The sequence below is a fragment of the Panthera pardus genome, unplaced genomic scaffold (assembly GCF_024362965.1).
Source record: "Panthera pardus isolate Hobbes unplaced genomic scaffold, ASM2436296v1 HiC_scaffold_2, whole genome shotgun sequence".
In the NCBI taxonomy this organism is placed as follows: Eukaryota; Metazoa; Chordata; class Mammalia; order Carnivora; family Felidae; genus Panthera; species Panthera pardus.
The window spans coordinates 123,411,959-123,646,989 of record NW_026526765.1 but is presented as its reverse complement, the minus strand read 5'-3'; the positions used below and the strand labels follow the sequence as shown (position 1 = coordinate 123,646,989).

The 235,031-nt window shown below is 42.8% G+C and overlaps 1 protein-coding gene across 2 annotated transcripts; it reads right to left on the bottom strand.

Annotated features, from left to right (window-relative positions):
- Positions 1-7,003: 7,003 nt before the first annotated feature.
- On the bottom strand, positions 7,004-225,819 carry SIL1 (SIL1 nucleotide exchange factor). Of its 2 annotated transcripts, XM_019424330.2 has the most exons (10): positions 225,698-225,819; positions 173,322-173,436; positions 166,597-166,732; positions 105,200-105,320; positions 98,936-99,035; positions 86,951-87,142; positions 81,082-81,203; positions 11,746-11,842; positions 11,139-11,303; positions 7,004-7,523 (listed from the first exon to the last, which is right to left on the bottom strand). In XM_019424330.2, exons 2-10 carry the CDS (start codon positions 173,394-173,396, stop codon positions 7,167-7,169), a joined length of 1,365 nt encoding a protein of 454 aa, XP_019279875.1. In that variant the 5' UTR covers positions 173,397-173,436; positions 225,698-225,819; the 3' UTR covers positions 7,004-7,166. The 2 variants fall into 2 exon arrangements, with proteins under 2 accessions (XP_019279875.1, XP_019279873.1); XM_019424328.2 differs by lacking the exon at positions 173,322-173,436 and having other exon boundaries at positions 225,698-225,811.
- Positions 225,820-235,031: the final 9,212 nt, after the last annotated feature.

The window sequence follows — 235,031 nt, the reverse complement described above, 5'->3', positions numbered from 1 at the left end:
AGCCGGTGTGAGTCCTCCAACATTTTCCTCTTTTTCAAAACTGTTAGCTATTCCCATTCCTTTGCATTTCCATGTAAATGTTCAAATCCTACTCTCGAGATCTAAAAAATTCCTGCTGGGATTGAATTGAATCTATAGATTAATTCGGGGGGTAGAGGAAAGTCTTCCAACCCATGAATCCATTTATAGTTGGGGCTTGAACAACACAGGTTTGAACCGCACACATCCACTTATAGGTGGATTTTTTTCAATAAATATGAAGAGCACTGTAAATGCGTTTTCCTTAGGTTTTTCCTTAATAACATTTTCTTTTCTCTAGTTTATTGTAATATATAATACAGATAACATACAAAATATGTGTAAATTGGCTATGTTACTGGTAAGGCTTCTGGTCAATAGTAGGCTGTTAGTAGTTAAGTTTATGAGAAGTCAAACTTTATACACGGATTTTCAATTGCACCGGGGGTCAGAACACCAACCTCCACACTGTTCAAGGGTCAGCTGTATTTAGATCTTATTTCTTTCATTAGTGTTTTAGTTTTCAGCATAAAAATCCTGCACATATATTGCCAGATTTATGCCTATTTGTTTCGGTGCTACTGTATTTTTTAAAAAATTTTTGAGAGAGAGGGAGTGAATGCATGTGAGTGGGAGACACATTTTTTTCTTAATTTTTTTTTTTTTAGAGCACAAGCAGGGAAGAGGGAATAGGGCAGAGGAAGAGAGAGAATCTTAAGCAGGCTCCACACTCAGCACAGGGCTATACGCAAGGCTCAATCCCACAACCCAAGGATCACGGCATGAACCAAAATCAAGAGTCAGATGCTCAACCGACTGAGTAACCCAGGCGCCCCTTGGTGCTACTGTAAATGGTACTGTTTTTAAAATCTTGCTTTCAGGGGCGCCTGGGTGGTGGTTCAGTCAGATGAGCATCTGACTTCGGCTCAGGTCATGATCTTGTGGTTTAGAGTTCAAGCCTCATGTCGGGCTCTGTGCTGACAGCTCGGATTCTGTTTCGAGCTGTGTCTGCTTCGGATTCTGTGTCTCCCTCTCTCTCTTCCCCTCCCCTGCTCAATGCTCTGTCTCGCTCTGTCTCAAAAATAAATACAAACATTAAAAAAAAATTTTAAATCTTGTTCTCAATTGTTCCTTGCTAGTATACAGAAATATAATTGATTTTTGTACATTACCTTATATCTTGTATTCTTGCTAAACTCACCGTCAGTTCTATGAGATTTTTGTACATCGCATGGGATTTTCTACATCACGTGTCTTCGTAAATAGAGACAGTTTTATTTCTTCTTTTTCATTCTGTATGTCTTTTCATTTTCTTGCCTTAATACAGTGCCCAGGACTTCTGGTACAATATTAAAAAGGAGAGAAAAAGAGAGCAGAGGGCACTGGCATTCTTGCCTTATTTGTAACGTGAGGGAGAAACAAATCAGTCTTTGACCATGATGTCTGCTATTTGTGATAGGTTTTTATGTGACTTCCCTTCATCAGGTTAACAAAGTTCTCCTTCCATCCCTAATTTGCTGAGAGTTTTTATTATGAATAGATATTTAATTTTGTCCAATGTTTTATCTGCATCTACTGAGATGAATGTGAGGCTTTTTCTTCTTTAGTCTGTTAACATGGGGGGTTGTGTTGAACTAGCCTTGTATTCCCAAGATAAACCCCTGCAATATGTTCGACTTGTTAATATCCTGTTGAGGAGTTCTGCACTGAGGATTTTGGTAGGCACCTTAGGAAAATCTCAAGTCCTTAATGCTGCCTCCAAGATCTCCCCTCTCCAATGCCCCTTGACCTCATTACTTACAAAGAAAACTGGTCTCCTGAGGTGTTTCTTATCCTATCCTTGTCCAGTATTGGAATCAGAGTGATGCTGGCCTCGTGAAATGAGTTTGGGAGTGGATTCTCCTATATTCAGGAACAGACTGTAGAATTGTTATTATTTGATAGAATTTGTAGATGAAACTATCTGAGTCTGGAGATTTCTTTGTGGGAAGGTTTTAAACGACGAATTCAATTTAATAGATATAAGACTAAATGATTATCTGTTTTTTCTTGATTGAGTTTTGGTAATTTGTGTTTGTGGGAGAAAGAATAATGGCTCCCCAAAGATCTTCTCATCCTACTCCTTGTAATCTATAAATATATTACATGGCAAAAGGGAATTAGGGTTGCTAATCAACTGATTTTAAACAGGGAGATGATCCTGCATTATCCAGGTGGGCCTAGTATAATCACACAGGCCTTAAAGTACAAAAGGAAGGCAGGAGATTGTGTGTGTCACAGGAGAGGCTGACTGGCATTGCTAGTTTTGAAGCTGGAGGATGGGGCCACAAGCCAAGGATGAAGGTAGCCTCCAGTAGCTGGAAAAGGCAAGGAAATGGATCCTACTCAGTGCCTACTGGAAGGAATGCAGGCCTGCTGATGACTTTGGGTTTTGCCCCGCAAGAACGGTGTCTGATTTCTGACCTACAGAACCATGGTAGAGCAAATTTGGGTTGTTTTTGGGTATGAAGTTCATGGTAATCTGTTAGACAAGCACAAGAAAAGTAATGCAATGAAAGATAGTATTTTCAAGGAACTAGTCCACCATTTCTTTGAAGTTGTCAAATTCATGGACCTAGTGTTGACTATAGTGTTCACTCATTATCCTTTTAATACTTGTAGGGTCTATAGTGATATCCTCTCTTTAATTCCTGAGATGGATAATTTGTGTCTTCTTTTTTCAAAGAACTGCCTTTCATTTCCTTAATTTTCTCTAGCTTTCTATCTTCATTTTTATTGGTTTCTGCCCTTATCTATATTACTGCCTTTTCTTCTGCTTTCTTTGGGTTTAAATGTAGCTCTTCTGCTCTTCTTTTGCTGGTTTTCAAAAACTACCTTTGCTTTTTTTTTTTTAATATGTCATTTAATTTTGTTTATATAACTTGATTTCTGACAGTGGATGTGTTGAACAAGCAGCTCTCAACGTTTCTGACGCCCACACGGCATGCACTGCTGTTGGCTCTGTCCTCTTGGGCCAGCTCTCGCCCAGGCTGCAGACTGCATGCAGGTCAGCATCCCTGGCTTGCATGTCCAGCCGACTGCTCAGCATGGACCAGCCCAAACAACATCCACCATCAGGTCCCGGTGGCTCCCACAGACAGCGCCCCCCCGCGCCCCCTGAGTGAGGCTTCACCCCTGACCTCTTTCCTCTCAGCCACAGGCAGGCAGGCTGCATGTCCTGTAAGCTCTATCTTTAAAACACATCTAGGTCTGAGCGCTTGGCACCGCCTTCTCTCTCATTACCCCGGATGATACCACATGGACTCCCATGTGGCTCTGCACCAGACCCGCACTGGGCCACGTGCTGTCTATTCTCACACGCAACAAGAGGGATCCGATTAAAGTGTCAGTGCCGTCAGGTCCCTCCTGGGCCCACAGCTTTCTAGTGGCCCCATCGCGAAGAAAAACCTCAAGTCCTGGCCACAGCTAGTAGTACCTGCCCTCCCGAGTTGACTCTTCTCACCACACTGACTCTGGCTCTCCCTCTAACACCCTGCCTTATTCCTGCTTCTACTATGTCTCCCATCTGCAAAGCACTGCCCTGGATGCCCCATGGCTCACTGCTTTGCTTCCTTCTGTTCACGCGGCATGTCCTCAGAGAGGCCTTCCCTGACAGACCCTGATACTCTATCCCCTTGTACTTTATTTTTCTTAGCACTCACTGCCCGGCATCATATTATACACTTGTCATGGTCTGCCCCTCCCTGCACTGTTCCGCTGGCCACCTCGCACCCTGTCCTATAGATGGGGTAGTACTAAGTCAGAATGAAAGAGCAAACAAATGAGGCTGCAGCAGCTAGGAGAATGCCTACAACCCACTCCTTGCTTCCCCCTCGATCTTAAGACTGATGAGGCACTGGATAAGATGTGTATGTGGCTCTACTTGGCCCCTCCCCACCATCATTTCTTCCAGCTCTACTGAACATGTGGGTTCCTCAAATGGAGATCTCTCTCTCTCTCACCATAAATCTTCCTCTAGCTCCTTGGGCCTGAAACCTTTCCCCACCTCAGCTGGCTTGTTCTCCAAGTGTCCTTCAAGTCTCAGCTTGGCTATCACTGGCTCTGGGGGGCCTCCCCTGACCCACTGAACTACAGTCAGGGGCCCCCTCAGCTCGAAATGACCCAGGCCTTCCCTGTCAGAGTACATGTCACACTGCGACTGCCTCCCTCACCAGAATGTGAGCTCCTTGACAGCAGGGCTTGTGGCTTACCAACATCAGAACCCTGGGGCCTAACAAGGGCTAAGGGCTTAATCAACAGTGTTAATGAAAGAATTAACGAACAACTGAATTAATAAAAACCAAGTTTTGCTGAAGGAAAGGGGAAGGGGGGGCCAAGGACCAGCACTCCACTCCCCATCCCTGTCATCCTCCAACATAGATGCACTGATTCAGCCACGTCGAGGAGCAGGTAAGCAATAATAACCCAGGGCCTATGGGGTGTCAGCCAGTCAGAGCTCTCCATCCTGTCCTTGCCATAAGGCCCTAGTGCATGACAGGAGCAGGAGAAGAGGAGAGTAGCCTCCAGGCCCTGGCAGGAAGAGGTCACATCACCTCGAGTTCTGGTAGCTACAGTCCCATTACCACTTCCTAACTCAGCCCAGGTCATACTGGTTGGCCACAGTTCCCAGGATGGCACCCAAAGGGAGGGCAGAGAAAGGCTCCTTCTGGGCCTGTAGACAATAGTCAATGACAAGCTGGGTGCTGTAACCAGAACCCACAGCCAAGCAGCCAGGGCCCAAGTCCTGGGTCACAGTGCTGCCTCTGTCCCAGAGGGTCTGCTTCAGGACCCAGGACATCAGAGACCAGTAAGAGAACAGTGCAGACCAAACTTCACCCTCCCAAGGTCTAGTCTGTGCATATGTGGAGTGGAGAACAGAGTTGTAGCAATCCACTCACCCGGCCTGTGGGCTCAGCAATGTGGCTCTGGTATGGCTGCCCTCACCAGAGCCCCCAGACGCTCCTTCAGTCCCAGTGACTCTCGCAATGCCAAAGAGCTCACGGCGCAAAGTCTCCTTTCAGCTTTATAGTTACGTCATTTTGTGCGGCATACATGAGGATGAAGAGATACTGGGGTCCTCAATTAAGCTCCTACTATTGTTATTCCTCCCATGGGGACCCCTTCCCATATCCCAGATCAGACTCTGGAAGTTACAAAGGACTCAAGGGCTCTGGGGACCCCCAGCCCCAGCTGCTACTAGCCCAGGTCAGCCCAAGGGCTCCCTCCACAGCTAGCATGCTCTTGCCAGCCTTTGCTCAAAGGTGTACCTGCTCCCACAACCTCAGTGCTCACCTCTGCCAGGATGAGACCCATACCAGACTTTTCCCCAACACTGAGTCCTCCTCATTCGCAGCATAGGCTGGGGCATCCCCATCCTCCCTACTCCCTGTCTCAAATCCACCCACAAAGTCTGCTGATACTATCTTTAAAGGGATCCTTGACCTTGGTCTTAGCCAGGCCCAGCACCTCCTTTCTGAACCCTGCCCTGCTCCATCACAGAACAGCTGCTCTGCCATCCAGCCTGGTCCTCCCTCCCATGACTGCCGGTCAAATTCAACACTGTCACCTTCTGAGCCACATAATCAAGCCTTTCACGGTGAAACCAAATTCTATTTCTGCCACAAGCTGTGTGACCTCAGGCAGACCATTTAGCCTCTCTGAGCCATGATCTCATCTGTAAAATGTATTTTGAAGGTGATTTAGAGGTTTTAATGGCAGTGAGGCAGAAAGCACCCAACACATGATAGACTTTGTGTCTGATCCCCACTATGCCCAAGCCCTGAGGCTTCCTACCCTGGCACAACAGGCTCCTCCTTCCCTCCTGCCCCCCTGGGAGGGTTGTTTGCAGGCAAGAGCTCTCTCCCAAGCTTCCTGTGTGTTGTAGTATGAGGTGGGCAGGAGAGGGTGTAAGGCTGAGCAAAGGGACCACAGGGAAGGAAACTGCCCACTACCCCATGTTTCTCAGGACCTCAGTTTCCCCTCAGCTCAGTGAAGCTGTGATTTCTATATGCAAGGCCAGGATGGGGAGATTTCTACATGGAGGCCAGGAGGGGCTGCCTGAGCAGCAGGAGAGAGCCTGTGATGCATTGGGAAAGGCTGAAAAACAAAAGCACCAGAATCCAAATCAGGAAAGCCCAGGGCCGGGGTTGCCGTGGCAACCTGCAGCAGGCTCCCAGCCTGGCACTCAGCCTCTGTGGGGTGGGGGCCGGGACTTGCCAGGCTCGGCTGCCCCCGCCTTCGAGGCCTCCTCCACAGAGTACCTCGGCTGACACGGGGGAGGGGCTGGGGCACAGAGCCACACCTCTGCCCTGTCAGGTGAGCCACAGTTCTAGCTTTAGCGAGATCACTCCTCTCCAAGAGTAAGGCCTACACACCCAAGGGCTTCCTGAGAGCCACAAGCCACCCCCAATCCTTCCACCACCCAGGCCCAGCACCAATTGCTCCACCCTAGCCCACAAGCTGCCTGGGCTGACACAGCACTCAGGCTTCCACCACTGCCAGTGGCCTCAAGGTTAATACTTGAGAATATAGTACAGGGTCCGTGAGATGATCCCCCAGACCTTCCCTCAGAGCCAGGTGGGGGAAAGAACGAGCTTGGATGCCAGATCCTGATGCAGTGCTTTATGCATGTTTTCTCTCACTTAATGGCACTCCCCTATGACAGTTGAGAAAACAGGGTCAGGGGAAGGTAAATGACTTCCCAAGGTCGCAGAGCTACTGGTTGTTAAAGAGCTGGTGCCAGCCAGGGTTTTCCAACTCCTGAGCCCGGACCATTCCTATGGGGCCTATTACTAGATGCTGTGGGCTTACCATCCGGCATGTCATCAGGGGCCCCTCAGTGGCCTGTCACCCAACAACCTGCCTAATGCCCTAGGGGGCTCCCAGACACAGCCCCCCAACCACAGGACTGTGCCCCACCTACAGAGACACAAAACAAGACAATGGCTCTCATGCCTCCATTTAATGGCCAAGTCAGCACTGCCCAGATGATACCCAGGCCCCAGTAAGGAAGTCCTCCCTTCTGCCTGGTATCCCCTGAAGAGCCCACCCAAGCTGGTACCCAACAGTCTCACCAGTGCCCCGGTCCAGTCCTGGTGTTAGGGGCAATCTCATCTCAGCTCCTTCAGCAAGCTGTTGATAGATCCCAGCAGTTCCCGAAAGTATCCCTCATCCTCTCCATCTTGGAGCTCCAGGGTGGCCAGAGCCTGGTACTCAGCCTGAAGGCTGACCAGTGTCCTGCTGAGCTGGGGGTCCTGATGGTAGTGGTCCCGGCAAGTGGCCAGGAGGGCTCCCAGGGTCTGCAGCACCTTTTCGCGGGCATCATGCTCAGGGAGGGCCAGGAGGTGAGCAGTGATCTCACACCAGCCCTGCTCCCGCAGGCCTGGTAGGAGGTGCACCTGGCGATACTGCTGCAGCTTCTCTGGGGACGTCTCCTGGGTCAGCTCGGCTTCCTCCTCTGCAAACATCTGCCATCCGTGTGGCCACACACCAGGGATGGGGTTGGGGAGAGAACACACAAACATCAGTCAGCTCTGCCCTTCAGACAGGAAGGCATGTGGCTGACCATGAGTCCACCCCTCTGCCTCCATCCTTTTGTGCCTCCAAAGTCCAACATGGGAGAAGGTCGGCTGGACTCATGACTTCACACAAGCTCCCCCACCCATTTATCCCTACGTCCACCTGTCTGTATCCATCCATGCATTCATCAAAAACAGCTGGGCAATGTGCCAGAGAAACCAAGACTGAGACAACGTCCTAGCCCTCAAGGAGCTCAGTGTCTAGCAGGAGAGTAAAAATTTCCTAAATAGCAAGATGAATTTAGTTCAGCAGTGTAGTGTGGAGGCAGATAGGCTAGGTTCAAATTCCTGCTCCAATACGGACAGCCAAACGGCCTTAGGCTGCCACCGCATCCTCTCTTACGTGGCGATGACATGACCCCCCTCAGGACTGTTGGGGGGACTCACTGGGGTAGTGAACACACACGCAGCCAGCATCCGGCACACAGCACACCCAAAACATGACCTTTGCTATCAAGTAGAATCACATCATCTACACCTGAAGCAGCATTAGCTGTAAAGTGGTGTGTATAGCACCGTCCTCACCACCACTAGATCCACTCCCTCAGAGGAGTCAGGACACAGGGCAGAGAAGATGGCATTTCCCTGAGGTGGGAGGCCAAGGAGGAGCTCTCCAAGTGGGTAAGATGAAGGGTCCACATACAGGAGGGTCGCAACAACAGGACTGGGCCCACCTCCTATCTGAAGAAGGGCAGGTTGTTCTTGTCCATGGGGCATGAGGGTCAGGCTGAAGCCCAGAACACACAGAACCCTGGCTGTCCCTCCAAGGAACATGGCCTTTATGCCAAGGGTCTGGGGAGTTGAGATAAATTTGGGCAGAAAGTCACATGCTTGGCCAATGGCTGTAAAGTACAGAAACCCATCCCCACTAGCAGGAAGTGGTGGAAGCCAACCCTGCCAGGCTGCCAGAGGCAGGAAACACCTGAAACAGCTGAGTTTCCAGCTTATTTCAAATGTCAGGGGAAGGCTATGCAGAGGCAGAGGGTGCACAGTGGGGAGATGTCCCTTCCTGGCTGTACTAAGTGTCCCTGCAAGAAGAAAGAAGAAATGTCGGCCCTAACTCCAGGTGAGAATGAGGCATACAGAGGACAGGGAAGGCAAGAGGAAAGCCCCGGAGAGACCAGGGGCCACGGTGCACCACCTAAAGGCCTTGGGGTCCATGGGGCCTGGTGGAGGGAAGCAGGCAGGGGCAGGGATCATCATCTTGTAACAGAAAAGGATGAGAGGAACCTGGTAGTCCTTTCTTAACCCACCTTCAAGTGCCACAGCTCCGCCTCTAGAACATCGCAGTCCTTCCAGCCCTTTGTCTCTGCCCCTGTGCCCTGCCCCTCACTGCACTTCGTCAGTCCAGTGCCTCCCACTCCCAACCTGCCTCCCCCAGCCCTCTGATGGCAGACTGCTGCCCAGCCCCAAACCCTCCACCACTGGGCACTTCTGATGATAAAGACTAAACCCCTTCCCAAGGACTTCAAGGCCCTGCAGGGTCCACCCTGACCTGCACTTGGCCTCATCCCCATATCCACCCTCACTCATGCACCTGTCACACAAAATGTCCCCCAGAGCCTTTAAGGTACAGCTTGGAGGTGCATTCCTACCCAACCCCAACTCCATAATAACTCATTCCTCAGATCTCAGTGCCTCCCCTGACTCCCCAGAAGAGGTCAGAGCCCCTGACTTGTAAGCCTCTGCAGACCACATGCTCCAGGTAATACTCGGATAAAAGCCTGCCCAAAAGCACCAAGAGAGAAGGGACCAGGGACCTGGGAGAGCACTGGGCAGGGCAGACAACCAGTCACCACCTGTGGTGGAAAGAACCGGTGAGTGGGTCATCCCTGTATCCCCTCAGCTCCATGGAGGCATGGAATGGATGTGGATTCACGACCACTGGCCAGCATCTCACTCTGCACAAGCAGCAATCTGAGAGGTGGTCCACTCTCCATGGGAAATCGGCATTTCAGCTGCTACTTTGCCACAACACCACCCTCAAGGTGTGGGGCACCTCAAATTGCAACCTGACATGCCTCCATCTCAGGCAGCTCCGATCAAGTCCCAGTCTGATTAGTTCTCCATTCTTTCCAAAGAACCACAAGAATTACCTCAAGCATAGTGTGGCTGACGTGTGCCTTAAGGTCTCTGGCTGGCTGCGACTCCTCCACCACCCTCCTCATCCCACCCCATAGAAGGTGTCTCTGTACTGTCTGCAGAGACACCAGTCCCTCCCCAGCATTCACAGCACCCCAAAGCCTCAAGGCAAGCTCCGGGGGCCAGGTGACTCAGGCAGCTCTCTGGGGATACACCAATGTCACAGGAGTCACCACCCAGGACTGGGACAGCAAAGAGATACCCAGTACACCAGAGCAAAGAGGTGAGTTTCTCCTGGGAAAGGCCAAGCCAACATGCAGGTCTTTCTCCAGGCTTGCTTGCCCCTTCCCAAGAAGTCAACTGTGCCCGGGCCTTATTAATTGGATGTAAGCACCACATAACTGCCTGCTGTTATGGGTTTCTGCAGCTTGAAGAGGGAGAGAGAGATAGCGGGTGGGGCAGGCAAAAAGAATGAGAGACAAGGTAGGCCAAGAGAAATAGCACCAGAGAGTGAGCACACAACTGCAACTAACTGACCGAGAAGCAGCGACAGACAACTCTGACCCTCAGTCTGAGGCAGGGGCAGGGAGGCAGGCTGGGCCTCTCAGTCTCCAACACTCAGCACTGGTTCCAGTGGCTGCCCAGCCCTGCTTCCCAAATCCGCAGTCGGCTGTTCTAGGGAGAGTGTGGTCCGAGAGAGGCAGCTGAGAAAGCCCGGCTAATGCTCTCTGTAGCCGCTGAATAAAGAATACAGACCTGGCTGGTTTTATGCAGCTTTAATTAAGATACTTTTCAGGCTCATAAACACCAAAGTGGGTTGGACACCAAGTATCCTCCCAGGTGGCAACAACAGGGGTCCCCGGGCCCCTCGAGGGCAGCCATTCTGAGCCCTCGCCCAAAGCCAAAGCTCCCAGAGGAGCCACCTCCAGGTTTCTAAAATCAAGATTCAGCATCATTCCAGCCTCTGGCTAATTAGTGTTCCGGCTGCTGCAAGGGCTCCCAGACACAGCTGCTCCAGCCCACCTGCTCCTCATCACTCCCACCCTAGGTTTTAGCCAAATGAATGACCTTTCATTCCATGAAGGGCTGACCTGGCCATTTCTGGCCTTCCATCATGCTGAGCCTGCCGCCTGCATACTCTAGCCTGGCCACTGTCAGTGCCCCCGCCCCTGCTCCTCCTCACCAGCCCTCAGCTTTCAGTTAACAGTCACTTCCCACAGGATACCCTCCCGGAGGTCTCAGAAATTCTGGGTGAAGGGCCCTCACAGCATCCCCATCTGCCCAGCATAGTCTGGCACATTTTCTCAGGATCATTGTCATGAGGATGGAAGGCTAGATAGAAAAGATGTGGGAGGGGGTGGGGGTCAAATGGCCAGAAGCAAAGTAAAGTGAGGGGGAGGCACAACATATCCAGGCACTCACCTTTTCAGTGACCAGGTCATAAAGCAGAGTGACCACACGCACAGCCAGCACCTCTGTGCCCTTCGCCTGCACTAGGGTCCTCAGGACCTGCAGCCCCCCCAGTTTCAGGAACTGCTGCTGGGCATAGGGGAAGTGTCGCAGGAGGGAGCACAGCGCAAACAGGACCTGCAGAGGGTGAGGAGCAATGTGGAGCTGGCCCTGCCTCAAGGCTCAGCAGAGGCAACCAGAGGTACACCCACTACCCCACCCCTGGCCCACCCACCACCCACCCCTGTGGGTGGTTCTAGCTACACTCTAGAACACAGGTCTGTGAGAGCCAGAAGAAAGGCCAGGACAGGAAGCCCTTAACATCACCCAGTGGGCAAAGGCCGAGGACAGGGAGCCAGAAGGTGGCACCTGTAACTAATCATGGGAGCTGAACCTAGGCCTCCAGATGGCTCAGCAGGCTGCCATGCTGCTTTGGGTGAGTGGGACCCCTTCCCCTATGCCACCCCATGGATGACCACTCAGATCCCAAGGGTAATGTAAAGTCTGAAAAGGGACCCATGCCTTTCAGGCTCCACAGGTGTGCTAGGGGCTGGGCAGAAGGAACGGAGCAGAAACACACCTTCTTCTTTGCAGTGAGAGGCTGCTCCGTAGCCAGGATGACCAGCAGCTTCTGGAGGGCTCCCCCTTCAATGGCCTCTACTTGGACCTTTGGGTTGCTGGGGGGAAAGCACAGGACAGCATGACATTGTACCTACTCACCAACTTGGGGGAATGCCATTGTACTCCCCAGGAATCTGGGTGGTTAGGGAGATGCTAACATAAGAGCCATACCCTAGGGAAAAAAAGGTGCACAAGGGAGTGTTCCCACTTGGGACAAGCTAGAACTTAGCTGAGGGAACAGGCCAATTGCTAAACATCCACCCGGGTATGAAGGACTATGACCAAAATGACAGGGCCAACGGCTTCCATGCCATTGCCCTACCGTCTAGCAGCCAACGGGCTGGGATGACCTGGGAAGAGAAATCACTTCTACCATTTTAGGATCTCCTGATGCTAAAGGTGCTTCTCAGTGTCCCTCGCATGGAAAGCCTTCCCCCACACTCCCCAAGCCTGCATAGGTTCTTCTTCCTTCCATGATCCCAGGCAAACATACACTGGGGAGCAATTATTAAAAACTCTGTCCTCCTCTGAGCATGAACCCCTCCAGTCCCGGGGCTGGAGCCCATTCCTCTTTCCTGTCCTGGATGGAACACACAGACCACATGTAGTCAACGCTTGTGGGAAGAAAACAGGGAGAATGAATGAGATCCAAGGAGACTCTAACCCTAAGTAGATCCTAAAACAGGGCCCACCCAGATGCTTCCCCACTGTGAGAGTAGCTACTGTGATTGTCCCTGTACTCTTAGCACTCAGCACAGAGCCTATGTCATGGGACCCAGGAAAACAGGGCAAGAATGACACATGTGCACAACCAGAACTATATCAACCAACACACAGCAACACTAAAACACTCAAAACCTAGAGCTGCCTCTGGAGATCCTCTCCCTGTTCTGGGCTGGAGAAAGAGTGATAGATAGGTTCAAACATTCAGGCACAACTCTCCTAGATGAAAGGATAGGAGCCTGGCTGTTGAGACCTCCATAGGGCAGGGTGCCAGGCAGGGGATATGTCTGGGAACCTCTTGCTTTCTATGATCAAATTAGTGATCAATTAGGGAATAAGTGCCAAGCACAGGGACCTGTGTAGTTAGGCCCTTGAGGGACCTGTGTAGTCAAGGCTCCCTCATCAACCACTTAGGAGGCCTCAGAGAAGAAAGGTGGTGGCAGGCTCCCAAAAAGCCCAAAACCAGGAGGAGGGGGAGGGGCCAGGCCAGAGGTCACAGACTGGCTCTCACGCTCACCCAGACAGCCCACAAAGGGCACCGAGTCTTTTCTTAGCTCTGGCTCCTTCACTTTATGACCACCAGCTCCCTGGAGACCCCAAAAGCATCTGCTCCTCCTAACCCCCAACCTCGGCAAGGGGCCTTCATGGCATCTTGCAGAGTAAGGCAGGGTCTGAAACCCAGGCGGAAATGGGAGGCACCTAACAAGAGGGTTCACACTGCTGCTTGCAGGAGAGGGCCTGCCACACAGCAGGTGCTCTCTCAAAGATGGCCCAATGGCATGGTGATGGGGCCCAAGTGAGGCCTCAATGGACCACCCTCCATTCCTACCAGGCACTAGCTTCAAGTTTCAAAGAGGACTTAGCAAGCTGAGCCATTTTTCCTGCTGTAAATGGGAGGTGCCTGAGTGCTTCTGCATCCTCTCATCTAGAAAGGACGTGCAGAGTGGGTGCTACCCTGTCCCACTGCAACTCCACTGGTGGGTTTGAGAAGCAGCCTGGAGATGGGTCGGGGTCTCTGGGGAAAGGAAGCTGACAGCTCCTCTCCAGACAGGCAGGTGGGCACCAGTGCACAGGGAGCCTGGGAGCTGAGTCTTTCCCCTGCCCTCTGCTCCCCCAACTTGAGAAAAGCAGCTGCTTCATCAAAGTGTGAGCTAATTAGGACTGTCTTTGCCATCATGTGCCTGAGGAACACTCACCCGCAACAGGCAGGGTCTTTTTTCTAGGAAAAGATGACCCTGCTGAGAAATTCACACAAACACCAAATACTGCTCCCTAAGAAAGGGGGGCTGTGAGACCCAGCATCACATCAGCCTCAGAGGATGCATCAGAGAGAGCATACAGAGCAGCAGGGACAAGGACCTCCAAAGAAAGCATATAGGGCTTGGTCGTGGTTTACAGATCTGCTGAGAACAAGACCCAGGGATGAGATAATCTCCCGGCCAACTCCAGAAGACAAGGGTGGGGGACCTTAGGAGACCCACTTGAGCATGCTAAGTACAGGGACCTACCTGGGCACCAGCCAGAGTAATAGTCCTGTCACGAACATGAGGCGGTACTGGGGGAGAGGGGAACTGTGCTCACCCAGGTCTGAATGGTTAGGAGGGGAGAGAAGTACCAGGGCAAAAAGCAGAGGGCTCAAACCATGTAGGCAGATCCCTGGGATCCTCCAAATAGAACATGAGCTGACTAGGAGTAAAGAAAAGATGCCAAAAGCCATTAAGAGATAGGGCTTCCCTGGTACTCCATATCTACAGGAGCCCTGATATAAGATGCAGAGGGCCAGACCACACTCTGTCACAGGAAAGATGCAGAGGCCAGCCACTGCTAGGTGGCTGCACAGAGAAGCCCCACATGCAGGGCAGATTTGGGGGGGAAGCTCAGCCTGATATCGGCCACCAAACAAGCCAGGATTCACATAGGAGAGAGACCACACCACCAGACCTTATTTACAAGTTTCAGAGTGAATGAATGACCAAAAAGCTCTGGGGGATCAGAAAAAGAACAGGAAGGTCTGGGCTGGGAGAGCCAGGAGGGCTGCACTGGAGAAGAGGCATTGCAGGAAGCTGAAGTTCAGGTGAAGCATAGCTATGGACAGGAGGAAGGGCAGGTGCTCAGGGAACAGCAGGGGTGTGTGTGGAGAGGTGACACCATTCAGTACAAAGCTTCCCTGGAAAGTCATGGAAAATGGGGCTGAGAGGTGCAGCTGACAAGCAGCACCAGTGCAGGTCAGGAGGTCACGATGCTTGTAGTGACAAGGAGGCCTGCTGGCTGGGACCGAGGAGGGGCGATGCAGGACCCAGAACCTGTCCATAAAGCAGAGCCCACTCCTGCTTCTTCCTCGAGAAATGCCGCACCCAAAGTAAGAGTTATAACAAGCTCCTTCAAGGCACACAGACACCAGAAAGGGCCCAAGAGCAGCGTCTGCCTCAGGACAGTGGCCCTGGGGACAAGAGATCAGATGGGAGAACACTCTGAGCCACGCAGTTTACCACTCCCAGGTCAGGTTGGCTCTGGGTATGTAGTGTGTACCTCTAAAGTGACCAGCATCCCTTCTTTCCCACCCCTCAGTACAGTCACTCTTCGCTCTCCCTTCCTCTGAGACACTCCTCAGAGTGCCTCTCTCACTCCTTATGGTCCCGATGGGGCAGGTCTCAACCCCCTAGAACCCACAGAAAGGCTTGAGGATCGAGTACAGGTCCATGGTCCATCACAGCCTGCCATCACCATGGCTTCTGTGGGCCACCCAGGACTGGATAACCAGAGCACTCAGTCTACGCTAGAGTCAGGACAAAAAGAAGTTTCCTTCTCCATAAGATAGGTTGCTATAAACCAGGAGCATGTATGGTTATGCCGATAGCAGCCGGGTCCCACCCTATCCCCATGGAGAGAAGCCCATTAGGGGAGTAGAGAATAGAGCTCACACAGAAGTAAACCAGAAGGAAAAAGAGACTGATGTCTCTTTGCTTTGTCACTTGCTGAAATCATTCTCATAAGGCAATAAACCTACGTTTTCACCTACAGCAGAATCCTGAAGAACCTGGGTGAGTAGAGCAGGACCATGGGCTAATAATGGCCTCCAAAGGGCTGCGCCTTTTCTCCTGACGAACTTAAATGAAGGAGCCCACATTAACTCTGGGCCCTCCCCCAAACTTCAGTGGTGCTGTAGACACTTCAGGGGGTCCATATAATACCCTCAGATAACAGCTTTTTAGTAATGCCCAGTAGAGGGGCTAAGGAACACAGAAGAGAGAGGTGGAGAATATAAAGTTTGTGTTTCTTTTGTTTCTTTTTTTTTTTTTTTTAACGTTTATTTTATTTATTTTTGAGACAGAGAGAGACAGAGCATGAACGGGGGAGGATCAGAGAGAGAGGGAGACACAGAATCTGAAACAGGCTCCAGGCTCTGAGCTGTTGGCACAGAGCCTGACGCGGGGCTCGAACTCATGGACCGCGAAATCATGACCTGAGCCGAAGTCGGATGCTTAACTGACTGAGCCACCCAGGCGCCCCTAAAGTTTGTGTTTCTAAAGACACTCAGTCCATCCAGGCAGGGACAGGAGAGCTGGGCGTTTCTTGAGCAATCCACTCTGGAAGAGCAGAGACCAGCATGCTCTCAGAACCTCTCTCTCCCTGGTGGCTCAGCCTTGGGCTCTAAATGTTCATTGTTGTGTGTTTTGGGGCATGAAGTTTCCCCCAAAATAGCTGGGTGAGGTTAGGGGATGTGCAAGGGCTGGCCTGGAGAGCCCTTGGCGGGAATCCTGTGCACAATGGCTCATGACCTTGGGCAAGTCCTTTCATTTCAGTTTCCTCACCTACGAGGCAGAGCTAAAACCACCTGTGTTAAAGGTATGCTAATGAAAGCCAAGATGCTAGCCAATGCAGAATGACTGTAAGAGTAAATTACAGTGGGTTTGCTACAAAGAGCCAAGACCATTTCCTCAAGAACACAGATGCCCGAGGCACACATATGCTGGCCTCATCTCCTTCCTAGCATATAGACTCAGGACTAGAGCTGTGGCTCATGCAGGGGGTGGGGACAAGGTGGTTCTTGCTGGCTGGAAGGTGGGTGTCCTGACAGTTGGAGATTTGAGTGAGTTAAAAGGGCAGGGGCCTGGCATGCCTCTCAGCGACATCAGTGACGCTGGTGTGCTCAAAGTCAACAGAAGGATATTAAGGACGTAGCTCGTCTCTGATGAGATAAATGAGACTAAACCTTGTTCAGGGCTAAGCTGGCTGGACTGAATAAATACCATTAGCACTCGGATTACTGGGATGTTCACAATCAGCAGGCAAGTCAGCTGTCTGTGTGTAGAGGGATGGCAGCAGCTGCTACTTTGTAAATCTTGGGTAGGGCTGGGGGGAGATCACAGAAATGGAAATGATTGCCTTTGCAGAAACCAAGCAGTTTGGTTCAGGTGACTGATACAGGCAATCTGCCAAGGGTCAGAGATCATATTTTAGTTAACTAAAGGTGAGCAAGTGTTGGGGGTGGGAGCAGTCAGGGGGAAGGTGGTAGAGCTGATCTCAGAGTGTATCGCCAAGCCCGGCCACAGGGCCCAGGAGAGTCCTGCGCAACTCAGGTCCAGGAGTTGCCCTTCTCCCTCTTTGGCACTCAGGACTCGCTACATAATTTTCAGGGCTGGTACAGAATGGAAATGTGAGGCCCTTGTTTAAAACTTATTAGAAACTTGGGGCGCCTGGGTGGCTTAGTTGGTTAAGCGTCTGACTTGATTTCGGCTCACGTCATGATCTCACAGTTCATGAGTTCAAGCATGAGTTCGAGACCCACATCGTACTCTGCACTGACAGTGTGACACTGGGGTTGGGATTCATTCTCTCTCTCTGCCCCTCCCCCACATGCTTACTTGCTCTCTCTCAAAAATAAACAAACATTAAAAAATTTTTTAAAAATTATTGCAAACTGAAGATGGTAAGGACAGAACATTAAACCAAGCACAGGCCCTTTTCACTGCAGGGTCCTATGCAGCGATACGGATCACACAGCCATGAAGCAAGTGCTGCTGACATCAGGGGTGTGTGCGCTGAAACAGAAAATACATAGAGATCCTGCTTGGGGTGAAGTGAAAAAACAAGGGCTGAAAAGGGAGCCTGGATCGTTGGAAAAGGAGAAAAACTGGAAAAGGCAGAGTTCCGGAAAGGGAAATGAGGGTTAGGTTGACAGGTTAGATGGGGCTGAGTAAATACTAAGGTGAAATCCCCAAAGCAGAGCTATGTCTTCTACAGTGCCAGTGACCACCGGTCACTCAGGACACACCGGGCTATGTGCTCTCTCATGAGTCCTCATGAATTTCTAAGCAGGGTAAATTTTTTTTTTCATTCTCTTCTCTTCTTTTTAATGTTTATTTATTTTTGAGAGAGAGAGGGGCAGAATGCCAGTCGGGGAGGGGCAGAGAGAGAAGAGACCCAGAATCTGGAAGGAGACTCCAGGCTCTGAGCTGTCAGCACAGAGCCCGAAGCGGGGCTCAAACCCATGAACTGGGAGATCATGACCTGAGCCGAAGTCAGTCACCCAACCGACTGAGCCACCCAGGTGCCCCCTTTTCATTCTCTTAATAACAGAATAAAAAAATACCATTGTTCTGAAATACTCCCTGAAAAGATCCTATGCAGTGTGGAAAGGAAGCAGATCTCAGGGGAGTATGTGGTCAGGCTTAATCATTTGTGATCCTGCCTGATGAAGTGGTATACATGCTCACCTTCTTGCCCAGAGAGAAAGATTTCTTCTCTGCTGGCCTCACCTTGTCTGTGCCCTAACGTGAGGCCTTGATCATCTGTGAAACACAAGGATTTGCAGGATGTATAATCTTGAAATAGGCAGTTCACTAGGGATCTATACTAGCCTGCCATCTAGGGATCAATGGAGTTAAACAATTAGTCAATCAAGATAGGGACAATTACCAACTTGAATAAAAATAGAATAGGTTCACCAAAAAAATAAATGCCACATGAGAGTGAACCCCTCAAGAGAATCAAAACATCCAGCCAGTAACATGAGATTAATACCACAACGGGGATGATGGAAACTACCCTGGGCCCCTGGACCTTGGGGAAAGGTAGGATTATCACTGGACATATTCATAAACAGTCAACAACCAGAAGGGAGTCATGTAAGCAAATGAAGGACACACACAATTCACCACAATGATGGTGCTCACAAGAGCATCTCTAAGAGGCCCTTTTTGCATGTACATGCACACACACACACACACACACACACACACACACACAGTGATCAACTGCCCACCTCTGGAAAGAGAAACAGGGTCTGAGAGAGTAGACCCAAAGAATTTTAACAGACATCTGCTAGCTCTCATACATAACTCTGCATCACAATCACCAGAAACACTGTTTTGGTGGCTTGTTATTTTATTTATTTATTTTTTTTTAACTCTTCAATCATTTCAGACTGGGCCTTTAAAAATCACAGAAAATTACAGAGAAAACTAACCTACAGGAAAGTTGCAAAATAGCAAAAGAACTCCCAGTGAGATTCAACAGTGGTTAACATTTTATCACATCCGCTTTTTAATTTTCTTTATGTATTTATACATATTACTTTCCCTTCTGAAACATTTGAGAGTCAGCTGCAAATATGATGACTCTTTACCCTTAAATATATCAAGTGCACCTAAGAACCATAGTACAATTATCAAAATCAGGAAATTATTGTCAATATATGATCTATAGATACTCAGATTTTACCCACTGTCCCCAGAATATCCTGATTAGAAGAGTAATTTTGGTTCAGGGTCCAATTGACGACTTGGCATGATGAGTTTTAGCAGCATGTCTTAAGTCTCCTCTACTCTTGACATGCTCTCCTTAGCATGTCTTTGTCTTTCATGATACTAATAGTTTTGAACAGCACAGGTTGGTTTGTAGACTATTCCTTAGTCAGAATGTATCTGATGTTTTCCCATGGTTAGACTGAGGTTATGTGGGGCACCTGGGTGGCTCTTTCGGTTAGGTGTCCAACTCTTGGTTTTGGCTCAGATCATTATCTCACGGTTCATGAGATCGAGCCCCACATTTGGACTCAGTGCTGATGGTGCAGAACCTGCTTAGGATTCTCTCTCTCCGCCTCTCCCCTGTCTGTGGGTATGCAAATGTTCTCTCAAAAAAAAAAAAAAACCTTAAAAAAAAAAGGGAATGCAAGCTGGTGCAGCCACTCTGGAAAAGTACAGAAGTTCCTCAAAAAACTAAAAATAGAACTACCCTACGACCCAGCAATTGCACTACTAGGCATTTATCCACGGGATACAGGTGTGCTGTTTTGAAGGGACACATGCACCCCCATGTTTATAGCAGCACTATCCACAATAGCCAAAGTATGGAAAGAACCCAAATGTCCATTGATGGATGAATGGATAAAGAAGATGTCATATATATATATATATATATATATATATATATATATATATATATACACACACACACACACACACACACACACACACACACACAATGGAGTATTACTCGGCCATCAAAAGGAATGAAATCTTGCAACTACGTGGATGGAGCTGAAGGGTATTATGCTAAGTGAAATTAGAGAAAGACAACAATCATATGACTTCACTCATATGAGGACTTTAAGAGACAAAACAGATGAACATAAGGAAAGGGAAGCAAAAATAATATAAAAACAAAGAGGGGGACAAAAACATAAGAGACTCTTAAATATGGAGAACAAACTGAGGGTTACAGGAGGGGTTGTGGGAGGGGAGATGGGCTAAATGGGCAAGGGGCACTAAGGAATCTACTCCTGAAATCACTGTTGCACTATATGCTAACTAATTTGGATGTAAATTTTTTTTAATTTTTTTTTTAACATTTATTCATTTTTGAGAGAGACAGAGACAGAGTACAAGCAGGGGAGGAGCAGAGAGAGGAAGACACAGAATCTAAAGCAGGCTCCAGGCTGTCAGCACAGAGCCCGATGTGGGGCTCGAACTCACCAACAGTGAGATCACAACCTGAGCTGAAGTCGGATGCTCAACCGACTGAGCCACCCAGGTGCCCCAATTTGGATGTAAATTTAAAAAAATAAAGAAAATTTAGAAAAAAGAAAAATAAAAAATAAAAACTTAAGTGTGATTAATTTATTAAAAAAAAAGACTGAGTTTATGCATAAAAGCAATGTTATGTCTTTCTCAGTGCATCTTATCAGGGGTGTGTGATATCAGGCAGGCCCACATGATGGGCAGTGTTCACAATGATTACTGATCACGGTGGTATCTGCCAGATTTCTCCATTATAAAGATGCTATTTGTCTCTTTGAAATTAATAAATATTCTGTGGGGAGACACATTTTGAGACATAAAGATAGCCTGTTCCTCATCAAACTTTCACCCACTAGTTCTGGCATTCATTGATAATCCTTCCTTAAAATTATTATTACTATGATGTTTCTCAAATGATGATATTCAAACTCTATCACTGCTTCTACCCATATGTGTTGTCACCCTATGTGAAAGAAGAGGCTTTCCTACTTTCTCACTTATTCATTCATTTCTCTCAGTATGGCTTCATGAATTCGTAATTCATCTATGGGTTATAATCCATTTCTATAATTATTTATTTAGATGCTCAAATTACCTGTGATTTTTTTTTTAATATATGAAATTTATTGTCAAATTGGTTTCCATACAACACCCAGTGCTCATCCCAAAAGGTGCCCTCCTCAATACCCATCCCCCACCCTCCCCTCCCTCCCACCCCCCATCAACCCTCAATTTGTTCTCAGTTTTTAACAGTCTCTTATGCTTTGGTTCTCTCCCACTCTAACCTCTTTTTTTTTTTTCTTCCCCTCCCCCATGGGTTTCTGTTAAGTTTCTCAGGATCCACATAAGAGTGAAACCATATTCAAATTACCTGTGATTTAATCACCAGAGCCTTTTCATACTGTGAAAGGTTCTGTGTCTTTTTGACTTATTTCCATCATTCTCTAAGCACTTCCTTACTTTCTGGCCCAAGGTGTTCTTGCCCAAGATATTTTACTTTTACTCTACCAACTGTGGAATGTGCCACTTCACCAAGGAGCACTGGGGCACTTTGTGAAAATTTCTAACAGATTCTAACCCTTACACTACACATACTGAATCACAACTTCAGAAAATAGGGCTCAAAAACCTAATTTTTCACAAATGTTCCACCCGATCCTTACCAGTAAGTCTGGCATTGAGGTGAGGACCAGCATTTGGGATAACTAGACCCAATCACCAAGCTTTTACCTGGTGTAGCACCTGTTGTAAGTGGCTGCCTGGTATTTGAAGACTACAAGCAGTGGGAGGGTCCCCATCAAACAAGGCAAGTCTGGTCCCAAGTTTGCCCTCTCAACATAAAAAGGGTCACCTGACTCTGTCCTGAAAGGTCACCCCTTCTGAAGCTTCAGAACAGCCAACTTCCCAGAGAAAGCTCCCCTCACAACCTGGCAAACCCACTACAGGGCTCCCACGTGGCCACCCCCTCCAGAGTCCAGGGGGCTCAGCCGCCTCTGCCCCAGGATCATTCTGCAACTAATGCCTCAGGCCACATGTAATTTTTTGGCAGTAGTGTCACAGACCTGACTCACAGTGAGCCTGCTTTGATCCAGTCCCTGATGTCCACATGAGGAGCCGAGGGTTCCCCAACATGGCCCTAAACCTTAGTAGAGAAGGCAAAAAGCAAGTTACATCATATATTTGTCTCTGGGTGGTAGGATTTTTTTAAAAAACAAATACGGGTTTTTATAAAACTAAAAATTCAATAACAAGATTTAAAATGTCTCTTTGCTACCCAAGCCGTTCATCCTAGCATGTCACTATACTTTGGGATCCTCATTCTGTCATTAGCCCTGTGTTCGTTAGCCCTTCCTAATCTGTGTCATCTGCCCCCACTGTCCTCATATAAGAATCTCAATGCAGGTTGGATAGGACAGAATTTGACAAGAGATCTTTGGCACATCAATACAATGAAGACTCTGTTGCTGACAACCATTTGTAAGCAAACATCTTATTAGGCGTGATTGTTCAAGTAGCTTCAAATCCACATATCTTATCATCATTTCTCTACCTATTAGATTATCATAAGATTCTGCTAAATGCTTTCCTGAAATGCAGAGTCCCTGTGTCTACAGCAATGGTCTAAACTCCCAGGATAGCAAATCTTTCTGAAAAAGAAAGTTTGAACTGGGAGGGAGCATGACAGACTCTTCTGGGTGCTGGCAAAGTTCTGTTGCTTTACCTGGTGGTGGTAACATGTGCGTGTTCACTCTTAATAGGTCACCAAGTGGTTTACATAAGGCTCACATGCTTTTGTGCAGAAGGAAAGAAGGGAGAGAGGCAAAGAAGGAGCAAGGTGCAGGTGGCAGTGGGGATGAAGCATTCAACTAGTCTGTTTTTACAGAACCCACTCTTGCTCCAAGAGATCACCTCTTCTCTTTAGAAATGCCCATAAATCCCATCTCAAAAACTTGCTGTTATCTTGAAAGCCCAGTCACCCATCCTGTCTCTGTCCCTCTCTCAACCCCTACAATGCCACAGAGATTCATACACACACACAGGTCTCATAATGATCTCCCTAAGTTTTCATTTGATTTTTCAGACCCTAACTCATTTAGAGAAGCCAGCAACTCTTTCCCTCCTTCTTCACACTCTTGGGCTCAAGTTCCTCTTAACCACTTTTGACTCTTTCTGGCAGGAAGACCATTCTCCTTAAAAGAGAAGTCAGAGGTGGAACAGAACTACAAGGGAGGCTGGGAATGCCCTGTATGTCATCTGCTGCATTGAGTTATCTGCCGAAGCAGGGGGCTGACACCATCACTCTCACTGTCAACACTAATGGCTTGGGCAGGTCCCTCTGTTCTTGGCATCCCAGGTCTCCTGGGATACCCCCCTGGTATTCCTGACAGTGTGGTCAGAGCTTTACACCCTTCACTGTTTGTTCACACTTTTTCATCCCTTATACAAAAGCTCTACTCTAACTGCTCCTTCGTGTACCATGTTGGCGGCTTCTCTGTTGTTCCCTGCAATAATCACCTGGGACTATACTGAGCACATTTCATTTCTCAGACTGACTCATCCTCCCTTTCGAAACTCGTGCCTTAACATCCTAACTACTTTTCCCTGGGCCTTCTACAAACTGCTTTCCTCCAAACCCAGAGAGTTGTGCATTTCCCTAGGCTTCTCCAAACATGGTCACTTTCTGCTAAGGACTCCAACACTTTCACTTCACTGGACATATCCTTTTTGTTGCTCAGAATTTCAATGAGAGGCACTCAGTAGGTTAAGCGTCTGACTCTTGATCTTGGCTCAGATCATCATCTCACAGTTTGTGACATCGAGCCCCGTGTCAGGCTTCACGCTGATAGCTCCATGCTTGGGATTCTGTCTCCCTCCTTCTCTCTCTTCCCCTTTCCCACTGACACTCTCTCAAAATAAATAAATTAAATATATATATATATATATATAATTTCAGTGAGGTCCTTTTCCATATGGTTCCCTTTATCTTCTGAGAGATGAGATGGTCAGAAAAGGGAGTTAAGAATTAAAGCACATCAAGTACTTATCAGAATCTTGGTTTCCACTCAAGGAGATTTCCAGCTACTCAGATGCATGAAGATCCACAGTGTCACATCAGCTTGCTTCAGCACCAGTTTTATAATCTCAATTCAGAAAGCCTCTTGTACACTGAGGGTAATAGCTGATATCTTATCCCATGATTAGTGTGCATGTTCTTTGGTTAGCTAAGGGCCAATGATATACTTTCATTTCACCAAAAGCCCAAACTCAGTGAGCCAACTACTGAATAAAAGCAGCTTTGGCATCAGAGAGAACTGGTTCAAGTCCTACTTCCAGTGTTTTCAAGTTGTGTGACTCGAACACATTACTTAAAACCTCTTCAGACTTTAGTTTCTGTATCTGTAAATAGGGATTAGTATTATTTATCCCTTGGGGATTGCTGTGGAGATGAAATATGGTAATATATAAGGAGATGAGCACAATTCCTGGCAAATACCAAGCATTCAATTAATAGTTGTTTTTTAATAATGTATTATACTCTTGAATGAAAATTACTATTTGTACTTTTCTGCTAAGAAGGAGTGCCTGGGTTTTCACGCTTGTCAAAAGTAGGAGGGGTTACCTGTGGTTGGAAACAAAGTCCCACCACCTCCCACTGAGTGGCCCCAGACTGTCATTCTCAGCTTCTCTGGCTAGAGGGACAAAGCCAGAGCAGAAAGAATTCATGGGGGAGAAAGGTAATTAACAAGCTAGAGGAAGAGATTGGGAGGAAGGATCAAAGAAGCTAATTAGAGCTGGCTAAAGGGAGGCCACAGGGTGGGGAACATGCAAGAGAGAGAGCTAAAGAGAAATTATCTGTGGCCTATAATTATTCAACAAATGCCTCCCAGTAATTGTCTAGGCAGTCTGAGGGAGGCAAGGTAGGAGTAACAAGGTTAAGCAGAAGAAAATTTAGGCTAAAGCATATGGGAGATTTTTTTACTCAGTGAGATTTATCAAGTTTATTAGAGAACACAGAGAGTATGTCACTTGAGGTCATCTATACCAGCTGGTGGTATAACTATCTCTATTCCCCGAGGTGCTGGGGGGACCAGAGCAAGCAAGATCCACAGGGTAAGAGAGCTACAGGGAAATTGCCTAGCCAATCCTCGTGCAGGCAATACACCTTCTCAATAGGCCCTCTGAGGCTCAGGAAGGAACTTCCTTACTCAGGTCTTGCTCTCCAGGGCTCAGGGGTACGTGCTGGGTAATCACTCACCTTTCCCTCCAACCTCCTCCTCTCCTTAATCAGAGCCAATGGAATCAAGCGGGGCCTATTTTGCCTTTGCCACAAACTGCAAAAATGTTTGTGAATGAGCCATTCTTTTTTTTTTTTTTTTTTTTTTTTTGCAGTTTTATTGAGGAATAATTGACATACAGAGCCATCTCTTAATAGCAAAAGAAAAGGCAACAATCGTGGGATGGTCTATAGCTGAAAATGACAACACTGAAATGCTTCGTTTACAGGATTTGGAAGTCATATATACTACAAATCTCTCTGCTGTGCAACATACATAACAAGTCCCCAAAATATCCTTTGTTTGCTGAGGTTCTGCTCAGATATTTAAGGTTTCTGACAGTTTAAATATGGTGAACAATATGGTAAACCATTCGAATATTTTGCATCATTGGTATTTTGAAAGATTTTTATGGACAATTAATTATAGTTCTGAGAGGCAAGTTTTCCATGGGGGTGGATCAAGAGGGCTTCTTGGACCAGATCCGTTTCCTGTGGCTCATTCCCAGGCTCCGGCGAGCATGGGTTTCCTGCCCCTAGCCACTTCTGTCACAATGTCACAGAAGAGAAAACTGGGTGGAGTGGGTGGGTCTGCTGACTCCCACGGGCGTCAGGCTCAGGACTTCAGGTCAAGAAGGACACAGAGCAGGGGCACCTGGGTGGCTCAGTTGGTTAAGTGTCCAACTCTTGATTTCAGCTCAGGTCATGATTTCACAGTTCGTGGTTTTGAGCCCTACCTGAGGTTCTGAGCTGGCAGTGTGAAGCCTGCTCAGGTTTCTCTCCCTCTCTGCCCCACTCACTTCTTGTGCTCTCTTTTTTCAAAAAAGAACAAACAGAAAAAGGATGGCATAGAGCTTCCCCTGATGTAGGAACAAAACTGGGAGGCCTGACCTTGCTAGAGGCCTTTAGTCCTGAGTCACCAGGCACTGGAATGGGGGTCTAAAAGGAAAGCAAACATTTCCCACTTTGTGAAGAAATTTAAGAACTGGAGAAATACTCCAGTTACTCTCAGCTTCTGGAGACAGAATGATGGATGGTTTCCTTTGCGAGCATGCTATTTGTCTGAGTGAGGCTCTTTGTCAACAGTTGGTCGACAAATCCTGATTGGGCCCAGAGTGCACAGGGTCCTCAGCTATGCATCTTGGGGGCAGAGCAAAGAATGAAAATAGTTCTTGCCCCTATTAAACAAAATTAACAGCTAACAGAGACATGCAGAGAGGCACTTTATTAGACAAGTCACTGCGCAAAAGAGGCCAATACCAGGTGTAATGTGAAAAATGGAGGGTTTGACCAGGAAGGTGCCCTGGAAGAATGAAATTAGTAAGATCAAAAGTCATTAAGACAGGAGAAAAAAGGCTAAAAGTCTGTATGTATTACCCAAATGCATTCAGGTAAAAGTCTTTACTCTCCCTCAAAGAAAATGTTAAGAATCACCTTCCACAGACCCTTTAAACTATTCTTCTAATAAATCGTTAAAAGGCCTTCTGCTGGAACCATTCTAATGCCAACAAAAAGTTACAGTCATAAAATAGTTAATGTCAAAACGTAAATGGTTTGTTTAAGATACAGCAATTGTTGCTGAATCAAATACACAATCTCCATGGCTTGAATAGCAAGGGAAACAAAAGGCTTGACGATTTAGTGCTCGTTAAAGCCTGTCTGGCTGAATTTTAGATTGCAGCTTAAAAGAAAAAACATTAAACCAGTTCAAGTGTGAACCGACATATGCACAGCAGTTTTCAGCTGCCTGCAAACGGGGCAAGGACACAGGCTGGAATGTGACTGGCACACACTAAGGCTGAGGGTGGGCGTGGTCCCATATCTAAAGTAGTGGGGGGGTGGTTTGCTGGGGTAGAGCCTGAGGTGAGAACCCCCAGCACTGGGACCAGGAGCGGAGCCACAGGCTCCCACCAGGCTTGAATTCAGCATGGTGGAAAGGGCCAGCCCCAGCTGGCTCTTTCCTGCAGGAAGCCTAAGGTGCTGAGGGTAGTTAAATTCTAGACAAGGGCTGGCTTCTGCCTACGACAGGTAGAAAAGCAAAAGCTTTTTGGCACTCCTTCCCTTTTGCTGGCCTTCCTTCTCAGACACTTCCATGAAGCCACAGTAGGAATTCCACTCTGCTAAATCTGCAACCAACCTGGTGACCTTCACAGGCCTCAAGTCTGGTCTTAGAGTTCTTTGTGGTAAGTGTGGGGTGCTGTGCAGAACCTCTGTCTAAATCCTCTTGCTCTCTGGGCTATAAATTTTATAAAGGGCTTCAAATTTTACCACATGGGATTTATTTCTTTGAGTCTTAAAGATGTCTTTCAGGGTCCTCTATTAAAATGCTACTGCCCCTTGGTTGGGAGAACCAGTCATGTGTAAGCAGAGTGACCACATAATTTACTGTGCAAACTAGGACACTTTCTGGAGTGAAAGGAGGCACTATTAATTACTGCAATGGAACAAGAGGCATGAATGCAACATATGGCCACCCTCTGTCTAAGGCTTTGTGTTAAGTTCTATGGAAGACACAGAGGTACATAAAGAACGTGCACAGGCCTGGACTCTGGATACTGAGCTGAGGGGCCAAGGATCCTGGGAACGGGCCAAGGCTAGGCACCCATGGGAGGGGGACAATGGCACCCCAGAGGGAAACATCAGGATAGGATCCAAGGAGACACAGTGGTAAAGACCATGGGTACTGGAGACCAACAGACCTAATTAACCTGTCTTTGCCCAAGCCTCTTCATCTGTAAAGTGAGGATTATTTCATAAGATTGTTGGGAGGATTAAATGAAATATAAAATGGAACAGTTCCTGGCCCATTACGTTCAATAGGTTCAATAACATTAACATTATTAGGACCAGCCTTCTACTTAAAACCTCTGCTACTTCTATCAGTGCCCCAATCAGACGGTGGAGGAGAGGCAGGAAGAGAGGAAAACACTCCTAAGGCAGATTTAGCTTCTCCTTCCGCCAAACTAAGCCGGGAATGGCCATGGCAGGGCTGACGCTGTGGGGCCTCCACTCCATCAGCTCCCAAGGGGGACCTGAGGTGATGTGGGCTGCTCTCCTGGTCTTCAGCTTCTCACACTGACCCAGCCCATCAGCTACAGCCTCATCTTCCATTCCTGGAGGCAAATTCCATCCAGTGGCTTGCAACGCACCAGTTCCACCAGGGCAGACAACAGAGATAAGTGCTTTTCGAAAGTGATGGAACCCTGTCCTAATGGCCAGGGATAGTCTGTCTGGTGTGTGGTGGGACATTCTCCTCAGCCTCCTGTGGTAACAAATGCACAACTAAGGGCAGCCCCTCACAGTCCAAAGGAGAATGGATTCTAGAGAGCCATCATTTAATAGTCCTCCAGTATTTTGCAAATGTTGAGTCACATAATCCTCATGACAACTCTAGGAGGCAGATAACATTTTTACCCCCATTTTACTGATCAATAAACTAAGTCACAGAAAGTTAAGTACTTTTTCCCAAGGTCACATAGTGATGTAGTAAGTGGCAGCATCCTGAAAGCTCAAAAACAGGACCTAAGAGACCTGGATTCAACTGAGGAAACAACACAAACTACTAGTCAAGAAGGAGGTCTTCACTCATCTGAGCTTAAATTAAGAAGCTCTGCTACTTAACCAAAGAATCTGCTGTATCAAATGACTTAGGGCAGTGAAATCACTGCAAAAGTGTTTAAATATCATGATGCCACTGCCAACAGCTGTCATCATCTAATTTTGGAGAGCTGGGCCCAGTATGGAGAAAAGGGAACTTGGTCTCCGGATATTCTCCCCTCTCTAGGGCCTCTGACACTGTGGCTCAAGGTAAAGGAGGAATTACACCAAAACAGTGGTTTTCAAACTGTGGTGTCTGGACCAGCAGTACCAGCATCAGCTGGGAACTAACATGCAATAAAAATTCTCAGGCCCCAACCAGACTTACCGAATCAGAAGCTTTAGGGGAGGGGCCTGGCAATCTCTATTTTAACAGATCTTGGTTAAATCCTGTTGCTTCTCATGCATGCTTAAGTTTGAGAACTGCCAGGCTAGTCTCTGGACAGATGACAGGGCTGGGCTCTCTGTAGCCTGGGCCAGGAAAGGTCTGCTTCAGGGGTCTGAGGCAGAGCATGGCTTTTACAAGAAGACCCAAGCCCTGAGGGCCACTGCCAAGATGAAAAGCTCCCAGTAAAACCCAGACCTACATGGCCACACTGATCAAAATACAATAAAGAAGAAAGTGAGAAATCTGACAAAAGGAAAACGCAGCTTCGGTGGGGGTCAAAATACAACAATCTTCTGTGGGAGATGAGAAGCATAAAAGGGATGTTAGATGTTCAAAGAACCAAATGTCGAAACGACAAAAAAATACAAGAATAAAGACAAAGTGTGGACATCAATGCCACACGGGCCTCTGTCTAATGATGGCAGTAGCAGGAAACAGCAGTCCTCCCAAGACTAAAGCCTGCTCTTCCCCACCCCCAACATGACAGCCTATATAAATAGAGTCTTGAGGGAAAAAAAATATATACCAGCAATTAGTCACTGAATTCTGTTTGTTGGAATGAAGAAACGCTTGCAAAAAGTCACCAGAGGCTCTGGCGAGCAAAGCTTGGCTAGGGAGGCCATGCAGACCGAGGGCAGAAGCGAGATCATTAAGGGAGAAGGCCTGTGGGGTGTTCCTGGCAGTCTTTGATGCCTGCCAAGTCTTAACCTGGAAGGGAAAATGGAGGGCCTGGCCACAGGGCTGTAATGAGCTCCAACCTGGGCCCACATCCAGGCTGGAAGGCCTTTAATGTGGGCTTGAGCCAGAAGCAGGGTTGAAGTGGAGGTGGTGGGAGGGAAGAGGGGTCCTCAAACCCAGCATAGCAGACCCTGCCCCAGGTAGATGAGAATGTAGAATACGGAGCCTCTGACCAAATGCCTTCACTCAAGAAAGCCTATGGGTCCTCCTCTCCTGATCCCCAGGGGTACATGCTTTGGAAAGAGCAACAGTAGAAGCCTCAGTGCTTCCATTCAAGAATCTGTTGGAAACAACCCTATGACAGGACCAAAAGTGGGCCTCCCCTTCCCATATAAATTCCTCTACTTAAATGTGCTTGTGCTCTCTACAGCTTCTGCCTGGAGCGCCCTTTTCATTTCTGTTCCCATCTTTGTCAGGCTAGTTCCTATGTCTCCAAGTCTCACTCCAAACATTTCCTCTGAGAAACCACCTGACCTGCATCAGGTCTCTCCTATGCATTCCAGAGGCCCTGTTTCTCCTTCATCACACTCAACACATTTGGACAGTCTGTTTCCCTTGCTCAACTGTCAACTCTCTCAAGGACACAGACTGTGCCTTGATATCTGTTCACCAGTGACCTCATTTTCCATGGTCTAGCCCTAAGACCATACTTAGCTAAGCAGGAACTGCCTGACAGGACAAGGCTTGCTCAGTGCTGCTGCCCTGTTTGGACTGCCCCGTCCTGTACCTGGGTGTGTGGATGGGTAGTGCATATGATTTCCCTCCCTTTCTGAGCATCTTACCTACTCCAAGGGCTCAAATAGGGCACATTCCAACCAAATTCTAAATTTGCCTTCTCTTTCCCACCCCCTCTAGTATGATTCCCTCAACAACTTCCTCATACAACTCCACTGTCACACATCCCCCACCTGCTTGAGAAAAAGAATACAGCAGAAGTGTTCCATGACCCCTGTGGTACCTCTCCCAGGAGTATCTGCATTTGCCCACAAAGAGATGTATTGAAAAAACTAGAAAGTAATTCCCAATGGCATTAATACAATTTTAGGCAGCAGGAGGAGGAGGAAAAAAGAAAAAAAAAAAAGATTTGGGAGCCAGGATCCTCTACACGCTTCTTGAAATCAACCTGCCATACGTAACGCCCACCTCTGCTATGTTTAAGATCAGTCCTAACTCAATCCTAATGTTAGGCACTCCTTGACAGCCATGGTGGGATGGTAAGAGACATATCCACAGGTGGCCACTGTCATCTCTTTTCAGCCTGGCCTCTCCTGGCTGTTCCCCTTGACAACAGCCCTCTGGCTAAAGACCAAAAACCCTAGGCTAGAATTTCCATCTTCTTTTCTGGACCTTTAATATCAACCCAACTTTCCAGACCTATGTCAGGTCAGCATGGTAGCAAAGATGGCTCCTTGGCTACTCTCCTCCTCCTCTGCAGTGCTCCAGGCAACACCAACCTTTGCTCCATCTAAAAGCCACTTGCAGTCAGCTCTGCCCTGGGGGCTCTGATTGATATGCTGGGAATCCACTGATGAGGTGGCACAGAGCCACATAGAACAGCACAAACAGTGGAAGAGGGCAAGGTCAAGTTGACAAATATCATACAATGAGAAAGAATTGCATGAAATGCAGTGGCATAATGTAGCATAACAGATGGATAATTAGATTTATTCTAAGAGCTGTAAAAGTAAGTAATTAAATAAAAATATGGAACAATGAATCTGCCACAGAGAGACACCTAACAGCCTCACAAGGGCCCCACAGCTGGCACAAGCAGCCTGGGAAAGAAGCAGTGGGCAAGGAACCTCTAGCACTGCCCTGATGTTGCAGGCACAATAAATTCAGCACCAACTCAAGCTGGGCACAAGGGAACAGCTGACTTTGGAGGGACATCATCAGACCCGAGGCTGTGAACAGTGTTGTGCCCTGTGAGTGTGATCCCCTGTCTACATCTAGAAGATGGCCACCTGAGGTATACTGATAAACTCCCCACCATTGGCATGTTTGGCAAGGCCCCTGCAAAGCAAGACTGACAGATTGTATTTATCTCTGCAGAAGCACAGGAAGGAAATGAAAAATGCATGCATCGATGACAAGATTTACAGACACCAAAGAGGCAAACCGGGAGATCCAGGCTCAGGACTCCACTCTTTTCCCAAAGGTTGAGGAGATGGTGGCAGAGGATGAGGGTACACTTACCCACATAAGAAATGGTAAGTGAGCACCCAGTATTTGTGAAGCACAGTGTTGGGCACAGGGTTCCACCAAGGAAGCAGCTTCCCTAGCCATGACATTAGCTGTCTGGAAGCAAATAGTCTGATCAGCTGGAAGCTGTTTTGTATTAGATAAGATTCCGTTTAAAATGGAATTCAGACTTATCTAAGAGAAAAACATAGTTTGCTGGGTTACACCATGAAGAAGGATGACAAAAGTAAAAGCCAAACTGGGAGCAGAGGCTCAAGTAATGTGCAAGGGTCCTCTCTCAGGCTGCATTTATTAGGCTTTGCTTCCCTCTCTAGAAGAGACTGCTTTCCCAGGCACCAATAGACTCATGGCCATTGACAGCCCCTAAACACATCAATCCCAGCATTAACAGTTCTCCTCCTTGGGGTGCCTGGGTGGCTCAGTTGGTTAAGCATCTGACTCTTGATTTTGGCTCAGATCATGGTCTCATGGTTCCCAAGATCAAGCCCTGAGTCAGGCTCTGTGCTAACAGCATGAAATCTGCTTGGGATTCATTCTCAATCTCTCTCCTTTTTTCTCTCTCTCTCTCAGAATAAATACATAAACATTAAAAAAAAAAAAAAAAGAGTTCTTCCCTCAAAAGGTTCAGAATTTCACAGCAGGACTTCTATTGGGTCTGCTTGTGTCACATGCCCACCCCTGGACCAATCACTGTACACATGGAAGACTCACTACAAGTGGCTAGTTGGTCTATGTCATATAGCCATAACCAAGAATGCAAGAGGTGGCAAAGAAAGACGAACACCCTTACTTGACCACATGGTTCTGCTGAAGAGATTCCCAAAAGAAAGGAAGTATTTTCCAAATGATGGATGATAGAAGAATGTGTTGAGAAACAAAAACAGCATGAAGCAAGAGCTTTCACAGCTCACCACAGTGTTTTATTTCACCTCAAGCCGTGACACTCGGTAATAATGAGTTGTATAGGGCTAGACTAAGGGTCAGGCCAGGTATGTAACAGTCAGACCAGGGCTCTGCTTGCAGAGAACCAGTCTGACCCTACAAAATTTGAAGGCTCTAAAGGCCCTGCTGCTTGTCCCTTAATAGCAATGCATCCTTTGACACTGTCTCCAAGGCCTAACCAAGTACAGAGCCATGTATGTGGACACGAAACAGGCCCATATTTAGGAAACCCACAAGGTACTAAAGCATAAAGCCCCAGGTAGCCAACTCCTTGGAAGTTGTTTGCACCCACTAACTTGAATCTCCTTCCCATGGCATCAACTATGGAAAACAAACTCTCCCCAACCTAGAAATCTCAGCTCAGCAATATGTTAAGGACACAAGGATGGGGGTGAAGCTCAGCCAAGAGCTACTTCCATTTACAACAATGGTTCCACCGGGTGGCTCTCTATTCTAAGATTCCCCCTACCTCCTACAGAGGGAAAGCAGGTGTTTTAGGTTTCTATTTAGAAATAGAAAACCTACCACATCCCTACTGCCTCCAAAGCCACCACTTACTTGGTCAGCCCTTAACACAAAGGGTTTATTGTGGGGCTCTCCCTCTAATCTGGCTTTCCTCATCTGCAGGGCTCACTCCTCCACATTCCCCTCACTCCCTCCTTAGGCTGCAGACAACACCCTCAGCTGTCTCTCTGGCTACTTATTAAAGCAGCTTTCCTTCTCAAGGACATTGGGAACTCAGACCTCCGTCACGCCACACAGAGCCGAAACACGTTCAGGAGGTCTCTTTGTTCCAAGACCATGGGGAACCCTCAGGAGCCAGACCCAGGAGAGGCATTTCTAGGCTTCCATCTTCAAGTTCTGTACATTCTTATGAATCTGCCACCTTCACTATTGACCTGGGGCCTGCTCTTATCATTGATGCTGGTCAACATGTGGCTACCAAGTTCTTTCTGCCACTGAGGCCTTGTCTAGGAATGGAGGGAAATGAAGCTCAGCTCCCATGTGGAGTAGCTAAATGCTCTAGCTATGCCTGGTACTCCAGAGCTACTTTTGAAGGTCTGGTTCAGTGCAGCCATGCTGGGCCCAGATGTAAGAACCTCCAGGCAGGCTGAAAAGCAGCTTGCCCATGGATGGGTCCTCTGGCCCAGAGCTCTTTGAGTTGGCTCTGTTCCTGCTTCACACACATCGCAATTTATTGCTGCTGTTGAGAGCCCTAGGGACAAGAAAGTTCCCACCTCTCACTTTGCCTCTGCCCTTCCTGAGCACACACCGGAACCAAACATCAGCCAAAACCCAGAGTTAACCTCAGTAACTATAAACCCCAAACTGAGCTCAAACAACTTTTCTTAAGCCACAAACTAAATCAAAGTATTTTTTTAAACCCAGAGAAACAGTTCAAAAGGCAACTAACCTTTTTCCCCCGTTCAAAACTTTTGAGCCTGGACAAATCACAAACATCAAAATATTATGTGAATCAAGAGTTTAATTCTCCCCAGAGGCAAAGAGGAAGACTATGCTGATAACTTCAGGGTAACCCTGAGTCCAGGAGATCCAGGGCAAATGGTTCCTGGGTCCTCAGGGAAGGAGAAGAGAAAGGGATAATAAAACCAGGAGGGAAAATGACAACCTTGGGGCATCACTGACTAGGGGTAAACAAGTCTTGTTTACTCCCACAAGGAGAACAAGACCCTAAGAGAGCCTGGGCCATGAATATTCATGAATAATGCCTCAATGGCTACCTGGTTCAAGAGACCTGTAGAAACTGCTGGGTCCACCCCAAAACTCAAGCCAATTAAAGGTTATATGACATGAGGGTACAAAGGGCTAATGCCACAAAACCCAACAGTATCTTCTCTTCTATATCTTTTATTGCAGCATTTAATTAGAAAATAATATAAACTCATGTTAAAAAAAATCCACATGGTATAGAAGATGCAAGATACAAAGGAAAAGTGCCTCTTTCTCATAACCTCATTCTTGTGATCTCATACCCTCAGAGGTAAAAGCTTTTTTCTGTGTATTTAAAAATACATATGGGGGCGCCTGGGTGACTCAGTCGGTTAAGCATCCGACTTCAGCTCAGGTCACGATCTCGCGGTCCGCGAGTTCGAGCCCCGCGTCGGGCTCTGGGCTGATGGCTCAGAGCCTGGAGCCTGCTTCCGATTCTGTGTCTCCCTCTCTCTCTGCCCCTCCCCCGTTCATGCTCTGTCTCTCTCTGTCTCAAAAATAAATAAACATTAAAAAAAAAATTTATAAAAAAAAAATACATATGTACTACAAATTTCTACATAAATCTTCACTCACTTACTCTTTATATGAACAGATCATTACTATGCATGTTATTTTCAACCTAGAGACTCTGCTTCACAGAAAGGAGAGGTTTCTTGAGTCTCCTTGTACAGTACTCTGAAGCCAAACAGAGCAGCAAAAAGGAGGGAGAAGGGTGGCCAATCATCTTTTAGAAGATTCTAGGAAGATCTAACATTTCAGAGTCAACTTTAAATCCAAAAGTTCCTTAGGGAAGCACAACCCTGCCTCCAACAGGGCCCCTCCCTGTGGCCCAGGAGAGAAAGAAGGCAGCCTTTGTAAACCGTTCCTCTCTGGCCCTCCTGCCCTGAAGTTGGCAGCCTCGCCTACCCTACCATGTCATTCTAGGGCTGTTGTCTTTCACCCTCATGCTTGTCACCACCTCTGTCCTTACCCATTGGGCTCTGCTCTACAGTTTCCATGCTCTTCTGAAACATCACCACTGGCAGGGCTAAGCAACTGAGAACAACAGGAGATGACCTCACAGCCTCCATATGCTAATGCCAGCTCCCAATTACTTGTACTGTTGAATAATTGAAAGAGGAGAATAATCCACTCAGCTGATTTGGGAAGCTAGCCAGGCACACAGATTATCTCAGAGTGAATTATTCACAGTAGGGATAATTGGGAGTTGCCCAAACTTCTATTTGTGGTTCGGGCATCACATGGAAGAACATTCAAGATGGAAAGTATGAATGCAAGAAGGAAGGAGACCTTGTTCTCGGGCCCAGATTCCCTTTGTGTTGCTTGGTAAGTCACAGCCCCTCTCTCCACCCCACTTAGGGTCAGTGGGTATAGTGATGAAGATGATGATGACGATGATGATGATGATGAAATTGAAGATTAATAATATTTTTATTCACAGCTCATTCTATTTCTTTACCCTGTGCTGTGTTCTCTGCTAGGAGTTTATTTACAGTATACATACATTATCTCACTTAATCCTCACAATGAGTCTGTGAAGCACTGTCTTCTCCATTTCCCAGTTGAGGAAACTGAGGCTTAGATAGGTTAAGTAACTTGCTAAGGATACAGTCTGTCAAGCTGTCTATCTAGAGTTGAGCCTCTTACCCAAGAAGCTCTTTTGCCAACTAACCCTTACCTCTGCCACCTTGTAAGGGAGATTCTTCCTTACAGAACACATCAAACTATAGAGAATGAAAATAGCTCATTTTTAGTATAATACCATTCACCCTCATCTTGAAATGACTCGATTTCAAGGTAGCAAAATTGCCCCCCTCATCTTAAAGCAAGAAGCCGACAAGAAGAGACTGGTCATCTTGTCAGTCCACTTCAAGGGATGCCCAAGCCGCTGGCAGACTTACAAAAGAAAACAGTCTTCTATCACTCTATCTATCATAGTGGTCAAAGAGTGAAAAAAGAAACCAGTGTCCTCCTTCTGACATACCACCACTTCAGCCAAGAGGCAGTTCAGAATTAGGAGGCCAGAGCATGGGAGAGGGATATGGGCTCTGCAAATCACAATGAGCACTGTCCATCTCACAAGACCAGGCTACAAAGTGACTGGGCCAGCCCCTGGATGCCTGAGGTTCCCTCCCACATTGTCTACAAGGTGTGGTAGCTGGTCTCCAAAATGGCCACCAATGCCTTGCCTTCTGGTATTATGCCTTTATATAGTTCCCTCCCACAGTGAATCACAGCTGATCTGTGTGACCAGAAGAATACAGAGGAGATGATGGTGTTGACTTCTGAGGCTAGGTCATAAAAGGCACTGACCTTTCTGCCTTGCTCTCTTACATTGCTCGCTCTGAAGGGAGCCATGGGGATAGCTGAACAGCCTAGTGGAGAGGCTCACATAGGAACTGAGGGCTCTCACCAACAGCCAGCATCAACTTGTCAGGCACGTGAGTTGGAAGCAGATCCCACAACCCCATTCCCAGCCAACATCTTGTCTGTATTTCCAAATTTCTGACTCACAGAAACTGTGAGAAATAATAAATGATTACTGTTGTTTTAAGCCACTAGGTTTGGAAGTAATTTGTTATGGAGCACTAAAAAGCTAATAAATGATAAGAAGGAAAGGAGAGAGACGTTTCACAGTGTTTTATTTCCTGCAAATGATGTTATAGGGCAAGAAACAGGTGGCGTGCGAGGGCCACAGACCACCAAAAGCTCTGATTAAGCCCTTAAGGTCCAGAACACTATACAAGAGAGAACAAAGACCTTCATGGCCCAGACACCCCAGCTCTCCAATCAAGAAAAAAGCTTACAGAAAATGCATGCCCATGCCTCTGCTTCTAATCAAGATAACAGTAACAAAAGGAATAAAGCTACCATTAACGAGCGCTTACTGGGTGCCTGGCATGTGTTCTTCTTACCTCATCACCCTTACTCTTCACAATAACTCTCAGAGGATGCACATAATAGGCACTCGAGAAATATGTGTTGCACGACTGAATAAACTACTATGAGACAGTTTTTCTCTGTAACTGATCTACATCCTTTTGAAAGAATTTCAACTTTCTACATTACATATTACTACTTTAGTGTTTGGAAAGCTTACACTGAGCATGTATTACTTTTAGAGTCAGAAGAAATAATATATATAAAATTAAAACACTGTATTTGTAGAGTAAACAAAGCTCTAATGACTTTGTGCCATCCACCACCTTCCCCAGAGAAGTGCACCTCCGTCTTGAGCAGACATTAGCATCATCTCATTATCTATGAGATAACGTTTGGGGGAACAAAGAGAAGATAATGAAAGCAGTTAACACACTGAGCACTTGCTAGGCATTCTTCTTAATGTTTCCCATGTATGAACACATTTAATCCTCCAAAATAACCAACATGAGGTAGGTGTAATTATTATCCCCAATTTACAGGTGAAGAAACTGAAGAGATCAAATAATTCGTCCAAGTTTAAATAGCTAATGCACAGCAGAGTCTACATTCAAATCCTGACCACATAACTCCTGTCTTATGTTCTAATGCGTCATATTGCCAGCCTCTCAAGAGCTATCTAGAGCCAAAAAACGTTCATTCCAACCCTGGCACTGATTTGTGGAACTTCAACACATCACCCTACACTGCTAACCTCCAGACTGCCCTTAAACTCAGGGGGAGGAAGTGGATATGCTGGTAGCTAGTGGAGGCACAAGGACTGCCCTACTCAACTTGGGCCCAAGGTAGGAGGGCCAGAGCCAACCCCAGCACAGGAAAACCAAGCAGACCCCATGGTCCTGAGCAAAGAAAGTAAAAACCTTACGATGAAAGTAGCCACATCCATGGAGAGATGTGGAAGCTTTCTGACTCCATTTTCTAATCTGGAGAGCAACAATCTTCCCAAGTAGAAAGGGCTATTATGGCCATGAGATTTACTTTCCAGAATCCTGACAAGAAAGGATGATTTGAAGGGAACACCAAGAAGAACTTCCTACCATGAGAGGTAGGAGACAAGACAGGAGGCTCTACATTATGAAAATATGGAGAGTTTCTTCCCACCAGGCAACCAGAGGGATCGTTTAAAAAAATGTAAATCCGATCTTGTTATTCCCTTCATTAAAAGTCACCAGTGGCTTTCTATTAGCCTTGGAAAAAAATCCAAATATATCTTACCTTGGTCCCGAGGTATACTGTGAAATTCCTGAATCTTACTTCTTCTTAGTCTCTCTCTGGTTCATTCCTGTCTAGCAACACTGGCCTTTTCTGGCTGCTTCACTGACTCGCCAAGCTTGTCCCTGCCTCAGGGCCCCTGCACTGGCTATTCCCCCTACCTAGAAAAACTTAGCTTAATGTGTGCATGGCTGACTTCATCTTAACATCTGAGTTGAGGTCAGAATGAAGTATATTACAAAAGCCCTCCCTAGCTAACCCATGTAAAAAAATCCCAACATAATCCATGATCCAAGATATAATTCGTATACCATACAATTCACCCACTTACAGCATGCAATCCAGTAACTTTTAGTATTTCAAAGTTGTGCAGTGATCATTACCTACCCTCCCCCGACCAAACCCATACCTATTAGTAGTCTAACCCCCTCCCTCCTAGGATTAGGCAACCACTAATCTACTTTCTGGCTTTTTATTTATTATTTTATTTTATTTTTTTTTAATTTTTTTTAATGTTTATTTATTTTTGAGACAGAGAGAGACAGAACATGAACAGGGGAGGAGCAGAGAGAGAGAGGGAGACACAGAATCTGAAACAGGCTCCAGGCTCTGAGCTGTCAGCACAGAGCCCGACGCGGGGCTTGAACTCATGGACCATGAGATCATGACCTGAGCCGAAGTTGGACGCTTAACCGACCAAGCCACCCAGGTGCCCCCTTTCTGGCTTTTTAAATTTGCCTAGTCTGGACATTTCATATAAATGGAATCACAAAATACGTGCTTCTTTGTGACTGGCTTCTCTCACTTAGCATGTTTTAAAGTTCCATCCATGTAGGGCTCCTGGGTGGCTCAGTCAGTTAAGCCTCTGACTCGGTATTGGCTCAGGTCATGATCTCACAGCTCATGGGTTCAAGGCCCCATCAGGCTTCATGCTGACAGTATGGAGCCTGCTTGGGATTCTCTCTGTCCTTCTATCTCTGCCCCCCCCCCTCGCTGGCTTTCTCTGTCTCTCTCTCAAAATAAATAAATAAAAACTTAAAAAAAAAAAGTTCCATGGATCCACGAATGTATGGCCAACTAATCTTTGACAAAGCAGGAAAGAATATCCAATGGAATAAAGACAGTCTCTTCAGCAAGTGGTGCTGGGAAAACTGGACAGCAACATGCAAAAGAATGAACCTGGACCACTTTCTTACACCATACACAAAAATAAACTCAAAATGGATCAAAGACCTAAATGTAAGACAGAAAGCCATCAAAATCCTCAAGGAGAAAGCAGGCAAAAACCTCTGTGACCTTGCCCGCAGCAAGTTCTTATTCGACACGTCTCTGGAGGCAAGGGAAACAAAAGTACCAATGAACTATAGGGACCTCATCAAAATAAAAAGCTTCTGCACAGCAAAGGAAACAATCACCAAAACTAAAAGGCAACTGACAGAATGGAAGAAGAGATTTGCAAACGACATATCAGATAAAGGGTTAGTATCCAAAATCTATAAAGAACTTCTCAAACTCAACACCCAAAAAACAAATAATCCAGTGAAGAAATGGGCAAAAGACATGAATAGACACTTCTCCAAAGAAGACATCCAGACGGCCAACCGACACATGAAAAAATGCTCAACATCACTCATCATCATGGAAATACAGATCAAAACCACAATGAGATAGCACCTCACACCTGTCAGAATGGCTAACATTAAAAACTCAGGTAACAATGGATGCTGGCAAGGATGCGGAGAAAGAGGATCTCTTTTGCACTGCTGGTGGGAATGCAAACTGGCACAGTCACTCTGGAAAACAGTATGGAGGTTCCTCAAAAAATTAAAAATAGAACTACCTTACAGCCCAGCAATTGCACTACTAGGGTATTTATCCAAGGGATGCAGGAATGCTGTTTCGAAGGGGCACAGGCACCCCAATGTTTATAGCAGCACTATCAACAACAGCCAAAATATGGAAAGAGCCCAAATGTCCACTGATGGATGAATGGATAAAGAAGATGTGGTATATATATACAATGGAGTATTACTCAGCAATCAAAAATAATGACATCTTGCCATTTGCAACTATATGGATGGAACTAGAGGGTATTATGCTAAGCGAAATTAGTCAGAGAAAGACAAATATCATATGACTTCACTCATATGAGGACTTTAAGATACAAAACAGGTGAACATAAGGGAAGGGAAGCAAAAATAATATAAAAACAGGGAGGGGGACAAAAACATAAGAGACTCTTAAATATGGAGAACAAACAGAGGGTTACTGGAGGGGTTGTGGGACGGGGGATGGACTAAATGGGTAAGGGGCATTAAGGAATCTACTCCTGAAATCATTGTTGCACTATATGCTAACTAAGTTGGATGTAAATTAAAAAAACAAAAACGAAAAAGTTCCATCCATGTGTAACATGTATTAGGACTTCATTTCACTTTGTTGAATTAATATTCCATTGTATGGATAAACCACATTGTATTTAGCAATTTATAAGTTGATGGGCATTTGGGTTTCCATTTATTGGCTATTATGAATAATGCTTCTATGCCCACACATGCCTAAGTGTTTATATGGAAATATGCTTTCATTTGTCTTGGGTATATACCTAGGATGGAACTGCTGGGTCATATGGTAACTCCATGTTTAACTATTTGAGGACTGGAGACTCTTTTCCAAAACAGTTGGATCATTTCACATTCCCACTAGTAATGTATGAGGGTTCCAATTTATCCATTCTTGTCAACACTTGTTATTATCTGTATTTTTGCTAATAGCCACTCTACTGAGTAGAAAGTTTTTATCTCACTGTGGTTTTGATTTGCATTTTCCTGGTGGCTAATGATGTTGGATATCTTTTTATGTGCTTATTGGCCATTGTGTATCTTCTATGAACAGCTGTCTATGCAGATCCTCTGCATATTTTTTACTTGAATTATTTGTCTTTATTACTGAATTTTAAGAGTTCTCACATATTCTAGATTCAAGTCCCTTTTCACACATATGATTTGTAAAATTTTCTCTAATTCTCTGGTTTGTTTTTCCACTTTTGTGATGGTATCCTTTCACGCAGAAAAGTTTTTAATTTTGATGATGTATTAACAGACTTTTATTTTTTTTTTAATTTTTTAAATGTTTATTTTTGAAAAAGAGAGAGATAGAGAGTGGGGCGGGGGGGGGGGGGGCAGAGAGAGACAAAGACACAGAATCCGAAGCAGGCTCTGTACTGACAGCTCAGAGCCTGATGTGGAGCTTGAATCCATCGACTGTAAGATCATGACCTGAGCTGAAATTGGATGCTTAACTGACTGAGCCACTCAGGTGCCCCTTAAGTGACTTTTAAATGTTTATTTATTTACTTTGAGAGAGAGAAAGTCAGAACACACAAGCAGGTGAGGGGCAGAGAGACATGGAGAGAGAGCGTCCCAAGTTGTCAGTGCAGAGCCCGATGTAGGGCTCGATTTCACAAACTGTGAAGATATGACATCTGGAATCATTTCTGGTGTAGAAAAGATATTAAGAAGGAGAGAATGTAGTCTTCTATAGGCGCATGGGGAAAGAGCATCTAGGGGTGCTAAATGGAACACACCTGAGAAATGTACATTATCAACAATAAACCCCCTCATTTAAATGCTCAGGCAGTCACCCTGTCTTTTCAGCCATTCTGGACAGCCAAAAGACTGAACACTGGCTCAGGAATGGGAATATACCAGGTGGAGAGGCCCAGCCACAGGGGGAAGCTCTCTCCAGAATCCTCAAGTCAGCACAACATCCCTGAGGTAGGAGCCAGGATCTTCTGGGGTTCAGAACTGCTATGGCTTGGTTATCAGTGTGGCTGACAAACAGAGGTTTAACTGGGAAAACAAGAGGTGAAAGCTGGCTCCCTTCTCCTCTCACATAGTTTTTGCCAACAACACCAAATGGCATTGCTGAATATCTAAGCCAGGTACCTAGTCAAAGCACCTCAGGGATCCTAGACTTGACTGCCAAGGGGAGGCATTTCACCAGCCAACCTAAAAGGGTGGAGGTGTGGTAGGCGAGCTGAAGGGGTGTCTTAGTTCTTTAAAAAAAAGGCTACAGTCTGAGAAGCCAGGGCAGAAGGAGAGGTAACTTCACACACAAGCAGGAATGTGAAGTGGAGGTGTGGGGACTCAACAGTTGCACCATCAAAGAAAGGGGTTCAAGACAAAGGCCCAGCTTTCCATTCCCTGCCTTGCACTATGTCACCTTTTACAGTAAGAAAAGACAGAAGGGCAGAATGAGTTTTGAGAGACACATGCACATGTACACACACACATATATGGAGTTGCCTCTGGGAGGGTAAATAAATATTCATGAACAATTCAGTGTGCGAAAAGCAAGGACAGAGGATGACAAATAGTACCAATTAGAAAGAAAGAGTGGTACCTATTTTTAAAGTGGCTGAATAAATGATCAAGGATTGCCTGCTAAAAATACTGTGCTTGACCCTCTCCCCAATGGCAGGGTCCCTCTCCAGTGCTTGGTGACAACAGGCAAACTCTCCTCCCAGTGTGGTGGATTCAATGCTGCCATGGCAGCCTCACGTTTGTATCAGAAGTTCACCCAAGGGGCCCATCTCTAGTAAAAAGGAGATGATTTCTTCTGAGAAGCATTGTGGGCCCAGGACCACAAGCTGAGATTGGCACTCATGCTCTCAATGATTCCAGAAGGAGCCCTTGGTGAAGAGGGGGCAAGTGAATGGGCAAGTACCATTCAACTACAGAGGCATCAGAATCCAATTTATCAAAAAAGTAAGAAAGAAACACCAAAACCTTCCCCTGGGAACAATCAGAGTCTACCTCATGATGCGAGTGTTTGATGAAGGGCATTTTATGGGAATGGTGAGCCATCAAAATCAAGTTTCTTGTCTATGGCCATACCTCACACAGACCCTGATTTTGCTCCTGGGGTTGGATCTGACCTATGACATACCATAGAAATAAAAGCAGAGTTCAGAAAAGTCAGAAATAAAAGCAAAGAATAAGGCTGATGATCACTCACAGGCAGAGAAAATAATAGGGACCCAGATATCTAGCTATCTCTCCCTCTCTCATTCACTCTCTCTCCAACCCCCTTCAAACTCTATCTCTGTACTTCCCTCCTTCCTCTTTCCCTCCTACCCTAGCTCTCTCTCTCCACTCTCCCCCTCTCCTTCTCTCTGTTTCTCTCAGTCTCTTACTCAGCATCTACTATCATGTGCATGAAACACTGGTTAAGAGCTTGGGTTTTGTGTCACTCGGTTCATGTCTTTGCTCTAATACAGTCCAGCTATGTTACCCTCAGGAAGTATGTGACTTCTCTAGGCCATAGTGTCTTCATGAGTAAAATGGAAGTAATTGTACTTATTCATAACAGTCCTTACTTAGATTCAATGTGAAAATGTATATAAACAGCTTAGCTCAGGGTCTGGAAATATTGTAGGTACCCTGGTTATTTCTAAACATTCTTCATGCCTTAGTCTAGACTCTAAATATTTTGAGGCAGTAAATATGCCAGATGCATCTTTCCACCCTCTTAGAATGTAAGGGAGTTGAAATTGAGTAAACATTTGTCAAATGAGCTGGACCCTGAGCCTGTCTGCCATAATCAACAAGCATGGCAGCCAAATGCCTTTGCCCAGCTCACAGTTCTGGCTGTGCTCATTATCTTGAGGTGAATCCTCACAACCATCAGTGAGGTGTGGAAAGCAGACAGTATCGCCCCTCCCTTCATTAGGAAAAGGTGAAATTAAAATGGAAAACAAACAGGCGTGGGCAGTATTTACAGCTCCTCAGAGTGATGCCCTATCGATTTTCAAGTGTCACTGTTTATAACAACAACAACTGGCAGAGACATAGCATCTTTCTTCCAAGACAATCAGAGCACTTTATAGGGATAATCTCATCTCTCTCCATGGCCCCAGGAGGTACAGGAGAACAGTCCCTACTTCTAGGTAAGAGCACAAAGAGGCCAAGGGCTTTGGTCAAAGTCATTGTGCCAATCAGTGGGACCCTGGTGCTCCTGGCCTTTGGGTCCCTCTGCACCCCTAGATGGCATCTCTACTTCCTGTAATGTTTCCCCAGCATGGTTCTTTGGGGATGTCTAACAAAATGACCTTTTAAGAACACACTAATGAGGGAGGTGCCTGGGTGGCTCTGTAAATTGAGCATCCGACTTTGGCTCAGGTCATGATCTCATCATTTGTGAATTGGAGCCCTGTGTCAGGCTCTGGGCTGACCACTCAGAGCTTGGAGTCTGCTTTGGATTCTGTGTCTCCCTCCCTCTCAGCCTCTCTCCTGTTCACACTGCACTCTGTCTCTCTCCCTCTCAAAAATAAATAAACATTAACATTCTTTAAAAAAAAAAAAAAACAGAGCACACTAATGGGGGGAAATGGCAATTGGGCACACTACTCCAAAAAGCATTCCTCTTGGTGGGAAGATCTTAGCCATGACTGCTACCTCGCTTAGTCCTCCCCTTCCAGCTTGTCATCAAGAATCACATTTGCCTAGCAGTCCACAGGCTGGGGTGCTATACAGAGAGGGGGACAGGATGAGGACAGGCCCCTTCACACTGCATGAGACATACAGGAGGTATGTGTCCGAGCACATCTGCCCTACCACCACCCATTCTACTTGAATGGCTCTCCGATGTTCCAGCTTTTCCCATTAGGACTTTTCCCTCCACCCAGTCATAACAGAGAATGCAGGCCCTAAGACAAGGGAGGCACAGCAGAAACTGCAAATGTAAACTACACTGATGTCCATGAAGAAAAAGACAGCCTCTGTGAGACACAGGCCTAGTTGGCATCCCTCCCCCTGGAAGTTGATCCTAACCACTCCCAGACAAGAGCTTCCTCTGCTGTGAGCTGCTCACTCAGCCATCTCTCTGATATGTACGTACCCCACCCATAGCGCTGGGCATTTGACAGATAGATGGGACAAGATAGGCACAAGTACTATGTGTCATCCTTTACGCTAAAATGAGCTTCGTGTCACATTGGGTTTCACTGGGGAATCAGTAAAGGTGGCTAAAATATTCCCCTGCCCCAGAGGACAGGTTCCAACCAAAGTCTAGAGAAACAAAGGCTAAGAAAGACACTGGTAAGTTCTTCTTCCACCTTATATAACCAGCAGGGTTAAGCGTCTAGCCTGTCCTCTTGTCACTGAATACAGCAACTGCATTTCCAAGACTCCAGGACAAGTATCACTCTAGGCAAATGGGAGGTAAAATCCAGAGTCAATCACAAAAAGAAGAACACACTCCTCAGACCACAGATACCAAGGATTGCAGGCAAGACAAGCAATCCCAGCAAGACTAACACTGTATCATCCACCCCCCTTTCTCATACATGCTTGGGGCCTTTCAGGCCCAGGCCATCAGGCATGGCCTCTAAGTAGGACTGCCACTCCCCACCCCATTGCCACACCAAAGTGAGGAAGGAGAATCTGCTGAGCAGTGCTTGCTCTAGGGTCTAGGGTAAGGTGGGGCGAAATGTCCAGCTGAGGCTGAGCTGGAAAGAGATGAGATTCCTCTGACAAGAACAAAGGCTGTAACGGACACAAGCAGATTAGATACTTTTCAGGCGCGATTCCACACAAAGGGGACTCCAACAAAATAGGCAAATTAAAGTCCTTTGTGCCTAACACAATGGCAGCAGTGGAAGCTACAGCCAGACCAGCTAGCAGGACCAAGGTAACAGCAGGACATGGCAGTGGGAAAACAAGGAGAAGAGAAGCAGGGCTCAGTTCTTAGCTCTTCGGGGGCCTCAGGGTGTGGCATGGGCCTTGGTTTTTACCTTCCCTGATGTGGGACCAAGAAACCACCCCCTCCTGCCCTTGGGGATAGTGCCTTTTAGGTATGTTCAATTTGGACAATGCCAGGCTTGAGAAATGCCATCAAGGAAGATTTTTTTTCACCCCCTTCTGAGGTATTTTGCTGTACTTGTTTCCATCTAGGGATGAGTGAGATCCCTTATGATTCCCCCCTGACCTGCCTGGTTAGCAATTCAACAGGAAAACACCTCCCACGGCAAAATGAAAGTAGACTTCAAGCCACTTTCCTTCTGGCTGACTCCCATGTAAATGAGCTGCCTGCAGCCTGACTCACAAGAGCTCAAAATGGAAAAATGCAAAGAAAAAAAAAAAAAAAGGCACAGTTTGAAGGTAAGGGTGAGGCTTGCCTATCAGATGAAGCTTCTAGGGGGCTAACCCAGCATGCTGCCAGGGACTTGATATGGGCACCAGCGCCTGAAAGACAACCCAGGAAAAAAAGAGACAGTGGTACACTTCCCCAGACAAAAGGAACCTCAGATATCTAGTCCTCTTATTTATCTAAGTAAAATGAGTCCTTAAATGTCAGTAAGCTGGCTGTAGACCTGAGAGTGTGATGCCTGTGTCCAGACTCCTGAGTTCAGGACTAGAACAGGGTCACCCTCAGGATCATGAAGCCACACACGGCTCTCTGCGCACAGTCAGCCTTAGTGGTAGCAGAGGACTGGGAGGGAACTTGGGCTTGTTCCCTCAGCTCCTGGTCCAGGAAGTATAGCCTGTCCATGAGAGCAAACCCAAGCTTTCTAGCTCCACAGATGATGTCTTACACTAACAGGCCCCCTGGCAAGGCACCAGGGCACCATTATTCTAAGGGACGTGGTGGTTAATGTGGCTGCAGTCCCCCCACAGCACCAGGCCTTCTCCCTTCCTGCTCCCTGAATTGCAGGGTCCCCACAGCCAGCAGCTTCCCTGGTTGACTATTTGATCCAAACATTACAAAAGAACACATCTTTCTATTCACGGTGGAGGAGAGGCAGTCATTTCAACCTATACATTACACATCCCTGCCTGAAAGAAAAAGCAAAATTAAATTAAAATCCTCTCTGGAAGATGTCTACCCCAAAAGCCAGAAAAACACTGGACAGTTGTGCCTAGTTCCCAACCCCAAGCAGCTCTCTGCGGCCCCCTCCTCCCTCTTCCCCTTCTGACTGGACAGCTCCAGATGTGTCTCAGAGTTTCAATGATTCACTCTAATGATAACGCACCCTCAGAATAAATCAGGGACTCTGATTGATTTAGGAGGCAACTTGCACAAATACCTGTAATCTAGTTCTAATCTTGTTTGTTTCCATTCCAATTATCCTGCATCAATGGTTTAAAAATGGGAACCGTCTGGTGCATACATCCAATCCATTTTAATAGAGGATAAATCTGGGTTATTGTGACCCTTTCCTCTCTCAGGCTCAGGACAACACCAGCCGTCTCAAGGCACTGATTGGGCCGAATCAGCTCTAACTCTATTCAACTCTTCAAGGATTCAATTAATCATAAAGCCAATTCCATTCTGGGCTCCATCTGTCTTGCCTCCTTCGGGGACTAATAATCACTCACTGTGTGTTTTTACACACTAGTTGAACTGAAATTAAGACTGATTTCATCATGAAGCACTCAAGAAGAAAATGCATTTCTTGGAGAAAAATTTCAGAGCTATTTCAATGTTCGGTTTGGGTAAAGGTATTATTAAATAAACAAAAGAACATTTTTTTTAACCTCAATATTCTTAATATTGTAAAATAATTCCTGCCACCCAACTCCCAGAAAAGGGCAGCTCCTTGGGAGAACTAGAAACTTTCAATGTTGGATCATACAACAGAGACACTCAATTTGTCCTTGGGTATCTACAAAGCATGAGTACCCAAAACAGTGAGGGGAAAACGTAATCAATTTGATATTTAACACATTATTTTTAAAAATCTAACTGGTCATCCATCCTGGGGTAGTGGGTCTAATTTAAAATTTGGAATTATTTTTATTTTGAATTTCCTAGTCACAGGGAGAAGAGGAGAGGCCATGAGCAGGATAGGCACTATGTTCTTTTCAATGTTTAGGAGCTCTTGATATCTTAAAAAAAAATTTGTTTTTAATGTTTTATTTATTTTTGAGAGAAAGAGAGAGAGACAGCGTGAGCAGGGGAAGGGCAGAGAGAGGGGGAGACACAGAATCCGAAGCAAGCTCTAGGCTGAGGTGTCAGCACAGAGCCCGATATGGGGCTCAAACTCATGAACCGTGAGATGATGACCTGAGCTGAAGTCTGATGTTTAACTGACTGAACCACCCAGGCGCCCCAGGAGCTCTTGATATCTTAAGCTAGCTATGAGAATTCTAAGCCCTTAGAGGGCTTCTAAAGGGCAAGAACTATAGCTTTTGTTTTCTGTAAATAGCCTGGCTCTCCTGGAAGCATGCAAGTGGCTTCCCTGGCAAATACTCAAGATGGAGACCTTCTACCCACCCCCCAACTCATCCCCCTCCCACACCAATCCCGCTGGGAATCGGCTCTTTATCAAGCACATGATCATGAAAGGGCCACAGCCCAACCAGTCCGCCACATGGGTTTGGAACCATGCCCAATTTGTCAGCAGGTTTCAGTGGAGGAAAATGCACATAGCGAAGATTTTTATTTTTATTTTTCATAATTGCTAAGATAAAGCATCAGAGTATCTCCAGAGTCCCAAGTGTCTAGTGGTCATGGTATACCTAGCACAGCCCCCTACACCTAACTGTTACAAAACAGTCCCAACACAGTGGAGGAAATCCACAATGTAGCAAAGGAGATCCAGCATGTGGCTGCTTTATTTCCTTAACAGGTTTTAAACTAAAATTTTGAATTGCACAAACTCTCAATCAGAACTAATGACACAGTCATTCCAAACTTATCATCAAAAATGCTTTCTGACTCATACTACTCTAAAAAGTCATCAGTAATCAGTTCTTAGACACAACAATCAAATACATCCTTTGTTTAAACAATGAATTTTGCAGAGTAGTAAGTCTAGTTAATTGGAGTACTGTCATTTTCAAGCATGGGTCAATGCACACATTTCCCCAAAAGCTTCCACCTGAGTCACTCTCCATTTATTAAAAACAAATCCCACCTCCTAAGAAGGATTTTATGTATGGATAAAGAATCATGTCCAAGATATACTGTTATATGGAAAAAGCAAAATGTAAAATGATGTATATACAGCAATCTACCTTTAATATCAAAACAGGGGGAAAGAAACACTATATAGGTCTATCTGCTTGAAAATGCATAAATAACTCTAGAAGAAACTGGCAACACTGGGTACCTTAAGGAAAGGAAGCTGGATGGCAAAGACAGGATAGAACAAAGCATTTTCACCATGCCCTTTTGTACCCTTTGACTTTTGAACCATATGAATGTGTTACTAAATCAGAATTGAGGACATAAAATTTAAATTTAAGTAAGATACCTCAAAGACACTCATCTGGACATTTACCAAAACACTACAGAGACATCTGATTACATTCCTTGCAGAAAACAAGTCTTACATATCTCTCAGCCATGCAGTGTCAGTGAACCTTCAGGTATAGACCTCCAGAACACAGGGCCAAGATCAGCAGCACAGCCAGACATACGTGGAGACCCAAGTGGTCACTATGAATATCTGAAGATAGGCTGTAGCAATAAAGGAGGGAGGGCAGGCAGGCTGAACAACTGCCCAGGATGCACGATCCAGCTTGAGAAGCCCCCAACTATTTTTCACCTTTGCAAAAGGGGAAACCGCAGCTTGTTCAAGGCTAAGTTTTCTCTGAGTTACAGGGCTAGAGAGAGTGGGAACATTATCTGAATCTTGCAGGAACACATTGTCCCAGATCCCAGGAGTTCTCTGACTGGGCAGGAAATGCTACCTGAAGGTCTTATCTGAGCCTGGAAACTCAGAGCTTCTGACTCATCTTCTCATTCTGGCTGCCACATAGCCCCATGGTCTTGCACAAATCATTTCAACAGAGGTACTGAGGCGGTTCTGAGGGTCCTCCATTCAGCCACTGATCAACATCCACGGCTCTTTGGCAAGAGCATCGGTGCATCAGGGATTTCATGTTAAATGCCACAGGTATGCATCAGGGATTGCTTATTCCTGTTCTCTTTTCCTAGCTGAGTAGTGTCCAGCAGGTTTACTCCTGGGCCCACTTTCTGATCAGCCTTTGCTTCTTTTTGAATCTTAGCATCAACTTTACCCAAAAAGAATTGCACTAAGACCATGAGGACTGTGAAAAGACACTTGCTCAGGGTGAAGGTACCAGAGCAATGGCTATGAGCAAAGTCCCTCAGGATGCTCCCAGAACTCCCAGTCTAATGCAAACAGAAAACCTACTGGGACAGCCTTTACCCTCATCTACACACCATGAGAATCTAAATGACCTAACTGCAAAAAGTAAATTGGGGAAAGCTCTTGGGAAGAGGTGAGGTGGCTTACATTTTATTTTTCACACATTTTTCTAGCTTGCTTTTAAAAAAGACCCTTCAGTCCTTTTTCTCCTTCCCATTTTGTGGGTGCTCTACAAATGGAAGGCTCCCAAACAGCCTAAACTACCCTGTGCTTGCCACTTAAAGAGAGCAGGAAGCCTCTGAGACATTCTGTGTTCTGGCCTATTGGCCAGATGCTCCGGATGAGGCTGGGGCATGAGGGCCCAGCTATAATCCTTTCCCAGCAAGCCAGGCTAAAGTGGCAGTGGGACCAAAGCAACTGATTAAATGCAGTATAAAAGCTGAAAGAAAATGAGAGAGAAATAAATTAGCTTTAAACCTCAAGGTTGTGCACGCAAATGAAATGCAGTGGGGGCTGGGAAGACAGACTGGGAAGTCAATCTTAGAGATTTCCCTGAAACAAAGGGATTATGGATTGTCCAATACAAGGAAATCCTTCTGTTCCACAGCCACATGACAGCTTTTTACTCAGTGCCGTTCATTAAACACTTCACACAGATTCTGAGATAATGGGATGCAGCCAACATCCTGAAAAAGCCCTGAGACTCCCCCACCGGTCTTCTACCCACGCAGCACTGGCTGCAAAGCGTGACTGTCATCAGTGGGGGACAGGGTTGCTATCTCTGCCATCTTTCAATTATTGCCTTCCCCTACCCTTTTGGATTCTCCTCTTTCAGTAATAGACTACTATTACCAGCAGAAGAAAGGCTGGGAGAGAAAACTTCCAAGTGATCAGTAATTCAATAAACAAAACACTCAGAAGTACTTGATGGGAGGGAGAGAAGAGATAAAGGATGACAGGAGAAGGTCCACCATTGATGACCTTGTGACTGAAATCTCATAGAGAAACCCCTGAGAAGGGGCTTGATTGTTCTCAAAAAAGAACCAGAGTGGTAGAGTTTAAAACATGCTTGCCCATTCTGAGCAGGCCTATTTCTGGAAAGGTTGGTCAGAGCTGTTGTCACGGTTTGTTACCAACAGGCAGAAGCCCATGGGCACAAAATCCCTAATAGGAATCAATCCGGTTAGTGTCCATTGGGAATCTCCTAATGTAGAAGTGGACAATGGAAGAAAAGGAAGGTACACAAGAGACTTTCATCAAGTCACATCCTGACCACCACTCAGACTGTCTATAGGACCTAGCCTGAACATGGTGGACTTTCCATAAATCCCTCCTGTTTCCTCCCTATCTCATTTCCTGCAACCTTAAAATAGTCGAGAGCTTGCATGACTGATGAATAAAAAGACTAAGGTTCCCATTGAAGACCCTTAGAGGGATGGCATGTTTTGTCAGAGTCTGTTAACTCTTCAAAAAAATGTATAGCCCTCCAATAAATTATCTGAGTGCCCTTGGGCAAGTACCTTCTTCTATAAAGCCAGAATACTATTATTCACAGAAAGATTTGTTGCAAGGATTAAATGAGAGGATATATGTAAAGGTCCTTCCCCTGGAAGGCTCCTCTTCCACAACCACTTTTCTCATACCCACACTTCACCTGCTCCTGGTCAGTCTAGCCCCTTCTGGTATAATGGACTCTTTTAGTCCTGCCTTCTATAGAACAGAAACTGAGCCATTGGCATTTTCTCAGATTATCTTTCCAAATCTCAAACAAAAACAACACCTAAGTGTATGCTTAACTATTCCAGAGCCAAGAGAAACTAGTGTTTTTTGTTTTGTTTTGCTAGTGGTCCCTCATGATCTGTTCTCCCATTCTTACATACAGCAAACTTTTTGTTATAAGACTACATTTTGGCCAGTGGAATACAAGCATAAGCACCACCTAGCAGCTTTTAGAATCCTTCTAAACAAACTTTTAGGTGTGATTTGCCTCCTCTTCTATGTTCCTTCCTTCATTCTGCTCTCTAGAATGCACACCTGGCCATCTTGGATGACAAGGAAAAGGGTTAATGCTTAGGGATAGCGTCACAATGTGACTGAAAGAAACTCAAGAACCCTGTGTGTATCTGGAGCAAGGCTGCCACATCAGCCCTAGGCTGCTGACCTGAAGATGATGTTTAGACAAAAGACAAATAACTGTCTTTCTTATCTAAGCCATTTTCTGTCACGTACAGCCAATTTAGAAGGTCTAGACCAAAACCAGACAAATCCTTGTATTAACTCCGTCCCCTTAAGTCAGAGGGGTTCTAACCAATACAGCAACAGTGACAGGACATATGTGATTATGTGTATGTGATCAACTATGAAACACTGAAATGCCTGTTTTGCAGAGAACTGTCTCCTTTGCTGGCCTTGGAGAAGCAACCTGCCATATTGTAAGCTGTTTAAGCTATTTATGGAGATGTGCATGTGGCAAGGAACTGAGAGAAGGTTCCAGCCAGCAAGAAGTGAAGCCCCTAATCCGGTAACAACCTGGACAAAAGTGAGTTCTGTCCATTACCACATGAGTTTATACATGAGTCTTCCATAAACTCCAGCTAAGCGATGCAAAGTACCCACTAAGTCGTGGCTGGACTTCTGATACACAGAAAATTATTATTTTTTTTTTTTCAAAATTTTTATTTTTATTTTTTTATTTTTTTATTTTTTTATTTTTTAAAATATTTTTTTTAATTTTTTTTTTTAATATATGAAATTTACTGTCAAATTGGTTTCCATACAACACCCAGTGCTCATCCCAAAAGGTGCCCTCCTCAATACCCATCACCCACCCTGCCCTCCCTCCCACCCTGCCCTCCCTCCCACCCCCCATCAACCCTCAGTTTGTTCTCAGTTTTTAACAGTCTCTTATGCTTTGGCTCTCTCCCACTCTAACCTCTTTTTTTTTTTTTTTTTTTTTTCCTTCCCCTCCCCCATGGGTTTCTGTTATGTTTCTCAGGATCCACATAAGAGTGAAACCATATGGTGATACACAGAAAATTATATAATAACTGTGCATGCTTTTGAGCAGCTAAGTTCATGGTAATTTGTTATGTAGCAATATATAATTAATACAATGACCAAAAAAAAACTCATTACAGATATGTAAAGATGATTCACCACTAAGTAATATATAAATGCAATTAACAAAAAGAGAAGTCACAGAAGTTTATCATATAGTATCTTGTTAGATGACAAAATGCACACAATTCACCATAAATTGCTCTTAGATACACCTTGGTGAAAATGGTATTTATGTATATGTACTGAACATTAATGCAACATATTTAACATAAACATATCTAAGATAAATATATTTGCAAATATATAAAACATATACACACATATATACACACACCAAATGCCAGCATCATGCATAATCATAAAATACCAAAAAGATTCCTGTCAAAAACAGACATAGAAGGGCTCCTGGGTGGCTCAGTCAGTTAAGCATCTGACTCTTGACTTAGGCTCAAGTCATGATCTCATGGTCATGACATTAAGGCCCACTTTGGGCTCCGCACTGAGCATGAAGTCTGCTTAAGATATTCTCTCTCTCCCCTTTTGCCCCTCTCCCCTGCTCATGCATTACTCTAAAAAAAAAAAAAAAAAGACACAGAATAAACTGGAAGGCTGTTGAAAACAGTAAGACAGATTAAATAAGGTACTTCATAATAAATTTTTAATTTTTTTTAATGTTTATTTTTGAGAGAGAGATAAAGAGCACATGCAAGTGTGCCTGAGCGGGGAAGGGGCAGAGAGAGAGGGAGCCACAGAATCTGAAGCAGGCTCCAGGCTCTGAGCTGTCAGCACAGAGCCCAATGCAGGGCTCAAATCCATGAATCATGAGCTCATCACCTGAGCCGAAGTTGGACACTTAACTGACTGAGCCACCCAGGGGCCGCACTTCATAATATTTTTTTTTAAATCAATAGCTACTTCTCATTTCCAATAATGATGAATTAAACTATTCAGGCCAACCCACTTTTTGAAAACAAAAATGAATATAAAAAATATTTTCCCTAAAAGCATCAAAAAGCAACAAAGTGATTAAAAACTGAAGGATCAAAGAAGAAGGAACCCAGAAAAACAACCACGGTATTAAAGCCACTCAGGCCTAGAGCATTCAATTATTCAGGTGAACTTGGGTTTTGATTTTGGCAGTCTTGTGTGAAAGGTGGACAAAGTTAAGCCTAGTACTATCCAAAATGGAAACCTGCCCCACATTTATTCTGAAAGTACGGTCTTTTGTTGGAGTCCTAGCTTAGAGGTGAATCAGACAGATTGCACAGGCATGGGGTGCTTGGGTGGCTCAGTCGGTTAAGCATCCGACTCTTAGTTCCGGCTGAGATGATCTAATAGTTTGTGATTTTGAGCCCATCACTGGGCTCTGCACTGATGGTGCTGAGCCTGCTTGGGATTCTGTCTCCCTCTCTCTCTCTTTCTCTCTCTGCCCCTCCCCTGTTCGCTCTCTCTCTCAAAAATAAACTAGAAAGAAAGAAAGAAAGAAAGAAAGAAAGAAAGAAAGAAAGAAAGAAAGAAAGAAAGAAAGAAAGAAAGATTGCACGGCAATCAAAAGAACAAGGGAAAACTCTCCCCCAAAGATGGAAGCTACAACCTGGCCTTCATATGGTTTTACAATCTGGATTCACATCCTTTGAGCAGACTGGAAAGCCTCAAGTTCTAAACCTGACTTGAGATGGTTCCAGACTGTTAATTATCTCCAGACCTCTGGCAGATGAAAACCCAAAGCTCTCTGAAAACCTATAATCTTTTGTGGCCCCCAAATTAAAAAACCCATGAGTAGTACAGTAAAAAATAATCAAACACATAAGAAAACAAGGCACAGTTGAGGCAAACTAGCAGAAACAGCTCTGGAGTTATAACTACATTTAGAGGGGCACCTGGGTGGCTCAGTTGATTAAGCATCAGACTTCAGCTCAGATCACGATCTCATGGTTTGTGAGTTCGAGCCCCACATCAAATGTGTTTGAGGCCTGCTTCAGATGAGCTCAAGCCTTACTTTGGGTAAGCCCTGCTTCTCTCTCTCCCTTTCTGCCCCTTGTGAGATTCGCTCTCTCTCTCCCTCTCTCCCTCTCTCAAAACACACACACACACCTACATTTACAATGATTCAAATAAGTAAAATACATCCTCTAAAATATCTGCAGTGCACAGTCAACCAAAAAAAATGGGGGGGGGGGTACATCAGACTTGGAAAAAGATGCAAATAAAACTTCTAAAAATAACTGTAAATCCATAATTGAGTGTTTCATGGACTCAAGAGGAGACACAGCACAAAGGAAAAGGAGTAAATAGGAAGATAAATTACACAAAATTATCTAGATCAGCAAACGTGACATATAGGTAGGAATTATGGAAAATAGGTAAAGAAACATGAAAAACTGAATGAGAAGGTCTAACATATGTTTAATTGGAATCTCAAAAATATAGCAAAGAAAAAAAAGGCAGACAACACCTGAGGGGATAATGAATGAAAATGTTACAGAACAGATGAAAGACACAAATTCAGATTGAATAAATCCAAAAACCTCCAAGCAGGAAACACACACACACACCTCAACACAGCATCATCAAAAAAGTAGAGAAAATCAGAGATAAAATCTTAAGAGTAGATATGGGGGGAAAAAATTCAAAGAAGTAACCAAGAGCTATCTTCTCCACATCAACAACAGAAGGCAGAATGAAATTTGCTACAAGAAACCAAATGTCATCATAGAATTCTATATCCAGATGAGGGGGAAGAGGAAAAGGGGAGAAAAAAAGAAAAGCAAGGAGGCTATCTCATGGTCTAAGTACAGAATATACATTCTATTTAGGCACATGTGGAATATTGATAAAAACTGATCATATACTAACCAAAGAGAAAGACTCAACTATTTCCAAATGACTGAAATAATAAAAGTGTTTCTCTGACTACAAGCTACATGTCAATAACAAAAACCTAACTAGAAGCTTTCCATCAAATTTAGAATTAAGAAAACAAATATAAATCATGGACCAAAAAAAATTGTGATTGAAATTTAGAAATTTTTTTGAAAGGATACTTAAAATACTACATATCAAAACTTTTGAATCCCATTGAAGGAAGCAGTAATTAAAAGTCAAGTCCTAAAATGAAAAACAAAAGTGACCCTTGAATAACCTAGGTTTGACTGTGTGGGTCCACTTATAAATTGAGTTTTATTTTATCTTATATGTTAAAGAACATTTTGTATTATGGAAACTTTCAAACAAACATTAAGTAGAGATAATATAACAAGTTTCCACGTACCCATTATAAAAATTTTGCCACTCTTATTTCACCTATCTCTCACTCCTTTGTTTTTCTGGAGTATTTTTAAAATTATTTTTAAGTTTTTATTTTAATTCCAGTTAACACACAGTGTAATAACAGTTTCAAGTATACAATATAGTGATTCAATACCTCCATACAACACCCTGTGCTCATCACAAGGGCACTCCTTAATCATGATCACCTATTACATTCATCCCCTCTGGGAACCATCTGTTTGTTCTCTATAGTTAAGAGTTCTTGGTTTGTCTCTTTTTTCTCCCTTGGCTCATTTGTTTTGTTTCTTAAATTCCACATATGAGTGAAATCACATGGTATCTGTCTTTCCTTGACTGACTTATTTCACCTAGCATTATACTCTGTAGCTCCATCCACATCACTGCAAATGTCAAGATTTCATTCCTTTTCTAGGGCCAAGCAATAGTCCAGTGTGTGTGTGTGTGTGTGTGTGTACATACACACCACACCCTCTTGATCCTTTCATCAATCAATGGACACTGGGGGTGCTTCCATAATTTGGCTATTGTAAATAATGCTGCTATAAACATAGGGGTGCATGAATCCCTTTGAATTAGTGTTTGTCTAATCTTTGGGTAAATACCTAGTCATGTGATTGCTGAACTACAGATTACCTTTTTGAGAAACCTCCATACTGTTTTCCACAGTGGCTGTACCAGTTGACATTCCCACCAAAAGTGCAGAAGGGTTCCCTTTACTCCAGGTCCTCACCAACACCTGTTGTTTCTCGTGTTGTTGCTTTTAGCCATTCTGATGGCTGTGAGGTGGTATCTCACTATAGTTTTGATTTACATTTCCATGATGGTAAGGAATAATGAACATCTTTTCGTGTGTCTGTTGGCCATCTGGATGTCTTCTTTGGAAAAATGTCTATTCTTATCTTCTGCCCAGTTTTTAACTGGATTATTTCTTTTTGGGGTATTGAGTTTTCTAAGTTCTTTATATTTTCAATACTAACCCTTTATTGGATATGCCACTTGCAAATATTTTCTCAATTCCATAGGTTGTCATTTAGTTTTGTTGATTGTTTCCTTTACTCTGCAGAAGCTTTTTATTTTTATGCGGTCCCAGTAGTTTTGCTTTTGTTTCCCTTGCCCCAGAAGGCTTATCTAGAAAAAAATTGTTACAGCTGATATCAAAAAGGTTACTGCCTGTGTTTTCTTCCAGGATTTTAATGGTTTCAGGTCTCACAGGTTTTAGGTCTTTCATCCATTTTGAATTTATTTTTGTATATGGTGTAATTAAGTGGTCTGGTTTGTTTCTTTTGCAAATTGCTGTCCAATTTTCCCAATACCATTTGAAGAGACTGTCCTTTTCCCATTGGATATCCTTTCCTGTTTTCTCAAAGATTATTTGACCATGTAGTTGTGTTTATTTTGGGGTTTTCTATTCTGTTCCATTGATCTTTGTGTCTATTTTTGTGCCAGCACAATACTTTTTTGATCACTACAGCTTTGTTGTATAACTTCAAGTCTGGAATTGTGATGCTTTCAGTTTTGCTCTTCTTTTTCAAGACTGCTTTGGCTATTTGAGGTCTTTTGTGGTTCCATACAAATTTTAGGATTGTTTGTTCTAGTTCTGTGAAAAATGCTGTTGGCATTTTGGTAGGGATTACACTCAATGCGTAGATCGCTTTGGATGGTATAAATGTTTTAACAATTTGTTCTTCTGATCCATGAGTTTAGAATTTCTTTCCATTTCTTTGGGTCATCTTCAAAATTTCTTTCATCAGTATTTTATAGTTTCCAGAGTATAGGTCTTTCACCTCTTTGTTTAGGTTTATTCCTAGGTATGTTACTATTTTTGGTGCAGTTGTAAATAAGATTGTTTTCTTTCTTCCTTCTTTCTTTTCTTTCTCTTCTTTCCTTTCTTTCTTTCTCTTTCTTTTCTTTCTTTCTTTCCAGATTTTTTTTTTGAGTGGTCTCTCCACCCAACATGTGGCTCAAACTTAGAACCGTGAGATCAAGAGTTGCATGCTCTACTGACTGAGCTGGCCAGGCACCCCTTCAATGAGATCGTTTTCTTAATTTCTTTTTCTGCTGCTTCATTTTTGGTGTATAGAAATGCAACAGATTTCTGTGCATTGATTTTGCATCCTGTGACTTTACTAAATTCATTTATCAGTTCTAACATTTTTTTCATGCAATCAATGGATTTTTTAATTTTTTTTTCAACGTTTTTTATTTATTTTTGGACAGAGAGAGACAGAGCATGAACGGGGGAGGGGCAGAGAGAGAGGGAGACACAGAATCGGAAACAGGCTCCAGGCTCCGAGCCATCAGCCCAGAGCCTGACGCGGGGCTCGAACTCACGGACCGCGAGATCGTGACCTGGCTGAAGTCGGACGCTTAACCGACTGCGCCACCCAGGCGCCCCGCAATCAATGGATTTTTTTATGGTACAGTTCTGTAAATGTATTTTCCTTTCCTTATGATTTTTTAATAATACTTTTTCTTTAGCTTATTGTAAGAATACAGTGTGTTACATACAAAATATGTATGTTAGTCAACTGTTTATCAGTAAGGCTCGCAGTCAACAGTAGGCTATCAGTAGTTAAGTTTTTGGAGACACCATATTTAAACGTAAATTTTTGAGTGTGTGGGGGGTCAGAACCCTGAAACCCTATATTGTTCAAGGGTCAAGTGTATAGCCCTTAAATTCCAACTTTATGGATGTAATAAATGCATTAAACACTACTGAGGAAAAAAAAAATCAGTTAATCTGGAAATGAAGTGCGGGACATTTCCTGGGACAATTGCTGATAATTAAATACAACTGAAAAACATTAAAACAATCTGGGGAAAACTGCCTACAGAAGAAAATACTATTAGTCTCATAACAGATATTTTCATAAGTAATAACAGATACCGGAAGTATAACTAGATATACTATCATTCCACAGCAAAGGCACAATGATGACAGTATCAGGGAAAACTAAGAAAGGTTACCACCCACAGGGGCACCTGGGTGGCTCAGTCGGTTAACCATCCGACTTCAGCTCAGGTCATGATCTTATGGTTTGTGAGTTCGAGCCCTGGGTCGGCCTCTGTGCTGACAGCTCAGAGCCCGGAGCCTGTTTCAGATTCTGTGTCTCATTCATTCTCTCTGCCCATCCCTGACTTGTGCTGTCTCTGTCTCTCAAAAATAAATAAATGTAAAAAAAAAAAAAAAATTAGAAACAAAAAGTTTACCACCCACACACAACTGATGAAAGAGTTGAACCCCAGGAGGAAAAATTAGGCAAAAAAACAAAACAAAACAAAAAAACACAGTAAACCTACAGGTACATAAGAACAAGCATGAACTGTAAAATATTAGCACTGATTATGATAATAATGACTAATTTAGAAAGCTGGTTAAAAACAAGCTGGAAGGGTGCCTGGGTGGCTCAGTCAGTTAAGCATCCAACTCTTCATTTTGGCACAGGTCATGATCTCACGGTTTATGGGTTTGAGCCCCGCGTTGGGCCCTGCGCTGGCAGCACGGAGCCTGTTTGGGATTCTGTCTCCCTCTCCCTTTTCCCCGCCTCTGCTTGCTCACTCTCTCTCTCAAAATAAATAAATAACCATTAAAAAAAAAAGCTGGGAACACAAATTAGACAACAATATCATAGAGAATGAAGACTGAAAAAAACTGCATTCTTAGAGCTCTCATATTATCTGAGAGGTGGTGGAAAACTTTCCACTTTAGCAGCCCAATCAAGCATGTTAAAACACATCAAGGTAATTACTGAAATAGATGGCAGAAATTAATCCAAATGTGTTAAGAAATCACACTAAAAGGGAGTGGGTTAAATGCACCCAATAAAAAACAAAGATATTTAACTGGATTAATAAAACAAAATCTAGCTAGATGCTGTGTAAAGAAATATTCAAAACAGAATGAGAGAATAATCAAAAGGAATAGAAAAATATAACAAAAAAACACTATCAGAAAGAAAGCTGATAAATCTATTAATATCAGACAAATTACACTTTAAAGGTAAAAATGACTTCTTAGGGGTAAAGATGATCATAACTTGATGATATAAAGGTACAATTAACCAGGAGGTTATAAGAATCCTCAATCTATATAAATTTAACAATGTTAACGCAAAATAAAGCAAAAATTGAGCAATTACATGAACAAACAGAAATACATAATCATACAAAGCATTTTATTACAAATTTCTCAAGAAAGAAAGTTGGCCTTACAACTTGGCCTTATAAACACCTTGTAAAAAGTGAATTGACATATATACACAAATATATAAAATAATACATGTATATACATACAAATATATATGCAAATATATATACAAATTTATATATATGTGTGTGTGTGTATATATACATATATACACATATACGCACGCACACACACACACACACACACACACACACATCTCCATCCATGTATCCAGCAAATAAATAACACTCCTTCTTCAGGGCATTTACAAAAACTAACCACCTGACGAGCAAAAAAGGGATTCTCAACAAATACTAAAGAATCTTTATCATACATACTCTTTGCCTACAATGCAAAATGCACACATATATTTTTTCTTTTAATGTTTATTTTTTTATTTTTGACAGAGAGAGACAGTCAGAACCAGGGAGGGGCAGAGGGGTGGGGGAGACACAGAATCTGAAACAGGCTCCAGGCTCTGAGCTGTCAGCACACAGCCTGATGTGGGGCTCAAACTCACAAACCATGAGATCATGACCTGAACCGAAGTCAGACACTCAATTGACTGAGCCACTCAGGTGCCCCAAAATGCATACATCTATACATACATAAAGGAAAAGAGATGCTGTATTTGGCAAACTCAAACCACATTACTAAATAAATCATGAATCCAATAAAAAATCAATTATGAAATAAACTATAGAATATTTAGCTAAATTGTTATCCAAAAAACTAAACCCTTACATCTATTTTCAAATACAAAAATAACTTGAAAACTTAGAAAAATAACAAAAGAATGAACTCAAAGAGAACATATAAATAATAGTTAATGACAGGAATAAATTAAATCTAAAACCAAACAGGGGCACTGACAGTGCACAGCCTCCTTGGGATTCTTGCTCTCTGCCCCTCCCTCACTCACGCTATGTACAAATAAATAAAACTTTATAAAAATTTTTAAAAAAGAGTAACAAAAAAGGATTTGTTTTACCTTAAACAGAGGCATATAAAGCTATTGTAATTGAAATAACATGAGATTGGTTCAAGGATTAAAAAAAGAGACCAATGGAAAAGAATACAGACTCAGACAAGTAAGGGAACTCTATAATCCACTGGGGAGATGATAGACTACTCATTACATGGTGCCAGAACTAAATGACCAGAAGGTAAAAACTAAAATTAAATCTATGTATCACAGGATGGAAAATATAAATTTTAGAATAAAAACTATCACAGGGGCACCTGGGTGGCTCAGTCGGTTGAGCGCGCAACTCTTGATTTTGGCTCAGGTCATGATCTCAAGATTCGTGGGATCAAGCCCTGCAACGGGCTCTGCACTGGCAGCACAGAGCCTGCTTGGGATATTCTCTCTCTCTCTCTCTCTCCCCCCACCCCTCTCTTTCTCTCTCTCTCTGTCTCTTTCTTTCTTTCTTTCTTTCTTTCTTTCTTTCTTTCTTTCTTTCTGTATGTATGTATGTATTTTGAGAGACATTAAAACAAACAAACAAACAAAACTAAGTGTCACAACTTTATACTCTGGAGATTCTAATATAAGAGGATTATCTTTACAGCCTCAAAGTAAGGAAGAGTTTCTTAAAACATCAACAGAACCAAATGTAAACAAAAAGTGCTAATTTTGACTTTACAAAAATACTTTAAGACATCTATACCAAAAAGCAACATAAGCAATGTTAAATGACAAGCCACATACTAGAAAATATTTGCTATGCATATAACAAAAGATTTGTATCCGGACTAATCTTAAATATAACGAAAATATTTTTATTTAGGTATCAGGATTATATAAAAACGTTTTTCAATACCCACTAAGCAATAAACAAAAGACTCAATGGAAAAATGGGCAACAGAAGAAGTTTTTTTTTAATGTGGCAGTCCTGAGAAGACAAAAGCATACAAAAACAATGTGTTCAACCAAAAGAAAGAAAGGGAGAAGGAAGGAAGAAGGACATTTCTGAGCAATATATACAGTATGATTCCAATTATGGGATGAAAAAGTATTCAATCTCTATAGTAGTCAGGGAAAAGTGAATTAAGACAAACAAAACACATGGGGTGCCTGGGTGGCACAGTCGGTTAAGCATCTGATTCTTGATATCAGCTAGGGTCTTGATCCCAGGGTTGTGAGATCAAGCCCTGTATTGGGCTCATGCTGGCAGCGTGGAGCCTGCTTGGGATTCTCTCTCCCACTCTCTGCCCCTCCCCCACTCATGCCTGCGTGCACCTGAGTGCTCTCTCAAAATAAATAAATAAACATTAAAAAAAAAGAGGAACAAAATAGCATTTCACACCCACTAGATTGCCCCAAAGTGAAGACAGGTATATAATAAAGCATAAAAAATAGATATGGCACATATAAAATTTAGAACACTAGTTAGCTCTGGGGAAAAAAGGGAAATACTATTAAAAAGGGTTATGAATTGGCACAAAAACAGACACTCAGATCAATGGAACAGAATAGAGAACCCAGAAATGGACCCACAAATGTATGGCCAACTAATATTTGACAAAACAGGAAAGAATATTCAATGGGATAAAGACAGTCTCTTCAGAAAAGGGTGCTGGGAAAATTGGACAGCGACATGCAGAAAAATGAACCTTACACCATACACAAAAATAAACTCAAAATGGATGAAAGACCTAAATGTAAGACAGGAAGCCATCAAAATCCTAGACGAGAAAGCAGGCAAAAACCTCTTTGACCTCAGTTGAAGCAACTTCTTACTCAACACATCTCCAAAGGCAAGGGAAACAAAAACAAAAATGAACTATTGGGACCTCATCAAAATAAAAAGTTTCTGCGCAGCAAAGGAAACAATCAGCAAAACTAAAAGGCAACTGACAGAATGGGAGAAGATATCTGCAAAAGACATATCAGGTAAGGGACTAGTATCCAAAATCTATATAAAGAACTTATCAAACTCAATACCCAAAAAAACAATCCAGTGAAGAAATGGCAGAAGCCATGAATAGACACTTTTTCAGAAAAGACATCCAGATGGCTAATAGACACTTGAAAAAGATGCTCAACATCACTCATCATCAGGGAAATATAAATTAAAACCACAATGAGATACTACCTCACACCAGTCAGAAGGGCTAAAATTAATAACTCAAGCAACAACAGATGTTGGTGAGGATATGGAGAAAGAGCATCTCTTTTGCACTGCTAGTGAGAATGCAAACTGGTGCAGCCACTCTGGAAAACAGTATGGAGGTTCCTCAAAAAATTAAAAATAGAACTACCCTACGACCCAGCAATTGCACTACTCGGTATTATCCAAGGGTTAACACGGATGCTGTTTCGAAGGGACACATGCACCCCAATGTTTATAGCAGCACTATCAACAATAGCCAAAGTATGGAAAGAGCCCAAATGTCCATTGATGGATGAATGGATAAAGAAGATGTGGTATATATATACAATGGAGTATTAGTTGGCAAATCAAAATAAATGACAAAGAATGAAATCTTGCCATTTACAACAACATGGATGAAACTAGATGGTATTATACTAAGCGAAGTAAGTCACAGAAAGACAAGTATCATTATGACTTCACTCATAAGTGGAATTTAAGATACAAAACAGATGAACATAAGGGAAGGGAAGCAAAAATAATATAAAAACAGAGAGGGGGACAAAACATAAGAGACAAATACAGAGAACAAACTGAAGGTCATTGGAGGGGCTACAGGTGGAGGGAAGGGCTAAATGGGTAAGGGACATTAAGGAAGACACTTGTTGGGATGAGCATTGGCTGTTATACATAAGGGATGAATCACTGGATCTACACCTGAAATCATTATTGCACAATATGCTAACTAGGACATAAATTAAAAATAATAAACTTAAAAAATAAAAATAAATAAAGCAAAAAAAAATTATGAAAGGTTTTCTACTGTTTCCAATATTTCATTCTTTAAAAAAAATCTGAGGCTGGGGCTCCTGGGTGGCTCAGTCGGTTAAGCGTCTGACATCAGCTCAGGTCATGATCTCGTGGTCCATGAGTTCGAGCCCCACGTCGGGCTCTGTGCTGACAGCTCAGAGCCTGGAGCCTGTTTCAGATTCTGTGTCTCCCTCTCTCTCTGACCCTCCCCTGTTCATGCTCTGTCTCTCTCTGTCTCAAAAGTAAATAAACGTTTAAAAAAAAATTTTTTTTTTAATCTGAGGCTAATAAAGTAACCTTAAGTTTATTAAATCTAAATAGTGAGTCTAAGATTTCCTAAACTCCTCTTTATGTCTGAAATATATATTTTTTTAATTTGAGAGAGAGGGCGAGAGAGTGCATGCAAAAGTGGGGAAGTGGGGAAGAGGAGCAGAGGGAGAGGCAGATAGAGAATCTGAAGCACATTCTACCCTCAGTGTGGAGCCCAATTCCACAACACTGGGATCATGACTTGAGCCGAAATCAAGTCAGACGCTCAACCTACCGAGCCACCAAGGTGCCCTCGAAATATTTCATATTTTTAAAAAACATCAAGAGAAAAACATTTATGTATCCCTGGCTAGAAAAGGCTTTAGTATGTCATAAAAAACAGAAACCATGAAATAAGAGATTAACAATTTTGTCTAAGTAGACATTTTTAAGTTCAATATAGAAAATACCATAGGCGCACCTGGGTGGCTCAGTTGGTTAAGTGTCCAACTTTGGCTCGGGTCAAGATCTCACATTTTGTGGGTTCGAGCCCCATGTGGGGCTCTGTACTGAGAGCTCAGAGCCTGGAGCCTGAAAGGGATTCTGTGTCTCCCTCTCTCTCTGCTCCTCCCTCTCTCGTGCTCTGCCTCTCTCTGTCTCAAAAATAGATAAAACATTAAAAAAATTTTTTTTAAGAAAATACCATAAATAAGGCTGAAAGAGAAATGACAAACTTGGAAAAAATATTTTTAACACAAAAGGTTAGTATCTAAAATGTAAAGACCTCTATTCTTTCAACAATGAGGTGCCACATTAATTGTTCTACAAACTAATTCAATTAATTTATAGCTCCTTTGAAGAAATAGTTTCTGAGGTCCCTGCAGGATTTAGCTCTGACCCCAGGAAGACTAATCCCAACTGTTTCATTCCCTCTTGAAAACTAGCCAGACTATAGTCTAGGCTATAGATTTGTTAATTCCATCAACCTCCTCCGAGTTGCTTTCCACCACTACTTCCAATGTTCATGAGAGTGTCCTTGGGTTTGAACGTCTATACACTCTTGCAAATGAAGTCATAGCCACTGGGAACAGATTAGTACCTATCTGTTTTTATGCCCTTGTTTTTCTCCAGGCAAAATCTCTGAGCCAGGGCTCCAGAGCTGGGAGTGGTGACAATGACAAGCTTCTGAATGACACCCTCACTCTAGGAGTTGATTGCTTAGTGGGTTGGGGGACAGCAGCCTGAGGTTCTCTCAGCTTGCTTCTCCCAGCATGGTACTACCACCTCCTGAGCCAGGGTGAGGGTGACTAGGGTCTTAGTGTTCTCAGTGCTCCACAACCAGGTTGGAGCTTCCATTCCACAAGCAGGAGATGGGCAGGAAAATGTACTCTTTCACAACAGCCTCAGCAATAGGAAGCTCAGGACAGGATGTGAAATGCTCAACTTCTACTCCTTCCAAGAAGAAAGGCCAACTGGGAACTAGGGGTAGAGGGAAGCCTGTGTTCTAAACTGCAGCAGTGTGAAGTAGACAAGTGGGGAGGAAGAGCGCTGTCTTGGTTCAAGTAACAAAAACTCTCGTCTCTCGTCTTTCTTACTGAATTTACATACATATGCTTGAATAGATATTTTCTTTTTTGCTGTCTTCCCTTAGGACCATTTGCAGAGACTTAAAAAAAATTTTTTTTAAATACTTTTCACCAGTTACACTGGGCAGTGGGTCAGCAAACCTCCTGATACTTTCATGGTAGAAATCAATCTCTCCTATATAATTTCTATGTTTTAAATAAGTATATTCTCTACAAAACCAGTAACACTCAAAACAAAAACAAAAACAAAAACAGAAGAAGAGAGAGAAACTGAAGCCTGTAGGAGGTAGGAATGAAATGGTTTTTAAATCCCATTGTGGCTACCTCTCTGACTCTGTAGTTCCACTCTTCTCTTTACACAAAGATTTGAATTATCCTCTAAGAACCTCTTTCTAAGAACAGTCACTTACTTAATGAGAAACCTGGCAAACCTGAAGTACCCTCAACTTTGGGAAGCATGGTATAATCTTCCTTAAATCCAGATGTTAATAAAATGCACACGGAACCAAGGAAGAAATGTCATAGGCAATGGAATCATGGTGGCAACTACTGTGTAGAGCTGATGAAAATGACATTAGAGCCTAGTTTTCAAGCCAAGCAAGTAGGCTAAGAATCCTATAGTCAAATCCATGTCCCCTCCTTTTTGCCAAGAGCTACTCCTGGTACTTGATAGCAAATCTGTCAAAAATCTGCTTTCACAGCCCCATCTTTGCATAGTTTCATGACATCGCTAGAAAACATTCTTTCATTTCTTTTTTAATTTTTTTAAGTTTATTTGTTTATTTTGAGAAAGAGAGAGACAGAGAGAGCAGGGGAGGGGCAGAGAGGGGGAAAGAGAGAACCTCAAGCAGGCTCTGCGCGGTCAGCAAAGAGCCCAATGTGGGGCCCAAACTCAAAATCTGAGATCATGACCTGAGCTGAAAACCAAGAGTCAGATGCTTAACCAACTGAGCCATCCAGGTGCCCCTAGAACATTTTTTTCTTAATCATCCTGCTTGAGATTCAGTGGGCTTTTTGAATTACAATTCATGTCTTTGATCAATTTTGGAAAAGTATCAACCAAACCTCTTTAAATAAAGCCTCTCTCCCATTCTCTTTATCCTTCGAGAACTCATGTTATACTTTTCGTTCTATTCTCTTTATCTCTTAACCTCTTTTTTCCCTTTTCATTTTTCCATTTCTGTCTCTCCATGCTGTACTTTGGGTAATTGTCAATTCTGTATTCCAGTTCACTTAATTATTCCTCAGCTGTGTCTATCGAGTTATTTGCCTTATCAATACTTAATTTTTAACTGCAATTATTATATGTTCCAATTCTAGAAGGCCTATTTGGATCTCTTCCAAATTTTGCTGGACATTGTCATTTTTGACAGTACATTATTCTTTACTCATACTTTTGATAAAATCTTTTATTTCTTTGAATATAGTAAGAGAATTATTTTATACTTTGTACCCTCAGAATTTTACTACCTATAGTTTCACAGGTCTGATTATGTTGCTTCTGTTGTCTTTTACAGATAATGCCTTATTTTTTGGACTGTTTTGTGATATTTTTATTGTAAGCTCCTAATCATTGGAATATTTTCTTTGTGGAGATGCTTTCAGGCCTATATTTAAGATGTATTCTTCCAGGGGCACCTGGGGCTCAGTTGGTTAGCATCTAACTTCTGCTCAGGTCATGATCTCACAGTTCGTGAATCTGAGCCCTGCATCGGGCTTTGTGTTGACAGCTCAGAGCCTGGAGCCTGCTTCGGATTCTGTGTCTCCCTCTTCTCTCTGTTCCTCCCCTGCTTGCTCGCTCGCTCTCTCTCTCTCTCTCTCTCCCTCCCTCCCGCCTGCAAAAATAAATAAAGATTTTTTAAAAATTAGAAAAAAAAGACATATTCCTCCAGGGGTGCCTGGTTGGCTCAGTTGGTTCAGTGTCCAACACTGGCTCAGGTCACGATCTCACAGTTTTTGAGTTTGAACCCTGCGTCAGGCTTGCTGCTATCAGCACAGAGACCACTTCAGATCTTCTATTCCCCTCTCTCTCTGTCCCTCCCCTGCTGGCACTCTCACACTCAAAAATAAATTTTAAAACATTTTAAAGAGTTAAAAAAAAAAAAAAGATGTGTTCCTCCAAAGAGGATTTATATACATGTTTCTATTAGTAACCTGCAAATTTTGCCTATTGGGAACATTTTTTTTTAACTTATTCTTATGTAAACTTTCATACAGACTGAAGTAGACAGAGAATGGTATGATAATCTTGCCCAGACCCATAACTCAGCTTTTAAAATTATGAAGTCATGGACAGTCCTGTTTCATCTATACCCCCACCCATGCAATTACACATTTCCTCCATACAAGCATAAAGCAAAACTCACACATCCTATCATTCTACTCATAAATTTTTTGGTATGTTTCTCTAAAATGACTTCAAAAAACACACAATACCATTTCACATTAAAAACTTTTAACAATAATTCCTCAGGATTATTAAATACTAAGGAATTGTTTAAATGACTCCAATTATCTCAATTTTTTAAGAGATTGCTGATTTGGTCAGGATCTAAATACAGTATAATTGTTTGATATTTATCTTAATTATCTTTTAATTTAAAGGCTTCATTCCATTTTTTCTTATAATTTGTTTGTTGAAAAATTCAGTAATTCTACAGTTTCAAACAGTCTAGGTTTCTCTGATTATGTGTCCATTACATCACTTAATATAGCCCCTGTCCCCAGTATTTCCTTTAAATTAGAAGTTGGATCTTGATCAGATTCAGATTTGATTTTCTATCCAGATGACTTCATGGGTGGTGGTGTGTACTTCTATAAGAAGGCATGTCCAAGTCAAGTTCCCTAGAAAATAGATTCTAGGACTTGTAGGCAAGTGGTTTACTACCAAGTGCCCTTGGGAACATTATCTTTGAGGGACGAGGGAATCAAGATTAGGCAATGAGAGAAGGTGGACTGTGATGCAGTTCCAAAAGAGGTCTCACTTGGGGCGCCTGGGTGGCTCGTCGGTTAAGCGTCCGACTTCAGCTCAGGTCATGATCTCACGGTCCGTGAGTTCGAGCCCCGCGTCAGGCTCTGTGCTGACAGCTCAGAGCCTGGAGCCTGTTTCAGATTCTGTGTCTCCCTCTCTCTCTGCTCCTCCCCTGTTCATGCTCTGTCTCTCTCTGTCTCAAAAATAAATAAACGTTAAAAAAAAAAAAAAAATTAAAAAAAAAAAAAAAAAAAGAAAGAGAAACAAAAGAGGTCTCACTTGATCCCACAGGGAGCTCTAGAGATAGAATAGTTTTTCAGAGTTGTCCCCTTTGAGGCAAGGGTAGAAGTCCTTTAAACCTCTGGCAGCAAGTGGGCAGCCCCAGAAAGAGGCCATAACCTTGGGTAAAGCAGGTTCATTCTGGGTTAATTCTTGGAGGAACAGAATCATGAGCCTTGAGTAGCTAATACTCCCAGACTTGTGGAAATAAATGCCTTGGTTGGTCTTGAAGGGATATCTGGAAGTACATCACACCGTCCACTGCAAGGCATATAATGTTCGATTCCATTTCTTTGTGGGATGTTAGCAGCCACTGGTGATCATTGCCAAGATCCAATGATTCATTAAACATTATAAAATGGTGATATTCTAACTCCAGTCTTCCTTTTTTAGCTAGAATTTCTCTGTCAAGATGAACTTCCCTTCATCAACTATTTGAGTACACTGAAGTTTCTCATCATATGGAAAGGTAGGATAAATGCTTTATTTTTTCTATTTATTTGGTACTTTTCATTAGAAATTGGTTTCCCACCCAGTAGCCTCTAAAGATGATTAATGAAATAGGCTAATTTTTTTAAACATGATGACGAACTTGGGGATAGATATATATATAGATAGATAGATATAGATATAGATATAGATGTATAGATATAGATATAGATACAGATATAGATGTAGATATAGATATATAGATATTTGATTTATATATATATAGATTTGATTTGCTTTAATTCATTGCAGTTATGATAGCCAATGGAAACTATTTCATGTTGACTAATGAGTCCTTGACACAAGACCCTACTAAGTGTTTCAGAGGTTCCTTATTTTCTATTATGACAAGATATTCACCATCATTTTGTACATGTCTTAGTCCAAACTTGACATCTGCAATTTCTCCAAGAAATCACAGTTCCTTTTAGTGGAAAATCTAATTTTAGACAGAAATGGTATTTAGAAAAGACAATCTAGAGTGAGAATTGATCATTGTTATTGGGTTTAACTTTTTACCTAATGGAAAGAGCAAAAAAACAAAAAAAAACAAAACAAAAAAAACCAACACTTTTTAAGGAAAAAAATTCATCATGAGTTCATACTAGTACTTCCAACTCAAAGTCAGGACTAAGGGGGATTTTACACAATCTCCAATTTTACATTAGTATTTCCCTTCTGTCATGCTGAAAATCCTGGTTCTCAGAGAAACCAGCATAATTATTCATCTGTTTCATCCCACAATTCAGTCTCAGAATAACAACACCAACACTTCCATCAACACTAAGATATCTGAAGTTTTGCAGGCTTTTTTTGCCTTTAGGATATATCCAAATAGAGATGTACAAATTATTGGGTTTCAAAATCATACAAAATAGTTCTCCCTGTGTGATTATGCCACCAATTCTATAGATAGATTCAACTGTTTCATTTAGCTCTTAATTTTTATACTTTGAGTTTTTTAACTATATAAAATATCTGCATAACTGGAAAGTCCCACTCCCTATAACATAACCATCTATCCTTCATTTTTAAAAATAGAAGCATATGCACACGATTAATAACAGTTATTCATACTTTACCTGCTTTTTCTAACAACGTATCCTAAAATGTGTCACAATAGAAATAGTCTATATTACATAAAAATATTCTTTGAGCTTTTCTATGACCATGTAGTACTCCATGCAGTAAGTTATATAATTCATTTGGTCAGTTTCCTAATGATGGACATTCCTGCATTCTGCTATTACAAAAAGCAAATGCATAATGTTATAATGAGTGCTACCATGAATAATGGTGAACACACATATCATTTCATATTTTTACCAATGTACTTTAGGGATAGAATTCTGGGAGTAGAACTATCATTATTTCAAGGGGAGAAAATAATAAGCAATTTTGCTAGGTACTGCCAAATTTCTTTCAATAAGGACTGTACCATTTTATAGTTCCAACAACAACGTATGAGAACCTATTTCATGACAACTTCACAAAACAAGTATGCTATCAATGTTTGGATTTCTGCCAATCTTTAGGTGAGAAACAGTATCTTGGTATAGTTTTAATTGGTTTTTCTCTTCTTATGAGTGAGCATTTTTTCACATGGTTAAGCCATTTACATTTTTTTTTAATTCTGCGAACTGTGTGTGTCTAGCCCATTTTTCGGTAGGGTTATTATTAGTTGTGTTTATTCTCTATTTTTAGGTGTTCTTTATAAATATTAGGAGTATTAATGCTATATCTGTAATATAACTTGCAAACATTTTTTCCAGTTATTTATTGAGACCATTTTAGCCTAAATTCACAGCTTGACAATTTTCAGGCCACAAAAGGAATATGATTTCCACCCCAAATGCACTCTAGGGCTGGCTTGGGTGAGGAATTTTCTGGGGAATTTTTCTCCCTTCTATTCAAAACCAAATTGTCTTAATATCTCCTTTTGAGTAGATTTTCATTTTTCTATTTCTTCTTTTCATGGGCTGTAGGCTTTGTCTCCTGTCCCCCAGTTTACAAAGCCATGAAACCAAAAGCTCTTGGCCACTACAGAATGGCAATGTCCCGAGGACTGTTCTAAGTTTCAGTTTTCCTTATTCACTTAGGATTTGTGTTTTCCATTATATTTGTCTTTAGGACTTCTCTCACTTCCTTGCAGGGCTACCACATAAAGAATATGATGTTATTAATTTCCCCTTCCGTTATACAAAGCAGTGGCCCTATAGTTTGTTGGGTGATTTGAGCATTTAAGGAAATGTTTATATGCTTATTAATCCAGCAACTTCGGGTATTCTGAACCAAGAACGCTTCTCGGGAAATGTGAACCACCACTTGCTAGATACAGAAGTCTCCAGGTTCCCCATTTCATTTTGTTTACATCTTACATTATTGTTTACATCTTAATTACAAATATAATATAGATTCATTGGAAGAAAAATCACACAAAACAGAAAATAAAAAGCTTCCCTGCTGTTAGTGGCTTCATTCCTCCTACCAATTCTTGGTGATTTCAGCTTTTAAGTTAGACCATTTAGTTTGTACCATGAAACACTCTAAAACACTCTCTCTAAAGTTCTGTGGGTACCACAGAATTGGGAACCAGTTTCCACTATCAAGAAGCTTTCAATTCTATTAGGGAAACAGGAAAGAACTGGCATACACAGAGAATTATAGGTATTTAAGAGTTGGTTTAGGAGTCCAGACAAATGCTAATAAAGTTGAAAGGAAAAAACTTTGTGGACTGGAGTTAGGCAAGGAAGAAATTAAGAAGGAGGTAGTCAATAATGAAAAAAATTGAAGGCAGCTAGAGGATGTGGAGGAGGCAGGGGCACATCACAGAGATAGATTCAAAAGAAATGCTCAAGGGACAAGTTAATTAAGCCAAGTGGTACCTCCCTACCAGAATGAAGTCTTGGTTTCTGCAGTAGTCAGGGTGGCTAGTCAGGCTTAGAGCTCATTCTCCATTTGTCATTAATTGCCATTTGAAAAAATTTATCAGACTTTGAATGCAGCCTTAAAAGCTACAGCTATCCAACTGCCTAGGGCCAATCTTGGCTAATATGCTAATCAATTTATCAGATATAAAATTGTTTGGGCACCTCCCCTGTCACTAGAGGAGTGTGAAAAATTAGTTCTTGGAGTCAAGAGATCAGAACTACTCCTTAGAGTCACATTTGGACTTTTATCAAACGCTGACATCTCCAACGTCTGACCTCATCCCAGTCTCTAATCTTCTATTTTCTGGGCCATCAGCTGGGACTGGGAGTTGGGGGGGTGACACATACTTATTTCCACAACTCAACTTTAGATTTTAAAGGGTCAAAGAATGGTATCTGAATCATCCACTGTTACACCATTAATAGTAACAACAGCACTCACCACACCACCCCCATGTGGAAAAACATTTCATTTCCTGGGTACAAGCTTTTTCTTTTGTTTCTTCATTTATTCTTTCGGTAATTATTTCCTAGCTCTCAGTACGAGGTTCTGTGCTATATACTAGGGAGACAACCAGATTGGGATAGAAAGCAAATCCTATCCTTCTCATACAGTCTAAGGTTATCAACAATAAACAGGTAATCAAACAAAGATATAACCGCAAATTGAGATGAATGCTGTGAAGAAGCAAAAGGAATTTAAGAGAAATTTAAGATACGACCGAGAGAGCTTGGAGATTTTATTAATACGAATATGTTCAGTTGCAAGTAACATAATAAATACTACCACTGATTTTTTAAAAACAAAGACATTTATCTCTCCCGAAAGAAGTATGGAAGTAGACGGTTCCTAAATCAGTATAGTGGCTACACTCTATCATAAAGGACTCAGTCTCCTTCTATCTTTTCCCCTCTTTTATTTCCGTGCCTCAGCATGTTGACTTTTTGTCCTTGGGCTTCTCACCTCACTAATCTAAACTGCTATACTTCTAAGACAACTGCAATCAAGGAATAAAGAGGTGGCCAGAGTCTCCTTGCTTTCTTTTTAACTAATCTCTACACCCAACATGGGGCTCGAACTCAAGACCCTAAGAGCAAGAGTCGCATGCTCTACTGACAGCCAGCCAGGTGCCCCTGGACTTTTTATAAGAGAGCAAAATCCTTCTGAGAAGCTTTCTAAGCAAACATCTCTTTATGTCTCTTTGGTCAGAGCTGGGTCACATGCACATCTCTAAATCAATCTACATCCACAGAGATTGGGATTAGTGTGCTTGGTTTAGATTATTCATTTCCTAGCAGTAGGAGAGTGAACACTCCCTCTCTGAACATGTTGCTGTCCTCACAATTATCCAAGTTCCTTAAAATAGATCTTAAAAAAAGGGAAATCATTTTTTAGTAGACACAATAGTGAAAATAAAAATCCAAAAGATTCATTCACCAAGTAAGTAACTAAATAGAGACAAAGACGACTCAAACATCCCTCAAAAGTTTCAAGCTTGGGTAACTACGACAATCACATTGCCAAGAATAGATAAAAAGAGAATGTGGGAGGAAAAACTTAGTTTGTGAGAGAGACAGAAAGTAATTCCACTTTTTTCTCCTTGAGTTTGAGGTGCAATTAGACTGGTAGAAATGGAGGATGAGACTTGAGGGAAGAGCTAGACTTCAACATTCATACTGGAATCATCCACAATGAGGCAGGATTTGAAACCATGGGGATAGACAGAACCATTGGTACAGAAAAGGGAGAGAGCAAAGGGAAAATGTCAGAAAAAAATCTTGGTGAATAGCTATAATTAGGAAATAGTAACGTGATGATGTTGCCATAAAAGGAAAAGGAGAGGAAATAATTAATTTCAGAAATACAAGAATCAAAGGACCACAATCACATGGCAGCCAAGAAGTTTCTTTTTTTTTTTTTTTTTTTTTTTTTTTCAATATTTTATTTTTAGGAGCGCCTGGGTGGCTCAGTCAGTTGAGCGTCCAACTTCGGCTCAATTTATGATTTCATAGTCTGTGAGTTTAAGCCCCACGTCAGGCTCTGTGCTGACAGCTCAGAGCCTGCAGCCTGCTTCGGATTCTGTGTCTCCCTCTCTCTCTGACCCTCCCCCGTCATGGTCTGTCTCTCTCTGTCTCAAAAATAAATAAACGTTAAAAAAAAAAAGATGTTATTTTTAAATAATGTCTACCCAACATAGGGCTCGAACCCACACCCCCAAGATCAAGAGTTGCATGCTCCACTGACTGAGCCAGCCAAGTGCCCCAAGAAGTAGTTTCCAAAGGAAAGGAGTGATTCACATTGTTGACTGCTACAGAGATGTTAATGATTCCAAAATACTCTTGAAAATTTTCAGGAATGGTAGGAATATAATGCTCATGTGCACTTAATTGGATCCCATTCTTTTAATGAGTTTGGAAGGGAAGGAACATATAGGTTGTCATGCTGGAGGCAACAGTAAAGTGGTAGTGGTAAGGATCCACTGGATAAGTAATTGAGAACATTGTGAGCTAAGAGGAAGGAGCCTGGAGACAGGGGAGAGGGTGAGGAACACTGATGGAAGGGGAAAATAGATGTACAGAGGCTGGTACGTTAAGGCTAAAAGCCAGGTTCAGCAGTAGAGATGAGAATGTGAATAATGGAAGTAGTCAGAGAACATAAGATATTGAAAAAAATGGGAAATGAATTTCAAGGTATGTAGTGAATAACAGAAGTAAGGATAAAGGTCAAGAGAGGGGAGAATGCTAATCCCCAGCAAACTCATAAAAGCCATCAAGAAAGAGAAGAGAAGATGTAGATGGGCACTGAAATTCACTAAGGATGGCAGGATAAACATCTGGAAGCTGGAGGCCAACAGGAAGAGATGGGACTCGGTGATAAGACACTGGCCAAATGGCAAAAAAACGAATTGGTAAAACTTTAGTGGGAAGAGTATAACTGAGGAAACCAGAAAGACAAGAAAGCATGGCGTAAGGAGTACAGGGTCAGGAGCGGGGGAGACATTCATTTTATAAGGAGATGTAACTAACATAAAATCTGCTAAGGAGGTTCCTAGGCAGATGACCAGAAGAGACAGGATAGAACAGAGTCCTATTCCAGGGATCCATCATAACAGAATTTAATTGCAGTATGACTGAGGGCACATGTACATCCCTTTTTGTACCAGGCACTGGTCCATGACCCCTACGAACTGTGGAGAGTTCAAACAGAAGTACTGCCTTCAGTGAGAACCTACAACCCCATATAATTGCATAATAACGCATACATATTCAGATGAGAATGTGAATTACTAAAGATGGATACAGAACATGAAAACAATGGAAAAAGGGGCACGAGAACAGCAGAAGCCAGCGTTCCCTGGGGCAAGCACACCAATTTCTTGATAATTTAACTCCTGACAGATAAAAGGTAAAAGCTACACATAGGGAGGTAAGAGGAAACAAAAGAAGGTAGCCCGCACTTTGGCAGAGAAGCCAAAGTATTTCTTACTTTGAGAAATAAAACTGAAACCAGATTACAGGAGGCTGCATGGCCTCTCAAATTCACTAGGCCTTTCAGAGACTTCTCACACACAGAAGCACAAATTACTTGTCCAGAATGCCAGAGATTCCTGGTAAGTCAGACTGTACACAAACAGACCCAAGTGCCCTTATGAGATGATATCAGGTCAGAGAAAGGCCAGTGAAAATAACTGACTTGAAGAATAAAAAAGGAGGCAGAACAGAGAGAGAAGGAAAGAGAGGGAGATGGGGGGAGGCGGGGGGAAGGGGCAGTGAGATGGGGAAGGAAGAAAGAAACCATGAAAAAATGAAGCTGCCAAAGGCATCAGACCCCAATCTCCCTATCTCTGCCTATCTTCTTATGCAAGAGAGTGACCAGTCTTATACAAAGGCAACAAACAGCAAAAAATGAGTGTCTGTGACCCATACGTAAGTGTGAATAATATTTAAGTAAGGGAACAGGGGCCATGTAACATCCACTGGCCATGTCAATTACATTTACGTCAACTCTTTCTTCTTGATCTTGTAATAATTGCCTCATGTTTAACACAAGGCAAGATATCTCTTTATCCACAGAAATGTGTGTGGAGGCTTTATTAAGCAATTAACCCAAGTAGGCAAATAAACACCCTCATGAAGCATCAAGATTAGCACCAAGATATATATGTGGTAGGACATAAGCAGAGAAGAAAATTAGGAAGATAAAGGTTTATACTGTGAAAACAAAAGAAATAAAAATTGTCTTACAGTGAAAACTCAATAGTAAAAAGGACACATAGTGAACATGATGATGTTATACCCCTTATCACTGACAGGAGCTTTATAATCGTTTTCACAGGACATGTTGTATATTGTGTTATTTCATATTCACTCAACCTTCTGCGATGCAGAGAACAGCTATCATTGTTTTTAGTTAACAAATGAAAAAGTGAGGCTTTGGGGTCCCTGGGTGGCTCAGTCGGTTGGGTGGCTGACTTTGGCTTGGGTCATGATCTCACGATCCATGGGTTCAAGCCCCGTGTTGGGCTCTGTGCTGACAGCTCAGAGCCTGAAGCCTGCTTCAGATTCCATGTCTCCCTCTCTCTCTCTGCCCCTCCCCCACTTGCACTCTGTCTCTCAAAAATGAGTAAAAATATTAAAAATTAAAAAAAAAGAAAAAAAGAAAAGGTGAGGCTTAGAAAGGTGAAATCACTTGACCGTGGGCAATCAATCAGTAAAGAACAGACACTGGACTTGAACCTAGATCTTCTGACTCTTGGTGCTGTGGTCTGACTGGTCATCCCAAATACTCGAACTTCTGGACTGAGCAGCATTCTTGCCCATAAGCAGAAAACAAGGAGGAAAGATGCCTAAATAACACCGAGACTATGTTTTCAACATGCTCACTATCCCTTGAATGCCCTCTTGACAAAGAGCAAGCTCAACCAATCACACACTGTGTGTGTGTGCACATGCATATACACGCGTGGTATGTGTGTGCATACCTGTATGCCGGGGGCAGGTAGGGAGCTGCAAAACCAACACTTAGGACATCAACAGTAAGTCATGAATATCAGGTTAGAGCACTGAAGCCTGCCTCTCTGTATGGAAACAGTTACCTTGCATCAAGTTCCTCTTTGCATAAAACAGTGACATTTTCATGATGTTTAGGAGCCTGCTTTTGGCTTCCAAAAGCTCTGGCGCCATACCATGCTGTCACTGTAACTGCCCTCCAGTGAGCCATCAAAAGCTTGGCTAGAATATTTTAAATACAGCAGTTTGCTTGCCACCAAAACACTAAGTTGCGATATTTTATATTTATCTCTATTTAAATTTTAGTGATGCTGCATAAATGTTAACGTGGTCTTATGCTAATACAATCACAGAGAAGTCTTAATAATACCATGTACTGGCACACCCCCAGAGTGAGTTATGGCCTGCTAACCAGACCTAATGCATGCTTCTCAAGTCATTTAGTTAGTTTCTTTTAAATAAGATGTGACATCAAGAATGTTACACAGTTTCCCCCAAGAAATGAGTTTCCAGAAGCAATGGCAAGGGACATTTGCTCATATTGAAAGTAGAAAGAAGGTACTTGGGATTACAGGAAAGAATTCCATAAAGAGTCTGGGGAGAGAGCTTACTAATGTTTGATTTAGTTATTTCATGGCTTTTGAGAAACAAAAAGTGAGCCTCAGTAAGTTCTCAAGCTTTTAAAGCCCTGAAGATAAGACCCTGGACTTCTCTCTAGGGCTGAAATCACAATGTTACCAATGACAAACTCACGGTTTCTCTACCATTCCAGTGGATGCACATGCAAACATTTCCTTGGGCTTCCGAAGAGCCTGTCTAGGCCTGGTAGACGAGACTGAGGGAGGTGGAGGGCCCTGGAAGCCACAGCCTTGACTGTCAACAATACAACCACAGGATAACTAGGGCTTGAAGATCAAGGCACGTTAGCCATAAGGGACACAAAGACGTGCAGGGTGCTCAGCCTTCCCTCATGCAACAATTCTTCTAGCCTTCCCAGCTTTGCCCCTCAATTTACTAAAAAAAGATGCTGAAGCCTTTCACAATGAGAAGGCATCAGAGATTCTGATTAAACGACAATAAACATGGATGGAAGGCAAAGGAAATCTTTTCAAAACAAAGCCTGCAATCGTAGAAATGTTCAAAATAGCCTTTCTGCTGCAACATCTTAATCCCAGCACTCAAGCAGAACAACCCCTAATAGCCACCACCCATGCCCGTGCAGCAAGATCCAGAATACTGGTTATTTTAGAGGCACAGGAACAGATAGGAACAGATTTTCAAAAATGAAAGGAACTACAGCTACCAAGGACCAACTGCAGCTTGAAGACGTCTTGACCTTTTTAGTATAGTGATGTAGTACCCAAAAACCTTTTTGCATCCACCCTTTAGAGATGCTGCCTCCCCACTCCTCTTGCCTTATCACTTTTCTAGCATAAGCCAGAATAAGTGAAATTAAAACAAATCCCAACCCAGAGAGTACAAGAACCTGATTGCATGTTGACTGGTACCAGACAATCAGAAGACATAATCCCCCCCAAAAGGCCCCCCTTGGTCAGGTTCATCATTTATTCATCACCAGACATGGCTTCGCTGCAAAAGGATCAACTCTTAGAGTTCATTCCTTCCCACCCAACTAGCTATGGTTGCTCTAACTTTTTATTGCTTTGAATACAAAAGAATGTGACCTATAGTACATTATTAAATGTCCTTAAGAGAAGGCGGAACAGAAAGTTGTACATGGTAAAAATATCTACTCGGAGTAAGGGCAGAATCAAATTCTTACTCTCGTTTCATTAGGATTACACTAAAATGTGGATAGGCACGTGCAAGAAAGAGTTAAAGTGTAACCTTCTTCCAGGCCAATCAGGCCAAAAATAAAGCTATACTTCACCTGAAGGACCCCGACAATTCTGCCAATGGGATGTCCATCCATGTCATGCCGCTCACCTGGAAAAGGCAGCCCCCAGCACAAATGCAGCATACTCCTTCACCAGGGGTTCTGTGCTGTTCAGCCCATTGATCACCACTTGAAGGCCACCGAAGGAAAGCAGGTCCTGTGCATTATCCATCTGTAACAAAGGCATGGCTTAGTATAGTCCAGCCATCAAGGATTACTGCCTTTCTTTTGGTGACTATTCTAAAAACCTAAAAAATCAAGTAAAAACCAATGGAGACCTTTCTAACAGGAAAAAGATATGTAAAAACAACCTAAATTCATTAATTTGAGATTTCTGAATTCATCTAACATGATTTTCGAGCACCTGTGTGGAAATGGCAGAAATGGCACCTAGTTATTGTTTATGCCAAACATGTCCTGGAAAATTCTAAAACCATAATGAATCACAAAGCTTACTCCAAATGTACAAGCTGTTAACACAAAGATCTGACATCGTCAGTACTAGTAAATAGTGCCATGCTTCCTATTGATGTCTAGTCCTAATGCAGGCAGTGAAAGCAGCAGACACACACACAAAAAAAAGGCTTTTTCAAATTTTGTTATTATTATTGCTTAAATGTTTGTTTATTTTTGAGAGGAAGAGAGAGAGCATGAGCAGGGGAGGTGCAGAGTGGGGGGGCGGGGGGAGAAGATCTGAAGTGGGCTCTGTGCTGACAGGAGAGAGCCTTATGCAGGGCTCCAACTCACAAACCATGATATCATGACTTGAGCCCAAGTTGGATGCTTAACTGACTGGTGCCACCCAGGCGCCCCAAAGGCTGTTTTTTAATTAGAAGTCAAGGGACTATGTAACATGAACCCTGTTGCAGAGGGAGGGGGGTCTAGCAGAGTGCTAGAGGAAGAATACCAATAATACCTCCTCTCCTCCCTCTTCCTCACTTCATACAGTCTAAGGCTGACTCACTGTGAGGGCACTCATGATAAAATGTATACAGAAGTCTCTCTCCAAGGCTATAGTGTGATAAAATTCTATCAAACAGCACTGGTCTAGGCTATCCTTTAAGGTCCAAAGCCCCAAGCCTAGACTCTCTTTTATTCTAAAGGGAATATCATGCCCCAGGCTTCATTAATATCCTGGAACAAGAACACTCAACTTGCTCAGAAAGGTCACTGGATCCGGTTTCCTTCATGCAGTAACTATGGTCTCCACTGGAAATACCTTTGTTGATACAAAGGCTGCCTCCTGCCCACAAGTGGATTCCACTCTACAAACATCAGGACAATGCAGGAAGCTAGAGCCCAACAATGTATCTGCTACCCACCTTTTTCCTCCAGATGCCACAGAGCCACTTCCTAACTTTGTCCTTCTAAACTAGACAAAGGCTCTAACAGAGAAACTGAGTTTGAAGGACTTTGATTCTTCCTGTGTTTCTGAGTGGAACTAGCCTGTTTTTACCACTTAGAAGATCATTTTTATATATTGTGATATCATCTCCACAACAGCAGTTTTATTTTCTGTCTGTCCACTCTTGTAGATCCAGTGATTACAACAGCGCTGAGTATATAATTAGGTACTCAATAAATAATTGGGTTTTTAAAAATGTTTATTTTTGAGAGTGAGAGAAAGAGAGGTAGTGTGGGAGCAGGACAGGGGAGGGGGGGGGGGGGATCCAAAACAGGCTCTGTGCTGATAGCAGGGAGCCTAACATGGGGCTAGAACTCGTAAACTGTGAGATCGTGACCTGAGCCGAAGTCTGGCCCTTAACGGACTGAGCCACCCAGGAACCCCAATAAATAATTGTTAAACCAACGAACAAATCTGATCAGAAAAAAAAAGTGTTACTGCAATAAAGTCTACTGTGAATAAAAAAAAAGGCAACCTGGGGTATCTGTGCCAACAAAATGGATGGATCCCTGGTACCAGAGACCTAAAGACATGGCCAATCCAGGGTCCTGAACAAGCATCGAGTCTGCTGTGCCATAAGGGACCTAAGCCAGGGCTGGGATTTTTCTGTCCCAATCCGTCCTTATGAAGAGGAGTGATTACTGGGCCATAGGCCAGCCAACTAGAGAGAGTAGGAGACTGAGAGTTGACTGTTTGCTGACATAAGCACTAATAATACTTCATGAGCCTTCCTTTCTCACATACTCTAATTTTAAAACCTAAGAACGCACTGCCTCTTTTTGATCCTCCCTCCTCCAAGTTTTCTGGATAACAAAGCCATGGCTCAGAGCCCTGTCATTCCATGCCTGGGGTGGCCACTTGTCAAACCTGGTAGGAGTTCTTAATGGAGCAGCTGCCAGTCTAACAGTCGCAGAGCAACACAGCCCGGAGTCCTAGAGGTTCTGATGCAGATGTAGTTTATCTTTATTACTACAAAGACAATTCAGGGTGTTATAAATTCTAACATTTAGATAAGCACCTCAATCTCTTCAATATGTTTTCTCATTTGTTATTTCACTGAAGATGAGGAAGAATCATTCTGCTCACTGCACACCCAGAAGATCTAGCTTCAAAATCTGGGCCCTGCTCAGTATCACACAGGAGAAGGCATCATCAAGGCCCAGGTCTGCAGCTCCCCATCTAGATCTGGGGCCATAACTTTCCCCAGGCTGCCTTCAGTTTGGGGAGAGACAGGTGGACAGAAACTCAAGGCAGAGGGAGGAAGGGCAGGCATGAGGAAGGGAACTGTGCCAACACTCTGGCAGAAAAGAGAGAATAGAGCACTGGACAGGCAATGAGAGGATAGGAAACAGAGAAAGGGAGAAATGATGATTAATAACTGAGGAGTCATGTGAGGGGAGGCAAACATACTGCCCTAGGGTACATGGGGCACACAGAGGCTGTACCTCATAAATAACTCACTATTTTCCAAATACACAGTTTAGCTTTTCACAAATCTTGTTTAATAATTCCAATATAGCTGTGAAGAGTCCTAGGGCAGATCCTGTTTGGGTCCTTGAAGCCTGTGGCTCCTCAAAGTTTCTAAACAGTGAGTCTAGAACCAGAGTGGACTGGTGAAGTTTCTGGCAAGGGGAGTCCTATCTTCCTCAAAGCTAGCACTTTATTACCCAACTCCCCATCACAACTAGAATTAAAGGTTAAGCTGTGTCTTCTTTAATTCCTCTGTGAAATCACAAGTCAACACTGTGATATGATAGCCTGACCTACCAGCCCAAAGCAAGAACCTTGTATTTCTAATCTAAAGGCCGATGACTCAGAACATTTATGACTCTTCTGCCCACAGAGCCAAGTTTGGCCTCACGAGGAAAATGGTTCCAGGGCTGACCTCAAACTAAGTTACGTGATGTTGAAGAAACTTTTTACCCCACCTAGTAACCCATGAAAGCAGAATACAACGTCACCCTAGAGAGGACCCGCCACCAGATAACTGGCAGGCTTGCATGAGAAAAAAATTTTGGAGGGCGCCTGGGTGCCTCAGTCGGTCAAGTGTCCAACTTCAGCTTAGGTCATGATCTAGCGGTTTTTGAGTTCGAGCCCCGCATCGGGTTCTGTGCTGACAGCTTGGAGTCTGGAGCCTGTTTTAGATTCTGTGTCTTGCGCTCTCTCTGCCCCTCCCCTGCTCACGCTCTCTGTCTCAAAAATAAATAAAACATTTAAAAAAAAGGTTTTTTTTTGTCTGGGCCCTGCTAGCCTCCTGGGTACTCACTGCCCTGTGGATATAAGTTCTCCAGTGATTTTGGCCTTTTATGCTCAACTAAAGTCAGGGCCTATAGAAACCTGATACCTAAAGATCCACCCAAGTATGTTAAGTGAGAAAAAAATAAAAGCTGCCAAGATCAGAGCAGGACTGAGTTGGCCACTAACCCCTAGGATCCTTAATCCTTTAAATATCTGCAACGGAAAAGCTGTTGGAATTCTTGTTTTTCACCCTGGAGAGAAAGACAGGAAAAGGGAAAGAGAACTCAGGCCCACTTTCTCTCTAAGAGGATCATAGACCTGCTATTTGAGGCCTGAGAAAGAGTTATGAGCAAAGAAAGAAGACGAAGAGGCCACATCATAATTCCTGCAGATAGAGTATACACTCATCCTCTCTCATCACAAAGGCAGGCAAAATACTAAAGAAAGAAAGAATGTCTTTTAGCCTAGTTTATAGAGAACAAGGACGCAGTCATGCGTGGGAGGATGCTGAAGATCTGTATCTTGATGAGGATCTCAAACAAGCTTTTGATTATGATTACACAGTCTTCCTGGGCCACCATCATCCCTAGTCTGAATTACCGCAATAGCCTCCTGTCTGGTTTCCGTGCTTCTACCCACACCCCCTGCCTCCAGTCTAATTCTTAACAAAATGGGCAGAGGGATCCTTTAAAGCCAAGTCAGAGCATGTTGTTCTTATGCTCAACAGCCTTTAATAATGTTCAGTTTCATATTCTTTTCCATGGTCTACAAGGCACCCCATTATCTTCCTCTCATTATCTAAGCTTCATCTACTTCCCTCTCTTCTTTCAGCTCCAACTACATGGACTTGCTCTGATTCCATAAACACACTACACATGCTCCCACCTTAAGGGTTTGGTACTTGCTGTTTCTCCTGCCTGAGATGCTCCTTTCCAACACTGCCAGTCCTTACCAAGATCTACCTTTATTTTCCTATAGCATTTTTCAAATTTAAACACGCCATCTATAATTTATTTATGAGTTACATTTATTATCTATCTGTCTCTGCTATACGGTAAGCTCCAATTTTGCTCACTATATGTATTTTAAGTGCCTGTAATAGGTCTTGGTACTTAACTGGCATTCAATAAATTAATTTATTGAATATTAAACAGGTTCTCTTGGCTCCTTCTCCTTAGATCTACCTAAGCCCTTCTGAGCTTCATTCAAATGATACCAGTATCCTGGAAGAGGCAGAGTGACCAAAAGGTGAAGAGCACAGTTTTGGGTCAGACAGACCTTACTGCAGATCCCAGCTCTAGCACTCACTAACTGGGTGAACGTGGGCAATCTCAGATGTGACCTGTGTCTTACTTGCCTCAGTTATAAAATAGAACTAATAACAACACCCACTCAAAAGGCAGCTGTGGAAGCCAACGAAATGATGTGTACAAAGTACTTAAGTGGCTTGTCTGTGGTAATGCTCAATAAATATTAACTATTATAATTATGGCACAAGTGTGATCAGTCCCTTCCCTGCTACAAACTCTCTAACGAGTCTTAAAATTAAGGATAAAATCATAAAGAGCCTGCTATTCCCAACTCCACCTCTCTGAATCTCTAACTTTTTCACTTTAGGTATGCTATCCTATCTAGTATTTCCCAGGTCCTCAGTCTCACCAAGCTCTCTCTTCTCTACCTTAGACTCTTTGCACATGTTATTTCCCCTGCCTAAAGTAATCTGATCCAAGGGTTGGCAAACTTTTCCAAAGGGGCTGACAGTAATTATTTGTGGCTTTTGTGAACCATAGGGTTTCTGACACAACTATTAAACTCTGCATTGTACCATAAAAATAGCCCCCAACAATAGAATACATAAAAAAACAGGTGTGGCTATGTCCCAATAAAACTTTATCTACAAAAGCCTTTTTCAACACCTCTAACTAGGTTAAGTTCCCTATTATATACTTCCACATTACACTCTGGAGCCATTATCACAACCTTAAATTTAAATTATCTCATTATTAAATTGTTCATTCTTCAATTGTTGTCTATTTTGCCTCTGCTGTATCATCACTGTTGAAAAAATAATGGAGGTTAACATTCCCAATGAAAAAGAGATTAGCCCTCCCTTCTAGAATTTATCTTACTATAATAGCTATTGGTCTAGGTTAAAAGCATATGCCCTGAGAGAGAAGTAAAGATGTTGATGCTATTTCCTTAGGATTCAGGGCAAGGAGGTTTGTTGTCAGAGAGGTTAGTTAAAAGTCAGATTTATGGACAAAGAAATACATTACCTGATGGACATAATATTCAAGATCAAAGAGTGCAGCAATCTTCTCTTCTAGGCTGGAGCTGGAACTATTGAATTTGTTGATCAGCCGTACCATGATCTGCATGTCAGTCTCAATGACAACATTCAGCTCCTCAAAATCCTTCTTCAGCTCCTCAATGGGGCGAAAGAGCTGTTTAATCTTGGCCTGTCTTGCCTAAGAAGATAATTGAAGCAAAGAGATAATTAGGTCAATTGGAGACATTTCCCCAAGACTCTTGTGGTCTACCATGGACGCTCATTTTCAAACAACTACTGCTCCAGAATTCAAAACCTTCTTTCATCTGTACTATCCAAAAATCCTACCACAGGAATATCTCATCTTATTGCACTTCACTTTGTCACACTTAGAGATAATACATTTTTTACAAATTTAAAGTCTGTGGTAACCTGCATTTAGCAAGGCTATCAGCACCATTTTCCCAACAACATTTGCTCATTTTGTGTCTATCACATTTTGGTAATTCTTGGACTATATCAAATGTTTTCATTATTATTATATTTGTTACTGTGCTCTATGATTAGTGGTTTTTGAGATTACTATTGTAACTGTTTTGGGTTAACAAACCACACCCATATGACAGTGAACTTAAGTGATCAATGTTATGTATGTTCTGACTGTTCCGACAGGCAATTCCCCCATCTCTCTACCTCTCTTCGGGCCTCCTTATTTCCTGAGACACAGTGATAATAAAATCAGGCCAATTAATAACCTTACAATGGGTTCTTAAGTGTTCGAGTGAAAGCAAGAGTCTCACGTCTCATTTTAAATAAAAATCTAGAAATGATCAAGCTTAGTAAGGAAGGCACATCAAAAGAAGAGATAGCAAAAGACAAGCCTCTTGTGCCAAACAATTAGCCAAGGTGGGAATGCCAAGAGTTCCTGAAGGAAATTCAAAGCGCTACTCTAGTGAACACAGGAACAATAAGAAAGCAAAACAGTCTTATTGCTGATATGGAGAAAGTTTTAGCGCTCTGGATAAAAGATCAAACCAGTCACAACATTTCCTTAAGCCAAAGCCTAATCCAGAGGAAGGCCCTAAACTCACTTTAATTCTATGAATGCTGAGAGAGGTGAGGAATCTACAGAAGAAAAACTTTGAGGCTAGCGGAGATTGGTTCATGAGGCTTAAGAAAACAAGCCACCTCCATAACATACAAGTGCAAGGTGAAGCAAAAGTGCTGATATAGAAGATGCAGCAAGTTTTCCAGAAGATATAGCTAATTCATGAAGGTGGCTATATTCAGCAACAGATTTGCAATGTAGATGAAATAGCCCTCTATTGGAAGAAGATGCCATCTAGGACTTATATAGTTAGAGAGGAGAAATCAATGCCTGGCTTCAAAGCACAGGCTGATTTTCTTGTTAGGGGCTAATGTAGCTGGTGACTTTAGGTTGAAACCAGTGTTTATTTACGTCTACAAATCCAAGGCCCCTAAGAATTAAGCTAAATCTATCAGGCCTGTATTCTATAAATAGAACAAAGCCTGAATGACAGCATGTCTGTTTACAACATGGTTTACTCAATTATGTTGAGACCACTGTTGAGACATACTGCTCAGGAAAAAAAATTCCTTTCAAACCATTATTGCTTATGGACAATGCACCTGGTCACCCAAGAGCTCTGATGGAGAGGTACAACGAGATTAATGTTGTTTTCATGCCTGCTAACATAACACCTATCTGCAGCCCATGGATCAAGGATTCACTTCAACTTTTAAGTTCCAATTAGAATATTAAGAAAATACATTTTGTAAGTCTACAGCTGCCGTAGGTAATGATTCTCCTAATGGAACTGGGCCAAGTAAATTGAAAACCTGTTGGAAAGGATTCACAGTTCTAGATACCATTAAGAACATTGTTGATTTATGAGAAGAGGTCAAAAAATCAACATTCACGGGAGTTTGGAAAAAGGAGGTTCCAGCTCTCATGGATGAATGTGAGGAGTTCAAGACCTCAGTGGAAGAAGTCACTGCAGATGTGGTAGAAATATCTAGAGAATCAGAATTAGAAGTGGAGCTTGAAGATGTGACTAAACTGTTACAATAGGATGATGAAAATTTAGCAAATGAGGAGTCACGTCTCACGGATGACCAGAGACAGTGGTTGCCTGACATGGAATCTACTCCTGGTGGATGTGCTGTAAAGAAAGTTGAAAAATGCCAACAAAGGATTTAGAATATTCCGTAAACTTAGTTGATAAAACAGCAGCACGGTTTGAGAGAACTGACTCCCAATTTTTTGAGACAAGTTCTACTGTGGGTAGAATGTTATCAAACAGCATCACATGCTACAAAGAAACTGTTCATGAAATCCTTCAATGTGGCAAACTTCACTTACTGTAAGAAACTGCCACAGCCACCCTAAAATTCAGTGGCCACTATCCTCATCAGTCAAGCAGCCATCAGCATTGAGGCAGGACAGTCCCCAAGCAAAAGGATTACAACTCACTAAAAGCTCAGGTGGTTGGCATTTTTCAGCAATAAGCTCCTTTTTAAAAAAATTTTTTTAAGTTCATTTTTTTATTTTTGAGAGAGAGAACAAGCAAGGGAGGGGCAGAGAAAGAAAAGGAGGCACAGAATCCGAAGCAGGCTCCAGGCCCCGAGCTGGCAGCTCAGAGCCTGACGCAGGGCTCGAACCCACAAACCTTGAGATCATGACCCAAGCAGAAGTCAGGCACCCAACCAACTGAGCCACTCAGGCGCCCCAGCAATAAAGTTTTTTTGAACTAAGGTATGTATATTGGTTTTTTTAGACATAATGCTATCCTACACTTAACAGAGTACAGTATAAAATAAACATAACTTTTATATGCCCTGGGAAACCAAAAAATTAATCTGACTTGCTTTATTGCAGTGGCCTAGAACCAAACCCACAGTATCTCCAAGGTACACCTATACCTTCTAGGATGCCCACAGAAGACAGCCCTCAGAGTCTAACCATATAGACCTCTGCCCCAAAACACACGATTTTCCAAGGCTCACTTATACCAGTCTGACTTACAATGTTCAAAAAGAATGGAAAGTCTTCTTGTTGCAATCACTGAAGTCAGGGGAAGCAATGAAAGCTCACCTTCAACCCCTAACCTCACACGAAAAGGCTGAGGTTTAAGGTCAAATTATCTGTACCTTGCTTCTCTATCTTCTACAATGACTGAATACCTTCACTTTGCCCTGCCCAATCCAGCAACATTTTAGAGAAACCGGACATAGGAAACTGTGGGTAAAGAGCTACCAGAGTGGGAGCAATCTGCTGATGAAAATTAGATCACTGTCATTACTGTCAATCTAACTACATGTGTACAAATTGTTCAACTGTCTGAAGTGGCTAAATTACTGTATGTACTACACTCAAGTCTCAATTTTCTCTCAATCCCTCCCCACTGTACACACATACAAAAGTTTTAAAATTATGTTGGAGGTGAATAAAAGACTTCAATTAGATACTTTACACATGTGACACTCCTGTTTACTTCCCAATTTTAGAGGATAGTGCTCATAAAGAGAGTCTGAAAGATCACAGTGGTTTTGAGTCTCTATCTTCCAAGAAAAATTAGAAGGCACGAATATTTATAAAAAGCAGAATGATGAATAGCTGTCGGCTCCAAACTGCTCATCTATTACCTATGGGTTTTCTCCCCAGTTATAAGTACTCCATAGAAACACCAACCAAAGAAATGAATCAGCCTCTCTTAAAAAAAGACCAAGCTCCTAGCAGAGCAATCACATCTAAGGGATGTCATATCCTGTTTCTTTGGGTTAAAACAAGAGTGAAATGCTTCCCCTACACCCAGCTAAAGGACCCTGGATGGCCGCCAAAGGAAGGGCAAAGAGGTCCAGGGAAGCTGAGTCACTGCCTAGAGCTGTTGGATGTCAGGCAAGTGAACAGGGTAAGAAACAAGGCTCCTCTACCTCACAAAAGTGATGTGCACCTGGCCCTCATTTAAAGCAACAATAACTTTTTATTTTGCAATAATTATAAGCTCACAGAAAGTTAGAAAAATAATATAGGAGTACCATGTGCCCTTTGTTCAGCTTCCCCCAATGGTAACATCTTACGTAACAACAGTATGCTAACAGAACCAAGAAAATAACAAAGGTACAATACTGTTAACTAGACTATAAGCCTTATTCAGACTTTATCAGCTTTTACATGTACACATTTGCTTATACGCACATGTGTATTATTCTACACAGTTTTATCTAATGTATACATTCATGTATCCACCAGAACAATCAGGCTACTGAACTATTCCACCACCACCAAACAACTCCATTGAGCTACCCCTTTATAAGCTGCACCTCATCCTCCCACCCATCCCTGTGCCCTGGCAACCACTAATTTTTTCTACATATCCATAATTCTGGCATTTGAGGAATATTATAAAGATGGACTCACACAGTCTGTAATCTTTTGAGATAGGTTTTTTTTTATCTGAACATAATGCACTTGAGATCTATCCAAGTTATCACACGTATCAATGGTTCATTTATTTTTTTTTAAGTCTATTTATTTTTTGAGAGAGAGAGATAGAGAACATGTGAAAGAGAGAGAGCACCCACATGGGAGAGGGGCAGAGAGAGATAATCACAAGTAGGCTCTATCCTGTCAGAGCGGAGCCTGAAGTGGGGCTTGAACTCACGAATTGTGAGACCATGACCTTAGTAGAAATCAAGAGTGAGATGCTTAAAAGACTGAGTCACCCAGGTGCCCCAATGGATCATTTATTTTTTTTTTTAATTTTTTTTTCAACGTTTTTTATTTATTTTTGGGACAGAGAGAGACAGAGCATGAACGGGGGAGGGGCAGAGAGAGAGGGAGACACAGAATCGGAAACAGGCTCCAGGCTCTGAGCCATCAGCCCAGAGCCTGACGTGGGGCTCGAACTCACAGACCGCGAGATCGTGACCTGGCTGAAGTCGGACGCTTAACCGACTGCGCCACCCAGGTGCCCCTGGATCATTTATTTTTAATGCTGAGTAGCATTCCACTCTATAGGTATACAGTTTGCTTAACCATTTACCTGTTGAACATTTGAGATGTTTCCAGGTATTGGCTATTATGAATAAAATCACATGAATATTTGTATAAAGGCTTTTTAAAAAATGTTTACTTATTTTGAGAAAAAGACAGAGAGAGAGAGAGAGAGAGAGAGAGAGAGAATCCCAAGCAGGCTTGGCATTGCCAGTACAGAGCCCAATGTGGGGCTCAAACTCACAAACCATGACACCATGACCTAAGCTGAAATCAAGAATCAGATGCTTAACCAACCGAGGCAACCAGGTGCCACTGTATAAAGGTTTTTTATATAAATTTAAGTTCTTATTCCTCCAGGATAAATGCCCACAAGCATAACTACTGGGTCATATGATAAGCATATGTTTGGTTTTATAAGAAACTGCCTGTTTTCCACAGTGACTGTACCATTTTACATTCTCACCAACAATGTGTGAAAGACCCGGTTTCTCCACATCCCCACTAGTATTTAATATTATCATCATTTTTGTTGTAGGTATTCTTATAGATGCATAGTGTTACCTCATTAAGGATTTAATTTGCATTTCTCCAAAATCTAATGACATTAAACATCTTCTCAAGTGCTTATCTGCCATCCACAAATCTTAGGTGAAATGTCTGTTCGTTTCCTTTGCTCATTCTCTAAATACGTTGTTGTTTTTACTGCTGAGCTTTTAGAGTTCTTTTCAGTCTAGATACAAGTCTTTAATCAGACACAGTCTTTGCTTTGCACCAAACTTAAACATGCCAAATTCAAGGACTATAGTTTAGCTAACACCATTCTCCCAACACTACCCAAATTTCAGTTACTACAGATTTCAGCTAACTACAATTGCATCAACTACAAACTTTGCTGCTAGCTCTTCAGTCCACAAATCACTACATATAACATAAATGCTCATGATGATGAGTGGCTGATCACACTACTTCTTTCGAAGTATGACTGGTCACTGTGGATTCATTACTCAGTTCATACACAGATGTCAAGTGTGTAGTTGTAGGACTTCATCATCCTCTAATGATAAATCCATGTAACATTTCATAAAAACGGATAATCAAAAGAAAGAACTGGCCAAGAAAGATCAAAGTGTAGCAAAGAAATAAATAGTGGTAATTCTGATAGTAAAATTCATATTGAACATATATGTAGTTACAGAATAAGTCATAATTTTTGCTTCAACTATCCAACATTTTTAAAACATAAGAGAAAGTCTATACTTTCTTCCCTTATTTTGATACATTTCGTTGTTCTTTTCTTCTTCCTGATGTTTCCAGTTTCTTTCTGCTATTATTTCCTTTCTATTTGGAGAATATTCTCTAGTCATTCTTTTAGGTAGGTCTGCTGGTTACAAATTCTTTTAATTTTCTTTTGTGCAAGAATGCCTTGATTTCTTTTTCACTCATGAGAATACTTTCATTGGGTATAAAATTCTAAGATTATAATTTTTTTTTCAGCACTTGAAAAATACTGTGCCACATAGTCTGGTCTCTGTGGTATCAAATGAAAAATGCACTGTCAATCATTGTTCCAGCAGTATATTGTTTCTAACCAGCTGCTTTCAACATTTTTTCTGTATTTCATTTTCAGGAGGTTGACTGTGAAGAGTCATGGTGTTGATTTCTCTGAGTTTATCCTACTGAAAATTCATTCAGTTTCAAGAATCCATTCATTTATGCTCTTGACCATATTTGGGGATTTTTCCATCTTTTTTTTTTTTTTAACTTTTTTTTAATGTTTATTTATTTTTGAGAGAGAGAGCGAGCTGGGAAGGGGCAGACAGAAAGGGAGACACAGAACCTGAAGCAGGCTCCAGGCACCAAGCTGTCAGCACAGAGCCCGACAAGGGGTTCAAACTCATGAACCGTGAGATCATGACCTGAGCCAAAGTCAGACGTTAACCAACCGAGCCACGTAGGCGCCCGCCCCATCTTTATTTCTTAGTTTATGTTTTCATTATTTTTCAGTATTCTTTCTCTTTTCCTAAGACTCCAATGGCAGAAATATTAGATCTTTTCTTATAATCACACAAGTCCCTAAGTCTCTGTTCACTGTTTTTCCTATTCATTTTCTCTGTTATTTAGACTTTTTAGTAATTTCTGTCAAGTTCATTGGTTCTTCTCTCTCTTCCCTATTCTGCTACTGAGCCCATTCAATGTTTTTAAACAATGTTGGTTGTATTTTTCCAGTTCTAAAAATTCCATTTGATTCTTTTTTACATCATCTAGTTCTTTGCTGAGGTTGTCATTTGTTTCAAGAGTTTTCACAATTGTTTGTTGAACCACTTTTATGTTAACTGCTTTGAAATCTTTGTAATTCAAAACTTCTGTGTCCTCTCACTTTTGGCATTTGTTAATTGTCTTTCCTAATTCAAGGTTTGATGTTCTTAGTTCTTGGTATGGTGAGGGTTGTTTTATTTTGTTTTTTTTTTTTGTTTTTTTTTTATCCTGGACATTTAGGTATCAAGTTTTACAACTATGAAGCCTATTCAATCTTCTTTTTCAGCAGGCAGTTACAATGTTTACATTTAATATGCTGATTCTGTCCTTCTTGTATGGCTGTAACTGTAAGACAGTTTCGTTTCCAGACCCTTTACAGTGTTATTTTGGTCTGTTTCCTTTATGTGCTACCCAGAGGCTCATCCAAAAACCTGGCAGTGTTCCACAACTTAGTTCAGTTCTCAAATCTTCTGCTATGTTAATTCTGGTCAGTTTCTCATGTGGGTCACTAGAGACTTGCCCAGAACTTCATTTGTGAAATCCCTTTCTCCAGCTCCCTTTTCTCCAAAATCCTACCACCGGTTACTAGTTAGGAGGAAGAACAACGTCACCTGCTGCCAGTAGACACTCTACATTGGTCTTTCCTTAGCTTCTATATCACCTGGGTGGGGGAAGTGAAACACTTCTTCATTGCTGCTGGTCTGAGGGTGGAAGTTTGGGCTTATCACTTACCCTCACTGACACTGCCCCAGAATGGGGAGCAGAACGATGCCTCACACTATGTCAGTGCCACCAAGGAGAAGGTAGGACTATAGATTCTCCATTCACCACCACCTCTTAGACACCACCCCCCACCTCCATCTCTGCTCCCCCACCCTCCCACCTCTGCCAACACACACAATGGCATCACCTCAGCTCCAAGTGAAAAACCACCTTGGTAGTGTCAGGCAGGGGAAGACATTCAAGTACATTTCTTGGTGTCTCAAGACACCATCCCAACAGGAGAACCAGCCTGCTACTTCCATGTGGAGGGTGGGAAACCAGGCTCCTCACTTGGTGTCTGCAGGTAACACACCAGCACGAGAAGCAGCGAACAGTCTTCTACCACTGGGCAGAGGGGAGAAATTCCAGCTGTCTGTTCAATCATTGAATCCAGCTCTCTGTTCAATCTTGGTCAAGATAGCAGAGCAATGCATCACATCATCTCATTGCCATCGGTAGGGGGGGTCTAAGTTCAGCCTCTCTGCTTGGCTTCTGCTGACACCATTCTGGTGGAGGAGTAAGAGTGCAGCCTGCTACCACCAAGTGGAAGATGGACATTCAAGTTCCTGGTTCAACTTCCACTGGTACTAAGGGTGGGATGGGACATTTCCATTGTTTTTGGCTAAAGTAGCCAAAAGTACTGTCAAAAAGGGTTTTGTTCTATTTGGCTGCCCTTTTCCTAGTGATTTCTCTAGAAAGACCAGGTCTTCTTTAGGGCTTTTTCTATCTGTACCTGTTAGCATTTCCTGGGTGTGGGCTCCTCCAATACCCACTCTGAGATATACAAAGGGGGAAAAGAAAGCCCAAGGAACTCAGTGTTGTGTCATTCTTCCAGTTCTAAGGTCCCTAGCCAGTCTGCTTTCTTCTTCCCACCTTGTAGAGTCTTCTAATATTTGCTTTCAGTATTACGCCCAAGGTTTTTAGTTGTTCTTAGCAGGAGAAATAGTAAGAAATGAGTCTACTTTATCTTGTCCAGAATCAAAAGTCTGAGAAGGTCCCATTTTTAAGTGGAGCAATTTATAGCTACAGGTGAACAATAGCTGACATAATAAAATAAAGCATCAAGACATTTAGGGTAATGGAGGTATAAAGGGATCAGATTCGACAACAAAAGCCCAAATCTGTTTGGCCAGACAGAGCTTTTCCACAAAGCAAGGGATTCTGGGAAGGACTGATTCATTTAAATCTAAGGTACCAATATACATAATAGAATTGGTGCCCTTCCACCTAAAAAATCAAGTAAAAAAATTTCAATTGATAGTATTGGCACAATATTTGACAGTATTATTTTTATAAATAGCAAAAGCACCATAAAACCTGGGTTTAAAGACTGATAAACAAAAAGGATGATGCCATCTGTAGCCAGGAGCCTGAGATATGTCAGAAACTCCCCAACCTACTTCAAGTCAATTTATTTGCCAGTCCCAAGGGCACTGACAATAAACTGAGTCAATCTAGACAGGCTCCAAATGAAAGCAGGAGAAAAATCCTAGGACCCAGCACCTCAGTGAAGAAGCCAATAACCTACACTCCACAGAAGTGAAAAAGGAGTGTGGCAATTCTATCTTCAAACTGGCAGCTGACTTAAACCAGCTGGGACAGGGATCCTACATTTGGGTACTGGTATTGGAATCTTCTCTTGTTAGGGGAAAGGATTCTTTTCAGTTGGCAAAAACAGCAACTTAAAACTTAATCTCTTGCTTTTAAGTTAAAAAAAGAATATTTTCTTAATATTCATAGTTTTCTACACAAACTTTATCATGTGAAAGAATACCATTAAAAGAGAACAAAGAGAAGAGGGGTGCCTGGGTGGCTCGGTCAGTTAAGCGTTCAACTTCGGCCCACTTTGGCTCAGATCATGATCTTGACACTCGTGAGTTCGAGCCCCACATCAGGCTCTGGGGTTCACGCTGAGACCTGGGAGCCTGGAGCCTGCTTAGGATTCTGTGTCTCCCTGCCTCTCTGCCCTTCCCCCACTCACACTCTGTCTCTCTCTCTCTCTCTCTCTCTCTCTCTCTTGCTCAAAAATACATTTTAAAAAAAAATTTAGGGGCTCCTGGGTGGCTGAGTCAGTTAAGCACCCAACTTCAGCTCAGGTCATGATCTTACACCTCATGAGTTAAAGCCCCACATCGGGCTCTGTGCTAACAGCTCAGAGCCTGGAGCGTGCTTCAGATTCTGTGTCTCATTCTCTCTCTGCCTGTCCCCCATTGTGCTCTCTCTGTCCTTCAAAAATAAATAAACATTAAAAAAAAATTTTAATTAAAAAAAAGAGAACAAGAGAAGAGATGGGGTACAGTGGGTCTTCCACCCACAGAGAAGACATGGAACAGGGGCTGACTGCTTGTTACTGTCAGGCCCATATGGGGTCCATGGTGAAGGGATGGTGAGTGGGCATGAGCCCAACCCCTGGCCACAGGAAGGTCAATCTCGCTCAAGGCACCGAGGCACACAATGCTCACCTCTGCTGGCCTCAGGTTCACCAGTTAAGGGGATTTGCTTTTCCTCACCCTCCCAAACCCAGTTAATATATCTGTGGTGGAATGAAATTTTACCTGTCACCTTCCTACGCCCACTGCTGCTACTACTGCCATCCTGCTACTCATCTTCTCATACCATATACACTCTCCATGCTGGTAGATGTGACTTCACTAAGATGAGTGAAGACATGGAGACTTGGTCTGCATGTTAACACATCCTAATTAGGTCCTCCTTGACACCAAAAAAAGAAAAAAAAAAAAAAAAAGAAAAAGGCTGATTTGTCTCAGAACTGCTTAACTCAAAAGGATCTGAGGGACCTAAGGCTTCCTCCACTTAAGATAGAAGCTGTCAATAACCTGATGCTGCCCCTCCAAGATACGCCAGGATTCTGGGCCAGCAGCAGAGATGCAAACAAAGAAAAAGAGAATTATGAGGGTAAAAGGAAGAGAGAACTTGCAAAGGTCTCCAAAGTAGCCACTGGAGGAGCTTCTTTGAAGGAGAGGACTCAAATGGAAATATAAAAACTAATTTGTGACATTCTCTGGCTATCACATGAGTTCACAATCTATCTAAAGAGTAAGATTTCTTGCTGGTATAAGCCTGTACCCACAAGCCCTCCCAGACACTAGGGGCATAACCAAGGGACTACAATTCTGCCTCTTTCTCCTTCTCACTCCCTTAGTTTGTACACAAATTTAAAACTGGAGGAAATGTCAGCCATCCTCTTGTTTCCCACACCCCCCACCCCAGCCCCACCACCTTATTGTACATTTAAGGAACCTGAGGCCTGGAATAAGGAATACATTTGCTATGAGGCCTAGAAAAGGAATACATCTGTCACATGTTCAAAGGACAAGGATCAAGACTTCCTTCCCAGCCCGGCTCCTCCGTCCTTTAAGCTTTTGTCTAATCCAAGTGTAAGTAAGGAGGTCTGGGTTTTAATCTCTATTCTCCTCACTCTTGTCTGTGATAATGAAGAGTGCAACTATCTCTGCCGTGTGCCTCAATTTGTTGAGGCCCAAATATGTAATGTGAAGTTGGATCCTAAATAATGAAATGCTCCCAGTATTGGTATTTTTAAAAAATAGTCCAATAAGGATTACTTATTTGGCATTAACTGCACTTTATTTTACAATATTATGGGGCGCCTGGGTGGCTCAGTCAGTTGAGCGTCCAACTTCAGCTCAGGTCAGGATCTCGCAGTGAGTTCGAACCCTGTGTCGGGCTCTGTGCTGACAGCTTGGAGCCTGGAGCCTGCCTCGGATTCTGTGTCTCCCCCTCTCTCTGCCCCTCCCCTGCTCATGCTCAATCGCTATCTCTCAATAATGAATAAACTTTAAAAAATTTTTTTAAATTATTTTACAATATTATTATCATTACCCCATGTCTATTTTAAGAGGTTGTGGAAGAAGTGACTCCCTTCAAGGTCATCCTGTAGGCTTGTACTAACTCCCTGGGAAGAATATCACATACCTTGTCTTCCTTTGAACTCTCCACTTCTGTCCCCTCCTTGAATTTTGCCAGTGCACTCTTGAGGTCCTGAGATGTGTAGGTGTTGGCGTTTATGTCCAGCCTGTCCAAAAAGAAGGTGAAAGTTAGAAAGGAGGCACCATTTTTCCCAAGAAAGAAACTTCACTAGGTGGCTGGTACTCCCAAACAAGGTAAGCCATGGCCAGCTCGAACTCAGAGTGCACTACCCTAGCTTTGCCTTCGGTCAGCCACAAGTCTAAGAGGTAATCTTACCTTAAAGCTAGAAGAAGAAATACAAAGCTGAAGAAGGGGTCATTTTATTAAAGAGGATGAAATGGCATGGGGCAGACAAAGGCCCACCATGGACAGACCACTCTCAGCCAGCTACTTAGGCAGAAATAAGTCTGGAATGTCTGTGCAGTGCTGTTCTGTCAGCATGTGCCAGGGCTGGACCTCCTGGAGGGCAGTGGGCACAGATAAGGGGAATAACATGCACCCAATTTATATTCTTCTAATAAACGGATCAATGGGGACCTGAACCCCCCCATGCATGTCTGGTCTGATTTTACAAGGCAGCCTTTCTTCACAAAAACAGTTTAGATAAATTCACACCTTTAAAACCAACTCCTGGGCCCAGAGTTGATGCAGGAGGTATGTGCCAACCTGACAAAGGAATGGATTTGAAATATCAAGGACTAGAAGCAAAGCCAACCGTGTTCCACAGTCAGCCTCTAAGGAGAGGGAGGAAAGGAACCAATGTGGATGTAATCTCAGGAACCTGGCAAAGACTAGAGTGGCATCCTCCCAAAACCCCCTGGAGCTGATCGAAGCCACAACCATTCTTCTTAATTGGAGAGGAGGCATTCATGGGTTGGGGGGTGGACTTTACCACCAACAATGATTTTAGGTCAGTGAACAGAGAGATCAGACCAAGAGTGACATGGACAAAGGGAAGTGTGGAATGTAGTGTCTGTGCTTGACAAGACGGTTGGGGGGACAGGGGTTAAGGATAACCCGGGAGATTACAGAGATGAGGAAGTAAGGGGTTACTGGACTACTCTGGGCAAGATAAGCACATCAGTCTAACAGTCAAGATCCTAACAGACCTCAGCTCTCATTAAAGGCATGTGCTTAGGGCTTTGCTCATTTCTCATTTCATCTTTGATTCATCTTAGAAACCCCCTAGAACTCTGAGAAAAACACTTGCCTTCTCTAAACCTCAATCCTCATAAACTAATAATCGCTAATAACTCCCATTTACTGAGCATGTGTCAGTCACTGTTTTAATCCTTTAGAAGTAATATTTCATTCAAATGATTACCACAATCCTACAAGGTAGAGAAGAGAATCCCTCTCCCAGAAAAGCATCACCCACTGCCAGCAGCATGTAGATGCCACTGCCCTGCTCTTTACCCCTAAGAGAGAGCTAAGTATTTAGGGGCACAGCTTGAACAGATTATCACCTCCCTCCTCTAATACTTGGTCTGGACAAATCCCATCATGTCTCATATCTCCATTTATTGCCTTAAATGCCACTCTTCCAGGCCACTCACCATCACTCATTTTAGCCCCTACTACACAAACACAAGTGTGCACATGTGTGTCTGCACACACAGACAGAAAACCATCTTCAGCTGGTATTTTCACTTCATTCTTCACTGAGAAAAATAGATGTTATCATCAAGAACTCCTTCATATTCCCCTCATGAGCTCTATACACTAACCTGCACCAAATCTAGATTCTCTGCTTTCCCTTCTAAGACCATGAATGACAGTGAACCTGCTCCTATTAAACCTAAGTTCCAGATCCCACTTTCCTTTGCAAAAGCTTTAACCCCCATCATTATACTGTTCCCTCTTGTCTGCATCATCAATTTCTCCCTTTGGTTGGATTATTCCCTTGAGTATATGAATACTCTTCTGACTAATTATGATCTCTAATTATCAAACCATTCCCCTGATCTCCTTCAGAGTAAAACTTTATGAATAGTCTTAACTCACTCTTCTCATCTTCATGACTGCTATTTACACTGCCATTTGCTCTAATCCAGATCCCTTTACCGTTCCCTACTAATACTTCTCATCAAAATTACTAATAATTAACAACTGGATCCAATGGACTCTTCACTAATGTCATGTTCCTCAACCACTCAGCATCATTTACATAGTTCACCTCTCCCTCCTTGAAACACTCTTCTTTCTGGCTTCTTGTTACCACATTCTTATGTTTCTTCCCCCTCCTCGCTCCTTCCCTAACTCTTGTGCTGGTTCCTCATCTCCTACCTGAACCCTATATACTGGAATGCCTTGGAGTTCAATCCTAGACAATCTTCTCTACCTCTGCACTCTCCCCTAGTTCTTTATCCTTTAGGCAATGATGCCCAAACTTACATCTTTGACCCAATCCTCTCCCCTGAGTGACAGCCAGACTCTTGTATAACTAACTGATAAATCTTAGATCTGGGATGTTTATCAGGCACCTCAAACTTATTACATCTAAAACATGGGTCTTGATGTTTCTCCCCATAAATCTGTTCCTCTCCCAATCTTTTCTATTTCAATAAACGGTACTTCTGAGCACCTAGTTGTGTCAAATCACAAAACGAGGCTTTATCTCAGATTCCACCACACCACCTTCCATCAACCCCTAAATCTAAATCTAAAGCAAGTCCTATTGGCACTACCCTCAAATTAAATCTCCAAACCCATCCGCTCTCCATCATGACACTCTAGACTCATTCACCAGTATGTCTACCTGATCTTCAGAAATGACATCCTAATTGTCTCTGTAATTCTTTTGTCCACTCTGAATCTATCCCCCATACACACAGCAAGTAGAGTGATCTTGCCAAAATTACATTAAACCACTCTCCCACACCAAATCCTCCACTGGCTTCCTATCACAATTCTAGTTAAATGAAGACTAGTCAACATGCATCTCAAAACTCCACATGATCTGGCTCCTCTTATCTCTCCCAAATCATCTATTAGTCTTCTTCCTTCGCCTACTCTCTAGTCACCCTAATCACTTTCTTGTTTCTCAACTTGATAAAGTCTTTCCTTGACAAAGCTAGGGACTCTTCTTGTTGCCTCTGCCTGAGATCCTCTAACCTTAAATGTATAAAATTAACTCTTTGTATGACTAAATCCCCATCATTCTTCAGGTCTAAGCTCAAGTATCACTTTAATGAGGTCTTCCAAACCATCCTATCTAAACTGGCCTTCCCGAGGGACTGACTGGTTTATTTCTTCCCTACTATTTACCACTATCTGTAATTACTTTATGTGCCTTTTTATTTTTCAGTTTATCTTCCTGCCATGTCCATAAGGCTGGTATCCTGTTTTGTTTAGTACTATATCTCCAATACCTAGCACATAGGCACTCAATAAGTCTTTTGTGAAATGAATGAATGGAGCAAGGAAATGGCCCTGTCTTTGGGCCACACCCTTAACTACAATGTCATACTGTACCATGGTAGATACTCAACCCAAGATGGGACAACCTGGATATACTCTGTCGGTCATCACTACAAAGAAGACAGTTGCTCCAGGGCAAAAAAAGAGATACAATGTTGAGATACTGACATGGGATATGGACTAAAACCAGGGGAGATAACAATGCCTAACACATAAATAGCAAGAGAACACCCTGCTGCTAGGAACCAAATATACCATGAAGTCTGGCAGTGCCAAGAGACGCCTCTGAAAGAAGTCAGAGTCAATGCCTTGTCCCAGGCTTTACAGTCCAGAGGCATTACAGCTCTAGGTAGCAGGATGTCTAGTCACACAGCCAGTAGGACTAGTGGAGAGATTGCCATGGATTAGTCTGAAAGGACTATCCCCATCTTTCCTTAGCCAGTGATACCTAAAACTCTGTGATCACCAATCTCTTTGACAATCTGATGGAAACCTGTGGGTGTTGTCCATCTTGTTCCCCAAATCAGAATAACGAGATATGCAAAATACTGTACCAACTGCAGAAATTAGCCCTGCACTTTGGCTTCTGTTCCCGTTCTAGTACCTAAGAGCCAGGAAGACACTGTGAAATGAATCAGGAGGAGCCTGAGGTGAGGTCCACCACAGGAAGAAGTCACCACCAAAGGCAGCCAGAGACTCACTGAGCTCAAGCAGTGAAACCTACACCACCTTGTCAATGCCTTTGGGTTGCTGTTCAGACAGGTTTGCCACTAGTAACAAATGCTGAGAAGGAAGAGGGTATGTCCAATATACCCTGGACACCACTCCAGAGCAGAACCCTCAGAAACATTTCAAAGGAGAAAAGTAAAGAGGGAAGAGAGAGGACAAATATCTCTCTTTTATGGTGCATCTATTACAGACCACATGAATGACTCTGCTTTCTATTCTAAAAAGACAGGAGCAACTGATAAAGCATTAAGTGTTCCCAGTAAAGACCTACGATCAGATACTAGAAAAATAACTTCCCACAGTATTAAAACCAACAAACAAAATATTCCAAATTAGTCAAGATCCTAATTCAATATCCTTAAACCAAGAATAAAGTAAGCTTTTTATTTAGAAAATGAGACTTGGCATAGATGTGAGGAAAGGCTTCCTGAAGTTCTCTGACACACTGAAATATGTGCATATATGTGTGCTAGGGAGAGAGGGGGGTTGGCAGGGGTTACAACAATGAAATTTGATTATTTGATGGCTGTGAGAAATGAATTATCATATGGCCTTCAGATATAGGCCTATCAAGAGAGATGGGGGGGAAATAAAGATCCTTCTCAGTTTGGAGTGACAGTTAAGAGGTCAAATATCTTTCTTCTTTTTTTAAGTTTATTTATTTTGAGTGAGGGGGGAGAAAGACAGAATCCCAAGCAGGCTCTGCATCGGCAGTGTGGAGCCCGACACGGGGCTGGATCCCATAAACTGTGAGATCATGAGCAGAGCCAAAACCGAGAGTCGAATGCTCAAACAACTGGGCCACCCCTGAGGACAAATATTTTCATATATTATTACAATGTAGTCAAATTTTCTAACAGTAAAAACTGCCTAAATTGGAACAGGCTGCTCTGTGGGATTGTGGGTGCCACATAACCGAAAGTGCATATGGACAGGCTAAATAACCTTTTGTTGAGTACATCAAGGAAAACACTCAGGTAAATACTCAGTCTCTAAACTCCCTTTCTACCTTATATCTAACTGCAAAATATTGTTAAAATAATGAAAATTCAAGGATTAACATTAGCCTTGCTCAATCCATTATTTGTTATCAATACTTACATGTATTAGAACAGGGGCAGCAAACTCTGTTATGACCCCATATTTTAGGCTTTGTGGGCCTTACTGACAGCAACTGTCCCAACTACTCAACCCTGCCGGATTAGCAGAAAAGTGGCCATAGATCATACATAAATGAATAAGCACAGCTGTGTTCCAATAAAACTTTACTTATGGACATTAAAATCTCTAAGAGTCATGAAATATCATTCTTTTACTTTTCCATCCATTAAAAAATGATAAAAACAACTTACCCTGTAGGCTGTACAAAGACATGTAGCAGTACCAATATGGCCCACAGATCACAATTTGCTGTCCCTGTCTTAGAAACCTCATAACTGGTATTTATAACTGTTGAAATTACCCAATTCTAGCAGCCCCTGTTAACCCCATGCCTCCTCCTCCTTCCTCATGTAAAAAAGAACATGCAAATAAAACTTGTTATTTCAAGGCAAAGAACAGAAAAACAGGGACAAATTGTCCTAAATCAAATAATCTTATCTGGTTATTAAAAGTAAGGCAAACTCTTAACATTGGAGAACTTTTATACTATAAGAAAGCCTGTTTTAATACGGACTAACAAGAGGAAAAGTTAGTCTGAATTAAAGACTTTAAAATGCAATTTTATTGTTCACCAAGGAAGTATTACTGCAAAGCAGAAGGCCTAACAGGACTGTTTTAATGAATAGATGACTCATCTGTAATCAGCGCATTAATTGTTGGGATTCAAATGGGTGCTCTTAAAGTACTGGGAAAAATAGCTTCATTTTTAAAGCAGGTTAAGCATTCCCCCTACAGCCTTTTCTGAAGTATCAATTTGCTTTGCAAACTATTTCTTTCCAAAGATCTACAAGTAAACTTCCACAAAACCCTGACAGATTTATCACAAATTCTACGCTACGAAATTTCAAAATTTTTTAAAAGCCACATGAATTTGGGTAAGAAACATTACATTGTCATTACTTTCACAGTATTACAAAATCAGTGCTGTCCGCCTCCCAGTCCCTAGGGTTGTTACCATACCTTTTGCCTTTTTTCAATGCTTTCAAATTACTTTGGAACTTGTCCTCTTCTTGGAGTTTCACTTCTCTTGCCCCAGTCTGGAGATTCAGCCGTACATGGGATCCTACAGGGACAGCCTGACCTAAAAACCAAGAACAAAGAGGGCTCGTAAGGTATATGGTCCTTGAAGGGACACTGCAATGGAAAGGCTGGGTAACAAGCCAACAGGATTTATTAATTCATGAAGACCAGACCCTGCTGTGTTCCATTACCTGAATCCATCCAACACACATATACCACACACATATCAAATTAAGGTAATGAGGCAAATGGGCAAGGGCTTCTATACTTCAAGGCAAAGACCAAAAACCCCAGTTAGAACCTACATCTTTAAGCTAATCTGTTTTCTTTAAACTGAGCTATAATAAGCCTTTTTGTTATGGGCAGGTGAATGGTAAATACCTAGTCACCCTTAAGGATATGGCCACATACTGCATCTTCCAAGACATCCTCCTTACCTCTCCCCTGACAGTCCCAGAAAACTCCAGAGAGCTTGCTGTTCCAGCAAGCTTACACCTCACCATCCTGCTCTCTTTATAATCAGGCTCCTTCTATAAGGCTCTCTCCTTGATGAGCACAGGGACTATATCTCCTATTTTATTTCCCAAGACCCTAGGCCAGGGCTTATTGGAAGGCAGGAAGACAGAGCAAGTCAAGGAGGTAAGGACTGGAATCAAAAGAAACTAAAAACCTATGCCCACCCATCTCAGGAGAGTTGATCAACTACCTGAAAAAACAATATGAATGGACGGGTTACTCATACACATTGTACAAAATTACTCAAAGATAGGTGAAAAGGAGATAAAGGCACTACAAAAAAGAGAACTACAGGCCAATATCTGATGGACACAAACGCAAACATTTTTTGTTTTGTTTTAAAGGTGGAGTTCAGGAATCTACATTTAAAAAAATTTTTTTTTAGACAGAGTGAGAGTGAGAACACGCTAGCAGGGGAGAGGGGAAAAAGAAGAGAGAGAAAGAATCATAAGCAGGCTCCACACTCAGTGTGGAGTCTGACACAAGGCTCAATCCCACAACCCTGGGATCATGACCAGAGCTGAAATCAAGTTGGATGCTCAACCTACTGAGCCACCCAGGCACCCCCAAAAATTTTTCACAAAATATTAGCAAACCAAATCCAACAATTTTTTTTAATTTTTTTAAAGTTTATTTATTTATTTTGAGAGAGAGAGAGAGAGAGAGAGAGAGAGAGAGAGAGAGAGAGAGAGAAGATAGAGCTGTCAGCACAGAGCCTGATGCAGGGCTAGAACCCATGAACCATGAGACCATGACCAGAGCCAAAATCAAGAGTCAGACGCTTAAATGACTGAGCCACCGAGGCACCACGAAATCCAACAATACATTAAAAAAATCATTCACCATGATCAAGTGTGATTTATTCCTGGGATACAAGGGTGATTTCATATTTGCAAATCAATCAACATGATATGTCACATCAACAAAAGAAAGCATAAAAACCATATGCTCATTTAAGAGATGCAAAAAAACCTTGACAAAGCAAAACATCCATTCATGATAAAAACACTCAACAAAGTAGGTTTAGGAGAACATACCTTAGCATTATAAATGCCATCTATGAAAAACCCATAGAGAGCATCATACTCAATGGGAAAAACCTGAGAGCTTTTCTCCTAAGATCAGGAACAAGACAAGAATATCCACTCTTGCCACTTTTATTCAACATTGTACTGGAAGTCCGAGCCACAGCAATTAGATAAGAAAAAGAAAAAAAAGGCATCCAAATCAGTAAGGAAGAAGTAAAATTTCTATTTGCAGATGACATGATACTATATACAGAAAACCCTAAAGACTACACCAAAAAATGATTAGAAATGATAAATGAATTCAGTAAAGTCATAGGATACAAAATCAATATATAGAAATCTGATGTATTTCTATACTAATACTATATATTAGTATATATACTATATACTAATAATGAAGTAGCAGAAAGAGAAATTAAGAAAACATTCCCATTCACAATTATACAAAAAATAATAAAAATATCTAGGAATAAATTTAACCAAGGAGGTGAAAGACCTATACTCTAAGAACTGTAATACATAAATGCAAAGATACTCCATGGTCATGGATTGTGAGAACAAATATTATTAAACTGCATACTACTCAAAGCAATTTACACATTTACTACAATCCCTAACAAAACACCAACAGTATTTTTCACAGAACTACAATAAATAATCCTAAAATTTTTATGGAACCACAAAGACTCCAAATAGCCAAGGCAATCCTGAAAAATAAGAACAAAACTGGATGTATCATAATACCAGATTTCAAGATCTACTACAAAACTGTAGTAATCGAAACAGTATAGTACCAGCACAAAATAAGACACATAGATTAATGGAATAGAATAGTGAGTTCAGAGATAAACCTACAATTACATGTTCAATTAATCTACAACAAAGGAGGAAAAAAAATGCAATGGCAAAAAAAAAAAAGCCTCTTCAACAAAAGGTGATGTGAATACTGGACAGCTACAAGTAAGAGAATGAAACTGGACACTTTCTTACACCATACACAGAAATAAATTCAAAATGAATTAAGGACCTAAGTGTGAGACCTGAAACCATAAAAATCCTAGAAGAAAGCACAGGCAGCAATTTTCTGACATCAACTATAGCAACATTTTTCTAGATATGTCTCCTGAGGCAAGGGAAACAGAAGTAAATTATTGGGATTACATCAAAATAAAAAGCTTCTGCACAATGAAGGAAACCATCAACAAAACAAAATGACAACCTACTGAATGGGAGAAGGTATCTGCAAGTGATACATCTGATAAGAGGTTAGTATCCAAAATATATAAAGATCTTATACAACCCAACACCAAAAAACCAATCCAATTGAAAAATGGGCAGAAGACATGAACAGACATTTCACGAAAGAAGACATACAGACGGCCAAAAGACTCATGAAAAGATGCTCAACATCACTCATCATCAGGGAGATGCAAATCAAAACCACAATGAGAGATCACCTCACACCTGTCAAAATGGCTAATCAAAAACACAAGAAACAACTATTGGTAAGGATACGGAGAAAAATGCACCTCATACACTACTAGTGGAAATGCAAAGCGGTAACCCCTGCACCAAGAGAAAACAGTACGGAAGTTTCTCAAAAATTAACAATAGAATTACCATATAATACAAAAATTCCACTATTGGGTATTTCCACAAAGAATACAAAAACCCTAATTTGAAAAGACATATGCATCCCTATGTTTACTGCAGCATTATTTACAATAGCCAAAATATGAAAATAATCTGAGTGTCTACCAACAGATGAATGGATAAAAAAGATGCGGTATAGAGGCACTTGGGTGGCTCAGTAAGTTAAGCATCTGACTTCAGTTCAGATCATGATGTCACAGTTTGTGAGTTCGAGCCCTGCATCAGGCTCCCTGCTAACTGCGAGGAGACTGCTTGGGATTCCCTCTTTCCCTCTCTCTCTGCCTCTCCCCCACTCATTCTCCCTCTCTCCTTCTCTCCCACCCCTCAAAGATAAACAAACATGAAAAAAAAACTTTAAAAAATGTGGTGTATATATACAATAGAATATTACTAAGATACAGAAAAGAATGAAATCTTTCGATTTGCAACAACATGGATGGATCTAGAGGGTATAACACTAGGTGAAATAAAGCAGTCAGAGAAAGACAAATACCATAGGCTTTTACTCATATGTGCAACTTAAGAAAAAAAACAAGCAGAAGACCAAAAAACAGACTCTGACAACAAACTCAGGGTTACCAGAGGGGGTTGGGTGGGATGATGGGCAAAATATGTGAAAGGGATTAAGAGTACACTTATCATGATGAGCACTGAGTAAATATATAGAATTGCTGAATCACTATATTGTATACCTCAGAGTAATATAACACTGTATATTATTTATGCTGGAAATACGAATTTTTTAAAAGGTTGGTTAAAAATAAAGTGTGCAAGATCACATACTACATGTGGAATGTTACATTTATCCATTCATTCATACAACTGACATTTACCAAGCAGCTACTATCTCCCAGGCCACTATGGTAGATTCTAAAATTACAAAAAGGAATATTAATGGCCACAGGGATAGAAAATTTTAGGGAAAGCATTCTTCAAGATACTGGAAACCTAGAAGAAATGGTGCTCTGACACCTCAACTTCGACTCTCCTTTCCCTGGCAGATGATGGCATGGCCTTGCTGATGCTGAATTTGATTCAACGATCCAAAAAGGATGACAATCTAAAAAAATTCCTTTAAGGGAAGCATATAGCACAAGTTCTTTCAGAATGATCAGGTAAACCTGAAGTATAAAAGGCTAATGATATAGCAAGAATTCAAGTTTTCTCCATTCTGGCAGAACCACAGTGAACTCCACCAACCACTGTGCTTCCATCAGATAACGAAGGAGCCAGGGAAACACCATGCCAAGACATTCTGTTCTATTCCTGCTGCCCCACTTCAATAGGAGTTTCCGTATATTTGTTTAAAAAAATTAATGGGAACTTAAGTACATGAGTGTATGCGCATAATGATTTCTTGCTAACCTTAAAACCATCCAAAATGCTTCAAGGTTAAAACAAATATATCCAAAGTAGAGTGGGGAAAACTTTCTCTGGGGAGGCTTCTTGAATAAGGTTAAACCGGGGGTTAAACGAGGCAAAAAGTGAGACCCAGACTGGGAAAACAGGGAATCCAAAATAGATGGAGCTGTGTGTGCAAAGACTCAGACACACAAACTGACAGGCTACATTCAGGAGGCCAGGAACAAAAGAAGCAGGGAGGATTGAAAAGGCTGTGAAGGCAGCCAAAGAGAAGATGAGGCCAGTTAGTGGCAAGAACAACAAGGAACTAGCAACTTCTATCCTATTCCTACGATCATGGGGTATGAAATAACTTTGTAGCATTAATCTCTCAATGTTTGGAGGGGAGAGGGTGTCTCACCTGGAGAAATTCCAAAATGATGAAACAACAGAAAATCTTCCTGGGCAGAAGGTTAAAGCAGATCATCCTTGATAATCCCTTTACATCACCATCCCCCATACCCATTGTGTCTCCAAAACCTAGTGATTTTTCCTGCTGACTGTTTCTTTTTTTGAGAGAGAGAGAAAGAGGGGGAAAGAGGATCCCAAGTGGGCTATGAGCTGACAGCACAGAGCCCAATATGAGGCTCGAACTCATGGACCATGAGATCACGACCTAAGCCAAAGTCAGATGCTCAACCAACTGAGCCACCCAGGCATCCCTCCTGCTGTCTCTTCATGCTGTCCTCCTCACCACTGCTCTTGTCCAAACCATCACTATCTCTCTTCAGGACATTGCCATAGTGTTCCAGCTGCCCTTCCCTATCTACTCTTAGCTCCCAGTCCAACTGTTCTTTACAAAGAATGGTATTTTTTTCCCCCAAATACAAATCTATGTCACTCCCCTGCTTCAAACCTTTTAATGGCCTACTACTCTCCAAAGAAAGATGAAAGTCTTCACACTGCTCAATGAGGCCGTCTGGTATCTAGCTCCTGCCTGCCTCTTCTGTCTCATCCACTCCTCCTTCTTGAGGCCACGCTGACCCTTTTCCATTCCATGAAAAAAACCATGTTCATTCCTACCATGAGGCCATTCCACTTGCTGTTTGCTTTGCTCTTTCCAACCCCAGCCTCCATCTCCTGATCTTTCCAATCTCAGCTAACAGTCACTTCCTCTGAGAGGCATCCTCTATTTCCCCAAACCAGATCTGGCTGCTCCCTAAATTCTTTCACAGTACCATGAAACTTTTCTTTATAGCAATTACCACAACTAGTGATTATAGTTTAGTTTAGTTTTTTTATTCATCTGGTAAATATAAACAGTCCCCATTTTATCCCCAGGGCCTATCATATGGCCTAGTATTAAATCCTCAATAATTAAAATTAGAAATTAAAAAGAGAAAATCCTAGCTGATCTAGACGTGAATGGAAAGGCCAACAAAGATTTTCAGTAGGGCAAGTAGATTCCTAATAATTAGTCATGTTAATCTTTTTTTTTAGTAGTAGTAGTAATGCTAGTAATAATAATAAAAATAGTAACAGTAGCATTTTCAATTTTCAGACTTTTGATCAAAATTAGAAATGAACAAGAAAAAAAGAACATGACTAAATGTTTCAAAACATAACAGGTTATATATACTATGTTAAGGTGGCCAAAGAATAGACTAGAATCTTGTGTGAACCAATTTATTTTATTTGGGGAAAATTCCAAAATTACTCCCTTCACATAAGCCACCACAGGGGGCAAGAACAACCACAATAGCATTAACTTAAAATACAGGTTATGCTCATTTAAGATACACAAAACCAGCAATGGCAGCAACAGTGGCAGAGGCAGCAGAAAATCAGAGTATTTTAAATGTTTCAACCCCCCTGGGAAAAAGGCCAAGTTAGAGTGCAATCTGACCTGCATCATTTTAGGGCCTCTACAAAGGGACCAGGACACTCAGAAAGAGTAGAGGCAAAAAGTTACAAGATACACCCAGGTAAAGAGTCAGGGATTGAAATGTGGAGAGCAAGGGGACTGGCCAAAAATACCATATGGATCCTGAAAGGCCAACAAGCCTGCAAAGCCTACAGTGTCTATTTCCCTACCACTGGCTCTCTGGGGACAAACCGCAGCCTGAAGAAACTATATCAAGAAGAAACTCTGTCCAAATTAAGTAAGGTCATATCACACTTGAATTTTGACTCTCACTGGGAATCTGTCACTGACTTTAATCACAAACCAAGACCCAGATAACAACTCCTGCTTTTCCAAGGGTGGAAAATCTATAGTAGATTGCATTATTGTTACCAATTTTCTTCCTTCTTGCCTGTATCCACACCCTGTATCATGTGACCTTGCAGTCCCTCCTACTAGTGGTTGAGTTTCCCACCCCGTGACTTTGAACGCGGTTTATGACGTGCTTTGGCCAAGGGGATGTTAGCAAATGTGCCACAGAGATTTGAAATGTGCTTATATGTTTTTCCTGTCTCTTGGAATTCTACCATCATCAGGAGAAATGTTCACTAGCATTCTGAACCGAAAAACATGAGAGACCCATGGAGCAAATCTGGACCCAAATTGTAGACCAAAGCTAAGCCCAGCTCAATGTAGCCACGGTCAACCAGGTCTAGCTGATCTGTAGAAACTTGAGCAAGAATACAAAACTGGATTTCTTTCCTAGTTTTTTACTCTCAACTACATTTAAACTTACACAAAAGCTGCAAAAAGAATCATTTCCATACATTGCTCACACGGCCTTTCTCAATATTAATATGTTACACAGTCAGAGACAATTATCAGAACTGGGAAATTAGTAACATTAACCAAACTGTAAAGATCCTTCTTCAAGCCTTACCAGTGTTTCCACTACGTCCTTTTTTGTTCCAGGATCCTATATGGCCTTTGGTTGTTATTTCTCCCTAGTTTCCTATCGTCTGCAACAATTGTTCAACCTTTCCGTGTCTTTCATGATCCTGACACCATCAAGGAATACTGATCAGTTTTTCAGGACTGTCTGGTGTCTTCTCATGATTAAACTGAGGTCATGCATCCTTGACAGAATCACCAAAGAAATGATGCAATGTTCTTCCTAGCACATCATGTCACAAAGTGTATGGTGTTAATATGTCTTATGACTGTTGATGTTGGCCTTGATCAACTAATAAAAGTAGTATCTACTGAGCTTTTCCACTATAGTAAACAAAAATCATAGCAAACTACCAAACTGAGAAAAATAGCTTGGCAGTTTCTCAACCACTTAAACAAAGAGTTACTATATGAACCCAACAACTCCACATCTAGGTATATACACAAGAAAACTTAAAAGCATATGTTCACCAAAAACTTGTACATGAATGCTCATTGCAGCATTATTTATAATAGCTACAATGTGGAAACAACACAAATGTTCACCAACTGATGAATGAATAAAGAAAATGTGGTATATACAAATAGTGGAATACTCAAGAAATGAAATACTGACATATACAACGTGGATTAACCTAGAACACATTATGCTAAGTTAAAGAAGACAGATATAAAGCGTCACATATCATACAGTTCTTTTTAAATGAAATTCCAGAATAGGCCAATCAAAAAACACAGATTATTGGTTGTCAGGAGCCAGGGGGAGGAAGGAAAGGGAAATGACTGCTAATGGAAACGGGGTTTCTTTCTGGGTGATGAAAATGTTCTGGAATTAGACAGTGGTGATGGTTGCACAGTACTGTGTATATACTAAAACCCATTGAATTGCTTAAAAAAAATTATAAGGGAAATACTTTGAGATTATACAAATCCCTTTTCTCCTCAAACCACACCATTAGGGGAATCCTTCTGCAACAATTACCACTCTGGTGACAGTCTAATGGCAATTTTCTACTTCCCTCCTTCCTTATACCTTAATTGAAATTTCAAGTACAGTAAGAAGTATGGCATAATGAATACATATATCTACATCACTTAGACTTCACTGTTTCTTTTTGCCAGATTTGCTTAAACTTTTTGTACTATGCAATGTTGCAAACAGAAACATCACACACAAAAAAAGAAATATTACAATATGTTCAGTATGCATCTCTAAAAAAATATAAAGAAAATTTGCTACAAATAAAATAGCGAGAGGGAGAAGAAACAAAGCAAAGAAAAGAAAAAGAAGGAAAAGAAAAAGAAAAAGAAAGAAAGAAAAAGCAACTTCCTTACAAGGAAAAACTGTCAGTCCTCCATCTATTTAATTATTTACTTAGACCAGTATGGTCTTGTGGATATTTTATTCTGTGAGTTGTAATTCAATTCTATATTATTTATTTTGTTGCCCAGTTATTTCAGCTTGGCCAATTAGCAATTCTTTCAGGTTGGCTCTTGTATTCCTTAAACAAGTTCCTTTCCCCCATCATTTTCTCTTTCAACTATTTCCTTACTTTCTGGTTTCAGAAGATGTCCCGAGTTCATCTTGTCTTTTCCTTCCCCTCCCCTAGAATCAACTACTTCTCAAGGAACCCTTGTTTCTTTTACTGAAGAGTAGTATTTAGAAACCAAGATCTGGGTCATAGGTATGCTCATTACAACTAAGGTTATCATAGCTTTTAGACCCTGTCAATGGAAAGAACTAAGAAATTTGTGTATGTGTATACATTTATATATACGCTCATATACACATCCCTATTTCTTTGTCTATGTGTATATTTATTAAAAACTTCAAGTTTATAATGACATCTCACATTTCAATCTAACACCACAGAGTTCATTTGTCTTCTCCCTTTCCTTACTTGTAACTTCTTTCTCCAACAGAGAGAAACTTGGCTCTTACTATCTGCAATGTATTTACTGTTCAATTCTAACATAAATATACTTTCAAAATTGCTAGCCCATACCCCTATGAGAAACACATTTACCCAACTAGATTACAGTATTTATGTGAGTTCTGTTATCTATGACTTTACAGTATCTACTCAAGAGATCTTTTCACAAAGTCACTTAGGTTATTTCCTTTCTTCCTCACCCACTGTAATGTGATTATGTTATTAACGTGTAATACTTGGTTCACTTGTTTGTGTCTGTATTCTGCTTTGTGGTTCCCACTCATTCACACACTGGTTGGTTTAATTGTTTATTTGGGGCATCCAAAGGATATGTGAACTATTTCTAGAGTTCTAAGACAGACCTATACAAAAAGAAATTATTGTTGTTTTAAGCCAAGTTTTGCGGTGGTTTGTTTACTGTGACAATTCATTCCAATGGTCCTGAAACAAGGAATTTAAAAGCGTCCAATACAATGAACAGTTTTTTTTCCCTGAAATTACATAGTTTTTACCTTTTTAGTGTTTAAATGCCCCTTTATAAAATGAGCAAATGATTATGATGGATGATAGTCGGTTGTTTCATGTTAAGCCTCTTAGCAAAGTAAAGAAGCTGGCCTTCGTGTCTAAAATTTGTTTTTTAAAAAAATTTTTAATGCTTATTTATTTCGGAGAGAAAGGGAGAGAGACACACACACAGAGCACAGTGCAGGAGGGGCAGACAGGAGACACAGAATCTGAAGCAGGCTCCAGGCTCCGAGCAGTCAGCATAGAGCCCCACACGGGGTTTGAATCCACAAACCATGAAATCATGACCCAAGCCGAAGTCAGACACTTAACCAACTGAGCCACCCAGACACCTCCTCAAAAATTTGCTTTTAAACTTTTTCTTATCCATCAAACACCACAGTCTGAAAACTACCCATGTATTCTACCAACCTTCTCTAGGACATTTGAGAATTATTCCCATTATACACTTTAAATTAGTTTATTTTATGGCATATAATTTGTATCTCAATTAAAATGTTTAAAAAATTCATTTTATTGGATAAAGCACTACCTTCTCCTTTTGAATCCCAGAATAGCAATTAGTCTATCAGGTACAGTCCAAGGTGACACCAAATACTTCTAGGGGCCAAGACAGAGAGAGCTAAGCACAGAGCCTACACAGCCCCAGGATACTTGAGTATGGTATGAAGAAGAAAATGTGGGCACCTAGGTGGCTCAGTCGGTTGAGTGTCCCACACTTAACTTCAGTTCAGGTCATGATCCCAGACTTCTCCCCAACTCACACTCTCTCTCTAAAATAAAACTTAAAAAAGAAGAAGAAGAAAATGGACCAAAGAAAGCCTGAGGCCATAAAGGCCTCTTCCTCCACCTGGGCAAGAGGAACCCTGGTAGAAGCACAGGTAACAAACAGTGGACCAAGGGGTAGGAGCCAACAGAAATGTCCACAGGAGGCAGGCAAGTATGAGAGATGAATGAGAAGGGCCATCTACAAAAGACAGTGGTGAGGGCTGAGAAAAATGCTCCCTCTAAAAGCGTCAAACTTTAAAATATAAAAGCCAAACAAATTTTATCTCTAAGTGGAATTCAGCCCACGGCCAATTTGTGACTACTGGAAAAGATCTCTCACCTGACAAATTTTGCATGGTCAGTGTTTGTCCCAACTCATCCCAGTTCCTAGTGATGAGAAACTTGCTCTACCTGGACTCACAACGATAGGGTCCTCCTTGGCTAGTACCCACAGTGAGAATACCAGGCAGCCTGGTTGCCCTGCTTCAGCAGAGGCAGGGCCAATCCAGATGGATGCCATGGTGCTCTTGTTTCTGCCTTGCCATTAGATGCCTCAGCAGGTACATGGCTTTGGGAAGGGTGAAAAGTATGGGCTGTCCTCTCTAGGCTTGTGCCTGGAAACCTCTCCCTCCACAGACTTCTAGACTCTTTCAAGTCCTACCTGGATGCAATTACAAGCAGGATAATCAAGGGTTATCCTGACACGGCCTGCTCAGATGAGAGCTGGCCATGCAACCATGAGCCCTGGAATTCTGCTACCCACTCAGCTCTGCTTTTGAAGGCTGGGTGAATTTAGCCAAATTCCTTTTTCTTTCTGAATCTTCATGCCCTTCTGTGCCAAATGAAAAGAATCTACTGTGTCTGCTTTCACTAATGTGTTAGATTGTTGTGAAGAACAAATGAGAAAATACTGTGTCAGTGTTCTGAAGAAGTTAAAAGGGCTTCAGGGAACAGCCCCAAAAAGGTAAATGTCAACCAGGATGAAACAAAGACATCTTATTTATCAAGTCCTATGGGTATGTGTCAACAAGAATAAAAATACCAGATTATGCTGAGTTTCTGAGGGGCAAGAACCAATTACTCGTGTCTACAGCTCAGGCTCAACATCAGGCACAGTAGGCTTCCAGAAAGGTCAGTTTGAATGCCAGCCCCCTGCCTTGGCCACCCCCAGAATCTAAGAATAGGAGGACTAAGGAACAGGAAGCAGTGCCACTCACCTCACTAGGGCCTCCCAGCCCCTAACCAGGGCTGGTCAGAGCTGAGACTTTACAGGCCCAGTTGCCATGACTACGACAGCCCTCTCCTTCTGCTTTTTTATTCAAAACCCCCAAACAAGTCCTGGCAAGATCCCTGCCTCACACAAATGAGCATCTATCCTGTCTCTCAGGCCAAACTTGAACTGAACCACTAACAAAAAAAAAATGTGCACAAACCTCTCTGGAGTGCTGAACCCTGAACCAATGCTTAATGTTATTTTTTTTTTTAAGGGTAACACAAATAGAAATTTATTTTTTTATGAACAGTGAAACATACAGCAAACCAGTTTGGATTGTAGTTATATCTATGCATTTTTTAAAAGTACATAACAATGAAAAAATGAGAAAAAAATTAAAATATTCTCCAAACTGAATTTTCACTCTTGAGTCACAGAATCCAAGAGAATCCAAGAGTTATCTGGTATGGCTTCCACACAAGAGTGGAAATCCCTCACCTGCATTAAAGCCCCTTAGAACAAGAGACTCCACAGTTTTCTTCAGGGAGCAGCTACCCTGACAGCTCCCACCACCCTCCAGCACTACCCTCCAAAATATCATCTGCTGGGACCTATGCACGGTCTCCTTCCCAGTCCAGAAGGAGGACAGACAACAGGTGGTCACCAACCGCTACCTACAGAATTCACAAGAGCAGTGTTCTTCAAGGACTAGCAATGCTACTTAGAAGACTTCCTGTGTTACAGTCAGAGAAGTAGAGGACAAAGGCTCAAAGTAACCATATGGAGGACACAGTCAGTCTCTTTTCATAACTGGCTTTTCAACAAGCATTTACTCAGGGTTAGGCAAGAGCCTGCTCTTTTCTAAGCATCCTTTCTACCACATCTTATTGCACACCCACTGAGGGCCACTTGCTGTGTTGGCCACTTGCTGTGTTGGCCACTGGGAAGAATACCACATGAATAAGACCAACTGCTGCCATTGAGGAATAGGAAGTAAATGAAGAAACGGGGGTAGTAACATTCCGAGTTCCAAGTCCAGAGAAGACCTTTCAAGCAAGCAAAGAAATGAGCATATTTAGGGTGCTATGAGTAACTCCATTTGAAGCATTTGGAGATCAGCATATAAAACAGGAATACAAGAACCAAGGAGGCTAGTTGAAAAGCAATTGTACTTGTCCCAATCACACATAATAAAGCCTGAACCAGGGGAACGGGTAGCATGAGAAAGTAGTAAGGAGTAATATTTTGACCACACAAACTAGGAATCCTATCATGGCCGTCCATCTTCCCTCCCATAAAAGCAACAGCCCTTTAATCATGCGCAGCAACTTTCCCACCAGCCCAGGATACCTGTCAGAGACCTCAAATTTAAAGCCAGGGATGGAGTAAAGGAGAACAGTGGTGAGGGGCAGAGGAGTTACTTTTACCCACAGATGCACAATGAGTTTTCCATGTCTGTCTCCTGGGCTGCTGATTGCCTCTGTCCTTCTATTTCTACCTTCAATCTTTACCAAATTCCTCTTTAGCTTAGACAAAAACCCAGTAAGTGAGACTAACAGATATAGCACAGCCTTTTAATCAGAGCACTTGGAATATTGTATCCATGCTGGAAATCAGGTTTTCAATAACCCTGTTGACTGTTACAGTCTACTAATTCCTGTCATTTCTCTCTTTTTAAAGATATACTCCCACCCAACCCCTACTTTCTCAACTGTACAAAATCTTGAATATATTCAGACTTCAGTCTATTCCCATTGAGCACACATGTGTTGGAGGTGAAGAAAGCTCAAGAAAATTCAAAGAGAAAGGGAATCACCAAGAGGCCAAAGGCCTGGCAGTCAGAAATAAATCACAGTACATCCCAACATTTTTTCCAGTCCTCTAAACCCACCTAATAATTATTAAGTCAAATAAAACTGCATCTGTAAAAGTCTCAGTGTAACTGATATTAACCACAAAAGACTGGCAATGAGCTTCACTCAATAATGAGGTGGGGGGAAAATGCCAAGATGGAAATGAAGGAGTTAAACGTACCCATTTCCCAGAGGCAAGGGGCCTTGGCTCTACTACTGCTCATTTTCTGGAGGGGACTCTTGGGGATTCCAGAGTACATTTCCAACCCAGGCACAATTTCATTAGCAGCTCATTAGCAGGAGTGGCAACCATTTCTGACTCGACTTTTTCATAATATTTATTGGTTAATTGACGCTTTGAACACAGGTTGACTGAGAACCAAATGAAAGTGCTAAAACCACTCATTAGTCAAATTTAAAACACAAAGATTATATTCTAAACATACCCTTTGTTCTCATTTATTTTCCTCAAACAGAAGTCATAATTTAATAAGGGGGTTAAAAAAGCCTAGTGTGAAGATATTGTACTTTAATATTTAATCCTCTTTCCCACCCCATTAATGCCCAGGGTTCCTGACATCATAATTGGCTCTATTTGTTCTTTTTTACAGCACCTGTTACCTCTAGGGCCAAATGTGGCTCTATGAATTATTTCAAAACAAGTATTGGTGACTCCTGACCTCTACAATTTCCCCAAGGCCTGCTGAAAAAGCCCCTCACCTTGGATGCTCCCTCCAGTGGAAAGAGAAGAAATCCAAGGGTATGAATGGAACAAAATTCCTAGGGCAGAATTTCTCTCTAGATCAGTTCTAAAGGATGGAATTCTTAAATCTCTCCCTTTTGGTGGGGAGGGGAGAGCAGTGGAGGTGCTCAGGAGCATGCAAACCTGAATGGGAAATGAGGCAGATGGAAAAACAGAGTGCAGGGAAGGCGGTCAAGGAAACAACTGGTCCGGGGACCCTCCCCTACCATCGTGGGAGGACCTTTAATCGCAGCCAACATGCACAACAACATGAGGTCACCCGAGACTTATTTCACCTAAGTATAACGGCCATCCCAATTTGTTGCCTCTTAACTTAGTATTTGGCATCATCAGTATTAAAAGACCTACTAAGTAGTGCTGTGCTTTGCTTTCTTCACTTCTACTGCTAGGTTCACCAGAAGGAGCTACAAGCCCCTAACATCTAGGTGACCTGGGCAGCTGTCCAGTGCGGTGGTAGAAGGGAGCGGGTGAGCAAGAGGAAGACACAGGTTCCAGTTCCACCACATGATATCTCCTAGAACTTGAGAAAATAACCTCTGTGGCCCATGTACAGAATGGGGCTCAGAGTAGTCACTCCAGAGTTCACTGTGAGGAGTAAGAAAGAATATATGTGGGATGCTTAGGGCTGATTCCACAGAGCCCTCAATAATGGTGTTTGCCATTATTGGCGGAGCCCTCAATAATGGTGTTTGCCTCAATAATGGTGTTTGCCAGGCACCTAGGGGTGCCGGGGGTGGGGGGGGCTCAGTTGATTAAGGGTCCAACTCTTTATTTCAGCTCAGGTCATGATCTCACGGTGTGAGTTTAAGCCTCACATCGGGCTTTGCGCTGACAGCACATATGGAGCCTGCTTGAGATGCTCATTCTCTCTCTACAAGAGCTACTTGCACATGCTCTTTCTCTCTCTCAAATAAATAAACTTAAAAAAAAAATAATGGTGTTTGCCTGGCTCTTCCCGCTCTGTGCACGGTTTTTCCAGCTATGAGACAGGGACTAGTGCCATGATAGATGGTCACACTGAGTGTTGACAAACTCTTAGAATATATGATTGAGTTCTGTAGAGATGTGTCCATGATTTTTGTAGAATTTTCAAGTCAGATTGCCTCATTAAGGCTACAAAAAGTTAAGTAACAATAAAGGCTTGAGGACATCCAAATTGAGAGGGTAGCAAATGAGCCACTTAAACCAGACCTGTACCACACCAAAAACACCCATATTACAGCTTTCCTTGACTGGGGCCACCAGCAGGCTAACCAAATCCATTTAAGACGGGGAGGTCTCTATCCCACTCCCCAAGACATCAGAACAGAAAGCAAAGAAGCTACATCCAGCAGCATAACCTTAGCAAACATGGGGAGGAATGAAATGAGAACAGCTGCCAACCAGCAACAAGGGAGAAGGGTTTCGGGTTTCCCGATAAACTTAACTCAATCACAGGCTTCAGTCTGTTTTGCAACAATGTACCATAAAAGCTTATAAAAGCAGCTGCCCTGACTCTAGTTCCTCAAGGGACTATGCTGGCAGGTGCCCACCCAAGCATGGGCGAAGATGCCTGGATGTTTTGGGCCACTGGGCACAAGGCTGGCGCTCCAGCAAATCTGTGTATACTTCAGACAAGCAGCCTGTTCCACACCACCACTCCATCCTCACAGCTGATGCTGGCTCTGGCTGGGCCTCCTCACAATGCTCCCAATCCTGAGCACCTAATGTGAATGTTGCAACCGTCATTTGATTACATATATTCTACCCACTGTACACGAAAAACTGTGCTTAGAAGTTCTGGCCTAGGTTGAGGCACCTGGGTTGCTCAGTTAAGCCTCTGACTTCGGCTCAGATCATGATCTCATGGTTCATGGGTTCAAGCCTCGCATTGGGCTCTGTGCTGACAGCTTGGAACGGAGCCTGGAGCCTGCTTCGAATTCTGTGTCTCCCTCTCTCTTTCTGCCCCTCCCCTGCTAGTATATTCTCTCTCTCTCTCTCTCTCTCTCTCTCTCTCTCTCTCTCTCTCTCTCTCCCCAAAATAAACAAACATTAAAGAAAAAAAATTTTTAAGAAGTTATGGCCTAGGTACTCCCCTCCCACCCTTAAGTGGATTCATTCCCTACTGACTACTTTTGGTGTGAATCCCTTTTGACAGAAATCACCTCCCAAAAAGCCATCTCCAAGACACCCTCTAACACCCTCTTTCTACCTCCCATTTCAAATTTTTAAAGGAAACGGCAAATTCTTCAAAACTCCAGGGATGCCAGTAACCTGAGCTAGAAGCAACCCTAGGAGATCATGAGAGCTAATCTCCACTGAAAAGATAGATGGTCTTGTGCTGTGCCTCCTGCTATTGCACATAGGCAAAGAATCACCCAAGGACAACTCTCCTGGCATTTTCCTTCTTAAAAATCTTTAGTGGTTCTTTGCTGCGCTCCAAAGTACCAATACCCCTGCTGGGGTCCAAGCCCCACCTAATCCAGTAAGGCCCCTGCTGATCTCTGCCCCATCTTCCCTCATCCACAGGTACCTCACACTCTAGCCAAACACATTCTATGCTTTCCTTTGTCCTTGATATTACCTCCTTCATTGCTTTTAGGCTGTTAAAATCAAATCCTTTTTTTTTTTAATATTTATTTATATTTGAGAGATAGAGACAGAGTGTGAACAGGGGAAGGGCAGAGAGAGAGGGAGACAGAATCCGAAGCAGGCTCCAGACTCTGAGCTGTCAGCACAAAGCCCGATGCAGGGCTTGAACCCAAGAACTGCGAGGTCATGACCTAAGCTGAAGCTGGACACTTAACCAACTGAGCAACCCAGGCGCCCCTCAAATCCACTTTTTAATAGCCTAGCTTGACCAACTCCATGTGGTATTATGCACTGTCCTCCCTTCCTTTCAATCTCCAGACTGTCTTGCTTATTCCTTTCTAATGGCACTACCTCTTTATTTTCTCTTAGTCATTTAGGTTCTTGTTACTCATTAAACAGACATTTACTGGCCACTCACAATAGACCAGGCTTTAGGGAAATTAAGGATAAGACATGGACTCTCCACAATTAAGGCAATCACTGGTCTAGTGACGGAAACAAATCCATAAAATTGTAATACTTGTCAAATTTTCTCCTGTAGGTTAGATTCCTCTTGAAGTCAGGACATCTTTATATTCCTTACATTGCTAAACAGAGTGTCTGGTACACAGTTAATGTCCACTGTATGTCCCAAAACAAAAATGAGTGAGCTTTATGGGAAGAAAAGCAAACAATTTCCTCTTTCTGAAATGCAGGGCAGAAGGATGTATTGCTACAAAGATAGTCTCTAACTTGGAACCAGGGGAAAATCAAACTTAATTTAAGCATATTTTTAAATGTGTTTTATTTCCACAGTATCACTCCTCAACCCATAAAGAAAATCAAAGAGAGGTACAAAGACAATTACACAGACAGAAACAAAGAGCAAGAGATCAAAAGAGAATGGGAGGGAAGCATGGTTTAGTTCTTAACTGTTAGTAAAACACACACATCAGACTTCACTGCAGACTTCTGAGTATTATCACCTCTAATTATAAGCTTTAGTGGATGAAATGTTGGTGACAGCTCTATGACTGCTCTTTATTCTTAACCCTTCAAGTATTCCAAAGTCCACCAAACAGAAATAAGATAGAGCTTGTGGTCAAGAAGGCAAGAACAATGTCACCTGAGCCCAGTCGGTGAAGACTCAAATTGTATGTGAAATATTTTGTTTGTTTGTTTTCAGATGTTTATTTTTGAGAGAGAGTACATGAGTGGAGAAGGGGCAGCAAGAGGGAGAGAGAGAATCCCAAGGAGGCTCCACACTGTCAGCACAGATCCATCCCAACATGGGGCTCGAATTCAAAAACTATGAGATCATGAGAGCTTTTAGGCCAATACTGGCAAGGCCAATCAGCAAAAGGCATTCTAAAACAGGTTAAGGATATAAATCAACACTTTTGGGCATTTGGCAACATCTATTAAAACTATAACTCTTCATTTCATTTGACCCAACAGATTCCACTTCTGTATATGTCTCCAATGTATACATTCACAGAAGTACACAATGATATATGGATAGAATGTTCATTACAATATTTTATCAATTGTGTTAAAATCAAAAACAAATGGAGACTAGCCTTGAAAATTCCTTGAGCAGGCAAAACCAGTTTAGTCATAAAAACAAAGTGTAATTTAACTTATTTTCCAAGACTAACTTCACCTGGATCATTTCTTGCTTACGCCTCTGGACGTCATAGCAAAACTGGAAGCTGTTTCCCAAAGTTGATGAGGTAACCAGTGATCAGTTCCCCATCATTTAGGAAAATTCTAATATTACAACCAGTGTGAAGAATATAGAGTCGCTGCTTTCTCACTATATAAGCTACATTATAACAGTACACCCCTGAGCCTCATTCCATAATTTGGTTTGAGTGTTTCCTGTTTGCAAACTGTCTTTTTGGTGTGTGCACAATAAAGTTTTACTAATTACTACTTTGAAGGTTCATTGGTTTTACCTATGTAATTTCTGAACTCTGACAATTCTGAACGAGAAACAATACAAATGTCCATCACAGGGAACTTGCAGCATAACACAGCACATTCCTTCAATGGAAGACAAGGAAGAGGGAGACTTGTACTGACATAAAAAGATGACTAAGGCTAAGCAAAAACAAAAAATTGCAAATATATGATTTCATCTTTCTTTTTAAAGAATGTATGATGTTAACGTCGCAGCAGCATAGTTTCTTCATCTAGCCAAATCCCCACACAAAAACAGACTCAGCAACTAGATAGCAAAACCAAACCCATAAACAACATTTACATCAAAACTAAGTGAAAAAATATCTAGGAATCCCAAAACAGAAGCAGATGAAGACAAACCACCAAATGACATCAACTCTGAATGGTACCACTCTCTGTATGGGACGATAAAGGAAGCAAGGAGGTGCCTCTCATACTTTACAGAGGAAAACCCCACAGTAATCAACAGGTATTCACTAAAAAACACAGTGGGCTGATGGGAGAACAGCAGTTGACCCTAGGAGGGATTTTTCCCAGTCCAATAACAGGCAAGTCCAAGAAACCCATGGTTAAGTTCTCAAAGGGGCTAGAGAAATCAGGTCCCAGTGAACTCTCAATTTAATCAACCAGTGCTCTGTATCAGCACAGCATCCCAAAATAAGACACTTTCAGAAATGGAACCAAAATTAAGCAAAACTGAAACAACAGAAATAAAGGAAAGAGGAGGTCCACATAAAAGTGAGGGAAGAAAACAGAGCTGAGAAACCTTATAGAGGAAGCTGCCATGTTTGTGAACACTACATGAAAACAACAGAAGAGGGAGCACTATGAATTTAGAAAAGGTAATTAAAACCATGCTTCTTTCAAATCCCAAGAAATCTAATCCCACATAAGAATAAGCAACAGAAAAATAATGAGGTCAAATCCTATAAAGACATTAGAAGACCGTAAAAAAAAGAATAGGGCTAAGAGTAACATCCCTACAGGTAATGCAAGCAAGTCAGAAAGACATGGCCACCAATAGATCAAAACACGAACTTGCTATTTCAAAATGAGCTAAATACTTTTTTTTTTTTAATGAGAGGAGATATTCAAGAACAAAAATAAGAAATGAAGTGCCAAAACTCAAAGAACAATTAGAAATAAAAGAATAATCACAACAGAAAATGCCTTAAGATAAATAGAAGGTAAAAGGAGGAATATTTAAAAACCATAAGGAGGGGCGCCTGGGTGGCTCAGTTGGGTAAAGTGTCCGACTTCGGCTCAGGTCCTGATCTCATGGTTCGTGGGTTCAAACTCCACACCAGGCTAGCTTCTGTCAGCAAAGAGCCCACTTCTGATCCTCTGTCCCCTTCTCTCTGCCCCTCCCTTGCCTGTGGTCTCTCAAAAATAAACATTAAAAAAAAAAAAAAAAAAAGAACGAGAACACACACATAATGTTTTCAGCTGTTTTCAATAATCATATAAGGGGTGGTAATAATGCCATTCTGAAACTATTATATATATATTATATAAATAAAAGGACACAGAGCAAATGAGTAATTATTAGATATTTTAATTGCACACTCCCCTGTGTCCTAAAACCAGAATTCTTAGTGTGGAAGGAAAGAGATATGGATTTAATATCAAAGAGGTTAAACAAAATTCCTCTTCTCAAGAATATGAATATCCATTTGACTGCATGAGGTATATTACCATATATATTTCCTAGCTATTGTCAACAGAAAAGTCTAGAAACAATGATCAACATGATGGCAATGAGCAACCCAAATGGCCAAACTGTAGTCTTAAGACACCATCTCCTTTTAAAGGAAACCAGGGCTTCCTAGAGCAATGGCTGATCTCAGTCCTGAGCAGGACTTAAATAAGATGAGCCTAGAATATCTTGTCACACCAGATAGTAAGAAAGCTGTCAATAACTGCTAGGGTAACATCAAAAGAGTTTACTTGAAAACCTTCAACTGAACAAAGATGGAATGACTGCAGTTTCAGTAAAAATAATAATTGTAAGGGATTAAAATATACCACATACACTTAAATCCATGAGTTCACAAAGGGAAAAAGAAAAAAAAAATAATCACCTCCAGAGGATGACTAGAAACCAATTCATTATCTTGAAAACTGGTAAGTAAGGAAAAAGAACCAAGCATTTATTCTGACTTTCCCTTATGAACTGTACTACTGGGTAACCAAATAATATATGAGGGGAAGTGTCTCTATCAAAATAATGTAACTAAAAATAAAAACAAAATGACAGATTTGAATATCAGTATCCTGTAACCCCACGAGAGGCAATCAGACATTATGTACTTCCTAATACAAGAACCCCAAACTACATATAGTTTTGCCATAGGGACAGAACCTGAGTCTGATTGAGCCTCTGGATCCAGCTAACGATTTGTAAGAAATACTGAGATCTGAGAGACATGTTAAACAGCATCCTGAGTATGAAATCAGCAAAGTTCTGTCTGGCAAATGGCCTGAGTTCTTCAACAGACAAATTATAAAGGAAAGACACACAGGAATAACCTGTAGATTCAAAGAAACTTGAAAGGATATAACTATTTTTTTAAAAGGGAAACACTAAAGAGTCTAGGGTGTACACTTAGGTAACATAATATTTTACAAGTGAAGAAGCAATTACTATAAATATCAGGCTAACAGTTACATCTGATGCAAGGGAGATGTCTTGACAGGGATAGGACACTGGAGGGGCTTCTGAAGTACTTGGTAAAGTTCTATTTCTTGCATTGTGTAGGATTTCAAGAGGGTTCACCTTCTAATAATTAAGCTATATACACTTTTAGTTTTCTGTATCTATATTTAATTTTACAATAAAAAGGGTTTAAAGAAGTGTACACTAATAGGGGTCCCTGGGTGGCTCAGCTGGTTAAGCGTCCGACTCTTGGTTGCGGCTCAGGTCATGATCTCACGGTTTGTGAGAACCCAGCGTCGGACTCCATGCTGACAGTGCAAAGTCTGTTTGGGATTCTCTCTCTGTCCCTCCCTCACTGCTCTCTCTCAAAATAAATAAATAAACTTCAAAACAAAAAAAGTATACACTAACATATGTTATCTCTGGTGAAGAAATTGAACTTAAAAGGATTTTTACTTCGTACATTATATATTTCTGTAATTATGACTTTTTTATATGAGCATGTATTATAAAATTAAATAAAGATATATTTTAAAAAGGAAAAAGGAGGGGAGCTGGAAAGAACAAACCAACCAACCATTTCATGTCTTTACTATAGAATGGGTTCATTAGGGTTCCCCTGAAATACACTGTTACAACTGGAATCTATCTATAAATTATACACCTACAACATACACACTTTCTAAAATACAGACGTAATGATGTAGAATACCATATAGCCATAATCAAGATGTACTACTCAGACACATTCTAACACATTCTGCTAAACAGAGATAAATCCAATCAATCAAATGTAAATTGCATATTTGCAATCAACTACCTGACAGGTATTTTGTAGGGTTATGGCTTTACAAGAAGGTGGTCCAGAGGGCTGGGAACAAGAAGGAGCATTGCTCAAACACAAACTAACAAGACGCTGGGTTCAACCTCAGTGTTTTTATCCCCAAATGATCTTTAACAGAGCCCTCACCCAACCAGCCTACGTGCCCTCTATTTTATTTATTTATTTATTTTTTATTATTTATTTTTTACAAAGAAAGACAGAGCGTGAGAGGGGGAAGGGCAGAGAGAGAGAGGGAGACATAGAATCCAAAGCAGGCTCCAGGACCTGAGCTGTCAGCACAGAGCCCAACTCAGGGCTCAAACCCACAGGCAGTGAGATCATGACCTGAGCCAAAGCTGGACGCCCAACTGACTGAGCCACCCAGGCGTTTAAGTAGGGAAACCCAAGAAAAGAAGAGGATGGGAACTCCATAAGGATTTACACACACACTGGCATGGTGGGTGACTTAAGAGTCGAGAGGATTAAAGAGTTTTTAAAATAGGATTTCCCTTCATCCCCTCTTGCCTTTAGAACTAAGCATCTCTGAGTTATATTTAGTGTTTGTAATGGACTAAATGTTTGTGTCACATGCCTCCCACCCCCCAATTCATATGTTGAAACCTAATCCCCAATATAACGGTATGTGGAGGCAGGGTCTTTCAAAGGTGATGTCATTTTGAAGGTGGGACCTTGATGAGTGGTATTAGTGCCCTTATAAAAGAAACCTCAGGGAGCTCCCTTGTGAGGTGACAACCAAGAAGAGAGCCATCTGTGTAGAGGATACAAGCTCTCACCGGACACTGAATCTGCTGGTGCCTTGATCTTAGACTTCCCAGTGTCCACAACTGTGAGAAATAAATTTCTTTCATTCATAAGCCACCAACTCCATGGTATTTTGTTACAAAAGCCCAAACAGACTAAGACAATGTTTAATGTCCATAATGACTGAAAAGCACAAATCAACAACCAGAGTTTGTGAGCAATAACCACAGAAATCTCTGAAAGGGGTTTCTAGACAGAGTTCAGGGCAGTTCTGCCTTGAGGCAGATCGATGGAAACATGACTTTTTAAAAATTTCTGTCCCTTGAACTTTAGTTTTCCTCTGCAGCAAGAGATATCTCAAAACAAGGTCAGACCAAACTGCTCTACAGAGTAAAAGCAATACTCCAAGGACTCTTCTGAGTGTGTGGAAGCCACTGAGAGGCATGCAAATGATGAATGTGCTTAGTTTTTATGCCCAGTCCTACTAACTATACAGAATTGAAATTAGTTTCCTAAAAACCAACTACTCCTGGATGCCCTAAGCAGTCCCCACCACTTCCCCTGGCTCTACAGACATCAATAAAAGAGCACATCACAAGGAATAAAACACAATCATAAGATAACGCTACACAAATGCTAGTGCATTTATAGGGAATAAATGTCACGGTAAAGCAGGAATATTTATTTTCTGTGAGAGAGAGGGTGATCTTGTGTGTCAATGCCTCATTATGCTGAATTGATTTTCGTTTTTACAAATCACTGAAATATTTCACATCATCACTTTGGATGGCTATGGATGTCACAGTGACAGAACCTATAGTGACCTTCAACAAGATAAAGTTTTCTGACATGTGGACTTCACAGTCTCCTTTATTCTAAGGTTCCATCTTCCTGGAAAAGAGGCATAGTGAAGCATGGAGAACTAGCAGGTTGTGATTCCCAGCAGGACTTGCCACAGTCAGGTCCATCCATGCTCATGGCCCCTTGGCATTCCAGAGAAACTGGAACCCCAGGTTTCTGCAAGGACCCTAATGTCCTGTCATTTAGCCTTCTCTGAAAGTTGGTTAAAAGTGACATAAAGGAAGCAGCTAATTTACAGCACTATTCTTTTAATCTTGGTCAGCCAGATTTTCACAGACATCAGTTTATTTCGCTTTGTAATATATTAGACAAAACAACAGTACCGGAGTCAGCTCCAAGCCAGCAACTCACTCTCAGGGGTTCTGCTGACATTTATAAACTGATCCTATTTCTCTCTTGTGTTTTATGTTATCAGCTAAACCTGTCAACTTAAATTATTGCCTTGTAACCAAATCAGAGTTATCTATTACTCTGGTATGTGTACATTTCTGAAGCTTTGTACCTATATCAAGTTTTGCAAGGGTAGAAAACAAGACCATAAATAAACAAATGGAAAAGAGAATATGCTACCATTATTTTAGCAACAGAAACTAAAAGTCAAATGCATTACATGGAAAGCCACTAAAATGGCTGAATGTATAGACCTTGCGAACAGCAAAAGCTTGATACTGGTACAGTTATTTATACACCGTCCCATCCTGTGATCAGTCTCTGGGCTCCAAGCATCTCCATTTGGAAGAGTAAATGATTATTCCTGGGGCCTGTGACAGGTGGATGGACATTTTAAAAACTAAGGACATGATGTCAAAAAGGTCAGAATTATAACCACCGCATTATTTCACCAGCACAGTGACTAAGAAACCAATTTCCCTTCAACTGGTATGGCTAATGGTCACTCTTATTCAAAGACCATTGTGATCCAAAGTGAGCAATCAAAGAGCCTCCAGAAAGAGATCAAAAAGCTCTCTCAGGTCTAATTCTGGTTCTTTAATCATCCTCTCTTCCACATTCTAAAAACAAGTTTTTCAGGAATTCATGTTGCTAAATACATGATATCTTTATGAACAAAACACACAAATGCTTCGTTTCCAAAATAACTTCAGAATTACAAAAAGTATAGAAGTGACATATATTTCAACTTCCCCTAAATTTCTATTGTCCAATACCCAAGACTTCCTCATTATTTCACATTATTAGATAGTTTACATATATGCTCACAATAGACATCAGTTAAATGTTCTCCATGACTTTCAATTACAAACTCACAATGACCAGGGACAGTGATTTTTTAACTTGACTTTCTGTACAGTTCCCAGCATGGCAGCATCTCCCTAGAAAGAACAGTGGCTGACTGCAGGCTCAGTGGAATGGAGGGGGAATTCTATGACACACAGGAGATGCGTAGGCTTAAACAAACAAACAAAAAGATCACCTGAAGGACCACTCATCAAATAGGACTGGTGTTTCTCTCAGCTCTTATCAGCTTTCATAACTGAAATTCTAACAGTCCTACTGCATGAAAAGGAGGCCAGAATCCCAAGCTACAACAAAACTCCCATCTCCCCAAACTATTCTTATCTAGACTGTGATTCTAATTTTTTTTAATGTTTATTAATTTTTGAGAGAAACAGAGGATGCAAGTGGGGGAGGGACAGAGAGAGAGGGAGACACAGAATCTGAAGCAGGCTCCAGGCTCTGAGTTGTCAGCACAGAGCCTGATGCAGGGCTTGAACTCATGAACTGTGAGATCATGGCCTGAGCTGAAGTTGGACGCTTAACTGACTGAACCACCCAGGCACCCCTACACTGTGATTCTAATCTAACAATCTTTTTAATTCTCTCTGGGAGCTTACTGTTTAATCTCCCTTAGCTTTTCTTAACAGCTACCACTATCTCCTAAACCCAGAAACTGAGGCTTTGCCACATGTCATGAGGAACTTTCTCCAAAGCCTCCTCTCTGAATAAACTTGCACTCAGCCTGAGAGGGCAGAGTGGATGGCACAGTTGTACACGGAGGCACCATATCAGTCACTGATATGCTAGGACTGGAGAGCTATCAGGGAGACAATGCAATACCTATACCCCCTCCCAAATCCTGGTAATCAAATCCCATTGTGAGAGAGTCATCTCTTCAGATCGTATCTTCAGCTTATCCTAGGACAAATCATATGCTTTAATGCACTTTAGGATGAGGGACTGTCAGGGTAAGAGGAGTGATGTATATGAATGTGCTTTCCATTGTCCTCATTCCCTCTAACACACCACAAACAAACTAAAGCACTGAGTAAGTAAGCATGGATCTAGATCTAGCCTTTAGGAAGATTTTGTATGGGCCCAGGGATTCTCTCTCAGTGCAGCGAAGATGTCCTTCCAGGGTCACTTGTGCAATATGGCTGCATTTTTCCATGTAAAATTTCACATTCACATTTGGGTACACAACAAACAATTTTTGGTTACTATATTCTCTCAATCTCTAGTATTTAGCTAACTTTATCCTGACTGAAAAAAAAATTACAAAGAATTATAGTGGACAACATTGCAATTGACATAAAAACTTCCCAATCTCTCACTGAGGTTTCTCAAGAATTAAGACATCTTTATTTCTAGATCATCTTAAGTCTTCTGGAAGCCTTTGGACCTGATTTTCACATTACAGGTCCTGAAAGCCAACCATCTTCCCACCTTAGCCTCCAGATTTCATCAGACCTACTTTCTCCTGGCCCCCCTGGTGAAGAAAGTCAGAGTAGCAGAACAGGGCAAGAATCAACCTGTAAGGCCATCCACCCACAAGATCGGGTGAAGCCTCTCTGGTGAGAAGCTCAGCCACACAACCTGCATGTCAACTCCTCATCATCCCTAGTGGACGGAAAACCACTCCCACATGGCACACATATATAAAATGCCAGTCAACAAGAGGCAGAGAACCACACATTGCTGCCAATGGCTTTAGCTAGCAATATCTAGCACTTTTCATTTGATGACTTTAAATTATAATAAAGCAGCAAAATAATAATCATTAAGCAGCTATTTAAGATTTGGTGTAGGAGGAGTATCTGGCTGGCTCAGTCGGTACAGCATGCAACTCTTGATCTTGGGGTTGTGAGTCGAGCCCCACACTACATACAGAGATTACTTAAAAAGAAAATTAAAAAAAAATAAGATAAAGAGTAGGAGAGGAGGTTGTTTTTCCACATCAGCAGTCAATTAAGGTCAACTAGCATCAGCCATCTGCTTTCTAGATCAGGGCTATTCAATAGAACTTTTGGTGACAATATAAATGTTCTAAATCCATGTTGTCTACTACAACATACCAGAGTCATACATACACAGATACTGAGCAATGGGAATGTGACTAATGAAACTAAGGAACTGAATTTTAAATTTCATTTAATATTAATCAATTTAAATTTCAACTGTCACAAGTGGCTAGTGACCATCACATTAAACATCACATAAGTAGGTCTTTATTCCACAAATGGCATATCCCTGGACTACTGTGAGGGCCTATTCAAACACTACATGGCCAGCATAAACATAAGCTGGAATCCTGGGGCCTCACAGCAGAGGCACCTCTAAGGGACTCAAATCTGGTTTAAACACTGAGTACCTGCTGCCAGTTCCAATTCAGGAGACCTTGAGCCAAAGAGTAAGTAAGAGCAGTGACTCTCCAGAGGAGTCAATAGGAGGCCAGGGATCCATTAGTACTACATGTCTTCTGAGGACAAGAATTATGGGTAATTCCCCTTTCTTCAGAGCTAACTGTTATAACAGATACTTATTCCCTGAAACAAAAATGCTCAAGGGCCATCTCTGTAATTGAAAGGAAGGCTGAGTATAATTGACTGCAAACATAAATAATAGATATAAACAAGTAGAGAATACCCTGCCTTCCCAAACAATTCAGATAACCCTTTCAGAGATGGAGGGAAGGGGGATGGCAAATAACTTACTAACAAGCGCCAAAGGTATAATGAACTGGCCTGGATTTCTTTAGCTCAGGTGGTGGCAAAAAGAACTAAATGGAAAATTAAACTCTACTGAATAGCTTCTCACAAGACTAACTGGCATCAAAAGGTTCAACAAAGTCATAATAACTTTATTCATTTATAGCCTTGTGGTCTTCTTCCATTTCTGAAATCTGAGTGAATTCTCTCCATTAGCAAATGGGCACTGGCTACACCCACATTTTCCAATGACTTTCTTCTTCCACATGCCAACCTCAAAGTCCCAAGAAGAGAAAAACCAAAGGAAAGAGATACGAAAATGTGGAATTTCTACTTTCTCTCACATAGCTACAAATACTACATTACACTTATGATCTCAAACACAAGAATTTCTTAGGTAACTAAAGACTACCATCTTCAGTGCGGGATTAGGGGAGAGAAGGAGTTAACGTGTGTTATTGCACGTGGCGATAGATTGTGTATGATGGCTGCATCTCCAAATAAAGCTATACGTAAACACAAAATTTGCTGGGTACACATTTTACCACCCACTGGACATACTAATGAAAAGAGTTAAACAATTCATTAGTTTTTTTTAGGGCACCTGGGTGGCTCAGTCAGTTAAGTGTCCAGCTTTGACTCAGGCCATGATCTCACAGTTTGTGGGTTTGGGCCCCACGTTGGGCTGTGTGCTGACAGCTACGAACCTGGAGCCTGGAGCCTGCTTTGGATTCTGTGTCCCCCTCTCTCTGTTCCTCCCCGACTGACACTCTTTCAGAAATAAACAAACATTAAAAAAATTGCGGGGGGGGGGGGGTGGCGCCTCGGTGGCTCAGTCGGTTGAGTATCTGACTTTGGCTCAGGTCATGATCTCGTGGTTTGTGGGTTCCGGCCCCACATTGGGCTCCGTGCTGACAGCTTACTCAAAGCCTGGAGCCTCCTTCGGATTCTGTGTCTCCTCCTATCTCTGCCCCTCCCATGCTCATGCTCTGTTTCTGTCTCTCAATAATAAATAATTTTTTTTTAATTTTTAACAAGTCAACATGTGTCCATTCATTTTCACATTGCCACAATACATACAGTAGGATCACAAATGGTTCATTCCTGATAAAGAACTGTAGGCTAAGGTTGTCTTAAAGATGAAATGTTGACTCATTAAGCTGTGCCAAGTCCTAGTGCTCAAGCCCCTGCTAAAATCAACCTAATATGAGCACACATATGAGGAAGGCAATCTAAAGGACAGGTTCCTTGTCCCTTCTGCTAAGGGGATTCTATATTGTATCCTAGTTAAAACAGAACAATGTTCACTAGATTTGTCCCCTACAGTACTTCTTGTATGCCCTCAAATTTTGTTCAAAGTCTACAGAAGGAAGAGACGGGGGGGGGGGGGGGAACATTTCTGCATTTTCTGAAAAAAATCTGTTAAAGACACTGCGCAGTACATGGTATAATGTCTATCAGAAAAAGCCTTTTAGATCGGTTCTTACTAGCACCAGGAAAAAGCTTCTTTCTCAGCAGACAACCAATATAAATATCGGCAATTTTATTAAATGATAATTATGTAATTCATCATATTTACCTTTTTCTCTTGGCTGCTAGGCCATTCAGAATTACATTTAATGTCTAGGTCCTATAACCAAAGTATCCAAGGTGATTATTACACTTGTTTTCTGCAACCTTATGATCACAGGGTTTAAATTAATTTTAATTTATATTTAAGCAGTCTTCTATATACATCCTTTTACTAAAAGCCACTTAAAGTCCTTTTAATTAGCAAGCAGCCTAATAAAAAATTTGTAGTATCACACTATGAGCACAGCATTAACCACTGTTATCACAATATGGTATCAATGATAGTTGACTTGTTGAGTTCCTTTCCTAAGATAGGCATCCAGGAGAAGTGAATCGAGTACAACCAGGGAGAACAGTGGGAAAGGAGGCATGTAATAGGACACAGCATCCTTCAGGGAAACAGTGGGGGTAAGGGAATGCCCTCTCAAAAATAAGTAGATTTGGACTGCAATGTAAATTCTACAAAGGGAAAATATTACTTTTTTTACAGATAGGTAAACAGAGATAAAGAGCTCAGTAACTTGTCCTAGTCTTTGGTTCTCTCCACTATATGACACTGTTGCGCCATGAGCCACTGCTGTTAATACAGTCTTTATTACATTAATACATGCAGACAGCTACAAGGACTACAGAAGACAACTACAGATGGGGAGAAAGGCCACACCTGCTAAAAAATGACATCAGCTAAAGCCATTCTCATTGCAGCCTAGTAATTATGTACACAGTAAGTCTTAAGGTTTCTAACCTTTAAGGGTATAAGGGGAAAGGGGACAGACAAGAGGAAACTAGCAGTTACCAATTACCTCTTAGTGCTAGGCACTAGAATAGGTGTCATACATACATTATTCCATTTTCACAACAATCCTATGAGATAGTTATTTCCATTTTCTAGATGAGAATACTCTGGTTCTACAAAAAGCCCAAGTCGACAAATATTTACCCAACATCAAATTATCAGGCATCTAGGATCCTGCAACCAACAATGGTTCCTGCCTAGAGTAGCATTCAAGCTAGCAGCAGAACTGGGTCTCCAAACCAGGTCTGCCTAACTTGAAAAGCAGTTCCTGGTCCACCACTGGACACTGCCTCTCCCTGTCTCTGAGTCATTCTGAGGATGTGCTGAGCCTGACAGCACTTCAGGAACAACCAAATCCTAACTGCCAACACCTCTGCTGTCTACCCCCAAGAAAACAGATTGACATCAAATAGAAAAGTCTCTCACCATGTGCTACAAGTCCTTTGATACAAAGACCAAAGCCTGTGATCTGGGGCCTGAAAACACCTGCAAAGCAGACACCATCAATAGAGGGAATGGTGGGCTGATAGAATAATGGATTCCCTAAGGGCTGGACAGCTCAGCCCCTCTAGCCAAAGACTCTTCCATCATTTCCTCCTGCCATTCTTGGCAGGCACTAATCCACACTTCAATTACTTTATGTCTTGATGGATTGCTGAATTGAATTTATCTAGTGCTAGGTAAGGGCCTAGGTTGCTATGTGGGAATAGATTCCTCTAGGGATCAGTAAGAACACAGATCAGATTTCCAATCACATCTTTATCAATCATAATCATTAGAATCCTACTCAGGAAGCTGGTAATGAATTAAAGGCCAATCGATCAGCCTCATGAGGCATATAGCTCTTGCTGTCGAAAAAACAGGGCCTTCAGTCCCTCCTAAACCACAAGAGCAGATACCAGGATACCAGAGATGCCGGGGGCATGGCATCCCAGCTCAGCCAACACTGTTGGAGCAGCTACCAAGCACAGTCACCAGACCAGGCCCTACAGGGGCTCAAGGATGCAAATGATACCAATTAGTCTTAGTTCAGGAACAAGAAGGGGATATAAGGTAACATATATTACTATGAGGCTTCATGGGAGCTTCATGTGAGAGGGTGTGTGGTAGGGAGTGGGAATATGAATAAGAGCATCTGCTAGTGGAAGCAACTAGACAGGAGAAAATTCAGATGAACCCTGAAGTGGGGAGGGCAAGGACAACTTTTTTCCCACCTTTTTTCTTCCTTTATGTTTTCTGGTTACTACATAAATATACAACCATTAAATTTTAATGTATTTTTTAAATAATTTTTTAACATTTTATCTTGTTGAGAGACAGAGAGAGAGAGAGAGAGAGAGAGAGAGTGAGAGTACGAGCTGGGGATGGGCAGAGAGAGAGGGAGATACAGAATCCAAAGCAGGCTCCAGGCTCCAAGCTGTCAGCACACAGCCTGATTCAGGGCTCGAACCCACAAATGAGAGATTATGACCTGAGCTGAAGTCAAATGCTCAACCAACTGAGCCCCCCAGGTGCCCTACAACCATTGTATTTTAAAAGTCAAACATTACAGGAATATATAATCAGCCTATAATCTCTATAATTGTCACTTTTCTTTAAGACTAATTACTAACAGGGCACAATTTTTCAATTTTTCTAGATCTACATTCACATACATTTAATACTAACAATTTTTTCAAGAATGGAATCACACCATACATTTGTCGTATGACATGTTTTCTATCATCTAGCAGTACATTTTCAATATTATTCTATGTACATCTACCTAATTTCTCAACAGTGTCACAGTATTCCACTGCAATGGATATAAATCAGTACGATTTTAACAGAAATTATGTAGGCTAAGGGGGCAAGGGAGCAGAGAAAGAAAGAAGTGGAAAAGAAGCTATATAAACATAACCAGAACCAACATAAAGAGAGTCAAAAAAGAAGCAAAGTCCAGAACACAATTAGAGAAACGGAAGTAGTCCCATGGCTAGAAAATAAGGGGAGTGCGGAAAGAATCATTGCAGGAGATAACAAGGCAAGAGAGAGGTTGTGGCACTTCACAACCCATGTTGACAAGTGGGACCTTAACTGTCTAAGCAATGGGGAAGCATTTCTTTGGGGAAAATATGTTACAAGAAGAACAGAGGCTAATATGTAGACGATGCACCTAGAGGCAGACACAGCTGGAGATGGAAAACTGTGCAAGGAGCCATAGCTTAGGAAGAAATCATGCAGGGGGAACAGGAGGGAGCACTGAGAATGGAAACAAAGTGATGGGACAAGGCAGAGCAAGGCAACTATTAAGAATGAGCTGTTGGGGACAGCATGGGGGTGGGGGCGGGCGGAAGGGACAAGATGCCCAAGTTTCAAGGTAAGGTAAATGGGAGGATGTATGCCATCACGATTAAATAGGAAGAAGATTGAGTTTTGAAGGGAATGATCATGAGTTCGGTTTAAAAGAGAGCAAAGCACCAATGAGACAGGTAGATCTGTATCAGACAGCTGAAAATATGAGACGGAGGCCCATGGGGTGAGGCTGAGGCTGGAAACACAGGCTTGAGAGTCATGTGCATGGCAATGAGGGCTGAAGCCAGAAATCTCTGAGGCAGAAAACAAAGAGAGAAGATGCAATATTTACAACAGCTTTGAAAAATGGCTACATCTGAAAAGTAGGAGGGAAACAAAGAGTCAGGAAAGAGGTAAGAATGGACTCTAGTGAAATAACAGATGTAGAGACTATTTGCCAAATTTAACTTCTACAGAAATGAGTTACTAAAATAATAAATTATTATATTTATAGGCTTCTTTCCTTCCCCTTCACCCAGCTGCAACCTCACTCTCAGGGCTAGCAACCTGACTGCAAAAGCAGTGGTACCCCAGTACTCTAACTTGCACCCCACTGCCCTTTCTTTATTCCTAATCCAACATCTTGCTCAGTCCTACCTCTTTCCTCATATGACAAAAAGGTGAGGGAATCAAGGGGAATGGCAATAAACGGTGTCTTATAAATGACAGGTGCCATGAGGTCCGTGCTATGTGGGAAAGAGTGAAGCCACAAGGACACTGAGAGACTCTGAGAACCAGGATGGGGCTGATGGGCCACAGGCCTGAGGTGAAACAACAGCTTACGGGAACAAGGGGTCAATCAATGGACTAGAGTGGGGGGCAATCATATTGTTTTAAGTTCTGGGAGAGAAAAGTCAGAGTTGGTGGGGCTGTGAGCTACAGGAGGAAGCTGTGAGAAGTAGGGGAGGGCCACATAGCTCTCCAACAATGGGGAGGGGAGAAACCTATTCAGGGAAAACGTTGCCAGACCAACCCCTCTCTGTGTCCCAAGGCTACATGTGGCCAGTATCCAGCCACCCATCCACTTCCAGTCACCCACTCTCTCTTCTCACCATCCAGCTGAGGTACTTCGCACCCATGTCTACCATACTCAGAAACCTCCCTACCCCAACCCTGGACCACAGGGTTGCCTCTGCTGCAGGCTCTATTCTTCACCCTCTCTTTCCATGTTGAGCTATTATTAAGCTTGTCAAGCTGCTACCTCTGGAGCACAGACTCCTCTGAAAAGATGACACAGAATTCTGACCCTCTGCTTCCTTCCTGCTGCTGCTCTGCTCACAATGGTTCTTTCATTCAACTCGTTTAGCAAACATTTGCTGACTGCTGACTAGGTGCACTTTCCTTTTTATCATTTCTCTGACAAAGAACAGTGAAGTCAAAAACATCATGAAACATTTTCAAAATCCAAACCACTCCTGGTCAGTTGATTGACTGAGAACAAAGACTTTCTAATAAGCAAGATTTCACTCCCCATGGGAACAAATGCCTATGTTCTCAAATGGCAGGGCTCAGCTCATTCTACCTGAGAAGCAGAGTATAACTTCTGGTGCCAACTCTACCAGCGTACCTGGCTCCTATTCATATGCTCAGTATGTAAGAACAATTTCTGGGGCAATGACTGCAAGGGTTGTCCTGAAAAAGTTTGCTCTCCACATGCCTCAGCTCCAAGCTGTTCCAGCTGGAAGCCCAGCTAGACCATCTATTCCATGGCAGGTATGCCAAAAATCAACTCTTCAAGGAAAAACTTGCTTCACTCACAAGGAAACCTGCAGTGTCACCTCTGTCAGGGTAGGTTTCATCTGCAAAGAGCTGCTGTGGTCAAGTTCATGATCTTCTGAGACAGCCTGTAACGAATGACTGAACCAGATATGGCTATAAAAACCTAACATTTTTGCCGAATATAAGACCATCTGAAGGACTATACTCACTCCATAACTCACTGCTGGGATGGCCATTGCTTCACTGGGCTTGCATCATAGTTTGACTTCTTCCTCCATCCAATCCTGCTTCCCCTGCTTTTCTTTCACAAGTGTTGGAATAAACATACTGCGCCCCGGCCTATATCTCAATGTCTGCTTCAGGAGAGCCCAACCAGAAACTTTTAAACTTGTGAAGGTGTATGCATTGTGGGTCCTATTTGTGGTAGGACCCCAAGTTCCGGTATGGTTAGAACACAGTCTTGGGAAGAAGGTAGCAGAAAAAAGTAAATATTCCCTCTGTGACTGTGCAACATTCAGAAGACTTTCCCAAAAGGCCTTTTGTGAACTGAAATAGTGGACAAAGATTAAAAGTGTCTAGTACCACCCACCAATCATAACAACGTTTCTCTAGTTAGTGCATCTTACCCCTCCACTCAGTCACAAGTTCAGATCATCTACCCTCCCTGGAACCTCTGACTCCCATCTCTCAGTGAAGGCCTGGCCTTCTACACCATAGAATGGATAAAAGCTATCACATGGGGTCTCCCCAACTTCCCATTTCCAAATGAATGGTGTTCACCTCTTCAAGAACCTTACCTCTTACCCACCCTGTCTCCTGGATCTTCACCCTATCTCTGTGTACTAGAGTCTTTCCAAAAGCTTTTATACACAGTCTCCAGTTTCTTCAACATGGAAGAACTTTGAAAACATTATGCTAAGTGGAAGAAAAACAGACACAAAAGTCTGTTTATATAAGTATATATATATACTTTTAAGACATACCCAGAATAGGTAAATCCATAAAGACAGAAAGGAGGCTTGTGACTGCCAAGAGCTAGAAAGAGGGGATAATGAAGAGTAACTTCTTAATGGTAATGGGGTTACCCTTTGGGGTGATGAAAATGTTTTGGAACTAGGTAGAGGTAGTGACTACAAATGTACTAAATGCCACTAAAGTGCTCACTTTATTTTTTTTTTTAATTTAAAATTTTTTTTTTAACGTTTATTTATTTTTGAGACAGAGAGAGACAGAGAATGAAGGGGGGGAGGGTCAGAGAGAGAGGGAGACACAGAATCTGAAACAGGCTCCAGGCTCTGAGCAGTCAGCACAGAGCCCGACGCGGGGCTCGAACTCACATACCGCGAGATCGTGACCTGAGCTGAAGTCGGACACTTAACCGACTGAGCCACCCAGGCGCCCCTAAAGTGCTCACTTTAAAATTGTTAACTTTATATTACGTGAACTTTAAAGAGACATAAAGAAAAAGTTCCCTACACTCCTTCTAGGTACTACTTTTCCTTATTTCTCTCTTCTCTTATACTGAGAAACTTTTCAAAGGTTATCTACACTTGAATATATCTCCTCACCTCCCATTCACTCCAAAGCCCACTCCACACTATTCCCACCAAGTGATAACCACTGATGCTTCTTATTCCTATCATGAGATTTTATGGCAGCACCTAACACAAGAGATCAGTAACTCAGTCCGAATGTATTCTGCCCTGACTTCTCTGAGACTGCAAATTTCTTTTTTTTTTTTTAATATGAAATTTATTGTCAAACTGGATTCCATACAACACCCAGTGCTCGTCCCAATAGGTGCCCTCCTCAATGCCCATCACCCACTTTCCCCTCCCTCCCACCCCCCATCAACCCTCAGTTTATTCTCAGTTTTTAAGAGTCTCTTATCGTTTGGCTCCCTCCCTAACTTTTTTTTTTCCTTCCCCTCCCCCATGGTCTTCTGTTAAGTTTCTCAGGATCCACATAAGATGAAAACATACGGTATTTGTCTTTCTCTGTATGACTTATTTCACTTAGCATAACACTCTCCAGTTCCATCCACGTTGCTACAAAAGGCCATATTTCATTCTTTCTCATTGCCAAGTAGTTTTCCATTGTGTATATAAACCACAATTTCTTTATCCACTCATCAGTTGATGGACATTTAGGCTCTTTCCATAATTTGGCTCTTGTTGAGAGTGCTGCTATAAACATTGGAGTACAAGTGCCCCTATGCATGAGCATTCCTGTATCCTTGGGTAAATTCCTAGCAGTGCTATTGCTGGGTCAGCAAATTTCTAATTACCTCCTACCTCTACAGTCTCTCCTTCCCCAGGTTCCTTTGCCAGCTAACTTTCTTCTACCTACCTTTAAGAGTTAAAATTTCTCAGGAATGAGGGCTTATCTCCCTTATGAGCTATCTCTGTCTCTCTCTCTCTCTCACAACACACATGTGCTCACACAAAGAAATAAACTTGAAGGATGTACTATGTAATAAAATATATTGCAAAGTCTATATAATTAAAAAGGTTTGGTAACTGGCACATAAATAGACTGAATTAGCAATGTACAAGAAAGAAAATTTTAAAAGAGACCCAACTGCATATGAAAATCTAGTGCATAATAAGAGTGGCATCTCCAATCTGTGGGGAAAGGAAAGACTTTATTTATTTATTTATTTATTTATTTTACATTTATTTCTTTTTGAGAGACAGCATGAGCAGGGGAGGGGCAGAGAGAGAGGGAGACACAGAATCAGAAGCAGGCCCAGGCTCCAAGCTGTCAGCAGAGAGCCTGATGCAGGGCTTGAACCCATTAACCGTGAGATCATGACCTGAGCTGAAGTCGGACGCTTAACTGACTGAGCCACCCAGGAGCCCCAAGGAAGACTTTTTAATAAATACCACTGGAATAATTTAAGAGACATATGAAAAAAGATAAAATTAACTCCGTTCCTTATGGCTATATATCAGGAAAAATTGCAAACAAATTATATTTAAATGTAAAAACTGAAACTACACAAATTCCAAAGGAAAATATAGATGAATTCCTCTACAACCTGGGAATAGAGAATAAGTCTTCTATTTATGATTCAAAATCCAGAAACAATAACAAAAATATTAATAAATTTGATGATGAAAAATAGTAGTAAGTTTATAAAAATTTTAGATGCATGGAAAATATTACAAGTAAAAAGACAAATGACAAAAGGGGAAATGTGCAACAATTTAGACCAAGTATTAATATTACTAATCCATAAAGAGCTTTTAAAAATAAAGAAGAAAAAGACCAAGGGCGCCTGGGTGGCTCGGTCGGTTAGGCATCCGACTTCGGCTCAGGTCATGATCTCACGGTCTGTGAGTTCGAGCCCCGCGTCAGGCTCTATGCTGACAGCTCAGAGCTTGGAGCCTGTTTCAGATTCTGTGTCTCCCTCTCTCTCTGCCCCTCCCCTGTTCATGCTCTGTCTCTGTCTCAAAAATAAATAAACGTTAAAATTTAAAAAAAAAAAAAAGAAAAAAGAAAAAGACCAGTAACCCTGTAGAAAAAAGGACTGCAAATGTGAACAGACAGTTCACACAAGAATAAATACAATTCCACTTAACTATATAAAAAAAGATGTTCAGTTTTGTTCAGAATACAACAAAGGTCAAACAGAACTGCAGTAGGAAACCATTTCTCACCTATCAGATTAGCAAATACATATCTACAAGTGAGACTATAGGGAAAGGGGCAGTTGCATATAATGCTTATGGAAATGCAAAATGGTACAACCCCTACGGAAGAAATTTGACATCTAGTAAAATTATAACTGCATTTACCCTTTGACCAGAAATAGGACTTGAAGGAATTGTTTCCAAAGACACATTAGCAACAACCTGAATGATCTTGGAAGCAGATTCTTCCTCAGAGCCACCACAAAGGGACACAGCCTGGCTGACACTCTGATAGAAACCTACGAGACCCTCAGCAGAAGACTCAGCAAACTAGCACAAAGACTTCTGACCTACATACACTGTGAGCTAAGCCACCACACCACTAAGTTTGTGGTAATTTATTCCACAGCTATCATTTGTAATATGGCCCTGAAGATGTGAGAAAGGGTTCACATCAAGCATGACCCAGAGATGAGAATAAATCAGTTGTAGGAGACCCTAAGCCATCCAATTTGGCTGGAGCAGCAGTCAGGCAGAGCTAGGGGCTTGGAACAGTGAAGGTTCTCTAGGCCAGCTTTCCTTGCCTGACCATCCAATGACAATGGGGCAGTGATAGGTGAGGAAGAAAGTAAAGGAGGGGAAGCCCCAGGCAGGCAGCACAGCTGGTGAGGAGCATACGATGGCCCAGACTTCAGCTTTACACTCAAAAATCTTTAAGTACTTTGGTTTCTTTTTTTCTTTCCTTGTTTCTTCTTCCTCACCCCGCCCCCCCCCCCCGCCCCACCCTTCTTTCCTGGACACTCAGACTTTCAACTGGATGGCCTTAAAAAAGAAAAAAAAATTGTTAACAAAAATGTAGACTGTTATTTGGTACAAATTTCTCCTTTGTAAGTTTTCCTTTTATATAAATCTATTTCTGCAGATAATTGAACCCAACTGTGATATCTGAATAGTTTTAAGAAAGTACATTCTGCTCTACTTCCAAGGAATGGAACCTTGGCCTCTTCCTTAAGACGAGCAAAATGGAGGGGGTTGCAAAATGCCCTGCTTATTTGTCTCCAAAAGGAATCTTGCCCCAAGCCCAGGTCCAATTCCTGTGCCCAGGAGGGAGCAGGCCTTTGTTCAGAGAGCACCACAGGTGTGTCTGCATAGCACCAAAAACAAAGCAAAAATGCTCCATCTTTGCGCTCAGGACAAGGAACCTGCAAACAACAGGAGATGGAGAGTGCTGGATACAAGGGAAGTATCTTTTATCTAATAGTTTTGTTGTTCCTGACAACTTTGTTCAGGCCTCAAATCAGTGTGACCCCATTCTTTGCTAAGTATGTTCCATGGAGGCTTTAAAATATATTATGAGATAAATCAAGTTCCAACACAGGAAAAAAACAGATGCTATTGAACAGACACTGCCTGCAATCCTCCACCCATCATTCGGACCCATCTCTCTTCAAACATTTCCCCATTTCTTGTGCCTGAAAACATTCCACCAACATAATTCTCCATCCAACATAATTCTCCATCCAACGTCACCTCCATCAAAGCATGAGAGGAATCTGCAGGACCCTTCTGGCATAGGCACTGAGTGTGAAAGAAACCAATCCTTCTCCACTGTGATCAGTGAAGGTCCTCAAAAGTCTCTTTACACCCCTTGCTCACTGCAATGCTATCATCCACACATTTTTCTAAGGTACTTCTGAATCCATATTAACCATGTATTTACTACTGACCATGTGAGGGAGGTTTGCTTCAGTCTGTCCTAGATTTAGTTCCCTTGAAGCCAAGCATCGTTGTCAGGTTGTAGTGACCAGGATTTGTTGAAGCAGTCCACATTCCAACTATCTTCACCCTTCAAGTTCCAGTGCTTGGCAAAGAGCAGCTCACTACAAATGCAGGATTAAATTAACTTTCCTTGACTAACTTTACTTTTCTAGATCAAAGAGTCCCATGTTCACAGTCCTCACATCCAGACACACATCATATTTGTCATGCTAAACCAGCCAGTCCTGGATCACAAGTTTAAACATGAGAGGAAGGAGTGAACAAAGAAGGGTGTCTCTCATAAACTGGCCCTCACCTTCAGGAGGAACAATTTCTGCAGAAAAGTAGTTATTGATGACATTTACTTGTCCTTCCTGCTGGTGGGTAAACACAATGGAAACACACAATCCACTTCTGACATGACTCTCATTTCTATGTGAGCTAAAGTAAAAAAATAAGCAAACAATAAGGGGTCATTTCCCCCACTGGAATAGCAAACCACTATATTTCTCAAAAGAGAAAGGAAGGCCCAAAGACAAAATCTTCATGCTGCTTAAGGACAACAGGGTGATAGGGCTGCCTGGGTGGCTCAATCAGTTAAGCATACAACTCTTGATATGGGCTCAGACTGTTGTTGTCTCACAGTCATGAGATCGAGCCCCACGCTGAGATCTGCACTGAGCATGGAGCCTGCTTGGGATTCTCTTTCTTCCTCTCTCTCTCTCTCTCTCTCTCTCGCCCTTACCCACCCCACTCCCCATCTCAAAATAAACTTCTTTTAAAAAAGGACACAAGGGTGATATAGAAGAATTCATTCTTTCAGTCATTACCAAATATTTATTGAACGCCTGCTATGAGCTAAGTACGGTGCCGACCCTTGAAGATCCAGATGCGAGCAAGACTGAGATCAAAATCCCTATTCTTTCAGAGTAGACATGGTAGCATGGAAAAAAATAACATGAGTAAAACATATGCTATGAGACAGTAAGTACTAAGGAGCAAAATAATGCAGGGAAAAGGATTTGACAGATATAGGAGGGAAAAAAACTTTTTTCAGATGGTGGCCAGGGAAGGCCTTTTTGAGAAGGTCCCATCCTTCTTTTTTGGAGTAATTTAAAAAAAAAAAAATTTTTTTATGTTTATTTGAGAGACAGCGAGCGAGCACATGAGCTGGGTAGTGGCAGAGAGAGAGCGAGACACAGAATCTAAAGCAGTCTCTAGGGTTCCGAGCTGTCAGCACAGAGCCTGACGCAGGGCTCAAACTCACGGACCGCAAGATCATGACCTAAGCTGAAGTTGGATGCTTAACTGACTTAGCCACCAAGGTACCCCTTGATTAATATTAGATTTACAGAAAACTTAAAATGATAGTAGAGTTCCAAGAATTCCTGCACAACTTTAACCCAGTTTCAGTTCCCCTAATATTACCATCTTATACTACTGTAGCACCTGTGTCAATATTAAGAAACCAACATTGGTACGTTAATAGTAGCTAAACCTGAGGCTCTTCATGTTTCACCAGGTTTTCCATTAATTTCCTCTTTCTGTTCCAGCATACAAATCAGAATACAAGAAAGAAAGAAAGAAAGAAAGAAAGAAAGAGAGAGAGAGAGAGAGAGAGAGAGAAAGAAAGAATGAAAGAAAGAAAGAAAGAAAGAAAGAAAGAAAGAAAGAAAGAAAGAAAGAAAGAAAGAAATTTTAAGTCAGAATACCACAGTGTTTTTAGGTGTCATGTCTTCTCTGATAGTTTCTCAGTCTTTTCTTATCATTTCCACAACAGTTTGAGGAGGGGAAGTACTGATCAGACACTTTACAGAATGTCCCTCAATTTAAATTTGTTTGATGTTTTCCTCATGATTAGACTGGGGTTATTGGTTTTGAGGAAGAATACCACAGCTAAAGAGTCCTTGTTCTCACATCTTATCAGGAGGGTCCATCATATCCACCTGACAGCATTGGGGATATCCCTTTGATGACAAGTAATACTGACCAGGTTTCTCCACTGTAAAGTTACTATTTTTCCCTTTCCATAATCTGTTCTTTACAAATAAGTCCCTAAATTCAGACCACACTCAAAAGGTTTAAGCATCACCTCCTGGAGGGGAAAGCATCTATATATATTATTGGAATTCTTCTTTAACAAAGACTTATCTTTCCTCTCCTATTTATTCATTCAATCATTTGTATGAGTTCAGATTTACATATATTTATTTTATACTTCGGGCTATAATCTAGTACATTACATTGCTTAAATCATTCTAGATTTGGCCGTTGAAAGGGAAGTTCATATCTGAAAAAAGACCTAAGAAGAGTAAGCAAGCTAGTCACAAACCTGTCAAGGTGAAGAGTATTCTATGTCCCAAGGTGCAATGGGCCTGATGCATTCAGGGAACATGAGGGAGGCCAAGGTGGCTAGAGGAGAGGAAACACAAGGGAGAGTAGCAGGAGATAAAACAACAGAGGTAATGGTGAGCCACATCACAGGGACATGCAGGCCACGGGAAGGAATTTGACTCTTACTTTATGTGAGAAGGAAGGCCAACAGGTATTTTTGAGCACAGAAAGACATGACAAAAGAATCACTCTAGCTGCTGTGTGAGAACTGACTGTAGGAAATAAGGGCAGAAGGACGAAGTCCAGTTCAGAGCCTACTACAATAATCCGGGCAAGAAATAATGGTGGTAGGAGGAGTAATGAGACATGGTCAGATTTTGGATACATTTTGCAGACAGAGCTGTAGGATGTGCTGTCAGACAGAATGTGGGTATAAGTGGGCGCCTGCCTGGCTCAGTTGGTGGAGCCTGTGACTCTTGAACTTGGGGTTGTGATTTCAATCCCCAAGTTGGGTGTAGAGATTACTTAAAAGTAAAATTTAAAAAAAAAAAAAAAAAAAAAAAAAAAAAAAAAAAAAGAATGTACGTGTGAGAGAAAGGAGTCATGAATGGCTAAGAGGATTTTGGCCTGAATAAATCAAAGGACAGAATTGTCATTAACTGAAGTAGAGAAGGTTATATGAGCTCAGTTTTAAACTTGTTCAGGTTGAGCCTATTAAACATCCATGTATAGATGTCTAGCAAGCAGATGGATAAAGGAGTATGGACTTCAGAGAAGTATGGGCTGGAGATTTTTAAAAATCTGGCAGATTTAAAAAATCAGCCCACACATGAAATTTAAAGGCACTAGGCTAGATGCAATCACCCAAGGCATTAGTGTAGATAAAGAAGAGTGGAGGTCCAAGGACTGAGCCTGGGGGCCCTCTGGCACTGAGAGCCATCAAGACCTTCTTACCTGTCCTTTAATCAGAGACAATTTTACCAAATTGTTTCCATCCACTGTGTACCAAATACTGATTTGGAGCCCAACATGCTCAAGGTCTCTCAATATGCTGCCTTAATCCCCACTTGCCTCTCTGCAATTCCCCACCCCTAGTCTGCTCTGTACTGCTGTGCAACTTGTATCCATCATTCATTACTGCCACCATCTCTTTGCAAGCTGTTCTTCTCATGTGGAAAATCCTTTCCACTCTACCTCATCAAATGCCAGCTCTTTTTCAAGCCCCAACTAGTGCCCTATCTTCTCTCTGAACTTTATCTAACTACTCTGACTCATAATGAATTACCTTCTTCTCCAAAGCAGCCAATCTTTATAATACTTGCTGTCTGCATGACTAGATATTTATCCCTTATTGACCTGTGTGGCTAGTTAATTTTACCTATAAAAAGCTCTTATTTATATGTACCGTAGCTTCCTTTAAGGAGAACAGCACCTCAGCCTTTTCTGTTCCCCAGCAGTTGCCTGGGACAAGTACGTACCATTCAGCAAATGCTCAGTAAGTATGTATGAGATGTTTCATGTCAATTCCATTATCCATTCATTCAGTAAGCTCCTTGAAGCAGAGGCCTGTTTTTTATCTCTGCCTCATCTGGCACTGGGCGGGACACAGGTGGACAGGCATTCAGTATCTGCTTACCATCAAAGAGGTTGATGACAATGTCCCCGTCCCCTGGGATTCTACAGTCCTGGCACAAAACAGTAAGAACATGTGTTCTGTACTTGCTGCCCTGTCTTCCCTGAAGCCAGTGATTTCCTGGTCAAGAGAGAAGTACCCAGGGACCACAGGGAGAGGAAATCCCATGGAATCTGATATGTGATACATAATAGGGATGAAAGATACTCAAAAGCCTGGTACAATCTTAACAGCCCAGACAAGAGGCTATCTCAGCTGAGATGCTGGGCAAAAGAATCAGAAAAGATGAGCACTTTGACTTTGGTGAATCTCTTCTAAGAACACAGAAGGCACATAAAAATATACACAAGGTGTTCATTGTAGAATTACTTGTAGCAACGAAAAACTGTAAACCACCTAAATGTATAACAATAAGAATCAATTAAGCATAATCTGGTATATTCACACGATTGATAAAGATCAGCACCTGGATAATGTTTACTGTGTGCCTGATTATGTGCTAGAGGTTCTGCATTTCAAAACTCCATAAAATCTATCTCCCAATTTCTAAATGGAAAGTATCAGCCTCAAAAACTAAGTATAGGACAACACTTTTGTAAAAACAACTGGAAGAACACAAGCCATACTGTTACCTTTACATCTGGATAGTGGAATATGGGTGGTATTGTTGTTGTTTCCCTTTGTGCTTTTCTGTGTTTTCCAAGTTTTCTGCTTTGAAAACATATTACTTTGTCAGCAGGCAAAAAGAAAAAAAAATCTATTTTAAAAACAAACATATAAGAGCCAAATTCTCAACTCTCTAAACATATGACTGCTGGAAGGCTCCTACTTCTGATCTAAAATGTAAGAATCAGAGCTCAAATCCTCCCCACATCCCCCTCACCCCCCACCCACATACCCAAAGACAGATAAAACCCAGTGAAACTGTAAGACTAACAGCTTCTTGAAGAAAAGATCCTGTTTGGTTAATCTTTGGTTTCCTACCCTGGAGTTCTCAGCACCCTGTAAGACATATATTTGGGTGCTCTGTAAACATGAAAGGGAAGGAGGAAGTGTGGTAAACTTACAAGGCACAAATGTCACTAATGCAGTGACATCACTCTTACCCCCATGCTACCTCCTCCACTCCATCCATCCCAGGTCTGGTCCGTTACTCTGCTATCTCTAGACATTGCTCAGGCTGCCCAAGGAGCTCTTGAACAGACAAACTACTGACTCTTTGCACCACAGTATTCATCTTTTGTGGGATTTTTTTTCCCTTTCCTTTCTTAAAAGGTGATCTTGCCTTTCAGCTAGTACAATGCTCCACACTGAACCAGCATGCCAGTCAGTCTGCAGAGAATCATTGAGAGAATGAATTTGAATAATAAAAGGCAGAACAAGGCAATACCTTGGAGACACAATTGGTGTAGTACCTTCAATTTAGAATCTCATTTCAGTGGCTAATGCAGTAGTTGGAGACATTAGCCTAATTTTTGCCAGGAGAGTCCAGCAACACAGCAGTACTAAACATGGGCACAGAGGACCCTGTTCATTTCAAAGACAGAGTACGGAGAATGAAATTAGCAGCTCTGCACTTCTGGTGCAGAGGAAAGCAAATCCTTGCTCCCTTCCCCCAATTCATCACCAATCATGCTTAAGATGAAAAAACACAGGAATATGGGGGATGGGGGTCAGCACTAGTACTAAGTTCAAGGGAAATCAAGACCCCTGAAGAGGCCTCCATGGGATACTTAAGGACTATGGGAAAGTTAATTTCAAAGGACATCCACTAAGCACAGCCCTACAACACATCTTGTCATTGCTAAGCCCTATCCCAAGCTGTAGGCCTGGAAAGACTCCAGAACTTGCCATCAGGTCAGTTCTGAGGCCAGAAATGGAAAGGAAAGCCCACAAAAATCAGACTGGAAGGGAGCAGTTCAGCTCATCTACCAAGAGTCAGGGGATGAGGAAGTTGTTCCTTCAACAAAAACTTCATACTGGCTCAACTAAAAAAGAAACCACACCTGGGGAACCTGGGTGGCTCAGTAAGTTAAGTGGCCGACTTTGGCTCAGGTCATGATCTCACAGCTCGTGAGTTCAAGCCCCGCATGGGGCTATCAGCTCAGAGCCTGCTTCGGATCCTCTGTCTCCCTCTCTCTCTGCCCTTCCCCCCTCGTACTCACTCAGGCGCACTCTCTCTCTCAGAAAGAAATAAGCATTTAAAAGAAGAAGAAGAAGAAACCGCGTCTGATGTGGTCCAGACTTCTCTCCCCATGTGGCCAGTCTCCTTGCTGCAGGAGCCAAGCCACCAAAGACCCTTTGCTTTCCAGTAAAGAGGGTAACAGGAGCCTCAGAGGTAGCCACACTATCCTATCCCCAGGGAGCAGTCTCTGAGGCGCTCACCCCTCCCTCCTAGATGTGCGAACAGTGGGCCAGGCATGGGTCATCGGGCTGCTGGGCCAAGTAAGTCCTGTTCTAACAGGTAGGTAAGCCAGCAGCAATCTCTCTCTCTCTCTAGCTTCCCTACACATTTCTCATTGTCTCTGGTCCCCCAAAGTTTATTTTGCCCTCTACTCTGTTATCTTAGACTCTTCTGACTTACCTAGGGATGGGTAAGAAGACAGTATTTTACCAAGTCTTCATAGCCAAGCATTTTCTAAAACCAAATACTTTTTCCCCCCACTCCTCTCCCCCACCAGAGGGCAAAGGAGGGCCCAATGTCACCAGTAACTCACTCTCAACAGCATCATGGCCTCACCAGCACTAACCTGGAGGCCTCAATAACGTTAAGAGGTCAACACTGTAATCACAGGCACATAGACACCTGTATATCCAGTCATGTGACTAGAGGAATGGGACTGCCAATCTTTTTATTCGAATAAATTCCCAGGTGGGCTCTGGTCCTGAAGGCCAGGGCACACTGCTATGCTCTTAACACAGTGGTAGATAAATAAGCACTACAACACCTCAGGGCTTGAACTTTATAGGTCTCTCTAGGTGAAAGACTGTCTCCTGTACCTCACAGATACTGCCATATAGGAAAAGCAGGGGTTGCTTGGGAGGAAAAGTGGAAGACATGAAAAGCTAGACACCCCAGACTCCACCCAAGACGCATACGCAGTAAGGGGAGCAGTGCAAGGATAGGAAGGCAGGACATGTTCTCCATACACAGGACCTGCCTGCCAAAACTTAGTGGATGGCAAGAATCCTAGATCTGTGGGCGAGGATTGAGTCATGTTATAAATCTCCTTTCTCTAAGCAGCATGTGCAAAAACTCCTCCATCTCAGGAAGGGAAGGTGGGGGGGGGGGGCAATATGTGGGGAAGGTGGTGGTCTGCAATTAGCAGCACAGATTTCATTCTAATACTAGAGCAGCCTCCTCAAATTATAACAGGTCTGTTCTGGAAAAGACGAGGAAAGAGAGCCTGGCTTCGGATAGAGTCAAAATACCATTTCGATGAAACTGTATCACTGCAGTGTTGACAATTTCCTTGTAAAAAGCAAATCTCCCTATAAATGTAAATCAATCCCTCATTGCATTTTTAGAAATCTATTCCCTCCCCCCCCCCCCAAAAAAAATCAGCTATTACCAGAAACTCTAAATGAGATATACTAGAAGCTGAGCTCCAGAATAATTAGGGGACATTCTGAATGGTGCCCCGAGGCAGACCATACAAGAAAAGGGTAGACAGGAATAATACACACTTAGAAAGCTCAGTTAGGGAAAAGGCTGTGCATAATGCATGCAGGTCCCGGAGCGCAGACACTCCCTCCCAGCGGCCTGCTCAGAAGCAGGCTGTGAGCCACGACACTGGCAGATGGCTGCCCCAGTGGCAATTGTGCATGCTCCAGTGGCCACCTCCTCCCGTCCACCCTTGAGCACAGGCTTATGATCCCATGAGGGGTGGGGAGTACCGGCAAACATTACCCCCAAAGAATAGTGCCTTTCCCTAGGGAAGGTAAACATTTCCATCAGAAGACAGAAGCAATTTCTCTCTGCAGGAAAAAGGAGCCACAAACATAAAGTTGCTCATTCAAAAGAGACAGATGATCTCTGCAAGCCGAGCAGTGCCAAACCTTCTATAAAGGGTTTGCACATCCATCAGCACAAGTGGTTGTGTGGGGGAAGGGGAGCAGGAGTGTGGTAGGCCCACTCAGGGTGTAGGACTCTCTGGCCTCAGGTCACTTGTTATTTGACTTGAACAGAGACCCCAGGGGAGCAGATGCCAGTAATCTTTCCACAGGGGTTCTAGCCTGAGCAAAGGTTCAACATAGGTTTGATTTGGAACACAGATGCTGTCTTCTCTTCCAATTGCTTCCCAGTGCTCCCAATCCATCTCCATAGTCTGTCCACTTCGAGCCTCTATACTTCAAGCCTTCAGGGGTGGCTTACTGTTGAATTTTGAGCCAGACATGTCTCCCTCCCACCACCAACCCCCACCTTTTTTTTAGTCACGTGTGACTAAAACAGAAATGACAGTTCACTAGTCTTATGCCTAAAACAACCTATAGAGAAATATGGTTTATGAACTCCCCCGTAATACAATACATAATTCAAAGCCCAGCCATTTGTCACACTATTGAGTAATCCACACATATCCCAAGGGTCTGACAATAAAATTTGTAAATCAATAGCAAAAAGCAGTACACCTTAGCCACTGAGTTAAAATATAAAGAACATTTTTTAGCACTGACTTTAACTTAGAAAATGCGAACTTCCAAGGGTAAATATTTGTCAATGAGTTGTCGCCAGAATGTAAGACTTTATACTTTCTAGACCACCCCCCCGCTGCGACAGCTGACTTCAATGCACAAATAAAAAACCCCAACACTCGCATTTTCCCAATTATAATAATGGCTTTCTTCTACAACCCCTGCTATTAGCATGACAGAGATGACCATATCAGTCATAAGAAAAGCACATGTACCTTCTGTGCCCAGGAGGAGCAAGCAAAACACCTGACCTGCTTTGTGCAAGAGCAAGGCACTTATAACAGGAAACAAAATAAAAAATTATTGCGGAGCTGGTCTGAACTTATTTTTCTTTCTTCTGGATGATCAAACAGTGAGTGTGAGCGTAGGGGTAGGCATTGCGATCTGCAAACATATTGCCATAGTGATTGGTGCTTAGATAGAGAGATAAAACAGGCAGAACTTCATTTATATTCCAAGGAACAGAGACAAGTGCCCTAATCATTCAGCTCTGCAGAGACTCCTAATGCCAAATGACTGGACCCCTCCCCAGTCCCTCTGTAACACCATGCAGGATCAGATGTAGGGTGTGTGTCTGCATTGCTGACCAATTATCAGCCTACAGCAGACCTCCCCTCAGGATGCAGCAGGTACACAGGGGCTAAAGAGGCAGGCGTTGGGGCCCCTCAGTAAGAGCTCTCCTTCTGACATGGGAGGGGAGACAGAGTCACATGTGATCTGCTATTCATGGCTCTACCCTGGTCAGCTTCTCTTTGACCTAACAGGTCACTTGGACATTAACTTACTTGGTTTTATTTTATTTTGAAATAATTTTAATCTTAGAGAAAAGTTGCAAAAAAAATTACAGTTCCCATACACCCTTCACCCAGCTTCCCCTGATATTACCATCTTCCATAACCATAAAACAATGATCAGAACTAAGAAATTAACAGGAGTGCAATAGTACTAACTAGAGACTTTATTCAGGCTATACCAATTTTTCCCCTAATGTCCTTTTTTCTGTTCCAGAAGCTAATCCAGAATATTACATTGCACCTACCTGTCATGTGTCCTACAATCTGTGACAGCTCCTCAGTTCTTTCTTGGTCTTTCTTCACCTGGACATACTTGAAGAGTCGGCCATTTTTTAGATCAGACCTCAATTTGGGTTTGTCTGATGTCCACTCATGTTTAAACAAGAGAAAGTAATGAACACTTCATATGCTCACTTTATGTACTATTTAAGACAACCTTCTGAAGCAGGTATTATTACTATCCCTATTTTACAGATGATATTTCATTAAACCTTAGTAAATTTAAGTAGCTTGCCCAAGATTACCGAGCTATAAAAGGCAGAGCTGAGATGTGAGCCCAGGGAGACGGACTCTGCAACACTCTACTGCCTGCTATACTCAAGGCACTACAACAACAACTAGATGCCCAGATACACCATGGACACTGTCCGCTGGCCATTCCCTCTCTGAAGGAAATTACTCTGAAGAAAAGGCACTCTAGCTTTTGTCTTTTTTCCAAAGGAGACAAACAACTCCACTTTAATTTCTAAGTTCTGCTCAAACAACCAGAAATGTCTTTCTCTTGACAAGAAGCACCTCCCTGCCTAGGGAAAAGAAGAGGCCACTGTTCTCCTGAAACTTCTCTGTGGAATAGCACCAGGCAGGGAGGAAATATATGCGCATGAAGGTGTACTCAATTCCCCTTTCCAAGGGCCTCTCCAAGCATATGGAGACACTGCAGTCACAGAATTAAAAACAAAACAAAACCCGACTATTGAGATTGCTTTTCCATGTCACACCCAGAAATGTCCAATACAACCTGGCACTTCCTCTTTCAAATGAGGCTCTTCCGGAAAGTTGAGGCACAACCCATTCATGTAGCACAGCAGGTTGGGGGAGTTGTCAAGGGACAGGGCTATGATGGGAGACAGGATGGGAAGAATTCCAGCTGCACTCCAGGATTTGTTTTTAATGCTTATAACTTTAGATCCCTCAGTTTCACAGACTTGATTTTTCCCAAATAGCCTTTCTGGCAATGCTAATATGTTTTTCCTCTCATTCTGACTGATCAGCGAAATACATGGCTGGAAGGATTGCCTTGGAAGTAATTTCTTTGATGCTGGCAAAACTCAGAAAATATTCCCCCAGCTACACACCCTCACATCTATCCATCCCTGCCACCTGCCACTCAGCTGCAGGTAGAGGCCATTACAGTAAAGAAGGAAAGGAGGCAGAGAGAGCAGGCATCAAGGGAAGGTGGAAGGGAGAAGGACTCAGAGTCTGAAAATGAGAGAGGGAGAGAAAAAGAGAGACCATTTTGTTCAAAGCGAGTCACTACAGAGCTAAGACTTTCACTTACATGCATAAGCAGGGTTAGATGATGCCAGCAAATACGTGCAAAGAGCCTTCCTTTGATCTATCTATCTCTTACTTCTCCCACTGCCCTTCAACTCCCAAAGTGCTCCTGCCAACATCATCACTAAGATGGACTTGTGTAAGTCAGATATTTCATCTGGCTGCCCCTATTACTGCCAGCTTTATGCAAGAGCCCCTCCCTTTTGAGTTCTATACATAACTCCAAACTGTCTTCAGCTAGGTATTCTGATCAAATACTAGAAGTTGAAATGTTAATGGCCTTCAGGGAACAATTCCTCCAGCATCTCCATCTGCAATCTAACCCAGAGAGAATCTAAAATCAGACTGCATACAGGGCTATTTAATCCACCATGTTTAGGGACATCTGGATCTACCCCTAAAATCCATAAGATTTAATCTAAGAAACAAAGCTTGAATAAATCTTTATTCTCTTGAATAATTTCCCCCTCTCAATGTCAACAGCCTCTAAAATTCACATTACTTTGTTCCCACATAGACCTCAAATACCATTGCTTTCAAACAATGATCCTACAGATTGAAATCCTGGGGAAAGCAATGGAATTTGGAACCCTTCACTAATGGAGCATGGGCCACCAAACAAGATCAAGAGAAGAGGTAACCACTCTGTTATGCATCACCTTGAGATCTCCCTTAAATAATGTATACAAAGCACCAGGCACAATGGAGTTTCTCCAAAAAAATGTTAGTTTTCTTCCCCTTTCCAAAAGCTACACTAGAGTTCTCAGGTCCGATTCTGCCTCAGTCATTCTTGGCCATGATAGACTAGACAACCTCCTCACCCTCTGTCCAAAAGCCTGACTTGGCAAAACTGGGATGACAGAATGGAGATTAACAAGATGCATGTAGAGAGCTGCTGGGATAAGGGGCGGTGGGGGGATAGAGGTAGTTCCCTTCCCCAGGCAAAAAAAAAAAAAAAAAAAAAAAAAAAAAATTTTAACAAATATACCCTATTACTATTCCATAAAAACTCACCTCTGCCCAGATAAGCTAATTATGTCTATAGGTAATCAAACCTGAAAACTTTTAATCCAAAGAAATGGTTCTTTCCTTTCAAATAACTGCTTATACAACCCAAAAGCAGACTATTCTGTAATTAAATAAATTAAAATACAACTCAATCTTTGCCCAAATCAAAATCCCATAATAAAATATTATGGGAAATAAGGCAAGACCAACAACCTATTAATTGATTAACAGTAACAAAACAAAACCCCCAAAGGAACAGAAATACAATCAGCCTGATTAGAGCACAGGACCAAAAGGCTCAGAGCCCCCTGCACACTAGCTTTGCTTCATTCAGGTTCTTTTCAGGCCTACCTAAGACAATCAGTGGCTAGTACGGTACCACTCCAACTGACTCTGGACATTGTCAGAGACCTGTAAAAGTCTTGATATTATCTGTCTCAGAGAATGTTGGAGCAAGTTCCTAGGAGCTTCTGACAAAGCTCTCTAGTTGGCCCCAAAGGCCAGCAGAACAAGGTCTCCTTACTAACCCCAAAAAAATACAATAGTCCCCTTAATGATGTACCCATCAGGTCTCACAGTCCAGCTAACCACTGTTTAGGGCTCAGACTGCTCTAGAAAGTCACCAAATCCACTGATCCTGGGCCCCTACAAATGCAGGCTAGGCTGTCAAATGCTAACTGGGCCCTTGCCCTTCTTGACGCTGAAAATTGCTTGGTTCTGACTTCTTGCCTAAGCACCATCCTCACAGAGGTTCTTCCTCATTGCTCCATTCTCTCAAGCAGCCAAATGAGTCTTTCTCTTCCATCATCCAAGGTAGAAGCCCCACTCTCAGCCTGGCTCAGAAAACTTGGAAGACATAGAAGAAATGTTACCTCAGTTTCTCTCTACACCTTTCCCATTTACCCTTGTTTTTTCCTAACTTCTGCTTCTAATTTCCAAGGCTCATCATATTCACCAGGCCAAGACTTTCCATCTGCCACCTAAACAATTTTGATCTGCTCTCTGGGATTTCAAATCTCTATCAACATTGATTCCTTTTTCTTCTGCCTTCCAACATACACAAAAGCTCTCTCTACTCAGCTTTAATGACCATGCCTCTGGGAAAGAAGTCTTTCCTTCAGGTCCCTTCCTCTATGATCTTATCTACCTCTATTCCTGTCTGGGAGTCCTCCTACACCATAAGCCCTGGCAGGCATTCAGTGCCCACCATGTTATCTCCACTATCAAGCACTCTATCTTGAACATCACTGGAACATACAACAAATATTACATGAAATAGACAAGCTTTTTGATGTCATTGTCTCTGAAATTACTGTTTTAGTTCTCTTCTTTCACTTATTCTCTAACACCTCAAACCTAGGAATTTCTATCATCTTTCTTCATTTCCTCATCTTCCATTTATAGCACAGCCCCTGACTGGACCCAACTATACACTTATAGTTTACACTTGCTTACATCTTTAGTTCTACTGCTTTGCTAGCTCTCCTCCTCATCTCTTCTCCCACCCTCCCTCCAACCGCCCTCTATCTCTAACAGAGGGGACAACGCCCACCACAACCATCCCATTATTCCCTATACATCCTTCCTCTCCACCCAGGGAGATGTACTCCCACTCTGAGGTCTCTGTTCCTGTCATCCCCTCCCCCTCCACTAATGCTTCCTACCTGTCCCCTTCTCTACCCCATTTCTACCTCCTCTGAAGTTACCAATCAATCCCTACCTCCAGTGCTATGCCAAAAACAGGAAGGGAACAGGTTCTGGAAAAGGGCCTCTCATTCCAGCTCCAGGCAACCCACGAGAGCTAATTCCAGCCTTGGTTAGTCCCAACTTTGGAGACAGCCTAGATAGTCTTAGCCAGCAAGGTGAGGCCAATATGAGAGAAATAAGGGAAGTCAGAGGTACACAGGACTGTCTGAACTAAAGCCAAGCCCTGGGCATGAGGGCTGGGACTGGCTTTGGCAGCTGGTTTTCCATTATCCTTACTCCCATCTAAGTTTTTCATTTCAGCCAGTTTGGGTATCCCGATCTCTGAGTGCTGAGGCTGTGCTGTTATGGTAAGTAGACTTTATTAAACCTCAGAGAGAACAGGTAGATGGAGGAAGCAGAGAAAGGGGAGGATAAGGACCTAGGTTGAGCATTAAGCATACAAATGCTCATTAGAAAGCGAATGGCCAACAGCTGCTCTCTATCACCACTCAAGTACAGAGATTGCAAACTGGACCCTGGCCTACCCCATCCTGGTAATGGAAGGCCAAAGCCTGGACAGAGAAACTCTGGTGTCCCTGCAGAGCTCAGCCAGCTAGCCTCAAAGTGGTCTCAGCCTTGGGAGTGACTGCCATGAAGGTCACAGGCTTTTCTGTGCTGCCTTCCACCTGTTCCCTCAGGTGTGAGATTTGGCTGCTGAGGGGCAGTGATGAGGCATCTTAAAACTGCCCAAATGGGAAATGAGGGTTCTCTGAAATGAAGAGATCTAAACTGTATTCATGCAACCTTCTGGTGCCTTCATGTATTCCGGCCCACCATCCACCATCCTTTTCTCTCCTACTACAAGGTAATTTGGAGACTCAGAAATTGTTCCTACAGGCCTCAAGAGGTCTGGCATCCTGTTATGCCCCAAGCAATTCCCCTGACAAATTCTTATTACCAAGGTGCAAAAGAGATACTCAGAGCAGAGAATGACTAACAAGGGCTCAGGAGTGGCTGTAGTGAGGGAGATGGGCCAGAAGTACAGGTAGAAGAACAAATAAACTTCTCAAGGAATCCCCAGAAGCCTTGAAAAGTTTTAACGTGGGGAGGTGGGGGGGAACGGCACTGTGCGGAATGAAGTAGCACCAAAAAGAAGCTCTGTTGAACATCTCAACCTGAAAAGTTGCTAGAGATAACAACCTGTGTTCAAGAAAGCATAAAGACTACCCCACTACCCTGTTTCCTCTATCCAGCCCCTGTTCTACCTTTCCAGCACTGCACTTGAACCAGGGAAAGATCAACAGAGGCCCATTGCTATATACTTCCCTTCTCAAGAAGTCCTACTGCACCACTCTGATGCGACACAGGAGTTTAGGTATAAAGAGCCCTTAACTAATACTCCCAGTCACACAGTGCTCATGGGCCTAGAAGTGTGTGTGTGTCTCCCTGCATGTGAAGGATGGGACACAAGCCAAGTCATATGCTTGTGGACCACCCTAGTAGATGAAATGACCCATAAGGAAAATCTCTCCACACTAGGGGAGGAAGAGAGGGTCACGTGCCTCCCAGCCAGAGCTGGTGAGAGGGGTGGCAGAAGCTGGCAGCTTTGCCCTTGAGTCTCACCTCAAGTTGTGGGATAGTAAAAAATATATATATATCCCTGGTTCCTGACAAAGAGCTCCTAAAATGCTTGTAATTTACTGAGTGACAGGATTATGTTTTGTTATTCCTGAATTTATGCTAATGAGATGACTCTTGGGATTGGGGGTTGCAGGGAGAGGAGAAAGCAGTTTTGGGTAACTTTAGGATGGAGGCTGGTCACCAGAAAGACCAAGTCATGATTAAAGAATTGAAACTTTTAGCCGCATCTACTAACCTCCAGGGAGAGGAGGGAGGGTTGGAGACTGAGTTCAACCACCAATGACCAATGACTTAATCAATCATGTATAGGAAACTCAGCCCCCATAAAAGCCTCTCAAAAATGGTGTCAGAGAGCTTCCAGTCTGGTGAACACGTACAAGTTCTGGGAGGGTAATACGCTCACAGATAGCACAGAGGCTCTGTGCCATTCCCCCCCAAAACCTTACCTTGCCCTATGCATCCCTTCCATTTGGCTGTTCCTGAGTTGTATCTTTTTTTAAAAAGCCAGTAAACCTTGGGAATGGAAGCTAGTGCAGCCACTCTGGAAAACAGTATGGAAATTCCTCAAAAAACTAAAAATAGAACGGCCCTATGACACAGCAATTGCACTACTAGGCATTTATCCACAGGATACAGGTGTGCTGTTTCGAAGGGACACATGCACCCCCATGTTTATAGCAGCACTATCCACAATGGCCAAAGCATGGAAAGAGCCCAAATGTCCATCGAAGGATGAATGGATAAAGAAGATGTGGTACATATATACAATGGACTATTACTCAGCAATCAAAAAGAATGAAATCTTGCCATTTGCAACTACATGGATGGAACTAGAGGGTATTATGCTAAGTGAAATCAGAGGAAGACAAAAATCATATGACTTCATTCATATGAGGACTTGAAGAGACAAAACAGATGAACATAAGGGAAGGGAAACAAAAATAATATAAAAACAGGGAGAGGGACAAAACAGAAGAGACTCATAAATATGGAGAACAAACTGAGGGTTACTAGAGGGGTTGTGGGATGGGGGATGGACTAAATGGGTAAGGGGCATTAAGGAATCTACTCCTGAAATCATTGTTTCACTATATGCTAACTAATTTGGATGTAAATTTTAAAAAATAAAGATAAATTAAAAAGCCAGTAAACCTAAGTGTCTTCCCAAGTTCCTGAGCTATGAGTAGTTCTAGCAAATTATCAAACCTGAGGTGGTGGTTATGGGAATTTCCAATTTATAGCTGGTCAGTCACAAAGACGGGTGGCCTGGAACTGGCAACTAGCACTGGAAGTAGATGCAATGGCACTGAGACCTTTAACTTATGAGACCTAACATTAATTCCAGGTAAATGGGTGTCAGAATGGACTTGAAATGTTGGGACGTGCAGCTGGTGTCTGAGGACTAAAGGATCACACAGCCCTTTCCAAGCTGCAATGGGCCAAAGGCCTCACAGAGACAACCCTACAGAATCACCCAGACCAGAGTCAGGTGCTCCTTCAGACAGATGTCCAGGGCCTGCAGGAAATCAGACTCCTCTCTTAAATACTTGAAACAGAGTAGTTGGTCTACTATAAATGAGGTTTTTAAAATTCAATTCCCTCCTATTGCTCGTGCAGATCTGAAATGATCTGACCAGATGGCTGGTGCTCTATAATTCTTGGATTGCTCTCATCAGTTGTTGATGATTTGGATTTTTTTTTTTTTTTTTTAACCCCCTCACATGAATGTGTTCCTGCACAGGCTTTCTGCATGCTCCCATTAAGAGGGCTCTTTGTGCTGATGCCAATATTTCTGAGGTTCTAACAGCCTCATCCTAGAAGTCAGCTCGGGTCAATAGTGAGCCCCCAGTTTGAGCTTCCCTGAGCCCACATGAGGCCAACAAAGCAGCACTGGCTCATAGGGAGGACAAGGGAGCCCTTTGCTCAGCCTGCCTTGTCACCTCCACTTCTCCTTCAGGTTCCCAAGGAAAGAAAGGCAGCAAATGTTTGTTTGTTTGTTTGTTTGTTTGTTTGTTTGTTTTTTAATGACAACTATAGTTACTTACTGAGTATTTCCTATGTGCCAGGTCCTGGGTGTAACGTTTTACACATGTTGATCTAGTTTTAGTCTCACTCCATCTCTGGGAAGCAGACAGATGAGGAAACTTAAGTGCAAAGATTCTAACCAATCTGACGAAGAACACAAAGCTCAAAAAGAGAACTTCATGGGGTTGGAGATTTAACATCATAAAATTTGACCACTGTTCCACTCTAATCTCAGGGATACAGAGAAGGCCCTAGCCTCCCCTTACCCTCCTTTGTGCCCTCAGCCTACACAGGACACTTGTACCAGGACATCCCAAATACTCTAGTGCCCTTTTCTGTCTCTGTATTCTCTGTGAGCCTGTAAGCTACTAGAAGGTAGGGGTCATGTTTCATTAGCTATTCAGATAGACAGTATGGCACAGGGGTAAGGAGCTCAGGCTTAGGGCCAGACAAAGCTAGTTTTGAATTCTGACTCTACCACTTACTGGTCATTTGACTAAGTCACTTCTTTTTTTTTATTATTTTATTATTTTTATTTATATTAGAGAGAGAGAGAGAGAGAGAGAGAGAGAGAGAGAAAGCATGAGTGGGGGAGGGGAAGATAGAGAAGGGTAGAGAGAGAATCCCAAGCAGGCTCTACACTGTCAGTGAAGAGTCCAACACAGGGCTCAAACCCACAAACTGTAAGACCATGACCTGAGCCAAAGTCAGACGCTTAATCAACTAAGCCACCCAGGTACACCTTGACTAAGTCACTTCTGAGACTCAGTTTTGTCTATAAAAATGAGGGTAGTTTTAACACCTGCCCTCAAAGAATGTCTGGTACAATCAACACTCAGTAAATGTGAATTATTATGTGTATCTCTGGCTACGAATATAGTGCCTGGCACAAAGTAGGATCTCAGAAATGGCCAGGGAGCAGACTCCACCACACTTGGCTGTGGCCAGCTTTCTGTGATAAGTACACAGGGGTACTCAGGGGTCCTCAGCCCCAGGACAAATTTCTGAATTGCCTGCCCAGAACCCATAGGACCTGCCAGCTAACAGCTTTCCTCTGCTTGCTTCTGAACAGCTGATGCTGAATCCACACTCAAATGCTTGCTGTGCCTCCATAAGGTGAGACAGATCCCAAAATAAACCAGAAGACAGAGAGAGAGAGAGACAGGAAAATCACTTCCAGGAACAAGCGGCTCACAGTGAGGATGCTGACAGTAGTAACAGAGGCAGGCAGACTTCTGGAGGGTGACCTGCAGTTACTCTAGGGCTCCATGGATGGGGGGCCCAATACCCACCTGACCTGGTGGGAAGGCCCATGAAGTCATGGGTAGGTCTCCTGGTGTACCAGGCCACAGGAGGCAACCTGGAATCTACCTTCATATGAGCCCAGACCACGTATCCCAGTATGCCCTCCGTAGAGGCCTGAGGACCACAGAGCTGAGGTCCTCCCTTCAGAGACCTGAGGGGTCAGAAGTTACTGAACTGGGGGTAATGTCAACAGAAACTAGCCATTTTCTTCAAAGTCCCCAAAAGATACTCCATCATCTTCCTGGGCCACTCCTTGAATTTCAGGCAGGAAAAGCTGTGCTAACCCTTTCCGCTCCCTCATCAAAAATCTCTGTATAAGGAGAGAGGGAGAGCATTTCAGGACCATAGAAGTCTCTCTTCTCACCTTAAGTTCTCTTCCCCCATCAAAGACCAGAGAGGACAGGAAGCCTACATACTCAAGCACCCTTACCGGCATCCAATTCCACAACCAAGTTGAAGGGGTAGCACAAATTTACCATCTAAAATCAGAACTAACTATACTGGGTGATATCTTCATGTCAAGAATCCTCACAACAGGCAGAGCAAGCCATTTCCCCCATGTCACCAAAGGGGAAACTGAAGGGGAGAAGGATTCTGTGACTCGCCCAAGATCCCCTAAATAGCAAAGCTAGGATTTGAACCCAGGACTGGCTGAATCTAAAGTCTGTTCTCCTAACTGCTAAATTATACTACCTTCCCATTCATCTATCCATCAAACAAGTACCCAGAATTGGCTACATTCCTTTTAACATTCCTTCAGGTAGCTGTGGTGGAAATTCCCAGGCAGCATTCAGAATGTGGTGAATTAAATATTACACTCTGACTAAAGCCAAGTGCCAGCTATCCACAGAGACCACTGAGAGGTCAATATCCTGCCAATAGACACACATACAAAACCTTTGCAACATACAAACAGAACACCTCAATCCTGGACTGGGGCCCAACAAAGTCTCTACCTCCATTGGTCTGACTCCATACTGCCACACTCTGAATCACCTCACATCACACACTCAGGCCAGAATAAACTTCTCACCTAACCTTCCCTCACTCCTCTTGCTTTGATGGTCAGGATAGGCAAAAATACTCTTGGGATGGGGCAGGCATGACTAGAACCAGACCTGTTTGCCCACTGAGATGTGGGGTCTGAGTGTTGTGCTCAACTACAACATACCAGCCTTTGGAGCAGGCTCAAGGAAATTTGGTGCAGATTTTACAAGAGGGTCTTGAGAAACTAGAAGGTAGAGGGTGATGTCAATGGGGTATCAAGTTAAATGTAATGGGGTATCAAGTTAACTGTAAAAATAATGTGTTCCATTCTAATTCTCCAGGAGGCGTTCAGAGCCCTCTGCCTGCCCTTGTCACAAATGCTCTGGCTCTCCCTCCCCAAGGCTAGAGACAGAGGCTCTTCTATTTAAGCATTAATACAGCAACCCCACTGCCAGACAGCTGGGCAAGGTCTCCAGGTCAGAACTTTCATGCTTGTTTTGCAATGTGGATGAGGGCCTTGGAGGGTGCCACAGGAACAGATAAGGTAGGACTGGGGGCCACAGGACATTGAATTCCATCTGCTCTAGGCACTTGCCTGATTAGAAGTGATTCGAGCACTTTTAACCTCATAAAACCAGTAGAAACAGTCCATATGTTCCACACCCGAACCCACTGAGTCTTCTTGTTTTGGTCCTCAAGGCCCAGCGGGCTCAGTTCTCAATGAAGGTGGGGGAGGACAGTCAGAAGTTACATCTGTTCAACCCAATACCTCTATTCCTAAAACCTCCTTCTACCCCCTATGCCATTACTTCCTACTTCACTTCCTTGGTGTTTTATCACTCTTCAATGGCACCAACTACCCTTATGCAAGCCCAGTAGGAGTAACAGTGCTACCACAAAGTTGGCTGGCACAGTAAATGCTGCCCCTGCCAGCACAGCAGCAATGGGGGCAGTGAGGACATGGTGATGAATATTTGCATGGACTGATGAAACTCCACTGTGGCAGCTGCCAGGGCTTGCCATCCACCTTGTCACAGTGAAAAGTACAAAAGCCTACTCTTGAGAACAGACTCAAGTGGCATCATAGTGTGGTTACCGTCAAGAATGGCTGGGACAAGAAGGACAAGGGGTAAGAAGGTGGGTCTAGGCTCTCTTTGGTCAATGGCATAGGACAAGTTAGCTCAATGAGTTAGGTCAATGAGCCAATGTTTTCATAAGACAATGAAGATCATCACAGTTACTACTGTGAAGACTGAACAGGATTATGCACATGAAGCACCTAACTCAATACCTGAATATAGTAAACACTCCACAAATGCTGGTTACTTTCTAAGCAATGGTTCCAGGTTCTTAAAAGGGCTAGAAAGTTGTTCCTTCTGAGGATGCCCCATTTAAAAACCAGGCCAGGACCAGCCCCTGTTTCTTAGCACAAGTTCCTTTAACAACAGAATACTCCTGCCCCTCATCGGTGCTCAGTACTCTCCTGTGAACAATATTTCAGCAGCATTGAGCCGAGCAGCAGAGCCTAAAATAGCATTTGCAGAGTGAGGCACATGTCACTGCCTCTCCTGTGTTTGAGAAGAGTGCAAGGAAAGAAAGTTTTCAATCACTTGCTCAGAAAGCTCGGCCACCCACCACCTGCCTTCCTTTCACGGCACTCACATGCCGCAATCTCTGTTCTGCTGGAAAATGAAAGTCCCTGAGCCCTGCAGCAACAGCCATCACCCCAAAGGACCATACTGTTCCCCTCCAGTGGGCCAGAGCCTCTGCTCCTTCAAAGCAGCCCTGTGGGCACGAAGGACATATGCACTTAGAATCCAGAATGTGTTTCACATGGAGCTGGGCTTGGTACCTGGCCGAAGGGCCTGCCACTCATGGGTTGGGTGAAACACCTCCAGGACCTCAGAGTCCAGCTCCTCTTCCGCTGTGGTTTCCTTTCTCTCTGCTTCTTTGGTGCTGCTCTTTTCTGGGCTCGTGAGCGCAAACTCCTTCAGAGAAAAGAAAACACAGGGCGTGACCCACCAGAACTAGGCACGAGGCATAGAGAACATGGCCTGGGTTGTATACTCTTCTCCTCCATACTCCTCCCCTCTCTAGCCTTGTTTGGACCACAGTGATACAGTTAAATGAACACAGCATGTGTTATACATACATAGCACGTTTGTACATACCTAAGGAAAAACTCCACAAAGTTCAATACTATCTCAAGGAAGTTAAGGGAACATACTGGGAAGAAGGGTTGGCAAAGGAGACAATAAGAGACTTCTACTTTTTATTTTCTATGCTACTATACTGTATGATGTTTAAAACTCCTACCTATTGCTCTTACAAATAAAAAAGATACATTAGGGTACCTGGGTGGCTTAGTCGGTTGAGCATCCGACTCTTAATTTCGACTCAGGTCATGATCTCATGGTTCATGAGATAGAATCCCATGTCGACTTCTGTGCTGACAGTACAGAGCTTGCCTGTGATTTGCTCTCTCCCTCGCTCTCTCTCTGCTCCTCCCCTACTCATGCTCTCTCTCACTCTCTGCTCCTCCCCTACTCATGCTCTCTCTCTCTCTCTCTCTTTCTCTCTCTCTCTGCCTTTCCCCTGCGCACACATGTGCTGTCTCTCTCTCAAAATAAACATTAAATATATATATATATATACATATATACATATATGTATATATATATACATATACATACATATATGTATATATATATATACATATACAAATATGTATATGTATATATATATATGAAAAAACACATATCAATGGGAGAATAAATCCTCAAATAGCCACCCCAGACATACAAAAGATGCCAGCTGAGGCCCAACTGATTCCTATGCAGTCCAGCAGGACACAATAAGAGCCTGGCAATTCCCCAGGGTGCCTACAGGGCATAAATGACCACTTGGGACATAACAATCCATGGTGAAATGGCTGCAAGTGGGAAGCTGGGAGTTTGGTGGGGCTGAGGGAGAAAGAAGCCACAGCTGAAAACCTCTTCCTAAAACCTGTTTCCTTCCACCCCCTGGAGAGCATGGAGGATTAATGAGATGGTGTCTGTGGAGCACCGTGAGCTCAGGAGACAGAGATGCAAGATAAATACAAAGTATTATTCATTTTGCTCCTTCCCGGCCTCCAATTCTTCGTGTCCAATTTTTAAACCTTACTTGCATAAAAGCAGTAAGGCCTCTGGAAAATAGAACCAGAGGGTTCTAGAGCTCTGGCATAGCAAGAAGGAACCCACACTAGTACACCAGGAAGTTATTTCAACCTTCCCACCTCCCAAGTCTTCCCCTACTAACAGTGAGCACATTTCGTGAATTCCTATGAACTCAAACCTGTTCTAGGAACTTGACACACATCTCATTTTGGCTTCCCAATAATACTAACCTTGCATGAGAGGCAGTAATGCATCTCTTGCAAGCAACACCCCAGCTCCAGATATGCATCCCCACCTATCTTGTCCCCCAGGGTCTGATCTTTAATTAGCTGTCAGAGGGAAGGGCAAGGTGTTAAAGTATTCATGATAACAATGTAATGCCCCTCCAAGGGTTTTTAACATTTTAACAAGAAATAAAGGCATGAAATTCAGATGACAGGATTTCAAATCTTGTTAAAGACCAGTAAGGAAGAGATCTTGGACAAGAAGAGGCCCTCAAATCATATCCCAAGTAATGAGAGGCCAAGACTACAGCAATAGTAGTTAAGAACTTAAGCTCCACATCAGATAATCTGAAGTTTGAATCCCAGTTTATTGTGACTCCCAGAAAGTTACTTAATTTTCTAAGCCTATTTCCACATTTGTAAAGCAGAAATACTAATGACATCTAACTCATACATTAGATGAGGAACTATCTTGTAAACCACTAGACCCCAGATACATGGTAGCGATTACTCTTACTACATGTAAAGACCATCACAGGTTCCAGGTTGGATGAGTCTGTACTATGACATCCAACAGTGACTACACACTGTGACATTATTCAGGCAGGTCAGGTTTTGGTTGTGGTCTCACCTGTGCAGCCTGGCTGTCAAATGCCTCCTACCTTCAACTTGAAGCTTGCACAGATCTGAGCTCAAAAGAAAGCTAGGAGAAGAGGAGACATGCTTGGGAAACTAAAGGAAAGACAGAGTGGCAAGAGACACTGGCCTAAAGCCAGATTTCCTAAGAGCAGGCTCTATGTGAGTCTCTTTCACCAATGTACCCCAATGCCCAGCAAAGGACTAAGTTTGTAATCCAAGAACAAAGGAATGAAGAAATGACCCTGTCCCATAGGCAGGTATGTCTTCTGGAGGCCTTGGACTGAGGAAAGCCCAAAGTAGCCACGTCTACTAGAACCCAGGCACTAGCCCCACATTGCAGAACAAAGAATACCTTGTCTACAAATACTCAAAACCCATGTAATCCAGGGCCGAGTCATGCTGGCCAGCCTCTGCCATAAGCACCACACACTAGACCATGGGACTAGGAGAATATTAATAGAATTTACCTCAGAAGTATGGGGGTCAAATGCCTCCAGGGGCCAGGTAGGGCCAGCAGTAAAACAACAGGTTGTTGGGGGGCTGTGAAAACTGGAGCCCTCCTGCCTTGACTAAGGAACACAGCTGCTACTCAGCTGGTCCGCCACTGCCATGAAAAAGAGAAAACAGAAAAACAGATGATTTTTACATAAAATTTTTGTATTTTAGAACACTAAGAGGGCCAAACTAAACCTCTCTAAGCTTTAAATAGCAACTCTTGCTTTTGTCTATTAGTCAGGTAACTGCTGGCAGGTATAGCTGTAAGCAAGCAACGAAATCCTTGTCACTAAGAGAAGCAGTAAGAGGCAATAGGAATGGGAATAATGAAAACATGGCAGAAAACCCTTCAAACACTAGGCTGGGGGAGTGTTCATTCTCTTTTTCCACATTTCTTTCAACATTAATAAATTCAAGATGGAGACCGATGAACCACTGAGCCACATGCCTCAGGCTCTAGGGAGGCTAAATACTTTCACAGTAATCCCACCATTGCTGAAAATGTTTTCTGACCTTCCGGTTGGTGTCACCTTTGAACCAGATTTTAAGCGACACACACACATACACAGATACACACAATCTGCCATTATTTTATTGTACAAATCTGTTTTTAGTAGGGGTGATAAAAAATTGGTGCTCCTGTGATCAGCTCACCCTATTCACCAAATCTAACTCTGAGCAACTTTGCACTGTTTGCCCAAATCACATCTGACAACCACTGAGGGAGTCAGTTCAAAAGGGGCATTCCAAGAAAGGTTTTGAGGAAAAGCAGCATCATGGGGATGAGACTGTAATGGTAACAGCAACTACCATTTGTAGCTCTGGGCTAAAGTGCCTTCCATGCCTCACAACTCACCCAAGTTTCATCTGTGGAGCACAAATTTTATTCCCATTTTATAGATGAGGACAGGTATCGGGCCTGAGCAAAAATCACACTGCTGAGAAAAGCAGACAAAAATTTAAGTCCAGGCCTGCCTGTCTCCAAAGCCCATGCAAGAATTTTGACTCAGTTCTGTGTTTCTGTTCTTAGTTATGTGTCCTAATGGTTATGCCCTGCATACTGAGGGAATGAAGGGGCAGGGGGGGAAGGGCACACTGAGATCACCTTAGCACATCTACCAGCACACACCCCCACCACCCCCACCCCCTCAGGGGAAAGGGAAGGCTTTCACGGTCCAAGTAACAAACCACAGTCCCAGAGAAAGGACAAGCAAGACTAGCCTCTCTCTGCCCGGGAAGGGCTGTCAACAGCAGATAAAGACCAAGGGGTGAGAGAAGCCAGCCAGCCCTTGGTCAACAAGTAAACCCCCCATGTTCTGGTGCCCTCTCAGCTGGCTTCTCAGGGCTCCCTTCCATACTGAAACCTCAGCACTCTTTTCCCTGCCACCATCACTCCAAATACCAATCTCCTCTCAACTGACTGGCAAGAAATTCCAGCTAAGGTGTTAGCTGACAACAGCTTACCATGTCTCACTTCCTTGCACTTGTATCTGAGTAAGAGATTCCTAAAGACCAAAGCCTTCAAGATCCAGGAGAATGAATGAATCTCTAATGGTAAGCTGACAGACGCTGTGACAGAGACAGACTGCCATGGCAATATTTTGGGCTAGGACCCTGACTGACAAAGCCCTATATTAAATCATAAAAGCAGACACCCTTTTACTGAAAATAACAGCTGACATTTATTGACCATACTCTGCCAGTCCCAAAACTAGGTGCTTCATATATATTTTTATATATACATACAAATCACGCATAATCTACATTAAAATCTTAAGAGGGAAGTATCAACCCTATTTTACGGATGAGAAAACAAAGCTCAGAAATGGCCAAATTGCCAAAGTAGGGGGTGCCACTTACCAATGGTCTGTGCTCCTTCCACTGGATTCCACTACCTCCTTCATACTCACTACTTTTTGAAGGCCAGTATACTACACAACCCCATCCCTTCAGTATCCACACTGCTGCTAAGTTGTGGCATCTCAGGGAGGTATCACATCAGAAGATCGTACCCTGATACACACAATCTTTCCTGGGTAGCCATTAACCTGTACAAATGCCTTTGGAGAGGACAATTCCAGGCCACCAGGACCTCTTGCCTGGACTCAAGGCTCTGAATAAAGGATCATAAACACTCCCAGCTATCCCACCACCCATTTTCACTGTTGTGAAGGTGGCTGACTGCATAATTTGGATTTTAAATGCCAACAGGGCAGCAATTTTTACGGTATGAGAGAAAAGATGCTTCAACTCCTACTTGTGCTTAGCACATGATGAAAGATTATGACAAATGGATACAGCTTAGGAACAGACATAAGGATAAAAGTAGCTTCTGTTGATGAAAATCAGTATTAACATTTTTCTGAGACTAGACTCAATAGAGCTAATATAAATGGGCCAGAATAATTATGGCTCTGAAAGCTCATCTATTTGGTTGGACTATTATCCAAAAGGGACTTACTAACACACAGTCCTTAAGCAAATTCATCAGCACGTTTTTGTTAATTGTGCATCTGCTAAAGCTCATCATGGGAAGCACCGGATCCTCATGAGCTGCAGGTTGAGTGGGGGCGGAGAGGGAGGGGAGTACACAGCCCTGATCCCTCCAGACACTTGGGTGCTTTTCTGGTCTAGGCTATGACAAAGACAGCCCCTAACTCAGGCTGTGGCCAGTCCCACCCTCAGGGGCCAATGGAATCTCATCCTCATTATCCTTGAGGAAAAGGCCAAAAAAAACTAGCACCAGTAAGATCTTAGAGAACATTAAAAGCTCAAAAGGATTCGTGACTCCTAACTGTACTTCCTCTTCTGCTCCACAAAGTGAGCAGAAAGGCAGAGAAAAAACAAATGACTTCAGAGAGAAGGTGGAAGCTTGCCATGAGCCAGAGGTAAACCTCAGCTGAGCTGGATTGCTATTAAATTCATCACAATTGTCATTTGCACTTCAAGGCCCTCCTGCTCCAAAGCCTTCAACACTTACCCAACATTTAGCAGGAGACCCTGGGGTTGAGGAAGGTGGCCAGGGGAAGGGGAAACTGTCAGAAAGCTGACAGTCAAGGCTTCTCAGGGGAAAGCAAAGAGGAAGCACTGGGAGCTGGTGAAGGGCAGCTTATTGCTGGGGCCAGCCAGGCAAATGGGGCCAGGAGTCTTAGCATGCTGCAGCCAGGCCAAGCTCAGGGCTTTCTTGGTCATTCTACTCCTGCCTGTGACAGTGACAGAAAGCCTAAGCAGTGAGGTCTAGGTTAATGAAGAGAGGCTTAAAAAGAAGAGGAAGAAAAAGGACAGAGGAAAAGAGAATGGAGAGACAGAGACAGATGGAAAAAGCACAAGGAAGACAGGAGTAGAAGAACAAGCTGAGTCTTACTTAGTGCTCACCACACAGGCAACCAGCTCCTGGGGAGAATCCTGATCTTCCCAACTCTGCCACAAACTGGCTGAATGATTCTGGCCAAGTTACTTAATGTCTCTGAGCCTCAGTCTCCTTCTGAAAATGAGGGATAATAACTGTAGTTGTTCACTTCTTAGGGGTTTTGGAGGGATTAAATGAGAATACATATAAAGCACTTACTAAAATAATTGGTACATGATAACCTCATCAACATTATCAGTATTACCATATCATCATCCTATTTTCTCCAAAGGGAAACTATGCCATGAGCTTCCTTCCTTCCTTTCTTTTGAGACAAAGTGTGCATGAGCATGAGAGTGGGTGAGGGGCAGAGAGAAAGGGGAACAGAGAAAATCCCAAGCAGGCTCCACGCTGTCAGCACAGAGCCAGACACAGAGCTCAAATTAATGATACGGGGATCATGATCTCAGCCAAAACCAGGAGTCGGACACTTAACCAACTGAGACACCCAGGTGCCCCTATGCTATGAGCTTTAAACAGAGGCCAGAGGACTCAGTGGGGTGGGGAGGAGAGTACACATACTCCTTGACCCAGTGCTAACCACATTCCTGTAAGAAAAATAAAAGCTCACCCTATTCCCACAAAAGCCTTGGTGGCATGGAGGCTTTCTTGGAGCCTACAGGGATTCTTCTATTTGTGTTAAGAAATTTACCGGGTTCTGATGACTGAGGCAGAAGGTGAAGCAGGAAGCCATCAGCAGCCCGAGCAGCATTCCCAGAAGAGCCATCCTAGAAGGGGGCAGGCCCTGGGGAGGCACAGTTAGAGACCTGAGGAATGTAAACAAAGAAGACAGAAGGTAAACAGGAAGCTGGTGCCTGATCCCCCAGCAATGTGATTCCAATGATGTCATGTGTTCAATGGATATCAGACATTTCCTGCACAGATATATCAAAGGTCTTCCTTCTACCACAGGAGAAGATCTAAAGGAAGCTTCCAGCTACCATAAGGAGTCCAGCCACTCATGACCAGATATGCCTTGGTTGGAAACAGAGAGCCAAGCAAGACTCTCACGTGAGATACAACGGTTGGGGTCCCTTCCTTCCTCACTATCAACTTATTGTCAGGTTGTACAGGGTGGTATTGGCTATGATAAGGAGAGAAATAAACTAACCAATTGATTTGTGTATCAAGGGACATGAGTCCAAATCCTCATAAGTCATCATAACCGTTCACTTCTAAACCATGCTCACTATTATACCTGAAAACAGATGCCATCAGTATCCCATCAACCAGCAAAGTTCCATATTCCCAAGCCATGAAGTCTTACACAAAACTTTTCAAATGGCCCAACTATCCAAAGTACAGGCCCTAGTAGCTGTTAAAATCAAAACAAAAGGATAAAAGAATATTCCATGTTCATGGATTAGAGACTTAATATTGTTAAGATGACAATATTACCCAAAGCAATATGCAGATTCAACGCAATCCCTATCAAAATACCAAGGGTGTTACAAAAATGGAGAAACCCTTCTTTAAATACATAAGGAATTTCAAGGGACCCAAAGTAGACCCAAAGATGTAAGAAAAAAAGAACCAAGTTGGAAGACTCATACTTCCTGAATTCAAAACTTATTACAAAGCAATAGTAATCAAAACAGTGTGGTACTGGCATTAGGACAGATGTAAAGACCATTGGAATAGAACTGAGGACCCAGAAATAATCATGTGTACTCAAATGATTTTCAACAGGGTGCCAATACCATTCAATGGGGAAAAAATAGTCTCTTCAACAAACTATTCTGGGACAACTGAATAGCCACATGCAGAAAATGAGATGGAATCTACCCTTTTGTCATGTACAAAACTTAACTCAAAATGTATCTAAGACCTAAATTTAAAAGCTAAACTTTTACAAGAAAATATAGAGGAAATCTTCATAACCTTGTATTTGGTAGTAGTGTCTCAAAAATGACACCAAGACAACGGGTGATTTAAAAAAAAATAACTAAATTAAACTCCATCAATACGTGAAAACTTTTGTGCCTCAAAGGACCTTATGAAGAGATTGAAAGGACAGCCAACAAAATGGGAGAAAATATTTGCAAATCACCTCTCTCACTGATAGGGTTTAATAACCAGATACATAAACAACGACGGCTATAATTTTTTTTAAAAGAAAATAACAAATATTAGCAAGGATGTAGACAAACTGGAACACCTCATACATTAGTGGTGGTAATGCAAAATGGTACAGCTGCTGTGAGACACAGTTTAGCAGTTCCTCAAAAGCAAAACACAGAATTACCTTAAGATCCATAAATTCTACCCCTAGGTATTTATTCTACCCAACAGTTCTGAAAATAGTGATTCAAACAGATACTTCCATGCAAATGTTCCCAGCAGCATTATTCACAATAGCCAAAAGGTGGAAACAACCCCAATATCCATCAACAGATCAATGGATATTTTTAAAGTGTTGTGTATACATACAATGGAATATTATTCAGCCATAAAAAGAATGCAATTCTGATACATGCTTCAACATGAATGAGCCTTGAAAACATTATGCCAAGTGCAATAAGCAAGACACAAAAGAACAGATATTGTATGATTCTATTTAAATGAATTTTCTTGGGGTGCCTGGGTGGCTCAGTCGGTTAAGCGTCCGACTTCAGCTCAGGTCACGATCTCGCGGTCCGTGAGTTCGAGCCCCGTGTCAGGCTCTGGGCTGATGGCTCAGAGCCTGGAGCCTGCTTCCGATTCTGTGTCTCCCTCTCTCTCTGCCCCTCCCCCGTTCATGCTCTGTCTCTCTCTGTCTCAAAAATAAATAAACGTTAAAAAAAAAAATTTAAATGAATTTTCTTGAATAGCAAACTCACAGAGACAGAAAGTAGATTATAGATTACCAGGGGAGTTACTACTTAATGGGTACAGAGTTTCTTGGTACAACAATTTTGGTCAGTAAACTAGAGTGGCAGTCAAGAGAACTTAATCCAAATTGTTGAACCACTATATAGTATACCTGAAACTCATTATTACACTGTAGGTTAACTAATGGGAATTTAAATGAAATCTTAAAGAGAAACGCGTGTACTTTAAAAAAAAAAAAATTGGCAAATGACCTAGGAAAGAAAGGCAGAAAGAGAAATAAAACAAGCTAAAAATTTTCAGAAGCCTTAGAAAAAGTCAGAACAGGGGCGCCTGGGTGGCTCAGTCGGTCAAGCGTCCGACTTCAGCTCAGGTCATGATCTCACACTCCTTGAGTTCGAGCCCCGGGTCGGGCTCTGTGCTGACAGCTCAGAGCCTGGAGCCTGCTTCAGATTCTATGTCTCCCTCTCTCTCTGCCCCTCCCCTGCTCATGCTCTGTCTTTCTCTGTCTCAAAAAAAAAAAAAAAAAAAAAAAGTCAAAACATGTCAGCATTACTTCAAGCCCTTATAAAAGGTTTGAATGTTGATCACTCAGCCCTAATATATCTCATTAGGCCATGTATTCAAAAAAAGCTTAACTGTATCAGTTATAGGGGAATATCTCTGAAGATTATGGTGCTTACCTTTTCTCGTTCCTATTCCTGCCCCAGTATATGCTCCACCTCAAGAAATTGGTCCTTTAACATGACTGCAGTGGGACCCAAAGTCCTACCTGAACCCACTGTCAGAAGTTATTACCCACTTGCCCAGCCCACACCTTCTCAGAGGCAGACGGAAACTTTCCCTAAGGACATCTGGAACCATAAAGGAAAACAGCCCTGCTGGACCGGCACTGTGCTAAAAAAGCATAGCCAAATGGGAAAGCAAAGGCTTGGGCACTAAAAATAGCTGCTACACTCACCCAGCAGCAAAAGCCTTTGCTTTCTGCCAGCTTCTCCCCTCTTTTTTCGTCGATAAAATGGAGCGGCTGAGTCCCACATGAGCTTTCCCCAGCAACCTGTTTCCCTGGGGCACCAATCATACGGAAAGACTGGGAGTGAGTTCACAACACAGCATTAGGTTCTGGACAGGTGCCTGACCATACCTGAGTGTGCGTGGCAGGGGAGGGGGCAGTGGCCAGGCTTGGTGAGCATGCACAAGGAGCAAGCAGAGACTTCCACATCAGGAATGAAAGGGCTGGAAAGGCCCAGGGAGATGGGTCCCAAGAAAACACAGCCCTGGAGCTTCCTATAATGCCCCATACCTTTCTTAATCCTCAGCCTTTGGGGGAAAGGAAAATACAGAATGGAAGCAGGGTGCATTATCAGGAAATAAACCGTAAGAGAAAACAAAGATTATCCCCAAAGTCACAGATTTCCTTTCCCTGCATGAATAGTGTTCAAGTGTACATGGATGTACACACACACACTTCAACACTCCCTTCTCACAGCCAGGGATAAACACTGGAATTGATGCTGTGGAAAAAGATGAGGAGGAAGAGATAAATGAGAATGAATTAGTCAAGGGCAAAGAAGACAAATGAGCAGGAAATCCAGAAGAGACTGAAGAAAAAGAGGTCGAGGGCAGCTGATACACAAACAGCAGCTTCCCTACCACCCCCCCAACCCCGAAGTGGGAAGTGGAATGCGTGGGGAGGGGGCAAGGGAGGTGGTGAGAGAAATGGCAGCTCCCACAAGGTTCCCAGCCGCCTCCATCTCCTGCACACACACTAATGCCCTCAAAAGCATTTTATGCCAATACTAAGGATGAGACATCGATTCACAAATGGATCCTTCGTCTCCCCCCAGTAATTCCACATGGACTGCACACCTGACCTATTTACTGCCTCCATATATTTCTCCATGAAACACCAAGAGACAGAACATGTTGCAGGGAGGAGGTGCCTGAGGAGAGACAGGAGGAGTGAGGCTGGGAAAAAGATATGTCACAGTTTTCCAGGCTTTGCAGGGGTACCCTAAGAGCAAGTGCAAATTCTGCAACATACAGGCACACACAAGCATGAGTGATGGTATCCTGTGTCCTGCTAAGCAGTCTGGCCTGCAGCCACGTCACCTTGTCTTGGTCCTTACTCAACAAGTAACAAGTAGAAAATACGCAGTTTTCTGGGCTTTAGGCTGAAGGTGAGGGTGGGGGAGTGTGGAAACAGACTAAAGAGAGGTGGCACACAGCTGTGTTTTACCAGGACAGCTGACATCCCACATCACAAGCAAGTATCTGGGCAGCAGCAGCAGCTAAAGAAAACCTCAGACAATAATGTAAGTAAAGCCAAAGTCATGGCATACCTTTGAGGCACAGTTGGCACACTTGGGCTGATGTTAGTGCCCTTCCCAAACCCTACTTACCACCCCTAACACTGGATTTGCCTCATCACCTGCCCCTGTACACCTTGCAAAATAAACCTTCCTGTCATTCTTGGCTCTCACTGGAAGACAGACCAAGGTCTTCACATTACGGTCTTCTTCTGACTTCAAACACCATCATTCAGTCCGGGAAAGGGAAACACATTTCAGTGTTTCAGCAGTTACTCTTTCCTTAAGTATCCTTGGGCTTTGGGACAAGAAGATAATAAGGACTAAAAATGAAATGTCCATTTTTTTCCATCAAAACTGGCCATCTGTAGGCTGTACCTTTACTTAAATTGAGGGTAGATGCTCCAGCAATCTGTATTATCAGCTTACTGCAGCCCAGAGCAGATGCTTGGGGCATGGGTAGGAGGAGGCCCTTCGACTTTCTAGACCTTGCCTCTCTTGGGGCCTCATGTCCTCTACTCAATTCAGATAGGACTGGGGGAGAGGACTAGGCCCTGGGTAAAAAAGACATCCTCCCGTAACTTCTATCTTCTCTCAAGGCAGGAAAACAAAAAAATGTGATGAGGATGGCAAGAAGCCAAAGGAGAAGTGGGAGAGCTGGATCTCTGAAAGCTTCTTAGATGGGTGGCAGACCCCACGGACAGTGGCTGCTCTCCAGTCTCAGGGCCAGAGAAGAGTGAGAATAGGAAAAGGTCACAAGTGTCCTGGGCAGGCAGAGTCACGTCTGACAAACTGCCTGAGGGCACTTTGAATTCCACCTCATAAAATGCTCACATTCTTAACCTACAGTTTGTGTCCATGTGTTTGTTTCTCCAAATCCAGAAAAGTGAAAGGGCAAGAATTCCTACTTCTATCTTAAAAGAAGGAAATTGAAGCAAAAAGATAAAAACATGGATATAAAGTCTAGTACATGAATTTAGATTCAGAATGATCGAAGGCCATTTCTTAGCTCTGTCTATTCCTAGCTGTGTGATCTTGAATACAACTTACCAGACCTCAGTTTCTTTATCTGTAAAATGGCATTGTAAGAGCTCCTACTTCAAAGAGTGTTAGGATTAAATAAAAATATGGAAAATGCTTAACAAAGCACCTGGCACCTACTTATCATTAGAGTAGGGATGATGACCTGCCCCTGGACACACAGGCAATCAAAGCCAGTCCAGGCACCCTGGTACAACTCTCCAGAGCACTGCCACTTACAGAATCTACACATTCTTTAGCTGGCCCTATATCTCAAACTTTAGGACCAAAGCCTTTTTTTTTTTTTTTGGCTATCTTCGCCCAAGAGGTGAAGGAAACAGATGTTGGAAGAGCACCCACCCCCAGCTGAAAAAGGAGAGATGAAAGCCAGTTTTCTGCTGAGCCCCAAGGCAGACCCAGCGCACTCAATGCTTTTCCCAGCATACTTGTGTCCAGAGAGCCAGGCCACCATCATGTAGAACTGCCAACTGCAGGAACACCTGTCAAAACAACCTTCTGCTTTACAGACTGAAGGTTAGAGGATGAGCTCTTCCTACAGACACACATTCATTACTATTTATGGGCTGCACAAACTCATATACACATACACAGTCACTCACCTCTACACAAACAAACTCACCGCCTAATCTGAGTAAATACAAAGCTGAAGAAACAACGCAAAGAGGACACTGGAAGGACAGTCCTGACAAGAGAAAACAATGTGCAAACGCTTAGGAAAAGAAATGGATTTTTAAAGAAAAATTTAAAGGACAAAAGAAATAAATTTGGAATAGTCAGGCAAACAGTCTCTTTCCCCCTAAGCCATAATCTACACAGCAAGTCAGGAGGAAAACAGCAACTAAATCCAAAGAGCCTATGAACAACAAAAGAAATGCGGCTTCTAATCCCATAACTAAGTCCATTACTGGCTGGGAGGCTGGACATGGAACATCCTTACCCACTGACCATTTGTGTAGTGGGGACAGTATCTGTCCCAAATATTGAGGTCATGCCTAGGGCTGAGCAAATACAGACTGCTCTCAACAGACTCAAGAAGGAAATTAACTCGAGGAGGCTGCTGGAGGTAGAAAGTTCACAAGAAACCTAAGCCTCTGCCTGAACAGACAGCTACAAAGCCAAAATCCACTCATGCACATGCCTTCAAAAGAGAGCCCAAGAGAGGTTTTTCCAGTAGCAATACAAGGACAGTGCTGGCCCCACCTGAGAGCACATAGAGCCAAGAATTCCATGAGCCCAGTGGGGACTAGAGCCCTGGGAGGAGGACAACATGGGAAGAAATAGGAAGGGGGCATTCCTGATACTCTGCACTCCAAAAGGTGAGAGACATACCAACTCCCATCCCTACCTTAGTAGGCAAGGAAACAGATCTTTAAGAAGGTGGCTAAGCATATAGCAAAAAACTGCAATCTCAGAGACAAAAGACAGTGGCTCCAGCTAAAAGAAATCAAAAGAGCAAAAGCAAAAGGGACAAAGCAAATGGGAGCCCAGCTCGGCCCTCTCTAGACCTATCCTTACTCAAACAAGGCTATCAAAAAACTAAATGCTAGAAAAGCATTTTAAGACCCAATCTCCATTTGGACTGCTAAAGATCTAAACAACAGTGAGGGCACTTGATAGCTACATTAATAACCACAGTTCAATGCCTTCTGACATGGAGCTTTTCAGTGGATCCACGAAATCTCTGGTAACTTCACACCTATTGAATACAAAGAGGCAGAGAAGGTTAGGGCAGGGTAAGAATGTTGGTGCCATCAGCACAGAGGCAATAAGCAAAGCAACAAGAATAGACTCCCTGTCTTAGGGAGAAACCCAGAGAGAAAGAAAGAGCAAGAATAATCTTCAAGTCATGGCTGGAATATAGGAAAAGAAAAAAGCAAGCAAGGCAATCAAACAAGGAACAATGGTGCAGAATCACAAAGGTCAACAGAGGAGAGAATCCTGAGAAAATCAAGTTCCAGGCAATGATGTCAAGAGATCAGTCAGAATAAGGATGAGAGGGGCACCTGAGTGGCTTAGCAGGTTGATCGTCCGTCTCTGGATTTTGGCTCAGATCATGATCCCAGGGTTGTGGGATCAAACCTCACACTGGGCTCCACATTATGCATAAAGCCTGCTGAAATTCTCTGTCTTTCCTGCCCCTGCTGCAAAAAAAAATTTTTAAATAAAAAAGAATGTGGATGAGAAGATCCACTGGGTTTGGCAATGAGGCCACCAGAGGGCCCTTCAAAAGAGGGTACATGAGACAAGAAATAGAGGCACAAAGGTAGACTGCTTTGAAAGCTTCAGTGGGTCCATTGAAGTTTGGAGATTTGGGGCCACTTCTCTAAATCCAATTTTTTCAATATTATCACTTGAGTCTCTTAATGAAGACAAAGAATTGGCTCCAGTGGTCAGGTCCTAAAGATGGATCCTCTAATGCCATACAATGGTTTTCTATGATTGTGTAGAGCTACCCCCTCCAACACACATGTCTTCAGGATAGAGATAGGCACAGTCACACCAGCAGAAGGAGGGAACAGGGAGGCAAAGTCTTTAAGAACAAACTCCCACCAGACACAACTCCACATTCTCTGAGCTCTCCCATGCCCCAAACTGCTCAGAAGTTTTAGTTCTTGCACTTTGTAATACAGGATGGAGAGAAATACCCCAATGACACCAAATCCCCTAGGATTCAAATAAGTATCTGGACTACCCACAGGAAAATAAATTTTGTCTAAGAGCAATTATAGTCAACATTTATAGAGTACTTGCTATGCTCCAAGCAAAGTTCTAAGCTCATTTACTCTTCGCAACAACCATTTGACAAGGTTCTCATTCTGCCCAGGAGGGGACTGAAATTCAGAGAGGTTAAGTATTTTGCCCAAGTTCATGCAGCCAGAGTGGTAGTCAGGATTCAAAGCCAATCTGGCCCAGAATCCATCCTCTTTCCATAGACCACGCTGCCTTTCCAGTCATCTATGAATCAGCCACAGAAACTGGACTCATTTTACTTATTCTTCAACAGTGTGAATGGATACAAAGGCACACATTCTGTGTCAGGAGAAAAATTTTTAAATGAGCCTACTGGGGCCCTCTTGTGGAGAGACCCACCTCTACCATGTCCCAAGTTTTTACACTACACACACACACACACATACACACACATATGTTTTCACACACATATGTTTTGATTGGTGAATGTCCTTGGCACAGCCCAGCTCACACAGGAGGCACAGATATTCAAGAAGAAGAACATCCTTGACTAAGACTGCAGCCAGGTCCCTGGCATCCTGTGTGTCTTCACCTCTTAACCTCCCATCATGCAGACTTCTCAGCTATACAAGAAGTGAAAGTATCTTTCTTCTCCAACCCCCAAACACTCCCCTCATATATACCCAACTGTCTGGTGAGAATGAAGCAGAGGGGAGGAGTAACTATATTGGCCAAGATGATATCCAAGCTTATTTCCAAATAGTCTGTGATCCTGACATCTTCACTCCCCATCCCAAAAACATTTAGGACAGGATTACCTCTACATGGCAAAAGAAAATGAAGCCAAAAAGGTGAATGTGGTTTTCCTAAGCACACCAGTAAGTGACAAGGTGAATTAGAGAAATACCCCAGACCCGGTCAGTTTACTTCCCCCTCGGCCCTAGATTACAAGCTCCCAACAGAGAGTGGGCAAGGAGACCTACTTCTTCTACTTGTTCTCTGATCCTGCCTAATGTCCTTAAAGTGACCAGCCTATGTCTGATAACAGCCAAGGTTACTAGAAGGTGTACTCTACTCCATCTCCACTCCAGTGTAATGAAAAGAATGTGGGCTCCGAATGTCAAGCCAGGTCACCTCACCTAGTTGTGGGACTCTAGGCAAGCTGCTTAACCTCTCCAGGTTTCAATTCCTTCATCTACAAATGGACTTGATAGTAACTACTTTACTTTGCAGGATGGTTCTTGGTGTTAAGTGAGATGTTATGAAGCATATAGTACAGTACCTGAACAAAGTGAGGACTCAAGAAGGTTGTAGCTCTCATTAACAACTACTGTGAGAGAAAATTTTGAATAAAGGACAGGATAAACAAAAGCAGTAAGGGCTTTATTCCCTTATAGAATTGTCTTGTGCTCTGACAATCAAGTCTTTCCTTGGAACCCAGTTTCCCTGAGCCACAGGCCTGCCTACACACCTGCACTACACTCTAGGTGGCTACAGAGGCATTTCCACTCAAACCTCAGCAATGCTGGCTGGCTCCGCATCAGTGCCCAGTGAAGAGCTGACTGAGAATGGTCACTTCAGAATCCAGCTTCCTGGTGTCTCAGGCCTGTCTTCAAACTCCAATACCTCTAAAAGGGGAACAGGGAAGGCAGGAATAGCCAGGACAAATTCAAGAGACCTAGACTTTGTGGATCACTCTAGACAGGGTCAGCTGGCATCCAGGGAATAAGGGACCAGGGCCTCCTTCTTCCCTCTCCTTTAAAATAATGAATGGATCTCCTGATAGTAGGCACAATGGGCTTTCTCGATAGCCTGCTTCCAAAGAATACCAAGGACTTTCACACATTCATCCACACACAACCTGGGGCTGGGGCAGAATCAGAGTTCATCTTTTCCTGCTGTCTCCAAGCTTCCAGAGGAGATCAGAGCCTCTTAGTGAAACTATGATAGGAAGGAAGATATGACTTCCAGTCCATAGCTCCAAATGGACTATGTGCAAATCACTAAGAACACCAACCCTTATTCTGTGCTAGGCACTCTGGCACTTTGGATTTCAAGCATCCAGCATTCACACTCTAGAAACAGGTACCACACAAAGATATTTTACCATTAGCCTCAGTCCCCTGAGCACCATACTTCAGAACAGAACATACAAAAGATACCACTGCTGCCCTCAAGGGAGCTGACGTCCCGTTCACAATTAGTGGATAACATGGCTTTCCACAACAGAATTTGAGATAGCACAATTATCAAAAAGAAAGCCAACTTAAGAAATATACCATGAGAAAATAAATACCGCTCTAGGCAACTTGAGACACAAATTACAACTTTTAATGGATGAAATGAGCAACAATTAGGTTCCTCCTTAAACTAAATCAGGAGCCCCAAGAAAACAGCATTAACTTACAGAAACAATGAGCGCACCATAAGGACAGGTCACCAAACACAGAACTCGCTACTATCACATTGGCACTGACTATGTCTTCCAGGTAAATCAGCAACTGAAACATCATATTTTATTTTTAACACGCCTGAGAGTCCAAGACTATTTATAATCCCAGATCCTTAAAAACTTGAAAGGAGGATGAATTTTTAAATGTACACATTTACATATGTGGGCAGAAACACAAAAATCTGATGCCTCTCAACACAGCTCAGGGAGCCATAACTCACGGCTTTCACAATCCCACCTAACACCCAAAGAAAATCCGGGCGCCTTCTCCAAGAGATGGTGGGAGGCTGGGTAGGTAGCCAAGAAACAAAGAAACCTAAACTCAGCACTTGGCAGGACCATTAAGGAGCAGAGGATTTTAAATGCATTGTTTCTGACTCTAAATATGTCTACATTTATTACCAATTTGGGATCAGAAACCACATTTAGTTCTGCCGTGACCACGCACTAAAAATATTAAGCAGAGTATTGCCTAGGAAACAGCAGTCTTCCCTGCTGCAGCAGTCCCATTTCAGAGTCAACTCTGCCATGGTCCCAGGGCTCCCCATCCTGGGCTTCACTGAGAGCCCAGTTAACAAGCAGAACTGCCACTGTCCTGCCAAGACCTTGCTTGCTTTTTAGAACGCAGCGATAGGAGCCAGGGCTAGGGACTACACAACCTTGTCATCTTCTCCAAGGCTGTAACATGGTCAATGAAATTCCATTTCACAGGCCTGTAACAACTAGAACCCACCAGACTGGGAGCTCCATAAGGGTAGGGACAATTGTCCACTTAACCCACTGCTGTATCCTCACCACCCAGCATTGTGCCTGGCACTCAAAAATATCTGCTGATTGAACAAATCAACAATCTCAAAAGGGGTCATCTGGACTAGCACAATGGAAAACAGTGTTGTCATTAAAACAGGTGAAAAAAATGTCTAAATAGGTGAACTATGGATAGTGATGCTAACATGAACACAGATACATATTTTTGAGCAGAAGCAGAACATAATAGCACACACATAGGAATTACTACTCTGAAAAAAAGTGTGACCACCTCTATGATCAGCTATGAAGTTAGAATTATGGGAAATTATGCTCAATGGAGTCTTTCTTCCTGAAATGTTAGCTATACGAGAAAACATTTAAAAGAAGTATTATTCTCAACATAATATTCTCCCTTGTCTGCTGACTTGATCTGGTCCTTGAGATGGCTCAGAAGCCTTGTTCCTGTTTGGCAAGCCCAAGAACAGACAAACCATCCATCAGCCCAAAGAGAGAGTACAAGGGCAAAGCTGCAATCCTAGAGTCCAACTTAACAAGTAGACCTTGTTTACCAGGTCACCTGCCAGTGTGCATCATCAGTATGAATGGTTCCCTAGACAGGTGGCCAAGATGGAGGTGCTGAGACAAAAGAGTATGGAAAAGATGACCTGGCCCAGCTTCAAGACCAGAGTTCCAAATAGGTACCATCATGCCACACAGCCCAGGGCCTCCTGGCCAGCCAAGTGACTGTTAAGAAACGTAGCAGTATACCAATCCTTCCAAATGTTTCAAAAAGTAGAAGAAATGGGAGCACTGCCTAATTCATTCTTTGACTCCAAAATTATCCGAACACCAAAGCAAGACAAGGACACTATAAGAAAACTACAGACCAATATCCCATATAAATATATCTGCAAAAAACCTCAAAAGAACACTAGCAAACGAAATTCAGCAGCATATTAAAAGGACTGTATAACATGATCAAGTGTTATTTATCCCAGAGATACAAGGGTGGTTCAACACATGAAAATTAATCCAGTTAACAGATATTGATAAAATAAAGGGGAAAAAAATCATCTCAATTGATACCCAAAAAGCATTTGACAAAATCCAACATCCTTCCATTCTAAAAACACTTAATAAACTAAGAACAGAACTTTAACATAATAAAGGGCATATATGATGAGAGTCATATAAGAAGAACCCACAGCTAACATCAATGGTGAAAGGTTACAAGTTTTTCCCCCAAGATCAGGAACAATACAAGGATGCCTGCTTGTATCATTTATATTCAACATTAATACTAGAATATCTAGCCAGAGCTATAGGCAAGAAAAAGGAATAAAAGATACCATACTGGAAAGGAAGAAACAAAACCATCTCTATATACGAATGACATGAACTTAGATGTCGAAAACCCTGGAGAATCTACAAAACAAACACACAAACAAACAGTTAAAGCTAATAAAATCAGCAAAGCTGCAGGTACAACATCAATACTCAAAGATCAGTTGTGTTTCTTATACTAGCAACAAACAATCCAAAAGGGAAATTAAGAAAATATTCCATTTAAAATAGAATTTAAAAAAAAAAAGTATCCAGGAATAAATTTAACTAAGGAGGAAGGTCTTTAGCCAAAGGAAAACATTTGTACACTGAAAATTACAAAACATTGCTAAAAGAAATTAAAGACAACCTAAATAAATGGAAAAACTTTCTGGGTGGATTGGAACACTTAATACTGTCAAGATGACAGTACTATCCAAAGCAGTCTATAGATTCAATGCAATCTCTGTCAAAATCTCAACAGCGTTTTTCAAGGAAATGGAAAAACTCACTCTAAGATTCATATGCAATCTTTAAAAAAAGGAACCAAGTTGGAGGATTCACACATCCTGATTTCAAAACTTTACCACAAAGCTAATATAATCAAAACAGTATGGTATCGACAAAAGGTAAGCACATACTCTCCCATCTACAGTCAAGTGATTTTTAACAAGGGTGCCATTGACTAAAAATGGATGGAAGACCTAAATTTAACAGTGCAACTATAAAATTCTTACAAGAAAACATAAGGGCAAAAATTTTATGATTGGGCCATAAATTCTTAAATAGGATACTAAAACCACAGGCAATAAAAGAAAAAACTGATAAATTAGAATCCATCACAATTTTGATTCCATCAAAATTTTGGGGTCTCAAATAACACTAGCAAGAGAATGAAAAGAAAACCCACCAAACAGGAAAAATCACATATTGATAAAGGTTTAATTTTCACAATATGTAAACAACTCAACAACATAAAGATAAGCACCCCAGTTTAAAAACCGGCAAAGGAGGGGCGCCTGGGTGGCTCAGTCGGTTGGGCGTCCGACTTCAGCTCAGGTCACGATCTCGCGGTCCGTGAGTTCGAGCCCCACATCGGGCTCTGAGCTGAGGGCTGAGGGCTCAGAGCCTGGAGCCTGCTTCCGATTCTGTGTCTCCCTCTCTCTCTCTGCCCCTCCCCCGTTCATGCTCTGTCTCTCTCTGTCTCAAAAATAAATAAACGTTAAAAAAAAAATTTTTTTTTAAATAAAAACCGGCAAAGGAGATTAACAAAAAAGGTATCTCCAAAGAAGATATGCAAATGATCAATAAGGTCATGAAATGATGCTCATTACCAGCTGTGGTTACTGAAATGCAAATCAAAGCTACAATGAAATACCATCTGACACCTATTAGGATGCCTATAATTAAAAAAAAAATTTTTAAGGGAAAACAACTGCTGGCAAAGATTTGGAAATATGGTATATTGCCAGTGGGAATGTAAAATGGTACAGCTACTCTGGAAAACTCTGGTAGTTTTTCAAAAAGCTACACATTGAATTATATGACCCAGCAATTCCACTCCTAGGTATACACCCAAATATCTGAAAACAGGGACTCAAAAAGATACTTGCATGTCAATGTTGCCAAAAGGTGGAAACAACCTAAGTATCTATCAAGAGATGGATGGATTTTTTAATGGATATTTATTTATTTATTTTTAATGTTTATTTATTTTTGAGAGAGAAAGAAACAGAGTGTGAGCAGTGAAGGGGCAGAGAGAAAGGGAGACACAGAACCCAAAGCAGGCTCCAGGCTCCAAGCTGTCAGCAAAGAGCCCAACGCAGGGCTCGAACTCACGAACCTGAGCCAAAGTTGGATACTTAATCAACTGAGTCACCCAGGTGCCCTTTAATAGAGGTTTCAAATGTGGCATATATATACAATGGATTATTCAGTTGTAAAATGGAATAAAGTTCTGATGCAGGTTATAATATGGATGAACCTTAAAAATATTATGCCAAGTGAAATAAGCCAGACACAAAAGGACAAAGATTGTCTAATTCCACTTACATGAAGTATCTACAATAGGCAAATTCAGAGATGAGAGTAGATTAGAGGTCACCATGGCTGGGGGTACAGTGGAGGTAATGGGAAGGTATTTCTTAATGGGTTCAGAGCTTCTGTCTGGGGTGATGAAAAAGTTTTAGTATATAGTGGTGATGACTGTACAATACTCTGAAGGTAATTAATGCCGCTGAATAATACACTTAAAAATGATTAAAATGGGGTGCCTTGGTGGCTCAGTCAGTTGAGCGTCTGACTCTGGATTTCAGCTCAGGTCATGATTCTCTCTTGTTTGCCCTCTGCCCCTCTCCCCCACTTGCACTCTCTCTCTCTAAAATAAAAATAAATGGTTAAAATGGCAAATTTCACGCTATACCTATTTTACCACATTAAAAAAGAATTTAAGATTGTCCACAAGTTGGCAACTGCTGAAACTGGACAATGGGCACATGGGTACATTCATTACACTGTTGTCTCTTCTAAAAATTTAAGCAGCAAAAATGATGTTTTCTTTAGTTTTTCTGATAGGTATTCTTTTTGTCAAGGTAAAGAAGTCCCCTTTTATTTCTACACACCTGTTATCATAAATGGATGTTAAATTTTATGTGTGTTTTTTACATCTATAAGATGATCACAAAAAATTTTTTTTCCCCTTTAACCTAGTAATATAGCAAATTTTATGTGAAGATATTCTAATGTGAAACCACCCTTGCATTCCTGGGATAAGCCCAACTTAGATGATCAGTGTTCATATCCTGCTGGGTTTCATTTGCCATATTTTGTTGGTCCTCCATGTACTCCCACAATTCTCCATGCTGCTGTCCTAATATCCACCAATCTATACTTTAAATATGAACTCCCTGAAGGCAAAACTCATTCCTCATCTACTGCTCCATCCCTAGCTAGTGCAAGGTCAAGGCCACAGCAAGAACTCAATAAAAGGAGCGCTGATAAATAACTATGTAATGAAAGAGTAGGTGGAGGTAATGTACAGGTGAGTACATCAACACCTTAATCCAGAATATTGACATCCACCCAGGTACAAGTACAAAGCAGATTTTTCAGGCAGGGAATCCTTCCAAGGGCTCACCAGCCCTCCATAGAGCTATCTTTTTTGTGGGCAACTCAGTTTGTCTGTACCCTCTAAGCTGAACCCCAGCCCTAAATTCTCATCTCCCCACTTTCCCTCATTACCCAATCAACAGCATTCCAAAGTTGAGTCCCTGCTTTCACTAAAGCAGATGCAGCCCTCGTATCAAAGCACACCCCAAAGGTTAGATCCTGTGCTGGGATTGATTGGGAATGTGGCTTTAGATTCAAACTTAAAAATGTTCCTCCCAATCTCTGAGTTTATTCCCATCAAAATGGCCTCATCCCAACCCTGATTGGAACAGCAAGAGCCCATCCCATTAACAATTCACTGCATCAGCAGCACAGAGGAGGAGAGCAATCAGCAAGGAAAACAGCTGAATTATTTCAGCAGCTGTAAATTATGTGTTCTCTCTTCCTCTCCTCCTCCAAGTCCGTGCTCAACTGTGCCCCACGCCTCCACATTGAACTTGGGTTTGTCAAGTATCTCTATCAACTACAGTAACCAAACTTGAGTTCAAGAAGTGATATTAAAAAGCACTAATTAACTGATATTTAAATAACTGTGTTTAATGTCAACAAAATCACACTTTAAATATCCCCCAGTCTATTAGTTACTTAATGAAATTGCTTAAAATCCTTGGACACTGGCACAGAGCACACTGTCTGGGGGAACAGTTCCCAGGCCCTGGCCTTGGCAGTCTGTAAAAGAGGAGGAGCCCTTACCCTGAGGAAGTGCCCAGAGAGCCCAGTTTCCTTCTAGAATCTCCTAATGAGGTGGATTCTTTTCATAGCTCTGCTGGTCTCCATAGGGGATCGAGAACATAACAAACACATTCTGAGCATGGAAAACTGCCAAACCAGGCCACAATTTATTTTTTAGTGTATTTAAAAATATAGGTCTATACACATACATAAACCCAAGAGAGACACTTCTCCCATCTGGTATCTGCTCTTCTTAAGAGTGGTGTATCACAAGACATTCAAGCAGGTGTACAAAGGGGATACAACAGGATTTGTGACAGCAGGTAGGGTCAGGGGGCTCTGCAAGATGCCACCAACCAAATCCCAGCCTGCCAGGAGTCATCAGCCTGCAACTGACAGGGGTACACTCAGCCAACAGCAACATCCTAGACTAGAGCCTACAAAGGGACTCTAGGTTCCAGTGAATGAGCTTGTGATGGGGAGGCCAACGGGACCCCAGGAAGTCTCTCCTGCCACAGTAGGCTCCATGGGGACAACTTGCCAGCTACCCTTATCATAGCACCAGACTTCTTGAAAGGGGGTGACATGCTAGCCACCTGCCCAGGTAAACACATCCTAAAAACAATCGGTCTCACAACAGGCCTCTAGGCAGAGCACATATAGTCAAGGATCAGTAAGCATTTGAAGCTCACATTTTGGGCAGCAGATGGTCTGAACCCAATTCCACTGATAGGAAGAGATCATTTTAAGAGTATCAAAGGTGTACAAGATGCCAAATAGCCTTCTCTTGCCCCTTACAGCAGAGGCCCTAATTCTTCCTAGTTTCCTTACAAAACTACCACCTCACACTTCCTGGTTGGCCTTAAGTTTTTTGTCTCTGTTACTCAGTACCTTCCCTACATCTTCCATTTAGCTTGATGGGTCTGCCTTGCCACAGAGTAGGAGGCAATTCTTTCCAATGATTCCATCCTGTCTCTCACTGGCCAGAGATTCCTCTTGTGGCAGCTCTCCTTAAAACAGCCACTGCAGCCCCTGGTAGTGCCAAGAGACAACACTGTGGAAGAAGCTTGGTTAATATTACCAATTCTTACCCTGAAAGGCAATCACTCCCATAACAACTAGGTACAAGCTCCGGGTTCAGAGAAGCCAGATGTTTGGGTTATAGCTCACAAAAATGTGAAGAGCATCCAGAAAAACAGAAAAGCACGAAGCCCACGCAGCCCAGACATGCTGCTCACTTACTACCTGCAGTTTCACACCCACGCCAAAGCCATTTCGACCTCAGATGAGCAGTTAACAGCCACACCAATCCAGAAAAATATTTTTACAAAGACCTTCTTCACTCTTCCATATAGGAAAGCTACCAAAAGAGCAAAATTTTGTGCACTATGAAAAGATGAAGGAACCCTTACTGCCTACTAGGAAACATATATGCAGTTGCCACCACCCCAACACATCCAACTGGCAGATTACTCACCCTTCAACACATGTGTATTGAGATCTACTGCAACACAAACGTGATCCAAGTGGAGAGATACAAAGACTAAGTAAAATAGGGGTCCTGTCCTCCAGGAGCTTTGAGATGGGCAATGACATGGAGGAGTCCATCAGTCATTATAATAAGCACTGCATTCAAAGACTCCGACAGACATGGTTGGAGGAGTCTGAAGCAGGGGAGAACAGATACCATCATCAAGAGATAAGGGTCAGAGAAGACTTCCTGGAAGAGGTGAGCTTTAAAGATTAAAAGAGTAAAAGGAATCATCCAAACACAGGTGATGAAAAAGGTATCCCAAGCAGAGGCAGGAGTGCTTTTTGAAGACCTGGAGGCATGGTAAGTGGCATCAAGACTCCAGGAACTCTCTTTGCCAGACAGGTCAGATGAGTTTCAAAGACACAGCTCGCCGCAGTGTCTTAGCAAACCCCTGGAATCTGAAGAACTGCCCACAGTGAAAGGGAGATTAGAAAGGAGAAAAGGAGGCCTGCTACATGCCTGCTAAAATAAGATAAGAGAGTCACCATTGTTTATGAACTCTGCTTATGAACTCATTCCTTTGCCTTGCAGTTCAGTGGTTTGTTAGCTCTTGCAAATTCTCACCATCTATTAATAGAAAGAGCCAGTCAACAGAATCTGGATTTGGGCTGTATTACTCCCCACAGTGGCCTAAAACCCCAGTAGATAACTTGAACAGGAAAGTGGCTTGAGAATCTAGGCACAGTGTTTGTGCTACCTCTCCCTGAAGGCTATGCCTGCTTTACTCTTCTCTCCAATATTTTATACTCAGCAAGTTCACAGCTAAGCTCAAGCTCTTCCCCCAACACTCCCTCCCTCTCCTTCTCCCCACGTCCACTGCACTTCCATCACCAACCACTGTCAACTTTATCTACTATTTCCCTTCTTGCTCACCTGCCCAAATTGCCATAGCCACCCCCACCTCTCAGGTGAGGGCAAGCCAAGCAGGCTTTCAAAGAAGCCAGAATGAACCTGAGTAGCACCATGAGGAAGCAGAAGGTACACAGCTTTACTGAATCTCTTATTCGCTCAGCCCTGGGTTTCTGGAGCACCCAAAATCCAGTCTCCTGAGTTCCTCTGAAAGGCTCTCAATAAAAGTCACTTTCTTCCTCGGATGAAGAGTCCCACTCAGGGAGCCTATTCAATCACAGTAACAAGCTGGAACTTGGGCTGCAGAGAGGGTTTGGTGCCTTGCCTAAGTCCTCGGGAGATACCAAAACCTCAGGAGCCCAGAGCCCAAAGTCAGACACATAATTATGGGAATCAAATCCCAGGGGAGGCAAGCTTGGCTCCCCACAACCCCACCCCTCAAGGCACATGGGAGACTTCCTATGGGAACTGAGCCAGTGAACTGAAGAGTCTTAATTCCTACTCCCTCTGCCACCCTCCCTCACCAGAAGAGAAGCCATTTCCTTCCGCCAAAGCAAGCAAGTGGAAGTCAGTAATTTTCTGGAGGATGATGTGGGTGCCCATAGCAGCCCAGAAATCAATTTCCCAAAATCAAGGACAAAACATGTATTAAATAAAAAGAGCTCTATCTGGCCATGCCTCTGGAGCCTCAACTCAATGGTAACTTCCCTTCACTGCATTCCCTACCAATGGCCCTCACATCAGTCAGGAAGGAAAAATGTATGTTGAATGAATGAACAAATGGATGACAAAATGAACAAATAGCAGGCTAAGGAGCTATAGGAAAGGGGCAGCATGAAAGAAGGACCTGCTCAAAACCAAGCGTTCATTCTGTCTCCGAGCACCCATCATATACTCTGTAACCTGCGCAAGATGCTAGGAACACACAGGCATGCATAACCTATGAAAGACAAAGGAGGCAGGGAGAAAAGCACTCTCCTTCATCTTCCTGGGACGGCTTATTTCCGAATACTATTTTAACAGTACCTCCTGTTTTCCTGACACTAAAGCCATGCCTAATGGCACATACGCAAATAAAAACTTCACTTTTTATTGTATCCAGTACTTTGGGGCCTTGTGGTTTCTTTTCCGAGGAAAAACTGTCATTCATCTCCTTGATTAAAAATTGATTTAATTTGGCTTTCATCAGGTAGGTACAAGAGGAAAACACACAGATTCACAGAGATAATTCACCCAGCAACAGGGCTGTGATGAGCTCTGGCGACTGCACAGTTGGGTCCCAACCCACCTCCGATGAAAGACAATTAAAAAGCTCACAACGTGGAGCTTAAGCTCCAGCCAAAAGAAATTATCTTCCCACAAGCATCTCAACCAGATTTTTGGTTAATATGAAAACTTTCAAAAGGAAAGGAAAGGAAACCCCAAGGATATTTCACATGACTTAAAATTTCTACATTTTTCAAATTCCCTTGCAGGGAAAAAAGGCAAAGAGGTCTTTATTTCTCACTCCTACTTTTCAAAACTTATCCCATTACTTGACATTGTCATAAAAATTTTCAATTTGTTGAGAGCTCAGAGCAGAGGTATGTGCAATGGCTGAGGCACTGCAAGCTGCTGTGAAGGGGCTGAGGTGAGAGCAGCAACAGCTGCAGAAGAGATGGGAGCTGCAGTCCTCCACAGCACACGCTCAGCAACATAGCCGTGGGCTCGGAGCCTGAGATCAAACACCAGGGACTCAGGCAAGCAGCAGGCTGAACGAACTCTCCATACTTCAGGTTCCTGAACTCAGTGATTTAAAGCAAATGGGCAGACTTTGCTGCAGTGTCAAAGAATCATGGGGTGAAAGGTCAGCAAATCATAAGCACACCTTGATTAAACGTTAGAGGGACTATTCCATAGCTAGAGCATGAACGTCATCTTACCCTCATCTGCTTGAAACCATTCAACAGCTTTCCAGGGTCCTCAGGATAAAGGCCAAATTCCGTACGCAGGCTGTCCACCACTGAGCCAGGATCAACACCTCCAGCTTTATCTCTTTGCTCTCCTTGTCTACAGTTCGCTCTACGGAACTTTTTTTCCAGTGCTCTAAGACATCTTGAATCCCACCTCCAGGCCTTTGCACATGCCACTCCCTCTGCTGGAAACTGTGTTTCCCCTGCTCTTTATTTGGCAAATTCCTACCATTATAAAAGGTTTCCTCCTCACCCTCAAAGATACTTCCTCTAGGAGGCTGTGATTAACCCTCTCCACTGGACCAGACTGCGTGCTGTGACAGCACCCACACTCCCCTGATCACAGCACTTACTACATTTTATAATATACTTATCCTAAGCATCATAACGACAGGGACCATGTCCATTCTGCCCAGCTAGCTCGATGCTTGACACAGAAGAAATGTTTAGTAAATTCTTAAAGGGTGATTTAGATTCTGTGTCAGGCTCACTTCTCAGTTGTGTCCTGATTCACCTCCCCTCCTCTCCCATGCCAGTTATGTGTTCATCTCCCCTATGCCCCAACCACAACCTCTCACATTTCAGTCCTTAATGGATGGCTCACCCAGGCCTTAACCTCACACATGCTCATCAATCATCTGGGCAGCACATGCTATGTGATGGACACAGTGTCAAGTAACCAAGATAGAGAGATGACCAAGTCACCTCTCCTACCTTCTAGGAAAAGAAAAGGCATATAAATAAATAATCGCCACATGGTAAGATAAGTATCATAATGCAGAGAAACATGGGGTGGAAGCAGTGCAGAAAAGATTTCATGCATTCTTCCCAGTGTTCCCTCCCCTCCCCACCCTGTATCCCAGACAAACTGCTCTCTACCTCTCCTCATTCTCAAAGAAATCTCTCCAGCACTCTTTACCTGAACACCTAGCCCAGATCAGTCTTGTCAAAGCTGGGCTCCCAATCAGCTCCAGATTAATTCAAATCCTTTCTGGCTTCTGCTTTATCACCTTCTTGAGTTCTGTTCCCAGGCAGCTCACTCACATATATCCCTGCCTCTGCCCTATCCTGAACCAACTTGTTGAAACTACTATTTTTCCATCTCCTCCCTCAATGGTCTTGAGTGATCACTTCACATTTATGAAACATCTGCACTTAACACAAACATACTTCACAGTCCCCGTCTATAATGAAAAGAAGAGGGGACTCACAAGGCCAAATCACCAGAAAAAAAAACTGAACGCAAAATAAACCTTCCTTAACACAGCCTTTCTCTTCTAATGCTTCCTCTTGCAGATCCAAGTGCTAGACCATCATGGCCCTCAAGAGGATGCATCTGATTGTGTTACATTTCCAGGGAGGTCACAGCACCCTTCATCAACAAGCCCCCAGGCACTGACCCCCTGGCCTGCCCCTTCAGCCTCTTTGCATGTTACAGTCACTCTATCTAGCTGCACATTTACTTAACATGTAGTAAGCATCCCTGTGAGCCAAGAATCACATTCCTCATAGTGCTAAGCACAATGTCCCGTACATAACACATGCTCAGTTAACGTCTATAAGTGAATTTCTAATAAGAAAACCAGGTGAGCCTCCCATGCCCCTTGCCCAGAAATACTCCAGTGCAAAAAATATTCTGCTATGCAGCCTCAAGTCAAAGACCTCCGCCCTCCCCCAGCAAAAAAATCTTCTTATTCATGTGAGCCCAGACCATGGAGACCTTCACCCCAGCTAAGAAGATGCTGACACAGCCCTCCTATCAGTGTGCAAAGAGAGCCAGAGAAACCAGTGCTGTAAAACACCCTTTTAATCAAGTGACTTGTCTCCAGTTAGTGTAGATTTAGGGAAAAATTTTCTCAAGAAACCAGTAATAAATGGAAGGGAAGAAAAGAAGAGAAATTAATGAACATAGTAATTATCCCCTGAAGTTGCAAATCAGAACAATTCCTCACTTGAAGACAAGTATGAAAAACAAGATTAAAGTGCTTCAGGGATGTGTTCGTGAAACAGCAGGTAATAGAACAGATAAAATATATTTACAGTACCTCGCTGGGGACATGTACCTTTTGGCAAATAGGTATCAGATACTAAATACCACTGTAAAAATAATATTCTTCCATGCTTCATTATGGAGTTACAATTATCCATGGGAAAGCAGCAACACAACAAACTACACTGAATGGTACCTGGAATAATTCCAGAGTCCAAGCTTCTCCCAAAGTGTCTGGCACAAGTGGGTTTAAGAACCGGGCTATACTCCCCTCTCTAAGTCTGCCAGGCCTACCATAACAAAACACCATAGACTGGGTAGCTTAAACAACAGAAATTTATCTTCTCACAGTTCTAGAGGCTAGAAATCCAAGGTCAAGGTACTGGCCGACCTGGTTTCTATTCAGAGTTCCCTTCCTGGCTTATACACAGCCACCTTCTCCCTAAGTCCTCACATGGCCTTTCTTTTTTCCCTCTCTACCCATGTACTGAGGAGAGAGAACTCCCTGTGTTTCTTTTTCTAGGGACATTAATTCTATCAAATCAGGGCCCCACTGTTATGACCTCATTTAATGTTAATTACTTCCTTACTCCAAATACTGCCACGCTACGAATTACAACTCAACATAGGAATTTTGAGGGTACACAAACATTCATTCCATAACACCTCCTGAAGCATGAGGCCTGTTCCCACACACATTCACTGAAAAAGAAAAATGGAGGAGTAGCTAAGAGAGTGGCTTTGAGGAGTAACAGAGGACTGGGTAAGAAACTGGCCATGGGAACACACCTGCTGACTATGGGGAGTGATTGCCAAAGATTGGTGGGTGGCGGAGGCAAGGGGAATGGTCCCAAGTCAAATAAACTCTTTCACAGAAGATAGCAAAAAACAATAGTAACATATAATAGTAATTTATAACACATACAAATATAAATAATAATACTAGGTACTAGGTGCCAAGTATTTGGCATGCAAGGTTTCATTTAAGCTTCATGAAAATGAGGTACTGAAGATACTAATATCATTTTTATTTTAGAGATAAGTAAACAAACTTACATTGGTCAAAGTCATTTGCCAAGGTCACCCAGTATGGTAGGCAGAATAATAGCCCTCCCAAAGAGATCAGGTCCTAATACCTGGAACCCATAAATTTTACCTTTTAAGGAAAAAAGATATTTGCAGATGTGATTTAGGATCTTCAAATGATTATCCTGGATTATGGGAAAGGCTCTAAGTACAATCACAATGTCCTTGTAAGAAATAGAGGAAGATTTGACACAGGCACAGAAGAGAAGGCAATGTGAAGACAGAACAGAGATTTGAAGATGCTGAACTTGAAGTTTACAGTGATATGAACACAAGCCAAGGAATGCCAGCAGCCACCAGAAGCTGGAAGAAGCAAGGACCAGACTCTGCCCTAAAGCCTCTGGAGAGAGCGTGGGCCTCCCAACACCTTGATTTCAGCCCAGGGATACTGACTTCAGACTTCTGGCCTCCAAAACTAGGAGAGAATAAATCTCTGCTGTTTTAAGCCACCAAATTTGTGTTAATTTGTTACAGCAGCCACAGGAAACTAACAAACCCAGCTAGTAGAGACAAAGCCAGGCTCTGGGACCTCAGTGACTCCAGGCCTGCACCCTCAAACCCTGTGCTTTGCTCCTTTTCCACACACAGCCTCACCAAGACAGACCTATGCTCTGTTAGATGGGTAACCCTGCCAAGAATTGAAGTAATTAGCACTGGCAGCTCCTCTGCTGCAGTGTCCCCAAACATGTGTCTCTCCTTCCCCCATATCACAGCAAAGGCTTATCAGAGCCCAAACCAGTATCTTAGTGTTTTAATTATCAAATAAGGAGTGAAATAGCCCACAGTACAACATTGTGGTGAGAAAGCAAACCAAACTGTTTAACAAAGGTTTTCACCTAACCTATTTGTTTGCACTTGACTGTTTCCCCAAACACGGAGAAGCTCATAACCTCTGTTGCTCTGCTCCATCCCTCCCACAAATCCTTCCCCACACAGACACATTTGGGAAGGAGTATGAGCTGCAAGTAGTTCACCACCACCCACCACCCACCATCCCCTGTTCACCACCTGATGACTTCCCAGGAACACAGAGAAAAGGATCGAGTTACACTAAACTCCTCTCTCTAAGCCTTTTGGGTAAGTACTGGTATGAGCAGGCTGGCCCAGAGGTTCCTCAAGTTAACCAATGTTGGCATTAACAAGCAAGCTAATAAACACATTGTCAGGGCAAAGATATAGCATCCCAAAATGCACTTTTTGAACCTATTCTGACAAGTATGGTTCAGCTTTAATTATTTATAACACTTCAAAGTGCAGGTGGTAAAACACAGTAGTGTGCTTTGTAAAAATAATGATGTCTTAAAACCACACTCAGATATCACCTCACGCCAGTCAGAGTGGCCAAAATGAACAAATCATGAGACTATAGATGCTGGAGAGGATGTGGAGAAACGGGAACCCTCTTGCACTGTTGGTGGGAATGCAAATTGGTGCAGCCACTCTGGAAAGCAGTGTGGAGGTTCCTCAGAAAATTAAAAATAGACCTACCCTTTGACCCAGCAATAGCACTGCTAGGAATTTACCCAAGGGATACAGGAGTACTGATGCATAGGGGCACTTGTACCCCAATGTTTATAGCAGCACTCTCGACAATAGCCAAATTATGGAAAGAGCCTAAATGTCCATCAACGGATGAACGGATAAAGAAATTGTGGTTTATATACACAATGGAATACTACGTGGCAATGATAAAGAATGAAATATGGCCTTTTGTAGCAACGTGGATGGAACTGGAGAGTGTTATGCTAAGTGAAATAAGTCATACAGAGAAAGACAGATACCATATGTTTTCACTCTTATGTGGATCCTGAGAAACTTAACAGAAACCCATGGGGGAGGGGAAGGGGAAAAAAAAAAAAAAAGAGGTTAGAGTGGGAGAGAGCCAAAGCATAGGAGACTGTTAAAAACTGAGAACAAACTGAGGGTTGATGGGGGGTGGGAGGGTGGGGAGGGTGGGTGATAAGTATTGAGGAGGGCACCTTTTGGGATGAGCACTGGGTGTTGTATGGAAACCAATTTGACAATAAATTTCATATATTGAAAAAAAAATAATGATGTCTTGGTGATAGAGGACTTTTGTGGCTGCTGTGGCTATTCAACCTTTGCTGAGGAGCCATCACTCAGCTCAGGGTTTCTGGGAGAACAATCAACTGGGGGATTAGCAGAGAATACAACCTGGGACTTACCATGTAGTGAAACAATGGGTAACTCATTAAAGGCCCCAGAGTTCTCCCACTTTTGTTTTTGCTAGATGCTTTCACCCCATCTCCCTCAAGCCCTGTCTTCCTTCAAAGTTCTTCAAGAAACTTCCTACCTTCTTTTCTCTTGCCAAAAAGGTTCCATCTGATCTTCCATCATTATCTCCAACTAACAGTTACAGCTAACATTCAGGAAGCATTTACTCACTATATATTGGGTTCACAACAATCCTATGCCACAGGTACCATCATTTTCCCCCTATTACTGATAAGGAAGCTCAGACTCAGAGGTGTTAAATCATTTTTCAAGGTCAGAGAGCTAATCATTGGCAGAGCCAGAATTACAAAGCATATCTAACTCCAAAGCCCAAGCTCTTAATAACATTAGACTCATATGACATCAATTCATCAGATAAACTGGTGGCCTTACTACTGTCACCTAGAGAAGACCTTAAGGAGACAAATCTGCATATCTTTTGACTAAGCTGACTGCTCAGAAAGGTTGGCAAAAATGCTCTTAAAACCATCCACAAAATTTCTTTCCTTGCTCATTTCTCAGAGAATCATCTGGAAAATACAGTCAGTCCCAAGGAATCCTTGGGGGAATACAAATGGATTTAGAGATGAAAGCAAGCTTACCCCTTCCCAGGTGAAATGAAACCTCAAGATTTAGCAGTACCTGAAAGTGCCCACCTCTGCTCTACTGGTTTGAGTCTCAGCAGGCTGTCACCAACTATACCTTCATTCGACCACCAGGGAAATAATGGAGGGTCCTCACATTTTGAGAAGAAAACCAAAAAGCACAATAATCATGCAAAAAAGGAAGGAATAAGCAAGAAGAGAACAAAGCTCCAATTCCTATTTATCATGTATCAGCAGGTTCTGGTTTTTTAAGCTTCTTATTACAATCTTCTGACTCCAAATTAGTTTTCTTTGCCTAGTCCTAATTATTGCTTTAACTCCCTTCAAATGGGCCCCCAAAGATGATGAAAAATGTAACGGAAAGGTCGACTTGTCCCATGGGAACTGCAGGGAGACACCCTGACGTATTGCTCTGAAATGCTATTTGTTATTTCATAGGATAAAACCCCAGAATTAATCATGGTAAAGAGTTCTCCATTTCTCCTGGCAACAGGACTCATTGGGGTTAGGCAGGCAAGGGAAAAGAAAGATGGAACGGAAAGAGAAAAAAAAGGCCCGATTTCCTCATCTAGCAGCAACATGCACCAAACAGGCTCCCAAATTCTGCCCAAACCACCAAGCTAGTACTGACATCAAGTTCTGAAGCTACCCGTCACTGGAGGGAGCAATGTCCATGCAGAAGGTTCAGCAGGATGCTGGGACATTAGGTTCGGGGGTGGCAAAGAGAAGGGAGGGAGAAGAAATGTAAACCATAAATTGGGCTAAAAGTCCTGATGCTTCTCCTGCTAAGAGCTAGCAAGGAAAGACTGAATCAACTTTCTAGAAAGGTAAGATCATGAAAGGGGATTTTAAAATAAGTTGAGAGAGAAAAAGGAAAAAGATCAGAGAAGAGAAGGAGTCTTACTGCAGCAGGTTTGCAATTTGTCTGCTTTCAGAGCTAAAGCTCTGCGTAGCAAGTTTTTTTAAAGTTTATTTTAAGAGCTTTGAAGCCTTTTGGAAAAAAAAAAAACTCACTAATTCTACCTTTCACAAAGTCTCCAGAGTTTCACTGCAATGGGGGGCATTTACATGAAACAGGATGAATTGCCGTTAGAGGAGCATCTATCCCTCAGAAAATCAACGTGTTCCATGTGTGTACACTCGTGTTTGAGAAGAGAAACATTTGAGAACTTTTTTCATAGCAGTCTATTCTTTTTTTTTTTTTACTGTTGTTTGAGTATAGCTAACACACCATGTTACATTAGTTTCAGATGTACAATACAGTGATTCAACAAGTGCAGCTACCATCTGTCACCACACATTGCTATTACGGTATCCACGACTATATTCCCTATGCTGTGCTGTGCCGGAAGCCTCTATTTCCCATTCCTCTTCACGCATTTTGCCCATCCCCCCAGCCCCCTTCCTTCTGGCAACCATCAGTTTGTTTTCTATATTTACAGGTCTACAGCAGTCTATTATTCTATCAGATGCCCAGGTAAAGAATATGGAGACAGGGCTGCAAGGCCTGATCCTCCAAATCCTATGAACACACAGATTGGCAACTGGTTTTGAAGAGGTTCACACTCAGGATTTAAGAAAGGAAGAGAGGGGGGCCTGGGTGGCTCAGTCAATTGCGAGCCCAACTTCTGCTCAGGACATGATCTTGCAGTTTGTGGGTTCGAGCCCCGTGTCGGGCTCTGTGCTGACAGCCTGGAGCCTGCTTCAGATTTTGTGTCTACCTCTCTCTCTGTCCCTCCCCTGTTCGTGCTCTATCTCTCTCTCTCTCTAATAAATAAATAAATAAATAAATAAATAAACAAACAAACAAACATTTTTTAAAAAAAGGAAAGAGAAAAATCAGTGCAAATGAAATCAGCAAAACAGCTGCAATTTATTTACCTTTTAACCAAAAGTAAGTTCGTTAATTACTTAAATAGCCTGATTAGGCATCACAGAAACTTAGGCCATCACGACCCCTGAAGGTGAAGAGCACCTTCAGTTTGGGGACTTGCTGGCTCATCTACCTTTAAAGTTTACAGAATTATGGGTGACAACCAAAATGGGGTGGGAGAGTGTAACAGGCATTTTACTCACCCTAACCACAATTCTACAATAAAAAAAAAAAAAAAAGACGTGTTCTAGCCTAGAAGGTAGAAGAGATGAAAGCTAGCATGTTACCTACAACTCTAGCCAGAAGAAAGCTGTCAAAGATTCTGAAAAACACTTCTGAATAAGAACTGCAGAAACAACACAAAGGCAAGAAAATAAAGCACATGATGAAAGATGAAAGAGATTATCAATTAGCCTAGAAAGGACTGAAGAGGGGAGGTGAAAGAATTAAGAAAAGGCTTTACAATTTTTGAGTCCAGAGGAAGTTGGTTGAGAGAGCCACTGTTTTTACCACTAAGCCACCTTCTGGTACCAGAATCTTTAAAAACCTGTCTTGCAGGCTTATAACTGAAATTCTTTCTTGAAGGGGGATTGGGAGCTTCACTAAAAGTAGACTTCTAAGTAAGTTTAAACATAAGTTAAAGATTACCCCAGTTGGATAGAGGATGGTCAGTAATTATAGAACGTTAAGACACTGACTTTATTAAGATTATTTTATTTTTACATCATCTGGCATGAGGCTGGCTAGAACTCACAACCTCAAGATCAAGAGTCACATGCTCTACTGACTGAGCCAGCCAGGTGCCCCAACATTGACTTTAAAGTAGTTGCCAGAGTGACCAAATACCCTGAGCTAGTCACAAGGCTGAGTCCTCCAAAGGAGGAAAATAAGCAAAGGAGACAGCTGGCATGGAGGCTGTCCAATGCCTTTCCTTTGAGAGCTTTATCAATAGGGAAAAATCAACAAAACCTAAGGCAGGTTAAGATAATCATGGGCTTAGAGAAAGGGAAAGAGAAGGTAGCTTTGGGTGACAGAAAGAGAGCCTTGGAAATGAGTGGAGACTAGTACCTGCAGGGCTACGTTTTCAATACACACAAAACCTTTTAAGCAATAGAAAACCATCCCTGCTCACTCGCTTGCTCCAAACACCCTCTTCTCCTCATATACATGCCTGGGACTTTATTCTCTAAATTCAAGACCAGGTCTTTGAGGACTCCTAACATTTAGGACCCAAACATTTACAAAGGTAGCTGGAGATAACTTAGTTCCACTTCCTCCTGAGCACACCCATTACAGTTCCTGCAGCTCCCTGGGTTACAAGCCCTCTGCCAAGAGAACAGTTAACTGGTCCAGCGTCTCACTCATACCATTAATATTACCCATGAAAAACCAGGCCACTGCCAGAAAACAGCAATATCCCCTCTGACCTCTCCATGTTTCACCCTGCTATATTCACTCACATTCTGTGAATTTGTTTCTATCTGGACAGTGTCAATTTGTCAATTCTTGTCTAATGCCCTTGTCTAAGAACTTACACAGTATTGCAAAAAGTGTCGGTAGAAAATCAGAGTAAGATAAATTTTCCACGTCCTGGTGAGCTTTCATGTTTGTTTTATTCCAAGCAAATGCACTAAAGCTTGTTCCTGAGAACACCTAAAAAAATCAATGCCTCAAGTCCAGCAACCACAAACTCCCCTTGCCAATAACAAAATGCCAAGAAAAAGAGAGCCATATAAAATGAAGCCAGGACAAACTGCCTCTCCTCAGAAGATTCCAAATAATGGGGGGGGGGGGGGGGGGGGGGACAAGTCACTTAATTAGTAATGAACAAGAAAGAAAATCATCTTAGTTACAGTTATTTATGATTTTTTTTCAAAGTTTATTTTTGACAGGGAGAGAGACAGACAGAGCATGAGTGGGGGAGGGGCAGAGAGAGGCAGACACAGAATCCAAAGCAGGCTCCAGGCTCTGAACTGTCAGCACAGAGTCCGACGCAGGGTTTGAACGCACGAGCCGTGAGATCATGACCTGAGCTGAAGTCGGACGCTCAACTTAATGAGCCACCCAGGTGCCCCAGTTACAGTTATTTATGAAACAAAGGAATATGAATATGACAACTCTGTACCCAGGTTCTGAGTAATAAAAGAATCTAGTCTTATTTTTTTAATGTTTGTTTATTTTGAGAGAAACAGAGAGACAGCATAGACAAGGGACGGGCAGAGAGAGAGGTAGACACAGAATCTGAAGCAGGCTCCAGGCTCTGCGCTGTCAGCACAGAACCCGACGCAAGGCTTAAAACCCACAAACCACGAAATCTTGACCTGGGCAGAAGTCAGATGCTTTACTGACTGAGCCACCCAGGCACCCCCAACAGAATCCATTCTCATTTACAAGCTCATTCATTCAACAAATGTGTGGTCATGTACTGAGTACCATGCACTGTTCCTAGCACTGTGAATACAGCTGTGAACATGACACACCTGATCCCTATTCTTATGCAACTTACATTCTGGTGGAGGGAAAACAGAGAATCCACAAGAAAACAAGAAAAATATCCCATGTCTACGGGGCACCTGGGGGGCTCAGTAGGTTTAGTGTCTGACTCTGGACGGCTCAGGTCATGATCCCAGGGTTGTGGGATCGAGCCCCACATCAGGCTCAATACTGAGCCTGCTCAAGATTCTCTCTCTCTCCTTCTGTCCCTCTCCCCTGGCTCATGCTCTCTCTCTCAAAAAAAAAAGTCAAGAACATGGATGCAAAAATCCTCAACAAGTCATTAGCCAACCAGATCCAACAATACATTAAAAAATTATTCACCACAACCAAATGGGATTGATACCTGGGATGCAGGGCTAGTTCAATATCCACAATATCTGCAAAACAATCAATGTGATTGTCTCAATGTGTCTCAATAAAACAAAGGACAAGAACCATATGATCCTTTCAATAGATGCAGACAACGCATGTGACAAAATACAGCATACTTTCTTGATAAAAACCCTTAACAAAGTAGGGACAGAAGGATCATACCTCGAGATCATAAAAGCCATATATCAAAGACCCAACACTAATATCATCCTCAATTGGAGAAAAACTGAGAGCTTTCTCCCTAAAGTCAGGAAGGAGACAGAGATGTCCACTCTTGCCACTGTTGTTCAACATAGTATTGGAAGTCTTAGCCTCAGCAATCAGACAACACAAAGATATAAAAGGCATCCAAATCGGCCAGAAGGAGGTCAAACTTTCACTCTTCGCAGATGACATGATACTCTATATGGAAAACCCAAAAGATTCCACCAAAAAACTTATAGAACTGATTCACAAGTTCAGCAAAGTGGCAGAATATAAAATCAAAGCACAGAAATTGGCTGCATTCCTATACACCAACAATGAAGCAACAGAAAGAGAAATCAAGGTATCAATCCCATTTACAATTGCACCAAAAACCATAAAATACCTAGGAATTAATCTAACCAAAGAGATGAAAAATGTATCTATACACTGAAAACTATAGAAAGTTTATGAAAGAATTTGAAGAAGACACAGAAAATGGGAAAATATTCCATGCTCCTGGATAGGAAGAACAAATATTGTTAAAATGTCAATACTGCCCAAAGCAATCTACATATTCATTGCAATACCTATCAAAATAACACCAGCATTCTTCACACAGCTAGAACAAACAATCTTAAAATTTGTATGGAACCAGAAAAGACCTCAAATGGCCAAAGCAATCTTGAAAAAGAAAACCAAAGCAGGAGGCATCACAATCCCGGACTTCAAGATGTATCACAAAGCTGTAATCATCAAGACAGCATGGTATTGGCACAAGAACAGACACTCAGATCAATGCAACAGAATAGAGAACCCAGAAATGGACCCACAAACATATGGCCAACTAATCTTTGACAAAGCAGGAAAGAATATCCAATGGAATAAAGACAGACTCTTCAGCAAGTGGTGCTGGGAAAACTGGACAGCAACATGCAGAAAAATGAACCTGGACCACTTTCTTACACCATACACAAAAATAAACTCAAAATGGATGAAAGACCTACATGTAAGACATTTGTAATGATGTAAGACATCAAAATCCTCGAAGAGAAAGCAGGCAAAAACCTCTTTGACCTTGGCCGCAGCAACTTCTTACTCAACACGTCTCTGGAGGCAAGGGAAACAAAAGGAAAAATGAACTACTGGGGGCCTCATCAAAATAAAAACCTTCTGCACAGTTAAGGAAACAATCAGCAAAATTAAAATGCAACCCGACAGAATGGGAGAAGATATTTGCAAATGACTTATCAGATAAAGGATTAGTAGCCAAAATGTATAAGAAACTTCTCACACTCAACACCCCAAAAAACCCCAAATAATCCAGTGAAGAAATGGGAAAAAGACATGAATAGACACTTCTCCAAAGAAGACACCCAGACTGCCAAACAACACATGAAAAAATGCTCAACATCACTCATCATCATGGAAATACAAATCAAAACCACAAAGAGATACCACCTCACACCTGTCAGAATAGCTAACATTAACAACTCAGGTAACAACAGATGTTGGCAAGGATGTGGAGAAAGAGGATCTCTTTTGCACTGCTGGTGGGAATGCAAACTTGTGCAGCCACTCTGGAAAACAGTATGGAGGTCCCTCAAAAAATTAAAAATAGAACTACCCTATGACCCAGCAATTGCACTACTAGGGTATTTATCCAAGGGATGCAGGAATGCTGTTTCAAAGGGGCACACGCACCCCAATGTTTATAGCAGCACTATCAACAACAGCCAAAGTATGGAAAGAGCCCAAATGTCCATCGATGGATGAAAGGATAAAGAAAATGTGGTATATATATACAATGGAGTATGACTCAGCAATCAAAAAGAATGAAATCTTGCCATTTGCAACTATGTGGATGAAACTAGAGGGTATTATGCTAAGCAAAATTAGTCATAGAAAGACAAATATCAGATGACTTTACTCATATAAGGACTTTAAGATACAAAACAGATGAACATAAGGGAAGGAAAGCAAAAATAATATAAAAACAGGGACGAGGACAAAACATAAGAGACTCTTAAATATGGAGAACAGAGGGTTACTGGAGGGGTTGTGGGAGGGGGGATGGGCTAAATGGGTAAGGGGCATTAAGGAATCTACTCCTGAAATCATTGTTTTATTATATGCTAACTTGGATGTAAATTTAAAAAATTAATTAAATAAAAATTTTGGTCCTCTATGCAAGGTCACTCTGTTAAAAACATACAAGGGAAGGGGCAGAATGTAGGACATGTGGCTGTAAAGGCAGGCAGAGAACTGCCTTTTTTTATGAATGGCGTGTAATCAGGACAGGGAGTTGGGACTTTACCAAGACAGTAAGCCCGGGTTTCTGACCATTTTGCTCTAATGACTCTACCCTCCTCCCTGACAGGAGGAATAAAGAGATTATTTTCGGTTTACCCACTCAAGCCTTCTGCCTATTGCTTTCTACTCTACCACTCAAGCAGTAACTCATCTTCCCCAATGAGGGACTCAGATTGTGGCCTGACTCCAAATACCCTGCCTATGAACCTTCCCAAGCAAGCCAAATCCAATCTCACTGTTGCATGTCTTTGGCCAGCCTTTGTCAGCACCTATGGTCCCATCTGTGGCTTCTCTTTCAGATAGGGTTTGAATTCTTTGAAGGCATCTGAGGTACCTACCATGTGCCAAGCATATGCCATGAATTATCTCATTTCATCCTAACTGCCCCGCAAATGGGTATCAGTAAACCTTTATTCAGATGAGAAAACTGAGTCATGTAAGTACCAGAAAAGGTCAAAAAGCCAACAATCGGCAGAAGCAGAATTCCATTCCTTTCTACAGTATGCAGCACACACAGCTTACTAAATGGTAAGTGAATGAAGGGACACAAACACCATGAATGAGGAAGAACGCATGGGCACAAGTCAGGGCCTACACACCCAGCTCTAGGCACTCTAAATAAACAGATCCTCTCACCTTCTCAGTCAATACAGGCTCCAATTAGAAGACTGCTAAAGGCTTTGTCCTTTCTTTCCCATCCACCAACCCTGACCTACCCCCACCAAAGAAATCAAATGAATCAAATTAACCTTCCCCAACACCTCCACCAAATACAATCCCATTACAAAGGTCATTTCCCCCCTGAGACCACTGGAGAGTATTTTATTTCAATGACTCGTACTAAACAAACCTTTACAAAAATACAACCCAGCTTATTTTTCATGGTCTCTTGTAGGTCAACCATCTTACACAGTATTCTACAAAAGAAAAGAAACAGCAACAGTTGAGTGTTTTAAGAAACAAACAAGAGGGGCACCTGGGTGGCGCAGTCGGCTAAGCGTCCGACTTCAGCTCAGGTCACGATCTCGCAGTCCCTGAGTTCGAGCCCCGCGTCGGGCTCTGGGCTGATGGCTCAGAGCCTGGAGCCTGCTTCCGATTCTGTGTCTCCCTCTCTCTCTGCCCCTCCCCCGTTCATGCTCTGTCTCTCTATCTCAAAAAATAAATAAACGTTAAAAAAAAAAAATTTTTTTTTTAAATAAAAAAAAAAAGAAACAAACAAGAGAATCCAGGGATGTTCACTACCAGAAATGGACACCCAAAAGGCAGTAGCAACAGAACACTGTTCCAGATGGTGCAGTGCTAGCAGGAAGTAGGGCTATGCCACCAGGAGCTAAGCACCCTCTACCCTCAAGCAGCCAACAAATTAGAATCAGGGTCACAGAAGAGAAAGCCCAAAGAAGAAGAAAGGGTAACCAAGTGGACATCTTATTTGGATCTCCTTTAGGAGACTCCCTAGAAGATCTTGTTTTGCTGAAGCATTACCACACAGAACAAAACAAAAAGCAACAAAGATGACCTTAACACTGAGCACATCAAGGCCAGGACCACATCTTTATACCATCACTGGCATGGAGCCCGGTACATAGCAGACATGTAAGAAAACAAACAAAGGTTAGCCAAATAAACCATAACAACAATCATTAACACACTTTATTCAGTATTTATCCAGTGAATGAACCTAAGCACCTTTCATATATCTTCATTAATACTTCATGGTTAACCCTGTGAGGTAAATTTATTATTAATCCACAGTGAGAGCTAAGAAAACTATCAATCAGTGAAGTGAAGTAACTTGTCTAAGGTTACACATCTTGTAAGTGGGAAGGCTAAGATTCTAACTTAAGTCTGCCCAAGTTCAAGGGCCATGCTCCTAACCGCTGTGCAGCAGAACCTTCCAACTGATTAAATGAAGGAATGGTGGGCAAGGTTACAGTACCATTGAGAAGGGGCTCTGGTCTAGGGTCTCAAACTACCCCACCATGCACTGAACACTTTGTCTGGCAGCATGTGACTCTGACTCAGGCTTCTTTACACCACAGTTCTCTCCTGTACCTCAGTCTTCCAGGCTACACAGTAGAAAGGGCAACTACAGCCCATTTCCAGCCCTCCAGACATTGGCTGCTGCCAAGAGAGAATATGTGCACACCTACATCAACCAAACTGAATGTTGCATAAACTGCAGGTGCTGGCTTTGCTAACCTGCCACATCATACTGCAGGTGGTTGCCCATGTCAGTGGCTTAAGTGGTCCAAGGTGAAAGGCGTAGCTCTTGGCCAGTAGTGACAGCCAACAGAGGGACAACAAGACAACAGGTTAACAAAGGGCTCTGTAGCTGTCAGATGTTAACAAGTGACAGGATTGAAACCTCCAGGCCTTTTTCTGTGAAGGTGGAAAGATGCCAAATGCCAACACCCTGAGCTACCAAGTCTGCTGAGTGGCGAGGTAGCCCCAACAACACACTGACTAAGGCAGTGAGAGAGGATCTGACTCAGGAGGAATAAGGCAGCACTTCAGGGGATGGGTCTGAAAATTACCATCTAGCTGACTGAAGGAAAACAAGTCACCTATCACAGTAATCCTCCTTTTCTGATCTTCATTCTCACTCCCTCATCAAAATCCATCCAATGTACTGACCAAATGATCTTTCACACTGCAAGTCCAATCATCTTACCACCATGACTAACAACCCTCCAAAGGTTTCCCTGCTCTCCAGGTAAATACAAAACGCCTTGTCACAGCTGATCAGGACTGCCCTCGCCAATCCCTCCAGGTTCATCTTGTATCCATCTCCTCTCACTTTCTGTGCTCTGACCACACTATTTCAGTACCTGACAGAAGTCACTTCTTTGTCACTCAACCCTACTCCGGAGCCCTTGGAAAAGATGGGCCCTCAGCCTGAAACACTCAACTTCATGTCCAGTTCTTCAGTATACACCTGTTTGTTCTTCACAATTGAAACCAAACATTACTTCCTCAAGGAAGCCTTCCCTGATAGCCTCTCAACCCCAGGAACAAGTCCTATTTCTCATGGTATCACATTCCTTTCTTTCAATGTACTTCTTACAACTGTAATTTTACATTTATGTATGTGATTATAATCTTATTAATGTCTATATTCATCAATACACTCTAAGCAGGAAGTGTGTATGACTTGGTCATGGCTATATCTCAGGGCTTACCATAGTGTCTGGAATGTAAAAGGTGTTCTACGTATGTTTGTTGACTGAAAAAAAAAATTCTACAGAGAAGGGAAATGAGATTGTGTCCAAATCAAATGGTTCTGCTTAGAAAAGCTGTTCTCCCCTTGTGACCTTAAGCTAAACTATTCTTTCCCCTTTGCCCTCCTCCTTCCCAAATTCCTGATAGAAGTTACTGTCTATGTCCTGCCATCCTTCAGGCAGGTGGTAGCCATAGTGATAAGCTGGCCTACAGCCAAAAATAGTCTAAAAAGCTATCACCTTGTCTGAGTGCTCCAGACTTCCAAAATAAAAGTCCACAGCAAAGGCCCAGACAGAAACACAAAAACCTTTAATGAGTAAAGAGACTAACCCAAACAACTAACAGCTCCTTCAAGAACAAATGTTCCTTGGGGCAGGCAGTGTCCCCAAGTGACCCACCCAAAGGAAAAAGGAGAGGGGGAAAAGGCCGCAGGGGGCTAAAGCAGAAAATCCCTGAATAGGATTTTAAACATCACCTTTCACTCCTTGGATAAGGTGGAAAGCTGCCCAAACATTAAATATCAAAGTCTCCCTGATGAGGCAGCATCAGAGGAAGTCTAGTATGGCTCCAAAAAACATCACCAGAGCCTGAAAAAGCTCACATGAAGCTCAACTTAAAGCCCAAATTCCCTATGGAAGCAGGAGGGCCTTGTCCTCACCCTTCTATTCTTTAGGGTAAGTGGGCAGCGTTGGGTAGGAGAACTAGAAGCATTTACTGATAACTGCTTAGAGATAGGTACTTCAGAGACAGGGCTGGTAGTGAAAAACAAGGAGAAATAAATAAGCACATACACAGAGAGGCAGCTGAGGCTTGAGCAAGGCTGACCAACAGATGGTGAATGGCAAGATCAGGAGCCAACAACTCAAGTCTGCCTGAATCCAAAGGCTCTTCTCCGACCCCAGAGCTGCCTTTGTGGGTCACCCATGAGCCCAGCTCTGTTCCTCACCCCTTCGCCACCACCTTCCTAACCAGAATGGGAAATATAGTTCCAAAGAGCTCCCTGGGTAAGGAAAGGCTGTCTACCATGAGCACTCCTACCACAATAGGCAAGTACATAACTGAGGTCCACCACCATGCCCTAAGTACAGAACACAGTTTGCTGCATGGAGGGGAGTTCATCATCTGTAGCTACAGGGATGAGGCTGGATTTTCTGAAAATTCCAAATGAGCCCACAGGGATTTAATCTCTGCCTTTTTGAGAACCCAGTGGCACTGGGTGCTTGGGATAGTAATCCTGCAACCCAGAGCACCTTATACCAAAGGATGGCATGTGCTCCATGGCACCATGAGAAAGCATCAAGTAACTGCAGGACAGAGAAGCCCAGATGAAGTCTTCATACCTCGTTCAAGCTAGGCAGAAAGGGTAGCAACCCCATACCTGAACCATACACATCCACACAGCATTTCCTACAAGGTTAAGCACCCCTTCATTGTGCTATAGTTTAAGGTTAACCCTGCACTCATTTCAGGATCTGCCTCTTATCAAAAGTATGCCAGGTGATTATTATAATGATAACTATTATGTCATTATAATAACATTATTGCACTTTTTTCCTGCACTTGACATCTGTTGGCTGATAGGTTTAACTGGTACATAAGCAATAATTATGCAGTGCTCTCTTCTTTCCAACCAAGCCTCTAGCGTGACTGTTAAACTAAATCCAACTACAGCAAATGTCCAACCCAAGCAGCAGTGGGAAACATGACTCATCTAGGCTCAACCACCATGCCAGATAGGCTCAAACAGGTCCCTAAATGCTGGCACACGCCCCTGCTTCTGAGAAAGTGATAGAATTTAGGGGAAAGACCAGCCAGCAAGTAATTTATTGTTGAAAACCCCAACAGGGCTAGAGGAGTCATACACAGGCCTCTGTATTACACAGGGACAAGCAGTACCAAATCACAAGGCCACACACCACAGCATGAGAAGCAGAGGCAAATGCAATTCTCCACTGGGAGTTCTCAAATAAATGGTTCTCAGAGAGCAATTCTGCCTGCTTCCCCACACACACTTCTTGGCAACTGCTGGTAAAACTCGCATGAGAGAAAGAGAGAGGAAACAGAGGACTATCTTCAGGCTCCTATTTCGAAGCCGAGAAATCCATCAACCTGGCTGCTGGCCCTTCTTTATGCAGAGCCCACTAGGGGCTAGAATACAGTCTGGAGTCCAAAGTGAAGAAGCAAGTCCAACTTCCTGTCAGCAACCCCTAAATCTACCCATCACACTATGACAAACAAGGTAGAGAAAGATGTGACATTCTATGACTGCAGATCATCAATAGGCCTGAATTACACATTAGCCTTATTAAACTAAAGGTAACCCATGGTGAGGCTACATAAAAAATACACGTGATAAAACAAACCCCACGGGGAAACCAGGGCTGGCCTGCTTTGTTCTCTACCCTGTAATACACAGAGCCTTTTTTTTTTTTTTTTTTTTTTTTAAAGGCAGAGAGGGGGCGGAAGGTTTTTGAATTTAAATTACCAGTGAACACTATAATCTATGTGCAAGGAGAAAAGGAACATTCAAGAGTGCCAAGTACAGGCTCTTGGGACATGTGTGGCCGAGGCAGTAGTAGCCTGCGGGGTTTTCTCCTTCAGCTTCAGCACGCTGCTCTCATTGTTTGAGAGCCGGCAAGCCAGCAGGCAAGGCCCAGGCAGCACAAAGGAGCACTGTCCCCTAGGTCTAGGGAGAAGATTACTCTCTCAGAAGCAAATTAGTATGAATCAACAAAGAATGAACAAGACTAATCACCCAAAGAAGGAACCCATCTAAGGAGGGGTTTGGAGAGGTATTACTAAGGTCAGTGACTAGATCGGTCTCACTCACCACTAAATTTCCATGGCCAAGCAGTAACTGACACACAGCAGGTCTTAAGAAAGAACTGTAGATTGAATGATAACCACAGACTCCATAGGTTGGAGCCAAATGATGACAGCTAGAATCTAACTGTTCCTACTGTGGTCTGCAAAGAATACACAAAAAGGTACCCAGAATTAAATGGAGTCTCTCTCAAATACACATTTCTAGTGCCCTAAGAGAGTAACCAGTGTGTTTTGGCCAGAATACACATATAGTCCTAAAAGTACAAGGCTGTGAGTAGAGGAAAAATGTGATTAAATGGTATAAAACATACACTGAATGCATACTGTGTGCATATCTGAAAACCCCAAGGAGTTTTACAGGTGAAGACATAGGAGGACAGAGATTAAATAACTCATCTGAAGTCTCATAGCTAATACATGGTTAAATCTGGTTCTATCTGATGGCTATGGCTAAAAGTTTCCACCATATTTCACCTTGACTTCCTCGAAGAGGTGAGGTGGCTTTCCAGCAAACTATAGAGGAAACAAGGTTCCTACCTGTCCACACAAATCAACTTGCTAGGCATGTTTCTTAGAGTTAATTAGCTAACTGGAACTACAACTTGATGGTCTCATCAATTTCATGTGCTTCAGAGAGCCCACTGGAACTTAAACCTAGGTGAACTGGCTAGGGTTCCAAACCCACAAAGCTGCCAGCCAGCGACACCCTGACTAAGCCATCAGCTGGTACCTATCTCTGGGGCAACACTGTTGGCATACTGCACCTCAGAGCTGGGGGAGGAAAAGACAATCCAAGCATGATCTTTATGTGTCCGCAGTAAGTTCCCCTGAGAGACTGCAGAAGAGGTACCAAGATCCTCTTCCACTCTGAGCTCTGTCTGTAATATACAGAATCCTCTTTGCAGGTAAACTAAGTCTGATTTAAGTAGAAATAGAAAAAGTAAAAAGTAAAAAATTTCTGCTTGGTCATTAGAAGCAACTAAGCCTTCCCTCCATGTTGCCCACTGCCTCTCTAGAGCTTTCAGAGACCTTTTACACCCATGACTTCGGGGGCAGCAGAGTAGAAAGGGCAAGATGATTTTCAGTGCTGTATTCTGAAGAGACCAGCGGTGACAAATAGCCAGTGTCTCTAACGGAAGTGATTACCCTGGACAAATGCAGGGGAAGCTAAGTAGTACTGAAACACACTGGTCTCTCAGGACTGCCTGTTTATTTCACCTCTTATATGAGGACTTTTAACAGTTAACATTGGGTTTTCTCCCCAGAAGCTTAGGAAAGCTGATGATTCACCCAGGTGCACAACAGCTGCTGGGAAGACCTGTGGGAAGGGGCCACCCAGCAAAGGCAGGCTTTGTATGGTGAGAAGGGTCTCCCAGGAGTGCCCTACATGCCAAGCCATATGTTGTCAGGATATTAATCCAAACCCATCTTGCACACTTTACAATGTTTATTTTACTCTCTCTGGGATGTGCAGCATTAAATTATATCCAAGAACAACCTGAGCCCTTCTAGTTCTACTCCACCCTTACTTCTTTGCTAAAAAGATTTGTAACCTGGAAACAAAGCCCTCTGCTTAATAGTGGCAATAATACTCAGCAAAGAAAAGGAAACAAAACTGTTAATTCAAGCTTCCCTAAAAGATATGGCCCCAGTGGAGCCTTAGTTTACCCTAACTAGGAAAATGGAGAAACCTACTACTAACCACTTTTTTCCAGAGAGTCCTAAGGGGGAAGGCCCCAAATGAAACAGCTCTGGAAACCTCTAAGAGAATTCCAAAAAGGAAGACTACCTCACTGACATTAAGATCTAAAAGCAAGGGGCAGGAACATGAAGTAAGGCTACCTGGATTAGTCACAGCCCTACCCTGACAAGCTGTATGACCCTCAGTAAGTAATTTAGACTCTCCAAACCTCAATTTTTCACCTCTATAAAATGGGGATGTTGTAAGAATCAGATAAGATATTTGAAAGTCCTGGGGCGCCTAGGTGTCTCAGTCAGTTAAGCATCTGACTTCCCCTCAGGTCATCAACTTGAAGTTCAGGAGTTTGAGCCCCACCTCAGGCTCTGTGCTGACAGCTCAGAGCCTGGAGCCTGCTTCAAATTTGGCGTCTCCCCGTCTCTCTCTACCCCTCCCCTGTTTGCATGTGCACACATGCTCTCTCTCAAAGAAATAATAAACTTTAAAAAAAAAAAACATATTTGAAAGCCCTTTAAAAACATGAACATATGTGAAGCCTGACTGTTATTCCCAAGACTTCTGGTAGAGAAAGCCTAAGACACTTCTGTGAAACAAAGAAACAAGGCTGTCACCTCCAAGGGACAGTCTACAGTAACTGGTTCTAGGTGTTTACAGAGAGCACACAGTGAGGGCAGAGTGAAACGTTAAGAGGAGGCCATACCTGGGTCTATCCAGTGATATTTGAAAAAAATACTAACAGAGACTTCTGGGAGGCTCAGTTAGCTAAGCATCCAGACTCTTGATTTCAGCTCAGGTCATGATTTCATGGTCATGAGATCAAGCCCCACATAGGGCTCCTCACTGAGCATGAAGCCTGCTTATGATTCTCTCCCTCTCTCTCTCCCTCTGCCCTTCTCACACGCACGCGCTTTCTTGCTCTCTCAAAAAAAAAACCAAAACGAAAACAAAAAACAAAAAACTAACAATATATGCACAAAGCTTGTATACAGTGAAAAATAAGTCTCCCTCCTTCCCCACTCCCCAGCCACCCAGGGCCCCTCACCAAAGACAACCACTCTTCAGTTTCTCATGTATTCTTCCAGAGGTAATCAATCAGCTTGCTTCAGTCTCAGATGGAGATACCACTGGTGGCAACACTTTCAGGACTAAAACGTAAGTTTGCCAAGCAACTAAGCTATGCCAGAGGCCCTTAGGGACTATGAAAAGAACAGGGCAGCCAGAGGGTAAGATATTGCCTTGCAAAAGCCTCCACGAAGGTACAGATTTCCTCCTGGCTCTTATGCTACTTTGCCCCTTGGCCAACCACATCTAGGCAATAATTCTGTACAATATACTTCCCTTTCACGTATGCCAGTTCACCCAGAACTCCTCCTCAGAGAAGCCATTAACAGGAATGATCCCTGGGACGTTATATCAGGCTGACCACCAGGCCCTTAGCAGGAGACAAAAACAAGAACAACCATCAAACTTGCCTCAGCAGAGGCCGGGCAATAGGGCAAAAATCATACAAGTCTCTAGGTCATCATCTTTCTAGGGACAGTATGCAAGAGGGGCGCCTGGGTGGCTCAGTCGTTTAAGCGGCTGACTTCGGCTCAGGTCATGATCTCGCAGTCCGTGAGTTCAAGCCCCGCATCGGGCTCTGTGCTGACAGCCCAGGGCCTGGAGCCTGTTTCGGATTCTGTGTCTCCCTCTCTCTGACCCTCCCCCGTTCATGCTCTGTCTCTCTCTGTCTCAAAAATAAATAAACGTTAAAAAAAAAAACAAAAGAACGCAAGGGAGGATGAAGCAAAACACAGGTGGTCTCTGAAAGACTTGACTCAAAAGACTAAGTGACTACCCACAGAAAATTACAAGACACCCTTAACCAAAGCTAGGCTTTCAACAAAACTCCCTCAAAAGCTTTCAGGTTCTATCTTCTGCTCCCTTTCTTCTTCTGTAAGGAATTTAAATATGTCACAAATGCGTAGCCTCGATGTCAAATCTGGACCAGATATGTACTCTGGTATTCCCTGGGGATTTCACATAAAAATGTGGACTTTTGGCTTCTCTTGTAATAGGAGATGATGACACTAGAGCCACACTCACTCATGACAACAGGCTGAGTAGCAGCTGCTCCCCATGAACACATGAACACTCCAGTTTGACACAGGCACACCGTTCCATGTTGCTCACACTGACTGTTCCCTACCTGGCCCTGAAAACACCTTTGAGTTGGAGACCCCTGGCCAGTGACCAACACGGGAGGCTGATAAATTGGTAGGCACATCAGCTGACAAACAGCAGGACTCTCTCATTCACAAGTACTTATGAAACACGCTCTACATGCCAGGAACTGTGCTGGGGGCTGGTACACAAAGAGGAAGGAGGAATGCGTTTTCTGCCCCCACCCCCCACCCCCAGCTCTGGGAATTTCTAACCCTGGTGGGAAGGTAAGACTTACACAAAAGGCTCTGGGAGTTCAGCATGCCAGACTCACTGTGCCTAGTGTTCAAGGAATGCCTCAGCAAAGAGTTGGGAACTGAACATAACTGTTACCATTTCTCAGCTTTCACATATCCCTTCATTCAACTAGCATTTATTGGTGTCCATGTTATACTCAGCATTATGCTGGAGATATAAAATAAGCACAGGCCATGTCCTTGAGAAGCTCATATTAAATAAGAGACAAAATAACTAACCAGGATAAAGTATGCTAAATTCTATAATCAAAGTGTTGCTATGGGGATACAGATGAGGAGGTATGACACAAGACTCACTGAAGAAGGCAGCTGTGAAGCTTAACTAGGAAACTAAGGAGAGGGGACTCTGAGCAAAAGCACTGGCTGAGACACTAACAGGAGTCATGTTTAGAGGATCACGTGGACCAGTTTATCAAGAGCAAAGGGTACATGTGGGTAACAATGGAGAACATAATTAAAGTGGTAGGACAAGGATACACTGTGATAGGCACAGAACATCAGGACAACTAACATATTTGGAATTTAATCAGCAGCAGCTAGGGGGTGCCACTGATGGCTTTTTAGAAAGACTCTTCTCCAATCAGGACTACATTTAAGAAGACTGCAAAGGGCAGTGGTACACAATGTCCTAGAGGAACATTGCATATAGGGTATAGAAGGAGGCTCCCATAAGAACTCAGAAGCAGGAAAACAAGGGAAGCAATAAGACTACATCAGAAAGATACTGCAGAGGCTTGCCAAAAAATCTAAGACAATAGCATTTCTCTGAAAAGACTCCTCAGTTGTTTTTTCTTTTTCTTTTTCTTTTTTTTTTTTTTTTTTTTTTTTTTTACCAATTCAGACCAGTCTTCCCCACAAATAATAAGGTTTTACCCTATTTGTTTCATTCAGAGATGTAAGGCACAATCTACAATTATGGTACTCAGGTTTTGTTTAAACATCAGCTTGAGATCAATATAAAAACGGGTAGTAGCTTCAAGGGCTTTTTCCCCACTCGCACCCCCACTGCTACACTGAACTAGTTGTCAATCTCAAAGAGAGTCAACTTGAACACAAAATCCAGGTGAGTGTATTTGACTGTGCCTGCCTGACCTTGCACAAGGACCAGAAATGGGCATACAAATCAGAAAAAAAGCTGTGACAGAAGTCAAAATTCCCCTAACAAGCTAATTGCTTCATGTCTGGCTGAAGAGAAGGCAAGAGACGAGGAAAACATACTGTCAGAGGGCCCCAGGCAGACTCTGGACAGCCAGCCCTGCTCCATTACATCCCCATGTCAGACAATGGCCAGGAAACAAGGCCCACTAGCCAGGGCAGCCAATTAAAGACAGCACCAGAAAGGTGAGAACTAAGCCAAGTAAGAAAGAAGATGGCAGAGACGCTTCAAAGTTCCCTGCTATTCATGACTTTTAGTTATTCAGCATGAGCTAGCTGTGACTACTGATATGAATAATCAACCAACAAAGGAGACAGACAATGATGTGATGGTCAACCCAACTTATCCTATAACCAACTCTTGGGTCAAGAAATAGAAACTACAGTTGTTGACATGACTGAAAATACAGAGAGGAAGCACTTTCCATTTGTATTCTCTCAATTCTCAAGACAGCTTCAAGAGTAGCTATTACTATTCCCATTCTACAGATCATGAAATTAAGGTTTAGAGAAAATAAGTAACTTGTCCATGATCTGACAGCTAGTAAGTAAACAGCAGAGTATGAAACCAAGTGAGCGGATTCCAGAATTTTTTAAACCTCTCTGACATACCATTCATTCCCTCACTCTTTTTTAGTGACGTATTACAGATTTTCTTGGATCACCAGATAAGGTCCACTGGTGCATTGGCCCCATTTTTACAGAACACACTCAGAACAGCCTGGCCTGAGCACTTTTTCTTTGTTTCTAAAATAGGGGGAAACTTCATATCTATTTCCTCTGGGGTAAGATCAACAGGAAACTCACTTGAACATGAATGGGAAAGAAATCAGCATGACAGCCAAAAACCTCACCAGTGAGGGTTCTAAGATAAGGAATAAGGCAGTCAGTAGAGGTGGGGCCTTCTCTTTCCTTGGAGACTTTTTTCCCCTCCCTGGAGATTTTTTTAACTGCAACAGCATCTTGCATCTTTATAAGGCTTTAAATAATGTTAACAACTTCTATGGCCACCCTCTGTGAACCCTCTGGCTTGAGTCTCAGCTCTACCAGTAATATCCTGATGGTTCTAAAAAAGGTATATAGCCCATTTCACTTCGCTGGAGTTCAATTTTGTCATCAGTAAAGCAAGAAGTCACCAAATCCAAAACTCAACCACTGGAAGATGACAGAACCTGAAGGCTATCTACTGACTCTTCACTCACCTAACCACAAACAGTCATTCCTTGGATCTGAAACAGACCCAGCCCTGATGTTTCCAATAAAATTGATATAAAGACCCCTAGAATGATCTCTTGCAACCCATAAATACCATGATTTCAGACTTGAGCAGCTGGGCCCAAGGACAGAGACTGTGCTTCAGGAATACAATCAAACCCACTTCCCCATGACTAGGGATGGGGAGAGTCAAAAAAATCAACCTTAAATACCTTGCTTAGGAGCTTGCCCCTTAAGTTTCCAATGTCTGCTACCCACTGGATTCAAAGTGTGGCCAATCAATGTTGTCTGTATCGACTGTCCTACTTTATGTTACTTCCATTGAACTGAAGCCTGCTAGTTTTCTTGAGTATGGTCAGATGGCTGCTGACCCCTTTGGTCAGATGGCTGCTGACTCCCCTTGGGACCCTCACAGAAAAGAGAGAGGCAAAAGCATGAAACTATATACAGACATAAAGACATGCCCATTTAAAAGTCCACTGGTATGAGCCTTCCTCACATGACTTAAGAGAGGCATCTGTGATTCTTCTTTCAGTTTCTATAACTCCTTCCTGTCATAAGACAGAAGAGGCACACTACTTGCAAAAAGGCAAGTAGCAGGACATGGATCAGTTCACTGATGTGATATTCCTCTACCCGGAATGATAACAGGTAATGAAAAGGCACACCCACACCCTCAGTCAAGACACAGCCAACAAGCAGACCTCAGAAACATACCCCTTCCCATTTTTCTGTGGATAGGACTGTGACATGGGCTAAACATCAGACACTACCCAAAGGCTCCAACTTCTGGTACAGGAACACGTGAGCCAACACAGCAGACACAGCTGTGAAAAAAGAAGGCCAAGGAGGCATCAGAGAAACAGATGGTAAATGGAACACCTCAAAAGTCCCAAGATTTGGAGGAAAAGAATAACAGTAAAGAGTAATTCCAGACCCTTTAAAGAAGTCCAGGAAGGGGCGCCTGGGTGGCTCAGTTGGTTAAGCGTCCGACTTCGGCTCAGGTCACGATCTCGCGGTCCGTGAGTTCGAGCCCCGCGTCGGGCTCTGGGCTGATGGCTCAGAGCCTGGAGCCTGCTTCCGATTCTGTGTCTCCCTCTCTCTCTGCCCCTCCCCCATTCATGCTCTGTCTCTCTCTGTCTCAAAAATAAATAAAAAACATTTAAAAAATTTAAAAAAAAAAAAAAAAAAGTCCAGGAAAAATTATTCCTCCTTCCACCTCCACACATATTCCATTTCTTCTCCAATTCTCTCAACAGCATTAGGTTTTGAACCAGACAATATGGAATAATTTCAGAAAGGGACAAAACAACTTCTGCTCTGAATTACTAGGAATAGCAGTAAGAAAAATAGAAATGAGATTCTTACTAATCCTCATGTTTACAAGCATCTAATGGCCAAGTTTCCTGAGCCTGCTACAGACTTTATGCAACAGGCTCAGCGATTAGAAACAGCTCACCTGGTTGGCAGATGGAACTAGGAGGGACATATTCACAGCTTAGACCCTCCTAAAGGCCAACCAGCTCAAATCTTTCCATGAAAGCCCTTAGCTATTGCCAGCCATCTCACAAGAAGTAAAATCAGACTAGGTGACAGGGACACTAGCCCTAAAGCATCCCATGCTGGAAAACTCAGCGAGCTCTTCAATAGCAGGATCTCTTTCCCACTTTAGTGTCCTCAACATCTTGAATTGGGCCTGGCACCTAGGAGGCCCTTGTGAAAAGAAGGTGAATGGTCAAATGTCCTGCTGATGACAACAGACTCCTGGTGAGAGGAGGATAGCACTCAACAACAGAAATCACTTTGGAGTCAAACTGGGTTTTAAGGTCAACAAACTTTTTGACCTTGGTCACATTACTTAACCTCACTGAGCTTATTTCTTCACCTGTAAAATGGGGTAACACCAACGATTTTATAAGGCTGATATCAAGTATGCATGAGATAAAGTTCTCCCCTGGGGCGCCTGGGTGGCTCAGTCAGTTGAGCATTGACTTTGGCTCAGGTCATGATCTCATGGTTCCTAAGTTCGAGCCCCACGTCAGGCTCTGTGCTGACAACTCGGAACCTGGAGCCTGTTTCAGATTCTGTGTTTCCCTCTCTCTCTGCCCCTCCCCTGCTAGCACTCTATCTCTCTCTCTCAAAAATAAATATTTAAAAAAAATTTTTTTTTTAACAAGTAAAAATAAAGTTTTACCCCTTTCACTAGTCTGGTGTTGGTGTGGTAATAGCTGGTCTTCTAGATATAAAACATGCCTTGGTGGCTGTTTTAGACGATGTATTTTCAATGAAGACAGTATCACCCCACTGCAAGGTGGGGGGGATTGATTCTTGGGTTAGAAAAATCTTAGATATTTTAAGTTTATGGTCCTCCAAAGGGCCACAGTACATAAACAGATACATAGAGTATCGGTGGTATTAAAATTTCACAGGGGGCGGCAGGGACAGGGGGGACAAATGGGACAAATGGGGGGGGGTGTCTCAAAAGGTGATAATGAACAAAAGGTTGACAATCACTTCATTAGATGTCTGAAGAGCTGACCCAGTTCCTTTAAGAACCTGACCATGCTGGCACCATGATCTCACAGGTCCAATCTCCAGAAATAAATGTTTGCTGCTTAAGCACCCAGTCTATGGTGTTCTGTTACAGCAGCCCGTAACTAAGAAGCTTCTCCATGCCTAAAACACCAAAATCAAGGGCACTGTAAGCAGAACGAGGACAGACTTAGCCAACCAACACAATCACACCATTCTCCATGTGCTGCCTGGTGGAACCCAAAAGAACTACAAGTTTGAGCTGAACATAATTCTTTTGCTCCTGGATTCTGTCTCCAAGGTGGAAAATAGCACAAGAATGGATGCCAGGTGTAAGCCCTTCCTAAGTCAGTAAAATTCTGGGAGATTCTTCACATGTGTCCTGAGCAGCTTCTATCTTTTACAAGGTTTTTATCTCAAACTCAATTACTGTTGATGCTAGGAATCAGGGATTACCCAAAGCCCACGTGAATGGCAAGGGCTATTCCCCTCCTCCTCTACCCAGCAGTGAAGCCCTTGGTGAAAGAAAATGAAGAAAATGGTAGGATATTGCCCCTTTACACCACATGTAACTAAAACAAGAAGCTCTATGTTGTGAAAAACTAAGGCCTCCAGCTTAAGGCTAACTCAGAGAAGAATAAAGTATTCATCTTTGTTCAGAAAGAGAAAAGATTAGCCTCACAAGGACAGGTCTCCAAATTGACACCAAATCCAGGAGTTAGAGATGCCTGTGCTACAGAGCGTGGTCTAAGAGCCAGCTGAGGCCCCAGAGAAAAATCCCCAGGAACACATGACCAAGGGGCTAGCATTGTAAGAATGGTCAGATTAGCTCTCCTGAAAAGAGGCTTACTCCAAGAGACTGGCAGACAGCCTCTGCAGCACAACTTGACTCACTTAGGAAAGGACAGAAAATGAATGAAAAAGAAGACAGAAGTAGGATGAGGTCAGAGCATGAATCCACAAAGATAATGAACAGAAAACTGGAAGGCATATACCTATTTGGAAAAAGGTACAACATGCCTTTAGAGACTCATTTTTCAAAAAATATTCTCATTAATAGCAAATCTTCAATCTTTGATGGCATAAATATTTATTGTATTTCTAGGTCTTTAATGTGTTCCATTCATTTAATCACTCTTCCAAGTAAGTATCTGCATTTTTTTAAAGGATTTTACGTTTAAGTACAGTAATCTCTACACACAACATGGGGCTTGAACTCACAGCCCCAAGATGAGTCGGATGCTCCACCAACTGAGCCAGCCAAGTGCTCCAAGATTCCCATTTTTAGGCAGTGGAAAACTGAGCCTAAGAGGTGACTTGTCCAAGGTCATATGGCTAATAAGTGATAGACTCAGATTCAAAACTAATGTTCACCACACACCAAAAATGTATTATGTCCACTTCAAAAGAACTGTTTACTCATCTGAAGACAAGCTAGCTAACAAGGTTGCTTAACCATACCATTTGGGGTTAAAAAAAAAAAAAGTATAGTATTATGTATTAATGAAGTTGATCGCTAACATAGTTCAAAAATGTCTCTGAAGACTATTTCAGATGTGGATTTTCAAAACTGCTTTGGACAGCGACATCACTTAAGTAAATCCACACTTCACCAGTCACACCTACATATACCACTCTAAAGGAAAACAACACTCAAGAAGCACTAGCATGTTTGTTACAAAACCCATTTTGTTGCTTTTCAGTTTTGCTTAATTAGTTTTTGTGTGTCAGTGAAACACACCAGGGCTCAAAGTTGTCCTCTGTAGAGAACTGAGTAATAAATAGCCTTCAAAGACATCAGGGAAGGCAAAGAAAGCAGGAATCCAAGAACAAGACAACTTTTCATTCTGGGTTACCACAGCTGTACTAATACATCCCCCATTCCCACCATCTGTAAAATGGGGGCAATAAGCCTTTTCTGTAGCCAATTTCATCATAACAACACATGTATCAATTAGCATATTAAGTTCATTAAATAACCCAAAGAAAAGCCAAAATAAACCCGACGTGGCAACACCCTCTTAAAAACCTAAGGGCCATGTTCTCAACTGATCCATGTTACACAAACATCAAACCTAATATCCTCCTACCCCAGCTCCTATCAAAATCCTATCCAATCCCCAAATGTGGCTATATTTTCATCAGAAAATAAAGTAAGTTTGGGTGCTGTGAGAGGTAAAAAGACACACCAATATATACCAAAACATCTTTTACACTGTCCAAACACTCTTAGTGTTTACAAACACATCACTTTCTTTTGTTAGCAAACCTGGAGGATTCGTCTTCTGCCTACCCACTCTGGGTTAATCCTCCAAAGCAGTTTGTGGTTTTGTTTTATTGAGGTCAGAAAGCCAGATGAGCTTGAATCCAACTGACCACATACCGGTGGGGTGGGGTGTGTGGCTGGGTGGGTGGGTGGGTGGGTGTGTGTGTGTGTGGCATCAACCGGTCCTCTAGCTTCTACTGTGAAAAGAAACCCCACACTGGCTTCTCTGGTGCCAGGCATTTCCTGACTCCTGTTCTTTCCCCGCCAGAACCCCATTTCAGGGGCTCAAATGTCAGTGGATTCCCTCCAGTCTTCTAAAGCGTAGAATCTCAAGGCAAGGATTTAAGGACCACGTGAATCAGAAACGCCGGGGAAGCACTGAAGGTGCCCATGCTCCACTTTAAATGAAATCAGTTACTAAAGCCCAGGGATGTACACAACTTCTTAGTTGATTTGAAAAACAACAAAGTCTGTAACCTGTACTTCAAAGGCAAGTCTTCGACCTACCAGGAAAAAGGAAAACACAAGATAGGAATGGAAACACGACGCGAGTAGAGGGCAATTCCATATGGTGAATTCTTGGCCTCTGCCAAGAACCAGAATTTCAACAAAGGAGCAGTTAAATGCAGAAACTGAGGGTGGGAGAAAGGGAACAGATGCAGAATCAAGAGCTAATCTCGGAATCCCCACCGCCTCATCTGGCACTTAATAAGAATTACTGGAAACTCTTTGAGCACAAAAGGTAGGGAAGGCGACTCCTGGGCTGAGGCCAGGGCCCACTTGGACGTCCCGTTTGGGAGGGACGAGATGTGCGTGTGACGGGGACAGGGAGGGGATGTGTAGGGACCCCGCAACAGTGCTGGGAAGGCGCCGGGGCCGCTGGTGGGAGGAGGCTCGGACAGCGCCCTGAGCCCCCCGCGCAGCTCCAGGGCCGAGTGGCCCTCACCGCCCCTACCTTCGGCTTCCCGCCCGGCAGCCGAGGGGCAGACACAACCCCCACAATTCCAGGCGGCTGCAGCGGCAACCAGCTCCCCATGCGCAGACGCCGCGGCGACCTTCTGAATCTGTGAGCGCGCACTTATTACGTCACTTCCCACCTCACCCAATTGCTGCCTTCCAGGATGACGAGCGGCCGCCTCCCTTTCTTTCCTGCTCTCTTAGCTCTTAAGCCCCGCCTCTCTCTCCCGCTTCTGTTAAGTCCCGCCCACTAACGCACACGTTATGAGGCTGGTTTTCAGCTGTAACCCTTCGCCAGCGTGAGACGTCTGAAGGAGATCGCCGCGGGGCTGATTTTGCTTCCAAGCTAGACCAAAATGGGACTTCGAAGTTTCATTTCTGATTTTCCAATACTGTAATTTCTTTCTAGCGGAAGGAACATCAGAAGGAAACCAGCGGACATGAGAAGTAGAAATAAATTAAGCTGTTGCCACTCAGTGTGGAATAGATAAATCCGAGACTCTTAAACTGTAAATAGTCCTTTGAAAATTCCTGCAGAGAGGTCACCTATAAGTCGTCTACTTTATGTGCTTATGTATTGTGTGAATTAAAAACGACCAATTATTTTCAAAGTACCCTACAGCTCAAATGCTGCTAGAGCACTGAATATCTTATATGTGCCAGGTGTTGCACATATATATATATATATATATATATATATATATATATATTTCTCAAAACTTCCTGAGATCAGAACAGCCATCCGTTTTTTATAGGTGAGGAAGCTAAGGCTCAAAGAAGTTGAAGAACTTGTACAAAGTCATATAGTCAGGAAATGGTAGAACTGGGAATGTAAGCCAGATTTGAGTGCCTCCCAAAGTCCTGTTCTTTTTCTATAAGACCTTCCCCTTGACCAGAGTAGTTTAACCTGCTTAGTAAAATGGAGTGCTCCCTCAGGCCCTGAGAGTCCAGACAGTGATTCCTGGTTAATCATGAGTGGAGAAAAGTACAATCCAAACAAGCAGTGACTTTCCCCGAACAGGTATTCCCCAAGAGCAATCCACCTGTCTCAAGTTTGTTTGTGTTTTTTTTCTTCCATTTTTGAGGTATAATGTGGGCTTCTAGTAGTTAATATACTTTCTTGATTATGTTTACTTCAAACAGATGGGAAATCGCACCCATGAGCAAACTTCGGTTTGCCTGGGGAAGGAGAACAAGCCTCTGGGCAATAGTGGAGTGGGTAGTGTCAGTTTTTAAGAAAGGTCTAGAGGGGCGCCTGAGTGGCTCAGTTGGTTGAGCCTCTGACTTCAGCTCAGGTCACGATCTCATGGTCTGTGAGTTCAAGCCCCGCGTAGGGCTCTGGGCTGATGGCCAAGAGCCTGGAACCTGCTTCTGATTCTGTGTCTCCCTCTCTCTCTGCTCCTCCCCCGTTCATGCTCTGTCTCTCTCTGTCTCAAAAATAAATAAACGTTAAAAAAAATTTAAAAAAAAAAAAAGGTCTACATAGGACACTTCCCTAGGACTGAGTGGGAAAGGACAGAGAACAGTTCACTTTTTCCATGGAACACCCAAGAGGCTAGCAAGAGTAGCCCAGCAATAATTCTAGCTTGTGTCACTTCCTAGTAGCATGAGGATAGATAATAAACGTTCAACAAATATCTATTACATCAGTGATAAATTACAGAATGAACATATAAAGTACAATCAAGCCTGACACATGTTATAAAAAGATACTAATAAAGTGCTACGAGAGTATTATGCTTATAAATAGAATAAGCTCAAATCTTATAATAGAATGAATAAATAAATGCATGGGCCAAGAAAAGAGTCCAGCTGGACACAGAGCTGCCAACATTCATAGGAACCTGGCTGCCTTCTTGGGACAGCTCTAATCAGTTGATGTGTAGGGGAAAGAGAAATTCTGAATCTCCCCAGGCCTCAAAACGAAAAGACCTGAGAACCTCCTTCCCAGGAGAATTAGCTCTGATCTCAAGCCTTCTCAGCTGCTAAAATCAATGTGCAGGACTGGACCTAAACAGCCCCTACTTTCATGGCCCCCAAACAAGAAGAACCACTGTAAAGGTGGTAAGTTTGAGGTCCAGGGATGGTGGGATGGTGGGTGGTGGGATCACAGAAATCTCTTCTCTGTTTCCATGTATTACTCTTGGAATTGAGCAGAAATAAGTTTAAATTTTTCTTTTAAATAAGTAAATGACAAACAAAAAGCCACCTCTTCTTGCAGCTCTATTGGAGAGCTTCCAAGATCCCTCTTCCACTCCCCAGAAGTGCAAAAGTTTGCAAGAGTACAGAGCCTGAGAAATTACCTTCAACCTGACCACCACCAATCAAAGGAAACCACAGCACCCATACCCAGAGCCCTGCTAGGCAAGAGATTTAGATGATCAATTAGCCTTCCTCAATGAGGAAAATGTGTTGAGTAGATCATTTCTCCTCTCATCAGCCTTTCTCAATTAAGCTCCCACAAACCTGATACCCAGTGTGTGAAAGCATTTCTGGCAGCAGGAATTGGCTCCCTGCTCCCTCTGGATTGGCCTAGAATATTGAGTATGGGGAGCAAGAGCCCCAGCTCTGTCTCATCATCAAATTGTCCTGTCCTGCTTCCTCTTCCTCTCTGCACCCCTCCCACTCAGCTTTCACCATACACTTTAAATCCTTCTGCCAGAAATCCTTCCTGAACTCCAGACATTTTATTCACTTGAACATGAGTACCAAACTACATGCCAGCTGTTGGCTATGGGGATATAGCTGTGAAATAGTACCACCGGGTTCTTACCCTTAAAGAGCTCAGGGTTAGATGAGAGATACAGAAATGTAAACAGATCAAATCAACACAGTCAAACAAGGACTATAAAACAGAAATATTAACAGAACTATAAGAATTGGCCCACTTAGGGGCACCTGGGTGGCTCAGTCCATTGAGTGTCCCACTTTGGCTCAAGTCATGATCTCGCAATTCGTGCCGGGCCTGGAGCCTGCTTCGGTTCTGTGTCTCCCTCTCTCTCTCTGCCCCTCCCCTGCTCTCACTCTCTCTCTCAAAGGTAAATAAACATTTAAAAAAAAAGAATAGGCCCACTCAGTTCACACGGCTGTCTTTGTTTCCAAATCCCTTATGTGAGTAAAACTCTTCCCCATTCATCATCTTGTTTGCTCCAGACAGCCCTGTGAGACAGGGCAAATTTTATTCCCATTTTACAGATACAGCAAAACTCTTTGAACTCATCAGATCTGTGCTGCCCAATATGATAGCCAACAGTCACATGCAGTATTTAGGTTTAAATTAATTAAAGTGAAATAAAATTTAAAACTCAGTTCCTGAATCACACTAGCCTCTTTTCAAGTGCTCAAGAACCACATGTGAATAATGTCAACTGTATCAGACAGCATGGATTATAGAACATTTCTGTCATCACAGAAAGCTCTTTTGGACAACAGCACTTTAGACGTCCTGAAAGTCAGTCAAGGGCAGGGATGTGAATGAAGCCAGAGCTCTCAGTGTTCCCAGACAAGCTGAATAGAGCTGCCAACATGGATTAAGCAAGAAGCTGAGGGGCACTGCCAAGGAGACCAAGAGGAACTGGCCATCTGAACCAGGGTCCTCCACTTCTGGGCTGCACACAGATGGAGTGGGTAGCAGCAACCAAGGCAGAATGGAAACCAGATGATCTCTACACTGAAACCTGGGCACATCTCAGCCCATATAAGCAGCTTCCTTGGTGGAACTCCAGAATTCTAGGTATCTCTACCCCAAGAGACCTCAAGGACCCCAGTGACTATACTTTGCTCTGTCTCTGGTTCATTTCTGAAGGCCTCATTAGCAGAAAAAGAAAAATAACAAAATGCCCCCTGCAAAAGGGATATGAGGCCTCTGTATGGCAGCCTCTCACCTGCTAGAAGGCCTTGGCAGCTCCGCGGGGCTTCAGCCAGAAAAGGTCAGTAAATTTAAGCTGCAATTGCTCTCAGCTAAACAGGCGTCTCTGGTTCAAAGGAAAAGCACTCAAAAGAAGAGACCTAGAAGACAGGCAAGATTTCAAAGGGTTCTCACCAAAAAACTCCCACTGAGGCCAAAGCAAAACCCCAGAACCATGATTCTGTCTCCAGAAACACCTTCAACCACACACCTACTCAGGTACACAAACATGTGACACAAATGCACTGCCTGCAGGCACCCACAAAGGCAGCAAACCACAGGAACACATATACACACAGGGCAAAGGTACAGCCCTGTTCCTGCTATCCACTGCTGCACAACAAAGCATCCCAAAACAATAATCATTTATTTAGCAGGTTGGGCAGGGCTTGGCAGGGAAGAATCAACCCTGCTCTGTGTACTGTCAGCTGGTGTGGTTCAGTAAAGGCAAGATGCTCACTCACATGGCTGGAAGTTGATCCTGGCTGTCAGTTGGGACCTCAACTGGTGCTGTCAGCCAGGACACTGACAAGCGGCCTCTTTTAGTAGCTGCTTGGCCTCCTCACAGTTTGGTAGCTGGTTTCCAACAACAAGCATCCCAAGAGAACAAAACATAAAAGTGCCTGGTACTTTAATGATCTACCTTCAGAAGGGACATAGCATCATTTATGCCATATTCTGTTGGTTGAGAGACTCAGAGAGGTCTGTCCACATTTAAGGAGAAGGAAAGAGAGACCATCTGTCTATGGGAAAAGTTGACATATTGTAAAGAGAACACATGGGTTGGGATATATTGTTGCAGCCACCTCTGGAAAAGAGCCACAAGCCCCACACCCTGGCACAAACACCCACAGTCGTACACACATCTTACACATCCAAAGTCAAACACAGGACACAGACAAGTTTACACATGTACATAAATTAAAACATTCTGCATTTATACACATGAACATTGTCACACAATGGTATGGACTTTACCACAAATATATTTCTTACATAATTACACAATTAAATGTGTCTAGTGAAACATGAAAACATACCATATAGAGTATATTGAAAATCAATCAGAGACCATCAGGAAACCAGACTGGGAGCAGATGGAGTATAACCTAGGTGTGAGCTGTCCCTCACCCTGTTCCATTTCCCCACCAAGAACACATGGCTGCAGGTATCATAGAGATGATAGAGGAGAACATTAATCCCACACACCCCACAGCAGATAACCTGAAACCCCTCTTGAGCACTTCTTTCCTCCCAAGTCCCTGTCTTACCTCTGTCCCTCCATGAATCATTTTTTATCTTTTCTTTCCCTTGCATGGTACCCAGTCAGCCAGTTCACATATCCTTCTCCAGGATTTTCCCTCAAGCCTTCCTCACCCTTTGGTCATACAGAGCAGTTCAGGTTTGCCCAGATCCATGATAAAAGGCTGATGTAAAGAAAGACAGGCAGGGACAGGAGCTGGAACCAAGGTGGTCTGAAGACAGGCTATACTGTCATCTCTCCTTCTCATAGACCACCAGTCCTCTTGCTCTTGTCTGCATCACATCAAGATATCTGACTGGCCAATACAGTTTAACTTTACATTCTAAATTTGGGCTGAGTTAAGTTGACTGGAATAGTTCACTTCAGTCTCTGCCCACCCCGACGCACACACCTGGAAGACCCCTAAGAACAAGGCTACTGCAGGGCTGTTGTAGGGCAGCCTATGGGTCCTCTCCTGGTCCAATCTGTGCCGACCCCTACATAAGGGCCAGGGCTGCTTCTTCAAGCAGAGAGATGCAGAAGGGATGTTGTCTGCTACAGGAACCTGGGCATAACGGGTACAGTGACTGGCCATGCCTGCACATGCTAGCACAGTCCTGGGTCAGCAAGTCAATAAGGGGAGAACAACTCCTCTGACGCTGTCCCTAAAAAGGTTCCCAAGCACCAGAGCTTTGGGAGATCATGTGTGGACAATAAGGCTTGCTGTGTGGCATGACTCAGAACATTAGATCATCAAATCCAATACCACTGGGGCACCTGGGTGGCTCAGTAGGTTGAGCATCTGACTCTTGATTTTGGCTCAGGTCATGATCTTGCAGCTTTGTGGGTCCAAGCTCTGCATCAGGCCCTGCACTGGCAGCACAGAGCCTGCTTGGGATTCTCTCTCTCCCTCTCTGCCTCTCCCTCTCTCGTGCTGCCTCTGTTTCTCTCAAAATAAATAAACTTAAAAAAAAATTCAATATCACTGTCAGCAGAGAGCCTGGATTCAGGACTGTGGAGCAGTTTAAGAACCGGCTTCAGAATCGGACAGCTCAAATTTTTAACTTTTTTTTTTTTTTTTTTTTTTTTTTTAATTTTTGGGACAGAGAGAGACAGAGCATGAACGGGGGAGGGGCAGAGAGAGAGGGAGACACAGATTCGGAAACAGGCTCCAGGCTCCGAGCCATCAGCCCAGAGCCTGACGCGGGGCTCGAACTCACGGACCGCGAGACCGTGACCTGGCTGAAGTCGGACGCTTAACCGACTGCGCCACCCAGGCGCCCCGGGACAGCTCAAATTTTGACTGCTCCTCACTAGCTAAGCAAGTTGCTTTAACCCTAACCTACCTTACAGTGGTGTTTCCTTATCTGTAACATGGAGGTAATATTAGTATTTCCTTCAACAATTGTTATGGAGATTAAATGAGATAACATATGTAAAGCATTCAGCACAGTGCCTGACACAGTAAGTGCTGAATTGATCTTCTTCTCTCTTCTCTATTCTTCTCCATGCCTGTTGGTTACACATACATGGTGCTAGAAGCTGGGTAAAGTTAAATCACACACAAATACACATGTGGATCCTGCTTTATATCCCCACTTAGTATTCTAATTATTCCACTCCCAGACCTACACACATCTTATACATCATGCCCAGGCTATATATGAGCTTTTGCGGAAAGGGTGGAAGAAGAGGTATTACTCAGGCAGACAAACCCTTCCTCTTGTCACAAATAAGACACACATGAGGGGTGTCTGGGTGGCTCAGTCAGTGAAGAGTCCAACTTCAGCTCAGGTCATGATCTTGCAGTCTGTGGGTTCGAGCCCCGCATCGGGCTCTGTGCTGACAGCTCAGAGCCTGAAGCCTGCTTGGGATTCTGTGTCTCCCTCTCTCTCTGCCCTTCCCCGACTTGTGCTCTGTCTCTCTCAATCTCAAAAATAAATAAACATTTAAAAAAATTTTTAAACAAATAAGACACACATGAAATGAAAGGTATGGGAGTATCTCTGGAACAGAGGGTCTTGGGAGATCTTCTGGAGAAGGCATACTGTATTATCTGAGCTGGATGAAGATGACAAGCTGAATGTGGTTTTTCTCAGCAGCATCTTTATTGCTCCATATGTTGGAGCACACAATGGGCCAGCTCAGGCGACAAGGGGCCGGCCACACACAACTAATCATTCTTATTTGTTTAGCTAGTGTGGCTTCCCATCTCCCCATGGCCTCTACAGAGACACCCAGAGTGGGAGGCATTGGCACCAAGATCATTATGGAATTATGAGACTGATTGAACCATCATGAGAGCCACTCTAGGGAAATAAATCTGCCCTGGCTAGAAATGGATTGCATAGCCACAGGAACCCTATTCCAGTCTCCTAATGTCTGCTCCTCAGTAACTGGCAGGGGTAAGAGATGGAGAGTGGAGAAAAGTTGAGGAGCCTTCCTCCAGGGCAGAGTATTTAGGGGTTCTGGCCTTGTCCACTGCCCACCCTGGGCAACAATGAGAATAATAACAACATTAAACAGAACTTTACAGTTTATAAAGCTTTCTCGTGTACGCCTTTTAATTCTCACAGAAATCCTTTGACATACAGATATAACCTGAAGTTCAAATACTCTGAGAGATGTAGCACAGTGCTGGGACCATACATGTCCCTAAATGAAACATGTGGAATAGAATGATGCTAAGGGTCCAATTAGACCCTTTATTCTAGCTCCAAATCTAATACTTTCATATCACAAATAGGTCAGATTCCGCCTATTACAGTATGTCCATTAGTTAACAAATTTATTGCATTCATGTGATAGGTGCTATGCTAAGAGCTAGGGATTTAACGATAAGTGAGCAGACTTAGTCTGGAAGTAGATTAAAGTGGTCTCAAATTCTTTGCACTCCCATCATTGAGAGGTATAGTATATATCCCATCCCTTTGAATCTAGGCTGGCTCCCTTTGACTCGAGATTGCTCTGACCAATAAAGTACAGAAGTGATGCTATTCAGTTTTAAGCCTACTCTGAAAGCTTCCACTTTGGTCTCTTAGAGCCCTGAGCAGTTCTGCCATAAGTCCAACCACCCTGAAATAGAAACAGCATGGATAGGGAGAGGGGCTCAGCTAAGCCCTGACTTCCAGCCACCTAGGGAAGATACCAGACATTTGAGTGAAGCCTTCTTGGACCTTTCAGACCAGACCAGCATCCAGTCAAGTGCCACTGAGAGGTCCCGGTCACCATCACATAGAGCAGAAGAATCATCTAACCAAACCATTCCAGAATTCCTGGCATGTAATATCATGAGCTATAACAAACTGACTATTGTTTTAATCCATGAGTTGGCAAAATTTTCCTATAAAGGGCCAGATAGTAAATATTTTAGGCCTTGCAGACCATGTACTATCTCTGTCACGCGCTGTCATTGTTTTGTCTTATTTTATTTTGTTTTTAATAACCCCTTAAAAATGTAAAACTAGGGGCGCCTGGGTGGCTCAGTCTGTTGAGCATTTGACTCCTTGATTTCAGCTCAGGTCATGATCTCAGGTTCATGGGACTGAGTCCCACATTGGGCTCTTTGCTGACAGCACGGAACCTGCTTCGGATTCTCTCTCTTCCTTTCTCTCTGCCTCTCCCCTGTGCATGAGCTCTCTCTCGCAAACAAACAAACAAACAAACAAACAAACAAACTTTAAAAATGTGAAAAGGGGGCGCCTGGGTGGTTCAGTTGGTTGGTGTCTGACTTCAACTCAGGTCATGATCTCACTGTTGGTGGGTTTGAGCCCTGCGTCGGGCTCTGCACTGACAGCTCAGAGCCTAGAGCCTCCTTCAGATTCCGTGTCTTCCTCTCTCTGCACCTCCCCCCTCACACTGTGTCTCTCTCTGTCTCTTGAAAATAAACAAATGTTAAAAAAAATTAATTAAAAAAAGTTTAAAAAAACATACTTAGTTTTCTAGTTATACAAACACAGGCTATGAGCTAGAAGTGATACATGGGCCCTACTTTGCCAAACTCTGTTTTAAACCACTAAGATTTTTTTTTTAATGTTTATTTTTGAGAGAGAAAGCGCTTGCACCTGCTGCACGCCCGCAAGCAGGGGAGAGGGATGGGGGAGAGATAGGGAAAGAGGAAGACAGAGGATCCAAAGAAGGCTGTGCACTGGCATCAGAGAGCCTGAAGTGGGGCTCAAACTT

Coding starts and splice junctions, on each gene's coding strand:
- SIL1 (XM_019424328.2), bottom strand. CDS start 225,778: ATGGGGAGCTGGTTGCCGCTGCAGCCGCCTGGAATTGTGGGGGTTGTG. Junction 81,204..86,950: donor TTGAATATTATGTCCATCAG/GTAATGTATTTC, acceptor CCTTTGTTACAG/ATGGATAATGCACAGGACCT. Junction 11,304..11,745: donor CTCTCACTGCAAAGAAGAAG/GTGTGTTTCTGC, acceptor CACCCTCTGCAG/GTCCTGTTTGCGCTGTGCTC.